We start from the raw sequence: 259,414 nt of genomic DNA, 5'->3' as shown, positions 1-259,414 counted from the left end.
GGCCTGAGACGGGCAGGCAGGAGGCAGCCCGGTCCAGCCCGCCCTCCCCGGGCTGCACCTCGTGTCTCCCACAAGGAGAACCAGCCTGATGGAGGCCAGAGACCGTCCGTCATTTCCAGAAAAGCCGCTGCTCTGTTCAGTAAGGTTCACCCTGAGGGTCATTCACACCAGGCACCGGCGCAGGGCTGAGCGGGGCTGTGATGCACATGGAGGCAGGACTTCAGGACTAGATCCTGGAAGCACTGCAGATCCAGGGAACTTGCCAGGTCCCCACCCCCACCACCCTGGGATTGCCCGGCGCCCCGGGAGGCGCTAAGCCTCTTAGATCCCCCATCGGGGTCAGCCCCCAGCTAGGAGGACAGGCTTCAGCAGAAGAGGTGGACACGGACGGACGGTGTTCTGGGGCCCTAGCTGCCCGGAGCCTGAAATGACACCCCCAAGGGACAGTTCGTGGCTTCCATCCCAAAGCGAACACACTCACCTCAGGGCAAACTCACCAGCACCCTCCTCCCCCCCACATCCCGCCCCCGGAATTCTAGCTGAAGCTCTGAGCAGATGGGGTTTCAGCTTGAAGAGATTTGGCCTGCGGGCCAATGATCTTGTGAAAGTCATCATAGCTCTCCGGGGTGCGGGGGGGGGGGATAAAAGCTTTCCCAGGAAAGGGAGGGTCTGAGAAGGACCCGCGGATGGTTCTGGCTGCTTCTGCGTGGGTTTTCCCCTCGTTCAGGGCTTGTCTCCCGAGGCCAACTCTCCAGGCTTGGCAGTCAGTGTCCTGGCTCCACACCCAGAAAAAGACTTTTAAAATCTTGGAGAGTTAAAGCCATAAGATCATATCTAAGTTTCGCCCTGGTCTCAAAAACAGGAAGCACTGCAATAGAGAGCCTGTGGGCAGCCGTCTGTACTCTGGGTCCCTTGACAGAGCCTCGCCCTCTGCCCCATCAGTCACACTGAGTGCACAACCGCTGCTGTTAAAGTCCCTTAGGAACCTAGGAAGCCATGAAAACACCTTTAACTGGGTAAAAATATCTACCAAAAACTGTAGTAAGTGTTAACAGCAACCTGAATCCCGTCGAGAGACCAAGCAACTCTTGGAGGGCTGGAGAACTCAGGTTTATTACGCCGGTGGGCCCAGAGGAGTTAACACTCCAAGCTCTGGACCCCATCTGTCAGTTTACTCAGGATTTTATAGGGCTTTAGGTTTCGATTAATTTGTGCCACATGCAAATGAGGTATCAGAAATGGGCCAGTCAGGAGTGAGCTTTGGGGAACCAATGGAATTTTAGGGGTAAATGCAAATGAAGTGTTAGAAACAGACCAATCAGGAGTGAGCTTTTGGGAAGCAATGGACTCTCAGGGGGAAGTTTCATTTTCCTACAAGCAAGTCGTTTTACAGAAGCGCAAAACCAGGAAGGCAGTGGCCCTGCCTGGGAGGTCTTGCTGGTCCCTTTGTGGGTTTTGTTCCTTCAGTAAGAAACATAACAGTGAAATACCAGCATCTTAAATAACAACAAAGCAAGAGTGACTTTTATCATTTCAACACTCTTCTGACGTCCACAGTTTTGGAGACAAGGAAAAATTTTTATTACTCACATATGATCTATTTGCATCTTTAGAATATCAGCAAACCTGTCCCATGCCCAAGAGTCAAATCCAGCCAGCAGGCTGTGTTTGTAAATTCAGTTTTATTGGAACAGAGCACATCTATTCTTTCGTTGCCTGTGACGGCTGTCACATCACAGAGGCAGAGGTGAGTAGTGGCAACAGGATCCAATGACCTGCAAAGCTGAAAATATTTCCTACCTGTCCTTTTACAGAAGAAATTTGCTGACTCCAAAGCAAATGGCTGAAAAACAAAATACCTATTAACAAAAATAAGTAGAATAAGGAAATTTACTAGGGTGGCCACACAGAATTGCTATCAATAACTTTCCAAAGTACCGTCAGTCATTAATTACACAATGTAATGGAAAAGAATCCTATTTGAAATAGCAACTAAATTACAAAAGAGCTGAGTATCCACTTAAATGTGCAAGAAAAGTTTGAATTCCAAAACGATACAACTTTGCTGAGGCATAAAAGAAGACTAAAAGATACATTGTATTCATGGATATGAGAAGTCAATCTTGTAAAGATACCAGTTTTCTCCTAATTGTTAAACAAATTCAATGCCATACGACTGAAAATTTCAATCGTTATTTTGGGCAGTAAACATTTTAGAATTTGGACTCTAAAAACAAAAGTGCTCAACAGTAGCCAAGAACATTGGGAAAATAATTGAGCAGGAATGTCAATGATATAAAAATACGCCACATAAGATGAACATCATTAAAACTGCAGAGTACCAATATAGTCACAGGAAGTAATTCATAGAAAGAAATAAGAATTTTGGAAACAGACATATCCATGGAAATGTAGCATATGATGGTGATAACATTCCAGATACTGGAGGAGTAAAAGGCTCTCCACTAAATGATGTTGGAGAAAACATCTATATATTTATTAATTATGGTCTTATTTCCAATTCCAGATGGGCTAACAATCTAAACATTTAAAAAAAAAAAAAAAAGAAAGTTTGGGGTAAAATGTATGTGATTCTTCCTGAAGCTCAAGGAAAGTGATGCTAAGACAATGTAACTCTAAAGCCATCAAGAAAAGACTGGCAACAGGGCCACTAAGTTTTTCTTAAAGCTTTTTAAGAAAAAAAATAACAGACACGGAAACAACCTAAATGTCCATCGACAGATGACTGGATAAAGAAGTTGTGGTGTATTTATACAATGGAATACTACTCAGCCATAAAAAATGACACCATAACGCCATTTGCAGCAACCTGGATGGCCCTGGACATTGTCATCCTAAGTGAAGTAAGTCAGACAGAGAAAAAAAAAATACCTTATTATATCACTTATATGTGGAATCTTAAAAAATAAAACACAAGCAAACTTTTTTACAAAACAGAAACAGACTCCCAGACATAGAAAGCAAATCTGTGGTTACCAGGAGGGAAGAGGGTGCGAAGGGATAAACAAGGACTTCAAGATTTGCAGATACTGACTATTACATATAAAATAAATGACAGGTTTCTACTGTAGAGCATATGAAACTATGTTCAATATTTTATAATAACCTATAATAAAAAAGAATATGAAAAGGAACATATGTATGTATACATATGACCGAAGCATTGTGCTGTGCACCAGAAATTGACACAACATTGTAAACTGACTAGACTTCAATAAAATAAATCAGTAAATAAAATTTGAAAAACACATCAAAAAGTCAAAATTTATATGAGGGAAAAAAATAAACCTTGAGATGCATCAGGGATTAATGTCCTAAAATATGAAGAATTCCAATGGACCCCTAACTAAGTTAAACACCCCACTAAAACTTTGACCATGTCTAAGTGGACAATTCATGGAAAACTTAGAAATGACTGGTAACACTTGTGAAAATATACGTTCAGCTTCACTAACAATCAAGAAGATGCCAATTAAAATGAAATGGTAAGGAAAGAAAGAAAGAAAGAAAGAAAGAAAGAAAGAAAGAAAGAAAGAAAGAAAGAAAGAAAGAAAGAAAGAAAGAAAGAAAGAAAGAAAGAAAGAAAGAAAGAAAGAAAGAAAGAAAGAAAGAAAGAAAGAAAGAAAGAAAGAAAGAGAGAAAGAAAAGAAAAGAAAGAAAGAAAGAAAGAAAGAAAGGAAGAAAGAAAGAAAGAAAGAAAGAAAGAAAGAAAGAAAGAAAGAAAGAAAGAAAGAAAGAAAGAAAGAAAGAAAGAAGAGAAAGAAAAGAAAAGAAAGAAAGAAAGAAAGAAAGAAAGGAAGGAAGGAAGGAAGGAAGGAAGGAAGGAAGGAAGGAAGGAAGGAAGAAAGAAAGGAGGGAAGGGAGGGAGGGAGGGAGAGGGGAAGGGAAGGGAAGGGAAGGGAAGGGAAGGGAAGGGAAGGGAAGGGAAGGGAAGGGAAGGGAAAGGAAGGAAAGGAAAAAATGAAATGATAAATCCATTCCACCACACATTTTGGCAGGAACATAAAGTGTCATCAACTTTTTGGAGGACTATAAATGTTTTAAATGTGTACATCGTTCAATATGACAATTTCACTTGTGGATATCAGCTCTACTAAAACCTTATTATTGACTGAACATGTCTCTCCCCCACCAGATTCCTGTTGAAGCCCCGTGCCGGTATTTGGAGGTGGGGCCCCGGGGAGGCACATAGGGTTAGGTCCCATCAAAAGGCTGAGGCCCCGTAGTGAGATTAATGTCCGTGTAGGAGGAGAAAGAGGCCAGTGGTCGCCTGCCACGCGAGGCCACCATGAGAAGCCAGGAAGACAGCCCCCACCAGGACCTGACCATGCACCCCCGGATCCCATAGTCCCAGCCTCCAGACCTGTGAGAAATCGGTCCCCTCGTCTGGGGTATTTTATTTGCTAAGACAAATACTCAAGCAGCCATACAAACGTACATGAATGAAAATGTTCACTAAAACATTATCTGCAATAGAGAAAAAACTTTTTTAAACTTTAAAATGTCCATCAAAAGAGACATTATTAAATAAATCATGGTGCCTCGTGGTATGGAATTCTGTGCGGTTGTGAGGAAGGCCAGGATAAATCCACAGGCACCACCGCGGAGATTCAGCCTCGTTCTATAAGTGAAATAAAGCAAGAGGCTGAATAATATTTTAAAAAAACACACATTTTGTGTCTACCTCCTTTGGGCGTGCATGTGCACACGATCTGGAAACATCTGGAAATACTCATGTCAGCCCATTAATGGTGGAGACCGGGGCCGAGGTGTGAACGATATGGGGGAAAATTAAGTGGCAGGCAGGGAATTTTGCATTTTATTTCCAATCCATTTACATTGTTTGGGTTTTTTTTTTTTTTTTGGTAATGAATATATATGTGTTGGGACAAATTTAATGGTTTTCAGTTCCCTCCCCTCCACTCACAGCAAAACGTTCGGCCACTTCTTGTTTGGTTTTCGCTCCCTCCTGGTCTCTCTCCCCAGAACAAAATCCTGGGAAAATCTCCTGAGAGAGCGTCAGTGGGGAGAGAGCTGTGCTCTGGGGGGCCCGTGGGTGGCAGGGAGGATGTGGCGTGCGGGGAGCTGGTTCCGGGGGTGACCGAGCCCCTCCACGGTGAAGGTGTCTTTGTCAGCTCACCTGCCATAAAAAAAAAAAAAAAAAAAAAAAAAAAAAAAAAAAAACCTGCAGACAGTAGCTGACACAGCTCTGGGGCCTGAGAAACCCAAGGTCAACGTGAAGGAAGATTTGTGTCCTGGCCTCTTCCCGGCCTCATGTGGCAGAAAGAAGAGGGAGCGAGTCTCTTCTTAGAAAGACACTAATCTCATCGGGAGGGCCCCACCCTCACGGCCTCCCAAAGGCCCCATCTCCAAAAACCACCATCACTGGAGGTTAGGACTTCCACATGTGGATTTGGGGGACGCCAACGTTCAGTCCACAACAGAGAGGCTTCTTTATTTCAGTATGCGAGGGGCGAGGGAAGGAGAGAGGAGCTCAGTGAGAGGACATACACCCCACAGTTCAAACCTGCGGTTTGGGTTTGCATCTTGTTTCTTTAGCTGAGTTGCCGATCCCGGTATCCAAGGCTTGCCCATCCTAGATCAGAGTTTCCATACGTAACATTTTAATGCTTAAGAGACAGAACAATGTTTTTAAGGCTCCTGGCTACAGGAACCAGCAGCAGAAAACATTTGGAATGTGGGAAACGTCAAGTGGTCCTGCTGCTTTTGGCTTCCCGGTCCTGCCTTCAGGGCCCCAGTGAAGGAGCCCCTCCCACACCACCCACGGAGCCTGGAAACCCAGGAGCAGCCCTGGGACTCAGCTGGTAGGAGGCTCATGTGATTCCTGGACTAGCCTTGCAAAAGCTTCTCTGGTTCTCCAGGCAGAGCAATACACCCCCCCCATACGTGAGCAGGAGGGGGTGGCAGCGAGGGGGTCTGGAAAATCCTGGCAGGACAAACTTTCCAAGAAGAACTCGTGGACGCTCTGGGCTGCCAGGGTGGGACGGAGGCACCTCCGGATGAGAGAATCAGCCCACAGACGACCACGTCTCTCTTCATCCCGGAGCCAGAGGAAGGCGCCCCCGCACCCCCAATGCCTGCGAACTCCATCAGGGGCCCCCGTCCCCGGAGCTGGACAGGCTTCAGGCCACCCCACTTTTTCAGCAGGAGACGCCTTCCCCTCTGCCGAAGACCTTCCCCTTTGTCAGAAAACAACCTGAATTCCCAGACTTCCAAGACTTAAGCCAAAAGAAGCACCAGAATCTTCCAACACGGCCATCGTACGGTGTTGGATTCCATTGTCACCCAGGTGGGCAGGATGGCTGCCACGCCTCCAGACAGCGAGTCAGAATTCCAGGCAAGAAGATGGGGAAACGATAAGTAGGTAAAGAGGATAAGCAGGTCTAGCGCCTTGGGACCAGAAAATCCAGGAGTCTGGTTGTGTGTCATCTGTCAGAAGCCCAACCGAGGGCAGCAACACCACCATGACCTTGTAGGGCAGTCAAGCGTCACCCATTTGGGCCAAGTAGTCACTCACCCTCCCAGGATCAAGGATTCTCTGCCAACCACCTGAACCCTGGGCTGTGGTAGCAGATAATCAGAGGGAGGAAATGCTGTCGGGCTGGTACTTGCCAGTGCGCACATCAGGAACTCTGCGGGGACACAGGACTCGGGTAAAGACACAAACTCAACAGGGTGGCGATCAGTGGGCTCATTACAACCCCATCAGACAGGGTGGCAAACTGAGGCTTGTAGGCGTGACAGCAACCTGAGTCCTGTTGAGACACCAAGCAACACTCAGAGGGTTGGAGAACTCGGGTTTATTACACCACCGGGCCCAGAGGAGTTAACACTCCACGCTGACCCTGTCTGTAGATTTACACACTCTTTTATAGGGTTTTAGGTTTCAACTGAGTTCATGCCACATGCAAATGAGGTGTTAGAAACGGACCAGTCAGGAGTGAGCCTTCAGGAACCAATGGAATTTTAGGGGTAAATGCAAATGAGGTGTTAGAAATGGACCAATCAGGAGTGAGCTTTTGGGAACCCGTGGAATCTTAGGGGTAAGTTTCGTTTTCCCAGAAGCAAGCCGTTTTACAGAAGTGCAAAAGCGGGAAGGCAGTGGCCCTGCCTGGGAGGTCCTGCTGGTCCCTTCGTGGGTTTTGCCCCTTCATAGGGAGTGCCCAGGGGGCTGGGATGTATCCCAGAATATGGGGGTGCCCGGGAGCGAGGAGTCCCCCAGTTGTAAACCGTGTTAGACTCAGTGTGGAGCAGAACCCCGAAAGCCAGTGGGAAGAAGGGCAGCGTCCAAACCATAAAGAGGGGCTGGAAAACTGGACCAGGACCTCTGGGCCCAGCTAAGCGGGTCCAAGTTCAGGGAGGGGACGCAGCCTCCGGAGGAGACCAGAAGGCAGCTGAGAGACCGCGGCGGAGCGGACGGCACGGCCCAGGCAGAGGCAGCCGCGTTAGAGAGGACAGTGGGGGTGTAGCAGGCTTGCCGGGACCCAGAGCTGCCCCCGGCTGCACCCCAGGAATTCTGAGGACAAGATTCAGAGCAAGAAGACTGAGCCGAACTCACCCACTGGTAGAGGTGAGGCTCTCAGAGGCCGCCTGCGCCCTCCTTGCTGGACGCGACCACGTCCTGTTAAGCCGACCCTAACTGAGGCCACCCGGCTAAAGGGGAGCCCTGGGGAAGAGGGCCTGGCAGTCCTCAGGGCTCCTGGTCACCTCGGCTTTGCTTCCCAGGCTCCTGCACATCCTTCCCTGAGACGGGACCCACGGCACACGCCCTCCGCCTCTCTGCCCGGGCGCTTGTCCGCCCTCGCGCTTCTAGAGGAAACGTGGGCAGAAAACAAGGACCCTCCCATCTTTTTCTCCCCATAACGCCTTTCCCAGTGTCTTGACTTGGGTCTTAATTCCACTCAGTTGTGCCTCCCTCTGGTTCATTTCTGCCCTGTTCCGTGTGGGAGCCCCATCCACTGGGCTGTGGAAAGACATCGGAGCCCCACAAACCATCTCTGCTTCGGGCCCCACACAGTAGCCCACCTTCCCACCTCGATTAGCGCTTGATGCACGGAACACAGCAGCCATCCTGCGACCAGCCACCCGTTCAAGCACCGTCACGCATTTACTTACTAAAAACGAACTTAAAAGCCAGCTTTCTTTTATGATGCTGTCATCCCTTGCACACTGCAGCTCGGTCTACCTCCTGGTCTCCCCAACGTCCTCTGTCTAATAGAATAGGACGTGAATAGTTAAGATCATTTGCTACAGAACGAGTGAACGGTGAGGCACTGTGGCCGTGGCCTCATTTAGTTCGGTGTTTTCATTCCTAATCAACGTAGATTATAAAGAATCTTCTTGCTGGTAGATGGTCTGAAACTGTCAGAATAAGACATCTTGCTTAATAGACACGAGTCCGAAGTTCTGTCCAGAAGTTGGCCTAACATCTCTGCCCCTCCCCTGCTTTTCTGACCCATCGCCCCATTTACAAATGAGAAAGCCACCCATTTCTCGCATCCGCGCTGCAGCCGGCTCAGACATAACCACCACCCTGAACTGCGCGTTGAATCACCCTCCTGCTTTTTCGAAAAGCTGTTTTATCAGAAAGGTGATGAATTTCTAAACAGTATATGCTTTCCTGTGGCTTGATTTTTATGCCTCTTAAAATGAATCCCTGGTCTGGGTGATCTCTTGGGACTGTTTTTCGCTTCTGCGTGATGTTGGTAAGATCCCTCGTGTTCTGTCCAGCTGCCACTAATTCATTTCCAGTGCGGCAGCTTCTTCTACACTCAGGCAGAAGTTGAGGACAATGCCAGGCGCTGTCCTGCCTGCATGTAGCCCGGGTGACTTTCTGTCCTGCACGGTGGACCCCGGTGACGGTTCCCCTCGTCCAGGTGCACAGCGTCAGGGGACTCCCCGGCTGGGTCATTGAGGGCTGCTCCGTGTGCAAAGGCAATTTTTGTTAAGTCATAAATGATGTCATTGCGCCTCTAGTTTTGAACAGCTCTGCAGAAAACAGAAACGGTCCTGTTATTTCTCAAGAGTGCCTTTAGTGGGTTCTAAGATGACCTGATCAAAACCTACCCCATTAAGAGCGAGGGTGACCCCGGAACAGACAGGTCTCCTGAAAAGCCACATTCCTCTTGGCCTTCGGTGCATGCAACTTGAGCCTCAAATCACCTTCCCTGTGGTCTTCATAATCAAACTTCAGCAAGAAATGGGGGTGCCCGCGGCCCTACAGATGTGCACCGGCATCTGGGGCAGAAGCCCCAGGATCCCGTCTGGTCCGAGTCTGCGAGCCACTCGCTGTGTGCCTTCGAGCGGGCTTTCCTGTCCGAGCTCAGGCAGCTGGACCGTCCGGTGCCTTCTCACTCCAGAACTCTAGCATCCTTTAACTTAGAACAGAACTGAAAAAGCAGGAGCATTACTGGCAAACTCCAGGGTGAGAGAGGGATTGACACGGCATGGCCTGTCCCACGTGGATGTTCACCACGTGTTCTTGGCAGCCAGACACCGCATCCTTTTGTGGACCTCTTCACCAAACCCAGGTCTGGGTTGGAGGGAGACTGAGACCAGTTGGCATGTGTGAGGGGCTTCTGAGAGCCTTCCTTCCCAACATAAAAACAAAGTCCACTGTCTGAGCCCAGCCCAGGCACGTGCGTTTTCCAGAAACCGAGGAGTTTGAAGGCAGCTTCAAAAGCATGAGCTGATGGCGACTGTACAGATGCCGAAGCCAGAGTTAAAAGAAACACACAGACGCAGTGCGTGAGTGAGTGTGGTTTCATCTCTCGGATGCACAGGAGCACACCTTCCCGTCCTCACCCGAGAGGCCCCCCCGGGCTCTGCCACTCACTGCTGGGGTGACCTCGGGTCCCCCCCCCCCGACGCTTACAGTGAGGGGGCAGGGTCCTTAAGGTCTAGTACCTCCGAAGTCCCAAGATCAGACGATCTGCCTAAAATAAAAGAAACACGTGCCCATGTATGCAGAGAGGGTTCAAAGTTCAGAAAAAGGAGTCTGGACCCAGACATTACCTCCTGCACAGCTTGGGTCTTCACGGGGCGTCTGTCCTGTGCGGGACGCTGGCCTCGTGTCTCATACATGTTTCCATTTCACAGCTGAGCCAACTGCATCTCAAACACAGCGGGTCACTCTCTTCATGAGTCCCGTACTGGCCGCACTGACACTGAATGTCCGCACTGCGGTCCGGGCTGAGGCCTGTTGCCCAGTGCGTGCTGTGCAGACAGTGGATCCTGGAGGTGTGTGGCCCGTGGGAGACAATGAACAGAAACCACTCGGAGGCTGAAGGTCTAGCTCAAGTGGCAGAGCGCGTGCTTAGCCTGCACCAGGTCCCGGGTTCGATCCCCAGTCCCTCCTCCAAAAATAAATCAATAAATAAGCCTAATTGCCTCCTCCCCCTCCCCCAAAAATAAATAAAATTTTAAAATAAAATTTAAAAAAATAAACTGCTCTGCTTTTCACGGGGGATCTGCCTCCCCGTTGGACGCCAGCATGGCCCCCCATCTCCTGCCCTAAACAGAATGATGGGGAAATTAGCTGAGGCATGAGGGCCCCGCCACAGCGCTGCAGCGGGCTTCACCCAGAGGGTGGGAAAAGGCTGTTTTGCGTACCTTGTTTTATGTTCCCTGAAAAACAGCAGGATGCCTGCTTGGGCTGGTTAACCAGAGGAGCCACTTCCTGGGCAGCGAGAGTCTCAAATGAGCCACTGATGTGACTTACAAGCTGGTATGAAACAGATGCCAGGCGGCCTGGGGGGTCCCCAGCCCCATCCTACATCCGGCAGGGGGTCCAGGGACGTGCGCGTCATCATTTCCAAAGGACTCACCTCGAAGGAAGTCAGGATTCTTACAAAATAGACCAGCACGGTAATTTTCTCATCAATTCAAAGTAAACTTTTTATAGAATGCCTCCATGCCCCAGCCTGTTCCCAACATTAGGAAGCCATAAACCACAAGGGGACAGGATTTTGTCACATGAGGCTGTCTTCCTACAAGCGGGGAAGAATGCACGTTGAAAGAACACATGGTTCTTTGAATTTCGGGTTTGGGAAGCAGGTGTCTCCTAGGGCAACGCAAATTCTGGTGAGAAGAGATAACCGAGTTATGACAGCAGAGCAGTGAGCCAGATTTGAGAGGCTGTCTCCTCCTGGTCCCCCCGGCCTGGTCCACTCTTGTGCGGTGCATCTCACACACACACACACACACACACACACACACACACACACACACACACAGGAGCAGGCAGGGAGGCAGAGGCAGGGCTCCCAGGGCAGCGCCAGACCAAAACCCCAGGGTTCCAGCTGGCATTCCGGAACAAGGCTGAATGTCATCAGCTGATTATCTGAAGCCAAAGTGTCTGGACAGGGTGACAGGAGAGCCAGGTGGCTCTGTCCGCGGAGGAGCGGGGGCGCCGGAGAGGCCCGCTGGCAGCCGCCCGTGTCCCCCCTGGCCCCGGGCCGAGGCCCCCAGCCGCGACCCACAGCCTGGTGGGCCGTGCGATGCGCGCAGGGGGCTGGGGAAGGATGCTGGAGGGTCTGCCGCAGTCCACCTGGGTTTGTGAGCAGCTTTTTCACTCAAAGGACAGGATTTGGTGCAATTCCACCCCCGCCCTGGCCAACCTGGGTCCCCTAATTTCATCCGTTCCCCGCTTCCCACTTAGTCCTTGCTGCCACCTGCACACCGTGGTCCCGCCTCCCCCCTCCTCATCCTTGTCGCCCTTGAGAAGCAGCGGACCCTGACCTCCACGGTGGTCTCACGACCACGGACAGGTCATTAAACCCTCCTGGCCTCGCTTTGCCCCCCTTTATAAGATGCATGACAAACTGTGGGCTGTTCTGTGAGGACGCTGCTGGCCCCCTGGTGGCCGCTGTGCTGGCGGCCAGGTCTGCCTCTTTCCAAAGCAAATGCACCAGTCTTTCCTCTCGGGTGTCCACACACTTGTCCTTGAGCACAAAGGAGAGACAGGGCCCCACCATGTGCTGCCGCCTTCAGGGATGCTCGGAGATGCCACCTCTGCCCGAGCCCTGCTCCTGCCCCCGGGAAAGCAGAGGTCCCACCTCGTGACCCTGCCAGCCGGGTCTCCTGTCGCTGTGGACGGGGTGGGCCTGGTGCCACCCAACTCCACGGGCATGGCACCCAGTCCAGCGCTAGCTTTATCAGAGCTGTGGGGGCTTCCCTTGGTGAGAGGAAACCCCATTAAAATAGGGGGTGAGACTCCCAGCGGCTGTTAAGTGAGGAGCCGCCGGTCCACACCTGGCAGGCCCGCCAAGAACATCCCGTGAACTCGGCTGTCCTGGTAAGTGCCAGGAAGTGTTACTTTCCTTGTCCGATTTTGGCCATTACTGCTTCATCCTGGTCCATGCACGAATGTCAGTAACCATAAATAATAAAAACAAACAGAACAAAATGCAGGAACCAGCCACTCTCCTCTTTGTGTGTGTCTGCCTTGCCTCTTGCACAACTTACACTCCATGAAGACAGCGACTGGTCCGTTTGCTTTGGCAAATATAGCCGTTAATAAATTATAAATGATATTATATATAATATCAGTATCAAAGGAGAATTTAGAAGTGTCACCTCTGCAAAGGAAGCTCTTCCAGGCATGCATCCAGATCTTTCATTAAACCAACCTTAGAAACAAAAGTTTTAGTAGCACCTGGGCTGAAATTCTAAAGTAATATAAATTTTGAGGCATCTCCTGAAATTAAAAGACCACATTATAAAGGCTACACAAAACTGAAGGCTGAAGAAAGGCTGGAAGTGAGAGAGAAAAAGGTATCACCGTATTACAGCATCTTTCAAGGCTGAAATGCAGGGAGCGTTGTTGATCACAGGCCCGGAGTCCACATGGCCGTGCAGTTCCGGGGCCAGTTGGTGGCAGGGACAGGACACCGAGACCATCCTCGTGGGGCGGAAAGAAGCAGATGAGAGCCAGTTCTGTTACCAAGTCCAAACTCGTTCTGCTCGCCACACGACAGGCCAATAAATCGGGAGGCAAGGTGTTGGGGCAAGGAATGATGACTTTATTGGGAAAGCCGGCAGATCGAGAGGATGGCAGACTGATGTCCTCGAGAACCATCTTCCCCAAGTCAGAATTCAGGCTCCTTTTATATTAAAAAGGGGAGTGGGTGCGGTTGGTTGTTGCAAACTTCTCGGTGCAGGAATCCTTTGTTCTTGCAGCTGTGCACATGGGTCAGGTCATGGTGCTCCTGCAAAACCTGTAACAAAACAAATGTTACTCTTTATTCTACAGCTTGTTATCTTTTACCTGAGCACAGAGCTAGCAAGGCTAAGCCTAGAAAACAGGGCACAGGGTTAAAGCCAAAGGAACAGATCTCACACGGAGTCAGATTTGTTCTTTTCCGTCACAGTTCCAAGAGATCTCCAGATCTGCAACAATCTGAACAACAAAATAAGGGATGATAGTAACAGATTATAACTCATCGCACCAAACAGGAGCACATGACTCCATGCCAATCATAAGGCAAATAAATAAAGGAGAAATAAAAGCTCTTTTCTTTAAAATAAAACGCCAACTAGTAAATGGAGACTAAAGATGGAAGCCTCACTGGCGGGAGCGCGAAGGCAAGCCTCGCCTAGGACTGCCGGCGCCTTCACGGGCACAAACGCAGACTGCCCGCCACCGCCCTGCACTCTTCCCCGCCAGGCACGCAGGCACGAGCAAAGTGATGGAGATGTTAGCTGTCTTGATTGTGGTGGTGGTTTCATGGGTGTATATACATCAATCAAAACTCATCAAACTGTACCTCGGAAATATGTGTCGTTTTCTGTACAGGAACCATAGCACAATAAAGATGTTTTTTAAAAAGTAATCAAAAAAAAAAAGTAACACTCTGTGCTATACAGAAACTTGTTTATCGATTTTATATATAGTAAATATTTGCAAATCTCGGACTCCCAGTTTACCCCTTCCACATGAAAATGGACGTACATGCATGTATATGTGTGACTGAAATATGCTGAACACCGGACATTGACACATTGTAACTGACTAGACTTAAAAAAGAAAGAAATGTGACACCAACAGTAAGTGAGGTCAGTTTCTCTTAAGAAGCTTCTTGATAAATTGGTAAAAGCGATTAAGTCATTAACTCTTGGCCCATTGACGTATGTCCTTTGATCCCCTGTGAGATGAAGTCAGAAGGGTAGGTAAAGCGTGCTGGCTGGGTGACTGGGTCCTGAAGGGCGCCGGTCCCCGGTGCCGAAGGTGGCTTGCAGCCGGAGCCAGCCAGCTTTCTCGTGGACACCAACTTTACTCTTGAAAGAAAGCTGATGGACAAATACGGTATTCAAACGTGGGCAGTAGGCAGACTTTTTCTCAAAGATGGACGAACCAATGATGCTTCAAAGAAGTAACTGAGAGCAAATACCGCAGATGAGAGAATTCAAGTTTTTTAACAAAAACTAGAATTTTGGAAAACCTGAATCTGCCACCATGACCTTCACACTTCCCTCTGGTATTGATCTAATAACCTCTCTAATGAGGTCAGTGGTGATAGTAAGAGATGTACTTTTTTGGGTATTATATAATGAAACGTGTCAACACTTGAAAACCTTCAAAACTCAAGGATCCAATATTTTCCAAATGACTAATGTCACAAAATGTGACAAATTCACAATTGGTTAAAACATCTACTCAAACTGCAAAAAGACAGAACAGCGGATTTTAACGTAACAGAGTATGAAACTTTAATTGATATGTTTCAAATTCCACAGCACAACTAACCTTTCAAGAAACTATTGTTGTTATGGGGAGGGTGTAGGTCAGTGGCAGAGTGCATGACTCGCATGCATGAAGTTTGGGGTTCAATCCCCTAGTATCTCCATCAAAAAATAATAGTGGGTAAACTTAATTACCTCTCCCTGCAAAAATTATAATGATAATAAATAGGATGATTCAGAAAAGCAAAAAAGAAAAATTAAAAAAAAATAAACTACCACTGTTGAGTTTCAGTGCAATATTAAAAAAGATCAATTATCAAAAGGCTACAAAGGCAATTATCCTAAATGAATATTTAAATATTCCTCCCCTTTGTGGATTCTCTGCAAAACTTTCAGCCATAACAGCTTACTGCAACAGATCCAAGAGGTGTGGGAAAATACATAACAGAGCACTCTTTGCACTACACTTTCTGTTGACAATATAATTATTCTCCATAAAATTGTTCATGTATGTTGACATGTAATTGGTTTATTGCCCTTGCCTTGAAATGAATTAGTAAATACTGTTAAAGTTCCTCACCTTTTAAGTTCCACTTTGGTAGATATTGATAAATCATATTCACAGAAGCTCTTTGGGCAGAAAGAAAAATACCGTATGCGATCACTCCTATGTGGAATCTAAAAAAAAGGAAAGAAAGAAAAGAAAAAGACAAATGAACATAAATACAAAACAGAAACAGACTTATAGACATAGAATTCAGACTGTGGTTGCCAAGGGGGAAGGGGGTGGGCAGGGACAGACGGGGAGTTTGAAATTTGCAGACACTGACAGGTGTATATAAAATAGATAAACAAGATTATCCTGTACAGCACAGGGAAGTATATACAAGATCTTGTGGTAGCTCACGGTGAAAAAGAATATGAAAATGAATACATGTATGTTCATGTATGACTGAAGCATGTGCTGTGCACCAGAAATTGACACGATCTTGTAAACTGTAAGTCAATAAAATAAATTTTTTTAAAAAAACTCTTTGGAGACCATTTTTAGTACTTAAAATTTTATTTTTACTTATTTTTTAAGCACATTTAAGCCTTCTATTTCCTTTACTGAAAACAATAAACACGAGGAACCCGGGGACCGCAGGAGCAGCTACCACGAACCTAGCTCGCCTCTCCAGCAACAGTGTCTGCAAAGATGTCCTCGGTCCTGCACGTCTATGTCCGTCCCTCTGGCCATGAGGGAGCAGCCTGCGGGGACCCTCAAAGGAAGCTGCAAGAGAAACTGCCAGAGCTGCAGGGCACCAAGACCGAACTGTGCTGCAGCGTGAACTGGACAGCTGACGCTTCCCCAAGTGCCGAGGACCTGGCTGCCCCTGGTTACTCGACACTGTCCCCCAGGAGTCCTGGCTCCTTCCTGGCCCCAGTGACCTGTGGCTGGAGGTCGGGCCCAGGCTGATCTTCTCCACCCCGACCTCCACCAGCATCGTGTCAGTGTGCCAGGCCGCGGGGCTGGGGGCTGGGGGCTGTGGACCGTGTGGAGAGGACCCGGCGCTGCCCGCCCCCTTCAGCTGAGATGGATGCCATCGCTCTGGCCACCCTGCATGACCGGATGACGGAGCAGCAATTCCCCGACCCATCCAGGGCTTCTCCCCTGACTGCATCCCATACTGGCCGAGGCCCGGTCTGCCCTGGAGAAAGCCAACCAGGAGCCAGGTCTGGCCCCGGACTCTTGGGACCCGGATTTCTACACCAAGCGCCTCCAGGAGCTGCAGCGGAACCCCAGCACCATGGAGGCCTTCGACTTGGCTCAGTCCAGCAGTGACACAGCCGACACTGGGTCTTCAAGGGCCGACTCCACGTGGATGGGCAGGAGCTGGCACACTCCCTGTTTGAGTTCGTCATGAGCACCCAGGCAGCGTCCAGCCCCAGCAACGTCCTCAAGTTCTGTGACAACAGCAGATGGGCTGTGCCCTAGGCTGGGGTGACCTCAGACCCGGGGGACGGGAGGCTCCAGGCTCCGGTGGGGCGAGCGCAGACCCCAGAAGGAAGCAAGGTCCGGAACGGACGTGTCCACAGTGCATTCCATGGGAAGGGAGTCCAATTCCTACTGCCCAAGGACCCCACGTGGCCAAGCTGCTTTCGGCAACATCAGGGGCCGAGACATGCTGTCTTCACAGCAGAGACCCACAACGTGCCCACAGGAGTAGCCGCCCTTCAGCAGTGCAGCCACTGGCACAGGGGGCCGGATCCGAGATGTGCAGCGCACAGCTTGCTTCTAGGAAAACGAAATTTACCCCTAAAATTCTACTGGTTCCCAAAAGCTCACTCCTGATTGGTCCATTTCTAACACCTCATTTGCATTTACCCCTAAAATTCCATTGGTTCCTGAAAGGTCACTCCATTGGTCCATTACTAACACCTCATCTGCATATGGCATGAACTTAATCGAAACCTAAAACCCTATAAAAGCCTGTGTAAACCTGCAGACGGGGTCCGGAGCTTGGAGTGTTAACTCCTCTGGGCCCGCCGGCATGATAAACCCCCGTTCTCCAACCCTCCGAGTGTCGCTTGGTCTCTGCACGGGATTCAGGTTGCTGTCACGGTGTGAGTTCTGAAATGTCACCCTCGGGGGCCTGGCTGAGCCTCTGTCCTCCCATTGTGCCGGGACTGCCCCCTGGAGACCGTCTCCCGGCGTCACCCCGACCCCGCTCTTCTGCAGGACGGCGCGTTCTGATTTCCACGCACGTGCAGCCGTGATGGAATTTTAAATTCTTCCCTTAGGGAGCTGCCCTGAGACTGCCAAGTCAACCGACTCTCCGGGTCACTTCCAGAAACCCCTGCGCACAGTTAGGCCGGAAGCTGGGTCCCCGCTCGGGGCCACGTGGCCCCCTCCCCGCACAGGCCGGCTCGCTGCCCGGCTCAGCCCCCGCCTCCCTCCTGCGGCTCAAGCCCTGGCAGCTCCTTCTCACGTCCCTGATGGGATGCGGGTCCCTCACTCCCAAAGGATCTCCCGTCTTGCGTTCCCATCCCTCCGGGAGCCGAGCTCCCGCTGGGCTGACCTTTACCCCGCCCGTCCTGGAGGGCTGAGCTCACACCCCACCTTCCCTGTGAAGTTTTCACAGATGCACGCAGGCCCTCCTTGGCAAGCAAGCCTCTCACTCAGCCAGACCCACGAGTCTGCGCGGGTAGCTCTTACCTCCCCGCGGCCGGCTCTCCGGGGTCCCCAGCCTCTGCCTCCGGCCGCCGGCGCGGCGGGTCGTACATCACAGAGTATCATCTCTCAGTCTGAAAGGCTGGGAAGAGGGGGGTTCTGTGAATGGGACGGGACCTCATTGGCTTAAAAAGATCAAGAAGCCAGAGAACCAGGACCTCGTACAGCTTCCCAACAGACGTTTAATCCTATTTGGGGTTTGCTGAGATTTTGCACCCCTGAGTTTCAGGTCTGCAGGAGCCTCCCTACTCTGGTTTCACCATCAAGCTAATCGCAGAGTGGCCTCCTTGCAGTCCGTGACCCGAGTTTAAGGTTAAAGGAAGTGGATCAGGAAAACAGATCACTCCACATCTCACCAGGGAAAAAGAAGCTTGCAGATCGTAAAAACCGGGGTCTGGCCGGCACCATCGAGGACCGTGGTCATCGTCCCTGCAAATGATCCCAGCCGGTTTAGGCCTCAGAACTTGGAGACCAGCAAGGGACAGCCTCTGTCCCCAGCCCCACTCCCACCCACCCAGGCGAGGAGCCCTGGGCCTGGGCTCTGAACCACGTCCAAGGGGCTGGGCCCAGGCATGTCTCGTTTTGTCTGTGTTTTGTCAGGAATGAGAAGAAGGCCCAGGCTTCTCCGCTCGCCCTAGACGAAAACACGTTATCAGCTTTCCGAGAAGCAGGAACACGGAAAAGAACTGACTATTTCTTCTTGCTCTAGGAACGCCGCCTTCTGCACTGCACCCTCCCCTCCATCCCTGTCTCCTTTGCTTCTCCTGTGTTACAGTCGAGGGAGTTCAGATAATTTACAGGAGAGCAGGGCCAGTTAAATGCAAGGCTAATTAAAGGCTTGTATATCTGTGGTACAAATGAATTGATTTACAAAAGAGACACAGACTCACAGATAATAAACAAGCTTATGGTTACCCAGCAGGGAAGGGGGTGGAAAGGGATAAATTAGGAGTTTGGAATTAGCAGATACAAACCACTATATAAAACAGATAAACTACAAGGTCCTACTGTGGAGCACTGGGAAGTACATTCAGTATCTTGTAATAAACCATAATGGAAAAGAATAAGAAAAAGCAAAATTTTTTTTAAAAGAGTTGAATGTTTAGAGACAACTCAGGGGTCCAAATCTGACCTCTGCAGCCAGTACTTCAATATCCTTTTTTTTTAAATCAAAACAGTGGAATATTTGGAGTCAAATGATCAACTAGCTTATTTATTTTCTTTGATATGAGAAAATGGAAGTCTTTATTAAGAAAGTAAAAATTTTAAATAAGCCTCAAATGATGGGAATTTAAGGGGTTTTTTTTTCCCCCAGTTATACACATAATACATGTAGAAAAAAAGCAATTAGGAAAACTTTAAAAGTTACTCAGTTTTTCTGGGTTTCTCTCCCATGTATATCAGTTATTAACTTTTTTTTTAAAGACAACTTTGAAATTTTTAAAATTTAAATACAGCTTTGAACCATCCCTCAGGGACCCGTGTTTTTCCTCTCTGGCTTCACCTGCTGTCCTCAGCACACAGCCTTTAACTCCCCGTCCAAGATCGCTGCTCTACGTCCAGCCACAACATCCACACTCCAGGCAAAAAGCAGACAAAGGCAGGAAAGGGTGGGCCTCCTGTTCTTGAGGACGCGTCTCAGGGGCTGAGTCCACGCTCGCTGGCCTCCCAGGCTGCCGGGTCCTCACACAGCCACCCTCATGGGGAAAAGCAGTCTGTGCTGGTGGCCACGTGCCCACCCACACACGTCGCAGAAAAATAGGAGGACAGACACTGGCTGTCACCAGCAGCCCCCGGGACCAGGAGCAGGTTCCAAGGAGAAGCCTTGTTAGATCAGCAAAGGGATGACTGTGAAGATAAAAATTACTTGAAAAAGATGTGTGAGGTGGGGACAGTCTGGGAAGACAGGGCTGAGGCCGGCTAGCCAGGGAGGCCCAGACGCCCCCCACGTCCAGGTGGAAGGAGGAGGCAGCAGGCTCCAGGAAAGGAAACATTGCATGTTCAGAAGAGCTGGCGGGGAGCCGGACCTGCCTGGGGAAGAAGCATGTCTTGCTTTTTGCGGGGCAGGCAGTCAGGCGGCTTCAAACCCCGGAGTCCGTAGGTTTCCTGCGGCGGGTCATTGACAGGGGCAGGGGAAGAGCCTTGAATGGACAGATCTCTCCAGGCCTGGCCCCAGGATGTGAAAACAGGGCACGGAGAAGGCCTGCCGCCCACAGTGCCCACGGGTGCAATGGGGGCGTCCCCCTGGTCAGGCGTGGCGTTCCCATGCCTCCGAGGGGGGCCGCTGCCTGGCATCCTGGTGAGGGCGTCCGGCCTCCCGGGAGCTACAGGGAGCGGGCAGTGCGAGTCCCAAGTTCCCCTCTGTCCTCCGTCCTGTACTGATGCCCAGGGCACAAATGTGTAGCAGAGAATAACCTTTGTTTTGTTGGAGGTTTGCAGGGACACCATGACCTGACCCACCTGCGCAGCTGCAAGAACACAGGATTCCTGCACCAAGGAGTTTGCAACAACCAACCACACCCCCTCCCCTTTTTAGCATAAAAGGAGCCTGAATTCTGACTGGAGGAGGATGGTTCTCCAGGACGTCAGTCTGCCATCCTCTCGGTCTGCCGGCTTTCCGAACAAAGTCGCTGTTCCTTGCCCCAACACCTCGTCTCCCAATTTATTGGCCTGTCGTGCAATGAGCAGAACAAGTTTGGACTCTGGAACTTGAGGAGGCTCCTGGAATTAGAAACCTTGGCTTGACCGACAGCACCACCTGCAGGCCAGCCCCACGCCCCGAGGCCCAGTGTGAACAGAAAGCACTCAGCAGCCTCGGTGCCGTCACCCCGCACGGACCTGGGCTGGGGGCGGCTGGTGCAGCGCCTGGAGCCGGGTCTCTGACCACCGCACTGCCCTGCGGTCAGTGTCGCAGGCCCCCTTGTGTGATCAGGGCCCTCCTGAGTCGAGGCCAAGACGCCGGGCCTCTGCTCTCATCCTGACTCCAAGCCCCTGGTCCAGTGACCGGTCAAACACCCCAGGGGACTGGCCACCTCCAACACACGCCATTGGCCAGAGGCCGTCCCCTGTGAACAGGTCCTCGCCCCTCCGTCCTCCCTTCCCCCGGCACCCAGCAGGCTCCCGTCAGTCCCACAGCAGCACTGCAAGGCAGTCCCACCGTCACCCAGCCAAGTGACAAGATGGCACAGGACAGAGTCCCACCCCCTCTGTCTGCTGCCCTGCCCTGGGCGTGTGGCGACGCGGAAGCAGGGCCGCGTTTGCACGTGAGGACAGCGGAGTGATGCATGGCTCCAGAGGGGGTGAGTCCAGCATGTCCCACCCGTGTCATCTCAGCCCACGTGGCCGTGCATCTTTGTGCCTGGAGGAGAGGGACAGAACTTTCAGGGATCCCCCGAGGGGCCCAGCCAACACTTAAGCTTCTCTAAATCTGGTTTCAAAAGCATTTCCTGGCTTCTCAGGACAGACACACCAAAACCAAAACCACGACTCCGGGCAGGACACCTGAGAATAAAGACGAAGCTACCAGACAGGATCTTCTGTAGCTAAAAACCTAAGGAAGAAGCCCCGACAAGGCCAGTGGGATGGGCGGACTCGCGATGCACTCAGGTCCCATCCGCCCGGGGAGGGCGGCCCACAAACCGGAGAATAATTATAACGCAGGGGTCCTCCCACAGGGGTCGGGGTGCCGAGTCCAGTCTCCCCAGCCCGGGGATCTGGCCCCGGGACGAGGAGCCCCCAGAGGGCTGGGCCTTGAAGGCCAGCAGGGCCTGATTACAGGAGCTTCGCAGGACTGGGGGAAAACTCTCCTGGCCTCCGGAAACCAGAAAAGGTGAGGAAACAGGCTGTCCCCGAGGGCCATCGGAACAAGCAAGCTCTGCCTGGCGCTCGATGCTGGCTCAGCGAGGCCCCTGACCGCCGGAGCTGTGGGATGATAACTGTGTGGGGTTTGGTGGGTTTTTTGGTTTGTTTTTTTTTTTTTGCGCCGCTAAATTTATAGGAATTTGTTGTGGCAGCTTGAGGAAAACCAATACACCTGCCCAGTCTGGGAATATTTTGGAAGCTGTGAAAATGGGGAGCAACCAGGATAAACAGAAAGTCATGGAAAGCTGGAGATCCAAGGAAAGGAGAGAGGGAGGGAGAAAGGAAAGGATGCATCAAAGGATGTGATGGGGGAGACGGATCAGGGTGCAGACCGGCTGCCAGCAGAGGGCACGCGCTGGCCCGGAGAAGGTGATGGGTAAAGAACTGAAAACACAAAGAGCATGGCATGAGGTGTGGAACCCCGATATTCAGCACCTGTCCGTACCCAGAGCCCTGGCCACACGGCCAACGCCTGGGCTGAGTTTGCTCAGAAAGGCCAGGCCAGGAAGCCAGCTCCGGACGCGGCCCAGGGCACGCACGCTGCAGAGAAGCCACGCACCTGCACAGGACTCTCCAGGTGAGCCGTCTGGGCTCCCTCGGTGGAGGTGACAATGATCAAAAAGCCCCCTTTTAGAAGCTCATTACTGTGTCCAAGCACTTGAGGGACTGGATATACGAACAGAGAAGGACCAGACTATACACAAGAGCGGAGCCCTGCCCGCCACCTGCAGCAGCCTGTCCGGGGAAGCTCCCTCTGACCCACAGCCCTGCAGGAAGGCAGGCTGCTGTCTCTGGAAACAACCCAGAACGCCAGTCAAGAACCCCTGGAGCAATCAGCCCTGAATGCCCAGGACTCGATGAGTGGCTGGCATTTCCCTTTTGTCCCTCCTTCCAACTCGGGACCCACCAGAGGAAGCCAAGCACGTACCTCTAACATATCCCACAGGACGCCCCCAGGAGCCGCCTCCAGCCCCCCGACTCGCACAGCTTCCAGGCAAGGCGCTCCTGCAGCCTCCTCTTCCTTCCGCTGTAGAGCCTCCCACGGCTCTGCCTGCCTGTGAGTCTCTGATGGAACGTAGGTGGCGACGGGGGACTCCGGGCTCCGGCCAGCTCTGAAGAAATGGCCTTTGCCTGTTCTCACTGGGGGGGGTCTTCACGTGAACACTTCGGAAGCTCTCGCTCACGGCCGCCCTGGGCAGCGATGACCCCCGTAGCCGAAGCTGGGACATCCCGCCCCGATGGGCACCTGAGTGAGACTCCGTGTTCATCATGTGACACTTGGAGCCCAGAGAAGTTTGGCTAAATACGCGGCCCCAAACCCACCACGAGGCACGCTTGGGAAAGACTGAGCTAGTGCTTCAGAAGCAGAGCCGTAATTTGGAAGCCAGAAACATCAAAAGTTGGCTGCCAGAGCAGAAGGACGAGGCAGGGAAACCAGAGGAGGACCAGCGGGATGGTCAGACGCGTCTGGCCCACGTCGCAGGGGCATTTCTTTTTGGAAATCAGCACGCTCCAAAATGTGCCCACGTGCCCCTGAAGGTGCCTCCAGGGTGGCTCTCGTGCTGTCAAACACCGTCCAGGCCTCCAGCCACCCTGCGCCTGCCCAGACCCTCTTAGGACCCCCGCGCTGCTGGGGCCAGCAGACGGCCCCTGGCTGTCCCGGGTCCCCGGGCACTAACTTGGGGGGGGGGGGTGCTGCCTTCAGAATCCTGTACTGCCGAGCCCACCCCCCCACCACGGGCCCAGCCTGCCTCCCAGAGGGCACAGCCTGGACCACATGACCCCCCTCCCTGGGGAGACACCACCACCCTCATTCCTGTCCCGCTGCCCCTCCTCGATCCCTGTGTCTGGTCCCAGCATCACTCTCCCTCCACGTGATTGACAGGCTCACGTCGACTCTCCCCCATCCCGGAATCGATGCTGAAAGACGACCACTCAGTCATCCGACGTCGCCACATTCCCGTGATCGCCGTGTTGAACTTGGAACAAGCAGTCTTACAATTACGTCCACAAATACCATTCATGCATCACGCCAGCCCTCTTTTGGAGGGTTACGAACACCGGGGTGGGGGTGGGGGGCTTGAGTTTCCATCCAAAGAGCAAAAATATATTTAAAAGCCAAAAACCTCTCCTCAACTTCCATGAAGTCAGGGACACGATTTCAAAGCAATCAAGCCACGCCAGCTGCCCTCCACGTCCCCGCCGCCTCCCCTCACCCGGGGGCTCACGTGGCTGGGTGGGCCAGCATCTGAGGTGGGGAGGACATGCTGGGGAACAGGCCACAGCGAAAAGAAGACGGTACATCCAGGTAGACCTGCCAGAAAATCAAAACTGCATCGGCAGAAGGCCAGCTCGTGGGGAGGGAAAGCCTCTGAGGTCACGGCCACAAGTCCAGCGTGCTGCACATGGGTCCCCGAGCCTCCCATGTGGCCACGGTTGGTGACGGTGCTGGTCAAAACCCAAAGGCAGCACGGATACCAGAAGTGGGGTGCACGGGGGATGAACCCCAGAGCTGAGCTGTGCTCTGAGCGGAGGCATCGGGGACTCTCTGTGTGTGAACCCGGCGGCGGGGAGCAGAGAGGTCCCATCGTCCTGAGAGCAGGGGCTGTGATCCTGGGGCTCTGCTGTGTGTGTGTGTGTGTGTGTGTGTGTGTGTGCGCGCACGCGCGCACACCCCAGCCAAGCCTCCTCCTTCTTATGGAGACGTCTGCACTCGATGTAAGGCTGTCAGAGCCAAGAACGGAAGGCCGTGGCCTCGTCTGGGACAAGGCTGACCCGCCAGCGCCCCATCCCTCCAGACGCTGTGGTTGGTTAAGGCTGAGATACGACCCAATCGGAATATTCAGGGAGATGGATGAGGACCTCTCTCCTGACCGACTTCTAAGCGGCAGGAATCGTCTGAACCCAGGGCACCTGGATGTCACTGTCCTCACCATCTTACAGTGCAGGGCCGAGGGCCTTCCAGTCCCGAGGGCTCGCATCAGAGGCCGGCTGGGAGGGCCTTCTTCAGAGGGTCCGTCAGCAGAGCAGCCGCCCAGGACGAGCGCTGGAACGGGGCCTCCCTGGACCCCAGGAGTGGGGGCCAGGCCAGCTGGTCCCCAGCAGCGTGTGTTTATGCCCCCGGGGCTCATGTGCCCCGTGTTCCCGGCATGGTTCCCCCATCCTGGGGCTCCCCTCTGAGGGTCCTGGAGCAGAGGAGGTCCCCTGCCTCAGCTGACTCCTGCTTCACAGCGCAGCCACCCCGCCAGGAGTGGGGGGCCTGGCAGCGCTGGAGCCCCGTTGTCCTGCCAGGTGTGTGACCTCGGCCCCTGTCACTGCTGCTGACCCCTCCCTTCATAGCCATCCATGCCGGGGGCGGCCCTGCTCGGGGATCCCGCCACGCTTCCAGAGCCCCTTTGCTCTCTCTCGCCGCTCCCGGCCAGAACGCCCCACGACCCCCTCACTCTCCATCCAGGCCACCCCTCCCACCTCCCTGAGTCCACAGAGGCTGCGATCTCCCCCCGCCACGTCTGCTCAGCTCCCTGCGCCCGGGGCCACCGGCCCCCTGTCCTCCCGGGGCAGCTGGTGAACCGAACTTGCTCCTTCCTGAGGCAGCCCCTCCCTGTGCGCTCGGGACCCCTTCCTCTCGTGTCAGCGCCAGACTTTTCTCCTGCAAGTGTCTCCTCTCCCTCTGGCTTCGCTGGTTTACCCCGGCTCCTTGCCCTCGATGCTGAGTTTTCCCTTCCCTCTGTAGTTGCCCCCAGGTCATCTCACCAGTCCCAGGGCCTTACTCACGATTATTAAACACCTATTTCCAGCCCCAGCGTGCTCCCCTGAGTTCCAAATTCAAATATTCGATGCTTCTTCAGATGTCTGATAGGATCTCCAGGTTGGTTAAATCAAAGCAAATCTCTTGCCTGTGACAGCAACCTGAATCCTGTCCAGAGACCCAGCGATGCTCGGAGCGTTGGAGAAGCCAGGCTCATGACGCCGGCGGGCCCAGGGGAGTTACCACTCCAAGCTCTGGGCCCCGTCTGTGTCGGTTAAGTTTGCCCTGTATGCAAATGAGGTGTTAGAAATGGACCAATCAGGAGTGAGCTTTGGGGAACCAATGGAATCTTAGGGGTAAGTTTCGTTTTCCTAGAAGCAAGCCGTTTCACAGACGTGCAAAAGCGGGAAGGCAGTGGCCCTGCCTGGGAGGTCCTGCTGGCCCCTTTGTGGGTTCTGCCCCTTCAGCCAACTCCCCTCCTCTCCCTTTGCAGGTTCCATCTCAGCAAATGGCACCGACTTTCCCCGTTGTCAGGTCAGAACCCCAGGAACCCTCATTCACTCCTCTTCCCCACACAGCCTGGAGTTCCTGCTGGAGCTCTTCCTTCGTGAATCCCAAATCCAGCGCCCCCTTCTCAGGGCCGGCCAGCCCCACAGGCTCGGCTCGGGGCCCCTCCCTGAGCTCCTGCACCGACAGCTGCCTGGGCCGCGGTCCCCGCAGTGCCCCGGGGCAGCACAGTAAAAGACGAGCAGGGACCAGAGACACTCCCGCCAGCTGCCACACGCAGGGCCAGGGCCACGGAAACGGTCATTATTTGCCCTAAATCGCAAGACAGTAAGTAGAAGAGGTGGGATTTGAACCTGGGGAATCTGGCTGCAGAGCGTGTGCTGTGAAATACAGACAGGACCTGGGCGGGCCTGGAGCGTGTCCAGCACAGCTAACGACCTGCCTGGCTGACCTGCAGACCTTGCGTCCTCGAGATGGACAGAGTTAGACGTGTTCAAAGGCCCCCTCTGCCCCCACCCACACGTTCCTGTGGTCACGGGCCATGCACGGTTGCGTGAAGTCACAAGGCCACTTGTCCCGTCTTCAGAACCACTCTCCTCCAGGGACCAGGGGCCAAGGTCTGTGTCCATGAATGTGGTCAGTTGAGTGACTGGTGCAACTGGGGTGGGAGTGACAGGAGCCTGGGAGTAGGGGGCGTCCAGAGAAGCGGCGAGGTGCAGACGGGCAGCTCCTGAACCAACACAGGGCTCCCGTCCTGGACCACAGGGTCCTCCTCATGTGGCCTGGCCCGTGGGAACAAAATCTAAAAGACACCCACCCGGACAGGCAAACAAGAGCCCAAATCCCACAGACCGTGTGTTCCCACTGTGATCACGGGGGGTGCTTTGGAAGCCTGAAAAACACAGATTTTTGAAGTCTGATTGGATCAAAACCTCTCAGGTGGCATCTGAGAGTCATTCCTTTTAGAAGCTTCTCAGATGCTTCTGTAGACCCTCCAGGACTGGGGACTGTGGGTGCAGAGTGGGAGGAGGAAGGGCTTGGGGCAAGGGGTGATACCCTGCCTCCAGGCTGGCCCCCAGTGCGTCCTCCCACCATCTCATGTCCCTGCCCCAGGGCGCCTCTTGCCATGAGGAACCCTGACCTGGAAATCCAACAGGACAGTGCAAACCGGTGGTGTGCGGCTTGAGGCCACGTCATAAAAGCCGACACACCATGACATAGTGACGGTCAAGCACCCCGCAGGGAAGCCCCCATTGAAGGGGCCCCAGGCCTCCTGCCGACAGCCAGCAGTGATGTGGCAGCCCCCTGCGTGCACCATCTTGCATGTGGGTCCCAGCGCCAGTCAAGCCTTCGGATGAGACCTCCCTGATCCTTCATCGGAGGCTCCAAGTCAGACCCATCCAGCTAAGCCACCCCTGAGCTCCCCACCCACACATTGGTATGAAATAATAAATGTCTATTGTTTTAACCTGCTGGGTTTTCAAGTGTTTTGGGTTTTTTTGTTTTTTTGTTTTTTTTTTTTTTTGAGCAGAAAGGGAACATTCATATGCCTGCAATGATCGGGGCATTCCATGAGGGAGATTCGACTCTGGGCCCTGATAAAAAGAGAGGGGAGGGCATTCGGGTAACGGATAAGCTAGGTGAGGAGTGGAGAGCTGACGTACCCCCATGTCCGCAGGGCCCTGCGTCCCCAGGGACAGGAGCCGTGCCCTCCTGGGTGTGGCCGGGGCGGCTGGCGTCACGATGCTGTGTGCTGAGCTGGGCTGGATCCTCACTGGCTGTGTCCATGGATCTGAAGCTGGGTTGCACGTTGACATCACCTGAGGGGCTTTAAAAAGTCTTAATTCTTGGGCCACATTCCCAAAGCTTCTGATTGAACCGGTCTGGGCTGTTTGCTGGGGCATGGGACGTGTTAAAATCTTCCCAGGTGATTCCAATATGCAGGTCTGGCTGAGGACCACTTCTGCAGACAAAGAGCTTCAGGACCTTGCTACCACAAGGCTCAATGCATGTGTGGCGATGGCGGCCAGGACGCTGTGGCCCTTCGTTCTAATGCAGCCCAGAGGCGATGAGACTTTGTGCACTCAAGTCAGGTGCCTAATGCAGCAGTAACTGAACAAGCAGCCGGTGAGGACTGCTGTCCTGGTCACCTGCAGCTGTGTGACATAAACCACAATGAACATTTATTATAACCAGCCCTCCGGGTTCCCGGGGTTGACAGGACTCAGCCAGGCGGTGCTCCCTGGGACTCTGTCACGTGGTCACAGTCAGACGGGGGCTGGGGCTGGAGTCCCCTCTAAACTGCCCCTCACACGGCCCACGAGCTGGACCTCGTGTGGGGCGGCAGCTGGAGCGTCTCCGTGCGGACGTCCCACGTGGCCTGGGCGTCCTCAGAGCACGGTGGCTGTGTGCCAGAAGTGAGCGTGGCAAGAGGAACCATCAGAAGCCGTGGCTCCTTTTCTGAGCCAGCTGTGGAGGTCACGCACCCCCACATTTTATCAGCAAGGCAGCCCCACAGGCCTAAGACAAAGGTGCCGGGGGCTGAGTTGGGTCCCCCCCAAAACCCATATGTTGACACCCTGATTCCCAACGTGAGGATGTTAGGAGATGAGGCCTTTGGGGGATAATTACGTTTAAACGAGGTCACGAGGGTGGGGCCCTCATGGTGGGATTAGGGCCCTTATGAGATGCCAGACAGCTGGTCCCCCCTCTCTCTGGCTCTGTCATGTGAACACACAGCAAGGCGGTGGCACCCGCAAGCCAAGGAAGAGGACGCTCAGCAGGACCCGAGCACACGGGCACCTCGATCGCAGACTTCCAGCCTCCAGAGCTGCGACCGTGAGCGCTGCTGAGCCCCCGGTCTGTGTTGTGTAGTTACAGCCGTCTGACCTGCGACGGAAACCCCAGCCCTGGATGGGAGGCGCGTGTGAGACCGTGCAGGCGTGTTTGAAAACCGTCTGGAACAGAATGGACACAGACAGCGGCTCTGGGACACAGCAGGGCTCACGCTGGGGAGCCGGGGGCTGAGCCGCCTCTCAGGGTTCATGGATGATCAGCAGTGGAGCTACGCTGTGATCCACGCACCTCCCGTGACCGCAGCCCCCAGACCTTCCCCAGCATAGACGGAGGCGGGGGAGGCACTTGGTGGCCTCACCAGGGCGGCAGCACAGGACACCCTCACTCACCTTAAATCCCCAGCGCAGAGCGCCTGCCCAGCTGAACGGACGGCCTCGGGCCTCAGCACCAGCAGGTGCGGCCTGGGAGCCCCGCTGGCAGGCGGGGCCGCGCCGTCCCTCCCCCGCGTCTGGCTTTGCGCCGCCTGTTGGGGCACAGAAGCCACTAAGGGGACACGGTGCCCCCGCTGCCCGGGGGCGGAGACGGCGCTGGCCGCAGAGGCTGGCCCTGGTGTGAGCAGCTGGGGGAAGAGATTTCTGCTCTGAGGGGCAGCGAGGGACGTGGGAAGGGGGACGGGCTGGGGCAGAGACACGGGGATGCGGCTCAGATGTGGGTGACAAGACACAGTGGGGCTGGGACGCAGCCAGATGTCCCCAGGCGGCTCCAGGCTCCCACTGCTGCCGCGGGCTGGCGCTGTGACAGGACGTCGCCCACTGGCGACAGGTGGCCGGCCCGGGGCCCGGCTCCCAGGGCCCCTCCTGCCCTCAGAACAAGAGTGTGATGTCCATGGGCTTCCATCGGCCGTGCTGTACTGGGGTCCAGTAAACTGGCATCGCTTGGGAGGGCAGATGGGTGGACGTGCCCAGGGGTGGAGCTGCGGCTGACACGCTGGGGCTCCCTGTCCCCGGGCAGCAGGACCCTGAGGAATGGACACAAAGGCCCACAGAGCCCCAGTGCCCCCACCGAGGGGGTGGGCCTGGGGGGTTTGCTAACTGGGGGAAACATGAAAAGGACACGGGGAAGGGGACCTGAGATGAAGCGGGAAGGGATTCCCATAAGCAGGGGGCGGTCACCAGGAGGTCCCTCAAGAGCAAAGAATCAGCCCGAGTGATGACTGTTTAAGGGGTTACTGTATGCCTGGCAAGAAGCAAAGCCCTTGGCCGTCCAGGGCTGCGGCTGGGCCGACAGACGTGCCCGCACAGCCATTCACAACTCCTCGCATCAGCCGACCTCCCGGCAGCCACTGAGGAGATGTCATCTCTTCTGTGCAGGAGGGGCCGGGGGATGGGAGAGACCCCAGAAGCCCAGGCTGGGGGCATGAGTGTGGGTGCAGGGGAGGGCCTTGGCCATCTCGAGCTGGGACAGGGGCTCCTGGCTGATGGGCAGACAGGCCCTGGACAACACCCAGTCCTTCCTTGGTCCAAAGAGTCCGCAGGGCGCTGCCGCACATTATTAAGAAACAGGAACTCAAAACAGCTCGGGACTGGAGAGGACCCGCCTGGTGCATGGATGCTGTGACCCCCCCCCCCCGTGAGGGCGGGGCTGAGGACAGACAGCAGGACAGGCCCTCTTGCTGACCCACGCCTCCCCCTGTCTGGGCCTCAGGCCAGGCCCCGGCTGGAGGCAGGTGGTGGACGGCGGGGCCACCGTTCAGGGGTCACCTCCGCCAAGTCGCCAGCCTGCTCTGGGCTTCAGTCCCTCCAGTTACACAAGGGAGCCAGGACACCCTGACAGTCGTGGCCAGGAACAAGCGGGGCAGTAACTGCAGGTGTCCCCTGCAGGTCCCTTTCCGAGGAGAAGGCAGCATGAATGATGTGTTTCACAGTCTGGATGGCTCCCCGGCGGGCAGACGGGCCACAGCCCAGAACTATTTCCACGTGGCGGGATCCAGGGCCTGGGCTTGGCTGAGCCCAGAGCAGGTGTCAGGACAGGACCTGGGGCCTCAGAGGCCTGTTCCCAGAGCTTCCACGGCTTCGCCAGCTACCTGTCTCCCCTGAACCCAGATCCTGCGGCCACTTCCTATTGAATAGGAGCTTCTCCTCTCCAGCTGTCATCTTTCTGTTCAGCCCACATCCTCGCTGGCTTCCCTCCTTGTTCTCAATGGGACCTCCTTCTCTTTCCCAAAGGCCTGATCCTCCGAATTAGATGGTGAACACAGTGTAGCTCAGCCCTGCACCGCTGGGCCTGCGGCCCCCGCCCCGGGGAAGCGCGGGGTCAGGCACTGGGACAGGCTGGGGTTTGGCGAGCATGTCAACCTTCACAGCCCTGCAGACGGCAGGTGGCAGTGGTTCCCCGCAATGCGGGATTTGGAAAAAGATCTCTTAGTTTGCCAGCCAAGGAAGTCAGACAGGGTGGGGAGTGGGGAGGGAATCTGAGACCCCACTCTTACCCCTTTGCCAAGACCCAGGCTGTGGAGGGGAAGGAAGGGGTTAAGGGAAGTTGAGGGAGGAAACGGGATGGAGCCAGTGTGGGCTTCTCTGTCCCAGATCCAGCTCTGAGGCGCCCTCACCGGCAGCGCCACCCTGGGAGCAAGCTCAGACCCCTGTCCCGTCACCCTGCAAGTCTCAGGAGCCCGCCCCTCCCTTCCCCATCCCACCCCGCACCCACTGTCCGGTAAGGCAGTCATTGGGGAAGGTACCTTGGCAGTGTTAACCAAAATTATATACCTTAAATATATATACCTTTTTGTATATCATTTACACCTCAATAAAGTGGGATTTTTTTTAAATGTCAAAATGTACATATTGTCAATTTCACTTGCAGGAAAACATTCCAAGAAAAGAAGTGAACATGTCAACAGAGATACATGTTTAAAGATATTCATCTAGGAGTTATTTACGACAGTGAAAATTTGGTAATAAATGGTGTAAATGACACAGTGAAATACTATGCAGTCATTAAAATTTTTCTTGGCAGAGAATTGGCGTCCAGACGGTAAGATGCCGAACACATACTGGTAAACTGAAGAGATCAAAAACGTCTGGGCACTGAAACCAAATTTTGCATTATTTAAATGAGAGGGAGCCAGAAAAGGAAGGAAAGAATCAAGGAAACAAAAGCTCTTAAGCAAAATCTCGATATTGATTAGTTGTGGGATTATGAGTAATTCCTTTTTATAATTCACATACATCATCAGGTTTAAAAGTCTGTACTCACAAACATGAACGAGAAAATTATCTAAACACACTTACCAGCCTCATTATTTGCCATCCTCACACCTTAGATATGTTTTAAAGGAAACAAGCTCCAAAAATTTCAATTCAAAACTTGAGATTTCAGACATACTCCTATAAAAAGAGAGGTGTTTAGGGGAAGTGGGTTTCCCTCCTGGACCCCACAAATCTCTGCTTTTATTAGTTTGAAAATGTTTAGTTATCAGGAATAAACAAGGAAGGGTCAGGAGGGGACGTCTGGGCCTGGGGAGAGTGAGCGGGTGACACGGACCATCTGCTGACACGGGATTCAGAGGGAGGTGGGGCGGCAGGGCTGGCTTCCCCAAGGATGGCCACCAGTCCCTGGCCCATCCTGCTCCTCGGAAATGGGCCGTGTCCTCAGGGCGAGATTGGTCCTGGAAGGGGGAGCTTGTGGGAGGGGACCTGGCACCGTGGGCCTCACAAGTCCTCCATCTGCCCCGCCAGGCCCTTCACGTGTCCAGGCTGTGCCCGGGCTGAGCCCCAGACAGCCCGTCCCTGCCCCTTTGACCTCCCCCCGTGATCATCTAAGAACCCTGGTGAATCCGCTTGTTCCCGGCTTGGGCATCGCCCCCTGGACCAGTGAGAGTCAGACCAGCCGAGAACCTGGGCGTCAGGATCTGCTCTGTAGCAAGTTCTCCAGGGGCCTCCCGGGCCCCTTAGCGGGTGAAGAGCGCTGGTGGGAACTCCTACCCCTCCGCAGGGCCACCTCCTCCAGGGAGCCCTCCCTGACCTCCCGCCCACCAAGTCTGCTGCAGACACAGACGGAGAGCCGCGCAGGGCCCGGCAGGGAGTGTCCAGACCACACTCGTGGGCACCAGCGTCCCCGAGTCTGCTCCTCCCACGGATGTGCACTCGCTGGAGGAAACCTAGTTCACCTGGCGTCCCCACAGGGAACGTCTGAGTGGCTGCGCTCAGGGGGCAACTGCGTCACACTCGGGGATCCTCCCCCTGCACCCCAGCCCCTCCCCCTGCCCAGGGGGTCCCTGCTGGGGGAGCAGCTGGGAGGTGGGACCCCAGGATTCGGGGGGAGGAACCACGTGGAGTCCAGATACACGTCTCTGACTCCACGCTCGGCTCCTCAGGGAAGCGGCTTTCCCAGAGGTCACCCTCTTATTCCCAAAGATTCTGCAGGGCTCTCCTGCAGAGCTGTCACCAGGGTTTACTTGGTGCCTGAGGGCAGCAGGGTCACCAGAATGTTCTGCGTCTTCTCAGTCCTCTTCCCGACCCCGCAGCCGCCCAGCACAGCCCCTCAGTTCTCCTCCTCCATCTCTGTGATGACCCCCCTGGGCCAGCACCCAGGGCTCCACGCAGACCCCTGAGAGGCCCCTCCCCGGCTCAGAGGACCCCACTCCCCTCCTCCCGCCAGGCCCCGGGTGGGGGTGGGGACAGCGGCCCTGTTGCAGCCCCTGGACCCCCAGCCTCGGCCCCCCCGTCCCTCCTGCCCCCGCGCAGGACACAGCCTTCATCCCGGGGTCTCCACCTGCACCGCCTGCAGGAGGGGGTCTAGCTGGAATCCGGGCTGAGCCTCGGGGCCTCTCCCTTCCTGTGTGTGGGATTCAGGACGCGTGTATCTCTATAAAGTCATGTGCACACGATTGCTTCTCTTCAACCACCTTTATTGTAAAACAGTTCCAGAAATTGGCAACCCTCTCACACTTTCAGGGTGTGTGGAACAGCTGACATTGTCCAGCATCTGCCTTGTGGGTGGGTGTGTTTCGCATCAAAAGAAAGCGTGTTAATTGTCACTGCACACACTTAGAAATGCTAAATGACAAACACCATCTGAAACAAGACAAGGGAGGTGAACAAGAAATGACAACACAGGAAACAGTGGTTGCAAACTCTCAAGCTTTTCTAATCTATGACTTTAGCACAGAATTGTTATGAACTTGGGACAAACTAGAAATTAACTAATAGAAATAATATGTAGTTAGAATGAGGTCGTCTTGCTTAAGTTTTTCTTTTAGTTCAGTTTCTTTTTTCCCCTTTTTAATGGTGTTTTTTGTTTTGGGGTTTTCTTGGTTTAGGTTTTCAAACAAACCAAAATTTGCTCAGGTCAATACCCAGCAGTTACTTCCACGTTGTCAACAGCGGCCTGATGTGCAGAGAATTCCCATCGTCTCACACATCTCTAGCAGGACACACTGAGAGGATGCTTCAGGTCACAGGGAGCATTTAATTTCCACCCAAATACAACACTATACGCTACATTCCTAAGGGTTTCAATGGGGACAGTGGGTACTTAAGAGAAAACATGAACGTTTAAACACTGCTCCCGGCGAGGGACAACGCTCCACTCCCAGGAGACACTGTGGCCTCGAGGTGCCACCAGGACGAACGAGGGAGCGCTGGATGGACGCGACCCCCCCCCCCCCCGGACACCCGCGCAGACGGGGTGAGGTGGTTGCTGGGCTCAGACCTGGGTCAGAGCAGGGGGGACGGCGGGGGGCGCTCAGCAGGTGCGCAGCCAGGGCCTCCAGGTGGGTGACTTCGTCCTGCAGGGCCCGCTCCCTCCTGGCGATCGCCTCCAGCAGCCTTGCTTTCTCCTCCTCCTTCTCTGTGACTCTCTGCCTCCATGTGGCGATGTCCTGGGCCAGCAGCTCTTCGGACACACAGGCTGCTCCCTGGGGCGCGCTGGTGCTCGGGGGCCGGGGGCTCCCGGCTCCCCTGGGGGGGTGGGGGCGCTGGGCTCCCGCCAGCCTTTCCTGCCGGGTCTCCGGGGCCCTCAGTGCATCACCTGCTCCCGCCCGCGTCGAGGGAAGCCACACGCAGGGTGTGCGGGAGGGGAGGGCGGGCCGCCCCGCCGGGCGGGCTGCCTGCCCCGCGGGCCTGGGCCTGGGGTCCCGCGCGCTCAGCTCCTGGTGCGGCGTCCCCGTCGTGGGGAGAGCGCTGCCCGCCTGGGGTCTCCCTGCTGTGGGAGGAAGACCATCTGTGTATTAGGAACAGCAGCCCTGCCGCGCACACCAGGGCTCCCCAGGGAAGCACCAGGGTCAGGCTCTCCCGGAGCAGCAGCAGGGCGCCCCCCAGGCGCTCCAGCATCAGGGGGGACAGGGCCCAGGGGGCAGGGAGCAGGCCCCCCATGGCTGCCAGGGCCCCACAGCTCTCTGCCTCTGAGGCCAGGGTCCTTTGTGTCACCACTGGCCGCTCGGAACCCTGCGGGGCGTTCCGTCTCCAGGTAAACAGGTCCCTGACGACCTGGGGGACCATCTGTTTGGCCGGGGGAGGGGAGGCCAGCCGGGTTCTAGGAAATGGTTCCCTCAGCTCGGATCTGGAGTTCGTGATATCACTTGTCCAGGCACCGGGGGAGGGGCCAGGGCCGATCCCAGCCTGGAGCTGGGCCACTCAGCCCCCGCCCGGCCCCACAGGACACCCAGGGGGTCGGCGCAGGGCCAGGCCAGGACCCCTTCTGTGCACAAGGGCAGGTCTGGGCCGAGTGAGGGGGACCCTGTTCCTGGGGGAGGCCCGATCTCCTGAGTGAAGGTCCCCAGCAGCGGGGAGGGCTGTGCCCCCACCCAGGGCCAGGGATCCGCGTCCCCTGAGGCTCCAACTGTGCTGTGAAGGGGGAGGTGTGAGACGGCCGTGGGGAAGGCCCTAAGTGTTCAGTAAGAGAGCTGGAGTCCAGGCCCCGAAACTCGGGGAAATGAGTGGAACGGGCAGGGCCGAGAGCTTCCTGGCCTCAGTGCAGCCAGCAGGTCCCTTGATCAGCTGGGGGCAGAGCTGGGACCCAGTCCTGAGCGGGGCACACCTGGACAGCCGGCCGGCACTCACCTGGGTCCGGGCCATGGCCGCCAGCCCCACGGCAGCCACGTAGGACCTCCGAAAGGTCTTCAGCTTCTCCAGGTCTTGTAAAAGTCTGCATCCATGAGCTTTGTTTGAAACACAAGTGTTAAACGTTATATAACATTTTACACAAGTCACTGCCGTGTACAGCCACCAGGAGCCACTGCGGAGTGGATGGGCACGTGCTGGAAAGCAATGTGTCATCTTCATGTGGCTACGAGACAAGTTCTGGGGCTGAACTGAGGAACCCAGCCTCAGGGGCCCCTGCAAAGGCATTTAAAAGAGGAGCTGGGAGGGGAGCCATGCATAACACACCGTCTCTCACACCTGAGCCCACAACCACCCATCGAGGGAAGGAGACCCGCACAGACACAGGACTCGGGGTGGAGGGTACAGAGGGGCCCGCCCTCCATCCTGTAGTTGAGGCCACCCACCTGAGCCCAGCATTTCCTAGGTAGGCCACGGGCACCAGCATCCTTCCTCCCAGCCCAGCGCCCATCCTCCCCAACCCCAGGCAAAGCCCCTTCCTCAAAGGCCAAGGTCGGCTGGGACTCCCAAGGAGACACAGTGCATGTGCCCCACCCCTGCCATCCGCAGAGAGCAGGCCACAGCGGCGGGCACAATCTCAGCCGCTGGGGGCTGGACTGCCGGGCGCCCTCAGGCCCCAGGGAGTCAGGGCAGTGGGGCGGCCCTACCCCATCCAAGTCGGCGATGATCTCGTTCCGGGGGCGCAGACACTCCACCCCCATGTCGCTGTCATCAGCTCAAGCTGGGGCTGGAGGCCAGCATGACCCCCACCTGCAAGCAGGACTAGCAGTCGAGGTCCTGGGGGTCAGAGGTCAGGTCAGCCACCAGCGCCGAAGCGGAGACCAGAGCAGCATTCAGGGCTGGTGCTGGGGACAGGCCCCCCGGGAACCCTTGCCAGGGCTGCCAGGATGTGCTGGGACCCCGCGCCACACCGAGAGGGGGCTCGAAGCACCCAGGACGCTGCGAGGTCGTCCAGCTCACGGGTGAGAGCAGAGCCCCCTGTGAGGGGGGAGGCACCAGGGAGGGACGCACTGTTGTGGGAAGGCAAACCGCTCTGGACACCCCCAGGCCCAGCAGGATGAGAGATGAGCCCGGGAGCTACGTCAGGCCAGAGCTGGTCAAGCGGAGTCTTGGGGTTTGTGCCTTTGCGACCTAAAAACCCAACCTGAGCCCCTTCATTTTTGAGTCGGCTTTTCCAAGCCCTGCGCTGGGCGGCTGGGCTGGTTTTAGAGCTTCCCCTCCAGGCCATGGCCCCGGTCGATCGCACTGAGCAGGGAGGAGGGAATGAACCACCAGCTTTGCAGCTGGGCGGGCAGGGCCGGGCTGTCCACACAAACTCAGCCAGCGGGGGGCGCCACCCAGAACATGCGGGCTGTGAATCCGCGCTTTCCCCTTGGAGTGTGGGTTCCTGAAGCCCCACCTCCCGCCTGGTGGGGACGGTGAATGCTACACTCTGTGCCAGCATCAAAGGGGAGGACACAGCAGTTCTGGGCACCTGTCCATCCCGCATCCCAGGGGCCTCCTGATGGCCCAGCCTCTGCCCTGCCCTTGGGGGTGGGCAGGGGGGCCTCCCATCCTTGGTGCAGCTGAGGGCTTGGAAATGGCCACTCTTTGTGATTTTAAGTGGGCGGTGGGGGTGGGGGTCCCTGTTGGCCAGACCTCCAGCTGCCGCCCTGCAGCCCCCAGCAGGCCAGCTCGGCTTGGGGGAGCACCCGCTGGGTCTCGGTGCCCGGGGAGCCGCTGCCACGCAGGCCGCACGCTCACCGCGTTCCGGGGGCTGGATGCAAGGAGGTGCTGGGCGCCGGGCGCCGGCAGGAGGTTGCAGACGGCCCTCTTACTGTCCAGCTTCACCCTCTCCATGTCGTCCTGCTCCTCCTCCGCCGCCCGGGGAGGGCGGGATCCCCCAGTAGCCACGCGCCCGCCCACCCAGCTGCCTTCACTCACTCGACAGCCCGCCACCGGGCAAGATTCTCCCCTGGTCCGAAGCCTGGACCCTCTTCCCAGCTGGGCCCTGACTTTGGGGCATCCCTGTTCATTTCCATGTTGTCCAGTTTTAGCAAGAAGCCTGCTGAGCCAGTTCGCCCGGACACCCCCTCCCTGACACCCATCACCCCAGACATCTGATCGGGTCCCTCAGCTCCCACCCAGGTGACGTCCAGTCACCCCGGCCTGTCCTCAGCGTGAGTCCTGTTCCGTCAGCTCATAAACCCCTCACCCCTGGCGCCTCCTCTTAGTAACTCTGCATCCACCGTTCCCCCTCTGCCCTTGGCCGTGAACGCCCACTTGCCCTTGCTTTTCTGGGGTCGAGCCTCGTCACTCTCTCCGACCGCGAGACCCCACCGCAGGGGTCCCTGCACCTACACGACGGTCCTGAAGAATGTCTGAGTCACCGTCTTTAACACGGGTTCTGGGTCATTAAGCCTTTAACACGTCTTTCCAATTATCCAAACTCACCGCCAAGCGTGCCCATCTCCGTGCTCCCACCAGGCAGAGTGACCAGATCAACGTCAGGGGCCCAGAGAACCCACCAAGTTCTGGATGAATCACCACCCCGATCAGCTGGAACTTTCCAAAGACAGCGAGGGGCCAGCCCCCATTTCCGGGGTCTACCCCAGCCACGTTCTGGGGACCCGATGCCCGAAGCAGCCCTTCTTGGGGCGCGGGCCCACTCTCAGGGCACACGGGGCCCCCAGCACCTCTGACGTGCCTCCAGGGCGCACCCAGGCCCACCGGCAATGCCAGGAGCCACGCGGTGGCCCCTCTGTGAGCTCCGACGTCCTCTGCACTCTCCTTGTCTCTCGGGGCACAGAGACACGCAGAAAACTGCAGGGGACTTGGTGGGGGGAGGCCCAGCCCCAGAGTCGCTCAGCTGGGCACCGACTCCCTGGGGCAGAGGATGGAGGCCGGCAGGTCTGACCAGGGGGACGAGGCAGAGCAGAGGCAGGTGCGGCCTGGGTCCCGCCTGGCTGGCCTCCCCGCTCAGGGCCTGGCCTAGACTAAGGAAACCAGCGGTGACAGCCCCACCCAGTGGCCGCGGTGACAGCCGCAGGGGAGCTGCTGAGGAGCCGCTGAGGGCAGCCCGGGGTCGCACGCCGGCCCTCAGGGCTGATGGCCGCCCATGGCCCTTGCTGGCTTCCGCACCCAGCGCCCGGCTGGGGCCGGGGACCGAGCTCCGTTTGGGGGGCATCCCTAAGCGTGCGCCAGCCTTACGGGGCCAGCACGCTCCTGAGTGCGGTGACAGTGTCACCATGATGCCATGTTGCTGGCCCGCGGCCCGGGTACCCACCCCCACCCCCACGTGGAGGCCGGCACAGCTGGTTTGGGTCCCACCTCGTGGCCGTGAACCCGCGCGCGTCCCCTCCGTGAATCGGTGTCACACGCCCGTTCACAGAGGCGCCGTCCCTACGTGTCACGGGGCGAGGAGGGGGCACGACACCTTGTGACACGTGAGGGGTGTCGCCGATTGCTGTCGTAAGAGCGGTCCAGCTGGTCGGGGTCCTGCTGCCGGAGCCCCTGTCCTGATTCTGCGAGTGAAGAGCGAGCAGCTGAGGGTCCCCAAAGGAGGACGTGAGGGGCCCCAGGCCGCAGCCCCGGGGTGCGGGGGCCTGAGCGGGGCCCCAGGCCGCCCCCAGCGCGTTCTCGGGGAGACCGACGCGGGCGGCCACGGGGGGCGTCCGTCACCACGGAGGGCGTCCGTCACCACGGAGACCGACGCAGGATGGGCTGCTCCTCACAGCGGGCGGGCCGGCGGCGGCTGAGGGCCGAGGAGGGAGCCAGCAGCCACGGGGCCCGGCGCCGGTGACCGTGGGCCCTGCAGACAGGAAGGGACGCGCCGGGGACGGGGCTGAGGTCGCATCCGGGGACACAGCCGTGGGGGAAGCCAGGCCTCGGGAGGGGCCCGGGCGGCTCCTAAGCCACGTGCCATTGTCCTCCTGTGACACGTGTGCCCTGACAGACACACAAGGTGGTTTTATCGAAGGATGAGAGAAAGAGAAAGGAAAGAACGGTTTTAAAATAGCAGGTTTTGTTTTATTTGTTAGTGGCGCAAATATTGTTTTCCTCGAAAATGATTAACGGTCATGATATTTTAATGCATTCGGTGTAATTGGATATGAGTCAACTTAAAAAAATCTTGGTGGATCACTTTGTGATAAAAAGCATTGGTTCTTGGTTTATTTCTTTCAATTTTCTTTTTACATTTGTTTCAGTTTATTTCAATTTATTTACAATTGTAACAGATTTACGGCCGTCAGAGTAGCTCTCTTCCTGCATAATCACGTGTGGTTTCCCTCGAGTGGGGGACGTTCGCCGACGTTTCGGTCTGTGGGCCTTCCCCCGGCCCTGCGCTGCGGAACCGCTGTGACTCAGCCCGAAGCACCGTCCCCGGGGGGTGGGGGGTGTCTGCGGAGACGCACTCGCCCCAACGGCCCAGAGGAGACGCCAGGGCCGGGAACAGACAACAGCATGAACTCCACACACGGCCCTTCGGACGTGAAGTCAGGGTCACGGGCAGGGTGGCGCGCACGTCCCACGGCCCTGAGGATGACTTTACCGGCACGCGTGTGGGCAAAGGAAGCTCGCAAAGGGAAGTGGCTGGAGAAGGAGACGCAGCAGCCTCGGCTTGGCCCAACCACAGGGAATGCCCCGTCCGTGCCGGCCCTCCCTCCCAGCGCCCGGAATGGCAGCTGCACAGAAGGGAATTACCCTGAGAACAAGCATCACCTGGAGAGAAAGGACCTGTCCTGCTACAATCAAAAGCGTCACAGCCCTCAAGATTATGCACTGAATTCAGAGGAAAATCACTGCAGCGAAAAGCATTCCGATAGTTACAGATGAAGAGGCCGAAGGCGCCATCGGGAGGGAAGCGCCCGTGTTCACGCAGGGCCGCAGGACCAGCCAGGTCTCAGTAAATAATTAACCCACCGAGGCTCTGGTCTGGCAACTCTGTGGCTGCCAGAGGCACTCGGATGCCTGCCTGATGGGCTTAAGCATCCGGGGAGGCGAACGGGCCAAGTCTAGAAATGTTCTTGTCTTGCCGTGTTTACAGGGAAGACATGTGTTTGCTGTCGCACATCCTTGGAAAACTAGGTCAGTGTGTGCAGCGTCAGCAGCCCTTCCCCTGCGACCCAGCGGGTCCCTCTGGCCCTGAACTCCCCGGAAAGCTCACCTCACGGTGGGGCCGGCCAGAGCCGGGCAAGACCAAGTGCAGAGGCACAGCTCACCACAGACAGGCTGTCCCTGTCACCTGGCGTGGCTCTGGCCAACTGCAGTGGCCAAAGTCCCCTTCCAGGACCCGGCCAGCGTGTGCTGGTGTCTCCCACTGGGGTCTGCTCTGACCGCGGGACCACCCAGGGGACTCTCCCTGCAGGTCCCCCTGCCGCCTGCTTCTGGTTGGGCTCAGCCAGGCAGCAGCACCAGCGCAGCAGCAGGAGCTGGGAGGGAGGGGAAGAGCGGCCGGGTCCCTCGCAGCCTGGGCACTGCAGGCTGGCCGAGTCCCTCGGCCGACGGTCACGAATCCTGCCTGGTGGCCCGCCTTGTCCCGAGTTGTGCAGACTGCCCCCCTGCCCCCGAGGTCTGGGATGAGGACCCTCCACGTGGTGCCCCGAGTAACACACAGCCTGAGGCGGTCCTACACCCGCCCGCCGCTTTCAGATGCTCATCCGCTCCCTTGACCTCACCGGTCTGGAGTGTGCCCTCTGCCCTCTGCCCAGCCCAGTGATCTGTGCCTAAGACCACTCCCACCTCCACCCGCCCCCCCTCCCCCGCCCAGAGGCCAAGCACGCCCAAGGCGCCCTCCTGGTGGCTCCCGTCACTGTGGGAGCCCTGCCCCCTGCCCTATCACACTCCACTGCCAGGCCGCCTCCCAGACAGGGATGGGATCCTGCCCTCCTGGCCCCGGGGCTGGCGGTCAGCCCTGCCCAGAGAGAAGGGAGGCCCTGACTCCTCAGCGGTCTCCCTGCCACCCTTCCCGCCTGGGGGTCTCTGCAAAGCTCCCCCTCTGCCATACGCCAAGTCCCCTTTCCCCAGCAGCAGCCCCTCACCCTCCCTCGGTCACGTCTCAGCCTCCAGGAGGCCCGGGGAGGCCCAGGCTCCCCCAGCAGCCTGGCCGGGCATCGTGTGGACACGCTCACGGGGCTGCGGTCTGGCCCTGGCACTGATGAGGGCAGCAGCCAGGGCGCCCCGAGCAGGGGCTGGGTCAGGACCAGGTGCTCTCACCCGTGCGCCCTCCCCAGAGGCCCCGCCTGCGCCCCACACGGCACAGACACCCCCTGGGCGCCCCCGCCCATGGAGAGCAAGCAAGGTGCTCAGATCTCAGCAGCCCCCTGCTCTCCAGGAATCCAGAATCCACGTATGAAGCGAGGACAGCACCGGGCCCGGGCCCCTAAGGATCGAGGTCTCTCCCACCAAGGCCTGGCTCGGGGCTCCCACTGGCCACACACAGGGGGCCAGTCTGTGCAGAACGGGCACTAGCTGAAGACGACAGGCTGAAGAATGAAAGAAACAGGCAAGTCATCAGGGACGGAAGGCAGATTAGAGGTGGCTCAGGGCTGGGGGGTGCGGCTAGAAACGGGGACTGACTACAAATGGACATGAGGTCTTGGGGGGGGCAGGAAAAATACACTAAAACTGACTGGGGATGGCTGCACAACTCCGAGAACTGCCTGGGGTTCTGGGTGAGTCACATCTCAGTGAAGCTGTTGCACAGAAAGGGGCAAGTGGGCTGTGCTTCCCACCTCGCGCACCTGCAGATGCAGAGACGGGTGCACACACACGCACACACAGGACACACGCACGCACAGGACACACGCACGCGCACACACACACACGCACGTTCCTTCTTCTGTTTACCCAGGGGAAGGCAGTAATTCCTCGTGAACCTCCACAGGAAACCTGCCCTGATGTGCAGACAGAAACCCACTCAGCACAGGGAGCTGGGTTCAGTGACCCTGTAATAACCTTTGATGGAAAAGAATATGAAAACGAATACGTGTACGTGTGTGCACGACCGGGACGTGACGGCGCAGGTCAGAAGTTAACACACTGGAACTGACTTACATACTTCAATTTTTTAAAAAATTAAAAAAAAAAAAAAAGCTGTTTAACCAGCGTCTGTCTTTTACAGGCTTCCTGAACTAGAGGGGGAGCAGTCGTGTTCATCGGTGCGGCCACTGCCCCCCTGTCCCCACCGCAGGTGGCACATGCCCCTGCCCCTCCCAGGCTCTCTCCCACGGAGAGGACAGCCCAGCAGCGGCTGTCCTGAGGCCCCAGAGGGACCAGGGGCTGCCGGACGTCGGTAACGCAGCGTCTGCAGGGGGTCCAGCTGTGCGGAGGACCTACGGGGCGCCAGGCCCGGGCCGAGCACACGGGGAGGGGCTGCTGGTAGGCGTCAGCTCCCCGGGCCACGGGGCGCCCAGAGGGCTGGTGAGCGTCACCGCGGCTGCGTCCCAGCAGGTGCGTAAGGAGAGTCAGTCTCCGCGCCGCTGGGCGGAGGGAAGAGGCCGCCCTCCACAACGTGGGCGGGCGTCCCCCAGTCCCCAGGGGCCTGAACAGAAGGAGAAGGCAGAGGAGGGTGAATTCGCACTCTGCCTGAGCTGGGTGTCCAGCTTCCCCCGCCCCCGGACAGCGGGGCTCGAAGTGGAACACGTACACCCTGGCATCCCTGTCCTCTCACTGCGGACAGCAGGCCGCGGGACCGCCCTGCCTCCGCGACCTCACGGGCCCATCCCTGTGATAAACTCTCCTCCTCTCTCTCTGCATCCGAGTGGCTGGGGAGACCTGCTGTCACGTCCAGCCCCCCTGCACCGTCACCCCCCTGCCAGAACGCCTCTGGGGACAGGGCGCTCACTGCTGGCCAGACAGCTGAACTCCGACTGCCAGACACGGTTCACAGCTGCCCCCCCCTTCCTGCCGCCCTGCGGTCCTGCTCCTTGTCCCCGGCACCTCCTGCCCGACGGTGCCGCCCACAAGGCCGCCGGCGTCTAACCGGGAGCCCCCACCTGCACCCCCCCCAAGAGACTCCCTTGCCAGCTGCCGGCCCCCAAGGAAGCAGAGGGCTCCTCCTGCCCGTGTGGCCCAGACATACTCTGGCCGCAGCTTGACGTCCACCTGCCGGGCGTGCGGGGACAGCGCACGTGAGAACAGCAGGACAGCCACGATCGGCTGGAGGCTGCGCCTGGAGACGCTGCCGCCCGCTGGGGAGGAGGAGGAGGAGGAAAACCCACGTCAGTGCCCAGAACACAGGGCCCGTGCACGGAGGGCCCCTCAGACGCGACTCCCCCGGAGGCGCCTGGGACCGACCCGGGCTGAGCGCCACCCCTCACGGGGAAGCCCAAGGACCTGCTGGAACTGGCGCCCAAGTGAAGAAGGGGTGACGCCTGGCACTAACGAGCTTCTAGCCAGCAAACCGGAACACAGGGCATCACAGGCGGGGATTCGCCACACCCGCCCACGGGCTCCGGCGGGAGCAGCGGACCTGCCCCACGGTCTTCGTGTACCAGCTGGGCTCCAGGACCAGGAGTAGGATGCGGTGAGCACGTGAGCAGGATCACTCCGGACAAGGAGGAGACCCGCAGGAGTATGCCCAGCGGGAGGGTGCCCGCGAGGCCCCAAAGCAGGGCGTCGGGTGCAGACTCGCAGGGCGGGGCGGGCAGCACTGGGGCGCGGCCCCCAGATGGCAGGACCACCAGGGACCCGTTGGGGCTGGAGCCCCAGGCCCAGGGCAGGCGGCCCGCCTGGAGGGGACGGAGGGGCCCCACCCAGCACCCCCTGCTCCCCCGCCCTCCCAGCTTCCCGCTGCAGCCACTCCACCAGTGCCACCAGCCGGGCCTCGGACACTCCCGCCTGCTCGTGGCCCTTCAAGGCTCCTCACTACCAGAAGCGGAGCCCCAGGGCCTGGGCTGGGGGGCACGAGGCCCCCTGCCATCCTCCTAAACCCCTCAGCTCCATCCTCTTCCTGCCCACCACCTCTCCGTCCTACCTCTCTGCCCGGCTCCTGTCCCCGGCACACCACGAAGGGCCGATCACATCGCCTCCCCTGGGTGACGTCCCCCTGGCCCTGGCTTCCTGGGGCACCCCAGGCCCACCTCTGACCCCTCCCCACCCTAGGGTCGGACCTCCAGTGCGGCTCCTGCAGGTGCCCCTCATCCCTGCACCTCACGGCTCCCGCCACGCCCCGCCCCCGCAGACATGCTCACCACTCATCCTGGGGCCACGGAGCAGACTCAGACCACCATGAAGGTGCACAGGCCGGTGCGGGTCTGGATCGCCAGGCATCCTGCAAAACACTGAACCATAAAACGCTACTGAAAACAGCCTCTTTTACAAAGTCGCTGGTGGCCACAGTACACCATTCCACAGCACAGAACGGCGAGAAGCATCTGACCGCGGCCAGACTCTCACCCGCTCTCATCTGCCACACACGTTTCCTGGCTGTTTTCATATAATTAACCTCCCAGGTGAAAACGCTGCCAAAATCTGAAACCTGAACAGTGACACCTTTAAATTGAAAAGAGCAGCGCCTCCCACGTCCGCTCCGCCCCGTGGCACTGACTGGCGCCGAAATTCCCTGAGCAGATTAACTTGACACTTCCATTCTATTGCGCCCTTCTGTCTCAGAAATGGTAAAATTCCCCTTTGTTTGTTTCTTCTTGTATATGCGTTAAGTTTTATCACTTTCTTCACACAGGCTTTATACAACTTTCGTTAAGTTACTAGAAATTTTACTTGAAGCCTATTTAAATACATTTTTGCAACACTCAATAGATGATTTCATGGATGAAGTTGGAAAGTCTTAGAATCACACTTCTGACATTGGAAGTGGAAAGAAAAAGAGAGACCGCGGGACCTCACAGAAAGCACCCCCGAGCAAGGGTGCCCTGGGCCACGTACTCGGTTATCCGTGAAGTCGGGGTCATTACGCTCCCTGCTCTGCAGGTCAGGAACCGGGGCCCAGACACCACCAGCCAGCCTCACTCCCTCCGCAGACGGGGACACAGGCCGGGTTGCTCAGCTCACACAGGGAGCCGAGACGGGTGCACACTCAGACCAAATGACGGCTCAAGGACTAATTTGTCACAACACCAAAAAAAAGGCAGCTGGTCGGACATGAACAATGGAAAACGCCCCTAAAATGGGGCCCACAGTTAGTTAAAGGCAGCCCAGTGGGGTGTGAGATGTTGGAACGTCCTCAAGGCTCGCTGTCACTGTCTCAAGGCGACTCTGCAGCCATGGCCAGGCTGGGCGTCCCGGACCCCATGGCCAAAGGGCAGTTCACAGCCGGTGCTGAATTTCACGAAGGACCCCAACAGAGGGACGAGGGCACAAGGCAGGGGGACGCAGGGCAAATCGGGAGCGAGAGCCTGAGCCCTGCAGGGAGAGAAGCCGTGGAGTGTGCCGTGACCCGGACACGACACGAGGAAACCGCAGCTGCGCCAAATGGTCGGGGGAGGCAGGTGGCCGCTGAGTGACGGCCCCGCTGTGCCCGAGGCCTGTGGCCGTGGACTCTGAACAGCGTAGGCAAATGGGACCACTGCACAAGCACGTTCGTCTCCACTCGGCAGGCCGGGCTCCTGCCCTGGGTGTGTCAGGGGCCGGGAGAAGGGAGGCCCGGCTCCCTGGACCACCTGCTCCCATTGGGGGCGGGGGGAGGGCATTCAGAGGCTTCCAGCCAGGAGACAAGCCAAGAACCATGCTGTAGATCACAGTCACACAGACACACACAGCTGGAACAGACTTCCAGGACACCCTGTGGGTGACTGACACTGAGTCACATTTTCATTCATTCCTATTCCATTGCTTTTGTTCACAACTCACCAAAATAAAAAAAAATGTACAGCCCTAGTGAGTTGCAATTTGAAATTTAAAAAATACTGACTTAATCTATGCTACATAAATGAACTCAGTCCCACACATATACACTGCGGGAGCCACTGAGGCCGAGGTAGGACACGATGTAACACGGGGACCAGGAGCTGCTGGGTTTGTCTCCAAGGTCATCGCCCTCTGCTGAGGCTCCGTCTCCCGCCCCAAAGAGGGAAAACCCAGAGGTTTTCTGACTTTCCAGTCACCGTCCATCCATCAGCCACGTCTAGTTTATCTCACCAGCGCTGCACACCCCCTCCCTGCCTCCCCACCCCCTGCAGGCGGCACTCGGGGTCCAGGGTGGGCGGGGCTGGGGGGGCCAGCCCTGCCAGGGCAGCAGGTGTAACAGAAAAGGACAAATCTGACTCCACGTGAGACCTGTTCCTTTGGCTTTAACCCTGTGCCCTGTTTTCTGGGCTCAGTCTTGCCGGCTCTGCACCTTTTATAAAACAGCGTTGCCTTTAGCCTGAAATGCACAGGAGAGCCTGTTCTCGGGGCTCTGCCCTTGAAGGATGTTGACACCTTCGCACTCCTGTAAAGGTAACAAGTTGCAGAACAGAAAACATTTGTCTTGTGGGAGGTTTGCAGGGGCACCATGACCTGACCCCCGGGGAAGGCTGCAAGAACAGAGGATTCCTGCAGCAGGGAGTTTGCAACAGCCAACCACACCCTCCCCTTTTTAGTATAAAAGCAGCCTGAATTCTAACTTGGGGAGGGTGGTTCTCTAAGACGTTAGTCTGGCATCCTCTTGGTCTGCTGGCTTCCCAAATAAAGTCGGTATTCCCTGCCCTAACACCTCGTCTCCCGATTTACTGGCCTGTCGTGCGGCGAGCAGAACAAGTCTGGACTTGGTAACACAGGGAGGGGAGGAAGCCCGAGTTAGGACTCACCGGCCTGAAGGATCTCCTCTGCCTTTGCTCAGAAAACCACAAAGGGGTGACTGGGACAGGGAATGGGAAAATGAGGCTGAAATATGACCATGAGCACCGGCCTTGGGGGGAGGCTGTGGGGGCTGCCGTCCCAGTCACACCACACTCGTGTCCCCGGGAACCAGGGAGGCCTGGCGCCCCCGAGAACGACACGCACCTGCACCTGCAGGTGCCCAGGGGCCGGTCCAGCGGGCGCCCCTCTGGCGCCCTCCTCACCACTCCTCCCCACCCCGCCCCACCCGCTCAGCCCTGGTCCCCCCACGTGCCCACCCAGGGCCAGCACCGCCGCAGGCGCACCCTCGGCAGGCCACCCAAACTCAGCTGGGCCCGCGCGTCCGCTCGGGGCTGCCCTGCCCCGTTCCAGCCCTCACCGCGGACCCTCCAGCCGCCTGCCCCCGCGCCCTCCGCCCCCAGCCCCGCAGAGCGCCCCCTCTGGTCACAGCGACCTGGCCTGTGGGACCCACACGGACCCCGCCCCTCTGCTGCACCAGTCGCTTCTCTTGTTCTAAGAATGTTCAGTGGAGCCGGTGGTGTCCCAGGCCCTGCTCCCAGGCCTTCATGAACATCAGCTCCAGTTCCCGTCCCTTTCACAAAGGCCCCGGAGCTGGCAGCCCCTGGTGATGAGGGAGCCACTGGGGTGGGCGAAGGGCCCAGGTGGTCCTGGAGCTGCCACGCCGGCCCTGACGCCCTGGCTGTGGCCACTCCTGTGGCACAGAGGAAGGCCCTCTGTGACTCCCAGGCCTTCTCAGGACGCGCGGCGGCAATGGACCTAACCCAGCCGCGGGCACAGCCGTGCCCCTGGCACCCCCCTCCCTCCGTACGCGCCGGGCCCTGCTGGACAGCTCTGCCCACCCGCCGGCCCCCATCCTCCCCAGCCGGGTCCCGCCGACCACGCGCCTCCCGTCGCCTGGCCCCACAGCCTTCCGCACAAGCCCTGTGGTGAGCTCAGAGCCCTGCTGTCCCGTCCAGGGCCCGGGGAGGGCAGTGTCTGAGCACGTGGGTCGCCCCTGAACAGGCACGCGCCGGCCGGGTGGACTGAAGCCGCCTGCCGTCAGGACCGTGCGCTCCGCCCGGGCGGCCTCCTGCCCCGCAGCCGGGAGGGGGAGCCGCCGCGGCGCCGGGTCACAACCCCACACGGAGGACAACGCGCAGGCCGACGAGGGAGGGCGAGGAGGGACAGCGGACGTTCAGAAAGAACGGGGCTGGCGGAGCCCGGGCCCCCCCCCCCCGACCAGGAGAACCGTTCGTCCGCCGGGCACACGGGTCCCCAGCACTGGGGACGAGGGTGACAGGCCTTAAAAGCCAGCATCTACTTGCTGCGCTTTCGACTGAAATCGGGTGAATAAAGCCGCCTCACCTGCAGCGGGAAATCTCAGCTGACTGAACCCGAGGCCGCTCCACCTATGAGATCAAGGAGCTGCACTGTGGCCGTTTACTCAAATGGCGTTTTTCTCTCAACTTCAATCAAGAGGGTGCCTATGAATAAGAAAGAATTGAAGTAGTTAAACTAGACTCAGCCTTCCCAAGTAGCTCTTTCCAACAACTGTACAAAGATAACCCTGGGTCTGTCAGACGTGCCAACTGGGGCGGGGAAACGGGACGTTTGGAAAAGGAGGTTCAGGAGGCGTGGAAGGTGTGCAGGACAAGGACAGAGCCCCCTCCCGGGAGCCTCGGGCAGCACCGGGCCACGGGCTCAACCCTGGCTCCAGAGCCAACGAGGACTCCTCGAGAGTGTGGAGGCCCCCGTCTGCGACACGGTCACCCGACAGGGCACAGGGCCCTCCTTTTGGAAAGAACAGCGTCACTCCTTGTGTTCATTCACTCAGTCACCATCCACACCCACCCCCGTGTCTATACGGCACGGCCCAGAACTCCACACGGCACCACACAGGATGGGGCTAGTGAGCTTCTCCTCCATGGACGGCTCTTCACCTGCCAGGAGGGCGAGGGACAAACTGCCTCCCCCTGTCCTGCCAAGAGGGCAGGCAGAGGCCACGCACCTGCGTGCTCAGGTGATCGGCAGGTACAGGACACACACACGTGCCTGGAGCAGGTGATGAGCAGGTCCAGGACACAGGACACCAGGAAGCAGACGCAGAACACCAGCGGGAGCAGGCAGCCACACCCCTAGGACAGACGACACACAGTCCCTGCGGGCTGGGCCAGGTGAGCTGTGCCCAGAGGATGCCCGGGGCCCCGCCCTCCCTCCCCTGCCCCACCCGGGTCCCAGCCCCCTAGAAGCAGCAGTGGCCTCTGGGGGGCTGCCCGTGCTGGTCCTCTTCTCGCAGAGGAGCCCCTCCTGTGCCTGCCCTCACTTCACCACCACCCCAGGGTCTCTCCAGCCCTGGGAGCACCTGGGAGGCACTCTCCTCATGCAGGAAGGCCGAGGGCTGCACAGACCTGGCTGCCGGGCACTGCCCTCTGCCTGGGCCTCATCTGGAAAGGGCTTTTCTAGGAAAACTTGGGTCCCCAGGTAGGGCCGTGCAGACGGCCTCTATGTGCCCGGTGTTTGGGGCTGGGGGTGGCTTCCACGCGTTTCCTGCAAACTCGCAGGAGGATCACTCCACTCGGGAGGTTTATTAAGAAAGTGGTATGTCTGGGAAAAAAGTGGAGATTTTCTGGGGTCTTTCTTACTAAAACACAAACACTGCCAAACTCACTAGGACTCGTAATGATTAAACGTTGTTTAAACTATTATATCTGCGTTCCTTTCCAGAGCCTGCTTTTTCTGGAAAATTGGGCCACAAGCACCTGGAAACCAGGGTGCCTGTTTGGTCTGTTTCCTCTCGCGGAAGCCGTCATGAAGCCAATGGTGCGTGTGCTGTGGACGGAGAGGTCTTAGAATTGAGGGCACTTAAAATTAAGAGCAGCCCCACACAGCGGCCAGCAGGCTCGCACAGCCAGTCCCTCCGGGAAGTGGAGAGCTGGCGTGTGGCTCAGGCTGTCCCCAGAGGCGGGGCACCGTGGGAGTGTGACTGCGGGAGTGAAACCTGAACTTGACAGGCAAGGGACTCGCGGTGCCCTCTGACCGACGGACCCAGAACAGCACTTACTGCGGGGTTATCAGCAGGTAGACAAGGCCGAGGGAGGTGGCCAGACTCAGGCCCAGGGCGACGGCGCTGGTGGAACACTCGCCCTGAAGCTGGTGGTACCGCAAGACAGGAATCCCCCGTCAGTGGCCCTGGCTTCCCGGAGACACCAGGCTCTTCCCGACGGCGCGGGGTTGCCCAGAACCACTGCAGCCTTGAGAAGGGCCGCACCCACGTTCTCAGACGTCCCAGGGCCCCAGCCTCCCACCGGTACCCCACCCCGGCACCTACCTTCCCCTCGCCCAGCCTGCCTGTACTTCAGGGTGAAGCCGCTCAGGTCCTCCATCCCCAGCTCCACCTGGCTTCCAGGAGGCGGCCGATGTACCTGCTGACGCGTGTCCTGGGGGTGGTGCAGACCACGTCTGCAGAAAAAGATGAGCGGTGTCTTGAGTTTTTCCGAGGCTTTCTCAAGCCCCTCTGCTGCCCATCACGGGAAGGAAGGAAGGAATGTTGTCACACACTCCACTTACCAAAGAAAAGAACTCTATGGTCCCTCCTTCTGGATCCTCGCCCACTGCGGAGTCTGGGGGCCTGGAGTGGGGATCTGAGATGCAGCTGCGGCTCCAACACCTGCTGGCGGTGAGACCCCAGGTGAGTCATCTCGTCATCATCCCGCGTCTGTAAGTGGGGTTACACGGCACACGAGTGGTGGCGCCGTGCGGAGGGTTTCCGGGCCGCACACACAAGCAGTGGACAGTGTCCGGCACACAGCGATGAACCTGGTTCTTTGAAAATACTGATGAAATCAATAGATCTCTAGCAAGCGTGACAAAACAAAAAAGAGAGAAAGACACTAACAAGTTCAGGAAAGAAATGTCACTTTACTACCGACCCTGCAGACACGAAGAGGATGGTAAACACCACGACAGCAGCGCGGTGTGAATCTGACAGCTGAGATCAGTGACCTGCTCCCTGAAACACGCAAACTACTGCAGCTCACCCAGCAGGGAAGGTAATCAGAACAGCCCTGTGATTGCTAAAGAAATCGAACTCATGATTTTAACATTCGTGGAAAAGTAATCTCCAGGCTGAGACGATTTTACCAGAGGATTCTACCAAACACTGAAATAAAAGTTAACAAAAATTCTGTACAATAGCTTCTAGAAAATAGACGAGGAGGCAACACTTCCCAACTCACTTTATAAAGTCAGCATTAAACTGATCCCCAAACCAGGCTGAGACAGTAAGAAAAAAAAAAAAAAAGAGAGAAAACAATCTTTGAGGCAATACCTGTTACGAATATTGATGAAAAAATCCTAAGAACTTTTTATCCAGCAGAAAGAGTTTAGCAATATATACATAAAGGTTTGCAACATGACTGTTCCAAGACACGCAAGGCTGCTGAGGTATTTGAACATCAATGCAACACTTCATTATATTACAACCGTATTCACCATCACGTGGAATCCCCCATGGTCATATCAACTGATACAGAAGAAGCACTGCACAGAGTTCAACATCCATTCCTGATACACATGATCGGACAACCAGGACTGGAGGGGAGCCTCCCCAGCTTGGTGAGGAGCGTCTACTGAGCACCGACAGCTGACAGCGTGCTCGGCGGTGACAGACTGAATGCGGACCCTCTGCAACTGCACAGTCAGCGGTGTCCGTCTCACCCTCCCGTTCAACACAGAGCTAGAGCCCTCCAACCAGGGCGAGAAGGAAGGGAAAAGAAAGAAAAAACAGATCAGCACGACAGAAACGAAACTGCCCGTATCTGCAGAAGGTATGACAGTCAGCACAGAGAATCCTGACGGGAGAAGAAAACCCTAGGACGGATGGATGAGCTCCAAAAGGTCACAGGGTACGAGGCACACAGTAAAAACCAACCGTATTTCTTCAGACTAAACTATGAGCACGTGAAGACCAGAATGAAGACAGAGCACCATTTACAGTCACTGAGACAGAGAAACACTAGTCAGTCTAACAAAGCATGCACAAGGACGCGTAGGCTGAAAACCATAAAACGCCAGAGAGAGACATCAACGGACAGGAGAGCCACCGGGGATCAGAAGACTCAGCACAGTGAGGACGTCAGTTCCCCCCACCCTGATGGACACAGGCTTAACGTCCTTCCCCTCAAACCCTAGCAGGGGTTTTTTTTTCTGTAGAAAGACAAGCTTATTCTAAACATTAAATGGACTGGCAAAGGGATCAGAATAGCTTCTTTGTCTTAAAAAGAAACCAAGTGAGAGGAATCACGCTGCCAGTGACTTACTATCTAATTACACCCCAGACAGTGTGGTCTTGGCACAGGGACAGATACACAGATCAAGGGAACAGGACACAGAGCCCAGAGACAGCCTCACGCAAGTACGGGCAACTGAGTTTTTGGTTGTTGGCGGCGGTAGGTTTTTGTTTTTTGTATTTTTGAGGGGAAGTGTTAAGCTTTATTTGTATTTATTTTTAGAGGAGGGACTGGGGATTGAACCCAGGACCTCATGCGTGCTAAGCACGTGCTCTGCCACTTGAGCTGTACGCTCCCCTCCACGGACAAGTGATTTCTGACAAAGTGCCAAAGCAAGTCAGTGGAAGAAGCATAGCCTTTCAACAAACGGTGCTGGAGCCACAGGAGAGCCGCCAGCAAAAGTAAATACATAAACCTTGACCCAAACCGCACACTTTACTTTAAAAAACTAACTCAGAATGGATCATAGGCTTAACTATCAAACAGAAAAATATGAAATTCAATCAGAAAGCAGACAAAAGACACAAGAGGCATTTCACCAAAGAAGGAAACATACGGACAGAAAATGAGGGCTTGAAAAGACATTTGACATCATTAGCCAACAGGGAAACACAAAATAAAACCACAACCAGATGTCCCCACACGTTTATTACAACAGTAACGGTTAAAAAAAAAAGGTAGTGACCTTTTTTACAGGACCAAGTGCTGGTGAGGAAGCAGAGAAAACTGGGTCACGCATGCACTGCTGATGGGAACGTGAGCTGAGACGGTCACTCTGGAAAACAGTCTGGATGTTTCTTAAAAAAAAAAAAGTGGGGGAGGGCGTAGCCCAGTGGTGGAGCACGTGCTTAGCATGCACGAGGTCCTGGGTTCAATCCCCAGTCCTTCCATTAAGTAAGTAAGTGAATCAATCCATCAATCAATCAACCTCCCTAGTTAAAACCCATGACCCATCAGGGCACACATGAGCATCAGTCCAAGAAAATGAGAATTAATTAACGTCTACATAGAAACCCGCACCTGCAGGTTTAGCGCAGTTGTTTATGTAACAGTCCAAACTGGAAACACCTAAATGTCCTTTGGCAGCTGAGGGGTCAAATAAAAGCGCACCACCCGACCCGTGCCGGGCCGGCCAGCCACGCCTGCGGGGGTCAGCAGCCTGAAGGGCCCAGGGGCACCGAGCTGGGCGACGAACGGGCCGAGTTCCAAAGGTCACACACCGTGCGGTTCCATCTGTACAACATCCTCGGGTGACCAAGTCACAGGCAGGGAGAGCAGACCAGCGGCAGCCAGGCTCAAGGGTGGCCGTGGGGAGGGAGGCGGCGTGACCCTGCGCGGGGAGAGACCTCGGCGGTGACGGCGATGTCTGTATGCAGTGGCACGTGCGGATGGTTACACGGACCCACCATGTGATGAGCTGGCAGAGCACCCCCACACACACGGCGCTCCAGGGTCCGCCGCCTAGCGTGGGTGTCACACCGTAGCTCTGAGATGCCCCCGCAGCCCCATGGGGAACGTCCCTGCGCAGGTGCTCGATGCCACGGCTCACATGCCTGCCATCGGCAGTCTGTCAACTCCACCTCCAAAAGCTGGAAACATGCTAAATACGTGAAAAGACAAAACCTAAGGCACTCCCCGTCTCCGCCTGGAAATCAATGATCAGTCTTCTGCAGCACGTCCCTCCAAACTTCTCCCTCAGCAGACACCAGCCAGCCAGATGGGGGCTTGGCCCTGGACCCTGGAGGGAGGGCTCAAGGTGACAGAAGCGATGACTGGGGGTGCAGACCCTGAGGCACACACGCACCCACCGCCCCAGAGCTCACTGCATGGCTTCTTCCAAGGCGGGAAGCGGCCAGCCAGCCAGAGCTGGGGTCTGGGGGCCCTGAGCCCACAGGGCGCCTGTGGGAGACTGTGGGGACACAGGGGCTGAGGACGAAACCCGGGACACTGCCCCTCATGCTCCCGGGGACGGTGGGAAGGCCACAAAGCCAGGCAGATGAAGGGCACGCAGCATGCGGGACTCCAGGAATCCAAACGGGACTCCCGACACTGGTATGAGAGCAGGGAGGGAAGGGCCCTGCATGCAGCCAGGCCTGCCCTCCCGGGAGGGTCCTGGGCCACAGGGTCAGGGCAGGGGGCTGTAGACCCCGGCCAGAGAAGGTGGGCCAGTGAGCTGAGGTGTGCATCCTCCCGGACCTCTGGAGCCCTGGGAGGAGCTGGGGCGGGTGCTGCTGACGCTGAGGTCCAAGTGGGTCACCGAGGAGGCTGCTCAGCCCCAGAGACGGAGAGACAGACCGTAACTGTGCAGGTTAATCAAACACAGTCTGAATCCTGGGGTCACAGGTCCTTTCGCCAGTCAGCATGCTCTGCCCAAGAGAAGCCTGGACCCCTAGGTCTTCTCAGCCCTTCTCTCAGAGGAGTCCTGGGGGCGCTCAGCCCTTGCCTCCGCTCCAGGATGGCTCTGGACTGCCCTGGCTTCACCTAAAATTTGATTTTTTGTTCCTTGTGGATTCTTTTGGATTACATTTGATTAAAAAAAAAAAACTTCTTTGGTTTAACACAACATTGTAAAATGACTAACTCAATAAATAAATGTTTAAAAAAACAAACTTCTTTGGGGGGAGGTGATTAGATTTATTTATTTACTATTATTTGAGTTTTTAATGGCAGTACCAGGGGTTGAACCCAGGACATTATGTGTGTTAAGCACACACTGTTACCACTGAGCTACACCCTCGCCCACATTTGACTTTTTTAAAACATTGCATTAACTATTATTTATCCTGATTCTGAACGTTGGACGTGTGTTTCAATGGTGCGCCCCACCCCCCTCCCCCAGTTCCATCCCCACGGGCCCAAGTTCAGCCAAGAGGGCTGGGGGTGGGGGCGCTGTGGGAGGAAGACAGCGTTTAAACCCCTGTTTCTACTCTGACCATGTTGCGAACAAGAGCGTCTGAAAGTTCTCCTCTTACAACTTCTGGGTACACGTATTAACTCGCACATACGCTGAAACGCGTAACTCGGCAGTCAGGAAGGTGAAAGAAAATGACCAGGGCCGGAGACATCAGGACGCAGGGATGCGGGCCAGGGGAGGGCCCGCCATGGGGGAGACCAGCTTCCCGAGCCCCGTATGTGTCCTGGGCTCCCACAGAAAACCCGGGGCCTGAGCAAGGCGGGCAGGGAGGTCGAGGCCCTCCAGCTGAGCCCCAGGCTCCGAGGCTCCATCAGCAAAGAGCAATCAGGGGAGACTGTGCAGTGGGGACGCGCCACTGCTGGCCTGCCTCAGACCCGGCTCTGCACCGGGGGCACCTCAGGCGTGTGTCTGCCCCTGTCGGCCGCCTGGGGCCAGCGTCTCTACCTGAGACTTCAGGAAACGGAGACCGGAGGGAAGGGGGCAGGGCACAACCATTAAAAGAAAGACACAGCCATCAGCACCAAGGAGATGGAAGATTCAGCTCCCAGCAGACCTCCAGCTTCAATACACGCTCATCAAACTACAATCTCATGGTAAATGGCCCTCCCACGGGGGCCAGGACAGTTCCCAGGCTGCCCATCAAAGGTCAGAGGGCGCGCGGTGGCCGATTCCGGGGAATCCAGCCCCTTCCCCAAAGTAGTTGGAGCAACCCCCCACTTGTCAGCATATGAAGCTACCAAGCCCATAAAACTAACCGCCCCGCACCTCATGGCCACGCTCCCTTCTGAGACGGCCGCACGCCGTCTGTGGAGTGTGCGTCTCTCTGAACAAACCTCCCTTCACGCAGCTGTGGCCACAGATGCAGCCATGGACACACACCTGGTGGGGCGCGTTCTGGGGACTCGACCGAGACCTGGGACACGGCCCTCCTCTCGCCCCACATTTTTCCTGTTTCAAAACCGCAAGCCAAGCATTTAGTTTACAGCCGCCCTCGCGGCTGGCAGGGGAAAGGCCAATCTTGATGAAGCTCACCGTCATGAGAGCGCTTAAGGAATTTCCAAATAAAATCGTCCCAAATACGAGCTCAGAAGCAAAATCACAAAAACTCCAGCTAGGATAAGGCGCTGCACCTGAGCCAGCAGGAGTTTGTGGCTTCCTGAAAAGCTGCTAAAACTGCGGTGATGAAGCTCCTTTTCAAAGCAGTAAAACCCACACAGCAGAGCGCGCGAGGCGGCCATCTCGGGACACAGGCAGCTGGTCACTGCAGACCCAAGGACGCAAACGACGGGGACAGCGAGAATGTCCAGGAGGCACAGGTGTCAGGGGAAGGGAGGGGCTGGAGCGCCAAGGACAGGAGGACGTGGGGAAAATGCAGTGCCCACTGGTGCCCACTGCAGTCCCCACTGCTGGGATCCCCCACGTCCGCCTGCAACCCCTCAACAAAGCACACCCTTTGCTGACGAGTGTCCGCCTTTGTAGAGCTGACAGCCCTGGGAGAGGGTCGCCTCCCCGCAGCTCAGGCCGGCCTGTCTCAGCCCATCTCCATCTTACTGGAGCCGTAAATCCACGCTCCTCCATGTACCAAGGCCCCTACCTCATTTACAGCCAATCAAACATCTGTTCTCCACCCCTTTGTGTTCACAGCCTGTGTCCCCCAACGGAAGACACTCCAGGCCCTTACAGAGTGGGGGAGCACAGGCTTCACCCCAACCCTGGGGACAAGGCTGTCCTGCCCCGAAGGACTGGGGTCTCCCCTGGAGGGGATCAGCTCAGGGTTGCTGGCCCGGGTTACAGACACCAGGACTGTGTGGTGGAAGCGGACACTGAGGGCCACCTCCCCCCACAACATTGCTTCCCACACTTGGCTCCAGAATTTCACCCCAGACCCCCCCCCCCCAGCAGAAGACTAAAAAAGATCAGAGGTGACTGTGACCAGCACAAGAAGGAAGATGAACGATGCTGCACCCAGGTCTCCCTGCAGAGACGCCCACAAAAGGAACCTTGGTCAAGGGCGGGAGGCCGTGCCCCATCAACTAGCAGGACTGAACCAAGGAAGGGGACCCGGCGACAGGAGAGCCAGGGGGCCCGCAGCGCGCAGGGGGCCCGGCTGCAGCAGGACGGCGCCGAGAGGACAGACGGGTGGGGACCTGGAGTGGGCCGGGCCCGCGAGCACTGGGCCGACCTACCTTGTCGCTGTCCCCGCAGGTCAGGACGCTGGAGAAGGGGATCTCCGCCTGAACACCTTCCGGCAGCGGCAGGGAGCCCACGGCCTTAAACTTCATCCTCTGGGCCGGTTTCCTGTCCGAGGAGCCAGCCCTGGAAGTATCGGTGCAGACGTGGGGCAAAGAGAGACGCCGTGATGGACACACACGTCCTGCCTGGCGGGAGGGGGCACAAGTGCGACGAGCAGGGAGCTCCCGGTCGGCTGCCCAAGGCCTGCTGCTCGCCAGACACAGCGGGCAGCGGAGCCGGCACCCTGGTTCCAAGCACGCAGCTCTCTAACACCCCAGCGCCTCTGAAAGCCAGCCTGACGCCCCGAGTCCTGGGGCGGATCCGTGGGCCGCGCCCGGCTGGGTCAGCGCGAGGCTGCTGAGCATCACCCACGGGCCCGGGGCCTTCCCGCAGGCTCCCCTCCTGCCTTTTGCCTTTTTCTCTCTCCTCCTCACCCCAAGCTTCTCCAAAGGGGCAGCTCCTTGAACAGACCTCGTCACCCCGCTCACCCCCAAACCACAGCCGACCTGGGGTTTGATTCTGCAGGACACGCGGGGCAGCATCCTTGCAGGGCACCAGGCCCCCTCCCCGGCTTAGAGCCCCCTGCATCCCTGCAGTGGCCCACAGGCCTCCGCCCTCAGCCTCTGCCCTCCGCTCCCTTGTGCCCAGGTTGACCCCGGCGGGTCACCCAGACCTCTCCCCCCGCCCTCCTGCCGGCCATGCTCACACGTGCAGGTCCCCCAGACACTCACCCCTTCCTCAGGACTCAGCTTACTATCTGCCTGTCCCCCTCTGAGCCCCATCTCTCTCCCCTGGCCAGTGCCACTCCCGTCCACGGTCCCCAAGTCACACGAGCACCAGCGCATCCCAGGGCCCGGGGGAGCACCCAGGCCGCAAAACTCAAAGTTCTCCCTCATATCTGACCTACTTGTGTCCCTGGAAGTGGCTCAGTCACTCTCGATCATGTCCAGGTAACTTTTCTTGGGCAGAGTGACCTCCAGCGCCCTACACAGGATGGTCACAAGCCTTCTGTGTGCACAGACCCCTCAGTCCACAGGGCACCCCGCCCTTGACCTCCTGAAAGGGGTCCTCAAACCTGACTGCAGGAGAGGCAGTGGGAGGTGCGGGAGGGCGCAGGATGGCCCAGCCCTTGAGGACCCAGGGCCCTGGCCCCAAGTTCCGTCCCACTGCCCTCCCCACACACGCAAAGCCCAGGCCCAGGACACAAGGTTCGTGGGGATACCCCCCAGTGTGCATTGAGCTCAAGGCCTGAGCAGCAGTGATCTGAGGAGGAAGGAGGAGCCGTCTGTCTCTGAGAAGGCGCAGCACGGGAGGGGTTCTGGAACCTACCTTTCGGCGATGCGAGGGCACAATAAAAGGTCTTGATGTTGTGAGTTTTCAGAACACTGTTCCTCTGGTGCCCATGGCCGGGCTCCACCTCAGTCACCGCTCAGGCACGCCAGGGTGGTCTGTGTGATGTGAACCTCCCTATGGAAAAGGAGGCAGAGATGTGGAAGGAGCATTCAGGCCGAGGGCAGCAGGGGCCGCAGGGAGACAAGAAGCAAGTGTCAGGATGTGGCAGAAACGATGGGGAAGGAGAGGGCGGCCAGGTGAGGGGGGAAGCCAGGCCCCTCCCCAGTCAGCAGTCCGTCCCCAAAACCCGCAGGGTGGGAGGACCCGGCCCAATCCCAGGCCCACGCTGCCCCCACACAACGGGGGCAGGCGGGAACAGGCCCCTGCTCCCAAGTGACCTTTCTGGTGACAAAAGGGGAAATCCGTAGTTGGCATAACCTGAGCAGAAACGGGCCCCACGTAACCTAGACACGCGGCCTGAGCTTCCGCCCCTCAGCACTGCCTGAGCGCCAAGTCCTCGCATCACTGCACAATCTCCTCAATTCCTTGCGGGCCTGGGGGGGGGGGGACACACAGGGCACTGAGGCAGAAGTGAGTGTCCCCCTGCGGCTGGCCCTGAGAGCACCTGGGACACGGTCACCCCATTGGCCTGGCCCTGAACTGCAAAGGGGCGCCAGCCACCAACGGTCTCTAGAAACGCATACGTGTCTGCTCATGTGTTCACTGGTCCTCCCTCCCTCCCTCCTTCCCTCCCGTCTTTGCTTCCACAACAGAGATGGACGCATTCCTGTCACTGAGCTGAAGGGCCCACAGGGAGACAGAAACGTCACCCAGGGCGCTCAGCACAGAGCCTTCCAGGCCTGGAAAAGAGGAGAGGTCTTCGGCGCAGGAAGCCCTAAACGCACGCGGTGGGAACGGACGGCACCCAGCGTCCCTGTCTGCACCCGCAGAGAAATGAGGCCTGGCTGGTCCTGAGCAGCAAGGCCACTAGGCGGCCAGAGCTCCATCACCAGTGAGCGCTGCCCACACTCAGCCGGGGCGATCGCTCCCCAGCACGTGCGGTGGGAGGGGAGACAGCCAGCCACGCGAGCTCTCCTTCCCCGGGGACAGAGCGAGGGGGTGCCCCGTGTCTGCCACCTCTCACAAGGCCACGGCACCAGCGGCCCCGTTACTTGCGAGACCGTCCTGTCCACGACGGCGGGGGCGGGGAGACATGAGGCCTGGGACCAGGAGGGCCCCCACACCCCACCCTGGAGCTGGGTGGAGGGCGCGGGGGACTCCCACCATGGCTCCTGCCTGAGGGCCCCTGGGAGCAGGGGGAGGCCACCTGCTCAGGGTCCAGTTCCACCTGCTTCAAGGCAGCCTGTGGAACGAGCACCCAGCACACCAGTGCGGGGCAGACCAGGAGCCGCGCGCGCCTGGGGCAGCAGAGCGGGCTGTGCGGTCTCCTGCTGCCGAGGAGCCGGAAGCTGTCACCACGCAAGGAGCAGGCAGGTGCTCCACCCTCCCTGGCCTTGGCCTCTCCAAGGCCACCACCCAGGGCGTCCGGCCTTGGGAACGAGCCCGTGAACCAAGTCTCAGGCGTCCTGCCTGGCATGAGAGGCTGGGGTAAACACACAGCAGGGACTCATCCCCCCAGTCTGTCCACCCGTCCATCTGTCTGTCTGATCAGCCACGCTCCCCGAATACCCAATGAGTAGGAGGTGAATGTTCGCTGAATGGATGGATGGCAGGAAGTGTGGAGGATGGATGGGTGGGTGGATGGGTTGGTGGGTGAAGAAAGCAAGAGAAAAATCACACTGGGAACAAAGCAAGACCAAGCAAACCTAAAGGGAGGCAGAGTGAGGAAACGGGGAGAAGCCTGGGGGTGGACGTCAGTCCAGGGGCCTGGCAATCTCTGAAGGTTAATAAACAGCCCCATGACCGTCCCGACCCAAGGGCAGGGCAGGACCCCGAGGGATGCGCCCGCCAGGTGTGCCAGGGCCCTAGAGGCACCGGGGAGGGCGGGCTGGGTAGCCCCTGGTCCCCACTCGTCAGGCAGCTCCCCTCCGCACCCCCCCCGCTCCCCTGCCGGGGAGACCTGCAGCGCTGCCTCCCCGAAAGCCATCCCTGTGCCCTGAACCCCCTGCTGAGGCCACCGCTGGCCCCCTGCACCTGACCCGGCGTCCAGCCCTCACTCTGCAGACAGGAGCAGCGCTGAGCACTCCCTCTCCCGGGACACACCCTCCAGCTGCCGGCACTCCCTCTAACCGACGCCCCCCCCCCCCCCGCGCCCTTCCTCTGCCTCCCCACTCCCCCTCCCTCAGCGACCCGGAGCCCAGGCTTGGCCCTTCATCACCTTCTCTCCTTCTTGTAATCAGCATGGAGTTTCCAGGGTTTCAGTGCCCCCTTAGTATCTGTGACCCCCCAGATTCAACCCCTCCATCCCAAATCCCTGCCCAGCCCCTAACTGACCTCGCACCTCAGCACCTTGGGGACCCAGCCTGACAGGTGACAAAGGACCCCCAGGCTCAGGACCCCGAGCCCAGCCCCGTGTTGATTAACATTCCCTGCCGTGTCGTGCCCCCCCCCAAGACCGTGAGCCCCACAGGGCCGGGGGCTGTCTCCACTGCCAGCACCCACCTCCGAACAGCAGCCGCGCACAACACGCACGCGGAACCACTGTGCTCCCGGCAGGCGGCATTCCTTGGTGGAGGGGGGATCATGTTTTAGAAATGGGGGTGGAGGAGAGGAGAGCAGCAGCAAAGGAGAGAGCAGGGCAGGGAGGACGCAGCCCCTCCAGCGGGCTGGCGGGTGGAGAGAGGGAAGGGCAGCTGCGGGTCGGCCCGAACCTGGTACCTGAAAAGCGGCCCCGGCCGGGTGAAGGGCCCAGAGAGGGGCTGCCTTGCGGCGGGAACCCTGCGCCGGCCCTAAAATGCGGGGCTGCAGGGCAGACAGGACGCGCAGCACCTCAGCTCCTGTCACCTCCTGGCCTGCGAAGGGTCTGCACTTTGTGGGGGACGGTGGGGAAGCACAGTGATGCCATCCAGGGTCACCCTGGCTGCCGGAGGGCGAGGGGAGGAGACAGTGAGGGGGTGTTGACAGCAGCCCCGAGACCCTGTGCAGAAGGGTGGAGGCTGGCAGGAAGGGCTGTGGCAGGGAGGGGTCAGTGGCTGCAAGTGTCCCCTCAGGGGGATGCTCAGAGGCAGCCAGGTTCGTTTCTGAGCTCACTCAGAAGTGCCATGGCCTCCTGGGGCTGCTTCAGCTGTGGCTTTAAGTAAGAATTTGAGCCCCCACCTCCCCTTGTCTCTTGCTGGATTCTAACTTCCATGCTGGCTGCGGCCGTGACCCCACTGGGCCTTCCTTCCATGTGACGGGCAGCCTTGGATGCCTCTGTCCCCAGCCAGCTCGGGGCCTAGGCAGCCGGGAAGGTGCTGCCTGTTTCAACCGCCACCCCCGAGGCCAGGCCAGGGAGGGGAAGGATGCGCCCAGGGCACACCAGGCCTGCAGGGCGGGAACGGGCCGCCTGGCGGCAGGGAGAGGCAGGCGGTGAAGGGCAGAAGGGCCCGGGCAGAGGGCACGGGGCTTTGTCCTGACGTCCATAGGACGTGTGCAGAAGCAGACGGGGGCGTGTGGGCGTCTTAACGCTCAACTCCTGCCCCTGGGAGCCACCGCTGGTCCCCGCAGCAGTGATGTGGCGTCCTGTGAACTGTAAGGGAGGAAATCAGGGCGGCGGGACCTCGCGCGGGAGCCTCAGGGCCCTCTCTCCTGCGGCCACATCAGTGTCCTGCCGCCCACTCCTTAGTGGAGGAAGGGGAGCTTCTGTAGTTCGGGTTTTCTTTACAGTGAACTACGCCTCGGCTTTGAGAAGTGGTTTGAAGAAAATGAGCCCAAGGGAAGCAGATGTAACGACAAAGCGTCAGAAGCGCACGGACCGCTGAGCAGCGCATCTTCGGTCTAAGGGAAGGTGTGACCCCCCCTAGTGCGGATCTGAAGCCAAGCACCTTCCCCTTGAGTCTGAGACGGAAGGCAAAGTGCGGCGTGGCTGTCAGCTCTCCGGACGGCCCCGGGCCAGGCCGGCGTCCCTGCGCTGTCCCCTCCTCCAGGGCCCACTGGCCCTCTTTCTGTGGGGTTCATGGGGTCAGGCGCCCGAGCCAGCCCAGCACAAGCCTCTCCCATGTCGGTGGGGGGCCGAGACGGCCAGGATCCCCCGGGTCCCCACACAGAAGGTCGGATTAGAATCCCTCACAGCTGCCCTGAGGGTCCCAGGCTCACCCAGGAAGGCCGGCGGCTTCCATGACGTTGGCCAGGGCCACATCGTTGGACCATACGTCGTACTGCCCCATGTGCAGGCCCAGGACCCCGCAGAGGTCCCTGCCGGTGTGCAGCCCACACGCGTGCTCAGGTCCACCTCAGTGGCCTCGGCCACGGACCCGCAGCAAACAGACATAGGGTGTGGGGCTAGGTCCCTGCTGTCTGCTCCCGGGAGGCCACGAGGACAGGAAAGCCAGGCCTTGTGCTGCCCCTGCTGTGAGGCCGGGCATGATGCCCAGAGGAGGAGCATGGGGGTCTCCTGGCCTCGTCAGCCCAACCCTGAACTGTGAACTGCTCCGGGCTGGCTCCCCACAGCTCCCTGGCCACGGGCCAGCTCACAAAGCATCACACCCCCCTCCCCCTCCCCACCCAGGGCCCCCTGAAGGGAAATGAGCCCAGGATTCCAATCCCAGGACCCCGAGCAGTCTCTGTGCACCGCTCCCCTGGGCGGGGCGCTCACACCTGCTTGCTGGCTGGAGGCCCACATGAGAGCCACGGGGAGCATCTAACGGTCCCAGGAACCCTGGAACAGGCAGGGTTTGACCCTGGGTCCCCTGACTGAGAGGTGGGCTGCAGACTGCGCCTCAGTCACTTGGGGGAGGAACACGACAGAACGTGCAGACGCCGAAGTCAAGACTGCAGGGCCTGGCGTGCCACTCGCGACCCTGGGACCCAGCCCGGCTGGGGACACGACAGCTCCAAGTCCTGAGGCCAGGCCCCGGGCGTGACCACCCTCAGAGGCGGGGACAGCATCCCAGGAAGCAGCCATGCAAGGTGACAGGAGGCGGCTTTAAGGGCTCCCTGTAAAAGGAGACTCACCGCAGTGGTGCAGGAGGGACGCGCTCAGAAGTCCTCCCAGGGGCCCCTGAGGCGCCCCGCACGGCTCCCCCAGCCCCATGACGCCCACCGTGCAGTGAGACGCAGGGGGCGCATGACGTGCCTTGGGCGGCACAGTCGGAGCCCAGGGCGCGCTCCACGGCCACCGGGACGCCCTCGCATGCTGTTTCCTGCATTTTCCACTTTTCCCCAAAAGGCAGAATTTACTTTTGAAAAGTCTGAAACAGGAAGCCGTATCGGGCCTGGATGGTGTGCGCCAAGGGACAGACGGGCGAGGAGGCCACAAGGGAGGGGCGGGGGTCGGCCTCGGCGCGTTTGCCCCTCCCCAGCCTGGGGGGTCTGAGGGCAGCCCTGGACGGCAGGTGTGTCAGTGGGACTCTCAGACAGCGATGAGGTGCTGCGGCAAGAAGGGCAAGGAGGCTGAGCTGAGGCTAGGGGACACTGAAGTCCCGATGAGGACGCTGGCCGTGAGAAGGAAGACCAGGAGATCGGGGCGCGCACAGGGCCGCACTGCCACCACCCTCCAGCAGCCCGACAGAACACGCACCCTCGGGTCCCTCCCAGCAGCAGGTGCTCGTAGTCCAACCAGATCTAAGCCCACAGCACACCAGGTGCCCGAGCCTGTGAGCTCACGGCAGAATAACACTCCTGCTCCAAGACTCAGGGCTGATTCACATGCGTCCCACCTTGTTCCAACATGACGCAGGCCCAGCCGGGACACTGCCACCCAGAAGCCTCCCAGGTCCCTCACCACCGCAAACCCACCCCGCCCCTGCCCAGACCCGTCAGTCCGCTTCTGCTATGACGGCTGCATCAGGCTCCACCAGAGGAGACAGCTGTATCCACACGGCCAGGCTCACACCACTGACCAGAGGCCTGGTAGACGTCCTAGGACCCTCCTGGAGTGTGGGATGCAGACACCCCGGGAGGTGCTGCCCCCAGCTGTTCCTCACCTGTGCCTTGTCCCAGGAGGCGGGGACTTCGCATGCGGCCCCCTGCACTGCTGCAAACTGTAACGGGGCTTAGCCACTAGATGGAATGCGTTCCAGCCATGGCACCCACCAACGGATCCTTAGGTTTGGTGTCTTCTCAAGGGACAAGGCAGGTGGTAGCTGACACCTCCCGCCCTGGCTGGTGCTGCCCCACTTCACCTGCATCCGCCGTGCCATGACCACCCCCACCCCACCTGGTGGTTACTACATAAGGGCCAGCCTCCACGCTGGGCGCCCGGAGGTGGCTGTGCCCAGACAGGTCTGCCTCCCGCTAACCCAAGGCCCGTTCACGAGGCGTCCCGGCCACCTGCTTCCCAAGGCCTGGGGTATCACTCAGTCCTAGAGCCCCATGAGTGACTGGCGTGCAATGAGATCCCAGTTCCCCTGGCCTGCCCCTAGCCCTGCGAGCTGCCAGCTCGCTGACCTCCACGCAGCAGTGGGCGGGCTCGGTCCTGGGCTGGGGGAGGCCGGACACGAGTAGTAGCAAACTCCCAGGATCCTGATGTGCTGGCGGGGGCTTTCCTTTGGGAAACAGGACAAACAGCCTGTTAGTGACATGCCTGGGGACACCCGAGCACCTGCACCTTTGCCACCTCTAATGTGCTGACCATCAAGGTCGAGGCACAACTCACACCAGGGCCCGGGCCACTCTCCTGCTGTCAGGGCAGCCTCGGGAGGGTGGGTGGCCCCTGTGGCTGTGAGCAGGGTTGCCTTGGGGCACCCCAGTCAGCCCGACACCTGCACTCAGCCTCTTCCCACGCGGGGGTCCACCCCTCCGGCCCTTCAGTTCACCAGGCCAACCTCACATACTCTTCAAGGTCAAGAAGCCAGCTCCTGTCCCCAGGAGGAGTCGCACAGCACCCTTCCTGCTGACCAACGAGGCTCACCACCTGATAGACTGTCTGGGACATGCCGGACTGCTCCCCACCCCACGAAGGGCACGCCACATCTGAGTGACCCTGTGGCTTTGAACCGTAGGCGGGGCCACACCTCCCCTACACTCTCCCCATCTTCACACTCAGGCTGCCTTCACTGGACCGAGAGCCCAAGGGTAAGATGAGGGTCCACAGCCGGGGGCTGACCCCTCCCCTGGCACAGAGGCCGTCGGCAGAGGGCTCACCCCCCGAAACTCATCAGGCTCCCCTCTGCGCACCCCCAGCTCGGCTCTGCAGTGTTCTCAGCCGTCTCCAGGCGCCAGGCCCCTGAGGCCTGCTGTTCATCTCTGTGTGTCCCCAACAAGCCCGTGCCTGGGGCTGGAAGGTGCTCAGTATGAGGCCACTGAGCGGGCAGGGGGCGTGAGCGAGTGAACGGACCATACACCCAACAGGCAGGTGCGGAGTGGCAGCACTGCCATCAGATTCGAAGGCAAGTAAGAGGCCGTGGGTGGAGCTGCCCCAAACAGCCTCAGCCCGGAAGCCCGGCTACTGCATCTGACACAGACTTGGGGCAGCTGCCACAGGAAAGGGAAGTCACCGCGGGGCGGGGCGCAATCCCCAGTGATGGGCTCAGGGCAGGAGGCCTCAGAAGAACAAGCTGTGAACTGTGAGGAAGGCGGGGGGCGCTCTTGGTGAGCCTCAAGAGTGACCCCGACTACCCAGGGTGGCCGCTTTCCAAGGCAGGACCAGGGCAGCCAGCTGGTGACGTCCAGGCTGCGAGGTCCACTGCGTTCTGGGGAGGGCTTCCCAAAGAACAGCCGCCCTCAGCTGCCCCCTCCACACACGCAGGACTGGGCACAAAATCACAGCCCGTCAGTGACAGATGAGTCCTCGGTGACCATCCTGAGACGCGGTCCCTCCCGAGCCTGGCTCCTCCTCGGGGCGGCTGACACAGCCCAGGACAGACTGGGGAAGTCAAATCCTAATTTTTGTCTTATTTTAATCTCAACTCTCCTGGCTTTTGTTAACAAGATGGAGAGACCAAAAAAGGTGTTTCCCGTTGCTTTTACTGTTCCAGGTTATAAAACCTTCCCTGTAAACACTGAAACCCAGCGCCTGGAGGTCCCCATCAGGGAGCACCTGTGTCGCCTGAATAGCACTCCCAGCCAAAGCGAGGAAAGAAAACGGAGGAGGAAGGCTGGCGGAGCTCGCGCGGAAGGACAGGAGTGACCAGATAGGACGACAGAGCCCCCGCAGGGCACCGGAGCGGCTGTGGGAGGGCCCAGGTAGGAGGGGCTCGTGCTTGCGTCCCAGGTGCGGTCTGCAGCTCACAGGTGAACTCTGGACCCACCTGGCCCTGCCCGAGAGGACCTGAGACCCTCACGCTCAAGGGCTCTGTGACCCTGCTCCCCTGGCCCCAGGCCCGGGGAGAGGCAGAGGACGCAGTGGGATCAGAAGGCCCACTGCGATTCCAGAGCCCAGAGGTGCCCCAAGCCCTGTGAGGCCAGCCCCGGAACAGCGGGGCCATTACTTCCCAAACAGAAAGACTGCTATTTATACACGACGTGTCTACACCCACAAGCCCCAGGCCTCCCCCGTCAGAAACCTGAACACGTGCGCGGGCAGGCGCCCTGAAGGAACGCGAGCCTGCGGCGAGTCACAGCTGACCCGAGGGCACCCGGCAGGCCTGACCGCGGCCAGCCCTGCGCGGCTCGCGGGGCTGGGGTGTCAGGGCGGCGAGGCACGGCCCTCTGCAACCAGCCCCGGGCACGTCTCCTGAGGAGGGGGAAGGACTGGGGAGCAGGGAGGACGGGCGTGAACACACAGCGTGTAACAGAAAAGAACCAATCTGACTCCACATCAGATCTGTTCCTTTGGCTTTAACACTGTGCCCTGTTTTCTAGGCTCAGTCTTGCTGGCTCTGCGCCTTCTGCGAAACAGCGTTGCCTTTAGCCTGAAATGCACAGGAGAGCCTGTTCTCCAGGCTCAGACCTTTGAGGATGTTAGCACTTTTCCATTCACATGAAGATAACAAGTTGCAGAACAGAGGACATCTGTCTTGCTGGGGGTTTACAGGGACACCAGGACCTGACCCACGTGGACAGCCGCAAGGACAAAGGACTCTGACACCAAGAAGCTTGCAACGACCAACCACACCGCCCCCCTTTCTCAGTGTAAAAGGAGCCTGGATTCTGACGTGGAGAAGGTGGTTCTCCAGGACACTAGTCCCCCATCTTCTCCGCCTGCCGGCTTTCTGAATCAAGTTTCTGTTCCTTGCCCCAGCACCTCATCTCCCAGTCTGAGTGGCCTGTCGTGCAGCGAGCAGGACGAGGCTGGACTCAGTAACCAACCAAGGTTAGGCGACTGTTGCAATGGAGATGCGTGATGGGGACACTGAGCAGCCCCGAAGGGCGCTGTTGGTAAAGGGGGAGCGGCTTCCACTAAAAACCAAGGAAGTGCATTCACCTTCCCATCTGAACAGACTTCTCAGTTGTAGGGAGTCTTCAGTGTCTTTTCTAGGTACTCGGCCAGGATCAGGTTGTTGGACTGAAGGCTGATGACAGCCAGCCAGACTTTAAAGCCGTCATGAACCTTTAAAACAGATTTTGGATGGACAAGGGAACTGTTACATGAAAGCTGCGAATCGCTGCCCTTCTAAGGTCGCACTCCTAGGCGGGGGGTCTCTTCTGCACACGCACTTCAGGAAGCCCGAGCTGGCAGGGCAGCCACCAGGAGGCTTTCTGTGACACTTCCTGAGGTCATGGGGAAACGGCCCGGGGGGCTGAGGGCCCGCAGTCGGGGTCACAGGCCTGAGGTCTAAGATTCCCGACCAAAGGGGGGCAATTAATGCTGCTTTACGCCCGGGCGTGGGGACACTCTCCAGGAATACATGGTATCTCATGGGTCCCGTCCAGGAATACCAGCTTTGGAAAAGAACACTTAGGGAACACGCTGGTGACACTTAGATGCCCTCAGCCCAAACCCAGGGGCCTGAAATTCTTTCACAGAAAGCACAGCAAACCAGAAGAGCAAAGCCACCTCTCAAATGCCTGGGGGAACTTGAAGGGGTGACGCGTGGCTTGGAAAGCTCCCCTGGGGAGCACGGAAGGGAAAGGGAGGAGGGAGCCCGGAGACGAAGCTCCGCACCCGGGTGCGTCTCCGGTGGCTCGGTCCTGCCGGGGCCTCGGAGCAGCCTTGGCTCTGCGTTACCATCCCCGTCAGCCAGGTGAGCTGAGGGGCCGCTCCACACACCTCACGCGCTCTCTCCGGAACACCTGCCCCCGTCTGCACTGCTCTGAGGCAGAGGCAGTCCCGGGGCCCCACCTCCTCCGGCGGACTCTCAACAGACGGACGTTTCCACTTAATCTTCAGGCAAGAACGGCCCCAGGACCTGAAATCATTAGAGGTATTAGCTGCATGCTACAAAGCGCGTCCCTGACTCCCTCCCATAGCTCCAAGGCCCTGGACAGGCCGGTCTCACCCGGGAGCAGCCCGAGGAGCTGCAGACACGCCGGGACAGCGAGCCGGGGCCCGGGCACGCCGCCGCACGTCTACGGAGGGGGAGAAGTGTCACAGGGAGCGTGACCACACTGGGTCCACACGGCACCGCCGACCCTCCCCTCCCGAGAGTCCCCTGGGCCCGAGGGGCCGGGTGCTGGCTAAGAGAAGGTGGCAGCAGGTGGGGGGTGCTGGGGGGGTCAGCAGGAAGGGCTGGACGGGGACCACAGAGCTGACAGAGACACAGAGCGGCTGTGTCCGCGGTGAGGACAACCGCACCTCTAGGCTTCTGAAACCACCCTCCCAGGAGGCTCCCAGGGAGCAGGGGTCTCAGACGGGGTGCCCTGCACACACCGGGCCTCTCCACGCCCCCCAGGCCGGGAGACGCCGGGAGACCCCGCGAGCTGGGAGGGGACATGAGATCCATTCCCTAGGGCTCCTGCCTGACCCGGGGGGACAGACAAGCCAGTTAAACTGCTGCTTCACGTGGGGCAACGCCCTTCATGGTGACGCCTTTCCAAATAGATGCCTGACAAGTAAGGCGTCCCCGACGCCAAGGACGACAGGGCCTGTCTCCCGCCACCATCACCGCCACTCACTGGCCCAGAGCCAGCGCCTCCCTCGGCGCGGGTCTCAGTCCAACACCGAGGACCCGAGGCGGAGAGGCCCCACCACTCACAGCTGGAGGACCAGCCAGGGGAGGCCAGCTCCAGCCGCTGACCGTCCACGGGGAAGGACGCCCGAGCAGACGCGGCCGCCCCGTCCAGCCCTCACCCTGGAAAACTTTGTGTGCAAGCTGGGTTACCCCCCACCACGGCTGCTAAAACCTTTGAACTTCAGGCCGCGAGGCTGAAAACAAGAGGGGCCGAGTGTCTCGGGTTTTCCAGAACTACAGGAGGGTGCGGGCGCTCGCCAGGCAGCACTCACGTCCCAGCGCTCCGTCCCGCAGGAGTGGTCATGCAGGAGGGTCTCCGCTGGGTCCAGCATCACACATCTGTTTATAAACGACAGGAAGAGAGACAGTTTAACTTTCAAAACGATTCTGCTCATGAGTTCAGATGCTGTCAACATGGGAGGGCCCTGAGCCTGGGAACACTCAGGGCTGAATTCCGAGATCGTGCAAACCTTGTCGGGTCACCTGGGGGCATTTGGGCAAATCAATGCTGGCTCTCTAAAAGGCAGCTGTATGAGGCGCCACACGACTCTGAGGGCTTTTAATTCCTAACTGATTCTAAGCATTCACAGGGTCTCTTCTGACCCAGCCACTGACCTGGGCGAGCTCATAGGCTCCCTGTGCCCATTAGTGCAAACTAATGCAAACCTACAAACAAACAAACAAACAAAAGGAGCGAACAGAACCCAGCAGGGTATTGAGAGAGTCACAGACGTGACAAAGGGAGTTCATACCAGGAAGGCAGGGGTGGTTCGGTGTTCCAACATCTGTGACTTAGCTCCCCACGGTACTGGGTAAAGGGCAAACCTGTAAGACCGCGGATACCACAGAGAAGGAAAGGTCAGCATTTACTCCTATTTGTAAAAATCGCCTGAATGAAACAGAGCCTAGGTTCTCCTTATCGTGTTGCTTCTCCAGCCAGAAGCCGGCCCCTTCCTCAACGAAGGCTCAGTCCCCTCCTCGCACAGCGAGGCTGCCCGCTACGGAATAATCAGCACCCTGAGAAATCGGGACCTGCAGGAGGGGCGCTCCAGAGCCAGCCATGGCCCCGCAGGCCTGGGCGACCCAGGGGGCTCAACGCATCCGGAGAAAGGCCGGCTCCCAGAGTGCTGACGGGGAAGTGGGCGGGGTGCCCAGGGCCCCCACACTTCACCCCAAACAAACCCTCAGGGGCTCGGAGATAAACATGAAAACTGAAACTGTAAAAGCAGAATGAGCAGTGGTATGAGAGAATTTTTAAGAATACTGGGGTGGTAAAGATTAGACGGAAAAATAAACCTAGAAACCTTTAAAGAACACACAGGTTAATAAACTTAAATACATAAAAACTTAAAACTCCTGCAAAGAAAGAAATTGGCAAAAGGTTTAAAAAGATGCATCACAGAAAATCATTTCAAGAGAGACTTTAAAGCTGATTTTACTCCGACATCAAGAAACGTACATTCACAGACCAGAGAGCCACTTGTCCCTCATCACAGCTCTAGGGCCTGCTGGCTGCCCGGGGACGGTGGCTCGACGGTCATCAGGCAAAGCACACCTCACCCCCACGCACCCAGCCTCAGTCCTGGGTGAGCCTCCATTTTACTTCCAAAACTGTGCAAAAATGGTTCCTGTCTGTAAAATCCTAGGGCCGGTCAAAGGCCACCCCAGCGGGCGGGCTCAATGAGTGCTCTGACAGGGGGCAGAGACAACTGCAAAAGGACATGGTGACCTTGGCGGTGACCTCCAGGGGCTTCAACCCCCGAGGGCATCACGCAGTGGGAAAGGGGCAAACAGCGGGAAGGCCACGCAGAGAACCCTAAGTGGGCAACTCCACTGGTGTGTTAAAGAGGGAGATGAACACCGGCGTTGGCTGGGAGCAGGAAAGTTCTAGAAAGCAGCGGGGTGGCCAAAAGAGCAGTGGCCGCGGGGGCCGCGGTGGGAGCAGGGGCTGCTCCTCAGAGGCGGGTTCACCACGAGACGCAGTGTCACCTGCAGGGATGCGCCTTCCACCCCGCGTCCGGCTGAGCGGCTGTCCTAGGACAGAGCCGGCCGCCCCCGGCCCAGCCCGGGTGCCCCCCGTGTGGCTCTAGCTCTCAGAGACACATGCTCCCCAGTGCTCACGGCTGCACCGTTTACAACGGCCAAGACACGGAAGCAACCTACATGGCCATCGACAGACAACCGGATAAAGAAGACGTGGTATTTTCATATAACGGAGTATTACTCAGTCATAAAAAGGAATGAATTCATGCCATTTACAGCGACACGGATGGACCTAGAGATTATCATACTAAGTGAAGTAAGTCAGAGAAAAACAAACATCATATGATACCACTTACATGCGGAATTCTTTTAAAATGATACAAATGAACTTATTTACAAAACAAAAACAGAGTCATAGACTTAGAAAACAAACTTAATGGCTACCGAAGGGGTAAGAAGGGGGGATAAATAAAGAGTTTCAGATTAACAGATACAAACTACCAAATGCAAGATAAATAAATGACACTGTATAACACAGGGAACAATATCCAATATCTTGCAACCAATAATGGAAAAGAATCTGAAAAACAATAGACTATTTACATGCACAACAATCACTACGCCCTACACCTGAAACTAACACAACATTGTAAATCAACCAGACTTCAATTAAAAAAAAATGATAAGCTCTAAATACCTTTATTCAAAGAAACTCTTCAACACTTTCCTCTTTAAAAAGTTAAAATGGGAAGCTTAAGCAGGGCCAAGTTAAACTGGACGCGCGGTTACACGTCTCGGCCAGCACGTGGTCCTTGCCACACACGCGCTGTGCTTTCCCTCAGGTGGGCGCGGCGCTGGCTGCACAGGGAGCGAGTCCTGCTGGGACAAGGCCAGCCTCTGCAGCAGCGGCCTCCTCATCACCGCTCCATCTCACCAGGAGGCCAGGGTTTTCAGAGGGGAGGGGACACAGAGCTCAGACACTTCAGATCTATTTCCCGAGAAAAACTACGCAAAGACCAAGATCACCGGACGTGCGGGGAACACAAGCAGGGCCCTTGCGCAGAGCAAAGGCTAAGACAACAGGCCCGAAGCAAGACGGCCCAACGTTCACACCAGAACCAGAACAACGGTCATCTGGCCCCAGTCAGACGACCACCACCTCACCTGCAGTGAACTGCCTGTACTCAGTGACAGGGATGTTTCTGTTCAGACTTGGAAGATCAAAAAAGTCAGACCAGGGAATTCGGACCTGGTGGATGTCGGGCCTCTGGGGCAGCACCAGCGCCCACTCCTCCACCTTCAGCAGGGTATTCAGGAGGGAGGGGATGTCGGTGTAGACGTCCCTGCGGAGGCTGAAGCCCTGGGTGGGAGGGGTTGACATCGCACAGAAGGTACCTGGAAGGGAGCACAGGGGAGCAGTCCTTCAGGGCCAGGCCTCTGCACAAGAAACCTGGCTCCCTTCCCCACAGCCCATGGCCCAGACTCCAAGCAAGTTCAGCAGCTTCTGGTTTGTAAAGTGGAGGCACTGCCCACCCATCTCCAGGTGGCCCATTACTTAAAGAGCCCGAGAGCAGACGCAGAAAATATCTTGGCATCTGTTTAACACCAGCTAAGCACCTGACTAGCACTTGAGCACCTGTTCTCCAGGGGCTCTCAAACTTCTTGGTCTACAGACCCCTGTGCATTCTGCACAATTAGTGAGGAATGGAAAAGGCTGCTGTTTACATCGGTTAAATCTATGAACAGTTTCTGTGTTAGAAGTTCAATTTAAAGTACGTTAAAAAATATTTATGAATTCACTTAACAATAATAACCAATTATGTTATTAATACTCTTAAAAAATTAAGTATATTTTTCAAAACAAAAATCACTAGCGACAAGAGTAGCAGTGATTGTCATTTTTGCAAATCGCTTTTTGACTGGTGAGAGCTGGATTCTCCTATCTGCCTTTGCATTCCCTGTTTTGTGGTTATCACAGGCCAGGTGGTCTCTGGAAAATCCCACAGGAAAACTCGGGACAGCGGGAGACTGCATAAGGCAGGTGACATCCCGGCGTTTCTATGAAAACGGTCTGGCACCTCAGGGGCCCTGGGACACACTTTAAGAGCAGCTGCCCTATCCCAGGCATGACCCCCCTACGCAAGAGCCAGGCAAGGGTCCCAGCTTCTGTCATGAGTTACCGCCGTCACTTCCCTCCCTTCTCTGCTAAGTTTTCCCACCACCTCCCTGACTGCAGGTGAGAAGGAAATCCTCCGCTGGGGCCTCTAATCCCTGAAGACTGCAGCCCCGAGAGGAAGGGGCCCATGTACCATCCCCACAGCTCGCACACCCTGTTTTGGGTCAAGCCCTGAGTAACCGCTGAACTGCACTGACTCTTGCTTATTCCTGAGGTTTCCCGACGGAACCAACATCTGGATGGAACTGAAATTTCCCTGCAGACACACAAGGCTGATAAACCACCCCATTCCAACATCTGATTCTGGGGCTCTTCCAGCCCCGGGCAAGCCCCGCTTCATCTAAGAGGGCCTGCCCTTCCCGGGGGCTGCGGGAGGCCGCGACAGCCTAGGGCGACCCCGACTCGCCCCTCCACCCAGCCCCGGCGCCCGAGGGCGAGGGGAGCCCGAGGCTCTGCCCCGGCGCCGGCCCCAGCCCTCCGCCCCCCCGTCCCCCGACCCGCCCCCCTGCTCCACAGCCCCGCCCCGGCCGCCGCCCCCTCCCCGGTCCCTGTCCGCCAGCCCCGCCGATGCCGCCGACGCGCCTTTATCGTCTGCGGGACGCCGCCCCCGACAGGATGCCGGCCGACGGCTGGCCGGGCGAGAACTCCACGCGCGAGGCCCAGGCTGGCGGCCAGGTCGCCGCGCCGAGCAGCAGTGAAAACGCGGCGAGCGCCGCCATGGCCCCAGGCTGCTACGCACTTCCGGAGACGGCGCCCCGCCCCGGAAGTGTAGGACAGCCCCAGCGGAGCGTGCAACCTGTAGCCACGGCAACGCCGCGGGGCCCTCGCCCAGCGCTTGCGCCGTGCGCCCTCTCAAGGCAGAGCGTCCCGGGGGCAGAACGTGGGGAGGGGCCAGGACGAAGGCGGGGCCAGGACGGGGGCGGGGCCGATGGGGACAGCTGGGCGGGGGCCGGGGCTGTGGGCGTGACCGCGTGTGCGTCCTCAGCCGCAGGTTGCGCCCACTGGAGGCGGGGGCGGGGCTGCCGCCGGTGGGCGGGGCGGCGCTGCTAGGGGCGGGGCCACGCGTCCAGGGGCTCGTCACTCTCACCTGCCCGCCGCGCGGGGCTCGGCCTGGGCTCCGCGGACTCCGCTTGCACCGGACGTGGGCCGGGGCTGCGGGTGGGCACGCTAGAGGACTGAGCCCAGGCCCGCACGGCTGGCCGGGTGGGCACCTGAACTGCAGCTCCGCCAGGCTGCCTGCGGGACTTGAATTCGCGCTGCTGGGCAGTTTCCGAGAAGACAGAGTCTTTCCCAGGAGGGGAGGTAGGGCTGGGGTGCCAGATGCGGGCTGGGTGCGTTCTCACTGCAGAACCGCCGTGAGAGGGCGCAGAGCAGCCTCTGTGCTGGCGGGCCTAGGAATCTGGGGTATGGGGCGGGGATGGTGTGTGCCGTGCTCTGTGGTCTCCTCAAGAACCCTCACCCCAGAGCGAAGGGCCCTGCTCCCCGCCCTTCACTGCACCCCCTTCCTCCCCCAGCACCACCGCCCCTGCCCCTGGAGTGCCCTATGACCTCTCCCCACATGGGGCACTGTCTGTTAGAGGTACTGAGCTCCTGGTGGCTCCAGCCCGAGGGTGGGGGGCTGTATCTGACCACTAAGGACGCCTAGAGCCTTTGTGGTTCCTGGTATGAAGCCCCAGGCCATAATGCAGGGGTGCACAGAAACCCTTCAAAGAGGATTCCCTGCACGGCCCTCCCCGCCCGCACCTACAGGGCCGCTGCCACACCGGGCCACGCCTGGCTGAGGACCTGCTGGTCCCTCTCCTCCTGTATCTGCAAGAGTGCACCTCCCACACTGCTGGGCATTTAGGGGGCCTTAGAAGAGCAGCTGGTGTTTTCCTGGGCAAATATTTGCTCTTTTGGGAAGATTTGAGTGCAAAGGCACATAGGGTATGTTTTTTCTCTTGCCCTGGAGCTGGTGACTTGGATGCAAACTGAAGCCAAAGCAGTTTTTATAGAGAGCCGCAAAACGTCCCACAACCAAACATCACTGTTCCGCAAGCAAGGCAACACCACGGCCGGGACGGGGTGGAGGGGATCGCCCCTCCTGCTGGAGGTGGGGGGGTTCCCATTTGCAGCCACATGGATGGACCTAGAGATTATCATACTGAGTGAAGTAAATCACAGAAAGACAAGTATCATATGATACCATTTATATGTGGAATCTGAAAAATAACACAAAGGAACTTATTTACAAAACAAGCAGACTCAGACATAGAAAACAAACCTAACGATTCCCAAAGGGGAGAGTGAGTCCGGGGAGAGATAAGTTAGGACTTTGGGATTAACAGATACACACCACTGTATATAAAATAGATAAGCAACAAGGAATCACTGTGTAACACAGGGAACAATCTTCAATATCTTGTAATAACCTATAATGGGAAATAATCTGAAAAAAATACATGTAACTGAATTACTTTGCTGCACACCTGAAACTAACACAATATTGTAAATTGACTATAGTTCAATTTAAAAAGAGGGGCTGGGTTCTAGAGCAACAGCCAGAGTGGGACAGAAGAATGAGATCTGGGGTCCCTCTGATGCTCCCGAGTCCTCAATATCTCTAATCCCATCTCGCTCCCCTCCCCCCACCTTCTTTCCTCTCCTTCCCCTGTATCCTCCCCTCACCCCCCTCTCTCTCCCTCTCTGTCTCCTCCCTGTCCCCACACTGTCTCCAGAAAATGCTGATTCTCTAGTCCCCTCCTTGTCAGCTGAGATTCCGTGGGAGGAAGAACTTTCTCTTTCCCCTTTTATTAATTGAATGTGTTTATGTCACTAGAGACAAGCAGAGCCTCATTTGTGCGCTGGGCAACCACCTGTCAGTGTCTCTATTACACTTTATGGCTGAAATTTTTCCCAGCAGGACTCCCTTTAAGCCCGTTTCTGACTTTCCGCTGTGCACCCGCGTTTGGGTGTCCTTACTGGGGTTCAGGTCTCTCCACCCAGCCCCCCATCCTCCCCTCGGGCTCCCTCCTCTGCACTGTACGTCTCACCTCCACCAGCAACAGAGAGACTCCCAGTGGCCTCCAGATGTTTGCTGTTTGCTCAGCATCCCCCTCGCCCTGCGCCTGGTGGCCTAACTCCCTCCCTGCCTGCTTCTATGACCGCAGGGAGGTGCCTGGGGCCCTGGGGACAGAGGTCCCTGTGGGGAAGACAGACACCTGCTCCGCACCACTCCTGGTGGGGAGGGCTCTGCCAGCCCTAGAGTAGCCTCTGCTCAGGCCAGCAAGAGAAGAGGGGTCTCTGGGGGATGCGGGATCCACCGCACCTTGGGGGTCACCAGGCAATGACGGGGCCCTGTCGTCACTGCTCCCAGCCCTCTGTGAGGCCACGGGGGACAAACAGATCCAGGCTGGTCCGGAGACCCTGGGACCTGGCCTCAGCCAATGCTAATTTAAATCATCCTCTGCTAACTGTTCCTGCAGCTCTGGCAGCTCTGAGTGAACATGATGAATTACCATATTTACGACTCTTGGTTGAAATATTTCCCCGAGGAGAAAGTGGCCCTTGCCTGTAGCCAGCATCACAGGCTCCCTCCCAGTAGTCCTGGGATGAACAGGGGCCTGCTGGCTGCACTGAGGCCAGGAAGCTCTCGGCCCTGCCCGTTCCACTCATTTCCCCGAGTTTCGGGGCCTGGACTCCAGCTCTCTTACTGAACACTTAGGGCCTTCCCCACGGTCGTCTCACACCTCCCCCTTCACAGCACAGTTGGAGCCTCAGGGGACGCGGATCCCTGGCCCTGGGTGGGGGCACAGCCCTCCCCGCTGCTGGGGACCTTCACTCAGGAGATCGGGCCTCCCCCAGGAACAGGGTCCCCCTCACTCGGCCCAGACCTGCCCTTGTGCACAGAAGGGGTCCTGGCCTGGCCCTGCGCCGACCCCTGGGTGTCCTGTGGGGCCGGGCGGGGGCTGAGTGGCCCAGCTCCAGGCTGGGATCGGCCCTGGCCCCTCCCCCGGTGCCTGGATAAGTGACATCACTAACTCCAGAGCCGAGCTGAGGGAACCATTTCCTAGAACCCAGCTGGCCTCCCCTCCCCCGGCCAAACAGATGGTCCCCCAGGTCGTCAGGGACCTGTTTACCTGGAGACGGAACGCCCCGCAGGGTTCCGAGCGGCCAGTGGTGACACAAAGGACCCTGGCCTCAGAGGCAGAGAGCTGTGGGGCCCTGGCAGCCATGGGGGGGCCTGCTCCCTGCCCCCTGGGCCCCGTCCCCCCTGATGCTGGAGCGCCTGGGGGGCGCCCTGCTGCTGCTCCGGGAGAGCCTGACCCTGGTGCTTCCCTGGGGGGCCCTGGTGTGCGCGGCAGGGCTGCTGTTCCTAATACACAGATGGTCTTCCTCCCACAGCGGGGAGACCCCAGGCGGGCAGCGCTCTCCCCACGACGGGGACGCCGCACCAGGAGCTGAGCGCGCGGGACCCCAGGCCCAGGCCCGCGGGGCAGGCAGCCCGCCCGGCGGGGCGGCCCGCCCTCCCCTCCTGCACACCCTGCGTGTGGCTTCCCTCGACGCGGGGCGGGAGCAGGTGATGCACTGAGGGCCCCGGAGACCCGGCAGGAAAGGCTGGCGGGAGCCCAGCGCCCCCACCCCCCCAGGGGAGCCGGAAGCCCCCAGCCCCCGAGCACCAGCGCGCCCCAGGGAGCAGCCTGTGTGTCCGAAGAGCTGCTGGCCCAGGACATCGCCACATGGAGGCAGAGAGTCACAGAGAAGGAGGAGGAGAAAGCAAGGCTGCTGGAGGCGATCGCCAGGAGGGAGCGGGCCCTGCAGGACGAAGTCACCCACCTGGAGGCCCTGGCTGCGCACCTGCTGAGCGCCCCCCGCCGTCCCCCCTGCTCTGACCCAGGTCTGAGCCCAGCAACCACCTCACCCCGTCTGCGCGGGTGTCGGGGGAGGGGGGGTCGCGTCCATCCAGCGCTCCCTCGTTCGTCCTGGTGGCGCCTCGAGGCCACAGTGTCTCCTGGGAGTGGAGCGTTGTCCCTCGCCGGGAGCAGTGTTTAAACGTTCATGTTTTCTCTTAAGTACCCACTGTCCCCATTGAAACCCTTAGGAATGTAGCGTATAGTGTTGTATTTGGGTGGAAATTAAATGCTCCCTGTGACCTGAAGCATCCTCTCAGTGTGTCCTGCTAGAGATGTGTGAGACGATGGGAATTCTCTGCACATCAGGCCGCTGTTGACAACGTGGAAGTAACTGCTGGGTATTGACCTGAGCAAATTTTGGTTTGTTTGAAAACCTAAACCAAGAAAACCCCAAAACAAAAAACACCATTAAAAAGGGGAAAAAAAGAAACTGAACTAAAAGAAAAACTTAAGCAAGACGACCTCATTCTAACTACATATTATTTCTATTAGCTTAGTTAATTTCTAGTTTGTCCCAAGTTCATAACAGTTCTGTGCTAAAGTCATAGATTAGAAAAGTTTGAGAGTTTGCAACCACTGTTTCCTGTGTTGTCATTTCTTGTTCACCTCCCTTGTCTTGTTTCAGATGGTGTTTGTCATTTAGCATTTCTAAGTGTGTGCAGTGACAATTAACACGCTTTCTTTTGATGCGAAACACACCCACCCACAAGGCAGATGCTGGACAATGTCAGCTGTTCCACACACCCTGAAAGTGTGAGAGGGTTGCCAATTTCTGGAACTGTTTTACAATAAAGGTGGTTGAAGAGAAGCAATCGTGTGCACATGACTTTATAGAGATACACGCGTCCTGAATCCCACACACAGGAAGGGAGAGGCCCCGAGGCTCAGCCCGGATTCCAGCTAGACCCCCTCCTGCAGGCGGTGCAGGTGGAGACCCCGGGATGAAGGCTGTGTCCTGCGCGGGGGCAGGAGGGACGGGGGGGCCGAGGCTGGGGGTCCAGGGGCTGCAACAGGGCCGCTGTCCCCACCCCCACCCGGGGCCTGGCGGGAGGAGGGGAGTGGGGTCCTCTGAGCCGGGGAGGGGCCTCTCAGGGGTCTGCGTGGAGCCCTGGGTGCTGGCCCAGGGGGGTCATCACAGAGATGGAGGAGGAGAACGGAGGGGCTGTGCTGGGCGGCTGCGGGGTCGGGAAGAGGACTGAGAAGACGCAGAACATTCTGGTGACCCTGCTGCCCTCAGGCACCAAGTAAACCCTGGTGACAGCTCTGCAGGAGAGCCCTGCAGAATCTTTGGGAATAAGAGGGTGACCTCTGGGAAAGCCGCTTCCCTGAGGAGCCGAGCGTGGAGTCAGAGACGTGTATCTGGACTCCACGTGGTTCCTCCCCCCGAATCCTGGGGTCCCACCTCCCAGCTGCTCCCCCAGCAGGGACCCCCTGGGCAGGGGGAGGGGCTGGGGTGCAGGGGGAGGATCCCCGAGTGTGACGCAGTTGCCCCCTGAGCGCAGCCACTCAGACGTTCCCTGTGGGGACGCCAGGTGAACTAGGTTTCCTCCAGCGAGTGCACATCCGTGGGAGGAGCAGACTCGGGGACGCTGGTGCCCACGAGTGTGGTCTGGACACTCCCTGCCGGGCCCTGCGCGGCTCTCCGTCTGTGTCTGCAGCAGACTTGGTGGGCGGGAGGTCAGGGAGGGCTCCCTGGAGGAGGTGGCCCTGCGGAGGGGTAGGAGTTCCCACCAGCGCTCTTCACCCGCTAAGGGGCCCGGGAGGCCCCTGGAGAACTTGCTACAGAGCAGATCCTGACGCCCAGGTTCTCGGCTGGTCTGACTCTCACTGGTCCAGGGGGCGATGCCCAAGCCGGGAACAAGCGGATTCACCAGGGTTCTTAGATGATCACGGGGGGAGGTCAAAGGGGCAGGGACGGGCTGTCTGGGGCTCAGCCCGGGCACAGCCTGGACACGTGAAGGGCCTGGCGGGGCAGATGGAGGACTTGTGAGGCCCACGGTGCCAGGTCTCCTCCCACAAGCTCCCCCTTCCCGGACCAATCTCGCCCTGAGGACACGGCCCATTTCCGAGGAGCAGGATGGGCCAGGGACTGGTGGCCATCCTTGGGGAAGCCAGCCCTGCCGCCCCACCTCCCTCTGAATCCCGTGTCAGCAGATGGTCCGTGTCACCCGCTCACTCTCCCCAGGCCCAGACGTCCCCTCCTGACCCTTCCTTGTTTATTCCTGATAACTAAACATTTTCAAACTAATAAAAGCAGAGATTTGTGGGGTCCAGGAGGGAAACCCACTTCCCCTAAACACCTCTCTTTTTATAGGAGTATGTCTGAAATCTCAAGTTTTGAATTGAAATTTTTGGAGCTTGTTTCCTTTAAAACATATCTAAGGTGTGAGGATGGCAAATAATGAGGCTGGTAAGTGTGTTTAGATAATTTTCTCGTTCATGTTTGTGAGTACAGACTTTTAAACCTGATGATGTATGTGAATTATAAAAAGGAATTACTCATAATCCCACAACTAATCAATATCGAGATTTTGCTTAAGAGCTTTTGTTTCCTTGATTCTTTCCTTCCTTTTCTCGCTCCCTCTCATTTAAATAATGCAAAATTTGGTTTCAGTGCCCAGACGTTTTTGATCTCTTCAATTTACCAGTATGTGTTCGGCATCTTACCGTCTGGACGCCAATTCTCTGCCAAGAAAAATTTTAATGACTGCATAGTATTTCACTGTGTCATTTACACCATTTATTACCAAATTTTCACTGTCGTAAATAACTCCTAGATGAATATCTTTAAACATGTATCTCTGTTGACATGTTCACTTCTTTTCTTGGAATGTTTTCCTGCAAGTGAAATTGACAATATGTACATTTTGACATTTAAAAAAAATCCCACTTTATTGAGGTGTAAATGATATACAAAAAGGTATATATATTTAAGGTATATAATTTTGGTTAACACTGCCAAGGTACCTTCCCCAATGACTGCCTTACCGGACAGTGGGTGCGGGGTGGGATGAGGAAGGGAGGGGCGGGCTCCTGAGACTTGCAGGGTGACGGGACAGGGGTCTGAGCTTGCTCCCAGGGTGGCACTGCCGGTGAGGGCGCCTCAGAGCTGGATCTGGGACAGAGAAGCCCACACTGGCTCCATCCCGTTTCCTCCCTCAACTTCCCTTAACCCCTTCCTTCCCCTCCACAGCCTGGGTCTTGGCAAAGGGGTAAGAGTGGGGTCTCAGATTCCCTCCCCACTCCCCACCCTGTCTGACTTCCTTGGCTGGCAAACTAAGAGATCTTTTTCCAAATCCCGCATTGCGGGGAACCACTGCCACCTGCCGTCTGCAGGGCTGTGAAGGTTGACATGCTCGCCAAACCCCAGCCTGTCCCAGTGCCTGACCCCGCGCTTCCCCGGGGCGGGGGCCGCAGGCCCAGCGGTGCAGGGCTGAGCTACACTGTGTTCACCATCTAATTCGGAGGATCAGGCCTTTGGGAAAGAGAAGGAGGTCCCATTGAGAACAAGGAGGGAAGCCAGCGAGGATGTGGGCTGAACAGAAAGATGACAGCTGGAGAGGAGAAGCTCCTATTCAATAGGAAGTGGCCGCAGGATCTGGGTTCAGGGGAGACAGGTAGCTGGCGAAGCCGTGGAAGCTCTGGGAACAGGCCTCTGAGGCCCCAGGTCCTGTCCTGACACCTGCTCTGGGCTCAGCCAAGCCCAGGCCCTGGATCCCGCCACGTGGAAATAGTTCTGGGCTGTGGCCCGTCTGCCCGCCGGGGAGCCATCCAGACTGTGAAACACATCATTCATGCTGCCTTCTCCTCGGAAAGGGACCTGCAGGGGACACCTGCAGTTACTGCCCCGCTTGTTCCTGGCCACGACTGTCAGGGTGTCCTGGCTCCCTTGTGTAACTGGAGGGACTGAAGCCCAGAGCAGGCTGGCGACTTGGCGGAGGTGACCCCTGAACGGTGGCCCCGCCGTCCACCACCTGCCTCCAGCCGGGGCCTGGCCTGAGGCCCAGACAGGGGGAGGCGTGGGTCAGCAAGAGGGCCTGTCCTGCTGTCTGTCCTCAGCCCCGCCCTCACGGGGGGGGGGGGTCACAGCATCCATGCACCAGGCGGGTCCTCTCCGGTCCCGAGCTGTTTTGAGTTCCTGTTTCTTAATAATGTGCGGCAGCGCCCTGCGGACTCTTTGGACCAAGGAAGGACTGGGTGTTGTCCAGGGCCTGTCTGCCCATCAGCCAGGAGCCCCTGTCCCAGCTCGAGATGGCCAAGGCCCTCCCCTGCACCCACACTCATGCCCCCAGCCTGGGCTTCTGGGGTCTCTCCCGTCCCCCGGCCCCTCCTGCACAGAAGAGATGACATCTCCTCAGTGGCTGCCGGGAGGTCGGCTGATGCGAGGAGTTGTGAATGGCTGTGCGGGCACGTCTGTCGGCCCAGCCGCAGCCCTGGACGGCCAAGGGCTTTGCTTCTTGCCAGGCATACAGTAACCCCTTAAACAGTCATCACTCGGGCTGATTCTTTGCTCTTGAGGGACCTCCTGGTGACCGCCCCCTGCTTATGGGAATCCCTTCCCGCTTCATCTCAGGTCCCCTTCCCCGTGTCCTTTTCATGTTTCCCCCAGTTAGCAAACCCCCCAGGCCCACCCCCTCGGTGGGGGCACTGGGGCTCTGTGGGCCTTTGTGTCCATTCCTCAGGGTCCTGCTGCCCAGGGACAGGGAGCCCCAGCGTGTCAGCCGCAGCTCCACCCCTGGGCACGTCCACCCATCTGCCCTCCCAAGCGATGCCAGTTTACTGGACCCCAGTACAGCACGGCCGATGGAAGCCCATGGACATCACACTCTTGTTCTGAGGGCAGGAGGGGCCCTGGGAGCCGGGCCCCGGGCCGGCCACCTGTCGCCAGTGGGCGACGTCCTGTCACAGCGCCAGCCCGCGGCAGCAGTGGGAGCCTGGAGCCGCCTGGGGACATCTGGCTGCGTCCCAGCCCCACTGTGTCTTGTCACCCACATCTGAGCCGCATCCCCGTGTCTCTGCCCCAGCCCGTCCCCCTTCCCACGTCCCTCGCTGCCCCTCAGAGCAGAAATCTCTTCCCCCAGCTGCTTACACCAGGGCCGGCCTCTGCGGCCAGCGCCGTCTCCGCCCCCGGGCAGCGGGGGCACCGTGTCCCCTTAGTGGCTTCTGTGCCCCAACAGGCGGCGCAAAGCCAGACGCGGGGGAGGGACGGCGCGGCCCCGCCTGCCAGCGGGGCTCCCAGGCCGCACCTGCTGGTGCTGAGGCCCGAGGCCGTCCGTTCAGCTGGGCAGGCGCTCTGCGCTGGGGATTTAAGGTGAGTGAGGGTGTCCTGTGCTGCCGCCCTGGTGAGGCCACCAAGTGCCTCCCCCGCCTCCGTCTATGCTGGGGAAGGTCTGGGGGCTGCGGTCACGGGAGGTGCGTGGATCACAGCGTAGCTCCACTGCTGATCATCCATGAACCCTGAGAGGCGGCTCAGCCCCCGGCTCCCCAGCGTGAGCCCTGCTGTGTCCCAGAGCCGCTGTCTGTGTCCATTCTGTTCCAGACGGTTTTCAAACACGCCTGCACGGTCTCACACGCGCCTCCCATCCAGGGCTGGGGTTTCCGTCGCAGGTCAGACGGCTGTAACTACACAACACAGACCGGGGGCTCAGCAGCGCTCACGGTCGCAGCTCTGGAGGCTGGAAGTCTGCGATCGAGGTGCCCGTGTGCTCGGGTCCTGCTGAGCGTCCTCTTCCTTGGCTTGCGGGTGCCACCGCCTTGCTGTGTGTTCACATGACAGAGCCAGAGAGAGGGGGGACCAGCTGTCTGGCATCTCATAAGGGCCCTAATCCCACCATGAGGGCCCCACCCTCGTGACCTCGTTTAAACGTAATTATCCCCCAAAGGCCTCATCTCCTAACATCCTCACGTTGGGAATCAGGGTGTCAACATATGGGTTTTGGGGGGGACCCAACTCAGCCCCCGGCACCTTTGTCTTAGGCCTGTGGGGCTGCCTTGCTGATAAAATGTGGGGGTGCATGACCTCCACAGCTGGCTCAGAAAAGGAGCCACGGCTTCTGATGGTTCCTCTTGCCACGCTCACTTCTGGCACACAGCCACCGTGCTCTGAGGACGCCCAGGCCACGTGGGACGTCCGCACGGAGACGCTCCAGCTGCCGCCCCACACGAGGTCCAGCTCGTGGCCCGTGTGAGGGGCAGTTTAGAGGGGTCTCCAGCCCCAGCCCCCGTCTGACTGTGACCACGTGACAGAGTCCCAGGGAGCACCGCCTGGCGGAGTCCTGTCAACCCCGGGAACCCGGAGGGCTGGTTCCTGTGACAGTCTTTTCGTGGTAGTTCCCTGCCCTCTTCTCTCCTGTCTCAAAATCACTCGTCTAGTTCCTGTCTTCATAGACTTGACAATTCTGGGCAGTTCGTACATCACATGATGCAGAGGAGGAGGGGGAACTTCCCATGCCATTGTCTGCTAAGGAGGTCAGCTAGTTAACCGGCAAGCCAGCTCTTTCTGCATGAACAGGAAGGCTGTCCTGGCGAAGTCCTGCTTGCATTAAGAAAGGCCTGTTTCTTTGCATGGAGAAGAGATAAAGAAAAATTATCAAGGTGGAGGCATAGCATCCAAGGAGAAGAGGTATCATGTAATACTTGTTAGTGAAAAACAGTGTATTTTTTCCTGGGAAGAGCGCATCTCTGCCCCTGCTCTGTGTACCAGGTAGACCAGACACCCAGTAGTAAGTCCCATTTCACTGTCATTACCTGCAACCCACTCCCCTTGCCCGGCGGAAGATTTATGGAAATTTCAGAGGGTGTCTCCTGTGTTCATGGAGCAGTCTGCTCCTCCAGGGCCGTGTCCGCTTCTCAGGGCCCCGGGCCGCCTCTGCCGCCCCACAGGCTGTGCCTGGCCTGCGGTGAGGGCGGGGAGGTGCACGGTTCTCCGTGAAGCCCCTTCTTCCTTCAGCATGACCGCATTCTCTTTAAGGGTGCCCGTCAGGGTTGAGCCGGGGATGAGCCCCCTCCCTGCATTGTTTTTGGAATTCCACCAAGTCTGCAGACAGCTGAGGTTTTGTTCCTGGGCAGGTGTTTGCGCCTTGCCCTCAAAAGGTAATGGAAGACAAATTCCTTACAAACTGACTGCCTGAGTGACCCCAGACCTTGGAGACGGCTGAGCCCCAGCAGGGATCTCCTGTCCGAGTCACCCTTTCTGTCCCTTACGTTTGGGGGCACTCCAGATGAGCTGGTGCTGGGAGCCTTCTGCTGGTGGTGTGGCCTTTGTTCAGAGGTGGTTCGGGAAGGACAGTAGAGGCGGGCCGCCCCACAGACACACACTCAGGCAGGACACATCGGAGATGGTGACTGCACCACGGCCACTGCCGTCGGACTCCCAGGAGACGGCCAGTTACCATGGATTCATAGTGCCATGCTGCAGGTTTGGGTCCTCATTCCTCCTTAGGGCCTGGACTCGTGTTCCTCGGGGGGCTGGGAGTTTGGGGGGTGGCCTGCCTGAGAGGTGGGGAGCCCTGGGGAGCCCTGCAGAGCTGTGACTTCACTGATGTCTCCTGCTCCTTTTAAAAAATTTTGTATTTATTTAAAACCTTTAATAATTATTGTATTATTTAATTCTTTTATTTTGTCTGTGGGAGGGAGTAATTAGGTTTACTTATTTTTAGGGGCGGTACTGGGGATTGAACTCAGGGCCTTGTGCCTGCTAAGCACATGCTCTGACACTGAGCTACACCCTTGCCCCTCTCTTGCTCCTTGTCAGTCTTTCCTGTGATCTAACCAACTTCTGGGATTGTTTTTGCCATCTCACCTATGTGTTAGCCTAGCACAACTTAAATCCTCTCACTGATTCCCCTAGAGATCTAGAAATCAAATGAGACCTCATGATGGATTTTGATCCCGTGTTGAAAGTGAGTACGGAATGGTATGAAGTTACACATTTTGACTCAAAGACTTTCAAAGAACATGGCCGATGGAACAGCTTGCTGAAGGCAGTAGTTCTCAAATTTGGGGTCTCAGAACCACATTACATTCTTAATAATTACTGAGGACCCAAGAGAAATTTTGTCTGGGCCATATCTATCAATATGTACCAAATTAGAAATTAAAATGAAAAAATTTGAAATACTTACTATCAACATATTAACATAAATTATATGTTCTAGATAAACATACTTTTATGAAGAATGACTATTTTCAAAACCAAAATAATCTGCATAAGGAAGGGCCATTTGAAAATATGGGTTGTCTTTCAAGCACGTTTCACGGCTATCCGCCAGATTTAAAAAAAAAATGAGAAAACCTGTCTTAACCTCGCACCAGCTGTGGACATAACGCTGCCTGCCATTCAGTAACCAGCCGTTCGTGCCCACCACCAAGCCCTCAGCCACTGCACTGCAGCCGCCCCCAGCCGTGCGCCCTGAGGGGGATTCATGCAGAAATACCGGACACTGGCCTTGGGTAGCGAAGATGCAGATCAAAGGATAATGTGGAGGGGCATCTTCACTACACAGAAAGGCCACAAAAATGATCAACTTGCACGTCTCGGGGCTCTGTATGTGTGATTAGCATAATGTTTTGATATTCAACTACACTTTTTTGTTTTTGTTTTTTTCCAGCAAAAGCACCTGATTATCCTGACTCCTCCCTTACCTCTTTGAAACAGTTTCTCAGAGCAATCTGAGAGGCTGCCATCCCAGGCTGTAGTCCTCAGGAAGGCCGTCAATAAAACATAATTCTCCTTTCAGGTCGTGCATTTTTTTTTTTCAGTCAACAAGGGGTAGAGAGAGATCAAAGGTCACCAGGCTGAACGTAGCAAAGCCTGCAGTGGGGGTTTCTGCCACACCTCCATGTGTGTAACGATCTAAATAACAGGCTTTGGGGAAAATGTGCTGTGTGTTATTTCGTCTGGTAAAGTCCCTGAGATGGGAGTGGGATGGCTCCTAAGTGCAATAGGAAAGAACAGTTCTGACTCGTGTTGGATCTATGTTTTTTTTCAACTTTAACCTTTGTATTCCATTGCTTTTGCTGCAAGTTAACAATGCTGCTTGCAGCCTGAAATGTACAGTGCAGCCCATTCTCAAGGCTCCTACCATTAAAGGTATAATGCTTTTCCATTCACAGAGATACAAAGTTGCAGAACAGACAATAACATTTGTCCTGTTGGAGGTCTACAGGAACATCATGACCTGAGCGAGGTGGACAGCTTCAAGAACAAAGGATTCCAACCCCAAGAAGTTTGCAACAAACACCTCCCCTATCCCTCTTTTGATGTAAAAGAAGCCTGAATTCTAACTCTGGTACAATGGTTCTTTTGGCCACTAGTCCACCGTCTTCTCAAGTGAGCTGGCTTTCTGAACAAAGGCATGAGTCGTTGCCCCAGCAACTTGACCCTGGATTTACTGGGGTGTCACGCAGCCAGGAGTACAAGCCTGGGCTCAGTAACATAAGACAGGTGAGGATCGGTGTTTAGGGGGCTGAATTTCTCACATGGTAAAGGCATCGGAATTCAGGAGCAGTTAGGAAATGTCCTTCACTAAGGGTGGCAGAGAGATGGACCCGAGGACAAAGGACTGAGGCAGGAAAGTGGAGCGGGCCCTCAGCACATCGTGTGGTATCAGTTCTGTTTCCTTGAGCGCTGAGGATACTTACGCTGAGTCACCCCTTCGCAACGATTTTCTCCTGCAGTGGAGTTTCCCATGGTCCTCCTGCAGGTAGGGGTTCACACGCGCATCCTTGCACGGCTGGGGGCGACAACAGGACAGGAGGAGGGAGCCTTTCCCGTGCTCGGTGCTGTGCCCCATCAGGCCACTTCTGTCACATTCACGGACACCTTGCTGGATTCCAGGGAAGTGTCCGAATCACGCTATACTCTGCATACCTTGCATACCTTCCTCACCCACGTACTTGGAATCCCTGGGACAGAAACTATCATTTGTCACCACTTCATACCATATGGCATTCGGCATTTAAATGGAATCAATGTTTAAATGGGAGGGAAAAAACCCTGGAATAAGGTATTTCCCTTGAGGAGGAAAAATCATGAGCTATTTGGTTCCAAGTGACTTAAAAATGACAGGAACAGAAAGAACCAATAAAGGCTGCTAACCATGTTGTGATTATATAAACACAGACTCAGTGGCTTATGTCCTTTTATTACACACGTTATGCTCCTGCGCAATTAATGTTGGCGGAACTTCGGGGTCAATGAAATATGTAGGTGATTCAGTCTGTTTTCATATTCTCCGCTGTTACCAAAAACACCCATTTAATGAAAATGAAGGGACTGAGAAGAAACACTGCAAAAGGGAGAACGCGGCGGTGGCTCCTCCCCCGCCCCCTCCCCCGGCGGAGGCCTGGGACCCGCCCTCCCCGGAGACGCCGTCCTCGCGGCGCCGCCGGCGGCCGGAGCAGCGTCCGCGGAGGGGACCCGCCAGCGCGGCGCGCCGGGGCGCCGAGCCCGCCGCAGCCGCCCTCCCCGGGGGCCGGGCCCGCCGAGCCCGCCGAGCCGGGCCGGGGCGGGGCGCCCGCCGCAGCCACGCGTGCCCGCCCCCGGCGCCGCCCGCCCGGGGCTCACCCGCCGCCCGCCCGCGCGCGCGCCCCCCGGGGGAAGCTGGTCCCCGCTCGCTCGCCGTAGCGCGCGGCCCCGCGGAGGGCAGGGCGCGCGGCCGCCATGGGCGAAACCATGTCCCGGAGGCTCAAGCTGCCGCTGGGCGGGGACGCGGACATGGAGGAGCGGGCGTTCCCCAACCCCTTCCCGGACTACGAGGCCGCCGCCGGGCCGGCCGAGGAGCCGCCGTGCGCTCGCCCCGCGCTGCCCCCCGACGAGCTGGGCCTCCCTTTCCACAGCGACGGGAAGGTGAGTCGGCGGGCGGCGGGCGGCGGGCGGCGGGCGGCGGGCGGCCGGGCGGCGGCGGGGGCGGGGGGCGCCGGCGGTGGTAGCGTCCACCCGCCGCCCCCCTCTCCGCGCTGACGTCACCGCTCGCGCTCACGTCACCCACGCGCGCCGCTCACGTCACCCGTCCGCGCCGCGCTGCGCCCGGGGTGCGGCCTGGGCCCCCCGGCGGGGGCTCCGGGGACCGGGCGCCTCTGCGCGCCTTTCGCCGCCGCGGAGCTGCGGTCCTTCCCAGGCGACGGGGCCCTGGGAGGCTGTGGCCGTGTGTCTTGTCGCCGCTTTCCTCCCGGTGGGCGCGTCCTGGCGCCTCGGGCCTGGGCGCTCGGGAGTGCGGGCCGGGCGCCGGGGTCGCTGACGCGCGGCTGCTTTACCGCCGCCGGCCGCCGTCCTGCCGCCTGGCCCCGGGCCCCCGGGCTGGGAATCCGCGGCACGGGAACAGCGCACGGGACGCATTGTTCCTGCGCAGTCGGGTCGCCCTGACGGCTCCGATCCCTGCGCCCCGGGGTCGGACGCGGGGCGTCGGAATGAACGTTCCCGTGGCGGGGGGAAAGCGGGCGGGAGGGAACCCGTGGGTGTGCTGGTGCACAGCTGCCTTCGTGCTGGGTGGAAACGTTTCCTGGCGAGGTTTCCGTCTTCCCACTGCTCTCCGTTCCCACTCTCCCTTTACCTCCCCGGCTCCCCCACGTACTTTGTCCTTGGAAACGTGTAAGTTCGCCCGAATTTAGAAGGAAATTTTGGAAGAGCTGTTGTTCCGAATATGGAATCTTATAGGCAAGTGACTTCTTGGAACATCTCTTTTCTTGTATGTGATTAATAAGTGGAGAACAGTCCCCAGCTCACAGGGATGTCGGTAACTGAATTAGGTAAAGTCTGTAAATGGCTCGACAAACTGCATTATGTAGTATCTAGTAGGCCCCCAATAAATGCATCTTTTCTTTCCCCTTGGAAAGTCAGTGCTTACGGTTTAGAATTCAACATTGTCAATATTGGTTTTCCCGATTTTCTTCTGTTTTCACGTACCTTTCGGTTACGTTTGTGTCTTTGTTCAAATTCTTTACAGTCAGTATTTTTAAACCCGTCATTCATACTGTCAGTCACTGTCCCAATACTATCCTGAGAGTAAGGAGGTTACTGCAGTGTTCAGTTAAAAATGAGTGAGAGGAACTCCTGACCACTATTTCAGTCTCCCCGAGAACAGTAAAGAGGTGGGAACAGTTGAGTTTCATTTTCTGCCTCACGGAAGATAAACACTTGTTCTGAATTTACATATTTTTCTTTTTACCCTTTATATCTGGTAAATGTGGCTTTGATCTCAACCATATACCAAAGTGGCTTAGGTAAAAGAAAATTGAACCACAAGTGAGTAATGGGGTTGTGATGGCTCCATGCAGTTAAACAATTAAAATGAGTCAGGTGGGGACCCTTGCCAGTGGTTGTGATTATGTGCTAAAGGAAATGTTCTTTTGTTTTTTACTTTTCTTCCATATTCTTGAACTTGAAAATGAGAGCCCATTAAAGGGAGAGAGGGACTTCTGATTTTAAAAGATGGCAAGAATACTTTTTAGGTTTCGGAAAATTGTAAGATAAAATGAATATGAATTAAGTTCCACTGTCTTCTGTATAGATGATGATTGGCAGAGTATTACATTTTTAATTCTTAAAATAGTAAGAACGTCATAAAGATAGTTGTTACCAAGTATGCATTTGTTTTGATAAACATGAAGTTTCATGAAAATGAGGGTGTTAATAGGCTGAATTGTGTCTCCCAAAAGGATGACGTTCTAACCACCTGAACTTCAGAATGTGACCTTATTTTGGAATAAAGTTATGTTAAGTGTAGTTAGTTAATTTCATACTGGCGTAGGGTGGGCTGTTAATCCGATACGGCACAGGAAGAAGGGAGAAGGCTATGAAATGATGGAGGCAGAGGTTGGAGCGGTGCATCTGCAAGCCAGGGAACACCGGAAGCTAGAACAGGGAGGAATTCTAGCCAGAGTCTCAGGGAGCATAGCATGGCCCTGCCAGCGCCTTGATTTTGGGCTTACAGGATCCAGAACTGAGAGACTATATTTGTGTTATTTTTAAGCCACCCAGTTTGTTTCAGCACCCCTAGGAAACCAATTCAGAGGGTAATTTGTAAAGTAGGCATTGAATAATTTTACCAATGATGATGTGAGAAAAGGCTACGTAAACTCCCAACCTGATAACTTTATTACTCAGTATTGAAGTCATTTATTGGTTTCATTTAGGTTTTGGTGAGTATGTGTGGTGTAAACAATGAATGCAATTCACCTCCAATTCTAAAACCAGCTCAAGTCTACTTCACTGAGTTAAGTTTCCATAAGTAAGCTTCCGTAACATTTTGACAACATTGGTCCAAGTATTATGAAAAGCAATGAACCAGTGAAACAGGGCTTTTTTTTTTTTTTAATTATGAAAGGTATCTAAAGTTGGCACTGTTGGCCATTTCTTCCCTTCTTTTTACTTGTTTCTGTCGTGGCCGTGGACTTCAGGATCTGAATCCTGGTTAGTCTACACCAGCGTTTCTCAGAGTGTGCTTCTCTGATCAGCAGCATCAGCTCCCTTTGCTTTATCATCAGGAGATAGGAAACCACACAGGGATTTGACAGGGAAGGTTTAATATAAAGAATTACTCTAGCCATAGTGATTGGATGAATGAGCGATTGCCTGTAAGAAGTAAGGAGAACTCTGGAGACCACAGGAGTGGCCGACGTGAGGAGCAGCCCCACTCCTGGGGCTAAGAGGGCACTTGGGGAGAAGCCCCTGTTACTAGCCGTGTATTGCTGTGTAGTAAATGGTTCCCCAGCTTAGTGATTTAATAAACACTTACAATCTCACATAGTTTCTCAGGATCAGGAATCCAGCTGCTGTAGCTCGAGGCCCAGTTGGCTGTGACTGGTTGTCCTCAGGTTTTGATTTTGTAACCTTGGGGAATTTACAGGTTTGGGTTTAGGTGTGCGTGGGTAGGTTGGAAAGGCCTTAGAGCCACCTTAGCTAAGTGGCCTCCTTGTTTTGATTAACTTCACAGTATTCATGAATGAGAGGGTGCCCTCAAATTGGGTGTAAGTGCCACCTTCAGTCCCCACCGGAGTTCAGTTGCCCTTGTCTCCTTGTGAAACTCAGGCTGTGTTGTCAGGTCCGTGGGAGAGCTGCTTTTGCCGTTGATCTCGTTCGCTTGGTTCTGTTTCTCCAAGAGCAGTGAGACCCCTTGCTGTGCTGTTGGTGGCCGTGAATATGCCTTTAAGACCCTTGAGAGGACACGGACCACCAGGGAGACCATGATGACGACAGTTAGGAAGAAAATTACCAAGAGGTGAGGAACAGTCCTTAGCCAGGGCCCCACCCTCGTGAACCAGACCGGCTGGTGTCAAATAAATCGAAGAATGTGCCTGCAGGCTCATCGCCCTGAGTGGCTTGCTTGCTGGTTTCCTGTATTTGCTAATGTGGCAGAGGTGTAGATCCGGGTGTAGCCCGAGGCATTGCTGGGGCGCACGCGCCTTGTTCAGCCAGCCCGAGATCCGATGCAGGTCTGTTACCCAGAACCACCTTAGCAAGAAAGCCCGGGGACTGTTGTGCTGCTGTGGCCTTAGCAGTAGATTTAGTGACGGTTCCCAGAGCTGGGGAGCAGCGTCTCCTGGTGCGTTCACGGAAAAGGCAGGCAGCGAAAAGGCAAAAGGGGTAACGGTTTCTGTATCGGAGATGAAGTCCTTGTTCTGGGATCTGGCGAGACGTCGTCTGCTTCCGGGAGGAGCCTCCCGGCTCAGGTTTCATTTGAGATCTCCAGCTGGTGTGCAGTTCCGAGAGTCTGGAGGACCCTCTTTAACTGAGGGATGTGGACCCAAGGGTCAAGGCCCTGGAGTTTGGCTGCCATCTGGGTTGTGACAAGGACTTGATACGGTCCCTTCAGGGAGGTTCAAGGGCAGCTTTGTTCTTACGATTTCAAATCAGAAAGTAGGAGAAAATTCAGAATGTTAGTTTGGCGAAACATAGCCAGGTGTTTGAAGAAGTGAGAATTCAGGCTCCAGTCCAGTTTACAGGTGGAGAACAATCCTGAAAGACGGTGAACAGGACTAGAATCTGATATGCACAAGGCTCTGCTGTAATTTTCTACTGAAACACAGTTTTTTTTCCCTCTACAGTCCTCATTTCTACTGCAGATAATCGAAGTAAGGCTAATTTGTTTGCAAATTAGTTAATTAGAGTTAAGTGGAAAACTTAACTCTAACTGAACTCTGCATGGGTGGGTCTTCTATTCTGAGATTCTTTTTATCTGGGGAGTCAGCCAACCAGGGATTGTGTATTACTGTAGTATTTACTACTGAAAAAGGTCCACGTACAAATGGACCCTCACAATTCATACCCGTGTTATTCAAGGATCATCTGTATGGAAAAAGTGTGGAAGCGCAGTAAGGGTGTGATTGATTGCCCGTAGCTTAAAGCTGAGCTGTCGGTCTGTGATCGGTTGTCCTTAGTGTTTCAATTTCCTAACCCTGAGGCTTCCACAGGCCTAGATTTTGGTTTGCTTACGTGGGCTGCCAGGACGTGAGAGCCACCTCCGTCCAGTGGCCTCTGTGAATGAATCTGACGGTGGTGGTGGGGGCTTTGCCAGAGCAGAGACAGGGTGCAGCTTGAAGGGGATGGCAAGGAGTGAGATATGCCGGGGCGAGGGGGGTGCGTGAATGACACTGGGCGGGCATGAGGCAGGAAAAGTGGACTGGAGCCAATTCTGAAGGACTTGATGGGACCTAAGGATTGTAAACCTTTTCCACACAAAAGTGAAGATTAAGAAAATTTCCGCTTGGGATCTGTAATTTGGCATAATCTCGGCTGTTGGAAATGCTCCATTTTATCATTCTTCACCTGATTTTCTGTATTTCTGTTTCAAAGTTTTTGCACTTCAGAATTTATTTAATGTCATAATACGTCATGGAAACATAAGGAAATATTGCACTTTTCAATAGCCCAGAGAAATACAATTTTTCCTGCATTCAAAATGAGCTAAAGTGGGGCTGAGGGAGGGACTACAGTGCAGCCTTCGTCCTCAGAGTGAGATTTGGGGACCGAACACTTCAGCCTTCCCTGAAAGCTTGTTGGAAGATGCAGGCAGCTTCCACCCTGCACCCAGTGAACCAGAACCTGCATTTGGGTCTGAAAGGGTCCCCAGGCCCGCGGACGGTCCATGTGCACGTTATGTGGGTGAGCACCGCCGACAGCTTGTTGGATTTCTCTGTTAATGTGAACTTCAGCTCCAGCCAGTTTTCAGCTCCCGGTGTGGAAAATACTGACATGGGAGGATGATGGAGGGGAGACCACAGAACGCTGTAAATCAGCATGTCCCTTCGCTCGGCAGTAAGTGTGGCGCAGAGCCGCAGAGAACTTGGCCAGGCCTGGGTTCGATGTCTGCTTTTCTGCCACTTGTTTGCTGTAGACTTTAGGCAATGACGGTACCTTCCCGATAGGTTATGGCAGTTACGTTAGTTAATACACGCAAACTCTTAGAACAATACCCATTAACATAGGATAATAGCATTTATGTCATCAGCTCATAGCAAAGGGTTAAGTTGGAAAGGTAATTGAAGTTCTTAATATAATATTGGTGTAAGATATTGATTGAAAGCGTATGGTAATAACGTTGTAACACAACCCCTTCCTCATTAGGGTGTTTGAGTTAAGTCCACTTGCAGCACACAAAACAGTGCCTGATACAATTAGCACCTTGTTCCGCAGTTACTGACACATGGTGAGCAGGTGAAGAGGTCAGTCAGTGGTAGCTGTTAGCATTATTATATATCTGTCAGCATTATTATCTGTCTTGTTTTTTATTATTAGAGTATAAAGTGTGATAATGAAAAATTTCATGGAGGTTTATTTCTTTCGTGGAATATAAAAAAAAATTACACATCCTGTCTCCTTAGAGACGGCTTATTCTTGCGCCTTTGCCATCTGAGGAGAATGCAGTCCGACGGGCAGCGTTTGCATGCGCGTGTTCACAGGTTGTCAGCAGATTTCTAAGTCCCACCCCGCGTACGTTCCTCGCTGTCATCATCTCTGCAGTGGGGGCACTGACACGCCTGGCGGTGAGGGTGCAGAAGGGTTATTGGATGGTGGCAAGCCAGCCCAACTGTCTGCCCACAGCTCTGTCAGCTCACCTTCTGTTTCCATTTGGTCCTCGGCGTCACTGAGAATTGTATATCGTGACGTGGGTCTTCAGAATCACATGCTTATGCTTGAAACCTCAAACAGGAGCTCTGAAGGTTTAATCTGTGATTAGTGAGTGCCTACTGTAATTCTTTTTTGTTTCTGTTACCCACTTAACTTTACTCTTTGAGACAGGATTTTTTTTTCTTACTTATGCTTGAATTATTATTATTAAAAAAAAAAGTCTTCACACCTGATACCAAGCCAGGACACAGTAGATACTGAGTAAGTGTTTGTTGAATGAAGAATAAATGTACTGAAGTAGAAAACTCCTATTGTTTTATTGGAATTGTTTTTATATATTATTTAACAGCATCATTTTATTTTTAAAATCCCTAGTGTGTCTAGAATGTTATGTAGGGTCATGATGTAGGTCCTCTGGACAATATTCTAAACTAAAGTAAGACTGTGTGGTATTCCTTATGGGTGTCGCAGGTGAGGCCTGTACTCTCAGGGCCACCTGGCACGCTGCTTGGGCCAAAGCAGCTTTTGAGCAAATTTTGCTTGAATAGAATTGAATACAGCAAACTGAGTTGCCTTCTCAGAAAGTGCTTCTCTTCTGTAGATTTTAGCTAATACCATGCAGCAATCGTGTAATCAGAATAAAGCCTAACTTTTCACTGGCAGCTTTCCAAAAAATCAGCATAGCTTGACCACAAAGTGCCACTGTCCCTGTGTTAACAAGAAGCGTGTGTGCTCTGAGCCCTGGGGATCAGCTTACTAACGCACCGTCACTTAGCGGTTGTCCTTGGTTCTTTACTGCGATTGTAAACTTTCTTGTGGTTACCATATATATCCGCTAGAGAGTGTACACAGCAGGTTATCAGCTAATTTTTGAGATACAAAATACACACATCAAAATTGGACAGTCGCGTGTGTTTCGAATACGTAATCTAGAGCATTTTCTGTTAATAGTGTTACTGCGCTTGAAATAAGGAAAAGAGGACAGACCCAGTTATGAAATATTTGCTTATTTTTACAAGAATGAACAATTTTCAAACGTCGAAGCCGACAAACGGCATTTCCTCGGCGCCCACCTGGTCTGGGTGAGCGTCCTGCTGCTGCTGCTTGAAAGCACTAGTAGCCAAGGGAGGAGTCGCGCCACCGTCTGGTCCTTCACCGTCGGCGCGCACAGCGCTCCCCCTTTTCCCCCTCAGTGGTCAGGGTACTTACTCATGTTTGTTTGCAGACAGAGTCTTAGAAAACCAAGCGCGCCTTCCTCGTATGTGTGAACCCTTCCAAAGCGGCTTGCCCTGGGAGAGCCGAGGTTACGGAGCGCCCCAGGGGGAGAGGTTTGCGAACGCTTCCCTGTGAAGGAGGTCCTGGCCGGCGTCGGTACAGGCGCACGAGTCCCGGTGTGCGCGCCCTGTATCGCCACATACGCAAAAGTTGGGTCAGTTTTTGAATTATCTTTAAAAATGTCGGCAAGTTATGGTTAACTTGAGGTTCTTTGTCTGTAACACGGGGATGACAGTGTTACAAGTTATCAGAATTGCATTAGGTGAACTGTCCCCCAAGTGCCGACATTCACGAGGAGTGTAGTGAATGACTGCATTCACAAGCTCTCCTGGTCCATTGAAAATATTATTCATACTCGGAAGTTTGACTCCGGAATACTTGTTCAAAACGGTACCTTTTGCCTTAGGAGTTATTTAAATGTGCATGTTAAACCCCTATTTTGAGAGTTTCCGCTCTTCTCTTTTCAAGGTTAAGATCATGATTTTTTTAAAGTTACTTGTTAATCTTTTTAAAGATGTCTGTATGTTTGTATTTGGCAGTTGTATTTCCTCAAACAGAACTTTCATGGAAAAAATACATTAAAACTTCAGTATTTGAGAAGGAATCATTGCATATTCCTTACTTTATCTTCTCAGGAAGGACTGCTCGCTCTCCGTGCCTCAGCACAGAGTGGGGCACCTGCCACCTGCAGACCCCTGGCCCCCCCTGGAAGCCGCGTGTCCGACGCAGGTTTCTCAGGTTCTCAGACTTGTCCAGGGAGATGACCTTGCTCAGCCACACAGAAGCCATTCGAAGGGTTAAATAAGCAAGTTGTGTTATTTTCCCGTTCCTCCCATAAGAAATTGCTATAAATTTATCGGCTTCAAACAGCCCCCGTGTATGTGCTCACAGTTATATGAGTCAGGGGCCTGGGGGCCGTGTGGCTGGTCCGTCTGCCCAGAGGCTCACAGGCCACAGTCAAGGTGCCGGCAGGGCGGGGCTCCCTTCTGGAGGCGCTGGGATGAGCCGCTCCCGTCTCAGGTGGGCGGGGAACTCAGGGCCTGGGGTGTAGCAGGTGGCTCCTGTCCCCTTGCTGCTCAGGGCTGGGGCTTCTCTTTGCTCCCAGGGGCTGTGGGAGTCCTTGTCAGGCTTCCATGTGGCCCTGCAGCCACACGAGAGCCGGCCTTCCACTGCAGAGCTCTCTGCCAGCACCTGCAGAGCTCTCTGCCAGCACCTGCGGCCACATCCTTTGACTCCGGGCAGAGGAAGGACTCATGTGGTTAGATTGGCCCCGCTTGGATGCCCCAGGACACGCCCCCTACTTAAAGTCTGTGACGCGTTTCAGATTCCAGGCATTAGGGCGCGGACATCTCTCGAGGCTCACCTGCCCCTCCCCCCCCGAAGTCCTCAGCATGGTGGTCCTCAGCTCGGAGTCTGGGGCCGGCTGCCTGGGTACCACTCGTGGTTTGTATCGTTTTGGGCAAGTCTGTGCCTCATGTTTGTCACCTGTGAGATGAGGATAATACTTGTACCTCGGCCGTGGGGTTTGATGACAGTGACAGTGCCTGGTGGGAGGACACCCGCAGACCTGGACAGGGGATGTGTGTCCCTGTCAAGGAGCTCAGGGGACAGCTGTCCACACACAGACAGCTGTGCCGAGCAGACTGCAGCGTTTTCCAGCTTGAGGAGCCAAGGTTCCTGGCCTTTTACCCCACAAAGTGCCCCACTGAGGTTCTCCTAGTCACGGAGAGGTCTCTTGGGTCCTGCGGAAGCCCCTTTCCAGGCTCCCAGTGGTGGTTAATGCCCTTCCGTCTCCTCTTCAGCCTTCTGAGCGCCCTGCCTACACCCTTGCCTGCCTCCAGGAGCAGGAGTTGAGAACAAACCCAGAAAATTCCCTGAATTCCTTCTGCAGGGGTGAATCGAAGCCCATGTTCCAAGACACACCACATTCCCAGCAGCTCCAGGCTGTAGACGTGACTGAAGTCTGGATGTACAGACGCCTTTCCCAGCATGTTCCAGGTTACACGTGGCCCTTCAGGCATTTACGGTGTGACATCGTAATTACATTTATGTTTGTCCCATTAGACCAGGAAATGTCGAGGGTGGGGACCCAATCTTAATTAAGCTTTTGTCCCAATAACAGTATCTGGCATGTGGAGGGAAAGAATTATTTATTTTTCAGAAGAATAACTGAATAAAATAATGTAATAGGCTAAAAATTTGATAATGATCCACATTCTTTCCCCTCAGGTGTTTCTGTATTGTATTCAGACCGTGTGATTGACTGAACGCTATAAACCTTTCCAAAATCTAAAGGTAAACTGTAAATAGACAATCGAGCCAAGATTTTCACAGTCAGTGCTCAGCATGGGGGGCCTTTGGGATTCCAAGACTCCGAGAGTTGTCTCTGTTGTCATGTGACCTTGGGCTAGCCTCAGGTGTCCCACCTAAACATCAGAGCATCCTTCCGCGATGTGAATGTTAATTGAGATACTGTGTAGAGCACGTGGTGCCAGGCGTATAAATGCCCAGTAATTATTCTCTTTATAATAATACCATCATTAAGTAAGATGAACCCGTTAAAATTTCTCCAAAAACAATGACAGCATAATAAATTTTCTTACTTTGTTTCATGAGACTTCGGTTCCAATATAAACAAATTAGAAGTCTCTCTTATGAGCGAGGGTTAGAAAATTAGGAACTGGAAGAGATGCTGGAAAGCAAAGGTAGACAAGTTATTTTTACGGTGCAATTTTGGCGAGTGTTAAAAGGAATTAGAGCAAGTAACCATAAGCCTTAGAACTCTGCTCCAGGAACATTTATGAGGAATACAGTATATGCTTTGCAATAAAGTCATCACCTCAGAGCTGAATCTGTACATAAATGTGCGTTAGGCCTGCATTCAGCTACAGTAAACAAGACTCAAGTTGAGAGTATCTTGGATGGTTTTTCCTGTATAACAGGAAGTCTGGAAGTAGGCAGCTGTTGGCGTTGATTGCTTTCAACCAAATCAGGGTTGAAATAATTGCAATTTGTGCAGTTATGTTGGTTTTTCTCGTATTCCTTGTGTTACAAGAGGGCTGCTGCAGTTCCGGATTTCTAGTCCAATTTACACCAGGATGAAGGGAGGAAAAAGAAGGGAGCGCCAGCTGCGTCTTTCTTTTTTATCAGGAAATACGGGAACCTTCCAAGAGCCCGCAGAGGACTTGCACTTGTGTGTGGTTGGTCACAACCGTGTGGTGGCTGCTGCTGGGGAAAGCAAGGCGGTGTCCTGGGGCTGGATGCGTTGCTGCTGTGAACACAGCCCGGATTCTGGTCCCACGGAAGCGGGGTGCGGGGAGTGGACGTGAGCTGGGTTCTACCTTACGGTTTCCACCACGTCAGGTTATAAAGAGGTCGTTGTCCACTGTTTCTTCCTCCCATGAAAATCATTGTGCATCTGATTAACGGGAGAATCCAAAGAGCGAGAAATCGGAGGGTTACTTTTTTTTCCCCCAGAGGTTTAAGTTGCTAACTTGGAGGCAAAAAGTTAGGAAACAGCTGGAAGGGGAATCAGACAACTGTGCACGTTTATTGACAGCAGTGCGCGTTAATTCTTCTGATCCCGGCACGCAGGGTAGCTTTGCATTTGTTTGTGTCCTCGGTTTCTTTCATCTGAGCCTTACAGTTTGCAGCATTCACCTCCCTGGTAAAATGTCTTCCTGAGTGTTTTGTTGTTTTTGATGCTATTGTCATGGGATCGTTTTCTTTCTTTTTCCAGACAGTTTGCTGTTCGTCTGTAGAAACACACCTGATTTCTGTGTGTTGGCTTGACGTCCTGAATGTGTTGGGTAGCGGTGTCGGTTTCGTGTCTGAGTCCTCGGGGTCTTCTGTGTGGAAGCCCGTGCCTGGGCGCGGCGCGCTGACCTGGGGCGCGTGTCCCGGGCGGTGACGCCGGCGGGGGCTCCACGTGTGCGGCCGAGGGCCGCGTGATCTGGCCGGTGGCGCGGGCGGCGGGAGGAGGGCCCCACAGGGGAGCGAGGACCCCCGGCCCCCCGGCCCCTGACCCCGCGCGCGTGCTGCTCCAGGGCCCGGCCGGCCCGCGCGCCCCGGTGCGTTCCGGACCAGACTTGGCGGGGGGCGCGCGGGGTCGGGGATCGGGGGTGGGGGGTGGGGGGAGCTGTGAGAGACCCCCGCGTGGACATGGAAACGTGAGAGCGGGCGAGCCCCCCTCCTCGTCCTCAGGGGGCGCCTTCCTCGCGCTCCCGCGGGGAGTCCGGCGCTCCGAGGCCGCCCGGGCAGGTGGGGGCTGCGCGGGGCGGGGGTCCCGGAAAGCTGCGGCGTCGCCCCTCTTTCTCCTGCGCGTCCTTCGGGGCCCGGGGGCGGGGCCAGGACGGGCTGGGGGGGCGCGGCACGTGGGCACGCGGGCGGGGCGTCCTGGGGGCAGGGTGGGGGTCGCGCGGCGACGGTGGCTGCGGACGCCGTGTGGGAGTGAGTGTCCCCGTGCGCCCGCGGGGCCTGCCAGGCCCCCGGGAGCCCGGGGACCCTTCCCCCTGTGTGGGTCCCAGCCTCTCACGGGGCCGCGCACTTGGCATCCGCCTCCCCATCCAGGCGGTGGCCGGATGGGTTTCCTTTGTCCCGCCTGGAAGGGGCGGCATCCGTGACCAGACGGCAGCAGCCGACCCTTGAAGGGGATGACAGCCGAGAACCAGCATGGATCACCTCGACAAGGAAAGGCTTAGGGGCAGGGCCCGTGCGTGCTCAGGGCGGGACTGCCACGTGGTGTTTGCGCAGACGCTGGGACCCAGAAGTGATGGGGACCCTCCTTCAGGAAGTGGGTGACACTGGGGTGCGCGTTTCTGCCCTGCCCTGGGGGTTTAGCAAGGACCGCTCAGTTTTGTGTTTCTGACCGTCCTCCTTTAGGTGTGTGGCTCATCCTTGTCGTGAGAGCTCTGGAGTCTTTGGATCAAAGTCCCAGTGAGTCACCGGAGCCTTTAAATTTCTCTCTTCCTCACCCTTTTACTCCTCTCCGTTTTCTTGGAAACAGTACTGGTTAAGTCTCTGGTTCTGCGTGTCCACTTCACACAGTGACACCTTCTTGGCGGTGGCAGCGCAGAGACACGGAGGGGCAGCCAGCCTTGCACGCAGTCGCTTCAGGCTTGGACCTGTCGTCCTGTAGACGTTCTCTTTCTTCTGGTAGTGGTCGCAAGTCTTCTTTTCAGTTAGATTATGTGAAATAATGTTCACTGACACCAGATCAGTCCATCAAGACCAGTGGCTCGTTAGATCTGACAGCAAGCAGTGGAGAGCTAGATCATGCTGGCCTGGATTCGAGTGCCTCCTGTGTGTCAGGCTCAGTGCATAGACATATTCCAGTGCCCCTAGCAATCCAGCGCCTGGGGGCGGGGGTGGGGGGCGAGCATAGTCCCACTTCATAGACGAGGAAACTGAGGCTTCTGGAGGCCAGGCTGCTTGCCCCAGACTGCGGAGTGGTGGAGAGGCAGAGCTGGGCTTCCCTGCGGGGCAGCAGAGCCCAGGGATGCTCCTGTTTGCAAGCCCAGTGTGTGAGTATTTCCCGAGGGCTCCTGAAACGCAGGGACATTTACTTGCCCAGGCTCCACTGCATCTCTTCTTGGAGTTGGGAGGGTGACCTGGTGACACCATTTCACCCTGCTGTGTCCTCAGAGAGCAGAGTTGTAACAGCTGGGTTTTAAGAACCAAGCCACGAAGTCACTCCTTTGCTTTGCTTCCATAGCCTACAACTCAAAAAATTGGCCCTTTGCTAGGAAGCAGTTTAGATTGGGGTTTTGACAGTGATTTGCTCAACCCTCTTCTTACATACTCCCTCCACCCTTCACCTTTCATCCTCTGTTTCTCCCCTGAAATTCTGAAGCCGGTTTTTACGGAGGATTGCCTCTCATCTGGGATGTGGTGTAGAGAATGGGATGGCTCCTGTACCAATGATTTGGGTGCATTGTTACTTCCATTCAGATAACATCGTTTTTTAAAATGTCAACCCATCTCTATTAATGCAGCATCACTTGGCAGACCCTGCAATCTTGCATTTTGATAGCAAGGAAAGAAGTAATGCTGCTCTTGGTAGAAAAAAATCTTGGAAGGATTTGCAGCAGCATGTCAACAGCAAAATCTTTGGATTAGGGTCAGCAGTAGGGTTTTTGTTTGTTTGTTTATTTGTTTTTGTGTTTTGGTTAAACTTTCTGGTATCTCTGTTTTCTGATTTTTTTTAAGCTGATGACCATTGTTTATTTCAGTAATAAAACACATTTTAAAGACTCCAATTCTCAACTCTCCAGTAATTCTCACTTGCTTTGCATCATTTATTTTGTGACTTCTGGACTGATTTATTCAACAAACAGCGTGCGGACTGTGCCCCCGGTGCTCAGCAGAGTTTGCGGTGAGGTTAGTGGGAGAGAGGTCATAACCAATGTCATAAGCTTGGGGAAACTTACAAGGGCCGAGGACAGAGGGACACTGTGACCTGGCGAGCGAGACTTGGGGGCCTTCAGCTGGGATCAGAGAGCATGTAGGGGCTAGATAGGTAAAAGAGAAAAGGGAGAGCTTTTCCGGCAGAGAGAGTGCTTGGGACTGAAGGAAGATCGGTGTGTCTGAAGCAGAGAGGCAAACAGGTGGTTAGTCCCCAGGGCTGAGGGGGTCTGGAATTTACCTTGAGAGCAGTGGGACCCCACTGAGGAGGATAAAGCAGGGGCTGGTGCTGTGAGGGTGTGCTGGGGCTCCTAGCTAGGACCCTGGATAGCAGAGGACCGAAATATGCACCTAGATGTGAGTGGGGAGGGAGCGAAGCCATTCTGACATGTGGGCTTTTTTTTTCTGGTGTTTTGTTCTCTTGGGAGAAGAATCAAGAATGACCCGCAAGGTCTTGAATATGTCAGTTTCCACGAGACAAAAATGTCACAGCCTTAGCGCTGAATCCATCTAAGGACTGTTGGTGCGCTGATCTCTGAGAGTGTGGACGATTGACTGGAGAGCTACTGTTTGCACTTGGGCTGTTTCTGTGCCGTCAAATGGAATGGACAAGGCTATTTTCCTTAGCTTTATTTTCCCCCTGATCATTGAGTTAATTTCTGCTCGTTGTAGAAAAACCAGGAAGATGATGAAATACGTAAGTAGGTGAGGGCTTCATGAGCAGTTGTCCTGGGGTAATAGAGCATCGCTGGGACCCGCTTGTAACACGGCAGGCTGGCGAGTGTGGCCGAACCAGCAGGACGCGTCGCAGTGCCACAGTTCGCGGCTTACAGAACCGTGCTGCCTGCTGAGTGTGGTGGTCTGTGAGAATGGATGCTCCTGAGTTACCTGAACTGTTTTAGGAAGTGAGTTAGACAGTCTGGCCTCAGATTGCTGTTCTTTCAAGTACTGAGACATGTTTCCTGTGCTAAATGTGCAAAGCTGTGTCATTGCCTTGAATTAGGAAGGTAACGTGTTAAGATCGTTGAGGTAAAAAAAAAAAGACAGGGCACCTGAAGTGGTGGTGGCAGCGAGGTGGAAATAGTGAGGTGGTGTTACTAGAAACAAAAGTACCCGCCGTGGACAGATCTTGCGTACTTGTGGGTTGCAGCAAACACGATCCGGGCCATTTTAGTCAAGAGGAATGTCAGCGCGCGGGTTTCTTGCCCCTCGCCTCGCTTCTGAGGCTGTATTTGTCTGATGAAAATGTAGGTTAGTGTTTTAGAAGATGAAGGAACTTACTGTAATGAAGTACGTGCAGGTGGCCTTAGGAGGTGACTGGGAGTCCTCTGGGAGCCATCCAGGGCATGTGGGAAGGCATCCTTGCATCAGTGTGCTGCACCCTCTTTCTCTCTGTGTTCACAGAGGTGCCTGTTTCACAGGTGAGTGTGTCAGAGGCCTTGCTTTCCTGTTCTGATTGCCAGTCGTGGATTCCTTACACAAAAGGACGGAAGACTTGCTACCTGCCCAGGGAACAGAGGCCAGCGTCCAAGGTGGAATGTGCTGGCAGGGGCTGGGCTGCACCCGAAGGGGGGCCCCCAGCAAGCTGAGGCAGGAGTTGGGGGGAAGGTCAGATGCCTTGGGGCTTGGAGGCTGCTTGGCCTCAAAGATGGACGGGTGCAGTGCAGCCGAGGGCAGGGAGGGTGGAGGCGGAGGCGGCACGGGGGACTGGGGGGAAGGTCTTCACTTGTTTGAGGCTGGAGACTCTGCCGTTCCTCCTGCAATGCCGTCTCTAGACCTGGCACCACCCGACCCGCCTTGTTGGCCAGGTCTTTTGGTTTGAACCTTTCAAACAGAATTCATCCTAAATGAGGTCATGCCTTTGAGCGCACTTAGAACACCCCTGCTGCCCTGTGGTGGCGGCCAGCTCCTCCTGGGGCCGGGGAGGGGGCCCACAGCCCGTGCCTCCTGCTGTGTGCCGGGCGGGGCCGCGGGCCTGCTCCCAGGCAGCCGGTCCCGAGAGTCGTGCTGTGGGCCAGCTCTGGCTTTGCCTCAGGCAGGTTCCCAATGACGGCCACTTCCTAATGACGTGACCTTAGTGAGCCTTGCCCTCTGTGTCCTGTTTCTAGAAAGGGGATGGTGACGTCTACGCTGAATGTCTGGGCAGCGCAGCACCTGTTGTGCGCACCTGCTCAGTAAGCTGGAGTCCGGGGGTGCACCGTCGGGGCTGGCGCGGAGGAGGCAGGGCCCAGAAGAACAGGTGACCGCTCTGCTTCTCTCGTGTGGAGCGCCTCCGTGCTTGGGGGAGGAACTGTCACTGTCTGCGTGGTGTCCCTTGGAGCCACACCTGTCCCCACGTTGCAGGTGGGAGAAGGTGAGGTCCTTGTAGAGGGTGATACTTGCCAGGGTCACTTTGCTGATTTTTCTGCAGCTGGGATGAGGCCCTCGCCTTTCTGCTGTCAGACTGCATGCTTTTGCCACCAGCCTCGGCACCTGCCTAGAGAAACAGGATGGCTGGGTCGGTGGCCTCACCAGGGCAGAGGAGCTGCTGCCCTCCTTCCTGACCCGGGGCTTGCTGAGCCCCACGTTCTGACTTCCAGGGAGAGCCCAGCCCTCCATCTGTAAGGTGGGAAGATGTTTGCCAGGCAGCTCTCTCACGGGGTCCTGCCTTTGAGCACCAAGAGGGTCCCCTGTTCCTCTGGTTTTGTCCCTGAGTAACTCCGGCCAGGGATGGGAAGTGGATTGCTGGATGGTGCTTGCGGTGGCAGATGAGAAGGCCTGGGCCCGAGTCCCGTCCGTCTTCCGCACCTGCACTTGGGACTTGGACAGGCCTGGCTTTGTCACCGACCGCAGTTTCCAGCTCTTCAGCTTTGGGTGGGTTGCCTGGCCACCTGGCTTCAGCTGCCCCATCCACGGATGGGGACTGGGCCTTTAACGTCATGGGGTGGCCACGAGGACAAGTGGGAAATGTTTGAAAGTGATCTGGGGTGCCCTAGCTCTTGCCCCCCTCCATTCGCCTCTGAGACAAAACCCTTGGCAACTATGTGATGACCCCCCTGGGGTCTTACGTCTCAGTTACCACGCACAGTGAGCCACTCAGATCGAGGAACGAGACTGCAGCCTAACAATCCGGAGGTCTTCAGGGCTCGTTGTAAGGAGATCTCACCTGCAAAGGGCAGTCAGGTCATCCCAGGAGGGACGTGGAAAAGCCCTGTGGCCTTGAGTCTGCGTAGAATCCCAGTGTAACTTGCCTCCCATCCCGGTTGCTCAGTGCGGGTTACCTTGAGCCGGTGGCCGTTAAACTTTGGCACAGCACATTCTCACCTAAGAGGCAACTGCTCGCCGTAACCTTGCAGGTGAGCAGGCTTCAGGCCAGTGTGTTCACTTGAGTTTCCATATGGTGGCATTTTGTAGTAGTGGCAACAGATTTTTAGTTTTCTTGTGTATTTTGGGCAAGCTCAGTCTGCCAGCCAGTTCTTTTGTTTTGTTTGGAGGGGAAGGTATATAGGTTTATTTATTCATTTGTTATTATTATTGTTATTGTTGTTGTTGTTATTATTATTATTATTATTATTAATTATTTACACCTTTTAGAGGAATCAAGCGTGTGTTTGGAAGAGACCGTCCTGGGGCTTGGGCGTGGGGACGGGGGTCTGGGAGGCCCACTGGTGAGCTGGGATCTGGGCTCAGGAGTGGACGGCAGGCCTTTCCTCCGGCTGGTGCCACTAGGCCCCCACTCACCCTCTCAGGGAGGTCCCAGGGCTTCCTCCTGCTTTGCAGAGGTAAGGTCAGGGGACCATGCCACAAAAGGCAGCCGAAGCGGACAGGCCACCACCTGGGGAAGGCGCTCTGCTTTGGGGGAGCAGAGAAGAGGCAGGCCCTGGCCTGTAGGTGACGTTGAAGGTGGTGGGAGTGCGTCCACTTTGTTGCCTTGGTTTACTGCAGAAGGGACAAGGAGACTTAAATTGCTCAGAAAAATTAGGTCCACCTTGATCAGTTTAACCAGTCTTCTGAGTCTGTTGGACCAGTGTTGGCTTTTTTTTAAACAAGCTATTTTAAAAAGTTAACCCATTAACATTAAAAGAAAAATCTGAGCACATGCTTTTAAAAAAATACATATTTTTTATTGAAGTCCAGGCAGTTTGCAATGTCGTGTCAATCTCTGGCGCACAGCGCGATACTTCAGGCATCCATGCACGTACATGCGATTCGTTTTCCCCGTACGTTACTATAAAATCTTGAACGTAGCTCCTTGCGCTCTACAGTATGCGCCTGTTGGTTACCTCCCGTTGACGTTTCGGAGCTTAAACTACTCAGTAGGTGCCACGTGGCGTGAAATGCGGCCCAGGCTTCTCGCCACCACACAGTGGAGTGCCCAGAGCCGGAGATGCTGGCTGTGTGCTGTGGTTCTCCCGGCAGAGCTTCTGAGCCGGCTGGCCGAGATGGGTGGATGGCAGGGACGGAGAGAGCTCCTTGTGACCAGGTGGCCCCAGCCCCAGGCCAGCGCCCCGGGCTCTGAGGAGCCCTCATTTTAACTGCAGTGCGTTGTGCAAATACAATTTTTGTTACATGCCGTGATGGGAGAAAGGTGGGGCATCTGATCTATGCCCTCCGTGCACCCTGTTGTGAGAAGAGATGGTTCTCTTGGGCTTGGGTTCACAGATACTGTGAAGAAGGTCTGTCGTGCTGGGCTGAGCCGCTCACAAGGAGTGCTCCCTGCACTGGAGTGTCAGGAATGGGTGGAGCTGGCAGATCCACCTCCTGGACCTCAGGGTTGATGGGAAGCCTTAGTGGAACATAAGGTTGAAAAATGATTATTGTTGGTGACCTTAAATGGAAGTCTCTTTACCCCGCATCCTAAAAGCATGGAGAAGTCTCACATGAGAATGTTGATTTGAATCGGGCAGGGAAGCCAGTGAGGTAAAAGCCATTGATAAGAGGCCGGCAGGAACTAATATGGCCTTGAATTTGCCTGATAGGGAATAAAAGGCAGGGACAGGTGGCAGAGACACTGCGTGGAGACTGGGTGGGGATTCACTGGATGCCGAGGGCCAAGGACAGGACTTCTGTCCATCTAGCACCTGGGGTCCTTTCCCTGCTGGGCCTGTGCTGTGCCCCTGGCTTCTGGTGATGGCTGAGATGGCCTGTTCCCATACTCGGGGGTCTTACCACGAGACAGGGCAGGATGCCCTGGGCAAGGGGAAGGGTGGGCAGGATATGTCTGAGAGGTGGCAGCTGAGTGAGGGCTGGAAGGTGACACAGGCCCCGAGATAGTGGGTCTTCAGTTTTAGGGGCGCTGAGTTTGAGCAAAGGTGCGGTGGGCTGGGTGGTGGAGAGGGTGGTCTGAGATGTGTCTGCTGCCTGGGAGGGTGGCAGTGCGGATGGCCACTCACTCCCCATTTCCCTGGGCTGGGAGAACACAGTGGGCTGAGGACCCTCGTGAGCTCGAGGGGCATGCCTTTGACCCCGGCAGATCTCAGCTGGCTCTGGGGACTGGGTGCAGAAATTGATAAAAGAAGAAAAAAAACATATCTGTAGGTCTAGAGAGTTTCACTGCTTCCTTTCTGAGTCAAATACCTTGAATTTCTTTATTTTGCCTGATTGTATTCTAGCCAGGACTTCTAGCACCATGTTGGACAAGAGTGGTCAGAGCGGGCATCCTTGTCTTGGTTCTGATCTTAGGGGAAAAGCATTCAGAAACCCATTTTGTCGGATTTTCTTTTTCGGGAGGTTTTGGATTACTGATTCAATCTCCTCCACTACTGGCCTGCTCATATTTCCTGTTTCTTCTTAATTTGGCCTTGGTTAGTTGTATGTTTCTAGGAATTTATTTTTTCTAGGTTATCCATCTTGTATATAATTGTTCGTAGTGGTCTCATACTACCTTGCACAGTTGACTCTTAAAACAACTCAGGGGTTAATCTACATATAATGTGTAGTTGGTCCTCTGTATTCTTGGTTCCTCCACATCCCTGAATTCAACCAACCATGGACCATGCAGCACTGTAGTATGTATTACTGAAAAATGTTTGCATATGAGTGGACCCATGCGTTTCACATCTGTGCTGTTCAAGGGTCAGCTGTGTTTCTGTGGGATCACTGTCATGTCTCTTTTTTCACTTCTGTTTTTATTTATTGAGTTTCCTCTTTTTCTTAATCTACATAAAGGTTTGTCAGGTGTTTTTAATTGTTTTGAAAAACAGCTCTTAAGTTTGATCTTTTCTATTATATCTCTGGTTTCTGTTTCATGTACTTCTGTGGTCTTTGTTATTTCCTTTCTTCTGCTAACTTTGGGGTTGGTTTATTCTTTTTCTAGTCCTTTGACATGTAAAGCTAGGTTATTTAGTGAAGATCTTTCTTTTTTCCTTTCCTTAGGCGTTGATCACTATAAACTTCCCTCTTGGAACTGCTTTTGCAGCACCCTGTAATTTTGGTATGTGTTCCGTTTTCATCTGATTCAATGTGTTGTTTGCTTTCCCTTGTGACTTCTTTGCCTCGGTGGTGGTTCAGGAGTGTGTTATTTAAATTCCTCGTATATGTGTGTTTTCCACGTTCCTCTTGTTGATTTTCCACTTTCAAACCAGTATCAGGAAAGATAAGTGGTATGATTTCAGCCTTTTAAATTTGCTGAGACGTGTTCTGTGCCCTGCCATGTGATCCATCCTTCAGAGCGCTCTGTGTGTACAGAATTCTGTTGTATATTCTGTTGTTGGATGGAACGGCTTATGCATGTCTCTTGGGACCACTTGGTCTAACGGATGATTCCAGTCCAGTGTTTCCTTGCTGATTTTCTGTCTGGATGACCTGTCCATTGCGGACAGAATAGTACTGAAGTCCCGTATTAATTGTGTATTGTCTGTTTCCCCCTTTAGCTCTGTTACTATTTGCTTAATATGTTTGGCTGCTCTGCTGTTGAGTGCATGTGTCTATTTCCAATTGTTAATTCCTTTCCTTTTTGACTCTTTCTGCATTCCTTTATGAATTTGTGATTTCCCACCTTCGTGCACTTCTGATTTCCTTGTCTTTATCTTCTGTGAGTCCACTCAGGTTTTTTTTGCTTTGTGGTCATCACGAGACTTAACAGAAAACATCTTAAAGATGCAGCAGTCCATTTTACCCTGATAACAGCTTAGCTTCAATCTCCTGCAAAACGTATAGTCTTTCACTCTTTCCTCTTTTATGTTTTTTTGTGTCACAGTTTGCCTCTTTGTGTTGTGTATTCATTAGCAAATTACAGTAGCCAGTTATTCTTCGTTCTTTTGTCCCAACCTTTGTACTAGAGTTGTGTTAACACACCTCATATTGCAGAGTTTTCTGACTTCATCTTCATCAGTGTGTATGTTTCATGTTACTAGTTAGCCTCCTTCATTTCAGCTTTAAGAACTTTCAGCATTTCTTGTTAGGCAGTTCTGTTGGTGATGAATTACATCAGCATTTTTTTTTTTTTTTAGATTTGGGAAAGTCTTTATTTCTCCTTCTTTGCTGAAGGATAACGTTGCCAGATGGAGTATTTTTGGTTGGCTTTTTTTTTTTGGTCTTTCATCGTTTTGAATATATCATCCCACTCTCTTCCGAGCTGTAAGATTTCTGCTGAGAAACTCACTGACACCCCATTTTGGGTTTTTTGTAGGTTACAGTCCTCTTTTCTCTTGGTGCCTGTAGGTTTCTCTTTTTGTGTTTGATTTCTGACAGTTTTATTATAATGTGTCTTAGAGAGGACATTTGGGATTGAGATAATGGGATAATCTGTTTATTAGCTTCATGAAATCTATGTCCAAATCTCTTCCCAGGTTTGCAAAGTTCTCAACTGTTATTTCTTTAAATAAGTGTTCCATCCTCTTTCCTCCTTACTTTTCCTTCTGGAACTCTTAATGATTTGGATTTTGCTCTTTTTTTTTTTTACATTTTTTATTGATTTGTAATCATTTTACAATGTTGTGTCAAATTCCAGTGTAGAGCACAATTTTTCAGTTATACACGAACATACATATATTCATTGTCACATTTTTTTCTCTGTGAGCTACCACAAGATCTTGTATATATTTCCCTGTGCTACACAGTATAATTTTGTAGAATAGATAAACAAGAGTATATTGGATTTTGCTCTTTTGAAGACGTCTCGTAGATCAGGTACGCGTCTTCACTCTTTTTCCTTCTTTTTCCTTTTTTTCTCTAGAGACTGGATTATTTCAAAGTCCCCGTCTTACTGATTCTGTCTTCTATTTGATCTGCTCTGCTTTTGATGCTCTCTGTTGCATTTTCCACTTCATTAAATTCTTAAGCTCCAGGATTTTTGTTTTTTTCTCAATGATTTTATATTTCTTTGTTATATTTTTCATTTTGATTGTGTACTGTTTTTTTAATTTCATTGAATCATCATTTTGTGTTTTGTTGTGTTTTTTTTTTTTTGTAGATCATTCAGTTTCCTTAAAACAGCTATTTTGAATTCTTTATTGTGTAAATATTAGATTTTCGTGTTCGGGTTTGGTTATTGGGGGGTTATTGTGATCCTGGGGTGATGTCATGTCTCCTGGAGTTTTCACATACCTGGTGGAGCCCAGAACACACCAGCAGGAGCTGCGTTCCTTTGATGCCCTCGGGGCGTCTCATGTGCTCTTCCGATTTGCTCCCCCTTCCCGGCCGTGGACTCCCTCTGCAGTGCTCTGGATGCACGGTGAGAAGTGAGAGGAAGGATTCTCTTCAGCAGAGTCCTGCGCAGATTTAGAAACCGGACCTTCCCTGTGCCCTGCAGGACAAACCCTGGGCCATCTGTTTAGCTGGGCGCCCTACCTGTAACCCCAGGTGCTGCTGGTGGAGACAAGCTGTTCCACCAACGCACTCCATCCGAACTCCGTTTCCTTCCCTCCAGCGGAGTGCTGGTCCTTCTCCTCTGGAAATCTGGGCTCCCACACAGGCTCTGTCATCTGACAGTGACTGCCTGGGTCATTGTGCTGCCTGCACCCCGAGACTGTAGCTGAGAGGGGCTGGCACCGGTTCAGCGTCCTGGAGGTTTCACAGCTGGTGCTGAAGTCTGTCTGCTCATCACCCGGCACTAGACTTGCCGTGGGTCCCGTGGGGTGAGGTGCTGGGCTCCGGGGCTCACACGGAGGCGGGCACCTGTGTCCATGGTAATGCCTGCTTTCTGTTATAAACGGGAGGACGAAGCAGGGGATGTGGTGCACCGCCTTGATGCTGACGTCGCCCCAGTGGAGGCCTTTAATCTTTGCACTTGTTAATTTTTTCTTGAATGTACACCGGAGGTTTCTGCATCAGAGATGTCTTGTTACTTACCAGACGGAAAATAACCAGTGAGTGGTTCCCTGGGTCCCAGGTCCCACCTGTGGGGCCATGGAAGTCAGGTCAAATATTCTGCATGCACAAACCCTGTATTGTAGTTAAGGGATGAAGAAAAATACGTTTTCTGTGCTTTTAATAAAGGGGAAAGGGGCAACTCTCTCTCTCTCCCTTTTTGAGAGTTTCACTGGAAATATCTGTCTTCGGAATAAATAAATCTCTCGGAAAAAGACAGGCCCATTTGGTTTCAATTCTCAGAAATACATCCCTGGTCCAGGCTCTCATCCCCCTTTGCAGTGTAGACACATCCGTCCAGGGTTAAATAAACCTCTCTGGAGCTTTCACTGTGTATACAATTGTAACCTAATTCTTTCGGTTGCTTTTAGTTCAGAATCCCACATTTTCAATAAAATCTGCCTCAAAAGCCTGAATTATGCAGTACTGAGAACATTTCCCCTGTAGTCCCACAGAGGGGACATTTCTTTACGATAAAATCTGTCAGGAAAATGTTAACAGTCCTGAATTTGCCTATGCCAAATAACAGGAATGCAAACGCAAAGGGAAAAAAAGGCAGAATTAAAGGGAGAGACAACATCACAGTCACAGCTGGAGCTCTGACTACACGGCAGGTACCCACGTAGCAGGTGGAATTTTCAGAAGTCATAAGAGGCAGAGATCTGGACCCACCGTCAGCTACGTGGTTAAGAATGTTGCCAAATTTCCCTGGAGAAACATCCCTGGCAGTGAACAGAAATGCCTGTTTCCTTGCCTCCTAGCTGCCTTGGGACTTCACATTTTTTAATTTTTAATTTGTTTCTCTGATAGGCAGGCCATGGTACTTGTGGTTTTTTGCATTTCATTAATTGCTAAGTGATTGGACATTTTTGCATGTTTGTCCTTTGATTTTTTTGAATGGGATACTTGATAGTTTTAGATGGATTGATAGGTTTCTTTTATTTATAATATTTTATATTTGCAAATATTTCCCCCTTGTCATTACCTTTTAAACCATCCTCCTTATGTTCTGTAACTTAAAGAAGTTACACTGTCTGTGTGCTCAAATCCACTTCTTTCTTTTTTTTTCCCATTATTTTTTTTTTAATTTGGTTTCTGCAACTTATTTTCCGTCATTCTACTGATGAATAACGGTTCATTCAGGGTGTTAATCTCATTTTAAGACTTACCCTGTAAAACCAAGGTCGCCTCCCTCCAATCAATGAAACATTGAAACGGGCCAGGTAACATAATTTCTGTCTGTTTGTTACAACTTAGACTGTTGGTCGAAGTATTTACTACAGCATTCTCCTGCTCCGGTGCGATTGAAATGTCTGTCTGCTTTCGGTTCTCAGATCGTTCATCATTTCACAAAGCGGATCCAGACCAAAATCAAAGATCTTCTGCAGCAGATGGAAGAAGGACTGAAGACGGCTGATCCCCACGACTGCTCTGCTTACACCGGCTGGACGGGTAAGGCCCTGGGCTGTCACTGACCGGCAGGTCTGCTTTTCGGATTATGCTGTGTGAGACGTGGATCGGAAATGCTCTCCTTTTAAGATGACCGTGTTTTATACATTTTATTTTATTTTATTTTATTTTATTTTATTTTATTTTTAAACATTTTTTATTGATTTATAATCATTTTACAATGTGTCAAATCCCAGTGTAGAGCACAATTTTTCAGTTATATATGAACATGTATATATTCATTGTCACATTCCTTTCTCTGTGAGCTACCACAAGATCTTGTATGTATTTCCCTGTGCTCTACAGGATAATCTTGTTTATCTATTTTACATTTTGAAATCCCAGTCTATCCCTTCTCACCCCCTATACCTTTTAAAAGAGGTTTTAAACTGTCTTCATTGATGAGATGCTTTGTAATCTTATTTACAAAGAATTTTTTTTCTGTCTGAAGCTTGAATGTCATATGAAGTTAGTATGTCATATTTTTGTAACCTTAATTATTTGACCTAATATGTGGCTGTTTTTGAAAATGTATAATAAGAGCAAACTTGCTCTAAGTGTGGCCAGTGACTAGGTTCTTGCCCTGTCAGAGAAAGAATCCAGAGACGGGATGCAGATGTTAAGAAAGTCAAGTGGGGGTTTATTAAGGGATGGATGGCACACTCGCAAGGGGGGAGCGGGCAGACTCAGGTGAGCAGCTGCCCCGAGTTTCTTTGGCAAGTTGCTTACATAGGATGTAAAAATGAATGAGCAGAATATTCATTGGGGAGGGAAGGGTTTCGGGTCATATTTCCTGATTATCACCCCAGCTCCACCTTCCCAAGGGGAAGAGGGATTTTTGTCCTTATTTCTTCTGAATCGCAAGTGTCATGGCATCAGTGCATGATGGATACTTCTGATCTGCAAGGCTAATTTTATTGAAATGAGGGCATAATGAGTGAAAGGTTACATCGGGACACTGGAAAGTCCTGCCTTTTCCCACCTTTCTTTGTCGGCCTCCAGGCCACTTGTCACCCCAAAATGTGTGACCACTTATCAGCCCAGAGGTTCTTGCTTTTCTCTGCCCAGGGACCCCTGGTGCTCACATGATGTACGGTTTCCTGTATTCGCCCCTCCTTTCAGCCTAAGTCCTGCCATTTGTTCTGTGTCCTCCTTTCTCTGCTCATGTCTAGCCATCTGCCAGCTCACACATAAGGTCAGTTTTTTTGTTTGCTTTTGTGTCTTTGAGCTTTGTGACAAGCTGTGTTTGTGTGATTTCTCTGGTCCTGTATATATATGAGCGGTTTAACCTACTGCTTGTACTCATTTGGATACAGAACGATTTTTATCTTTATATTTATATCTATATATTTATCTATATATTTAATTATTTGTTAATAATTCAACAAGCAGCCAGTAACGCACTTCACATCGAAAAATTTAATTTCAGAATTAGCTTGCGTTAGCTAATCTCTACATTCTTCTGACTTTTTTTTACCACGTAGCTAGAACGTTGTAATAGGTGTTCAAGGAACATAAAAGAAATGAGGCCGACCTTGTTCTGAGGGGTTAGACTGCAGTGAGATTATTGCTAATGACAGCTCACATGTAAATTCAGAGGCTTCTCTTGCTAAACGTTTGTAGTTTAATCAGTGAGCGGCGTGGACACAAGGTGCGTGTCAGTCGCTGTGAGCTGGCCCCTGGCTTTGCGGTGCCCGCCCACACGTGAGGGCCCTGACCTCTCCTATTATTCGTGTTTGCATTTATCCTCATTTCTGTGATGCGTTATTATTTGCCTGTTACGGATACAGTATTACGTAGTGACATTCGAATGAAACTTTTCAAACTCTTATACCCAGGCCTTCACGGAACCAGTTCACTTACAGGTCAAAGAAATTTATCCTAAATGTAAAATTAGATAATTCTGGCTAACTTGAAGTAAAGTACAAAGGATAAGGGTATTTGGAAAGAAAAAAAGGCAGTTATTTATAGCACAGGTTTCCCCTAGAAAGTCTTTTATTTGAAACATTTTTTAGGAATGTTTATCTTATGGTGGAAAAGAATCTGAAAACGAATGTATGTGTGTGTGTGTACATATGTGTGTGTATATATGTGTGTGTGTGTATTCATGTGTGACTGAAGCACTGTGCTGCACACCAGAAATTGACACAACATTGTAAGCTGACTATACTTCAATTAAAGAAAAAATTTCTTGTTGAAAAAGGGGTTTTAACCCCATGATTGTTAGGTCCCAAATTGGCTGTGCTTCAGAATTATCCAGAGAGCTTTATAATAAAAAGACTGTGTATCAGCCGCCACCCCAGGACGGTTACATCAGGAACTCTGTGGGGGTGGATTCCAAAAATCTTAAAAATCCCCGTGTGTTGGCATCGTTTGGAGTCACTGATCGAGCCATGATGGAGGTATTCGGTGTGAATGATTTCAAATGACATTTAGGGCCTTGGGTTTCGTGTAGCAGTATGGGATCTGCCTAGACTCCTCCCTCCCTATTTTTTTCTCCTAAAACTGTGCAATAGAAGAATACATGAAGCACTGCAAGCGTGTCCCTTTAGCAAAATTGTGAGATAGAGAACATACACAAGTAATGGGACAAACAGGTTCCTCCAGAGTGATTGTGGAAAGCCGCCACGCTGGAGCAGGGGAGGGGGACCAACGACCCAGGGTGCAGAATCTGTCCTCTCCTGTCTGTGTATCTACTGCCTGTCCCCACTTTACAAATCAGCGAGCAGTTATCCCCAGAAGCAGTGAGACACACCCTGCCGGGGAGCTTCTGAGGGCGTATCTGAGTGTGTGGTGGGCAAGAACTGCTGGGAGAAGCAGAGATAAAAGGAATGGGGGGGCACACGAGGGACAGAGGTTTTATTTTAGACTTTCTAGAAAAGCGCAGTTCTGAGAAAGAGGGGATTAATGTACAGAGCAGAAGCTGCACCCCTGGTGGCACTGGCTGAAGGTGCAGGCTGGGAGGGGACGGCAGTGATGGGAGCCCTGCTGAAACAGGAGGGGACCTGAGAGTCAGAGGACCTCTGGCCGCCAAGTCACCGTTTATTCACTGTTCGTCACTTAGAAGAGGATGCCTTTGAGATGAAAGCTTTCCTAACCACTTTCCTCTTCTAGAGAATTTTCTTAATAGTTTGATCCAGAAAAATCCACCTATTCCAAATTAAAGGGAAAAAATCAACAATTATTTACATAGTATTAGGAAAAAGAGAAAAGAAAATCAACGTTGTCAGTAGGAGAAAACACACCACTACAAGGTGGAGAAAAGTTGCAGCACCTTGAACATTGATTTTATAATTTAATTACGTTGTATGTTCACAACACAGAAGTAAACGAACTCGAAGAGAAGACAGGACGGTAAGATGGTGTGAAATAAGGACTGACAGAACTAAGACGTTCGAGGAAAAGACAACGTCACTTTAGAAATGAGGACCAAATTGCAAGGAGATGAAGAAAGGTGACACCTCCGAAAACACAGCAATGCCATAAGAAGGGGAAAAAACAGAAGAACGAAAGCAAATAGATTGTAGAAAGACTTCCACTTCTGGTCTGACTTGTAAGGAGTTTAGGACTGTGATCCAAAAAGTAAAAAGCTGACCAGACTGGAAAGCCAGCCGCTCTTCCAAGATCCGTCAGAGAAGTGGGGTCACAGGGCAGACAGGGCGATTCAGAAAGTCAGTTTAGTGGAGCAGAGACCTGGAAGGAGAAACCTTCACGGAACTTCAGCTGTCAGTGGTTAGTTCCTGGAGGCTCAGTGTGGGCAAACACGAGAGTGAAAAAAAAAAACTCCAGGAGGACCGGTCACAGGGAGCCTTCCACGCTGCTGCGGGGTTGACTTCAGGAGCTCTCCCACATCCTCACCGTGGCTTCTGGAAAAAAACCCCCTCGTGCTTCTGGTGGCAGGAGGGGAACAGGGACCATTTTGAAATACGCCAGAGCATCCTGTTCTTAACAAGGCCAGCCTTCAGGAGAAGCTTTTACCAGATCCCGACCTACTGGAGATTTATAACCTACCTGGGGGAACGGGCATAGCCCCCTCCAGCCCCCTCTGGCCACCCTGTCCGGCCTGAGGGGAGGAGGACCCTGAGAGGCACTGGTGGGGTTCGTGGTGCAGGGACAGAGGCCCGGCAGGACACAGATCCAGTCACAGAGCTGTGGAACGCTGCCACTCCCCCCTCCCCTTTACCACTCCGCTGCTGAGGGACTGTTGGCTGCAGTTTCTTTTACCCAGTACATTGTGCCCACCTTTCCATGAAAAGTTACAAGACACACTGAAAGGCAAAATCAGACCAGTCTGAAGAGACTAAACGAACATCAGAACCAGACTGAGATATGCCAGCAATGTTGGAATTATCAAACCAAGAATTTTTAAACACTGTGATTAATATACTAAGGATTTTAATGAAAAAAGTAGACAACATGCAAGAACTCATGGACAATGTAACCAGATCGATGGAAATTCTAAGAAAGAATTGAACATTAATACTAAATATCAAATATACTGTAACAGATGAAGAATTTCTCTGACAGGCTCATCAGCAGACTAGACCCAGCTAAGGAAAGAACTGAAAAAAAAAAAAAGAAAAGAAAAAAGCAACAGAGTATCCAGAACTGTGGGACAGTGACAGAAGGCTTAACACGCGTGAGATGGGAATACCAGAAGGAGAAGGGACGGAAGCCATGAGGACTGAGAATGTTTCCAAGTTAATATACACCAAACCGCAGGTCCAGGAAGCTCAGAGAATTCCGAAGAGGATAAAAGCCAAAAGCGAAAAAGGGAAAAAACAAAACCGCACCAAGGCATATAATACGTAAACATGATAAGAGGGAGAGCAAAGATGAAAAATCTTGGAAGAACACAAAGGAAAAAACTTCAGTTACAGAGGAGCAAGGATCAGAATTACAGCAGACTTCTTCAGCCACCGTGCACGCAAGACGAGAGTGGAGACAAATACTTAAAATATGGAGAGTTAAAAAAACAAACCCAACAGCCTAAGACTTCGTACCCTGTGAAATTATCCTTCAAGGTGAAGGAGAAAGAAAAACTTCCTCAAGCAAAAATCAGTGGAATTTGTTCCCATTATACCCGGACTTGCAAGAAATGGTAAAACAAGTTCTTCTGAGAAGGAAAATGATGTAGGTTAAAACCTTGGATCTGTGTTGAAAAAAAAAGGGGGAACCTCAGAAAATGAGTAAGTGAAGGTGAAATACGAACTTTTATTTTTTATTTTAAAATGATCTAATAGATCAAAACTTCAAAATAATAGCAGCAGTGTGTTCAGCTCTGTGTGCTTCTGTGTTTGTTTATGTGTGTGCATATATACATGCTTATATGCATATGTTATGTGTGAGAAAAGTGACAGCAAGTGACAAGAGATTGGAGGGAGGAACTGGGAATATTTTGTTATTATAAGGTGCTCGTTCTGCCCTTGAAGTGGTAAAGTGATGTTTGAAAGTGGAGTGGGATTAAATAAGAAAAAAAAACATCATATAAATAGATGCAGAAAAAGCTTTGACAAAATTCAACACGTGTGCACGATTAAAAAAAAAAAACTCAGCAAACTAGGAAGAGAGGGGCGCGTCCTCAGCTTGGTAAAGAATGTCCACGAAAAACCTGCGTCACATTTGATGGTAAGACACTCAAAGCTTTCCTGCTAGGATCAACAAGACAAGAATGTTCAGTCTCTGATGAGCTTGGATACAGAAATCCTCAGCAAAATACCAGCCAACACAGTCCAAGAGCTTTTTTAAAAAAATTATTTTCTATCTTTTTTTTTTCCTTTTTGGTGGGAAGATGTAATTAGGTTTATTTGTTTATTCTGAGAGGAAGTACCGGGGATTGAACCCAGGACCTCATGCGTGCTAAACATGCACTCTGCCACTTGAACTATGCCCTCCCCCATCAAGAGCTCTCTAAAAGGATATGCCTGAGCGGTGGGATTTGCCCCAGGGGTGCCAGGATGTTGCGTTTCAGCAAACGCAAGCCAATAAATATGATACACGACATTAACAGAATGCAGGCTAAAAATCATACGGTCGTCTGAATAGATGCCGAAAAGGCATTTGATAAAATTCAGCATACTTTCATAATAAAAGCTCTCAACAAGTTTGATATAGAAGGAATATACCTCGACGTAATAAAAGCCTACAGCTGTCCTCATACTCAGTGACACTGATGTGTAGCTAACAATGCTCAGCCTTTCCTCTTACGGCAGGAACAAAAGATAAGGATGCCCAGTCTTGCCACTTCTGTTTAACACAGTGCTCAAAGTTCTAGCTGGAGAAGTTATGCCCCATGAAAGAATGAATGAATGAACGAACGAACGAACTAACAAACAAAATCAGAAAGAAATAAAATTGTTTCTGTTTGCAGGTGACATGATCTTATATATAAAAAAATCCCTGAAGACTCCACCAAAAAAATTAACCGATTGAAAAAAGCCGATAAATTCAGTAGAGCTGCAGGATACAACCACCAGTTGTGCTTTTATACACTAACAACAAAGTACCGGAGAAGGAGTTTAACAGAACAATTCCATTTACAACAGAATCAAAGAAAAATCCTTAGAGGGAGAAGACCTATATACTGAAAATCGTGACACCGATGAAAGTTGAAGAAGCTGCAAGTAAATGGAGCGATATTCCCTGTTTATGGATTGGAAGCATAGCGTGGCTAAAATGTCCATACTACCCAAAGTGATCTATAGATTTAGTGCAATCTTTATCAAAATTCTAATGATGTTTTCCAGAGAAATTGAAAATCCTAAAATTTCTGTGGAACTACCGAAGACCCAGAATAGCCAAAGCAATCTTGAGAAAGCTGGGGGCATCACACGTCCTAATTACAAAGGGCTGGTGATCAAAGCAATATATTAGTGGCATCAAAACAGGCATGGAGAGGAGGGGAGGGTGTAGCTCAAGTGGTAGAGCACATGCTTAGCATACATGAGGTCCTGGGTTCAATCCCCGGTACCTCCTCCAAGAATAAACAGATAAACCTAATTACCTCCCAACAACCAAATAAAATAAAATAAAGTAAAATAAAATAAAACAGGCATGGAGACCAGTGGAACAGAATAGAGCGCCCAGAAGTAAACCCATGTATGAATGCGGTTAATTAATCCTTGACAAGGCAGCAGGAACACACAGTGGGGAAACTGTCTCTTCAAGTAAGTGTGTTGGGAAAACTGGACCCCTGTCTTACACCGCTCTCAAAAAGTGGACTCAAAATGGATTAAAGACTTAAAGATGTAAGGCCCGAAAGTGTAAAACTCCTAGAAGAATCTGGCAGTAATTCTTTTGGATATCGTGCCAACAGCACAACCAACAAAACCAAACAGGTGGGGGCACATCAAACTGAACAGCTTCTGCAATGCAAGGGAGACAATCAAAACGAGATGGCAACTTACTGAACAGGAGAAGATATTTGTAGACCATGCATCTTCTAAGGGGTTAGTATTCAAAGCATATTAGGAACGTGTATGACTCAACAGTGAAAAACAAATGACCAATTAAAACATGGACCCAGGGACCTGAGTGGACATTTTTCCAAAGAAGACATCCATCTGGCCGGCATCTATATGAAAAAGTGTTCAACGTCACTCATCATTGGAGAAATGCAAATCAGAACCACAATGAGATACCATCTCACACCTGTTAGGAAGGCTTTTTACTTAAAAAATGTAAAAAAACAAGAGACAAGTGTTGGTGACGATGTGGAGAAAAGGGTAACCTAGTACATGGGGAGAATATAAATCGGTGCAGCCACTATGGAAAACAGTATGGAGGTTCCCCCGAAAATTAGAAATAAAACTGCTAATAGGTCAGCAGTCTCGCTTCTGGGGAAGTCGGTGTCTCAAAGAGCTGTCCGCACCCCCATGTTCATAGCAGCGTCGTTTACAGCAGCCAAGACACGGAAGCCACCTGAGTACCCATCGATCCTTGAACGGATGAAGAGGTTGTGATCTAAAAAACGTACCTACTGACTCTTCAATAAAACTATAAATCCAAAAGGGAAGAAAAAAAAGAGAGGTTTTGATCTACCTATGTATGTATGTATCTGTCTGTCTGTCTATCCATCCATTCATATATCTGTCCATCCAACCATCCATCCAGCCATCCATGTATCTATCCATCCATCAGTCTATCTGTCTGTCCATCCATCCATCCACCTGTGTATCCATCCATCCACCCGTCCATCCATCCATCCACCTATGTATACATCCATCCATCTGTCCATCCATCCATCCATCCATCCGTCTATCCATCCATACATCTATCCATTGATCCATCTGTCTATCTTATCCATCCATCCATCCATCCATGTATCTATCCATCCATCCGTGTATCTGTGTATCTATATATCCATCCATCCATCCGTCTGTCCGTCTGTCCATCCATCCATCCATCTATCCATCTGTCCACCCATCTATCCATTGATCCATCCATGTATCTATCCATCCGTCTGTCCGTTCATCTGTCCATCCATCCATCCATCCGTCTGTCCGTCTGTCCATCCATCCATCCATCCATACATCTATCCATCCATCCATCTAGATGTCTTATCTATCTAGCTGTCTGTCTAATGGAGTGTTACGCTGTTTATGCATGGAATGTTCAGCCACAAGAAAGAAATCTTGTCATTTGTGACAAAGTGGACGGTCCTAGAGGACATTATGCTAAGTGAAAAAAGCCTGACAGAGAAAAGACACAAACTGTGTGATCTCATATATATACCAATTCTTCAAAAAGACAAACCAAAAATCGAACTCATGGAAACAGAGTAGAAGGGGGATCACCAGGGGTTGGGTGGTGGGGGAAATGCAGAAGTGGCAGTCCCAGGGCACAAGCCTTCAGCTACAGTGTCTACATTTGTACAGGTCTCGTGCCTCAGGGGAGTTCACAGTGCTTCCTTGTCTACGTGTAACTCGCTGAGAGAGCAGGTCTGAGGCGTTCTCATTAATACATGCACAGACCTCAGGTGATAACTGTGTGGGGTGATGGACGTGCCAGTCTGACTGTGGTGTATTTCCCAGTTGTGCATACATCGTCCTAAATGTGTACTTCACTGTATATACAGTTGTATTTGTCAGTTGTACCTCAATAAAACTGTGGGGATAAACAGCAAGGCCCCACTGTATATAGCACAGTAAACTATATTCAAGATAACACCTTTAAACTTGCTTTAAATTTTTTCTACCCTGTTTTTTTTTTTTTTTTCATTTTTAAGAAACGTATGTAATTTGGCGTTGCCCCTTCCGAAACACAGGCTTTCTGTAGGCTTTTCCTGGAAGCATAAAATAATGTCCTGAAGGTGCAAAGGCAAGGAAGTAACGCTTTTTTGGGGGGCGGGGGCTCCTTGCAGGCATAGCCCTCCTGTACCTGCAGCTGTACCGGGTCACGTGTGACCAGACCTACCTGCTCCGGTCGCTGGACTACGTGAAGCGAACGCTTCGGAACCTGAACGGCCGGAGGGTGACTTTCCTCTGCGGAGATGCCGGGCCCCTTGCCGTCGGGGCTGTGGTTTACCATAAACTCAAAAGCGACTGCGAGTCCCAGGAGTGCATCACAAAGTGAGTTTTCAGAGCTGCAGGTACTTTCTCCAAATTCTCAGTCTGGCTGCAGAAAGAGGTTCAAAAGCAGAATTCGACTTTAATTCATCTACTCCTGCAAACAGGGCTCCGCTAGAAGCGAGGAGTTTGTGTAGCAGGCCTGATCACATGCTCCCTTGCTGTCCAAGCATGTGTTTGCCTTAATTTCCCCTCAGATTGAGGGGGGACCAAACATGGTTTCTCCTAAGTGGGTTTTGGCTGCCTTCAGTGCATGAAAATCAGCTTGTACACCTTAGGTGCACTTTAATTGTCTATGAAACAATTAGAGATTGTGAACTTTTACTACACCTGTTGGCTCATCTTCTCCTGAAGCGGCAGAAATCGGGGCTCACCGCCGTGGTCTGGAAGCATGTCTGGCAGGTGCCCGTTGGTTAATGTTTGTTAAAGATGGGACGGCTCAAGCTGTACATTTTGGTAACATTGTCATTAAGGTTTTAAATCACTTCCTTGTAATTCTGGATTTCAGAACTGAGCGTCTTGCGTGATTCAGAGCACTGTACGTGGTTCATATGTATGTATCTTACATGTTTTAGATGTAAATATAGAACTTTTGAACAGGAAGCTGTTCTGTTATTAGTTTTGAGATCTGAGAGAGAAATTTGGTTTTGTAGTGGGGAAGTTTTTGTTTTCCATTTTTTTTTTTAAATCCGTTTAAAGGGAAATAGATGATCTCTAAGGTGAGAGGGCTACTTGCGGTTTCAGGGGGAGGCACTGCAGACGTTCGCGGGTAATTTTTCTTGTCGCGCAGACTCTTACAGCTCCAGAGGAGCATCGTCTGCCGGGAATCGGACCTTCCCGACGAGCTGCTGTATGGCCGGGCCGGTTATCTGTACGCCTTGCTCTATGTGAACTCGGAGGTGGGCCCCGGCGCCGTGTGCGAGTCGGCTATCAAAGAGGTACTGCGGGATGCCCCCGACTGCGGCGTCCTGTCCCCGCCGCGGCTGCTTGTACAGACTTAGAGGGGTGGCTGGACTCTGCCTCTGGTGGGGGGGGGGGGGTAATTTCCTGAGGCATCTCATAAGATTAATAAACAGCCCCCTTTTCTTTTCTCCTATCAGGGATTTTTTTTTAAAAAAATTGGATCTGTATTAATTAAGCTGTTTTCACTAGAACCAAACAGCATCTTCAGAAAGACAGAATGTTTATTTCTCCTTCGCGAGGTCTCTGAACAGCTGGGGAGTCCAGGCGAATATGGTTCTTCTGTCTCGCTCCGCCTTATCTTAGGGCCGGGCCCTTCTCTGCAGGACCAGAGCCAGCTGAGCACCAGCAGCCCCCGGGGTGGTGAGGAGGTGGAGGCTGAGCACCTTCCTTAAGGCCGACTAGAAGTTGCCCGCCTCCCTTCTGCTCACATCCCACTTGAAGACTTCAGTCAGGTGACTGTGTGCAGCTGTCTGCATCTCGGAGGCCAGATGCTCAGCTAAAACTTGGAGCATTGTTACCAAAAGTATACAGGGGAGACGATATGAGGAAACGAGTGTCCTTGCCCCGTAATCACGACAGTTTTGATCTAACTAGGATCCTGCAATACACCTCCTTTCCTTAGCCTTTCATGAATAAAGCCAGTTCCTCCAGCCTTGGACGGTGTGCAGTCAGCCCGCAGCACCTGCTGGGGATTGGTGCCAGGAATCCTGTCAGACACCCGAATCCTGGGATGTTGGAAGTCCCTTGCGTCAAGTGTTTTATTTGCGCGTAACCTGCACACGCCCTCCCCTGTGCTTTAAATCATCTCTAGCTTACTTGTCACACCCAGTGTAAATGCTAGGGAAATAGTGGCACATATGCAGCCAATTCAAATTTTCCTTTTTGGGAACTTCCTGAATTCCCACCCCCCCTGATATTTTTGACCTGAGGTTGGTTGAATCTGTGGGTGTGGAACCTGCAGTGGATACGGAGAGGGGACCATACTTGCCAGTCTTTTGGGGAAAACATTGAAGCTACAAAGCAAGTAAAAAGTCTAGAAGAGTTTTAGAAGTTTTTCTAGATACTGGTAAACTGTTCATACAAAGACCCTTTGAATTCTTGGTTTCTACTTCTTAATATCTTTTTCTGTTCTGAGATTGTCTTCTGATTTCTCTCTGCCTGTATTTATTAATTAATAAAATAAAGGTAACAATGTTGGCTACTAACTAAAGATTTTTAGGTTGTCACCTGTCTATGTAAAGACGTGTCGTTGCTGTTAATTAGGCTAAAACAGATTTCAGTTGTTAAACTTGTGCTGTCTCGTTGTCTCTGCAGGTGGTCGATGCTATAATCGAGTCGGGCAAGTCCTTGTCGCGGGAGGAGAAGAAGGCTGAGCGCTGCCCGCTGCTGTATCAGTGGCACAGGAAACAGTACGTGGGCGCGGCCCACGGCATGGCCGGCATCTACTACATGTTAATGCAGGTGCGTGGCTGGCGCGGGGACCACATTCGGACAGATCTCCGCTGGGACAGCAGACGGGGGCTGAAGTCTTACTACAAACCAAGCAGGTCGAAATGAAATGAGGATCCTACCTGGAGTCCTGGCTCCCTAGGCCCTGCTGCATCCCCAGGCAGGGACCTCCTGAGAGCACATCCCGCGTGCAGTTTCGCGCTGGATTAGATGTCTGCTGCCCAGCTGTATTTCTGTCCAGGTCCTCCTGCTCTTGTAATAGAAAACCTTCCGGGGGCTGGAAGGGCTTCCAGAATCCAGACTGGGGCAGAGGCCTTTACATACTCAGACACCCCCAACTTGCGATCAGTTGCGTTCAGAATTTTTAACTATTTTACTGTTGTGGTTAGGACCTCGTCTCTGAGTCATCCCTGACATCTGGTGGGTTAAGTACTGACTCTTCCATCACACAAAGACCACACCCTGAGTACTGCTGCGGCCTGCTTCCAGCCTTATGGGCTGTGGGTCCCGTGGGTCCCCTCTCTGCTCTGCGCACAGCCTTCAGGCAGACCTTGGAGACATCGCGGGTTCGGTTCCAGACCGCTACGGTAAAGCAAATACCGCAGCGAAGCTAGTCATGGGAGCTTTTGGTCGCACAGTGCATATGATAAAAACTCTTACCATAGTGGATATAGAGGGAGTATATTTCAATGTAATAAAAGAACGAAGCTGGAGGAATAACCCTCCCAGACTTCAGACAATACTACAGAGCTATAGGAATCAAGACAGCATGGTATTGGCACAAAACCAGACACATGGACCAATGGAGCAGAATGGAGCGCCCAGAGATAAACCCACAGACTTGTGATCAGTTAATCTTTGACAAAGGAGGCAAGAATATGCAGTGTAGAAAAGACAGTCTCTTAGGCAAGTGGTGTTGGGAAAGCTGGACAGGTGCATGTAAATCAGTGATATTAGAACCCTCCGTCACACCACACACCAAGGACTTAAACATAAGACCAGACACCATAAACTGAGAAGAAAACATAGGTGAGATGTTCTGTGATATAAATCATAGCAGTGTTCTCCCAGGTCAGTGTATCAAGGCAATAGGAATAAAAACAAAAATAAACAAACCTGATTAAACGTAAGCTTTTGTACAGCCAAGGAGACTATCAACAGAGCAAAAAGACAGCCTACAGAATGGGAGAAAATATTTGCGTATAATGCGACTGACGAGGGCTTAATTTGCAGAATATACAGACAGCTCAGTAACAAGAAACATACAACCCAATCCAAAAATGGACATAAGACCTAAACAAGCAATTCTCCAGTGAAGACATGCAACTGGCGAAGAGGCCTTTGAAAAAATGCTCAATATCACTAATAATCACAGAAATGCAAATCAAAACTGCAATGAGGTATCACCTCACACCAGTCAGAATGGCCATCATTCAAAAGTCCACAAATGACAAATGCTGGAGGGGCTGTGGAGAAAAGGGAACCCTCCCACACTGCTGGTGGGAGTGCAGTTTGGTGCAGCCACTGTGGAAAACAGTATGGAGGTTCCTCAAAAGACTAGGAATAGACTTACCATATGACCCAGGAATCCTGCTCCTGGGCATATATCCAGAAGGAACTCTACTTCAAAATGACACCTGCACCCCAATGTTCATAGCAGCACTATTTACAATAGCCAAGACATGTAGACAGCCTAAATGTCCATCAACAGATGACTGGATAAAGGAGAAGTGGTATATTTATACAATGGAATACTACTCAGCCATAAAAAATAGCAAGGCCATTTGCAGCAACATAGATGGACCTGGAGATCATCATTCTAAGTGAAGTCAATCAGAAAGAAAGAAAAATACCATATGAGATCACTCATATGTGGAATCTCAAAAAAAAGTGACCCAAATGAACTTATATGTAAAACAGAAACAGACTCACAGACATAGAAAACAAACTTACGGTTACCAGAGGGGAAAGGGGGTCGGGGGTAAGTTGGGAGTTCACGATACACAGATACTAACTAATATATATATATATATATGAAAGATAAATAGTAAGGTCCTACTGTGTAGCATAAGGAACTATACCTTGTAATAGCTTATAATGAAAAAGATGAAAAGAAATACATTTATAATTTATATGTGTATATGTATGTATATAAATTATATATATATGTTATAACTGAATCACTGTGCTGTACACCAGAAATTAATACCACATTGTAAATCAACTGTATATCAATTAAAAAAAAAAAAGGAATTGCCATCAGCTTCCTTTGGCAGTCGCTAAGCAGCGGTGTGCCAGGACCCGGTCTCACAAGGGCTCACCACGCATGTGTCTCCCAGCCCTGCTCTTGGTGGCTGCCGAGCACCGAGGTGGCTCTGTGTGCGGTTTCATTTGGAAGGCCGTCAGAACGGCATACACAAAACGTTTCAAAATAATCACTTCAACAGAACTCCACTTTCACGGTGGCAGGAAAATCATTCAAAACCCCAGGGAAATGAGAAAACAGACACCCAACTTGTTTGTTGATACTTGAAGTCCTCTTGGAGCCCCACACAGCAAATATGTAGACAGAGTGGATGAAGGAACATCAGGTGGCCTCAGAGGACAGAGGACCATCGCACAGAATGCCTGAGGGGGAGGATGCCAGCAAAAAGGAAGCCAGTTTGTCCCGGAGCACCCTAGCCCTCAGGAACTCTAAGTGCCACGTGCCGTCGAAGGCAGTGGCGGACGGGTGTCCACGGGAGGGGTGAGGTCAGGGCAGCAGAGGGCTGCTGTGAAGATCTGGATGCAGAACAGTTTGAACTCTGCAGTGAGGTCATCCTACTGGGAGGTGACCGTTCCTCCCCTGACCCTTGCTGGAGAGGACAGTGAATGGTCCGGAGGAAGTGAACCAGTTCTTTCTAACTTAAGAAAGCCAGGTGGGAAGGAGAGTTGAAGGGATGCAGAACTGAAACGGGAGCTTCATGAGTGTCCACACAGCCAGCCTCACACACCACCGGCTCTCCCTCCCTGGCTGGCAGCACCGCCGCCATCTCCCACAGGAGACTGAAGTTTCTTTTTCTGGAGAAACAGTTTCGATAAAAGATTTATAGATAAAGGTGTGTGAACGTCTTCATTTAAAAAGTTAGGTAGGATCCTGTGGTGGTTAATTTTGTGTTAATGTGGCTGGGCTACCATGCCCAGGTATTGGGTCACACATTATTCTGGGTGTTTCTGAGGGTGTAGTGGGTGAGATTGACGTTTCAACGGGTGGACTTTGAATGAAGATGTTTGCGCTCCATGAGGTGGGTGGGCCTCTTCTAATCAGTCGAAGGCATCCCTGAGCAAGAAGGAATTCTCCAGCAGACGGCCTTCAGCTTCGTGTGCAGCGTCAACAGGGATCGATGCCCAAGTCTTAAGTAGCTGGAGAATTGAATTAATTCTAATCTTAGATGCTCCTCGGTATTTCTAGGTAATTGCTGCTTAAATACATGTAGAGGTTAAAAAAAAAAAAAAAACACGGAAAAACAAATGTTTTGGTTTTGTTTGTTTAAAGCCAGCAGCAAAAGTGGACCAAGAAATCTTGACCGAGATGGTGAAACCCAGCATTGATTACATGCGCCACAAGAGATTTCGATCTGGGAATTACCCGTCATCGCTGAGCAATGAGACAGACCGGCTGGTGCACTGGTGCCACGGGGCGCCGGGTGTCATCCACATGCTCATGCAGGCGTACAAGGTCAGTGCAGCCTCCGTCCTGAGCACCCACGTGTGCAGAGACAGTCAGCACCTCCAAGCTTCCCGTTTGGTTTTGATAAGCGCATTTGCTTGCAAACGTAAAACCTTTTGAATTCACGTTGTTACAGAAAGTCTTTTTATTTTGCTGCTTACCACTGGGGTTAGAGCTGTCAGTGTACGTGTGTGTGTTTTAACAGGAATCGTATTCATGTGTTAAAAAAAAAAACTAAATGACAGCATACTAATGATTTTTATTCTAATAAGTACAAATAACCAGTAAGGCAGTGGACAGTATTATAACCAAAATGCCTCTTTGTTTGACGTCACATCATTTGATTTCCTTGTTTGCATAAGCTTTTATTGCTTGACGTGATGGTGAAGATTCAGGAGCTTTTAAATTTGAGTTTAAAACTACTATAAAATTATTTACAAGAGAAAATGTGGCATTCAAATTTTTACACAGAGTGGGTAATTACAAGAAAACAGGCAGTAATTTTATTAATTAATTGCAGTAGGGTCTAGATCTGGGCACAGTATTAAGAATACTGTTGATTCCTCTCCTGGACTTTGAATTGTCATGCCAGTTGAAAGCGAACAACGCTTCTTCTGCAATTTTATTTCTGTTTTAATGCATCATTATTTGTAATAATTAATGTCAGAGATTGTTGCTTATAGACCCAAGTATGTAACTGTCAGCACAATGATCGATAAGTGTCTGGCAGGGTCTCTCAGTTCTGCAGAAACAGATGGAGTCACGGGAGCAGAATTCACTTGTCTACATGACAGTTACAGGAGAACTGGCCCCTGATTGAATTTTATTTTCCTTTTATGAGTAACTATAGTAAGTTAGTTAGAAAAACTGAGGAATTCTCTCAGGTTTTTGGCTAATTTCTCAGAATTTTTTTAGTCCTACAAAACACGAAAAATAATTCACATAATGTAAAAGTCAAGTGTAAGCATTCAAGAAGGTAACTCAAAGTTACGGTTTTTGGTGAGAGGGAAGCCTGGTAAGTATACTTTTTGGAAATAGGAAGAACTTAGTGATTCGTGTTCCTAACACTATTTCAGCTTTTGAATTAAAACTCGATTCTGTTCGCATCGCTGCCTCCCGTTTTCTAGACTTTAGAACAGTTGTATCTTCAGGGACATAGAGATAAGTCTAATATAATAAATATCCAACCAGAGTATCTGAGCACAGTATTGACAGCGCAAACAGGAACCCTCTGATACTCAGAACAGACACATGACTTCATTGAAAGTGGAAGTTTCTGCTTGTCTGACCCCTTTTGTCTTTCGCATTAAAGACGATCAGCTGTCGAGGGAGGCACTCCTGGCAGCCGATGGCCTTGGCTCCTGGGGGTCTCCCCACGCATTTCAGCGCCTGAGCTGTGGGTGGGGAGCACTAAGACCCCACGCTTAGTCACTGAAACTTCATTTTGTCCATTTACGTCAAGATTCTCAAACATGAGGAAGGAGGAGGTACAGCAGGATTTTCTAGGGCAGAGGCACCAGTGGGAATTTGGAGACACGTTTATAACACGGTTTTACAGTTGGGGGTGAAGGGAGGGAGGGTGTAGCTCAAGCGGTAGAGCGCGTGCTTAGCGCGCAGGAGGTCCTGGGTTCGATCCCCAGTCCCTCCTCTAAAAATAAACTGAATTACCCCCCCCGCCAAAATAAAGTAATTAAATACTATAATAATAAATAAACATATTTAAAAAAACAAAACAAAACAATTGGGGGTAAAAATACATCTTCCTAGTGTAAGTGAGTGGAGTGAAATTTGTGTTTGGCCGGGGCAGGGGGTGGTGCACAGCTGGGGAAACAGCTCTTAGACTGTTTTCTCTCAAGTTATTGTTAACTGAGAGTAAGAGGGTCCGCGTCCATTGAGACCATCTCTTAAAATCAGGAAGTGTTTAACTTTTGTTTAGTAACAGGCGTTCAACAGTGTCTTATGCTGGCACGTAAAGATGTTAAGTGCTTCAGGAACACTCATGAAGGCGTAAGGTGTTCAAGCATTTGAAAACCTTATTAATGTCTTTCACAAATAAAACTGTAAGTTGAGTCCAGCTTCACTCACTTTCTTTTCCCTTCCTGTAGGTGCTAGTCACCTTTCAGCTAGGGTTTGCTCTTCTTTGTATGAACATGTTATTGTATTGTATTGTATTGTATTGTATTTTGTTTTGTTTTAACTTTTTTTACTGAGTTATAGTCATTTTACAATGTTCTGTCAAATTCCAGTGTAGAGCACAATTTTTCAGTTATACATGAACATACATATATTCATTGTCACATTTTCTTTGCTGTGAGCCACCACAAGATCTTGTATACATTTCCCTGTGCTGTACAGTATAATCTTGTTTATCTATTCTACATTTTGAATTCCCAGTCTGTCCCTTCCCACCCCCCGCCCCCTTGGCAACCACAAGTTTATATTCTATGTCTGTGAGTCTGTTTCTGTTTTGTGTTTATGTTTTGTTTTTTTGTTTTATTTTTAGATTCCATATATGAGCAATCTCATATGGTATTTTTCTTTCTCTTTCTGATTGACTTCACTTAGAATGACATTCTCCAGGGACATCCATGTTGCTGCAAATGGTGTTATGTTGTCATTTTTATGGCTGAGTAGTATTCCATTGTATAAATACCACGTCTTCTTTATCCAGTCATCTGTTGATGGACATTTAGGCTGTTTCCATGTCTTGGCTGTTGTAAATGGTGCTGCTGTGAACATTGGGGTGCAGGTGTCATTTTGAAGTAGGGTTCCTTCTGGATATATGCCCAGGAGCAGGATTCCTGGGTCATATGGGAAGTCTATCCTAGGCTTTTGAGGAATCTCCACACTGTTTCCCACAGTGGCTGCACCAAACTTCATTCCCACCAGCAGTGCAGGAGGGTTCCCTTTTGTATGAACATGTATTACTTAAAATTATTTAGTATTTTAGATGGCCTTGGGAAAAAAAGTCAAGATTTTAACAATATTTCCATGCTGTAGTAGGAACTTTATTAACTGTAAATGGTTTCCCAACAAATTACATTTGGGGACCTCATAGCTGGAAGCTACTTTGATGAAGAGCTAACAGTCAGTTCTTGATTATCTGACGGTAAATCACAGGTAACGGCAACAAATTCTGCCTTCCTCTGACCGCACATTTAAGCCCTAGGACACTAGCAGTTTGTATGGACTTGGCGGGGTAAACAAATGCTCACGTCGGTCAAATGAAATTGCATTTGGAAAGGTAAACACGTTGCCCAAGAAAACCGCGTGAGTCACCCCGAAGTGGTATCAGTGGAATCCTTTGATTCTGCGCTAAATGAATGAGACAGCCGTGCCCCCCTCCCTAAACCCGCAAGCCTGCTCTGACATTCCCAGAGCAGAGCTGTGTTAGGAATGTGTCCTGATGGGCACCTGCTGACTGTACATCAGGAAATATTTTCATAGAAATTATGTTCCAAAAGCTCATTTGTAAGTTGGTTTTTTCCCAACATGGAATGTCTGTCTAGGTGGTGTATATCAGAGTCACCTGGAGAGATTTTTTTCCAACTGTGCGTCCTCCTTCCTCAAGATTCTGATACCTTCCTAATGTTAAGCATTATTTATAAAAATACTATGATTTATCCCTTTGTTTTTCAACTGTGTCTGCTTTTTTTTTTTTTTTTTACACTATTTTGAATAAGCTGCAGTGAACATTCTTGCTACATACAGGTCTTTCTGTGGACGTGTGTTTTCATTTCTTTGCCGCTGATGCCTGGGAGTGGAATTGCTAAATCAGAAGGTAGCCTGTTGGGTTTGCTAAGACCCTGCCAGACCTCTTCTCCAAGGGCTGAGCCGTTTTGCATCCCGTCAGCGGCTCAGGGGGGTTCGGGTTGTTCTACGTCTCTGTCGGCACTTGGCGTTGGAAGCCGCCTCGGTTTTACTCTGGTGGGTGGTTCATCGTGGTTTTAGTTTGCGTCTTCCTGATGATTAAGGATGTTGAGCAGTTTTGCTTGTGCTCATGGGTCGTGTGTACAGTTGACCCTTGAACAACACGGATTTGAACCGTGTGGGGCCACTTTTATGAGGATTTTTTTCAACAAATAGTTACAGTACCGCACAGTCCAGGGTGGGTTGAATCTGAGGATACAGAAGGGCACACAGAGGGGGCCGACGGTAACGTTATGTAAGTGTTTCCAACCCCCACGTTGCTCGTGGGTCAGCTGTGTATCTTTGTTGAGTGTCTGTTCATATCTTTTACCCACACTGTTTTATGTATTTTATTTTTTATCCCTTCGTTACTGAGTTGTAAAAGTTCTTCATATGTTTCGGTTACAAGTCCCTTTGTTAGATACATGTTTTGGAAATAATTTCTCCCAGTCTGTAGTTGGCCTAATCATATTTTCTTTTTTTTTTTTTTTAGTTTTTTTTTTATTATTTTTTATTGATTTACAATCATTTTACAATGTTGTGTCAAATTCCAGTGTAGAGCACAATTTTTCAGTCATACATGAACATACATATATTCATTGTCACATTTTTAAATCATATTCTTTATGAATATGAATACAGTTTTTAATTCTGATAAAGTCTATCTTATCCTTTTTTTTTTTTTTTTTAATGGCAGTCACTTTCTGTATCTTGTCTAAGAAATGTTACTTACCCCCAGGTTACACCGATAATGTTCTCCAGCATGCTTCATAGATTTAGATTTTACATTTAGAACTGTGATCTGTCTCAAATTAAGTTTTGTATGTTATAGGAGGAGGTAATTAGGTTTATTTATTTACTGGTTTATTTTAACAGAGGGACTGGGGATTGAACCCGGGACCTCGTGCATGCTAAGCACGTGCTCTACCCCTGAGCTCTACCCTCTCTCCCAAGTTTTGTATGTTACATGAAGCAAGGAGTGAGGTTTTTCTTTTAACCATAGGGGTATCTGATTGTTCCCACATCACTTGTTGAAAAGATGCTTATCCCCCCCCCCCCCATTTGATTGATTCAGTGCGTATAAAGGCACTTGCTTGGTCAAGACCAAGAGACCTGCTAAGTGTGGGTTTATTTCTAGGCTCTGTTCTGTTACTCTGGCCTGTTTACCTGTCACTATGGTACCATGTGGATTGAATTAGTCTAGCTTTATTGTAAGTTTCAAAGTCAGGTAATTTAAGGCTGCAACTTTGTTGCTCCTTTTCAGAATTGCTTTAAATATTCCACATTGGAATCCTTTGCATCCTATATAAGTTTTAGAAATTAGTCAGTGTCTGCAAAAGAGGTCTGTTGGGATTAAGACTGAAACTGCATTCCATCTGTAGATCAATTTTGGTAGAAATGATGTCAATATTGACTGTTCTTACCCACAGATACGGTATGTCTCTCCGTTTATTTACATTTTCTTTCACATATGTCAGTAACATTTTATACTTTTTGATGTCTTTATATTTAATGTGTGTCTCTTCAGAATTGGGACTTGCCTAGCAAGGCAGCCTCACAATCTCGGCCTTTAATTTGAAATGTTCAGTTCATGTATAGTTAATGTCATTATTTATATTGGGTTGGATTTGGCTCAGCCTCTTTTCCACGTGGTTTCTGTTGGCTGCATCTTAGAACTTTTTTTTTTTGATCTTTGGTTTTTTTCCTTCTTGCCTTTTTTAGGGAGGTAGGAGAGATTAATTGGATATTTCCTAGAATTCCATTGTAATTTCTCTGTTGGCTCTTCAACTGTCTGTTTGCACATATTTTTAGTGGTCGCTCAATACGCGTCTTTAACATTGCAACATACAGATTGCAATACACGTTAACTTTTCACAGTCCGCTCAGCGTTAACACTGTAACTTCACAGAAACTGTAGGAAAGGACCGGGTGCGCGTTGTCTGACTGCAGCCCTGTACGTCTTCACTGTCAGACGTGTCAGCAAACGCTGCAAACCCCCAATACCGTTTTATAATTTTTGCTTTTTAAATGGTCCTATGTATTTTAAGGAAATTAAGACAAAAGAACGTGGGCTTTGATATGTTTGCGTATTTCCCCTTTTCGGTGCTCTTTGCTCCTCCCGGACGTTCCAGCCCCTCACCTGGCACCGTCTCCTTCAGCCCAAAGAACCTCCATTAGCATTTCTTGTAGTCTAGGTTTGCTGGCCATACATTGATTTTCACGCATCTTACGTCTGTCTTTATTCCCCCTTCATTCTTTAAAGATATTTTTGCCGAGAGTAGAATTCTACGCTGACAGTTTAATTTTTCCCTTTCAGAACTTCAAAAGATTCAGCTCCACTGTCTTGTGGCCTCCACGGTTCTGAGAAATCCGTCATCCATTACGCGCAGTGTGTGTCTTCTCCGGAAGCTTTCAGAATTTCCTCTTTTTTTGGTTTTCAGTTTTATCATGCATGCACCTCTGTGTCTGTCTCTATTTGTCCTGCTTTGACATTCCTTAAGCTCCTTAAACTTGTAATTGCATGTCTGTCAGTGCATTTGCTAAACGTTAAGCCATTACTTTCCAACAGGTCTCTGAGGCTTTTATTTTTAGGGTTTTTTTCCTTTTCTGTAATTCAGATTGTGTAATTTCTGTGTAACTCCCATTTATCCAGCTTCGTCTTCACTAATGGTTTCCTTTTCTACATCCAGTCTGCTATTCAGCCTACTCAGTGAGTTTACTTATCTCACCTGTTGGCACTTTTTCAGTTCCCGGGTTTCTGTTTCTTTTTATAGTGACATTTTCTCTCAGATTTCCAGACCATTCATTGACAATGAGTGTAGTTTCCTTTTCACCCTGAAAGATTTTAAATAACTGCCTCAGATCCTCATTTCTGTTTTCAACACTTGGTCGTCTCAGCGTCTGTCGGAGAAGTCACAACGGCCACCCAGAGTTACACAGTTAGTGTTTGTGGAAGAGGGAATCCAGCCAGTGTCTTCCTACTCCAGGTCCCTTGCGTCCAGAGACAGTGCATGCCTCTTCCGGCTTTTAGTCCTGACGTTGCCCAGGGAAATTCACCATTCGAGAAAAGTAAGGTGGATAAGTAAACAGATTTTCTGGCCAAGTTTTAATGGCTATGATGTAGAGGTGATGGGGCAAGGAATAGCGACTTTATTTGGAAAGCTGGCAGACCGAGAAGATGGGGGTAATGTCCTGGAGAACCATCTTCCCCACGTCAGAATTCAGGCTCCTTTTATACTAAAAAGGGGGAGGGGGTGTGGTTGGTTGGTGTAAACTTCTCGGTGCAGGAATCCTTTGTTCTTGCAGCCGTCCCCGGGGGTCAGGTCATGGCGCCCCTGCAGACCTCCAGCAAAACAAATGTCATTTTCTATTCTGCAACTTGTTGTCTTTAAGTACAAAAGTGTTAACATCCTTAAAGGTCAGAGCCTTGAGAATGGGCTCTCCTGTCTATTTCAGGCTAAAGGCAACACTGTTTTATAAAAGGTGCAGAGCCGGCAAGACTGAGCCCAGAAAGCAGGGCACAGGGTTAAAGCCAAAGGAACAGATCTCATATGGAGTCAGATCTGTTCTTTTCTGCTACACTATTAGCTTTGATCAAATGTTTGTGTAGGATGGGCAAGTTTCTCTTTATAGTTCATCTGAAGAGGCTTCAGACACAAGCGACAGGATGGAGCGTGTGTGCTGGCAGGGCAACGTGAAGGAATGGTAGCTGATGGCAGCTCAGAAGTCGTTAGCTCTGTCTGGGTGCCAGGCACTGTTCAAAGAGCTGCTTGTACGTGACTTCATCTTAACCCAACAAGCCGCTGAAATAAAGAAATGGTGAAGAAGACAAAGACGTAAGAGGTGAAGTGACTTGTCCAGGGCCCCCGTTAACGGTGACAGAGCTGAGATTCAGACGCCGGCAGTCTGACCCCAGAGCCCGAGTCTCAGTGCTTTCATGACTGCAAGTTGCTTCTGACCCCGCGAGACTCTGCCCTGGGAGCGGTGACTGACGTGGGAGTGTGGCCCTGCCCCGGGGCGGACCCTGGGTGCGGTTCAGGCCCTTTGCTTTCCCTGCAGCCTCCGACCTTCTCAGCCACGTGCCCAGGAGGAGGTCACTGCTCGGCAGTCATAAGGAGGGTCCTGTTTTCCACCCCAGGAATGTGTCCCCAGTGACCTTTTTGCCACTGATCTGTGGTCCAAAACTCGTTTGCCCTAGAATGCAGTGAGTTAGGCAGGTGGAGAGTGCTCATGAGAGATTCGGAGGAGAGGACGAGGGAGAGGCCAAAAGTGATGTGTGAAGGGAATCTGGGGAGGTGAGAATGGCGCTTTGTCTCGCCGGGCGTGCTTTGTCTGTCCACTTAAGCCCCTCCCCGGAGCTGGAAGCACTGTGCGAGTTTACGTCCTCTCATGGGGCACTTTTCGTGCGTGGCTGACCTGGGATATAGAATGTTCCAGACGTAGCCGCCAGGATGCTGTGAAACCGTCGACCACCCGCTACACGAGCAGGAATTTCAGGGCCGCAGCCTGGGTCTGTTGGTGACAAAAACATCTTCACAAAAGAGATCTGCTAGTTTCCCCTTTGCTTTTTGAACTCCGTCTTAGAACTGCTTTTGAAAAACCAGGCACGGACGGAGGACGAGGAGGAGGAGGAGCGGACGGGGCCGCGGGGCTGCTGGTGTGATGCTCCGGCGGGGGTTGGTCCTACCCCCCCCCCCACTCCCCCGCTGCCTGAACAGGAAGGGAAGCGTTTTGCTGCCTCTTATGGAAGCCGTCTCTTTAACGCTGACCTGCTCTCCCCGGCCCAGGTGTTCAAGGAAGAGAAGTACCTGAAGGACGCCATGGAGTGCAGCGACGTGATCTGGCAGCGGGGCTTGCTGCGGAAGGGCTACGGGATCTGCCACGGGGCCGCCGGCAACGGCTACTCCTTCCTGTCCCTGTACCACCTCACGCAGGACAAGAAGTACCTCTACCGCGCCTGCAAGGTACGGGCCTCCGGCCAGGCGGCCCCGGGCCCCCCGGAGCGTGCACAGCGCCCCGCACGCTCCCTCCTCCTCCGGGCGTGCTCTCCCGGCTCTGGGGCTCCTCCCGGCCCAGCCTTGCCCCTGGCCGCTCTGTGTCAGGGGCCCCTCCTGTGAGGTGGGTCCAGGGAGCGACCTGCTCGGGTGCCCTCCTGCGCAGTTAACTAGCTTTATGACTTGGGGCGCTCCTTCAAGCTTCAGTGTCCCCATCTGTAAAAATGCTACCCTCCTCGGTTTGTTTCAGGAGGAATTAATTGAGATAACGGGCAGGTCGCCTTTAGCGGCCCCTGCTTACCAGCCTCCAGTGTTTCCCACGGCCGCTTGTCCAGGTCACGGCCCTCAGTGGTGCCTGGAGTGGAGCCCGGCGCCACGTAGAGGCGAATTAAGTATGCATCCGAGGTGTGAAAACGAATGCGCAGAGCAGCACCCGGAGAATGTTGGCAGGTGTTTTTATTATTATACACACTTCACAGAATAGAGTTACAGAGACGCAGAAAAACAGAATACACCAGAGTGTTGACCATGACGCTTGGTAGACGGAGGCGTTCCGGGCGGCTTATTCTGTAAATTTCTTACTGTCATGAGACCTTTTCTCCAACCAGGTGGACTAGAGCCCCCCGCCCCGGTGCCCGGGACACGTGTGCTGCTCAGTGTCCGCACGCGCAGAGGGGCGCAGGGGGGGCAGGCGCTGAGCGCGGGCGTCGGGAGGTGACCTAGGGCACAGCTGGAGGGGTGGGAGCCTTGCCACCAGCGGAGGGGGCTGGAGGGTGCGTCCTCCGTCCCTGTGGCCGGAGCAGGCGACGGGGCAGGACAGGTGAGGGCGGCGATCATAGCAGCAGGTGGTGAAGGAAACGTGGAGACTGGCAGAGACCGCACGCCGGGCGAGGCACGGCTAGTTTTCTGAAGGTGACGAGCTTGGCAGGTGGCCGGGCAGGTGTGGCGAGGCGAGGTGGAGCCCGCCGGGTACGGGGGATGCTGTGCACAGGCCGGGAGCGCTGGGGGCTGCGGGGGGCTGAGCGGTGGAGTCGGGGGGACGGAGGCCAGGGGAAGCGCGTCCTCGCCTGTAGTCAGCCCACCTCAGCCTTGGGCACACCTGAGCCTCAGTGGGGAGCTCTGAGAGAATGCCGGGAGCCCCCCCTAGATCAGGCGGGAGGGGGCCCAGCCCCCAGGGGGTGCTCGTGGCCAGCCTTGCGGGTCCTTCTCCGGAAGGGGGGCCTCCCAAGGGTGTGGAATTTGTGTTCAGACTCCTCTCTTGAAGGGCTCGCCATGGTCGCAGTGGAATGAACGGGGTAGAGGTCGGGTTTCTCCAAACTGTTGCTTAATGATTAATGCAAGAAATGTTGAGTTATAAACCGAGGCGTGGGCTGCCATACGGAAGGGGAGAGATTCAGAAGCACTTCGGATGTTGGGACCACGGAATTTAGTGGCTTTTTTTTAATGTGGAGAAGAGGGAGATGGACGAATGTCGCCCTGATGTCTGACTGGGGCCACCAGATGGCTGGGGCGTCACACGAGCTGGAAGAGGGAGCGGGTTCGGAGGCAGGAGGCAGGGGAGGTCTTATTTTATACGCACTGAGTTTGATGCTCCTTGTGATTCTCTGTATACATGTGACCAAAAAAATAAGTTCCCTTAAGCAGAAACAGGGAAACGCATTATAATGTAAAAACCCGTTGGAGAGGTTTAAGAGGGAAGGACCGGGAGCGCAAGGGAAGTGGCTGAGAAAGCAGAGGGCTGACTTCTCAAGATGAGCCCGCGGCCGATCACAGCGGGCGGCCCCCTTTGGAGGGGAGTGCCACCCGACAGGCGAGGGGACGGGCCCAGGCAGGTGTCCCCCGCTCAGAAGACGGGGTGCTGCGTCCCCACCGAGCCCGCACTCCTGACCGCTCGCCCCCCCCGGGACTCTGGTGTCTTTGATTCTCGGTGGACTCCCCGTGGTGTCTCATCTGTCACGCTTGCCCGAGTGCGGTCTCCGCTCTTACAGACACATCTGTTCCCTCCTAGTTCGCAGAGTGGTGTCTCGAGTACGGAGCACACGGGTGCCGCATTCCCGACAGGCCCTACTCTCTCTTTGAAGGTAAGCGCCGGGAGCAGCTCCAGGCCTCCGTGTCTGGGGGCGGGAGTCTGTCCCTCTGTCCGTCTGCACCGGCCCTGTCACGGCTGGTCATCCTGACCCCGCAGCTGTTAGATGGCTGTGAGCAGAACCGTTCACTGCTGAAAGTCACCCGAGTCTCTTTCCTGGCCCATTTTGGGCTCCTGTGAAAGTCTTCCGGGTATTTTGGGATCTTTTGTGAAATTTGTAGGGATGCACAACGCAGGCTGCGTGCTGCTCAGTAATGGAGGAAACAGTAAGTTCCCTCCCCTGCATTTCATCTGCGACATTGTGTGTGTGGCATTGACCTGTTCACAGCCGACTTGGTCGGTTATTTAAAATAATGTAATTGTTCAAGTCTTAGAAAGAATAACCAACATTAGTAATTTAAAAGTGTTAAAAAGTAAAAATAGTCACTGGAAAAAATACTGAGAGAAAATTGAAGACAGTTCTGGAAAACAGGAAACCAGCAAAGAACATTGAGTCTTCTGCAGGCACAGAGCATACAGAATGCAATTCAGGAAGGCGGAACAGAAGTCCCACAGAGACGTCAGATAGTCTTCGCTTAGTGTATATGTGTGTGTGTGTGTGAGTGAGAACTGGGTACTTTGCAACACAAGCCGCGGGAACCAAAGGGCAAAGCTTAAATGTGTTAGGGTGAATCGATGCTGACTTTTTAAGGAACTTGAGAGCTGCATTTCATTCTAATTCCAAAATACATTTCAGAAGGAATAAATGATTGGATACTTTTTTTAAAAAAAATCAAAGAGGGTTGAGCTTGGTCGGGTGCTTTTCCTGCATCAGGTGATAAGATCACGGTTCTTCTTTGACTTCCTAGTGTTCTGGGTCACGCTGGTCGATTTTCGAATATTAAGCCAGTCTTGCGTCTCTGGGATAAACCCCACTTGGCCCTGGTGTACAGTTCTGACCCTGCGGAACTGTATTTGCTAATATTTTGTTGAGGGTTTTTGCATCTATCTGCGTGAGGAATATAGTTTTCCGTTTTTACACCGTCTTTGGTTTTGCTGTCAGGGCAATACTGGCTGATACTGAATTGAGAAGTACCTGCTCCTCTCTTTTCTGAAACAGATTGTGTATTAATTGGTGGAAAAAATTGGTGTTAATTCTAATTCCAATTTAAAAGTTAGGATGGAGTTCTTCAGTGAAAATCTTCCTGGCTTCGAGTTTTCTTTTTTGGGAGTTTTGAATTTATAAATTGAATTTGTTTAATAGTTTATAAGGCTGTTCAAGTTATCTATTTCATATTCAGTGAGTTTTAGTACTTTGTATTTTTGAGATATTGCTGCATTTCTTGTATGGGGTCAAATTTATGTGCATAAAGCTTCGGTACTATTCCTTTATTATTATTATTATTATTATTATTATTAATGTTTTTGGTGTCTAAATTGTAGTGATAATGCAGTTTTATTTTTGCTATTGATAAATATTTTAATCATATAATAGAAAAACGAGCAGAAAATGGAGCATTTGTTACTCTCTTTTGCAGAATAAGATCCTTTTGACACCTAAGAAATTATAATGAAAAAGTATTTCTCGGAATAAACATTTTTAGTCTTTTGTAGCATAAAAATGCAGTGTATTTGAGTCAGATATAACGGTTAAAACGTGAACTCTGAATGGAGTTCATTCAGGTTTATAACTTCAGGTTTGTGGTGGCCACGTTAGAGCCGCAGTGGGTGACAGTCTTTGAGGGTCTGCTCCCTAAAGGCTGGGGAGTTACCACATCACCTGTTCGGCTGTGCCTCCCAAGAGCCTGGCAGTAGACAGTGACCAGGTTCTTGTCGGATGGGTGAGCGCGTGTCAAGGCCGCCGGGCTGGCAGGGTCGCAGCACCTGTGTCCCTCTCTGGAGGAGTCCCTCTTGCCCACGTGTTCTTCGGGGAGGCCTGCTGCCCCGCCCCCAAAACAAGAACACGGGGTCCTTTCAGCGTGGCCAGCTCTGCGACCCCTCCTGATGGTGTTGGGGTCGCTGTCCACTTCCAGCCACTTCTGATAGATCAGTGGTTTTCAGGTATCTTATGCTGATGGAACCCTTTTCCAAACAAAAACTTCAGGGACGGCTGGGAACAGCCCAAAGGTGGGAGAACAGCTGCGCCTGTAACCGAGTCCAAACTCGTGCTCGCCGCACGACAGGCCAGTAAATCGGGAGATGAGGTGCTGGGGCGGGGAAGAGTGACTTTTTTGGGAAAGCTGGCGGACCGAGAGGATGGGAGACTCATGTCTTGGAGACCCATCCTGCTCCAGTCAGAACACAGGCTCCTTTTATACAAAAAAAAAAGGGGGGGGAGGGGCGTGGTTGGCTGTTGCAGACTTCTCGGTGCAGGAATCCTGTGTTCTTGCAGCGGTGCGCATGGGCTAGGTCATGGTGCCCCTGCAAACCTCCCACAAGACAAAGGTTACTCTCTATTCTGCAACTTTGTTATCTTTACATGAGTGCAAACGTGTTAACATCCTTAAAGGTCTGAGCCTTGAGAACCAGCTCTTCTGTCTATTTCAGGCTAAAGGCAACGTTGTTTTACAAAAGGTGCAGAGCCAGCAGGACTGAGCCTAGAAGACAGGGCCCGGGGTCAAAGCCAAAGGAACAGATTAGTTGCAGTCAGATTTGTTCTTTTCTGTTAGACACACACGAAACATGAGTGATTCGCAGAAACATCCGAGGGAAGCAGCCAGGCTTGTCGAGCTGTTGGTTCCACTCATGCGATGCCCAAAACAGTCGACGCTAACCGCAGGGTCAGGCTGGAGAGGAGCTTCCCAGGGGGAGGTGATGGCAGTCTTCCATGTCTTGATTGGGGTTCGGTTTACACAGGGGTGTGCACTTGTCAAAGCTCACGGAAGTACACTGAAGACTTGTGAGTTTTGCTCTGTGTAGATGCCACATTACAAGGCAAATGTCAAGCCCACAGCAGGGGATGGGGTCTTCCGACTTAAAGCAGAGGCTGGGCCCCCGCAGCCGCTGGGCCTGCCCTGTGCGAGCTCCACGAGGCAGCTGGAGCCAGTGTTCAGTTACTGCCGAGTTTTGCTGCGGGCATTTTGAAGAGATCGTTTTAAAATAACATCTTAAAAACCTCCTTAAGTACAAAATGCAACTTTCTTGTTTGGAACAAAAACATCAAGGCTCTGAGAGGAGGTTTGTATGTTGAAATATCACAGATGCCTTAAGGTTTTTGTTAGCAATTCTGTGAAACCATCTTAGTCAAGATGCAAGATTAAAGCTTAGAAACCAATTTTTAAAAATAAGTGGTGAAGAAAACTGGTGTCATTATCTGCTAATACAAGGATTTCCTTTTTATGTTTGTGAACTTATTTTTAAAGTCCTCATCGCTTTCCCCCGCACCCTTACAGCTCTGGTAAAGGCAGCGATTAAAGGTCACTTGGTTTTTGTGGGGGGAGAGGGTACAGCTCAGTGGTAGAGCACATGCTTTGCATGCACAAGGTCCTGGGTTCAATCCCCAGTACCTCGTTTAAAAATAAATAAAATAAAATCCAACCAAAATTAAAATTAAAAAAAAAAAGTCACTTGGTTTTGGACACCAGCCTCACACCCTTTTCCATAAGGGACTGCGTTTTACGTTGCAGGCATGGCCGGCGCCATTCACTTTCTGTCCGACATCCTGGTCCCCGAGACGTCATGGTTCCCGGCGTTTGAACTCGGCTCTTCACAGGGGGATGCAAAGATGCAGAAAGACTACTGAGAGAGCCAGCTGGCCCAGGAGCCGCCGGGTTGCTCGGTGCCTGACACAGAACCGACTGTGAATCCTGCAAGAGGGAGGAGCGGGGGAGGCAGACTCCTTCACGGCCCCCTGTGTCAGCGTGAGTGGCAGGGCCGCCCCGTCGGCGTCCCGTCCCCGTGCCCCCCCTCACCGGTGTCGAACACGACCTCTCCGTGCCCGGCCCTCCGTAGCGTTTGCATGTCTCGATGTTCGCTGTCTGTAGGCGTAGGTTGTTCTTGGCGGAAGCCCTTCCCGTCCCTGCGCCCGAGCTGGCTGTGCATGAGGGCACGCGGCAGCCGCTTCTCTGTATATAACACTTACAGCGGGGTGTTTTCTGTGTTGGCAAACCAGGGACTTGGCGGGTGGTGTCTCTTTAAGTATCAGAAAGATTCCCTAAGGTGATGGCCCAGGGGTAAGACTTTCCGGCATTTCCTGTGGGTACCTTGCAGATGAGCAGGAGAGAAAGGCCACTCCAGAAATGAACAGAAACAGAACAGGTGGGGAAGTTTTGCTGGCGTGGAGGGTGGGGAGCCACCAGGCAGGGCTTCTGTGCTCGTCTTGGTGTGAAATTCCAGACTCTCCTGGTGGTCAGTCCAAGGCAGCTTGTGCCCTGGGGAGTGGATTCGTGACACCAGGGACATTCAAGGGAAGCCTTTCCACGGCCACGTTGCAAACCAAGCAGCAGTGACTGAAGCTTGGCCAGTCTAGATTCAGTGTGTATTATTCAAACAGGCTGCACCTCACTTTTCTCAACATTGTAACTCAGCGTTCAGTTCAGTGGACACAATTCTAGGTGGGTAATAAACAGAAACACTCAGCTCTTCCTGTGTCCCTCCAGTTAAACTGATTTCAAAGTTCAGTGAGCTAGCAAAGTGTACATTTGGGATGAAGATAGTCCTCATTTTTTGTCTACTATTTGGGTGATGAAAAAAAAAATCGCACGTTGATGAAATATATTACGTACACAGTGCTGGTCTGCATTTACACACGTGGGCAACGAGGTTCCAGCCAGGAACATTGGGATCCTGTCTGACTTTTTTTATTTTAAAAATGGGCATTAGTTTGCATTTTACCCTATAGATCTCAGTTTTTAGAAGAGCTTTGTTGTCAAGATACAGGATGGTCTAGGGTTTCTCCAGACTTCGCATCTTACAAGCTGAGGCCCAATGCTGAAGCACGAGGTGGGTCTCTGAGGGCCGGAAGGCAGGTCTCTGGTGGGTCCTTATCTATAAGGGGGTCTCAGTGTTTGTCAGGCCTAGTGTCCCCCCTTCACAAAGGAGAAAGAAGGATGTGGATGTAGGAGACAGACTCCTTCACACATGTGCCGTTCTCAGGGCGCTGGTGACCACTGCTTGTGGGGCGACACCTCCCGTGTGACCCCCAGCTTCTGAATGCTGCCCTGTGGGTCTCTTCATGCAGTCCGGTTTCTGAGACACAATCGTTCAAGTGAGGTTGGTGGTGACTTCGGTGGGTGTAAATCCTCCTGGTGGGTCAGGACCCGAGCGAGCCGAGGGGGCTTCCGGCAGAGGAGCCCTGCTGATGCCACACCCCGCATGGCCGCCCTCAGGGCCTCGACGACAGGTTTTGCAGCTTTGCCGTTTCTCAGGGGAGGCCGGTGGGGCTGCCTGGGGGCCACCCCAGCTCGGCAAGAGGGCGGCGGATCGTGGACGCCTTGCATCTGATGTGTCTCCTGACCAGGAGCAGCGAGAGTGACCCCCAGTCATCTGAGCATCTCACTGTGTATGAAAAATGTTCAGTTTCTGATTGACACACTGAGGGAAGGATAGCACACTTGTGGGGTACATGGAGGAGATTGTATTTACAAGGTTTTATTTACAGCCTACTTACGCACTCGCTGTTAACAGAGGTGCAGCCTGTGACTCCCCAGTGACCCACTTCCTAGCCCCTGACGCCGGCTCCGGCTCTTGGGCCCTGAAGGCAGCCGGACAGGATGTGCAGAAGCCGCTCGCACAGTTCCAACAGGTGTTTGAATTCGGATCTCCGATCATCTCACAGCGATTTGTTAAGATTTGGTTGTGTCCTCGAAAACGTGTCCTGAGTTTTTTAAATAATGCGTGTGTGCACTGTTCCATTTTAAGAAGGAAAGTCGATGTTTACAAGAAGTGCGCGGGGTTCTCTGGTTTGGTGCTCAGTAAAGTTTCGGTTTCGTGGTGACACTTGTGGGGTCTCTGTTTGTTCTCGCCTGCGCCTGACTCTGCGAGCGACAATCAGGACGGTGGTCACCGTTCTGAAGATTAAAAACATGGCCATTGCTCAGGTCTGATGTACCGGGTAATTCATTAGAACGACAACTTTCCTGTTTTGTTCCAAGGCCCTCCAACACCTGGGTGGTCTGAGAAGAGAAGCCTATCTTGAGCTTGCCTGTATGACAGACTTTCTGCTCCCCGCCGCCCTGCGCGGTCACAGCGCTGCCCGGGCTGGGCACTGTCTGACACGTGAGAAGGCCGGTGGCCTTGCCCAGGGTCTCGGCTGGAATGAGGGACAGGCGGTGTTCAGACCCGGACGGTTCTTGCCACTGGCCGCGCTTCTGCCTTGTCCTCAGTACCTCTTCCCCTGTGTGCCCAGCACAGAAGGGAGGAAACAAACCTGGGGGATGCCCTGTCCTCTGTCCCCCCGCCTTCCTGGCTGGGGAGGGACCCTCGAACCACCCGGTGCAATTCCATACATACCACTTAAAACTCCGTAAGGGGGTTTCACAGCTCTTGCTTCATTGGCTAAATTCACGAGAGCAGGACCCAGGGGTGCCGTGCAGCTCCCCTGAGCAGCTCCCTCCTTGGTTCCTGTATTCAGCAGGCGTCCATTGCATGCCTTCAGCATGCCAGCCTCGTGCTGGGTGCTGAGAGGCAAGTGCTAACAGTGCTTGTGCACAGTCCAGCCTGGGGGACGTGAGCGGCCTCAACGCTCAGGCTCCGGGGAGCCCGCCCTGGGCAGGACCTGGGACAGCTCCTCTGCGTGTTCGGGGCCGGGCGTGGTGTGCGGGGCGGCAGGCCTCCCAGCGAGCGCCGGCCGGTCCCGGCAGGAGGGGACCGCAGGTGAGTGTGGCCAGCCCAGCCTTGCAGCGTCATGCCCTTAGGCTGTCCCTGTCATCAAGGAGCCTGTGGAGTGGAGGTCGTGAGCGGAGACTCAAACCTGGATGTGTGTGGTCACCCCAGAGCTCAACCACTGGTGTGAACTTGGGCACGCGGTTTCCTAGAAAGGTTTTCTGTGTACTCGGGGCAACCGGATGTGGTTGGGGGAGGATTAAAGGGAACTGTCCTCCGTGGTGAGCTGAAAATCCAGACCTGTCCAGCTCCAAGATCCCAAGCATCACCACATCTGGAACCACTGCTCGGCCTGGCAGCTCCGAGCCTTCAGCCAGCCGTGTGTGCGTCGTGTGTGTGCGTGCGCCTAGCTGCCCCAAGGTTCTTCAAGGGGAAGGGAGGAACCAAGCCACGATTTTCAGGCTCACGCAAAATCTAAAAAGTTCAGAGAGGCTGGGTTCTCCGTTCCTCTGGCCTGTTCTTTGCTCAGTGCCCCCCAGAGACCGTCCCGGTTCTGCACCAGCTGGACTTGTGGCTTTCGTAGGATCGCCCATCAGATGCAGCGCTGGTCGTGTGTTAACAGGGACCTTGCCCCACTCTTGAAAGTGTTGTGCATGAGAGAACAAAACGGGTACCCAGCAGCGCCCACTGTCATCCTACAGACAGCCCCCAAAACTGGTGTGGCCAGCTTTTCACACCAGTTCCTGGCGGAGGCCACGGGAAAGCCATCGAAGGCTTAATGCTCGGCTGCTGGAGCTGCAAGGAAGGTGACAGAGAGACGAGCGGTCCCCTCCCAGGAGGCTCTCCAGGAGCAGGAGGGAGGCCCGTCTCCCTGCAGCCGAGCTGGAGGTCCTGAGACCTTGCGTGTCTGAAGGACGTCTCTGACACTGAGATCACAGGTTGTTCGGAGAATTCTGCACTGGGAGTCACCTCCCTAGTGAGGTTTCAAGGCATCATATGTCTCCTAGCTTCCAGGAGCGTCGCCTCTGAGAACCTCACGGCCACGGTGACCCTGGTTTCTTTGCGTGCGATCTTGCGTTCTGGTGTGATCGCTTTGCAAGCTGTAGAATTTCTCTGTCACTTTGTCACGATAACGAGCCTGGCCCTGAGTTCTTGGCAGGCCCTTCCGATCTAGAACTTCATGTGTTTCAACTCTTGGAATTTTCTTTTGAATTATTCTCTTAGTGTTTTTTTTTCCCCTGTCTCTGCCTTTTTTGCTTCCCTTTCCAAGAGATTTCAACTTTATTTTCCAATCCTCTTGTGTGTTCCCTTCTTTCTGGGAATTTTTCTTGTTCTTGGGGTATCTTTTGGGTACATTCTCTTCTTGTTTCTTGTTGCACTGTCTTACCTCTTTGAGGATGTTAGTTTAGCCTGTCCTGTTCGGGAGCGGAGTGAGGGTGTGTGTGTAGGGGCAGGAGCTGGGGGAGAGGAGATGGAGGAAGGCAAGGCCATTCCGAGGAGTCTGGCTTTTCCTCTAGGTGGAGTAGAGAGCCTCCCAGACTTTCTGCGCCAAAGCAGGACGTTACCTGATTAATGCAGACAGGGGCCACCCTGCAAGAATGCCGGGCAGGGGGAGGGAGGCTGGAGGGCTGGTCCAGGAAGGTGGCTGGTGGGCTTGGTGGGGACGGTTAGAGTCGGGATGTGTCCTGAAGCCGGAGGCAGTAAGGCTTCCTGGCCGTCGGGTGCGGAGCGGAAAGGGCAGGCGGACTTGGCTCCGGGGTGCTCAGCCCGAGCCGCGGATGGGGCGCTGCCCGCCGCTGAGGTGGGGGGGCCAGCCAGGCGGATCGGGGTCCGCTTAGGCACGTGGGGTCTGCTGACCGGGGAGTTCGGAGGGAGCCTGGGAGAAAAACTCCCTCTGGAGTCATTTGCGGTGGGGAAGGGAGCCGGCAGCTGTTACAGGCGATCCTGCTACGGAAGAGAAGGGTGGAGACGTGGCCACTGGGCTCAGCGGCCGGATTCTGTGAGCAGCCCGGGGGGCAGATGGCGCGGGGCGGGCCGGTGGCGGGGTGCAGGCGTCCCCCGTGAAGTTGGGAGCCAGGCAGCAAATGCTGGGGAGGGGGAGGAGGGGGAGGGAGGGTGGAGGAGAGGAGAAGATGTGGGGGTGCCGTCCTGGGGGGAGTGGGGGAGGGCACGAGCAACTCAGAGGCCGGGGGTCACGCGGAGGGTTTGTTGAGATGGGCGAGTGTCTGATTCCCTTGGTCTGGGGCGGGGCCCGGGGGTTTGTCCCCTGGCCGGTGCCAGGCTGGCCCTGACGCTGCCCCGGGCACCCCTGCGTGAGGACAGCATCCTGTGGCTCCCTTCCTGGTTCCTCCGGGCACTCAGAAGGGCTGGTCTGCCATGCCGGCCACGTCCAGCGTGCTTTTTAGTTGATCTGAATTGCTTTTCCTGCCTGCGAGCTGCAGTTTTTATCTTTCACATCAGAGGGCCCGCTGGTTCCGTGCTGCGGACGCCGGCTGGGGATGCCGGTCCGCGTGTGGGAGCTGGCGGGGCCTTCGGTCCGTGAAGCGCTGGCATCAGTCCCTGCTGAGACCCCCCCCACCACGGTCCCCGCCTGCAGGTGGCAGGAGGGACCCCGTGAGGAAGAAAGCTGGACAGCCACCCTCACGGATGGCACTGCCACCTTCACCTAGATCCAGTGTCCTCCGGGCCAGAGACCAGAACGCTTTCCAGAAAAGAAGGCCCCGGTTTGGCAGAGGAGGGGAGGAGGCCGTGACGCTGCTGGGCGGGTGGAGAGGCATCTGGTGTCTGAGGGGACATGGGCCTGGCCGCCCTGCCCCCAGAGGCCTGGCCACTGCCCCACGGGTGGAGTCGGGGGGGCTCCTGCCCTTCTTGCTGTGGGCTCAGGGCCCCCCTCTGCTCAGTCACTGGCCCCCCTCTCATCTGCTTTGGGGCCTCCTCACCGTGTGGCTGTTTCCTCCCCGCTGACTTCATGCTCTCTGGGCATCCCCTGGGGGGCAGGCCGCTCACCGGCCTCGGGGGGGCCCTGGTGCTCAGCCCCCAGCTTCTGGCTGGGTTCGAAGGGCCGGGTGTGGCCCGAGGGCCTTCGTCTCCCTCATCTTCCTGGGGCTTCTCCCGAGCTGGTCTGAGCGCCGCGGGGCACCCCAGCCATCGCGTCCCCAGCCTCCCCGACACCGCTGATCCACGGCCCTGCCATGTGCTGAAACAGGGTCTAGGGAGGGCTGTGTGTGTGGTGCTTTTCTGAACTGTTCTCACCTTGAATTCTCTTACTACCACCTTATTTTTGACCTGGTCCCACATAGGAAGCCTGCCTATTTTTGTCAGGTAGGAAATTCACAAATGACAAATGTGAAGTGTCTGCAAAACAGCCTCGTTTCTCAGTTGTTTGGCCATCGCAGGTACATGCCGTGTCTGGAGGAGCAGTGCTTGAAGGCCACGGAGAACAGAAGCGAGGCAGCCGGGCAGGCGGGCACAGAGAGGAGGGGGCCCTGCAGCGGCCAAACCCCAACCACCCGCCTGCTGCCCCTCCAGCCGGAGGGCTGTCAGCCCGCAGGCGCGGGCCTGCCTCCCACGCCGGGCAGAAGCCGGGAGTTAAGTGCCCTGGGGGGACGAAGGGACAAGAACAGTCCCAGACACCAGGCCCTCCGGGTTCCAGTCTGGACCCTCTGCCTCTGTCCCTGCCGCCCCACAGGGTTGATGGGGGGGACGTCAGACAGCCCAGGAAAGCGCCCAGCACAGTGCAGGTGCCCAGTGCCACATTCACTGTCCAATTAGGGAAGAAGTAACTGACATCAAGTCATTTTTTAGGGAAGAAAGTCTGTGATAGTGAAACAGGTGTGCGGGCGTCACCGCGGGCCGTGGTGGGACAGCCTCCTCGGTGCTTCCTGCCTCTCCTGCAGCCTCCCCGATCCTTCCAGGGCCCTGAGGCCGGCTTCTGGGGGGCGCTGGCCTCCCCACGTCAGCACGGACACCCCCAGCATCTTCTATTAATATTTTTATTACTAACTCTACGTGAAGTGCGATCTATTAAAATACGGAGTCACTGTGTTGTACCCCTGAAACTAATAGATTGTTATGAGTCAACTATACTTCAACAAAAAAATGAATAGAAGTAAAACCAGCGCATTTTGGAGTTCCCGGTAATGTTCCCAGTAACCACGCGAGGGACAGAGCGACAGGGAGTCTCCGCAGGTTTATTCTAGGCCCGCATATACGTTTAATGGCTTGAGTACGCCTCCTTCCTCACATGCAATGACCCTTAGGGAAGCCTGTGTGCAGCCACGTCTTACAGGAGGCGACTCGGGGTTGGGAAGGGCTGCCCAAGGGGACAGGACTCCCGAGTGTGGGGCAGAGATTGAGCCAGACCCAGATCTCCGGGACATTTCAAGGTCACGGATAAAAAACGGAGCTAATTTCCATTCTCACTGAGAGGGGAGGGGAGGGAGATACACCTTTAAAATGTGCAGGAGAGTAATGTCACGGTCAGCGCCGTGGACAGGATGCTCAGAGCAGCCGCCCAAAGATGTGCTCAGGACCTAAGCATTAAGTCGTGCACGGGAGCTTAAGGATGCTTGTTGCATACTCAGTTCGAACAGGCATGACTGTCTGTTTCAGCCTAGGATACACTTGAAGGAATAAAGGAATGTAAATGGTACAGCGTTGCCCCTAATTAATTAGTCTAGGCAGGGACAATCGAGACATGCAGACGTGTCCCTCCTGATGGAAATACACACTGCCACCTCCGCGGTCGCCCTTCCAAATAAAACTCAAAACAAAACGAAGCCTGAATCTGATCGAACTTCTCTACGTACCAGTTTGCAAGAAACCCAAATATCGTGGAGATACTTGAGTCGCTGTGACGGTGGAGATGCGATCAGCAAGTCCCAGATGGTGGCTAAACCTGCAAGGAAAGCCACCTGGCTTCTTTTACAGGGAAACAACAAAAGGATAAAAAGAAATGGAGAGGAAACTAAGTGATCCAAAGAGATACAAAAATCAGTATCGTGATGTCACTGTAGATGATTTTTTTTTAAAAAAAACTGCAAGACAAGAGAAATGGAAACACTGATTCGATTTTTAAAGATACTGGAGAATCACTGTTGGTTTTAACTCCGTGCTGCAATATTTGGGGATGAAATCAATGTCTGGGATTTGCTTCAGAGTAATTCAGGGAAGGGCCAGAAGGAAGAGAGATTGAGCAATTAAAACTGGCCGTGAGCTCAAAATTGTCAGAATTGTTGACACTTGGTGATGGGTGCCTAGAAGTTCATTATCCTAGTCTCTGTTCTTCGGTGTTTTTTGCAATTTCCTCTCATTGAGGCTGGAACCATGGGTCTCCGGTGGTCTGGGAAGAACGCTGGAAAAGCAGGGCTCTGACCTGCAGTCGTGTTGGGCAGGACGGGCTGAAAGGAGAGCCCTGAGCTGCGGGAGGGACGGGGGACGAGGAGGGTGCTCTGGGGAAGGCGGGCTGTGAGGTGCTCGGGGCTCACTGAAGGCCACGCCGGTCCCCGCACCACCTTTTCAGTCTGATCATCTTTAAACTGATGGCTCAGGACAAGCCTCCAAACCATCACACCACAGCTCTCGACCGGAGTCAATAAATTATAAGATAAAGAAGTAAATGTATTCATTCATTCAAGGCTACGCATGGCCTTCCCCCAAGATCCTTGCCGTGTTAGTCTTAGCTGTTAAAATTCAGTTAAAATCCTGTTTCTGTGGGACAGAAATTGAAGAGCCCCATGGCTGGCATTTGGGGCTTGGGGGCTGTCGTGACGTTGCAGAGAAGGTGTCACGTGCAGCTGGAGGAAGGTGTCCCAGACGGGCACCCTCCCTGGCTGGCGAGCCGGTGTTCCGGGCAGGAGGGCTCAGCGCATCTCTCGGTTCATTTCCGGGGGCCACCATACAAAGTCTCACCTTCTGGGTGGCTTGAAACAAGATTTATTCTCTCAGTTCTCACGGCTGGAGATCTGGGAGGAAGGTGTCAGCGGGGCCGTGCTGTCTGAGGGCCCGGGGAGGATGCGGTCCATGCCTCTCTCGTAGCTCCGGGGGCTGCCACCGTACTGAGCACCCTGCCGTGCGGACACGTCGCCCCAGGCTCTGCCTCCGTCTTCACACGTGTGCGTTTCTGTGCCCCTTCTCCTAGTCTCCCTGAGGACACCTCGCTACGCAGGATGGCCACATTTTAACTAATGTCGTCTGCAAAGACCTTTTTTTCAATTAAGGTCACATCCTGAGGGTCTGGGAAGGACAGGAATGTGGGGCTGGGAGGGGGGCTGTGTGCTCACACTGACCACACTCTCCACGTGGGCCTGAGAGGCCAGATGCCAGGGCCGCTGGATCCCCCCGAGCAAGGAGAGCCCAGGGTCATCGTGCTCCGGCCAGACACCGTTTCTGCGACACTGTGTTCAGAGGGGAAGGTCTGCACGAGGCACAGATGGCAGGAGGCGGGGACCTCGAAGGCCACCTTGGAGGCTGGCTGCATGAGTCACACCCCTGCACCCGAGGAGACACACTCAGCCCCTCCCCGGGCCCCCCAGACGCTCACCCCGCGGCGGCTGCAGCTCCGGGCTGCAGAGCAGCAAAGCTCTTTTGAAATCCGGACGGTTGTCTAAGGCACGACCCTGGAGTTTTCTCTTAACAAAACTGAATCGCCTTTGTACCATATTCCCCCGACAGCCCCTGGGTTCTGCCTTTGCCCGGAAGCCACGGCTTCATTTTAGCATCATACGCGTCTGGGGGTCCGCGAATTTTCAGAACCAGCAAGTCCTGGCTCCTCTGTGTGTAGCGGCCTCTCTGAGCTGCTCTGTCCCGTCTCACGGTGAAGAGCGGGCAGCCGGCAGAGAGCATCCCGGACGCTCTTCCCGGAAGCCTCTCCTAAAAGGCTTTCTGCTTTCTTGGAAGAAGTGTTATGCATGACAGGACTATTCTAAAACCATTTCCCCGATCGCTTCTACCTTCCCTCTCTCTCCCCACCTCTCTGCACATGCACACCCACACACCTGCTGCATCATTTACAAAGTTGCAGGCATAGTCACTCAGACCTCACTGTGCATCTTCTAGAAGTAATAACATGCCACTGTCATCACAAGCGCGGTGTCACCCCTGAGGAAACGAACAAGAATTCTGCAACACGACGGGGCCCCCAGCGCATGCCCGGTGCCCCCCCGCGGACCCAGGGACGCTTTAAAGTCTGTGCTGTTGTTTCCAACTGGGGTCCAGTCCAGTTTCCTGATCTGTGCTTTTGTTAATCTCTTCTAACCTGGGACAGTCCCCGCCTCACCTGCTTTTTGGTTTTGTTTTTAATGACACTGACTTTCTGGGGACTCTAGGACTGTCATGTTATAAAACCACCCCATGGGTTTGTTGATTCTTTCCCCACTGGGGACGTGTTCTGCCGTCTCCCCCTTCCTGTAACTTGGAGGTGAGGTTTGAACTCTGACCACGAGCCACAGATGAGTATCTGAATTTAAGTTAGTTTAATGGAGATTAACTTTAAAAAAATTTTATTTATTATTATTTTTAAATTCTTTTTTGTTTGGGGGGGTAGGATGTAATTAGGTTTATTAACTTTTTTTTTTTTTTTTAGAGGAGGCACTGGGGATTGAACCCATGACCGTGTGCATGCTAAGCATGCCCTCTACCACTTGACCTCTGGCCTCCACCCCGAGATTGACTTAAATTTTTAAACGCAGTTCCTAATCTTCCCAGCTTCATTTCAAGTGCCCAATATCCACCTGTAGCCAGGGGCTGCCATACTGGGCAGTGCAGACGTTCCCTTCATCATAAAAATTGGCTGGATAACACTGCTCACAATGCCGTGACACTCACGTTGGACATTTTTGGCATGACTGCTTCGGTGACGTTTGTGGCTCCACACTGCATGACACACGCTCCGGGAAGAGCGTCCAGGATGCTGGGAGTCCCGGGGGCCCTGAGGGACTTGTAAACTGCACGCGTAACTGGCAATGTCACACGCCACCCCCCCCCCCCCCCACACACACACATCCTTCTCTGGTACTGTCGCCAGGATCCCACATCCTGTGATGGAAAATATTTCTAGGGAAAATAAAAATAAAAGAATTTTAGAGCTGAGAGGGAACTTTGATGTTATTTTATAAACAGCTGAGGGAACTGAGGCCCACAGAGGTTCAAGACTTGCCCAAGGTCACTGATGCTAGTTGGAAGTAGACAATGACCTTCAACAAGCATCTTCTTACTCCCAGACACTCATGTATCAGAGTTAAAATACCCTGTGGCAACTGAGGTTGGTTGGTACCAACACTGCTACTAATAACCACACAATTCTTTCTATTGAGTAGTTGTCAGTGTTAAGCACTGTATTTCGTTCTTAAAAAAATGGCTTCACGTAATTTTCGCAACCACACAATGAGGAAGCTTACTTACAGAAAATCTCTACTTAACAGGAATGAATTTTTTTCAGGTAATAAGAAACCTAGAATTGGTTCACCAGTTAAGCAGCTCAACCCTGTGAAAGCTGGTATCTATCTGCGATCACCTTGGCTTTTCCATCATGCTCACAGGGTAGCTGCTGCAGCGCCAGACATCACATCAATGATCCAAACTGGGTGAACCCGAACGTGGCAGTGCCAGCAACTCAGGTTTATGACAAAAGTCTTTCCCAGAGGCCCGAGTAACTTCTGTAGTATCTGTCATTGGCCAAGCCTGGACCCCTATCACAGCGAGACCGGGGAAATGGACATGCGGTGTAGCACTCCTGGCTTCTGGAGAAGAGATAGGGAAGGGATGAGGGTTGGATAAACCAAGCAACAGTGGAGGTGTTCCTGTCCTCATGGGTCAGATGAGGAAGCTGATGCTCAGAGTGTGAAATACCCCACCCAGGGTCACCCAGGGAGTAAGTAAGTGGCCGAGATGCCTTGTGCTCCAGTGCACGTGACTAGCGAGGCGTGCTCACTGAGGAAAGCGAAGGGGACTCGGATGCTGCCTGGGTCTGGGCGGGTTCAAACACTGCAAGAGTAGGATGTGCGTGTCCTCAGCGAGCAGGGGAGGGGTGGCCCAGACAGTGACGCTGCCACCTGAATAATGAACTGAAGGACGTTCAGGAGAAGAGCAGCCTGCTGGTGCCCACAGCTCTCCGGGGAGGGGACCGCTTACAGAACGTTTATTATAATACATTTTTTAAATTGAGTTATGGTCAGTTTACAATGTTGTGTCAATGCTTTGGTCCTACATGAACATACATATATTCATTTTCATATTCTTTTTCACCGTGAGCTACTACAAGATATTGAATATAGTTCCCTGTGCTCTACAGTATGAACTTGTTTATCTATTTTATATATATCAGTCAGTATCTGCAAATTTCGAACTCCCAGTTTATCCCTTCCCACCTCCCTCCCCCCGGCAACCACAAGTCTGTATTCTATGTCTGTGAGTCTGTTTCTGTTTTATATTTACATTCATTTATCTTCTCCTTTTATTTTGAGATTCCATATATGAGCGATCTCATATGGTACTTTTCTTTTTCTTTCTGGATTACTTCACTTAGAATGACATTCTCCAGGGATATCCATGTTTCTGCAAATGGCATTGTTTTATCATTTTTCATGGCTGAGTAGTATTCCATTGTATACATATACCACATCTTCTTTATCCAGTCACCTGTCGGTGGACATTTAGGCTGTTTCCATGTCTTGACTATTGTAAATACAAAATAGGTGATGGTGGGAGGTGCCACGAGGCAGAGATTCACAGGGGCCCCAGTTCGGTGTCCTAAGTGTAGATGTGTGTCCATCTTACTATTGTATTTGGTCTGCATCACCCACAGGGATGCCAACACACTGTGAGACACCACAGTAAAGGTTGATTTTTTTACTGGAGCCACCATCCTGCGGTTTGCAGGCGCTCTGAGCCCCGGGCAGTCGTCCAGAGCTCGTCTCCATCTTCCACAGCCCGGGGGGTCCTCCACTGGCCTCCAGGTGCCAGGGAGGGAGCGCATTAAGGGCTTTGCAGGAGTTGCAGGGCGACACCGGTCCCCTGCGGTGCCCCCTCCACTGCCCGCCCCCGGCCCCACCCCGCCCACCCACCTTATGCAAAAGTTACACTCGTTATGCTGTGTGTGGACTGCTTTGTTGTTTCAAACTGAAAAAATGGAATGATCCCCACATTCGATCAGAGTGGGTGGAATAAATCAACTGCAGAGCAGCCTTATGCCGAGATGCTGTTTAACCGTTGCAGGGAAGGGGCCGGAGAATATTTAAATGCCAGGAGAAATGCTAGAGAAAAACGGGGCTACGAAAGATCCCGCGGTGGGTGGCGTCAGAGCAAGGGACCGAGGAAGCGACAGAAACACGTCCACCTGCACTCCTGGGGCACTGGGGTCGCGGGCGATTTTTTTTTGCCTTTTGCTTTGTGCTTTCCATCCTGTACACTGTGCATGTTCTGCAATGAGAGTATTACTTTCGCAGTCACATTAAAAATAAAGGCATGGGTTTGATTCTGAGTTGAGAACACCTGCAGGGACTTTGCCGAGAAGGGGGACGCAGGGTCCCCCCTGGAAGTTGCCCTCGGGCCGCCCCACCCTCTTTGCAAAGGTAGCGGGGCCTGGTAAGTCGGGGCCGGCGTTGGGGCCAGGGCTCCGGCCCCCATCTCGGGTCCTGGGGTCCTGGCCCCCACATCTAGCCGGTGATCTGGGACCAGAAGCCGCGTCCCGGGTGCCAGGTCTCAGCGTGGGGCTGGCCTGTGCATCATTGTCCAGCCCGCATCACACCCCTGGGCACCTCTGTGGCCCCACTTTCTCGATGGGGAAATAGGAGCTTTGTGACCCCAGTCGTGGAAGCAACTCGGGGGTCGCGTCTCTCCAGGACCCGGCGTGCGCCACCGAGGCGGGGCGTCCGGCACGGCCACCGATGTGCGCGCGCGGTCCCCTCCGTGCCCATCCGGCCCCCGCGCGAGCGCGCAGCCGGGCCTTCACCTCAACCCAGGGTGGCGGGGAGCGGAGGACAGCGAGAGCGGGAGCAGAAGGTGGGAAGAGGGAGCTGGCGTCCAAGGTCAACGCGCGCAGAGCGCCATCCCGGCGCTGCGGGACCCCCGTGGACCCGAGTAAGGCACGCACCTACCTCCCCAGGGCTCCCCAGAACTGACCCACACTTTCCCGGCACCGGGGCCTTTTGGTGCTTGAGGACCAGACGCACAGACCCTCCCGGCTCCTCCTCATCTCTGTGAGAGGCCGGGACATCTGGAAGGAGGGTCCCGGGCTTGGCATCTCCCCAGGGGAGCGCAGAGAAGAGGGGAGGAGAGCAGAGGGCCCTCCCACCCGCCCGACTCTGCCCTCAGAGGATGCTGTCACCCTCCCACTGTCCCCTGTGCCGCCTCCCCAGACGTGGCTTGTCACCTTAAGACGAGTTTTGTTAGAATCTGCGGTACCAGATGTTTGATGTAGAGAATTTGCTGGTTCCCTAAAAGTTGCAGACTGTGTCACAGGTGAGGTTGAACTTGACCTTCAACCTTTTTATAGTTAACTTCCTTCTAACCTCGCTGGGTCTTGTGAGCAACCAGCCAGAACGTAAGGGCCGAGGATTTTCTCAGGCTCTCGTCCCACCCCGTCCAGTGAAGTGGCCGCTGGCCGTGGACTGACCGCGCCCTTGAGATGCAGCAGCTCCAGGTGGCGCCCCTGCCCGTGAATGTGAAACCCATGCTGGATTTGGAAGACTGTGGAAAAAAGGACGTAACATCTCTTGATACACTGTATATTGCTACAAGTTGAAATAACATTTTGATAGATTGGGTTAAATATTACTAAAATAAATTTCACCGTTTCAAAAACGTAACTAATTTTCATTTAATATACTTCGTTCACATTATGTTTTTAATGGATAGTCTTGGTCTAGAAGGTACACCTAAAAGCATTTCTCCTTGTAAACTGCAAAGCAAGATGAAAAATTCCTTTCTTCCTCAAAAACACAAGGGATTGTGATGGTAAGGGCTGAGCCAGGCACCTGTCGGAGGTGCGCGCTGGGTGCCAAGTCTCCTGTTCCATCTGTGCAATGATTAATGGACTGGGTCTGCTGCAGGCATGACCCCGGGGCTTCAGGACCTCAGGACTGCCAAGCAGCGCTCCCACATTCCTGCTTTTGCTGCAAGGAAGCCGCGGGACCCTCCTCGTCCTCCCATCATCGCAGGAACAGGAGTCCTGCCTCCCAGAAGCAGAGCCGGACCTTCGTGGCTGGAGTCCCAGTGCTCATCTCGTAGTGGGGCGATGTGCCAGGACCCAGCTGGAACCCTCCAGCTTCTTCTTGGGTGTTGCGGGGAGGGGGGCTGTGTCGAAAATCACCCCTGCGCCCACCACGCCGTTTTTAGGAAGGCTTCAGGCACAGCCCCTCTGAAGCAGAAGCATCTCAAGACACAGCTGTGGCCAGGGGGACAGACAAGTGATATGATGAGACAAAAAAAAAAAAAATACTGCTTGTCATTCGTGGCTGGTTCTGGGGCACTCAGATCTCGTCCTTCATAAATAAATGGTGGGGAGACAGATGGTGGTGAGGGTCCTCCATCCGAGCTCTGATTGGCTCAGCGCCCTCTGCTGAGCAGCACCCGCCAACATTTCAAGCCAGTATGGTGACGTTGGGGTGCACGGGACCCCCTTGGCTTCCGTCTTCACACGCTCATGGCCTGAGATGGTGAACGCACGGAAGATGCATCTCCTGATGGACAAAGCATCGGGCGGGAGTCTGTCTCCCACTTGGCTTCAATCTCTCTTGCTCCGGGGAACGTGGGATGAGGGAGAACAGGGTTTCCAACGCTTGTTGAGTGTCCATAACATGCCTGATGACGCAGAGCCAGCGAACAGCAGACCCAGAGCCCAGGGCTCACCCTGGTGTCACAAGGGACAGCGACATTTGCAGGGGCTGCCCTCACACCTGCTTTGTGCTCTCCTCCTCGGCACTCAAAGAACATTACAAGCTGGGAGCTCAGACTATTAAGGATTATTTTAGCTGGGAGAATCTGGGGCGATGGGGGCGAAAGGCTGGTCGGAAGGAAGCTGGGCTGAGCCTCCTTCCTTTGGTGTCGGAGAAAGCTTGGGAGGGAGGGACGGCTGGTGCTGGTGGCTGGGTCGTGGTGTCGCCCAGACTCTGAGTTTCTGGAAACTCCCTGCAATCTTGGCCCAGCTCCGGGGGCTGTGGCAGCTCAGACTATGCAGGCCTTAGCTGGCTGATACACTAAAAAACGCCTGGCCCGGCCAACAGCCCACCTCCCAGCACCTCACCACGCAGAGCACCCACTTTGTGAAAATGTGGGCTCGGGGGCACGGACTCCCACCGCCCACCGCCCCGCTGACATGCGAGCAGGATGGAGCCCGCCCTCCCTCCCCACCGTCCAGAACAGCCACCAGCCGGCCACGCTGCCACCCAGCCACCTGCCCACGGCCACTGCTGCTCGCTCACCTGCTGGGGCCTGGGGTCTCCCCACCGCCTCCCCCACACATTTCCAGCTCCATCAGTCAGCGCCACCTGCCGTGTTCTAGTTCGGGAATCACTCACACTTCCTCTTCTTGCACTTTTTTCTTTTTGCCTTGAGAGCTATTACGGACTTTTTGGAGTTCAGTGAAACTCGGGAGGGACAGATGAAGTGAGCACCGCCTTTGCCATCTCAAGTCTTGAGCTCTGATTTGGAAACGACCTGCCCCGTTTCACCGGGGGAGGCCGAGGACCGGGAGCCGCGTCCAGGGCAGGCGTGCGAACTGGCACCAGGGGCCGCCTGGCCTCCTCTGGCTGTATTTCCCGTCCCGTTTTAAGACAGCAAATTATAAAACGCTTCTTTATAAACATCTCAATTAGTGGTTCATCTAAAACAGCCCAACTGTAGCAGCAAAGGATCCATGAGAGAGATCGTTTCTGACCAGAGCTGGATTTTAAATCACCTCCCTGTGGAAGGCACATCCGGACAAACAATGTCAGTCTTCGCTGTGAGTTTGTGTAATTCATGCCTGTGTCTTCCTTCTGACCCTGGATAATTTTTCCCCTAGCCAGATTTAAAGAAATGTGTTGGTGAACCAAAAGTTCCCTATATTCTTTGAAAGCATGTAATTTCCAGTTCTCCTGAGATTGGGTGCATCACCCACCCCACATCCTTATCTGAAACTTCCTCCCTCCCCTCCCCCCCCAGCAAAACAGTCAGAGCACGTGGCCAAATTTATTTTTATTCTGCATACATAGGAAACAGGACCCTATCAAAAGAACAGAAAAGAGAAATGAGCCAAGTTGCAGAGGAGAAACATGCACAGATCTGCTCCCAGCCGTGGGCACAGTCCCCCCACAGCGCGGAGGGACCCGTGGGCAGGCGATGTTGCCGCGAGTGGACTCTCCACACACAGGTGCCCACCGTTCTCAGCCAGGGTCAAGGGGACACAGAACTTCTCTCACACAAACATGAATATAAAAGTGGTGAGTGCCACCGGCACCACCCAGTCCCTTAAAATCATGTGCTATCAAAAAGATCAACAGAATTTAGTCCCGGGCATGTGGGCGTCTGTCCAGCAGCAAAGATCCAATCCAGGGGGCAGCTCTGCGTGTGCTTCGTTATCAAGACAGTAAAAGGGAGAAAGTGATGTTGAAAATGCAAAACGGACGCCCTGCAGGAGGAGGAACTCAGGGAGCCACGGGGCCGCCCTTGGCTGTAAACAGCGAGTGTTGTGCTTTGTGGCCTCGTCCCATCAAGGACTGGAGTGTGGGGGCAGGGGCTCAGAGGTCACGTGCGGGTGGTCGGAGACACCGGCGGCAGCGTCCGTGTCCAGGCTCTCCGGGGCCCCTGGGAGGCTCCCGGATTCTCCATCCTCAGGAAAGGGAAGTCTCGGTGGCCCCATCCTGACTCCTCACTCGTCCCCCATAGACCAGGGACACCAAGCCGGGGGCCGTGGGAACGAAGGCAGCGCCCACTCCAGCTCAAGTTCAGTGACTGACAACTTCTCAACAGGCTCTGGTTAGTTCATTTCAAAAAGCACCCCCCCCACCCCCCCACCCCCCACACAGGGACCTTCCTGTCTTGGCTGTGCCCTCTGATCCTCTATACCTGACCGGGCAGGTCTCAATCTGGGTTTAGATCCACGGCCACGGGCGTTACTACCTACACAGGGGGGCAGGACCCCGGCCCAGTGATGGCCCCCGGCAACCTGTGATCCCAGGGTGAGGGGGCTCCCGGGTCGGGGCTGGCGGCTCCAACCACATCTTGGTTCTCATTTTGACCAGCCCACCAGTGAGATCTATTCCGTTCTTTTTGAAGAGATCCCTCTCCGCAGCCCTGGGGTTTCGCTTTCTTTTTCTTAGCAAACTTCTCCTGTTCAGAGCCCAGCGCACACCTGCTGAGGTCAGACACCCAGGCTCCTACGCCGCCTCTGTCCAAGGGCCAGTGTGGCTCCCAGCCGGATGTGCCTGCTTGGAAAGTGTCCAGCAAGACCCACCATCAGAGCTGCCTGACGTCAGGGCACAGACATCTGGTCACCATCACAGACCGGAGAGCTGCAGGCTGGCACCCAGGGAAGACTCGGAGCCTGACCTCAAAGGACCCACTAACAATGGGGCGGGGGGGGCACAATTTTTTCCTCCCCAGGTCAGACCAAAAACTCATAAAATGCAACGACCCGGTATGAGGCCGGGGGCAATTTCCCATGAATTTAAATAACTTTCCTTAGTGATTTTCAGGTTAACTACAGACATCCCGCTGGGCCTGATTCCGCTGGCTCAGCTCCCTGCGGGGACAGCCAGACGCGATGCTCCCCGGGGCTGGGTGTGCACAGGGCGGCCTCCCTCGGCTTTAGCAAGTGAGAGGGGATGGAAAGGTGCTGAGAGGCCGCTTCTCCACCCACTGCATCTCTAACAGCTTTTTGAAGAGGAAGGCTGACGGGACAAGGGGCTGGGACGGTGACTCGGGGTTGGGGGCTGACTTCAGCGAGCAGCCTGCCGGGCGCAGGGCCTCCCAGGGTGGGAGGAAGCCCCGAGCTGGGCGCCCTGCCCCCGCCCCCGGCATCACTCAGCCGCACGTGTCCCGCCGGGCCTCCGGCCTGGTCTCTCTCCTGAGGATCTGGGCAGGCGACCCCAGGGTGTCACCCCTCGGGACCGTCCACGCAGCCGGAGCACAGATCACATCGGGAACAGGAGCAACAGAGGAGACGGGGGGTGAATTCGGATGCTGGTCCTCCGAGGAAAACTTGAGGGGAGGCTGGGCGTGCTTTGAAGATAGCAGAGGAGTTCGCCCTTAGTGGCTCACAAGGCCGTTCCTGGGAGTGAGCGCGGATGGGGACCGGGGGGCTGACAGCCCTCCCTGCCTCCCGGGCCCAGCGCACAGGCAGGCGCCAGGAGGCCCCCCTACTTGTCCTTCACCACCTGCTCATACGGGGGCGGGGGCGTGTTGCAGTAGGAGGGGGGCGGTGGGTAGGCAGAGCTTCCCTGGGGCGAGCTGGGCTGGACCTGGAACGCCATCGCCACGGGGTTCCCCGCAGGAGTCACGCCTGGTCCTCCCGGGTCGGTGTAATAGGGCAGCCCCAGCTGCTGGGCCCCTGAAAGACAGGCAAGCAGACAGACGTGAGTGCAGCGGCAAAGTCCCACCGCCCGTCACCGCCAGCGGGCGGCCGAGGGGACCACCGCCCCGGGCGCGCCCTCGGCTGACGCGTGTCAGGGGCCGAGGCACCGAGCCGCGGCGGGCACTGGGCTCAGGCAAAGGCGACCCGGGGCCCCCATGGCGGTGCCTGGTGACAGGACTTCACCGGGATCAGGGGTGGCGGGGGCCAGCCCGCAGCCGAGGGACACACCAGGGCATCTTGGCCGAGACCTGGGGAGGTGCACCAGCAGAGAGGGCTGCGCAGAACTTGCAGCCAAGAAACCCGGGGCACAGGAAGGTCAGTCAGTTAAGACGACCCTGGGTTCCTGACTCTCAGCCGCAATCATCCCCGGAACCTCCACGAGCCTTCTGAGAACAGTCTGCTGAGGCAGGATCTCCATCCCCACCTGCTGGGGTAGCAGGTGCTCAGGGCGGATTACCTGTCCTCCAGGCGAGCCCAGTTCCCAGGCAGGGAGACAGCCTATGGGGCCCGATGCCAGCGGGGCGGGCGGGTTGACGCTCCCGTGGACTGTCTGCCTGCCCTGGACGCTGCAGAAGGAAGATGCTCTTGTCCCGGGGAGAGGCTGCAGGATGCGGACCGACCCCTGCCGCAGGCCAGGGTGCAGGCACCGGGGTCCACAGAGCCCAGCCGGTGACGAGAGGAAACAGTCTGGTCACCCTGCCCCAAATCTAGCCCCAACTCTCATTTTAACGGCAGAAGTATGTCAGGGGCTGTTCTGCAGCCTGCTTCTTATATCTGCTTACTCTGATCATGCTCGCAACACCACAGAATACCGGCCAATACAGAAAGAATCAAGGAAAGAAACTGGGGGCTCTGGGCTTAGGTGGGCTGGGCCGAGTTCATGCGTGAGATCGATGTACCTGAATTAGGTCTCATTTATTCCCGGGGGCACTCGCGCACCAGAGAAGTTTCTGCATGTCTGTTGCTTAGGGCCTCTGGGGGTGTGTGTGTGTGTGTGTGTGTGTAAGTCTCCCTCTGCCACAGTTTAACTGAATAAAGGTCAGATTCCTGGAAGGACGCCTGCCAAGGTGTGCAAGGCGTCTCAGACCTGACACAAGTCACATCTCGGAAATCCATGAACGTGCTGAGGGAGAGAGAGGGTGGAAGGGAAACCTCAGGCCAGAAAAGCACCCAGGGTGCCGGGAGGGGAGCGGGCAGCCCCCGCCTCACCCCACGCCCGTGTGGCCAGCAGACGGCATCTGCTCCCACCGGGGCCTCGGGCCGGCTGCCGGGGACGTGTGTGTCTGCGGGCCTGTGGCCGCCACGGCCAGGAGCTTCTCAAGGGCGGAGGTGACACTTTATGTATCTCTGGTTCCTGTTCTATTTTATATAAATTATAAGTTCAAGATTAACACAAGAGGCTACTGGAAGGGTCCAGGGGAGACACAATGGAAGCCTTGGAATATGAGAGAGGAAATGGGGGGGATGGGGAAGGGATCCTGGAGGTGTCACCGAAGGACAGGGGACCAGTGAGAAGAGGCGCACAGAGCGAAGAGCCGGCTTCTGGTCTTACTAAGGGGGCCCAGCAAGCACGAGAGGGGACGGGCGGCAGCCCGGCCCTGGAAGGGCGTGTGGGGACGGGGGGTGGTCGGGGGGGGTGCAGCCGAGACCACACTCAGGGCAGGAGAAACGCAAAGCACGGAGGGGGAGGAGAAGGAAAGGAGGCTGGGGGGAAGCGGGGACCACTGAGGCAGGAGCCGCGGCACATCCCAGAGGGAGCGGGCCAGTTCAGGGAGGGGGAGGGGCTGGCAGCCCGCGAGGCCGAGGAGTGGTCAGGACAAGAGCCACGCCGGATACGACGTGGGGCCTCGGTGGCTTGAGGACATCAGGGCTGTGCCCGCCAAGCCCGCACAGACACCCAGCTGCCGGGACAGCAGCCACTCGGGGGGAAGGGCTGACAACCAGAGAGGCGACAGGTGGTGGCTCTAAAGGGCGCAGGTTGGGGGCATATGTATTTTTTAAATCTAATTTAATTTAGAAATTTTAAAATGGAAGTATAGTTGATTTATGATGTTAGTTTCAGGTGTACAATGCTGATTCAAAATTTCTATAGGTTATAGTCCATTTAAAGTTATTACAGAATAATGGCTATGTTTCCTCCTGGTGGCACATTTATTTTACACATAGTGGTTGTGTCTCTTAATTCCCAACCACTGTCTTAACCCTCCCTCCTCCCTCTCCCCACCAACTAACCATTAGTTTGTTCTCTATCTGTGAGTCTATTTCTGCTTTGTTATATTCATTCATTTTATTTTTCAGATTCCCCACACAAGTGATGACAGACAGCATTTGTCTTTCTCTGTCTGGCTTAGTTCGCTTAGCATAATACCCTCTGAGTCCAACCATGTTGTTACAAATAGAAAATTTTTCATTCTTTTTCATGGCTGCGTAGTATTCCATCATATAAATATACCACAGCTTCTTTATCCAGTTATCTGTTGATGGACATTTAGGCTGTTTCCATGTCTTGGCTGTTGTAAATAGTGCTGCTGTGAACATTTTGATTACTATAGATATGCAGTATGGTTTGAAATCAGGGACCACATTAACTCCAGCTTGGTTCCTTTTTCTGAAGATTGTTTTGGCAATTTGGAATCTTTTAGAATTACTGGTTCCAGTTCTGTGAAAACGGCCACTGGAATTTTGACAGGAGTTGCACTGAATCTGTAGACTGCTTTGGGCAGTGCAGACGGTTTAACAACATTAATTCTCCCAAAACATTAACATGGAATACCTTTCCCCTTATTTGTGTCTTCTTCGATTTCTTTCATCAGTGTCTTACAGTTTGTCGTATATGTCTTCCACTTCCTTGGTTAAATTTATTCCTAGGCATTTTATTCTTTTTGAGACAATCGGAAATGAGGTTTTTTTTTTAACTTCTCTTTCTCATAGTTCATTATTGATTTATCATTGAGGTATCACTAAGGTATATCACTGAGGACTTGGTCCTTGCCTTCAAAGACGTTCAAGGAACATACACTGTAAGCCTTATTATATCAAGAAAAAGACCTACATTGCTAGTTACATTACTAGTTCATAGCACCTTCCTTACTGTTTTTTTTTTTTGTTTGTTTTTAAAATTTTTTTCTACTATTTTTAAATATTTTATTTTATTTATTTTTTGGCAGGGGGAGGTAATTAGGTTTATTTAATTTTGGAGGAGGCACTGGGGATTGAACCCAGGACTTTGTGCATGCTAAGCGTGCGCTCTGCCACTTGACCTATACCCTCCCCCCTACCTTACTAGTTTTGAAAGAGTTGTGGTAAGGAACGTTATATATAAAATTTCATCAACAGCTTCTTCAGCATTTACTGAGATATTTGTTGCCTTTTTTTTTTACATTTTTGTTACTGCAAAATACATATAACATAAAATTAAAAAATAAACACCCTAACCATTTTTAAGTATGCAATTTAGTGGAATTAAATGCATTTACCTCCCTGTGCAACCCATCACTGTGATGCATCCCCATAACTTCCTTCACCTCGTAAAACTGAAAAACCTTTGTGGCCTGGGGTGAGGGAGGGGTGTTACTGTGCCACGAGCTGACTCTGACCAAAGTTAAGTGCAGTCTGCCCTCCAGACCTTACCCTGGAAGTTGCAAGTCTTGAACAGCCTCCAAGTTCCAGAACAGTTACATCAGACAGATTCTGCCGGTGCCATTTTTGTCGAGGTGAGGGGGGAGAAGCCTTGAACTTCCCACGCCACCGTCTTCCCAGATTCCTCTGCCAATAATTGCTTTCTGACATAATGTACAATGTTAACAGCTCCTCTCGTGGTAGGAAGACCAATGCTTGGTCATGGCAGTTTCTTTGACATATGATTCAATTCAGTTTCCCAGGATTTTTGCATTCATGCTCATTAAACATGATTCAATATGATTTTAGTTTAGTGTTTGTTTCCAAGTTGCAGTAGCTTTACAAAAAATGAGGTAGATTTCCATAACTTTCTATACTTTGTACTAATTTATGCTGCATTGAAATGAACTGTTTCTTAAAAGTCTCAGTGATACCATATGAATTTGGAGCCATTCTGAAAGCTAATTCCTTGAAAATGTCCTCAAACTCATTTGCTTTTGGGACCACTGAAATGTTCAATGTTCTAATGCATCTTTGATAATGTAGACTTTCCCGTCTGACCAAGATTGTCCATTTCAGGAATACTTCGTGTAATTTTAAATCTCTAATGGATATGTCATGTTTTGATTTATGATTTTATCTTTACCCTGCTTTATTGATTAGATTTATCAGGGGGTGGAAGTGGCAATATTATTTACTTTTATTGCTTTTTACCAGGCACTAATTTTAGCCTTGAAAACCAGTTTTTCCGTTTTATGTAATTAATTTATATTTTTATTTACTACGTATTTCTCACTGCTTTCAGTGAATTTATTTTATTTATTTCTTAACCTCTTTTAAGGAGAGGTCAGTTCATTTTCTCTCTTATTTTAAATTTTTAACAAAGAAGGCGGCTATGAATTTACCTAAATATCAGCTCATGTGCATTGCATATGGTTTTGTATTAATTTTTCACAGATACTTCATTCACTTGTATATTAAACAAACATTGAATTCTGACAATCATCCAGCGCTGTTATGGGCACTCAGGATACAGCAGTAGCAAAAACAGAAAATCTCAAGTCCTTAAGTTACTTCCAGCTAAGAGAGACAACAAGCAAGGTGAAACAAGAATATATCGTATATTATTGATGCTAATGATGGAGGAGCAGCACGTGTACACGGGGGAGGCCGTGTGTACACGGGCAGCAGGTGATGGGGGAGCAGCCATGGGTACACGAGGACGTGGGTACAGACGGAGAACGGGCCTTTCAGGTGGAAGAAACCACAGTGCTGAAGCCACCAACGTGGCAGCCTGGAGGTTTTCAGAAAATCAGAAGGGCAGAGTGCAGCAGGCGTGGGACGAGGGGGACCAGGACAGCGGGGGCAGCGGGTGGGAACAGCAGAGATGGGCGAGCAGGTCTGGAGTGAGGGCGGGGAGCCCGGTCCTCCCTCACTCCTAGCCTTCATTCGCTCAATGACTAATGCAGGGGGGAGTCCTTCACTTCCAAGTGCGTGCAGATGACTCATTTGCTCCTTTACAGATTTCTTAAAATGACACATTTCAGGAATATTGGCAGCAGCCTTTACCACCAAGAAAGTGTGTCATGGGTCAGGTGCTTCAGGCTTAGAGAAATGGAGTCACTTCCCCAAGATGTGCTAGAGGGACGTGAGGTTAGGAGTGGGGCCCAGAGCATCCTGGTCTGGACCCCACAGCGTAGGATTTCTGCTTTTGCAGACTGATTCAACTTTTCTTCGTAGTGTAAAATTTGATAAATTCGTCTAAATACGCCACGTTATATTTTGATCAGATTAATAATGATGCACTGACATGTCTACAGTTTCCATGTATTTTCCTCTCCTGAGTTCCCGTTCTGTATACTTTGACGTTATTCAACACAGGACTAGAGTTGTAGCTCACTGTGCAAAGTTATTTTTATCAGTATCAAAACGACTTCCTTTCTTATATACATGTCAGAAAAGTCATGGATCATTTCTTGAAAGATACGAAAGACTGGTCACACGGGTCGGCCCCAGGAAGGGAGCCAGCAGTCCCAACCCCGCGTGTCTGCTCTGGCAAGGCTTACCCACAACACAGAAGGCCCTTCTTTTACTGTTTCTTTGGGAGGAGGGGGAGGATGGAAGCGAAAGCCATATCTGTATCAGGTACCTGGCCTTTCAGGCTGAGCTGTCACAGCTTGTAGAGATTATCCAGCTGAAATTCTGCCAAGACACATGTGAGCACTGGGGCCCTCGCCTCCCACGGGAACAGGCAGACAGAAGCTTGTCCTCACGGCTGAAGCAGCCCCGTTTGTGTTTCAGCTCTGATTTGGAGGGTAATTAAACTGTCAAAACACACTCCCTACCATTTCCGTTTTCCTGCACTTGGCATCATTTATCCAGGCCACTACTGTTACTGCAGATTGACAGGGTTAGTATAGGATCCGTCAGAAAGTCAGTCAACAAACTCCCTGGAAATGCACTGGTGGAAAGGAATTACAGTGTATCTCCCAATGGGAACAATCCTACTTTCGTTTCACTTATTTTTTTTTTTTAATGAGGATTAGCCACATTACAGTTAGCCAATTTCAAAGACAATTTAAAGTCACATTAACAGCACAGCTGTCACTCCTCCTGTCCTCTCGCACTTCCGTGCACCTGTGCGAGCACACAGCACACGCCGCTTCCCTAAATAACAGCTTCACATTTATCCTGCCACAGTTACAGGGCCTTGATCTAGACTGTCAGCTGGAGAGCCACACGCTATCCCACAAAGAGAGACCGTAACATTATTATCTTTTCCTTTGTGTCCCGGGAACCGTCCCCAACACCAGCGTCCAGGGCACAAGGTCGGCGAGGCCCTGCTCAGATCTCCCTGAAGCCCAGCCCCACGCTCCTCCAGCCCCGCAGCCGTGCTGTAAACGAGGTTTTACATTCTTCCCACTCTTCTAAGAGTTCTTTTTTATTTCCACTTTTATTGAGCTATAACTGACACAGAACACTGGACAAATAGAAGATGTAGATGGCACAATGATTGAATATACAACCATATTGCGAAATAATCACCCCAGTGAGTTATCGTCCATCACCTCGCAGTTCTGCATTCTTTCCTCGTGATGAGAACTTTTAAGATCTACTCTCTTGGCAGCTTTCAAATACAGTTACCGACAGTCACCAAGCTCACATGACAGCCCCAGGACCTTACGCATCTTCTAAGTGGAAGTCTGATCCCTCAGGACCCCTTCCCCTTCACTCACCACCCGCTTCTGCAAGTTCTTAAAGGGCACTCAGCACTGTTCCTCTGACCCTCCTCCTGCGTGGACGCAGTGCGGCTGCCCGGGGGGCCAGAAGGGACAGGGTAGGTCATTCCTCTTTCCCCAGGGGGCCGTGTCCATGGGCCTCCAGCTCACGGCAGGGAGGACTGGGGGTCTGCGTCACTCGGGGACCTCGGACCTTCTCCAGTTACGTGGTGGCCACCTCTGTATAGACTCGCTATACCGAGAACCGCTCTTCTTCATACAATTTCATTTTGCAGATAAGGTGCAGAGGCTCAGGAGAGACAGGGCCCGCCCCAGCCCACGGACCTCAGGCCTCCTACTGCCCGGTCCAGGCGCCTCTTCTTGGTCCCCAGGCCACGCTTCTCCCCACTCCTCCCACTCGGCCTTCCCTGCAGAGGCCCAGCTGAGCTGGATCTCGGCCCCGACCTCCGACCAGCAGCTTTGTACTAGAAAAGGACAAATCTGACTCCATGAGATCTGTTCCTTTGGCTTTAACCCTGTGCCCTGTTTTCTGGGCTCAGTCTTGCTGGCTCTGCTCCTTTTGTGAAACAGCGTTGCCTTTAGCCTGAAACAGACAGGAGAGCCCATTCTCAAGGCTCTGCCCTTTAAGGGTATTAACACCTTCGCACTCATATAAAGATAACAAGTTGCAGAATAGAAAATAACATTTGTTTTGTTGGAGGTTTGCAGGGGAACCATGGCCTGACGCACGTGCACAACTACAAGAACAAAGGATTCCTGCATCCAGAAGTTTGCAACAGCCAACCACGCCCCCTCCCCTTTTTAGTATAAAAGGAGCCTGAATTCTGACTTGGGGAAGATGGTTCTCTAAGACATCAGTCCGCCATCCTGTCGGTCTGCTGGCTTTCCAAATAAAGTCACAATTCCTTGCCCCAACACCTTGCCTCCCGATTTATTGGCCTGTCGTGCGGCGAGCAGAACAGGTTTGGACTCGGTAACACCTCCCGTCTCCACTGTTTCCAGAGACTCAGTATAGTCCCTACATTTCTCCACCCTTCACGAGCATCCTGCAGTTTTACGCTGTGGCTGCGGGCACCAGAGCAGCGGTTCGGACCCCGCAGCTCAGGAGTCTCGGGGGGCAGGTGTGCGAAAGGCTGGTGGCAAAGGACGACCACCGGAGCCGCGCTGGCGGCTTCTCCATCTCACGCTCCGCCCGCCCTCACTCCCACTTAACCATTCTTACGTATTCTTCAGTCCCTTCCATCCGTTCTCATCACAGTTGGTGACTAAAGAGTTACTGTGCAACTACACAGCGCTCCCACATCTGGTTGTGTAAACCACGCAGCGCACAAGGGGGTGAGTGAGGGCTGGGACCCAGGCTGCACGCCACACACCTGCAGCATCTTAGCAGGTGTGCAGTCAGTATGCATCCAATGAGGCCCCCAGTGTGGCCACGGCAAATCCCCACCCTAAGCAGACAGTCCTGCCGATGCACTTGGCCCGAAGTATACATAAGGGGTTAAAACTCACCACGATACAGAGAAAACCTTAAAGATACCAGCAGAAAAAAAACAAAACAAACAAACAAACAAAAAAACCTATTAGAAATAATAAGCACAGTAAACTGGCAGGGTGCAAAAATCAATATAGGAAAATCTGTTTTTTCTATACACAAACAATGAGCTAGCAAAAAGAAACCAAGAGAACAACCCCATTTATACACGCAACAAAAAAAATACTTAGGAATACATTTAACCAAGGAGGTGAAGGCCTGCACACGGAAAAACTGTAAGACATTGAGAAAGAAATTAAGGATGATGCAAAGAAATTGCAAGGTATTGCACACTCATGGATTATAGAAGGATTAACGTTGTTAAAATGTCCATATTACCTAAAGCAATCTACAGATTCAATGCAATCACGATCAGAATTCCAATGACACTTTTCGCAGAAATACAACAGAGTATTCTAAAATTTACATGGAACCACAAATAGCCAAAGCATCCGCGAGAAAAACGAACTAAGCTGGAGGGAACACACCCTGATTTCAAACGATACTACAAAGCTATTGTAATACAAACAGCATGGTCTTGGCATAAAAACAGACACACATATCAATGGAACAGAACTGAGAGTCCAGAAGTAACCTCACACATATATGAATGCCTCATTTACAAGAAAGAAGCAAAAAAACATACCATGAAGAAAGCGTAGTCTCTTCAACAAATGGAGTTGGGAAAAACTGAAAAGCCACATGCAGAAGGGTCAGACCAGACACTACCATATACCACGCACACAAATTAACATGGATTAAAGGCTTGGATGTAAGACCTGGAAACATAAAAATTCTAGAAGAGAACACAGCATTATCTTTTTCAGACATGTGTCCTCAGGCAAAGGAAACAGAAGCAAAGATAAACAAATGGGACAAGATCGCACCAAAAAGCTTTTCACAGTGAAGGAAACCATCATCAAAACAATAAAGCAAGGTTTCTGGTCAAGATGGCGGAGTGGCAGGACCACAAGCTCATCTCTCCTCACGACTACAGCAACACCACAACTGAAAGCTAAACCACCATGGAAGATAAAAAAGACTGGAACCTAGCCAAAAAGATCTTCTCCAGCTGGAAACACAAAGGGGGAGCCACAGCAGGGCGGGAGGAGGGGCGTGATCACGCTGTGGTTGGGGTTGGGTCCCCTGCCCCACCGGGTGGGTGGCCCACAAGCTGAAGAACAATGAAGTCGCAGAGGCCCTCCCGCAAGTGAGAGCTCTGAGCCCCAGGTCAGGCTCCCCAGCCCGGGGTTCCAGCACTGGGAGGAGGAGACCCCCCGGACATCTGGTTTTGAAGGCCAGTGGGGCTTAACTCCAGGAGCCCCACAAGACTGGGCGAAACAGGGACTTCGCTGTCTTGGGAAGCGTACACCGAATCTCACGTGTGCCAGGTCCAAGGGCAGAAGCAGTGATTTTCTAGGAACCTGGGCCAGGCCTGCCGGCTGGTTTTGGAGAATCTCTGGGGAGGCAGGGGAGGGCTGCGGCTCACCCAGGGGACATAAAAGCCGGGGGTGGACATTCTGGGAGTGTTCAGCTACCCGAGCTTTCCCGGAGGCTGATACCTCGATTGGCTCATTAGCACCAAGACACAGCCCCACCCAACAGCCTGTAGGCTTAAATGCCGGGAATCCTCAAGACACGGCCGTACCCACCATAGTTCCAGGAACAAGCCTCTCCCAGCAGTGGGCAGGCTCCTCCTGCCAGGAACCCTGCATAAGCCTCTAGTCCAGCCTCACCCACCAGGTGGCAGAAACTAGAAATAAGAAAACAACGACCCCAAAGCCTGTGGAAGGAGTCCACAAACACAAGCCAGACTCTACACTGGGACCTGGCTCTTGGGGGACAAGAGAAGAGTGCACTGCTGGGACACACAGGACGTCTCCCACAGAGGGCCACCTCTCCAAGGTCGAGAAATGTAATTAACCTACCTAAAAATACAAATAGAAAGACAGACGATATGAGGTGGCAAAGGACTATCTCCCAGGTCAAGGCACAAGATAAAACCCCAGAAGGAAAAATGAGTGATGAGGAGAGAGGCAACTTATCTGAGAAAGAGTTTAAGGTAATGATGGCCAAGATGTTCAGAGAACTCAGGAGAAGTATAGATGCACAGAGTGAAGTTTTTAGCAAAGAGTTGGAAAATACAAGAGTTGAATAAAATCACTGAAATGAATAACACACTAGAAGGAACCAAGAATAGACTAACGAGGCAGAAGAATGGATCAGTGAGCTAGAAGACAGATTCGTGGAAATCACTACTGCGGACCAGAAAAAAATAAGAAAGAATGAAAAGGAATGAGGATAGTTTAAGAGAGCTCTGGGACAACATGAAGGACACTCATATTCACATTATAGGGGTCCCAGAGAGAAGCGAGAGAGAGAGAGGACCTGAGAAAATTTTTGGAGGTAGTAACTGAAAACTTCCCCATCGTGGGAAAGGAAACAGTCACCCAAGTCCTGGAAGTGCAGACAGCAGCACACAGAATCAACCCAAAGAGGAACCCGCCAAGGCACGTGGTCATCAAATCGACAAAAATGAAAGGTAAGGAGAAAATATTAAAATCAGCAAGAGAAAAGCAACAGATAACATCCAAGGGAATTTCCACAAGGTTATCAGCGGATTTTTCAGCAGAAACTCTATAGACCAGAAGGGAGTGGCATGATATATTTAAAGCGATGAAAGGGAAAAACTTACAACCAAGAACACTCTATCTAACAAGGCTGTCGCTCAGATTTGATGGAGAAATCAAAAGCTTCACAGATAAACAAGAGTTAAAAGGTTTCAGCGCCGCCAAACCAGCTTTACAGCAAATATTAAAGGAACTTCTCTAGTCATCACACCATAAGAGAACAAAAAGAAGAAAAGACCTACAAAAGATTGCTTTGGCAATTTGCAATGTTTTATGGTTCCATATAAAATCTGGAATTGTTTGTTCTAGTTCTGTGAAAAATGTCGTGGGTGTTTCGACGGGGGTTGCACTGGATCTGTGTATCGCTTTGGGTACTGTGGTCATTTTGATAATGTTGATTCTTCCAATCCAAAAGCACAAGATATCTTTCCATTTCTTTGTATCATGTTCAATTTCCTTCATCAACGTTTTACAGCTTTCAGAGTATAGGGAACCTCCTTGGTTAAGTTTATTTCTAGGTATTTTGTTGTTTTTGATGCAATGGAAATGTTTATGCCAGTTAAAAAATTCTGGTTTTTGAAGTGAAAAAAAAAAAGTGAATGAAGGGCTGCGAATGGCAAAATATCCTTCTTTTTTGTGGGTGAGTTACGCTCTATTACGTATGCATGCTACATATTCTTTGTCCCTGCATCTGTTGGTGTGTGCACTGAGGTTGCTTCCATGTCTTGGCAACTGTAAATAGTGCTGCTGTTAATAGTGGGGTGTATGTATCTTTTTGAATTAATGTTTTAGTTTTTTCTTGCATAGATTCCCAGGAGTGGGATTGCTGGGCCATGCGGTGGTTCTATTTTGGGGTTTTTGAGAACCCTCCGGGTTGTTTCCCACAGTGGCTGCACCAATTTACATTCCCACCATCAGTGTACAGGGGTTCCCTTTTCTCCACATCCTTGCCAACATCTATTTGTGTTCTTTTTGGTGATGGCCATTCTGACAGGTGAGAGGTGTCCTGTGGGCCATCTGCCTTTCCTCTTTTGGAAAAATGTCTGTTCAGTTCTTCTGCTCATATTTTAAATGCGTTGTTGTTTGTTTGTTTTTTAATTGAAATATAGCTGATTTAAAATGTATTAGTTTCTGGGGCACAGCATGGATGGATTTAGCATTTATGCTAAGTGAAGTAAGTCAGACAGAGAAAGACAAATACTGTAAGATATTGCTTACATGCGGAATCTAAAAATATACAACAAACCAGTGAATGTAACAGAAAAGAAACAGACTCACAGATGCAGAGAAGGAACTAGTGGTGACCAGTGGGGAGAGGGACGAGGGAGGGGCCAGATGAGGGTGGGGGATTAAGAGGTGCCAACTCTCAGGTATAAAATAAGCAAAAAGGATGTATTGTGCAACATGAGGAATATAGGCAATATTTTGTAATAACTATAAATGGAGTATAACCTTAAAAAATTTGTGAATCATTATACTGTGTACCTGCAACATATAATATTGTACGTCAGCTATACTTCAATTTAAAAAATACAATATTGTAAAATAAATACATAAATGAATTTTAAAAATGGTTAAAGTAAAAAGAATAAGGAAACCTTCTGAATTGGAGAAATATTTGCAAACCATAAATTTGATAAGAGGTTAGTAGCCAAAATATATAAAGAATTCATACAACTCAACAACAACAAAAAACAAGCAACCTTACTGAATAGTGGGCAGAAGATCTGAAAAGACATTTTTCCAAAGAGGATATACAGATGGCCAACAGGCACATGAAAAGATGCTCAACATCACATAATCATGAGGGAAATGCAAATCAGAGCCACAATGAGATGTCACCTCATACCTATGAGAGTGGTTATCATGAAAAAGGTAAGAGATAACAAGGGTTGGTGAGGACATGGAGAAAAACAGAACCCTTGTCCACTAACAGTAGGAACGTAAGCTGGTGCAGCCACTGTGGAAACCAGTATGGAAGCTCCTCAAACAATTAAGACAGAACTACCATACGACCCAGTAATCCCACTTCTGGGTATTTTTCCAGAGAATATGAAAACACAAATTCAAAAAGATACATGCACCCCAATGTTCACAGCAGCATTATTCTCAACAACCAAGATATGGAAGCAACCTAAGTGTCCATCAATGGAAGAATGGATAAAGAAGGTGTGTGTGTGTGTGTGTGTGTGTGTGTGTGTGTGTGTGTGTGTGAGAGAGAGAGAGAGAGAGAGAGAGAGAGAGAGAGAGAGATGGAATATTACTCAGCCATTAAAAAGAACGAAATCTTGGCATTTGTGACAACACAGATGGGATTTAGCGGGTATTATGCTAAGAGAAGTTAAGTGAGAGAGACAAATACAAATATGGTTACATGATTTCACTCTTCTTTAGAATATAAAACCAAACACACGGATACAGAGAACAGAGTAGTGGTTAAGGGGGTGGGGGGGTTTGGTGAAGGGGGGACAGACAAAATGTGTAAAGGCGATCAACCGTATGGTGATGGATGCAAAGTAAACTTTTGGTGGTAAGGACACTCTAGGGTGCACAGTAGCAGAAATACAAAGTTGTACACGTGAAACTGATATGTTGTAAACCAATGTTAATGTCAATAAAAAAAAAAATCACCACAATAAGTGCGGTTAAATCACCTGAGCACCCAGGAGAGAAAGAGGAGGAAGGGAAGTAACCTGGGACAAAGGGAGGGTGGGGGCTGGGGCCCCAGCGAGGTGGGGGACTTGGGGGCAGGCTGCCCCCCCGGGGCACTGGGAGGGTGAGGATGGGGGATGAGGTGGCGGGGGCCTGGGTCCTTGGCCGAGGAGTCTAGACTTGCTGGGAGCAAAGTGAGCTGGTGGAGACCCTTAAGCAGGGGAACATGACCTATGTGCTCTTTTTTCCCCACCAAGAACTTTCTGGTGGCAACATGCGAGACAGAGAAGGGCTGGCAGAGGCCAGTGGCTGGGAAAGCTTTCAGCAGGCATTGATCAGGGGTGAGGTGAGTCTGAAATAAGATTAGGTAGGATCGGATGACCTATTTATTATAAGGGGGGCTGAGGATTCCAGTTAGGCGTGGTGCACTGTGATGCAGAAAGGAGACGACGGGGACAGGGAGAGGGGGTGACGGGGGTGCGTGGCATCCTTGTCCAGAAACACTGAGACGCTGAGGACATTCAACCAGAATGGTGCGGCCCAGGAAAGGAACCACAGACCTGACACTGTGGGCCAGGGACACATGGCATCTTGCATCTGTGACCACATGGGACACTAGAAATCCATGTAATGAAGGCGGAAAGGAAGAGGAAATTCATTAGTCTTTTACCCATTTCTCCGATTTGCTGCCTGCTTCTTGGAAAAACAGTCGAAGAGGACTGAAAACTCAGATTAACCCAGATAAAATCTAGCTTTCACCTCCCATTTTAACCGAAAATTTTCACATTACCCTACGCTGGGGCACAATTCAGATACTTCCAAATATGAAAGAATAAAAACCTACTTATGTGTGAAACGTGGTTCTAACCTTGAGTCAAAGCTTAAGGTACAGCAATCTCTGTAACTGTTGTGCAAAATACACATTCAGATTTTTGAGCAACGTTTTAAAAAATAATAAAGATGCATCTTTAAAAAAAAAAAAAAAACCCGGGGAGAATTTGGTGGAAGAAAGCTGTTAAGACACAGGTCAGCAAAGGCGCATCTCCGCACCTCTGTGTCTAAACAGCAGGAGAGAGCTCTTCCCGCCCTCAGCCGCTTGCTTTTCTTTTTCCTTTGAAAATGCCTTTTCTGAGGTGTGACGGACATACAAAAAGGTGAAGAAATTTAATGTCTGAAAGTTAATGAGTTTAGAGACTAAATATACGCCACGAAGCCATCATCACATAGATGCCATGAAGTTATCCATCTCCAAACATTTCCTCCCACCTTCTGAAATGATGGTAACAACTCTGAACATCGGAGGGGGCTCCCCCGGGGGCTCCCCCCCAGCCCCCCAGAGCCCCTGGCACCTCTCAGTCCCCAAAGGGAAAACGGTTAAGCTAGGGAACTGGGCTGCGTCCCGAGGGAGACTCGAATTTACCCACCACAGTACCTTTGAGTTTTAGGTAGTTAAAGCAGTGTTTTATACGAATTAAGAAACCACAAATTCTTTCTGACCCTGGGACACCACTTTAGGTAATGTTCCCCGAACAGACCAAATGTAACTTGTACAGAAATGTCTGTAGCAGCGCTATTTGTAAGTACTCAGGATACCAGTCAAAGCACAATAAACACTGAATGAATGAATGAATAAAAAGCAGAACAAAAGAAGGTGAATGATCAGCCAGGACAGAATATCTAAGCGTAATTTCACCATTTAGAAACGTAATTAATATTTAGTCCAGAAGCATTAAGAAAGGCAAGCACATTACTGTTTCTACATAATAATATATACATGAAATAATCTTAAAGGAAAATGCAAATAATGTGCACCTATGAACTGCATAAAGACGCACCACTAATCAGGTGACTACATGAGGTGACAGACACACAAAACAACAGACGGTGCATTTTTTATCGGCACAAACGCACAGGAGGGCTGACCACCAGCACTTAAGTGAACACATGCGGCCTGATTTTTCTTCCCTCTGAGCATGTTCGGTGGCAGTGCCCTTTCCAAAGGCTTGCAGAAGGACACGGAAAGCGCAGGGAGGAGAGACAAGGACGGCGGCGTGGCTGACCTGGAGTGGAGCTCGCGGGCTGCCTGGTGTAGGACACGTTGAAGGCGGGCTCCTCGATCAGCGGCGGGGGGTACATGCGTCTCCGGATGAAGAAGCCGGCTCCGCAGCAGAAGAGCACGCCCATCATGAGGAGGAACCTGGGACGAAATGACACAGCAAAGCGCGTTACAGCTCAGAGTGACAGCTCAGTGGTGACAGCAGCCTGGGTCCGGGCGAGAGACCAAGCAGCCCTCGGGGGTTGGAGAACTCAGGTTTATCACACCGGCGGGCCCAGAGGAGTTAACACTCCAAGCTCTGGACCCTGTCTGTAGGTTTACACAGGCCTTTATAGGCTGCCAGTCAAGACTTTGCAACATTTGGCAACATCACATGCAAATAAGGTGTTACAAATGGACCAATCAGGAGTGAGCTTTATGCAAATAAGGTGTTAGAAGTGGACCAATCAGGAGTGAGCTCTGGGAACCAATAGGATCTTAGAGGTGAGTTCTGCTTTCCTAGAAACAAGCTGTTTTACAGAAGCACAAAAGCGAGATAATGCCCCCGGGCCAGGGAACCGGATGGCGCTGGCAGGAAAGTAGTGGCCCTGCCTGGGGGTCCTGCCAGTCTTTTCCTGGGGCTTCCCACCTCAAGAGCACATGCCGAGCTCAGGCTGAGGCTAGAGATGCAGGTCCCAAACCCCTGTCCTGGCCCCTCTCCCCGCGGACATTTCCCGGTGGAGGTGTCACGTGGCCTGCCCAGCTCTGGGTGCCCCTGGACCACGGCCACCCCCACCGAGCTCTCTAAAGTGCGCTCTCTGTCTCAAGCACATCCCAATGGCTCCTGGCTTCAAAGGCTTGGGGCAATGACTTTCCTGTCCGTGGCTCTGACCTCACCTCCACCTTAGTCAAAGCAGGAGGTCCCTTCTCAGTCCTGTTTGGACACTGCTGCTGGTCCTCGCTGTCTGCTTCCCCCAGTTTTCTGCACCGCAAGAAGAGTAAGCAGGCGCTCCGTCCCAGCAGTCGTGTCCCCACTGTCATACGGCCACCCACAAAGAACACGTAAGAGGTGTCCTTTCTAGGGCACGTCTTAATTACAGAGGAACTACAGGAGAAAACACTCACGATCAATAAAAAAGCTGATTTAATAGATAAACAGGATTATACTGCACAGCACAGGAAACTATATTCAATACCTTGTAGTAATTTGTGGTGAAAAAGAATCTGAAAATGAATGTATGTATGTTCATGTCTGCCTGAAGCACTGAGCTGTGCTCCAGAATTGACACAACATTGTAAACTGACTAAATCTCAATTACAAAAAAAAGGATTTAAAATTCTTAAGTTCTACGTAAGGGGGCACCTTCTCCTACTGTGACCCTAAGGTCTAACAATGCAGACCTGACTGCCTTAAGGACCGGACCTTTGTCCAACTCATCTAAGGATTCTCGGTGACTGTCACATCACTGGCTTTCAATGAAGAATGAATGAATGAATGAATCACTTCTTCCCAGCTCACATTTGCCTATACTTGCTTTTCTAGAAACAGGGGGAGTCATTCATCCAGAGAAGGGCCAAGCTGTCTGTCCCACACAAACTTCACTAAGAAACTTGTCCATCTTGAAACTGACATGATGACGAGGCTCTTGGAACCTTCCAGAACGTCACACACATGCACACGCACGCATGCACTTTTGTGGAGGATGAGCACACAGCAGACCCAGCCACGTGATGGTCAAAGGCACCTGTCCACGCACAAATGAAATTTAAGAAAAGAGCAGAGAGTGAAGCCCTTGGGAGCATTCACACGACGTTAAGTATTAAGTCCCATAGTCAGTCAGTCGGCATTTACCAGACAACCTTGGAACGGTGAGCGGGAGCCAAGATCAGAGACACCAGACAGGAAATGATTCAAGAAAGGGCTGAAACTGGCTTTCTGATCTTTTCATTCACATTCATTCAACAAGTGACTTTATGCACCTGCCATGCTCCCAGCACCAATGCGCGCATTACAGGGGGTAAGACAGGGAGGTCCTGTCACTGAACTTGCGTTCTGTTAGGGGAGGGGGGCCGGAGACAACAAACTAACAAAAGTATTTATTTACAACTTGGGTAGTTCTAAGAAAATCAAGAGTGCAACACAGGTGTGTGTGTGTGTGTGTGTGTGTGTGTGTGTGTGTGCGCGCGCAGTAAAACACACATAACACACAAGTGACAATTTTCATCATGCCAAGGTACCGTTCAGGGCAACAAGAGGTTTAAACAAGGGTACGTGTCAGAATGAGGAAGATCAGAAAAGCTTCCTTTCCTTCAAAGCAACAGCTGAGCTTTGGAAACAGCTGAGGATGGGAAAAAAAAAAAAAAAAGAGACACGTTGGAGGGCAGGGAAGGGGAGCTTTCTGGGTGGAAAGACATGCGCGGGTGCTCCCGCAGGAAGAGCTGGGTGGGCGAGGGACCCAGAGGGGACCACTGTGGGCTGCAGATGGGGAGGGGGCCAGGCGTGCAGTCCTGGGGAGCTGGAGGAATCCAGGCCGTGCGGGGGGCTGGCAAAGCAGGGCAGACGCTGGAATCACAAAGGGAACAGCTTCATTTGGACTCCCTGAAAATCTCACATCCAACCCTGGTCCAAGGCCACGCATCCATCCGAGCAGGAGCGCAAAGCACAGGGAGGCGAATGACATAAAGGTCTACTTTGTCAGCAACACAAGACCAGGCTTCCTGGGTTGGACATGCAGGAGCCGGATGAGGTCTCGGTCTTTGCTGTGCGATAAGCCAAAATGTTGGTCACACTATCAAATCAAGTATACATTTTTCCCCAGGAAAATTAAAGCCGTGTGCACCTCCCGCCTTGGACGGCCCGAGAGCAAGTCGGTGCAAGCAGACGAGACGACGCCACGCGCAGGAGGCCAGCTCCTGGCGCGGGAGGTGGTCATCGCCAGAGTCACCCCTGACTGAAACAGTAGTTGGAGGCCAACTTTATTTTAAGAGACAAACTGAGAGGCGACAAGGGAACGAGCTTCTGGTGACAAGGAAAGCGAGGACGCAGGGCGTCAGGGAGGGAGGGAGGGAGGGAGGGAAGGGGGGCGAAAGCATCTCTTGGAAGTGACAGGTTTTTTTTCCATTTTTAGGAGCATTTCCACAACTTTATCATCATTCAGCTGGTGCTTCGGACCAACCCGGCTGAACCCTTCCGGGACTCATGCCCCGTCCTGCCTGCTTCAACCCAAGGCCCAAGGGGAAGCGTGTGTGAAGCCAGGCAAAGCTCTGAAATGCCACCTCTCCCCTGCTTTGGTACCAGTCATCTCCACCTCGACATGTACACAGAGATCTTGGGCTAAAAAACCCTCCTGTCACAGAGCTTGATGCCCTGAGCACCGGGAGATGGGAAGAGGCGGCGCCAGCCTGCCACCGCTCAGGGCCCCCCGTGACCCATGTCCCATCAGGGAGGTGGTGACGGTGAGCACCAACGGAGGCTCTCCTGGGGAGGACAACGTGGCACGTGGAGCCCCCACCTCCTGCCGGCTCCCCTAGTCAAACACCAGAACAGCTGTCAGAGGGGAAAGGCCTGGGGGTCGTGAGAGGTCAGCAGCGGCTGAATCTGAAAGTCACGAAGCGGGGTCCTACCCCTGCGTGGGGTCTGCCTGGATGACCGGGCCCCTGCGGTGGCGCAGAGGAGAGGCTGGAGGGCACGGGAAAGGCTCTTTTCGGCTTTAGGCAAACCCCTTCCCCCTTCCTGCCATCTCTACCATCTGAAGCCTCTCTCTTATCTGCAGAGTCAGAAATCCTCAGACAAACCTCCAAACGGGCATCCTTTGAGGATGGCAAGCCCCGGGGGGGGTCCCTCTTGTTAACAGAAGCCCTGCGCCCATCCTTCTGGGACACTGTCAGGTTGGCTCACTCGTTCCCTCCCAAGGTACAATCTTATAGACTCCAGACAGCTCTCCCAGCCTCCCTCAGCAGAGCCGGAGGATGGACAGGGAGGCAGGCTGCCAGTCTTGGAAGCCGGGACTTAGCCGACACAACGTGCATAAGGAAGATTTCCAGGCGGCAGAAACCTCAAGCAACATTCGCTGATTCTCTGATTCTCTAAGACAGTTGGGGTCAGAGCCACTGAAGGACCAGGCTGTTGTCCAGTCCAGTTTCCAAAAGAAGAACTTTTCTCCCCAAGCACAGGCACACTCTGTGAAGCCAGCCCAGACGTCCCTGCGTCCTTGACCGCGCCCTTGGTGGGGGTGATGTCACTGCGGCCGCGACAAGCTGCCCGGGCAGGGCCCCTGGGGTGGGGGGCACCCGGGAGCAGGGAGAGCTGCCACCTACCAGAAGTACCAGAGCCTCTGGATGGAGAGCGCCCGCACGCAGCACCGGGAGCCACAGCAGTCCTCGAAGGGGCGACATCTGTGGGAGAGAGGGCACAGGCTGGTCAGTGTCCCGCAGAGGCAAGGGCCAGGCCGGCCAGCAGGCCCCGGCGGACTTCAGCGCGAAGGACAGAGCTGCCACCGCTGCGTCTGGTGGCACCAGCAGAGCTGTGGTGGCCCAAAGGGAAGGCGCTGAGAGGGCCAGGGCTGGTGTCCTTCAAAGCACTGTGATCGCTGCACATCCCCTGGGCCGATCACAGCGGTTTCCCTCTGCGGACGCACCGTGGCCGGAGGCCCGAGGACCGGCGTGGAACCTGCCCGCCCGCACCCAGAGGGGCTGAGCCCGGTCTCACCACTTACCAGCCGCGGGACTTCTGGCAAGCGAACCGCCCTCTGGGAGCCTCAGTTTCCCCATCAGCAGAAGGGGTGGGCGGGCAGGATCCCCTCAGGGCCTGCTTGAAGTCTGACAGGGAGTGCCGATGGGGACGGCTGCCACGCCTCCCAGCCCCGCGATGCTGGCGCTTGTGGTGTCCAGCGTCCGTCTCCCCCAGAGGAGCCCCGAGAAGGGCCCTCGAACGCACCCCCTGCTCAACCCAAGGACAGGCCTCTGCTCGGTCCCTGGGAAAGGCCCTGCGCTTCGGTTTCTACAGACATACTGCCACTAAACGAATTTCAGTCCAGGTAGCAGTGGACTGGGCTGCGGGCAGGGGGAGGCTGTTTTTCAATAATATTATATGATCATGGAATTGGGGTCTAGGTCCCTGCTAGCTTTCCAGCTGCTTAAACCCCCAGCACCCAGTCGCTGCTAAGTCCTCTGTCATTTCAAGGACAAACTGAGCTGAGAGGGTCCCCCCACCAGTGAACCACCACCATCACATACACACAACACACACCCCGTTCTCCACATAATGGGACATTTCAGCCCACTCTCCCCAGAGTCCACGAACTAGTTAGAAACTGCCGATTCTAATGAGATGCTCCTATGAGCTGTGACATAAGCTAACCTGGTTAACTTGCTTTAACCAACCAGCAACTGGCAGAGCGCCGAAATGTGTGCTTAAAATGCTATGGAGACGGGGCAGGGTGTAGCTCAGTGGTAGATCATGTGCTTAACATGCATAAGGTCCTGGGTTCAATCCCCAGCAGCTGCTCTAAACATAAGTAAATAAATAAACCTAATTGCCTCCCCTCCCCCCAAAAAAATTTTTTTTAAGAAAATGCTATGGGTTCTCATAACCTATGCATCCAACAAAAAGCCACCAAGGCTACTAGGGACTTGGCCTGTGGTGGGTCCCAGGGGTGGAGCAAAGAACATCCAGACAGACGTCCCTGCCACAGAGGAGCCTTCTTTCTAGAAGAGGGGTATAAACAATAAGCAAGAAAAACAGGAACTGGGTCGGGGGCCCAGGGTACCACCTGCCAGCACCGCGCACACAGCATCACCCACAGCGAACCCTTGGTGTGTGCGTGGACGGAGCGGGGGCCGCATTCGAGGGAGACCAAGGACTTCTCAGTTTTAGCCAACGTGGAGTTCAATTAATTGTACACAAAAAAGAGATGGGACTGTTTCCGATCATGAATTTGCAAAAAGTCCTTAGCAATCACGCTAGACTCATGATAAATGTGACCTTATGGAAGGCAGAATTCAAAGAGGGCCTCAAGACCCTTGCCCCCCTAGTGGAGATGGCCTGCGTGACCTCCTCCCCTGGAGTGTGGAGGGTCCTGCGAACAGGGTGAGACGGCCACCCCCATGGACCCAAGGTGAACCATTGTGCAAGACTGCTGGCTCTGAGGAAGCAGCTGCAGGGAGCCGTGTGGCGGGGGCTCAGGGTGGTCTCCGAGAGTGGGTGCAAACCGCAGCCTGCCAGCAAGGAGACTGGGGCGTCAGTCCTACAACCGCGAGGCAGTGAATCCTGCCAGCAACCTGGATGAGTGTCCAAGAGGACCCTGAGCCCCAGAAGAGGGCACACCCCCGCCAGCCTCTTGGTTTCAGCTTTGTGACCCCAGGAGCAAAGGGACCCATCAATGCTCTGCCCGGTTTGTGACCCACAGGATTCCTAAGATAATAAATATGTGAGACTTCAATCTGGTAAGTCTGTATGGTTCATCACTCAGCAATAGGATTTTAATACAAATAAGAACACAGCTTACAGGCTTTGGGCACAGCTTAACAACCTGGATGCCAGGTCACACGACGTAAATACTGTCACTCCCATGTCTGAAAGCAGCTCAGGAACCAGGGCACGAGGGATGTCACACCTCCACCCAGCCCAGGTCACCGTCTGCTGAAGCCAAGGGTGGAGCTGGCCAACATCTCAGGGAGGCACTTGGCGGAGATCCTGCGCCTTCGGCAACACTGCGTTTTTCATCACCAAAGGGCCGCCTTCTCCGATCTCACTTAACTCTCCTAGTCCTCCTCGTCCCCGCTTCTTACAAAAGCCATCACGGCGATGGTGCGCTGTGACTGTGTTCGTGAACGGTGACGGTGTAAGATTCCACAACCATTTCGTTCATGCGAATGCACCAACCAGGAAGGACCAGGAGAAGCAGGGATGTGGAGGGATGTGTAAGAGACTGAAAGAAGTAGGGAGGTGTAGAAGGGAAGGTGACGTTCACAGTTTCCCAGAGGGCAGACCACGCCCAGAGGAAGCAGGAGGAAAGACGGAGGTTCGGCAGCACTGTGGGAACAGGCGACGTGAAGGAACCAGACGACCCTTGGGCAAACGATACAGCCACAGAGAGAAGTTCGGCAACCGCTCTAACAACGCCCGAAGGGGTCCTTGGTTTAACCTGGAACTGCAAATCGCCCCAGCCACCTGCTACACTGCATGTCAAGAACTCGCTACAAATCAGTAGAAAATATCATAAAGACAGAAAGACATTAAGATGCGACACTGGCTAAAAGCATGGTGTTGATTTGGAAAGAAAGATCAAATTTCCCACAAAATCATACGACAGAACAGAGTTTTCAACCACTGTGACCCACTACTGGGTTGTGACATCATGTTATTGGGGTGTGACAAGCGTTTTACGAAGGTAAAGACCACTTTTTTTCATACTTTTTTTTTTTTTTACAAATTAGCTTTATTTTTTATTCTATTTAATTATTTTATTTTGGTGGGGGGAGGCACATAGGTAATTTATTTATTTTTTAGAGGAGGCACTGGGGATCGAACCCAGGACCTCATGCATGCTAAGCATGCACTCTAACACTTGAGCTGTACCCTCCCCGCTTAAAGATCACTTTTAACAAATCAGAGGGCACCAAACGTAACTCGTGTTTTGTGGAACTTAGGTTTGGGTCACACATGCAGCCACACAGATAAACACATTCCTCCAAAGCTAGCGCTGTGGAAGCCCTGGGTCAGACGCGGACAGGCTCAAGTTTCTGTTGTGTCTGCGTGGGCTTCGTCCTCCTGGTGGGTTCCGGGCAGCTGCAGGTCCCCGTCCCCTGACTAGCTAGCAGGGCACTTCTTGCTGTCAACAGTGCTGAGCTAAGGGTTCTTTCTGGCCCCCTGTGATTTCTGTCTGGGTGACACTGGGTCCGATGACCTACTGCATCTTTGCTCCTAATTCTGCTAAATGTCCTTCAACGATCAAATTCTAGAAGGTGTAACCCTCCCTGAAGGGGCAAAACCCACAAAGGGACCAGCAAGACCTCGCAGGCAGGGCCACTGCCTTCCTGCTTTTGCGCTTCTGTAAAACAGCTTGCTTCTAGGAAAACGAAACTTACCCCTAAGATTCCACGGGTTCCCAAAAGCTCACTCCTGATTGGTCCATTTCTAACACCTCATTTGCATTTACCCCTAAAATTCCATTGGGTCCCAAAAGCTCGCTCCTGATTGCTCCGTTTCTCACCCCTCATTTGCACATGGTGCAAACTGAATCAAAACCTAAAACCCTATAAAAGCTTGTGTAAACCTACAGACGGGGTCCAGAGCTTGGAGTGTTAACTCCTCTGGGCCTGCTGGTGTAATAAACCTGAGTTCTCCAACCCCTGAGTGTTGCTTGGTCTCTGCACGGGATTCACGTTGCTGTCACATCTCGAAGACCCTCTCCGGTGGGAGTGCCCCTGCTCATATGCCTCCTATGAACAGCCTGTGAATGAGGGCAGGAGGCGGCTGCAGAGGACGGAGAACACAGATGGCAGACACCTGCAGCTTTGGAGAAACGGGACTGCGATCCTCCCAGTCAGCTCAGCTTCTCTCCCATTGTCCTACGCCTTTTGTCACTGCGATGTTTCCTGGAGGGTCAGCCCCGACCCCGACTATACCCAGAGCTTCCTGGCTCGGGCACAGCAGGGCTGAAGGGTTCCTGGAGCCCATCCCAGTCCGGCAACTGGGATCTTAGTACAGAAGAGGAAAGCAGGTGGGGATAACATTTAGTGAGTGGGTCGTCTTTCAAGAGCTCAATGTGCTTAAATTTAAATGCCTCCCTTTCAGTGTCGCATTTACAAGGAAGCCCCTCAGCATCCTATTCTCATGATAGAGGAAGCACACGAGACCAGAACTGCTACGAGCTTTTAAACATCCTTAGCGCCTCCTGTCTCAAATTACACACACACCTCAGCCTGAGAGCAAACACTAGAAGTGTACTGACTGTGAGTTCCTCATTCAAATGCCTCTGTTGACAAGATTCAACATCGAAGCACTCCACCTCAGTCTCACCTTTTGGGATCGAAATTTGTAAGGCCAGCAGAAATACGCATTGTCAACAGATTACGTCCTTTTCTTCCCCTCAAAATAGACTGCCTTTTACGCTCTTTTGTTTAGCTGCAGACGCGTTCGCTCCCAGCACTGTGGTCATCTGCGTCATCTGTGGTCCTGGCCCGGCTCCCGGCGCGGATGCTGGGGAGAGCGAGCCACTTGAAGGAGCCCGGCTCCGACCCGTGGGGTGTCACCGTCACCCGCTTTCTCTCTGCTGCCTTCTCCCCATGAACCTGCTGGCAAACTGGGGCCCTAAGAGCACCGCCTGCTGACATTCCTAACAGCTGCAACTATAAAAAGAGAGTTAAGTGTGAACACCGAGCTTAAGCAAAAGCAGCCAATGTGAGTGGGCAGTCCAGCGAATAAATAACTCATCATGGGACACACCAGGTCCCCGGCCCCAGTGCTCAAGCCCTGAAGTGGCTCTGATGTCCCAAAGGACAGTGGAAGCCTGACTAAGCCCACGACCCTCGCTGTGCTGCGGGCTGGACGAGTCCGGGTGGAGACAGCAGGAAGCAATCTTCCTCTTCGCGCTGCTCTGTGCGCCAGATGTCAGGCTGCAACTGACATTGATTTTAACTAAACCAACTCCCAACACATCCAACTAGAGGTCTAGGGCTCTGAAACACACACAGCGGCTTCGGAAGGGTGAACAGAGCACGTGCATTAGCAGAACGGGGCCCCTGGAACTGCTCCCTGTTAACCAGGTATTTGCCACTGTATTCCGGGATCCAAACATAAATTTCTGGTAAGATCAGAGGATGGGATGGTCTGAGCAGGTGTGAATTTATAAGGAAGAACATCACAGAGATAAAGTCAGGGTGTGCGGGTTCTCCCCCGAGGAAACAACAGGTGATGTGGTTCTGGGGACGGCCATGTCTGGAAGTGTATCTGTCAGGAGTTAGAAATTCATCGTAGCAGGGATTAAAGGCACAGATGACAAGAGGTCCCTTAGGGAGTTTCAGGAGCCTAAGGAGTGAGCACATGACATGCTTAGCACTGTCCAGGAGGGGAGGTGTGGTCTGACCACCAGATACATTTATTCTTAGCCTCTGAGTCGCATAAATCTCAAGCACAGAGAAAGACAGCGTATCAGGTCAGGGAGGGTCCAACATTAATAAACGGACAAAGTCTTTCTGTTAAAGAAAAGTGGCCTTTTGCACAGCAAAGGAAAACAAAAAGACAACCTACGGAATGGGAGAAAATGTTTGCAAAAGCTGAGACTGACAAGGGCTTACTTTCCAGAATATGTAAACAGCTCATACAGCTTAACAGTGACAGAACAAACAACCCAATCAAAAATGGGCAGAAGACCTAAACAAGCATTTCTCCAATGAAGACACATGAATGGTCAACAGACACATGAAGAAATGCTTAATATCACTGATTATCAGAGAAACGCAAATCAAAACTACAATGAGGTGTCACCTCACACCAGTCAGAATGGCCATCATTCAACAGTTCATGAGTGACAAATGCTGGAGAGGCTGTGGAGAAAAGGGAACCCTCCTACACTGCTGGTGGGAATGCAGTTTGGTGCAGCCATTATGGAAAATAGTCTGAAGCGCCTCAAAAAACTAAAAATAGACTCACCCTATGATCCAGCAATCCCACTCCTAGGCATATACCTGGAGGGAACCTTAATTCAAAAAGACATCTGCACCCCAATGTTCACAGCAGCACTATTTACAATAGCCAAGACATGGAAACAACCTAAATGTCCATCAACAGATGACCGGATAAAGAAGCTGTGGTATATTTATACAATGGAATACTACTCAACCATAAAAAAGAATAAAACAACGCCATTTGCAGCAACATGGATGTCCCTGGAGATTGTCATTCTAAGTGAAATAAGCCAGAAAGAGAAAGAAGAATACCAAATGATATCACTCCTATGTGGAATCTAAAAAAAAAAGACAAATGAACTTATTTACAAAACAGGAACAGACTCACAGGCATAGAAAGCAAACTTATGGTTACCAAGGGTGAAGGGGGTGGGAAGGGATAAATTGGGAGTTTGAGATTTGCAGATAATGACTGATACATACAAAATAAACAACAAGTTCATACTGTGGAGCACAGGGAACTATAGTCAATCTTGTAGTAACTTATGGTGAAAAAGAATATGAAAATGAACGTATGTGTATTCATGTATGACTGAGGCACTGTGCTGTGCACCAGAAATTGACACAACATTGTAAACTGCCTATACCTCAATAAATACATATATATACCAAAAAAAAAAAAAAAGAAAAATGGCGAAATGTTGGTAAGTAGATTTTTTTTCATGTGGTGTAAAGTGGTAATTTATATTTAAACTGATTTCATGAAAAATTATCTCGGCATCTAGCAAAGCACCTAAAATATGAGTCAGGTCTTCAGGGTGGAGGATGGAGTTCGTGGCGGATGAAACATTTTTGGTGGTAAAGAACAGAGCATGGCTGAAACAGGAAAGCTTGAGGGTTTTAAGGAAATTCCATCAACCCCACTTCACGCACGGGCCAATCCTCCCCCGACCTGCTGGGCTAGCTCTCAGCAGAGCATTCTCTCTTCTAAGTAGCTGCTGGGACATTTTTCCCCCTGTGTAGTCCAAAGTTTCTTAGTTTGACAGCTGGTCTGGTCTTCTCAATTATATACTGTATGGATTTTTTAAGTTTTATTTTGGGGGGGGGCGTAGTTTGATTTATTTATTTTTTTAGTGGAGGTACCGGGGATTGAACCCAGGACCTCGTGCCTGCTAAGCACACGCTCTACCCCTGAGCTACACCCTCCTCCCCGACCATGTGGGTCCTGACACCCGGACCTGCTTCTTACAGAGCTTTCATTGTCACATGCATTTTCCCGCAGGGCGAAGCACACGGCAGATGCTTGAAGAAGGCTTCCTGAGTTAGCATCAGGAAGCACGTGCACCGTTATCTGAGACCTGCCATTAACCTGTGAGAAACTGGGCTCCTAAACTAAACACAGCCCCGCAAGATGAGAGAAAACCCCAAAGGGGAGGTGAAAACTCCGAAGGGTGGAACAGAGGTCGCCTGGACCCCGGGCCCACACAGCGCCCTTGGCAGGTCTCCCCGTAAGGGCCTGACGGGTTCCGCCCCTCCTCACCCGTACGGAGGAAGCCACCCCGGCCACGTCCCTCCCCGCCTGGGGCCGCCCACACCTTCCACGGCCACGGGCATCCTTCCTCGCGCACAGTCCACGTCTGCTCCCCCCGCCCCACGCCATTCCCGCCTCACGGGGCCGTTACAGCACGAGCCAGCCCTTCAACTCCTGGAGGGGGTGGTTCTCATGGTTTCCCGGTCTCTCTTCTCCAGGAAAAGCACGCCCCATTTGGGTACCACCCTGGCTCCCCAACATCAGGAAGGATGCCTCCGCTCTCTGCCTGCAGCCTCACACGGTGCTAACATCCTCAGCAACCACAGACAGCTGAGTCATAGCGAACTCTCTGTCAACGGCAACTTGCCAGGCTCTCGCAGTAAATTCTGTCTTCCCATCCTGCGCCGGTACAGCAGGGCTTCGGGACCTAAATATAGCATCCTACAGTTATCCACAGTAAAAATTAAATGCATGAAATCTGGCCCATTACGCCAGCCAGTCAGGAGCTTCTGAAGCCTCACGGTGCCACTCCAGGCGTTCACTACTCCTTGTCATTTTCTGCCGCTTAAAATGAAGGATGTGAGTCAAGCTTTGTTGGGATCCAGCAGTGCCGAGCACACCCGTCTGCAGTGACCCCACGGCAGGTGGCAGCGTGGCAGTGTCCAGCCACCCCACGGCAAGGAGGAGAATGGGGCTTGGGTCGGGACACAAAGTGGACTCCTTCACACCCTGAAGCCGTAAGCCAGACTCCGAGGTCGCCCCAAATTCCCACAGGCAGTCTGGAGGAAGATCAATGGAAGAGAGAGAGGAGGCTACCCCACGAATGGAGTCCTGGCCGAGCTGCATGGACTGTCAGAGGGGACGCAGCCAGCGGTGCAGACTGGGAGGGAGGACTCTGCAAGCGGGGAGGGAGGAGGGGCTGGGTGCATTGGGCATTTCCTGGATCCCAACCCGGGCATGTGGCCCAGGCCCCCACGAGGTGTCTTCTGCTTAGCTGTCCTACGTGTCAGCCAACCACATCAGCTCACGGCCTGGACACAAAGACAGCAGGAGTGAATGTTCCGGTATGTGGCTTGCGTGTTCATTTTTAAAAGACGGAGGATGAAAGGAAGAGAGGGAGGGAGGGAAAGAAGGAAAGAAAACGGAAAAGGAAAAAAGAGATTAGATGTAAGACATTTTCTCCGTACAACCTGAAAACATACTGACAACGGAGCCGACGGCGAATCCCATTCAAGACCTTCCTGCCGTGCTGGTTTCTCATTAATCCTACTTGCGCGGGTCCAGCTGTTGGCCAGTCACGAAGCGGCCTAGCCGGCCTGTTTGTTTAGCCCGGAATTCCCTATCTTACCAGACATGGACTGAGATGCTGTTAAAGGTCCTCCACGCAACTCAGGCACGAGCCAGGTCGCAGATCTCCCAGCCTTGTGGTCCCACTGGGAAAATGCGCCCAACCTCATAGGACGTTAGCAGGCAAACCCGAATGGCAAGAACCCGTTTAACAATTCCTTCTGGGTGATTCTCGGGAAGCCTTCGTGGAGGTGCCTGCTCCGCTGCCCCGGGGGACCACTCACTTCTCATCTTTCGCACAAGCCCTGTTGAAAGCTCGGCCTGGGAGGCCGCTTGCTTCCTTAGCACATGACGGCCTGGGCGTTCCAGCCTTGGTTCCCTCCTAAACCAGGCTGTCTGCGGTCCCCGTGACGCTTCAGGGTTCCCGTTAATTCCCCGAAAGATATCAATGAGTCAGAGCCATCTCTTTCCCACACTATCTATTACTCACCACCAATTCCACTTTCCTGTTAACAAGCTTCTCGATACTATTTAAAGTATCTGTTTATTTTTAGCCTTATCACGGCAGAACACGGCAACCGGAGCTCCAGCCCTGCCATGGGAAAGATGGGGAAGTCCTCCATTTGAATGAAGCAGCCGTAAGCCCTCCCCTGCAGGACCCTTTCCATCAACAGGAAAGGAGGTGGCCCAGGAGGAGCCCCGCAGCTTCAGATGGTCACTGAGAAAGCAGTGGCTGCTCAACACCGCCTCCCATCCCAGTTACTGGCATGGGAGTTAAGGTCCGCCCATGCCTGCTGGTTGGGAATCACTCTTCAGGCGAGTCTAGGACACAGCCAGGCTGAGAGCCAGCGCCCTGCGGGTGGCACGCTCTAGACTGTCACTCCTCTCCTGGGACCCAGCACGAACATCGCAGGGGAAGGGACGGGGTTCTGGGGTTTCTGATCAGTTTAAAAAAAAAACAGCTGTACTGAAGTAAAACGGATACACAAAGAACTGCACATAGTCCAGACGTACAAAGTCGTTGAGTTTGGACACATACAAACACATGGTGCCGTCATCACAAATGAGGTGACGGACATATTCTGGTAAGTTTCCTCACTTCTGTCAAAAGAACTTTCACCTCTCCAGTCACAGGCTTCAGACCTCATGCGTGCCTGGCCGTCGAGTCAAGAACTTCACAGACCTGAGGGTGAACTGGTGGTTCGTTCTTTCTGCCCCTTTAGCTGACGATTCTCCTGTCAGAATCTTTCCCTTCCTGGTCTGATCTGACTTCCCTGACAGGCGGGGATGTGCCCTGAGTCTGGGAAGACAGATGCTTATATTCTGACGACCTTTTATCGTCTCGTGGCAAAGTCACACATCTCTGGGCTCTGAAGAGGGGACCGCAGTGGCTCTGACGAGACCGGACCTCAAGACTTGGAGGGTGGCGGGGACAGACCCCCTGCGAGGCATTCCTCCAGAGACACGCCTTTTACCAGAAAGCATCTCAAACTTGATCAAATCAAAACTGGTTGTCCGTATGGGTGGCACGTGGGAGAATTTTACCTCCAGTCTTCCAGGGAGAAGGCATTACAAATGCTTATTAGAAGCCTTAAAATTAAAAGACCACATAGGTTAGAAAGGGCTCATTTCCTTGCCGTTTGAACTGCTGATCAGCTGCTGCCTCCAAGCCAGCTGCACCCAGAGCGGACGTGGGGGGACGAGGTAAGACGGACTTTCGCACGATTGCTGACCTCTGCTGGCTTCAGAGCCTGAAGCTCCACCCTCGTGATTCTAAGGGTTTCTCCACTCTTCTCCTTTGGGTAAATTGCTGATCACCGAATATCAGTTCTATTCAACTCTATTCTGGAAAACAAGGATCTTTTCCTTCTAGACTTTGGGGCTGACCAAGTCTCCGATTAAAAAATAAATTCTGGCCAGGGAGGTCATACGGGAAATGGTAAAACAGAAGTCCTCCTATGACCCTGTAGAACTGAAATCTGATAATAAATTTCATTTCATTGAAATAACACAAGTGTGGCAAGTACACATGGAACCATGAACTTGGCCATGAGCCCTGGGAAGCAGACATTGAAGTGCCCATTAGCTCAAAAGTCTAGAAAGCTGGATTCGGGTTGACACGTGGCTGACTTTCTCAGCTCGACTTTCAGTTGACTTGGTAACTATCACGTGCATGCTTAGACCTCGTCGACCTGCATCCTGTCTGTGGACTCCCTCCTGAGCTCCAAAAGCAAAGCTCTCACTGCCTGGATGTTCCGGGATGTTCTTGGAATGTCAGACTCAATGTCCTGCACTCCCTCTTCTGCTAAAACCCTCCCTGAACCCGCCCTCTTCGTGGGTTCTCTCATGGTCTGTCCAACCAGAGACCTCTGCTTTAACGGCTCCCTCCACCCTGCGTCCACTCTTCTGGGAGATGCGCCTGAGTCCAGAACCTCGCTTCTTGGCCCCATCGGCACTGAAAGAGGCAGACCCTCCACGCTGCGCCCCCTGCAAAGCAACCTCCTCAGCTCCAGGCTCGACCCCCCAGCCCGTCACTGTCCAGGCAGCCTTCTGAGAGGCCAGGCTGCTCCCCTGCCTTGTGCAGCAGAAGGAAGCCCAGCTCCTCAGAGGGCCGTTCAAGACCCTTCTCAATGAGCCTCAGCCTCCCCCCACCTCATCCCCTGCCACCTCCAAGGCAGCCCCAACTGCAGCCTTGTGCTTCCCCAAATGTGCGCGCACCTGCGTACCTCACTGGTGCCTCTGAGCCTGCTCCTCGCCCTTCAGAGGTCAGCTCTGTGGGGTCTTTCCCAACACCACCCACTCGCCCTCCCCCGGGACACGATCCTCCCCTGGCTGGGTCCCCATTTCTGCAGCCCTGACCATGCACAATATTTTCGTTCATTGTTAAAGGCATCTGTCCTCCGCCGGACCGTGAGGTTAAGACCAATGCTCGCCCATCCCTTCATGCACAGCCCGGGTGCTTACCATGGCTCCCGGCACACCGTCAAGTGTTTCGCCTTCAGCAGGAGTGATTTGCTGCAGACGCTCCCTACAGTGACCGCGCACATGACCTAGAACTCAGGGTGCAAACTGTCCCCTGATGACAGCATGACACCCAGCGCTGGTGAGGGTGGTCGGAAGCAGCTGCTCTGACGCCCCGATGGCTGATTGTATCCTGACAACCTTTGGGGGACCAACAGCATTTGTTCGAATATAAAATAAGCATGACCTTTGCGTCGGCAATTCTGTTTCTGCAAATTCATCTCGTGACAAAGTAAGTTCTTAGGACATGTTTAGTTCAGTCCTGGGGCACACTGGGATCCTTTCCCCAAACTCCTGGGATCAGATTTGTAGAGACCCAGAACGGTTTGGGTTCATGAATTATGAGATACGTAACACCACGTGGGATACATCGCTGCCAGCCGAACCTGCCCTGAAATGCACAAACCAGGAGGCTGCGTTAGCCTGATGTGGCCCCAAGGGGTTCGATGCCTCGTAAGGGAACTGAAACCCAGCCCAGAGTGGATTCCTGTAAATGCCTCGAGGTGAGGAAGGAAACCCATGACCTGCAGCCAATTCTGTTTTCCAAATCAGGCAGCCGCTTAAGCCAGTCAGATCGCTTCCTTGTCTGCATCGCTGTAAACACCCCGCCCCCAGCTCCGGTCGGTCGGCAGAAGGGTCCTCGTCACCCCCTCCCACCCCCACCCCAGCCACCGGATGGTGCTGTCCATCTTGAATGGATGCTTTTTGCTCACATGAACTCTTAAAAAATTGAACATGCCTCCGTTCATCTTTTAACACATCATACTAAGTGGAATTTTAAAGAGAATAAAAATAGCCCCGTGGTGTTCAAGTCCAATCTCTCTACCAAGGGAATTATTTAAAAAAAAACTTGTTGATGAGCACTGCTTGACATTTTAGAACAACAGATTAGGGTGTGCAGACCTTCAACAGTAGACACAAGAGGTGGCGCTACCTGAATGCACGATGATTGTAAGGAAACATGTAAATAAATCGCGGTACCTCCCCGGCGACTGCTGGGTCACTGGGAGTTACAATGGGGTTGCTGTGTATGCTGATTTAGAAGAATATTTATAATACGCACTTGATGGGAAAAAAAAAAACCCAAGTTACAGAGTATATATAGAAACATGACATTTCAGAGGTTGTCTCAGTCTGTTCAGGCTGCTGTAACAGAACTCCTCTGACTGGGTGGCTTGCAAACAACACACATTTATTTCTCACAGTTTGGGGGCTGGGGAGTCCAAGATCAAGCTCACGGTCATGTTTCAGCGAGGCCGCTTCTGGGCCACAGCCTCCTCGTGGGCCCTCCCGTGGCGGAGGGGCAAGGGAGCTCTCTGGAGGAGCTTTCCCAAGAGCATTAATCCCGTGCAAGAAGGCTCCACCCGCATGACTTAAGCAATTTCGAATACCATCACCTTCGGGGTAGGAGTCAGCATGTGAATTTGGGGGCACCCAAATATTCAGACCACAGCGGGGTCTCGACATCTGAAAGGAAGAATTACTGTGAAATCTTCCTCCTTGTTCTAAGGACATAAAAATGCCCCCAGCTTGTATCAGGAGTCTTCACTGAGAAGCACAGCAAGAATAAAAGACCGGAATCCTGCTCCTGGGCATACATCCAGAAGGAACTCTACTTCAAAAAGGCACCTGCACCCCAATGTTCATAGCAGCACTATTTACAACAGCCAAGACATGGAAACAGCCTAAATGTCTATCAACAGATGACTGGTTAAAGAAGATGTGGTATATTTATACAATGGAATACTACTCAGGCATAAAAACTGACAACATAACGCCATTTGCAGCAACATGGATGCTCCTGGAGAATGTCATTCTAAGTGAAGTAAGCCAGAAAGAGAAGGAAAAATACCGTATGAGATCACTCATATGTGGAATCTAAAACAAAAAACAAAAAAATGAACATAAATACAAAACAGAAACAGACTCATAGACACAGAATACAAACTTGCGGTTGCCGGGGGGGAAGGGGGTGGTAAGGGACAGACTGGGAGTTTGAAATTTGTAGATACTGACAGGTGTGTATAGAATAGATAAACAAGATTATACCGTATAGCACAGGGAAATATATACAAGATCTTGTGGTGGCTCACGGTGAAAAAGAATGTGACAATGAATATATGTATGTTCGTGTATAACTGAAAAATTGTGCTCTGCACTGGAAATTGACACAACATTGTAAACTGACTATAACTCAATAAAAAAAATGTAAAAAAAAAAGGAATGAGGGAGAAGAAAAGTTCTTTAGACCATCTGTCCCCAGACCAGACACCTCCCCTCCTCGGCCTGCCATCAAAGGTTGTGCTCAGCTTCGCCACCACCAACCGTGGAGGACGCCCCCCCGCCCTGCCCCACTGCCCCCCACCTTGTCCACCCTGCTTACACCTCAGGCTTCCCAAGCTGCCGGGGGGAGCTGGGCGCATGGGGTCTGCTGGCGGGCATGGAGGGCGCTCTCCATCCGGCCCCGGGTCACAACAGAGCCTCCTGCCGGTCGCAGGCCCCCTGGACCAACCTTGGCCCCTCTTGGGGGCCCGTGTCTGGGATCTTGACCTGACCCCTGCGAACACTGCGCCTGCTCACAGCATTAATGATCCACAGCAGAGACACACACCTGTTGAGACACAACACCCGGGGGGATGGGAGTACCCCTGTTCCTTCTGCCCTCTGAGCCGGGCAGTTGTGGAGTGAGTCCAAGTCTGAGCTGCACTGATTCGGAGAGGTTCCCCACATTCTTTCCTTCAGGGGTACTTAGATCTAAAGGAAAAGCTAACAGGAGCAAGCAAGTGCGCTGCCCAGAACCCAAATGCCCTGTTCCATCTGGGTCCTTTCGCACCTGCCAGCTCTACTGAGGGCCCCTGGGTCCTGTTTTTAAATCACTGGTGTCTAGCTAAGCAGACCGAATCAATTTCTAACATACTCTGAATTTTCTGGAAGGAATTACCAGATCCATCTCTGTTCATACAAAACAGGAAACACGCACATTTACATCACCGGCTTTCTCTGGCTTGTTTAAAATCAAATGCAAAAAGTCACTGTCGGAATAAACCTCCATGCACCCGACTGTCACAGAGCTCTATGAGACATCTTAGGAACCTCCAAATCCGGAAGAGCGAGTGGTCCCAGGCTCCTAGACCCAGTCCACCACCCGACTGTGTGGCTAGCATCCTCTCCTCACTGTTGTGTCTGTACCAAGAACCCGCAGAAGGTGACTCACTGCTTAGACAGGAAATATTAGGGGCTTACTCTGTACTTGGCAAGCAGGTTGGACCCTTAACACGCGAAAATCCATCGCACATCTGTACCCTCGCCTCTGGTTCAACACACAAGCCTGCTTTGGTTTTTCACCTTTTTGTTCTCCAGGCTCTAAATGACGCGGCGCAGCCAGCCAGCGGGTGTCATAGAATGAGCAGGGTGAGACCTTGGAGATGATCGAGCCCAAGACACTGGGGCCCAGGGAGGTTAGGAGATCTACCCGAGGTCACACAGCAATCTGACGGCAGAGCAGGACTCGAAAAGGTTCTCTCGACATCAGGTCCCTGAAACAAGCCCCATCATCAAACGACGGCAGCAAGTCACTCTCTCTCTCCAAGCCTGCAGAGCACAGAGCCCCTCCCGTGTGCCGGGCAGCGTGTCAGCACGCAAGACAGGACCCCCGACTGGGGAGGGGACAGAAGATGGTCTATTTTGGTAACAGTAAGTCCTGTGATGGAGCAGGGAGGGACACACGGCCCTCAGCTGGAAGGGAGGGGAAGGAAGGGAAAGGGAGGCGGGCCACCACAAAGAGCCTCCTGGGGCCGCCACGGGCGGCGAGCTCAGGGAAGCCCACTGCACACAGTCAGCGCTCAAGAATGCCAGCGATTCTCAGCCTTTGTACTGATTAATCCCCTCGCCACTTGCTTGACCCAGTGGGCGGCCCCGCCTCAGCTAGCCTGGGAAAGCTCAGGGACGTTCTCTGCTCTGAGGGAGACCTGGAAACATGGGTGGGTCTCGGGGACGGCTGGAGGGAGAGCCCGGGCGTGAGGGCCTCCCACCGCCGTCAGCTCCCCAGAAGGCCCTGAGGCCCCGGGTCCCCCACACTTGGAGACTCACGCAAGTCCACGTGCCCGACACAGACTCGACACCCATCACCTTCATCCGATTCTGCCTCCCAGGCGGTCTCCCACCTCTGCTCTTGTGGACACGTGTGGACAGCAGCTGTGGGTGGGTGACCTTGGGCTGTAAATCTCAGCAGACAGGGTGGCATCTCTCGCAGACAGGAGGAACAGTGCCCCTGATCTGAGAGGCCCCCACTGCCCACACAGGGTCGATTCTGGCCGTGGTGGTGCCCGCCCAGGCACCTCTGGATACTGGATACAAGCTGCGAAGGGCCCCCCAGAATCATCCAGAGCTCACGCCACAGCGAGACCAGCTCAGCCAGCGCCCCGACCTCTGTGGGGCAGCATCCCCACCCCTAAAGGCAGAGGTCCCACCTGGTCCTTGCTGCACACAGAGCCACGGACCCTCTCCCAGCCACAAGGAAATGGCAAACATTATTGATGACACAGACGTTACAATCATACAAGGCAGCATCTACCCTCGTGGGAGTTGCCGCTCCCATGGCTCCTTTGTACCAAGAGAGCCAAGAGGCCAAGGGATCTGCTGGTGAGCGCAGGTGAGCCAGAAACACCCAGGTGCTGCACGGAGCACGGGGCGCATCAGCGCTCCAGCCACCGGACGAGGGCTTCCGGCAGCTACAGGACATCCAAGTGCCCCCGGATGTGACGCTGCATCGAGACCCTTCTCTGACAGCCCCCCACGGTGTGCAGTGCTCCCTGGAGTCTGAACAAACAGGGGGGAAGACATCCCCCTCCCCTGATCCGTGCAGCCCTGCGAGGCTGGCGGGCACCCGCTCCCCCGCAGACCACCCCCATCTCTCACCTCGCCTGCCCACCGCAGGCAGGGGCTGAATGGGCAAGCCCTCTCAGAACTCAAGACAGGAACGAAGGAAAGCGCAGGAAGGGGCCTGGCGAGGCCACGTGGCCACTGCGATTTTCAAACCACACTGTTGCTACAAGGAGACGTCTCATGAGCCCAGAACCGAAGTACAAGGAAGGCACATTTTAATTAAAAGATTTTGAAGGGACAGCCCGCAGACAGGAAAGAAAGGTGGTCAAGCGCAGGGTAGGTGGAAAGAATAAATAACAGGGGAGAGGTTTGAAAAACGTGTTGCTTCTCCACTCAGGTTCCCAAGGGACTTTTCATTAAAAAATGAGAATACATTTTGTTTGTACACATATACACATGCAGTCTTCTAGCTCAGCACTGGTAAAATGACAAATTAAAGGAATCAAAAACCTCGACAAAGGGAGAGAGAGGGAGAGAGAGAGAGAGAGAGAGAGAGAGAGAATTTGGATAAATAACTCAATCAGGCCAGAGTCAAAATGTCCACAGAGCTACAGCAGAAACCTAATTATCTTTTTAAAAAAATTAGTCTCATCAGCTTGATAACTGCAACGCTAGAATGAAATTCAGGAACATGCAGAGATAAGAGAAGCAGAAGCGCAGGGGGGATTTCTGGTGGTGCTGTTACAGCAAAGGGTGACAGCTCAGGGTGACAGCAACCTGGATCCGGGCAAGAGACCAAAGGACACTGGGGGGTTGGAGAACTCGGGTTTATTGAGCCAGCGGGCCCAGAGGAGTTAACCCTCCAAGCTCTGGACCCCGTCTGTAGGTTTACACAGGCTTTTAGAGGGTACTAGTCAAGATTCTGCAACATCATATGCAGAGCAGGTGTAACAAACAAACCAATCAGGAATGAGCTTTATGCAAATGAGGTGTTAGAAATGGACCAATCAGGAGTGAGCTTTGGGAACCAATAGAATCTTAGGGGTAAGTTTCGCTTTCCTAGAAGCCAGCCCTTTTACAGAAGCACAAAAACAAGATAATACCGCAGGGCTAGGGAACCCGATGGCGTGGGTGGCAAAGCAGTGGCCCTGCCTGGGGGCCTGCCGGTCTCTTCATGGGGCTTCCCACCTCAAGACAAATGAAATTAGATTTCAAACGTAAGAGTAAAATCTCTAATACAAGTGCGTAACCTAGACGTCCCCTCCCCAGTGTGCTCCAGGGCAAATGATCAGCATAAAACAGAGGCGCCATTTGTAACGTATTTTCTGCAGAGGGAAAAACCCTATAATAGGATAAAAATACCATCTTGAGTCATCAATGTCCTGAAGAACTATGTATTTAAGAGAATAAAGCATAAAGCACTTAACCCAGAAGAAATGAAAGGTGGAATACAGTTTTTAAATGAGATCTGTTATAACTCATGATTTCTGAATTTAATGTTAAAAGGTGCTTCAAAAAATGAACTGCTCAGTCACACACTATTATGCCACAGCCCCCGCGGCACAGGCGCCACTGAATCCCCACAATCAGCACGTGCCAGACGCTAGACATGCAAACGTGGATTGAACGGAGGAGGGGCAGTGTCTCTATGCCAGAGCAGCAAGCATCCCGCATCCGAACATGTGTCTGACACACCGTGTGGGCCACGTGGCACCAGCCCTGGTGGGGCCCTGGATGCCCAGGCCCCCAGCAAGCAAGCTTGGACCAGGTGAGAGTCTCCCTTGTCCACACCACATCGGTGCCACGCCCACAGAAACCACGATGGGGTTGGATTCAGGGACCAACACACAGGCTCAAGGTTGTGATCGTCCAAAAGCCGTCCAACCTGCGGCAAATCAATCCTTGAGCAACGTAAGCTTGGACAGAGTAGAATGTACCTAAGTCACCTCTCCTCCCTCCCCTTGGATAACAGGGGTGGACGCCCAAAAGCGGCTCCTCTCCGTGGCACCACACTGAGCCCCGGGGGGTGTGTCAGGGCACCGATGTCCCTCAAGCCTGCAGGGAAGTGGCAGGGCCAGTCTGTGTGGGAACCAGTCTTGTGCGCACGCACCACAGAGATGCCAGCTGGCCTTGGGTGGGCACATATTTGCATACAATTTCCACGCTGACCACGCACAGGCCCTGTGCTACAAGCCAGAAGGTCAACACTTGTGTTCACATCTCATGCAGAAGCTAGCTGAGAAGGTCACAGGGCTAGGAAATGACAAAGCAGCGATGGAACTGCCTGGAACTGGACAAGGGCAGTGACTTCACAACATGATGACTATACTATGGGGCACTGCACTGTTCACTTTATTTACTCACTGATTCATTATTTTTGTGTTCTAAGAATTCCAATATAATTTATTATTTTTTTAAATTGTGGTTCAGTTTACCATGTTGTGTCAATTTCTGGTGCACAGCACAATGCTTCAGTCATACCTGAACATATGTATGTTCATTTTCATATACTTTTTCACCGTGAGTTACTACAAGATCTTGAATATATTTCCCTGTGCTCTACAGTATAAACTTGCTTATCTAGTCTATATACATTGGTCAGTATCCACAAATCTCGAACTCCCAGTCCATCCCTTCCCACCGCCTCCTCCCCTCTGGCAACCACAAGCCTGTATTCTACGTCTGTGAGTCTGTTTCTGTTTTATATATAAGTTCATTTGGTTTTTTTCTTTTTTCTTTTTTTTTAGATTCCACATATGAGTGACCTCATACGGTATTTTTCTTTCTCTTTCTGGCTTACTTCACTTAGAATGACATTCTCCAGGGCCATCCATGTTGCTGCAAATGGCGTTATTTTACCATTTTTCATGGCTGAGTAGTATTCCACTGTAAAAATACACCACAGCTTCTTTACCCTGCACTGTTCACTTTAGAATGGTTAATTTTGTTATGAGAATTTCACCTCAGTTTTACACAAAAGTATCAGAGCAAAAATTTAGACCTTAATCCTCTGGACTCTGAAACACTTGAAAATCTATGATTAAGGGCAAGAGGCCAGAATCCAGGAAATGGAAACAGGGAGAAAGAAGCTTGTAGGACAGCAGCTGTGCAGACATGAAGACAAGCATCGAGGGTCAAGCTACATGCTGTGCTGTGTACGGTGCTACACACTGGAGCCAAATAAATGCACACATTATGGGCCCCACACCAGAAGCACTCAACAGACACGCCGTACTGTGTGGAGACTTTCCAGGATGCTGCATCAGAGCCAATAGGGAAGGAGGAACTGATTCCGAAGGAAGGTTTCTCTGTCACCAAGGAGCCTGCCAGGCAGAGAACCAGGAAATGCCGGAGACGAACAGCAGAGCCAAAGGCGGGGAATGGACGAGCAGCCACGCAAATCCACCCAACATTCAGGGATGCCCCCCGTGTGCCCGACGTGATAAAGCCAGACAAGTATCATGGGAACCTATTGTTTCTAAAGGTGACTAAGAATTTGAACTTTGTTCCTGATATTTTTAAGTAGGGAAGCGACACAGAATTTTCAGTAATTTATTGAGAAGTGACAATTTAATGAGAGAAGAGAAAGAAAGGAGGGCCACCAGAAAGTCATGTCCAGACTCCATGGAAATCCTACCAAAATTCCAATGGCATTTTTCAGAGACAGAAAAAAAAAAATCCTAAAATTTGTATGGAATCACAAAAGACCCCAAATAGCCAAACGATCATGAGAAGGAAGAACTAGGAATCAAGCTCACTGACATCAGACGATACGACCAAGTTACAGTAATACAAACAGTTCGGTACTGGCACACATATACACACGCTGACCAATGGAACAGAATAAAAAGGCCAGAAATAAACCCTCGCATAAACGGTCAACTAACAGTTCACGAGGGAGCCGAAAGCATCCGATGGGGAAAGAATAGTCTCTTTAACAAACGGTGCTGGGAAAACTGGAGAAACACACGCAGAAAAATGAAACGGAAACCCTACCTCACAGCACTCACAAAGATTAGCCTGAAACGGATCGAAGACTTAAACATAAGACCTAACACCACAAAACCAGAAGAACATGCAGGGAGAAGCGCCTCAACACCGGCCTTGGCAATGACTTTTTGGACACGACACCAAAAGCACAAACAACAAAAACACAAAAAGCAAAAAAGGACTAAAAAGCTTCAAACTAAAAAGCTTCTGTTCAGCAAAAGAAACACTCAGCAAAATGAACTACTGGAAGAAAATACTTGCAAACCACGTAACAGATAAGGGGTTAGAAGGAACTCATATAGAAAATATAGAAGGAATTCATATAGAAAAAAACCAAATAATCCAGTTTTTTAAATGGCAGAGGAGCTGAACAGTTCATTTTCCAAAGAAGACATACAGATGGCGAACAGGTGTATGAAAATGTGCTTAACATTGCAAATCATTAGGAAAATGCAAACCAAAATCACACAGAGGTATCACCCCACATCGGTCTGATGGCTATCGTGAAAAAGACAAGGTAACACAGACATAGAATAGACTTGTGGCTCCCAGCGGGGAGCGGGATGGGAAGGGACAGACTGGGAGTTCGAGATTTGCAGATACTGACTGGTGCATATAAAACAGACAAACAAGTTTATACTGTACAGCACAGGGAAATATATTCAATATCTTATGGTAGCTCAGGTGAAAAATATGAAAATGAATATGTGAATATTCATGTATGGCTGAAGCACTGTGCTGTGCACCAGAAATTGACATAACATTGTAAACTCACTATAACTCAATAAAAAAGAAGACAAGGTAAGTGTTGGTGTGGGAGAAGTGTGAAGTCAGTGCACTGCTGGTGGGAATGCCACTTCTGGGCACACATGCAAAGGAAATGGGAAAAAGATCTTGAAGAGACAGCTGCAATCCTGGGCTCACTGCAGCAACTATCCACAGCAGCCAAGGCAGCCTGCATCAGTGGGCGAATGGGTCAAGAACACGTGGCACCTGTACACACAATGGAATACGATTCAGTGCTGAGAAAGCGGGAAACCCCGCCATTTGCAACAACATGGACGGACCTCGAGGCGATCATGCTAAGGCATACAGAAAAAGGTAAATACTGCACGATCTCACTTACATGTGGAATCTAAAAAAAAGCAGAACTCACAGAAAAAAGAGAGTAGAAGGGTGGTTACCAGGGGGCTGGGGGGGAAGCGGGGGAATGAGGAGATATGTGTCAAAGGGTACAAACTTCCAGTTACAAGTAAGTTCCGGGCATCTAACGCACAGCATGGTGGTTGTAGTTAACAATACTTTATCATATACTTGAAAGTTACTAAACGAGTAGATCTTAATGCCCTCATCACAGAAAAAGAGACGGTAATTATGGGACGTGATGCAGGTGTTAGCTAAGGCTACGGCGGTGATCGCTTTGCAGCAGGTAAGCGCATCCCATCACTGCGCTGCGCACTTTTAAACTTAGACAATGTTGCAGGCCGGTTATATCTCAGTAAACCCAGGCTGGGGGAAAGAACGTTTATGCAGTGCTTCAGGTGAGTGTTAACAGAGGTGTGGATACAGGTGAAGGCTGTGGGGACAGACAGCAGAGGAACAGACAGACCAGAGATGGATTCAAGAAGACTGGTGTGTAGGGCTGGGGTTTGCAAGTGGCTGCGGGATTAAATGACACGAATTCATGAAAGGGGCGAAAAACAATGCCCAGCCTACATTAAGGGCCCAATAAATGCTCCCTGCTATCGTTTTTACACTTCAGTACTCTAAAAACGGGTCGAGTGGCTTTATTTTTTAAGTTTTAGGACGCTTCCCCTCACTATCAGCAGAGAGGTGACAGGAACCCAAAGCAGCAGGTCCGAGTGACAAGAACGGGGCCTGGCTTGGTACTTTTCTGTCAAAGCAAAAACACTTTCAAAACATGTAGTGAAGAAAGAAACGGACAAAGGAACAAACGAGCAATGACCTCTGACAAACCAGGAAATGGCTTATCAGCTGATCTACCAAACCGTCCAAGAAAGGTGCATTTTCGAGGCAGAACACACAGGAAGGCGTGGTTGACCCGCCCAGGAACCAAATGTTTCACGTCCAAAGCCCTTATGCGTCTGCTTTGCTGTCCAAGTGGACTTCTGTCTTTTTGCAGCTGCAGAGGACTTCTGCCAGGACCCCCATCACGTGGGGCATGAAGGACCCCTGCTTGTCGGCATGAAACCAAGGCGGGAAAGCTGCCCATCTCCGTGCACGCCATCCCCCTGCACAGCCAGGCCACCGTCCCACCTACTCTGGTCTCTTCGAGGTGAGAAACTCCCTAAGAACGACAGAGACGGAAAATGCACATCTTGGCCAATTGAAAAATAACCCTCTTTGCGATCATCATGTATAGTGTTTCCCAGGGGAGGGTACAGCTCAAGCGGCAGAGGGCGTGCTTAGCAGGCACGAGGTCCTGGGTCCCATCCCCAGCACCTCCTCTAAAACTAAATAATAAAACCTAATTACCTCCCGCCCGCCAAAAAAAAAAAAACAGTAAATGTACAGTATTTCCTGTCCAATCTCCCTTTATACCAGGAAATAGAATGTTTCTGCTCTAGGACGCATTCGGTATACGCATTACTGAAATTTCTCATGTTTCGCAACATTCAATACAGTGTTTTTGGGAAAAGCTGGTTTGGTGCGTTCCACTCAAAACTTAGGGACCTTCAAAACACAGTCAAAAATAATAACTGATAATCTAGAAAGGTAATCTGGCCACCCAGGCAGGTGGGTCAGCAGAGAGAGTGGCCAACAGAGCAGGTGTGCACCTGTCTGGGGAGGGGCCGGGGGGCCCAGCGGTCACCGTCATCTCTCTCTCTCACACGCACACCGTCACAGCAGCTGAGCCAAGTACGTTTTCCTGTCCCGTGCAAGAAATTCAAAATTCTACTTCTGCTACGGTGCTCCGTCTGCCTGGGAAGATTTGCATAAACCAGCATAACCCTGGCCTGGCTCAGGCGTCTTGCCCTTTGTGAATATCCCGGGCGAGTTAACACGAACCAGAGAACAGAGCGCCCAGCATTTAACGCTGTCCCCACAGCGGCTGGTCTGAGCAGGCGGGGCGTCCTCAGGGAGGTGGCCTGCTCACTGGAGGGCAGGGGCCGGTGAGAGCAGGGGCGGGGGGCTCCCAAGGCTGGGCTGTGACCTACAGAATCGGGCCCACAGACAAGCGCAAATACTTACATATAATATGTCGGATAAAGTCCTTCGAAGTACCAGCAGTGCTTTCTGGCCTCTGTACACTGGAAATAAAAGGAAGAAAAGGTTTGTCAGTGGAAAGCTGCTTGCATATTGTGGAAAAGATCTCACGGAAAGAAACAAGGAAGCTTAAAGTGTGAGAAGCAAGGGCTGGGGGGACGACAAGGAACTAGAGAGACCCACCCCCAACATGACTTTTCATTCCTGCAGATGTTTTAAAAGGGAAGAGACCATCTATTTCCCTAAAATTTTTCTAGCCTTCCACGCCTCTGAATTCAAGGGCGTGAACAACTCATTACAAATGAAAATTAAAGATGATTCTTTCTTAAAATTCACATGGCGTGTTACTCCAAGTACCTGAAGGACGTTAGAAATGCAGAATTACAAAGGTTTCCCCAGCTTTTGTTTTTGAAAGACATTGGAAACAGTCTGAACGATTCTACATCTTTGTATTTCAGGGTACAGCTGAGCCCTGAACGACGCAGGGGGCTCCCGGGCGCCCGCCCTCTGCAGAGCTGACAGTTCACGCAGAACTTAGCCCCCCACCCCCTTCCCGGTTCCACAGATCGGTTCCTCAGCGCTATCGTGTTTACTGTTTTTAAAAATTCACGTGAAGGGGACCCACGCAGTTCAAACCCATGATGTTCGGAGGGCGCACTGTGTTCCAAAAGCCATCGACCCCTCAGTGGGCATCTGTGTCTGCCGGACTCTGGAAGTCGGCATCAGTCATCACTCACTCCCAGGGACGAGGAAGACGGAAGTGGGGGACAAGGAGGGACCACAGGAGCCTCCCCTGTGCTTCCGAGGAAATTGATGTGGAAATTCCCGGAGGGCGGGGCAGAGCGGGGGCCGCCGCACCTCCCACCCCCAGCAGGTGTGTCCGTGCACCAAGAGCTCCCAGCGGAAGTGCCCTGACTTGGCCCAGCAAGGCTCTTCTAAAATCACTCCACTCATGCCATCATTTTAAAAATAAAATACACACCCTCCTACCTCCACGATCCAGCTCACTGGCCCCAAGCGTAAATCCCACCTTCAAATACGACAGCGCAAAGCTGCCGGCAGGCAAAGGAGCAGTGAAAACAACGCTTTCTTTGGGCGAGGCGGGGACGAACTGTCCTGCTGGATCCGACCCCCGCGGGGTGTGGGATGGCTCCTGCCTCGGCCTGCCCGACAGGTGCGTAAGGAAGTTCAGAAACAGACCCCGAATCTAAGAGAGAGGTGGGTTCGAACGTTACATGTTCTGCCGGCTAAATCAGCTGGGTTATGAAAAGAGCATGAAGTACTGCATTTTTTTTAAAAAAATATGCTTTACGACACTCAGCAGCACATTTAGGCAGCCTGAAGTGACCCAGCTTTATTCATGGAAAGTGAGTTTAACTTAGACTAGGTTAGCTGTTGTCCAGTTCAAGAAATGAAGTTCAGACGGCTGAAGAAGTCAATTTAGTTGGGAAGGAAGAATAATTTCAGGTCTCTGCCCGAAATGGCAATTCATTTCACTGGAGTCTTTGATGACACAACTGAGAAACCAGGGGGAGCAGCATTTCAAATGTCTCCTCTTTATATTCTCCATCACCGCTGGGGACAGACACACCGTCTCGGAATCTGACACTCAAGTTCCAGACACAGTGAAGAAAGAGTGCCAGCCCGAAGCTGGGGACACCAGGGCCAGACGCTGAAGCCGTCCCTTCCCACCGCCCCGGCCCCTCCCAGGGCAGCTCAGTGCAGGGGTGGGGGGTCAGGACACAGGCCCTGCTGTGGGAAAGCCCTCTGCAGGCTCCGTCTTCGGAACCACCACGTTCCTGGCCCCCAGCACCTCATCTCCTAACTCTTAAGGAAACAACAGAAATAGAACCATTAAACCTTTTAGGATTTTTTTTCTTGGTATGCGAATATGAGGAAGGCCAATTTATAGATTAAAAACTGGGGCCCGCAAGGGTGTCTTACTCAGAATCACAATGTTTCTTTATGGTGTTGCTGCCCAGAGTTACCCGAGGGACCTCCTTTGCCCCCCGCCCACTGCCCCATGCTGTCCGATGACTGCAGGACGGCAGAAGCGAACCGGACCGAGGAGTGGCACCTGCTCCCAGCTCCCCCGTCAGCAGGTGAGAGGCCGGGGGCGGGCGGCAGGCAGCATCCATCCCCAGCCCGCGCATCTTCCGCACTCAGCTGCCGGCGGGCGGGGGCGTGGGGACGTACACACGCGTGTGTCACAGGGCCGAGCGGAGCACAGAGCTACAGCAGCTTGTGTGAAAACCTGAGTGGTGAGACGGCATGGCTCCCAGACACTCCCGTTCATGTCGTGGCTGCTGGGAAGGACACTTAGCAACGCCTGCCAAGCGAGTGTTGCGTTTCTCCTCCATCTCTGGTGATCTCTCCATAATCATGGGACGCCCCACGCACAAGGTTATTTATCGTGGCATTATTTCTAACAGCCAAATCCTGGGAAGGACGTTGAATGCCCGCTCACAGCAGGCTGGCTAGGCGGGGGACGGTGAGTCCATACAGTGGAGGACCAGGCCACCGAGAGGATTGAGGTTTCTCAGAACCAGGATGAAGTGACTTCCAAGAGGCAGCGCTAAGTGAGGAAGTAGCATGCCGAGAGATGCACGTAGCATGTTATTTTTTACGGAAAAGGGAAATTGTACATTTGATTAATTCTTTGCAAAAAAAAAATTACAGGAAGGGTTGTGCAAAAAGTAATGAACTGCTTTAAAAAAAAGGATTAAAAAAAAAAAAAGGATTTTTTTTTTTTTAAATCCACTCTTCCCAGCCTGAACACGTTTCCTAAGGACCAGCAGGGAGCTTCTACACAGGCCACCACTTTGCCAGGAGCAACCACATGAGGGAACTGGGGTTAATGCTCGCACGAGATCGGTACGGGGGACACCCTCTCCCCTCGGTGCCCCGCCTGGCGCAGACGTCCAGCACCCTATTTCCACCCACTCTTGCCCAGACCCCCCCAGATCTCTTCCCGGCAACTCCACTGGGCCTTGCTGGTTATTCTTGCCCACAGTTACTGGCCAATAACCTTTCGCCATTTTTCACTGATCCACTCAAATAAGACCTATTTTTAAAACATTAACCCAGTTTGCTCCTTTATAAAAAAAAAAATTCTCTTAAGAGAAAAAAAAAATACGGCTATGAATATTTCCTGAAACAGAAGAGAAAAATCCCTTTTAAACTGAGCTACCTAGGGCTAAAATATAGTTTCCTTTTATTTTCCTGAAATTGGGTTAAGTTCTTTGAAATTTGCTAATATCCAGGCAACTCCTTCAATTTTTTTTTTTTTTTTGGTCGCTGGACTTTTACAACAGCTTCCTTGTGAGGAATGTCAACGCTGTAACGACACATCTATTCCACGTTACAGCTGGATAACGTAAAGAACACAAGTCGTGTCTCATTCACCAGCTGGAAAACACTGGATAAGGACCGAGAGGTCCTGACGCTTCTCGCTGTTGAGGCTCTCCTTCAACAGACGCACGACACTGGGCACCAGGTGTCACGGAGAGCTTGCACAGCATCCCAGACGCCTTGTGGGATAAACGGAGATTAGGTTCCACGGGGCGGGAAGTGCTGGGGGAGATTCTTGCGGGAAACCAGCCAGGATGGAGAGCCAGGCTGTACCAGGGGAAAAAGTCCACCAGCAGAGCCACCATCCGCCCACCCACGCCCATTTCCAAACCCGGCATAAACACCAGGATTCGGGGCGGAGGCAGGCAGCTGGGGCTCTGCAGAGGTGGTCAAAATGGGAGTTTGCAAGGGATGAGTGAGGGGGGCTTTCCAGAGTAGCCCCCAACACTGGTGGGCTGTCGGAGGTGACGCCGTGAGTGGGCAGACGGCAGCACGGGGAACAGCAGAAAGAAGGCCTCAGCCAGGCTGCAGTGCATCGAGGGGCCGGATGGCTTCTCCGCATCGAGGAGGAATGAATGGAAGCCGAGAGGACCACGTTCCCACCCTGACTGCCACTACCGGCCACGTGGCCAGTTAGTTCGGATCTCAGCTTCCTTATCTCTAAAAAACAGAATTTAGAAGACAGCTTTATGAAGTGACTGAGATTGAATATATCAAAATACCTGGCCAGACTGGGGTATAGCTCACTGAATCCCACAGCCATTTACCAGCTCCACCCGGAACTGTGTGTCCTGAAGCAACTTTTCTTAATTCTCTGGGACAAGGGACTTCCAAGGCTCGTTTTACTGTGACGGAGCAAAGCTTCCAAACCTCGAGAACAAAGGTTCTAAATAAGTAATACCTTACATTTGTGTGCTTTCCCGTTTTCCAAAATCTCCCTAGAAAGAATAAGGCCTTCTCCAAAAAGAATTTGACCCACTCCTGGGCATATACCCAGAAGGAACCCTACTTCAAAAAGACACGTGCACCCCAGTGTTCATAGCAGCACTATTTACAGTAGCCAAGACATGGGACCAACCTAAATGTCCACTGACAGATGACTGGATGAAGAAGTTGTGGTCCATTTATACACTGGAATACTAGGCAGCCATAAAAAATAATAAAATAATGCCATTGGCAGCAACATGGATGTCCCTAGAGAATGGCATTCTAAGTGAAGTAAGCCAGAAAGAGAAAGAAAAATACCACATGAGATCGCTCATATATGGAATTAGAAAAAAAAAAACTCTAACAACAACAAAAAACAAAACAGAAGACAAATGAACTTAAATATAAAACAGAAACAGACTCACATACACAGAATACAAACTTGTGGCTGCCAGGGGGGAGGGGGGTGGGAAGGGACAGACTGGGAGTTCGAGATTTGTAGATACTGACAGGTGTATATAGAATAGATAAACAAGTTTATACTGTACAGCGCAGGGAAAAATATACAAGATGTTGTGGTAGCTCACGGTGAAAAAGAATATGCAAATGAATATATGTATGTTCATGTGTGACTGAAGCATGTGCTGTGCACCAGAAATGGACACAACATTGTAAACTGACTATAACTCAATAAAAAAGAAGATAATTAGGAAATATTATGAACAATTGTCAATAAACTTGATAATTAAGACAAAATTGATGTAAATAAACAGCCTTAAAATGTGGGAGGAGAAAAAGAATTTGAGGAGTAAATAAGCTAAGAAAAAAATCAGTTTCAGGGTTTTATGGCAACCCCTAAAAGCAGCTCCACCCACTCTGCCAAGAGCCTGGCAAGGCTTTGCGAGAACTGCCCATCCACTGAAGCAGAAAGCACTTTTGCTGGGAGAGGTCAGGGCAGCTGCCTTCTGTTACTGTCCGGGCATCCTTACCGGGCAGCGTGCTCTACCACGTTCCGGGCAAACGGCAGGCCTTCAACGAGCTCATGATGCAATGCTCCCCCCAACCCCGGGTCTAATGGAAGTAATAATGACACAGCCGTCTAGTTCCTGAAGGGATCGTAAAGAGTAGCGACATATAATTTATAAACGATCTGCAGAGCAGAACACGTGCGATTGTGAAAAACCGTCGGAGCAATCCGAGTGAGGGAATCTCAGATTTAAACTGGGAAAGGCTTACAAGACGTCTGCACTCAGCGAAGAATCCTGGCCACCGGTTACTCGAGGACTAGGATATTTATAAACGCAGTTCAGCCCTTCCTAAATATAGTTATCCGTACTTAGCCAAGATCTAAATAAGGCCCCAAAGAACACATCCCTGCTAATCCCAAATGGTAATCCTCATACTGACATAAATGATTCTGCATTTATCTCTCCTGAATATAGGAAGAACCAGAGCCACTGTTCGATAAAATAATGTATCCTTTTTCTATTCCAAGTTCAAAGACACGCTGTCCCACAACACTGGTCAGCTTGGAACTGAAGCCGTCTGTGGCTCTGGGCACATGGAAGTTAGCAGGAAGGTCTAAAAGACTCAAAACTCTGAGGATTTGACCTAAATTCCATCCTTTCTCCTCCTGCTCAGTAGGGGGTTGAGGCGGGATCTTTAAGTAAATAACAAACTGGCAAACAAGGGCTTCACCAACAGAATGAATCCCCCAGGCACTTGGAAAGCAAGGATCCTTGTTTTCGTGGTAACAGCTTTAGCCAGTCTGTCCTGGGCCAGTAAGCCCACAATGTGCTGCAAAATGGGGGGGTGTCCCCAAAAGGAAGAACCTGGCGATGCTCTCTGTCCTGTGCTGGGACGTGGTGCTGCTGGCACACTGACAGAAGCTGAACTCAACACCGGCGCCGTTCAGCCCGGCCCAGTTAGAGCGGGCGTTCACGCTCCCAAAGTCTGAACAAAAGGAGCCTGGGGGATGCGGGCAGGCCTGGTGCTCAGGACCAGGGACAGAGGCAGAAGGCAGGGAGAGGCCTTGCTGGTGTGTGATCAAGAATTGGTTTTCGCAGCAACATGGATGGACCTGGAGATCGTCATTCTAGGTGAAGGAAGCCAGAAAGAGAAAGGAAAATATCGTATCACTTATACGTGGAATCTAAATAAAAGACACAAATGAACTTATTTACGAAACAGAAACAGACTCACAGACGTAGGAAACAAACTTATGGTTACCAGCGGGGGGAAGGGGGTGGGAAGGGGTAAACTGGGAGTTCGAGATCTGCAGACACTAACTACTATGTATAAAGTAGATAAACAGAAAGATCCTATTGGATAGCGCAGGGAACTATATTCAATACCTTGTAGTGACCTAAAATGAAAAGGAATATGAAAAGGAATATCTGTGCACACATGTGTGACTGAAACAATACGCTGTGCACCAGAAACTCACACAACGTTGTAAACTGACTATATACTTCAGTAAAAGAAAAGAATCTATGGACGGAATGGCAGTTAATTATCTCAAGGTCTCTGAATTTCAAATAATAAAAGGAACGATAATGCTTCCTGTATCAGAATTTAAATCAATTCCCTAAGTGCTCATTACTTAATCTTTTGGCTTATGGACATTCTTTTTTTTTTCAGGAGCCTTGATTCTTTTTTTTCTTAAAGAAATAAGAGTATGAGGTTTCTCACAAGCATCATTTCCTAAAGGAAAAAAAGGAGAGGAACTCACAGGAACAAAAATAAAAGCGACTCCCGTGCCTTATAGAAGGAATCACACCAGGAATTCATGTACTGCCAGCAAACAGCCAACAGAGATGGTGCACCATCTACGAATATCTTGAAGACGCTAGGGACATGCAGACTGTAAGACATAATTAGTTCCACCTGCATATCCTTGGAAAAATTCTGTGAACTCTTATAAATTACTCTAAAAAAAGTCTCTCTGCTTTATCCGCTTTAGTTTTCAACAAAAGAATGGTAGGAGGGCAGATCTCCTCAAATTCCATCATTTAAGGAGGTCACCGAAATTAAAACAACAGAGCAAAGTATTCAAGTAGAATAAGATTCATACCCTTAAACAATAAAGAGCTTATATAATTCAATAAGAAAAAGATAAAAATCCCAAAAGGAGAAGAATAAAAGTCACAGAAATGAGCATTTTTCAAAGAAAAAACAGAGATGGTCAATAAACCTATTTGAAAAGATGTAGTTCATTAGTAATCAAGTCAATATAAATTACAATGGTATGGATTTATCCACCAAAAAATTTTTTTAAAAGAAAAAATTAGTATCTACGGCTGATGAGGCCATGAAGAAAAAGACATATCACATAACACTGATGGGAATATAAATGGAATGTCTCAGGGGGACAATTTTTCAACATATGTAAAAAAAAAAAACCTTTTAAAATGTACGTAACTTAAACACGGTTATTAACATTGGTCCCGAGGAAATAATGTTAACGATTGTGAAAAAGAGTATTAATAAAAATTGGCAATAACCATAATTTTCAGAATACGGGTTTGGCTACCAAAATTATAATACATCCAAAAGACATGCTGGTAGGCATATGCTGTCAGATTGTAGAGAAACATACAATTACGGGAATATTTTGCAAAGAAAAATAAAGCCCATAAAATAGTGTACCTGGCGTAGTATATTTCTGTTATAAATCACAGGAGAGAGAAAATACTGTGGAAAAATAAATATCAAAATATTGACAATAAATTATCTTTCTGGTGGTACTGGAGGTGACATTTTCCCACTGTCCATTTTGGCAATCAGTCTTCACATTTTCTGTATGGAACTCATAACATTTTGTTCCAAAATTTCTATTCAATTTTGCTTTAAAAAGCACATGATTTATATAGTCCAATAAAGAATAGAGAGTGGGTGTAAAGAGATATTTAAATGAAGGCAATATAAATGGTTAGCAAAAGCGAACATTATTCAACTTAGGAGGTAAATAAAAAGTAACCGATGAGCAAAGCCAGTGAAAAGGTTAGAAAGGATTAATGAAACAAACACTCATACAGTCAGCAGTTAAAACCATATTTATAAAAAGTTTAACATCATGGAAAACATCCATTTAATGCACTCACTTTAAAACACCTTACACACATTTCATTTTAACAATGGAAAAATAAAGACATATTCATAGGAAAAAGAATGGGACCACATAAGCCTAAACTTATAACGTTATTTTTGGACAGCGTGGCTTCTTCGGGGTTACTTTACAAATATTTCTCTCTTGAGTCTTAAATTCCTTTGACAATAATCAGAAGCTGTTGTGGCGACAAGGCACCGAATGCGAAGCTGGTACAAAAGACAGGAGCCCCTGAAACGTTCAGAACTCTCAGTTCATGCTCAGTTGAACACAAGCACTTTGAAAACCATGCTATTTGTGAAACATAATTATCAATGTGAAACGTTCTTTACGAGGCCGTCGTGTCATCCAAGTTCTAGCTCAGCGTGGAGTTTAATTTGGACGCCGCCGTGCTGGACAACTGCTTCTCCGTCACTCTCACACGTTACCACACCCACAACGCGTCTGACACTTGATGTGTGTGTTTTCCCCGCCGCCAGGCAACTCTCCAGCACCAACTGGGTGTCCCTACCGTTCAGCTCAATCTGACACTGTCTACATGGAGACGGCACCGGATCCCACAGGGCGGGGGCTCAGGCCCACAAGACTGCCCCAGTCCCCACTCAGATGCCAGGCACACGTCCGGGTTGTCGCCGGTGCTTCTGAGCGACCAGCTACACACTGGAGGTTCCCACAAGCCCCTCCCTGGATTCCATTAACTTGTAAGAGTGGCTCACAGAACGCTCGGGAACATTTCACTCACTAGATCACTGACTTATTATAAAAGGATGTAACTCAGGAATAGCCAGGTGGAAGGTGCCCAGGGCACGGCGTGGGGAGCATGGAGCTGCCGCGCTGTCCGGGCGCACCACTCTCCCCGAATCTCCACGGGCTCAGCACCCCAGGAGCTCTCTGCACCCTGTCCTTTTTGGTTTACGGTGGCTTCGCTACACCGGCATGATTAAATCATCGCCCCTTGGGTTGTGGGGTGGGTGGGATAGCTCACTCCACTTATGGAGTGTGGAGAGGTGACTTAACTTGGCCAAGTGAACACAAGAAGCAGGCAGAAAGCTGGGCTCGAATGAGGTCCGCCAGCTTCTGCCTGTGTGTTTTCTCTGCCAGTGCCCGGACGCTGCAGCTTCCTGTGTGACAATAATTCACAGTCTCGTTCTCTGGAATGTCTGCCACACCTCTCACAGGGAGCCAGAATGAGATTTATTTTAGGCATCACTTTACTGCTAGAAGAAACCAAAAATGCCAACTGAAACTGCTGCCGGGGGATGTACCCGGTGTTCCAGGTTCTTGCCCCGTCCCCAAAAGAATTTAGAGGTAAGACATAGTGGTTAAAAAAAGTAAGGTGAAAATTTATCAAAGGATGGACGGCACACTCTCACGGGGGGAGCAGGCAGACTCAGGTGAGCAGCTGCCCTGAGTTTCTTTGGCAAGTTAGCTACATAGGGTGTAAAAATGAACGGGCGGAATATTCACCGGGGAGGGAAGGGTTTGGGGTCCCATTCCTTGATTATCACCCCAGCTCCACCTTCCCAAAGGGAGGAGGGATTTTTGTCCTTATTTAGTCTGGATCAGAAGTGTCCCAGCGTCGGTGCATGATGGGGACTTCTGATCTGCAAGGCTAATGTTATTGAAATGAGGGCAGAATGAGCAAAAGGTTACATTCAGACACTCACTGGAGATTCCTGCCTTTTTCCATCTTTCTTTGTTGGTTTCCAGGCCACTCCTCACCCCAAAATGTGTGACCCCTTATCAGCCCAGAGGTTCCTGCCCTTCTTTCTCTGCCCAGGGACCCCTGGTGCTCACATGATGTGTGGTTCCCTGCGTTTGGCCCGTGCCCCTCCTTTCTGCTCAGTTCCTGCCATGTGGCCTGCGTCCCCCTTTCTCTGCTCATGTCTAGCTGTCTGCTGCTCTACCAAAACCACACAGACTAGCGCACCTCTATCCCGTGAACAACATTTTATGGGTTGTTCGGCCATCTGAACTATCACTTCCTACCTCTCTAAGAGCAAAACAAAAACAAAGGCGCTCAGAATGTCTGACTTGATGTGAACAATCCCAAACCAAAGGGCACAAAGCCCACCTGGGGCGGCAAACCACAGGACAGTCCCTCTGGCTCTCAGAATAAAGTTCTTCGATGCAAAAAATACTCAGAGGTGGAAATTTGGGGCACAGAACAACACGAAATGAACGCATGCATGGGCCGCAGCCAAGAGGGGTTCCATGACAAATTTTCTAAATGCCACAAAACGTCACTCATTCAGAAGCACACAGCGCAGGAGTTCCGACGTGCAAAGGCCCTCAGGTGAGCCCAGCAACCTGGTGGGGGGCAAGAAGGAGGGAGATGCTGCTTTCATGACCTCAAAGGGAGTGAGTGAGAATGTGACGAAAAAAAATCTGTTGTTTCCAACCACAGCACACAGAGCCCCGAGATGGGATTAACAGACACACACTGGCCTAAATCTTTACCAGCAAATCCAAAACTTAACCACCAGGCTAGGGAGAAATTAGTCACTTCTCAACTTTTGTGGACAGAAACGCCTACAAAGGTTAGCAGAGACAGCGGCTTGGGTAGCAAAACGCCAAAAAGGGCAGAGGAGGGTCCCCTAACCTGGGCTGTGCACCAGCCTCCCCTCTTTGACTTGCATTTTGGAGGGAAAGTGCGCTGGACTGAGTGAGGACACGCAGTGACGAAGCGTCTGGACTTTAACCGTCGGGAGCACGGGGGACGGAGAAGAGCTGAGATCTGACGAAGCACGACCAAAGGCTGAACAAGTGGTGGCCCCCCGAGTTCGAGGCGACGTGGCCCCTGCTGGGTCCCCCAAACCCCATGAGGCCGTCCCACTCACCGGGGCACCGCCACATGCACCCCCGGCACCTGCCGCCCCTCCTGCAGGTCCCAGCTGAAACTCGGGGTTCCTCCTCAATCTGATCTGCCAGGGAGGACTCCGCTGACCTGACCCCCCCCCCCAGCGCCGTCCCCCACCTTGCGCTTCCAGGGAGCACAGTGCTTGGCGCTGACCCCTGCTCGCCGCCCTCGCTCTCCTAAGCAGGACGCCAGGGACACATGAGCGGGACGCACTCTTGGCCCTTGCATGCACAGGGTGCATAATGCGTGAGTTTAAAGACTGAAAGGAACTGTGCCCCCACACAGCTGGGGGCACGTGGTCTGAAGGACCCGCCTGCCCACCCCTGGCAGCAGCTACACTCCGCTGCTCTCCTGGGCACATCACCCTCTCGATGCTCTGTCTCAGGTGCCCCTGACCCTCCTAAGCTTTTCCTCCTTCCCTTTTCTCCTGCTGAGGATGCGGGCCGGGGTGGCGTGGCGGGTACACGGAGACACCCAACGGAGGAGGGCGGCCGAACTTTCCGGGCAATGCTCCCTGTTTCTGGGTGAGTCTCAGCAAAGTGCGTACAGCTCTGTCTCCCGGCTCTGTCAGCTAGCGTTTCCGATGGCTGTTGCCGTGTCCTGCGTCCCCCACTCCACCCTCCTGGGCATCAAGCCTTGTCTGGGGCGGGAGGTGAATGGTGGGCGTGCGAAGGCTTGCTGGTGGCAAAGGAGGGGGCTGAGGAAGACAAGGAAGAGGAGGCAGGTGGAGACCCGTGGAGGCAGGAGAGCAGAGCAGAGCCCCAGCGCGGCTGTGCCCCCCAGCCCAGCAGACGTCCCGCCCTGGCCCCCCCACGGCCACCTGACCCCACCTGCCTCTAGACAGCACGTCCCTGAAGACCCATCTAGATATCTCCTCCGGGAATGCCCTTCCCTGGAGCTAACACTGTGTGGGGCCAGGCTCGGTGTCGCCAGATGAAAACTTCCTGAATTTTCCTAAAAATGAGATGTCAGTTTTCCCCTTGGGGCTCTGATTAAATTTTTACTAAAATCTTCAGCACTCCGGCATTTTCATACAGCACAAGGGTTTTCATTTGTGTGATCTTCTTATTTGCTCCTAAAAATATAGCGTGAAGGGGCAGGTTGCTGAGCCCAGGGGCACGCTGAGCGCGGGGCGGGCGGTCCCACGGTGTCATCAGGGAGGGACTGTCCCGTGTCAGGAGGACAGCGTGTGGCCCCCACTCTGCAGCTGGTGGGAGGGGGTCTCAAATGCCCACTCTTTCCCACCCTGCCCACCCACTCGTGCTGTCTGGCTTCCTCCCGCAGACCGGGAGCCTCTGAAGTTTAGGGTCCTGCCTCGTCTGCCCTCTTACCTCCGGGGTCCAGCCCCGGGCAGGGGCTCAGGAAACGCTCTTGTGGAAATGCTCACGTATCCCCTTCCTCCTCTGCCTGCTCAAACGTTTTAATTTGACTCGGCTAAACACACTGCAGTTTGGACACTCGCCCCGCTCACGTTCCAATTAAGACAGAGGCAAGGCTCAGCACAGCGAGGATGGAGAGCTCGGCTGCTGCGGGAAGCAAAGATGGACGGGACCCCACCGCATCACCAGAAGTTCTCACAGTGGGCGGAAAGGAGAGAGTGGTGGAGAAGCATCCGACGCGAGCAGGATTGCAGAGGAAGACTGACAGGAAAACAGAACGCTGTTGGTGGCGGGACACGGGCCGGGGCACCGGGGCGTGATGACAGGGTCCACATGGGCACGCAGCCTCACTCCCGGCACTGTCACCACCCGGGAGCCTCACAGAAGGTGGACAGAGCAGAATCCCTGCCGTGTCAAACCCTCAGCTCCTGAGGGGAAGGAGGCAGGAGAATGGCACACGACTGGATTAAAGTCATGTCTGAGGAGTTTGGAGGGTTTACTAGACACTCTAAGCATGGAGGCGGAAGGGACTGGCCATCTTCTGACAGCAGGCTGAATGCTTGCGGTAAATCAAAGAACTTTCAACCTGACAGCCCGTCCCCTGAACTGGGACGGGCTGTCAGCACTCCCTAGGGGAGCGAGCAGGACCGTGTGGACAGAGGCTGCTCCCTCACAGCCAGGCTGGTTTCCCCACGTGTGTCCCGAGCCCCCAGCGGGCTCAGTAAAGCCACCAAAGGCCGATGGGAAAAGAGAACACGCTTAGCACCGTGCACCGCCCTCCAGCCTCTGCCAGGTGAGGCACTGGCCCTCTGGCTCACACGGCGTTCCCGGGGATGCTGACACTGCGGGAACGCCAGCGCGCACCCCTAGCCCGGCAGGTAACAGTGATCCGGCCACCCTGCACATAAGCGGAGGCGTATGAGTCATTCACGTCGGAGTTTTCGGGGAGGTCGCGTCCAACGCCTCTTCTTTCGGAGAAAAGACGCCCAAACTTTGGGTCAGGTTTCAGCAAACCCAGCCATCGGTCACCCAACCACCTGAGTGAGTGAGAATGCCCCGCGTCCAGCTCCGCACCGTCCTGGGTGCCAGGAAGGACACAGAGCAAAGGAGTGTAGTCAGAGGTCGGCCCGCAGTCACCTGCCGTCGAATGAAACCCGTTCCGGATGGACCGCTAAGATCCTCAGTGACACCGCCACTGCGTGCAGGTGATAAAGTCCACCTCCCCGAGGGTATCATGAAGATTCTGTGAGCTAGTGTGTGTAAAAGCGTGAAGCTGAGACTGTCCTCTTTCCCGGCCATCAAGAAACAATCACCTTCCTCTGCCCCCTAGGTCTTCCCACTTCAATGTCTCCAAAGTGTTTAATGAAATCTCACCCCCAGGCTACCCACATAGAGTTCATCCCCCCCAAATGCACTCAGTAAGTGCCAGCAAGTGCTGACCGCTATGCTGGGGGCTGGGGGGGCCTCGCTGGACCAGGCCATCCGCGGCCCATGCCCTTCGTCTCCCTGGCCAGCTCTCCCCCACAAGCCAACGAGGAGCTCGCAGGCCCCGCGTGGGAAGCTGCAGGTCGGAGCAGGGACGCTCGCACGGCCAGGGCCACATGTCCCACTGCAGCCTGGCTCGGCCACACAAGCCCCAACCCCGCACCCCGCGCTGCAGGACACCTCTCTTCACCAGCTGGCGACGTGGCAGAGAACTTGACTGCTGATCCGCTCTGCAGATCGCGTGTTCATCTCGCTGGGGAAGTGCTTCTTCATCAGGAAACGCTGCAAAGTCTACTCCTGTAGACTTTCCCAGAAAGGGCAGGTGTCCCTCGCCCATTCTGCCCCGGGGCTCTCTGCACCGTGCCCTGCCTGGGGCTGTGTTCTCTCCCCAAGCTGCTCCCCGCAGTCCGTCTCCCAATCCAGGCAAGGATTTGGCTAAAGTCCTTCCAGCCTCCAAAGCATTACAAAGACGCCAAGTGTAAGTTCAGCACCCCGACACAGACCTTTTATTTGGGACCTTTTCTAACTTAATCGCTCAAGCATCTTCTCAAAAACAAAAGTCCGAATACGGGCTGCACCCAAACCTTCCACAGCAAATCCGCCTACAACCCAAAGCCTCGTGAGTCCACAGAGAGAACCACTATAAACCACGACGGCCTCCGACGGTTTAAAGACAAGCAGAATAACCCCTCAATGCAAACGTACAAAAGACCGTAAGACAGACATCTGCCCAAGGGTTTCATGGGGCGCTGCTAACAGCCAGACGCCAGAAAGCACCTAAATGCCCATCAGAAGCGATTTAAGAGAGCTGCACTCTCAGGGAACACGTCAGGGAACACCCTGCAGTTCCAAGGAGGATGCACTCAGTTTGTTGCATGCCAACATGCAAATAGCTCCAAGAAATATCTCTTACCAAAAAAAAGAAGACAAGAGATGCAGAACGCTGTGTAACATACGACCCCATCTGCGTACTTTTAACAAAGTATCTGGCACATAATTAAAAAAAAAAATTCAGAGGGCTGCAAAAGAAATTTAACAGAGAAATTTAACTCTCTCCCCCTGCAGAGAGTCTAGACTTGGGGAGATGGGAGGGGAGGGTGAGACTCTTTTGTTCTGTTTCATACCCTTTTTTGTTTACACCATATACGTGCATTTAAAAAAAAATCAAATCAATTCCCTATGAAGATAGGGGACAAGGGCAACATAGATGAAATCCCCAGGTAATTTAAGAATGCAATGTCTGTTGGTATCCATCCCTTTTTATAAAAAGCTCCAGGCTGAGTTCAGTTTCCTCCAATTCATCTCTCTCTGCCCGTCCTTAAAATAAAACTAATGAGCCATGAAGCGGCCAAATGGGAGTCTGAAAGGAAGAGGGGAAAAGGCTGACTCATTCACGTGGATAACAGCTCTTCACGAGCAAGGGCCACAGCCTGCGGAGACCAGCCTTGGGCAGAGCCCGTGTCCCTCCCACCCCCGATACACTGGGGGGGTCTGCGGGGCACGCCGCCTTCCAGCCGGTCCCGGCGCAGCGATGCCCGTGGGCAGGCTCAGGAGCTGGGCAGCAGCGGGACACACGGATGAGCGTCTTTCTGGGACATAAAACACACACAGCACATTAAAACTGCACGTACGCACAGCCCTCCCTGTGGTGGAACAGCTGTGGAAAAGAGCAGCTATGAATGAGCAGGTACAGCCCCACTTGGACCGCATTTCAAACGTCTATTTCTAAACTGATGATTTTTGAATTTAGGACCCCTTTTATTTTTGCACAGAAGCAATGGTATGCACATTGGCTACATTCCCTGGCTGGCCACCCGGTTTCTTTTTAGCTCCTAAATCAATGAATTGCCCCCCATCTTTGCGACTGGCCCGAGCTGTCCACCTGCCAGCAGCAGTGACATGCGGGTGAGCTCTGGACCATGCTGGGCGGTCAGCAGCCACCCGGCCCAACTCCACCTGAAGCAGAGGTTGAAAGGAAAGGACTCAGAGAAGCCTGGCTGAAGACAAGTGCTCCCTCTGGACACTGGAAAGAAAGGTCTTTGCTGCCACTGAGGCTTCAACAGTGAAAACTCACGACCGATGTCCCTGCTGGGATGCGCCTGGATGGGGTCAGTGCCATCATCCCATCACACAGCTTTGTCTTGTTTATTTTTATGTCTGACTTAGATCTCAGAAAGGGCCTGAGGACGCTACAGAAATAAATGTCAATTAAACACACAAGGAAAAAAAAATGCCCGAAGCGGATGCACCGAAAGAGAAAAACATAACTCAACTGGACCACGTGAACATTTGAAACTGTTACGCTGCAAATAATACCATGAAGAAAGTGAAAAGGCAAACCCACAGAATGGGGCAAAGATGTGCCAAGTCCTACAGCTGACGAGGGACCTGTACACAGACGTCTTCAAACTGAGCAATAAAAGGACAAGCCGTTAAAAACGGCCACAGGGTTCCTTTTTGGGGTCACGGCAAGGATCTAAAACTGACTGGCACAACCATGTGAATGTTAAAAACCGCTGAATTCTACACTTGAAATGGGTGAGCTGCATGCATGTGGGTTATATCTCGGTAAAACCCTTCTTTTTAAAATGGGCAATCATTTAAATAGACATTTCTCCAAGGATGGCCACTAAGCACAGAATCAGATGCTCCGTTTCACTGATCATTAAGGAGACGCAAGTCAAAACCATAGCGAGACACCACGTGACATTCCCTCAGTTGACCACAGTCTAAAAGACAGACAATTACAAGTGTCGACAGGGATGTGGCAACACTGGACGTGACTATGACATAAAAGGATATAAAGGAGGCGGCCCCCACTCTGTCTATGGAGTGTGCGCCTGCTTTGGCTCCAACCTGAGCCCCCAACCCGCACACCTCGTGGCCTTTCTCTCGCCTTCTGAGACAGCCTACGCTCTATGCAGCGTGTCTCTCTCTAAATAAATCTACCTTTACTCAACTGTGGCTCACACGTGAATTCTTTCCTGCACGAAGCCAAGGACCCACACTTGGCAGGGTGTGTTCTGGGGACTCAACAGAGACCTGGAATACGGCCCTCCTCTCGCCTCACATCTGTTTTTCCTGCATCATTTTTAGTTTGAAGCTCTGGCACTATTAAACTTCTCAACTGATAGGCATATGTTCCTTTTTTAAAAATAAAACACAGTAAAAAAACCTCACCAGCAACATACGACAAACGTCATTTATAGTCAAAAATAAGCTGAAATGAACACCGTTTCTATCCAAGAAGGTCCCTGGGGAGATGAGGTGAGGACCCCAGTGCTGCGAGGTGAAGGCGCTCCCCTCCTGTCCCGGGGCCTCCCCCAGGTGTGCCACCAGCCCCGGCACGGCCCGGGCACAGTCGAAGCTGTCTCCTCTCCTGCTCCCCCTTTCTGGCCTGGCCTGCGTAACTGAATTCACATGTATGCTTACACCCTGGTGTGACTGGAAAAATAAAACAGACAGGACTGCCGCTGGAGTCCCAGCTTGCGGGCCACACTAGTTATGCATCCGACGGAGCTCGGGGTGGCACCCTGGTTCCTAGTCAGCCTCGAAGCTCCCTGAGATGCTCCCAGCCACATCAGTGCAAGTTGTACACCTTCTATTGTTTGTTTGTTTTTTGGGGGGGAGGTAAGTAGGTTTATTTATTTTTTATTTTGATGGAGGGACTGGGGGTGGAACCCAGGACCTTGTACGTGCTAAGCACGCGCTCTGCCACTGAGCCTTCCCCTCCCCCGAGGTGTACACCTTCTAAACGGACAGATCCGTCACCGGGCAGGGCTGACGGCTCTTGTGTTTAAAAATTAGCCCACAAATGAACACGTAATTACTGCCAGGGAGTCCACCAAGTTGAGAATGGTTACACAAAGGGGACACACAAAGAAAAGGGGAAGGCGGGAAGTCTGGGCAAAGCTGGACTTGGCCTCACTTCAGCATGGGACAGAGAGAGACCCAAGTAGGAAAGCCGGGGAACAGAAATAAAAGCCAGAAGTTTCAGTAATGGTAACATTACCAATGTAGGTTGTGTTAGTTTTGGGTTTTTTTTTTTTTTTAGCAAATACAGTGTGGTGAAGTCAGACGTGAGATCAGTGGAAAATGGCTGAGAGGTATGCAGGAAGTCTGTATTAGCTTTGACACTTTCCTATAAATCGAAAATTCTTCCAAAGTTAAAAAGCTGATTAAAAAATATACAGATATATCGTGCCCAAAACAAAGAAACAAGAGTAACGCCTGAATGAAGGCTCCCGGCTGTGAAACACCCTGACCAGAGGCGGGGGTGCGGGGCGGGCATCTGGAGGGTGAGCGGAAGCCTCGGTCTGCAGATGACTGAGCCAGCAGCACCGGAGCCCAGAAGTGAGGGGACAGTCAGCCCTCCTGGCCCACGCTGTGTGCCGGGAGCCCAGCGTGGCAGCAGCCGAGGCCATTCGTCACCCCTCCGCCCTGGATCTGAGCAGCCCCCGGACAGCTCCAGGCAGCAGTGGTGGGTTGGATATCGTGACACCCAGGTCACGCCCTGTCCCAACTCTGGGGCTGGGGAGAAAGTCAAAAAAGACTCCAGGTTTTTCAGATAAATTCCCCCCAGCAGGACACCCCCCACCCCCACGAGGCGGGAAGAGGAGGAGGGGCAGCCAGGCGACCTCGGAGGCTCTTTTCTGTGCTGCCACTTGGAAGACGACGGCAGGACATTTTGGCTAATTTTACAGTGAAGTCCTGTTCTCCAACATGTAAGTATAGGGGTCAATAATTTAAACTTGAGTCTCTGTACACTGATAGCCAGCTTCTTGGGAGTTACAGAATCACGTAAACTCGAAAAAAAAGTAAATAAATAAAAGCAAGAAAATACCTTTTACAGAGACCTCTGAACACACAGAACCACGTGTAGCAATCACTCAAACCTTGCTGGCAGGTGACTTAAGAACGGTCAGCTTCAACGGCCGCCGGTGGACGTGTTTGTTCTGCTTGGCCCACAGCACTGTTAAGATAAGGAAACTCTCCAGAAAAACCTAGATTTCCAACTTTTCTGAAGAGCCCAAAGGCCTGTCCACAATCGCCCAGACCACGAGTGGTACCTACCCTGTCCCTCCCACCCGGGTCCCAACATGCCCTTCACACGATGAGGCAAGGTCATGCCACTTCTTTCCCATCACTCAGGATGCGACGAAGCCGGGGGTCCATGAAACATGAGGCAAATATCATGGGACCTGCAACAGGCACTTCAGGATAATGAAAAACCAGCATCTCCCAATGACCAGCAAAACCCACACCCCTAAGGGGGAAGCAGGAGGCCTTATTTCATCACCATTCACGTCTATGACCAGCCTAGCGCAGCCACAGTGGGGGCCGGCGACCTGGAGACACCGGGCCTGGGGGGGGCGGCCACCTGGAGACACAGGGCCGGGGGGACCAGCCACCTGGAGGCGCAGGGCCTGGGGGGGCAGCCACCTGGAGATGCAGGGCCCGGAGGGCACCAGCCACCTGAAGACAGGGATGTTGGGGGGTGTAGGCACTGGGCAAGATCACGTGGGGGTCCAGCCTAGCAAAGAACACAAGTCTGAGAGGTTTGCTAGCGGATAATGGATAGTCCAGGCAGCTGGGGACCAGGTGCTCCAAATGGACCCCAAATTACCTAAAGGTTTCATGAGGGACCCAGGACGAGATCATCACAAACTATTACCAAGCACTGAACACACTCCGGCTCTTAGAGCAAAGGCCCGCTCAGATAGACAGGCACGGGGCAGGAGGGCCCCGGGCCCTTCACCATTCGCCCCTCCCTTAGGGCAAGTGACCCCAGGTCAGACATCACACCCCGTGGGACAGGAGACTTGGTGACGGATGCACGTGGCCCATGGCTCGGTTTCAGCCCAAACCCCCAAGTCTGTGACTTGTCTGGACAAAGGCTGAGGAAGGAAGGGACCCTTAGGTATCATTTTTGCAACTGGGGCTGAACCAGGCTCTGGGTTCTCAGAGCTCTCCCCTCCTTTCCCACCCTTGGAAACAGCCTGCCCATCTCCACCACCTTCCCCAGGGTGACCCGGAGGGGCAGGGCTACCGTGGCTGACACTCCGAGCACTGGACACTTACCCTGAGCACCGAACAAAAGGAGGTACTTCCTTGCCCCCAAAACTACATTCTAAACAGACACCCAACTCTACGGAGAATACTTTGCCTTCTTCCCAGACGAGAGAGCATGGAAATATTCTAAAATAAACCCCCCTTATATATATATATAAAAAAAATCTGTGTATTTAAAAGCCTGCACTCTCATCCTTTCTAAAGAAAAAAAAGGGACTCCCAAATCAGGAAATGGCTCATTTCCACCCATTCCCATCAGGCTCACTGCAGGGACTGAGAGCCTTGTCCAGGAAAGCAGCCCCTGGGTCGCCCACATCAAGACCGGGCTGCTCCCCAGGGTGCCCCCGGAGCCCAGGTGCCGGGGGTCCGGGGGCCAGAACAGTTGGGCACAGCGAGGGGGGCTGCCAGACAACACCCGTGCTGGGGAGAGGGCACAGCATTGGTCCAAGGACTCTGGGCGGAATCCGGCTTCCTCACATTGCATAACTCGGCCATCAGAACCAAAGGGGTAACAACATCAGCCAACAGGCCAGTCTACCTGCCATGAGAGCCTGGGCACAGGGCGGATGGTCAGCCCGCCTCTGAAAGACACCTTCAGTGTCCGCACGCACGTGCTGGTGTTTTAAACCTCTGTGTCTCGTAACGTGGGGAAAACTTACTTCTGTCCAAATGAGCAAACATACAGCATTTGACCTGGCAATCATACATGCTGCCGGAGGGAGAATAAACTTGATTAAAAAAAAAATTAACTTTCTGAAAGTCAAGCTGGTAACACATAGCAGATGCCCTTAAATCTGTCAATCAGCTCTGGCCTGTCTGGTTATTCCATTTTTAGAAATCTACCTTAAAAAAAAAATCCAAAACAAATAAAATACAATAAAATAAAAATCCCAAATGCACAAAGAGGCTGATCTTAGGATCCTGAAAACCTAGGAAAATGGGGAACAAGCTGAATGTTCAGCATCTGGAGAATGGATGACTTCATCAAAAACCACCTCGAAATACTACAGAGCCACTGACATGTTTATGGGGTAATTTTTAATGGAATGCAAGTGCTCATGACAGAAGAATGCGAAACTTTACGCATGCTGTGACCACTGTATGAATAATGCAGAAAACAAACGCTGCAAGGAGACGTCATTCGAGGTTAATGGCTCCTGTCTTGGTGAATTAGGAGGGGCTCGGTTTTGTTCCTCTGCATATTTCTCTGCTTTAAAATTACTCTATGATTAGAATGCATTCGTTTTATTTTCATAATAAATATCGCAATGGTTTAACTATGAAGTTTGGAAGTTGGAGATTCCTTTTGGCTTGAGAGATCAGGGCAGGCTTCCTGGAGGGGGACGTGTTCGAAATGAGAACAGAAAGCCAGGGAGAGAGGGCGTTCCCAGAGGAGGCAACAGCCCCACCAGAAGCAACGGGGTTGGGTTCTTCCGTGAAAACACGGAATATTCCTGTTTGGTTGGCAAATTCCCCACAGATTTCCTCGTGGGCTGAAACAGCACACAGTGTGCTCAGTGCCAAATCGCATTCTGAGCACTTCCGGGAGCGTATCTCAAAGGTCAATCTTCCCATCCAAGGAGAAGTCTAAGTGCAGAAAATCAGAGAAGGGACATCTTTTTCCTTCTTCCTACAAGCAACCCTGAGTGGGGAGGGGGCAAGCCTGCTTTCCTCTCTGGTGCAGCAGGGGGCAAACAGAAACGCATCGAATTGGGGTTGGGGGTACTGGAAGCTGAAGCAGGAATACAAGGCAAAGTGGGTGTTTGCTTTTTTAAAAAATTAGGTATATTTATTTTTAACAGCAGGACCGGGGATTGAACCCAGGACCTCACGCATGCTGAGCATGCGCTCTGCCACTGAGCTGTACCCTCCCCATTAAACTGGTAACAAACGATGGAGAGGTGGAGGCCCAGCGCTGGGGGCCAGGCTGGGGACCCCGGTGTCACAAATGAGGTCCAGGAAAGCTAAGTGACATGACCCCCAAAATGAAAGGCTGGAACCGGTTTAAAACTCAGGTCTGCCTGGCTCCAAAGCTGCCCTTTTTCCTACCACATTTACATCACCTCCAAAAACTGGGCATTAGACCTCAGGTCGTGCAGCCCGACCTCGCTCCTAAGGCAGGAGTCTGATCTCCCAGGTTGCTGATGGGGAACTCACTCACGGAAGAAAGTGACAAGGTGGCCGGGGGAGCCCTGCTCCCCGCAGGGGACCTCCAAGAGCCACCTGTGCTGAAGTCAGGAAGGTGACAGTACACTGGGGGGACAAGACACAGGATCGCCTAGACTGGACCCTTGAACCCAAAGGAAAAAGTCTACACAGGGCTGTCTACACACTGCTGATAAACATTTACACACTTTGGGGAAGACGTACAACCAACACTCGTGCCTTGCACCCTTCAGAGTCCGGGTGGAGCTCTCCATCTGGGTTTCAGCGGTGTTGCTACAGCAGAAAACGACAAACGCTTGACAACATAATTACAACTGTCACTCTTTCTAAAATGTATTAAGCTTGGAAACATTCAGGGAGTGACTGTGTAGGCCCAGGAGTTAATTATATCTCATAACCTCGTTGCCAGTGCACGTGACACTGCCAGGAGGCATTGCTAGAAAGGAACCATAATTCATCTATTGTGTCGGCTATTTTTAAATTTTGGATTCAAGAATTTTTTTTTTTTTTTTTGACTAGGAATAGACTTACCATGTGACCCAGGAATCCCGCTCCTGGGCATATATCCAGAAGGAACCCTACTTCAGAAAGACACCTGCACCCCAATGTTCACAGCAGCACTATTTACAATGGCCAAGACATGGAAACAGCCTAAATGTCCATCCACAGATGACTGGATAAAGAAGATGCGGTATATTTATACAATGGAATACTACTCAGTCATAAAAAATGACAACATAATGCCATTTGCAGCAACATGGATGTTCCTGGAGAATGTCATTCTAAGTGAAGTAAGCCAGAAAGAGAAAGAAAAATACCATATGAGGTCGCTCATACGCAGAATCTAAAAAAAAAAAAAAACAAAAACATAAATATAGGACAGAAACAGACTCATAGACATAGAATACAAACTTGTGGTTGCCAAGGGGGTGGAGGGTGGGAAGGGACAGACTGGGATTTCAAAATGTAGAATAGATAAACAAGATTATCCTGTAGAGCACAGGGAAATATATACAAGATCTTGTGGTAGCTCACAGAGAAAAAAATGTGACAATGAATATATATATGTTCATACGACTGAAAAATTGTGCTCCACACTGGAATTTGACACAACATTGTAAAATGAGTATAACTCAATAAAAAAATGTTGAAAAGAAAAACAATTTTTTTTTTTTTGCAAAAAGGAGAGGTTTGGGGGAAAGCTTTTTTTTTTAATTTTATTTTTTGGGGGGGAAAGTTTTTAATGCCCCTACTTACTTCCACCACCTCACAGAATTTAATGGGGATATGTTCTCTGTGTGTGTGTGTGTAAAACACATACTTTATTTTTTTATTGAAGTACAGTCAGTTTACAATGCTGTGTCCATTTCTGGTGCGCAGCACATGCTTCAGTCATACATGAACATACACATATTCCTTTTCATATTTTTTCATTGAATATAGTTCCCCGTGCTGTACAGTAGAAACCTGTTGATCTATTTTATATACAGTAGTTAGTATCTGCAAACCTCAGATTCCCAAGTTATTCTGTTATTTCTCCTGCACCGCGTATGACGAGGAGTCAGGGCAGGCTGATGGAATCCGCACCAGTGAACAATCTTTGTTAAGAGGCCTGCTTTCAAAGGGAGGGAAAGACGAGCCTGGGGAAACGGGCTGTTTACCTACAACACAGCCCCTGAGACAAAGTTACTAGGTTTGGCTGCATGTGCCAATTCATTTGCTGCAAGACGAATAAAATTTTGATTACACACCTAGGCCTAAATATTTTGGTTTTACTTTAAATATTTCCTTTACCAAAACCAATAAGACAAACTGGGGGTCAGAAGTAAATACGGCCCGCAAGCCTGCCGGGTGCCCCCATTCCGTGTCTTCAACCCCAGCAGCCCCACCCCCCACGGCTACTTGTCACGCATCACCATATAAGAAGGCCCCCCACTTTTGATTCCACTGTGTTCCCTCTCCTCCACCCTCAACGCACACCCCGTATACACATGTATGCGTGCACACACACGTTCACTCACTCTCCTCCTGGGGCCTCACAGTCAGCCATCATTTCCTTCCAGCAGACCCTGGAGCCTCACAGCAGGACGGCCCCCAGGTCTGCCCTGTTCAGTATGACGGGTGGCATACTGCACAAATCAGTGGGTGCCCCTGAGAAAGACTGCACGTCCTAGTTGCAGCTTAGCAACGTACCCTGTTCAAACTTTGCAGTCTTGGATCTCTTTCCCTCTCACCCTTTGTGATTTCCAAATTGTGAAAGCTTATCCGGGGCTGTGATCCCCGACAAAGAGGAGAGGCAGAGAGAACTTGCTACTCACAGGCCCTCCCTTCCTCACCTGCTTACTGCTGACAAGACAGGCTCTGAAACTTGTACAATGATCAGTTAATTCTCCTACGATAAAACACACTTAAAAATGTGTGATATCTGCTCCCTCACTCCTGGACGGAGCAGCTGGTTCAGGCAAGGGCGTGGAGCCAGACAGCCGAGGGTCAGCACGGTCACACCACCACGCAGTCCCTAAGGAATGGACAGGTGCCGATGGGCACCGTCAACTAAGGTGGGGCGGAATTTCAGGGCCACTTGTGGATTGCCAGTAAGGAAGTGACAGGCTGGATTAGGGTTTCAAACGATCATACAGGCAGAAGAAGGAGGGTCCCCCACAGGGAGAAGGGCCTGGACTGAGGCAGGCAAGCCAGATGGAGGCCTAAGAGAGGTGAGTTCTGGGACCCGGGAGGAGGGCGAGTCGCAGGACTGGGGACGGCAGAGACCACACAGAGGGTGGGGCTGGAACGGTCCAGGTCTCTGGGGCAGCATGCCGGGTGCGTGGCAGGGCCCGCCGACAGATAAAAATCCACGGATGGGCTCTCTTTCGGATACAGGATCTGAGAGATTCCTATTACACCACTGGATCCCCAGGGGCCGGCACTCAGCAGGGAACTCAGGCTAGAAGCACAGATTTGGGAGACAGCATAAATAACTTGATGGAAGATTTAGAGGAGGCTGAGATCCCTCAGGATCGTTCAGAGAATGAGAAGAGGAAGAGGTCCTCAACCAAGCCTGGAGGACGTCAGCAGCCAAGGTGCACGTGAGAGGTGCGGGAAGGGGGTGCAGGAGGAAGAACCACGGGGGCAGGGAACTCTGCTGTGCGCCGGGAAGGGAAGGAGCAGGCAATGTCACCTTCACCAAGACGTGCTGTTTCCACGTTAAACCACTACAGTAAAACATGCTTGGAAGCCAAAAGACAAACCCATCGGGAACAAGTTTCACAGAGAAATATATATACATGTATTTTAAGCTGAAGTATAGTCAGTTACAATGTGTCAATTTCTAGTGCGCAGCGTCATGTTTCAGTCATACACATACATACATATGTTTTTATATTCTTTTTCGTTAAAGGTTACTGCAAGATACTGAATACAGTTCCCCATGCTGAAGAAACTTGTTGTTTACCTATTTTTATGTATAACAGTTAATATTTGCAAATCTTGAACTCCCAATTTATCCCTTCCCACCCCCTTTCCCCTGGGGTAACCATAAGATTGTTTACTATGTCTGTGAGTCTGTTTCTGTTTCGTAGATGAGTTCATTAGTGTCTTCTTTTTTTCTTTCTTTAGATTCCACATATAGGCAATCTCATATGGTATTTTTCTTTCTCTTTCTGGCTTACTTCACTTAGAGTGACATTCTCCAGGTCCATCCATGTTGCTGCAAATGTTGTGATTGTATTCTTTTTTATGGCTGAATAATATTCCATTGTATAAATACACCACAGCTTCTTTATCCAGTCCTCTGTTGATGGACACTTAGGTTGCTTCCAAGTCTTGGCTATTGGAGAAATACACTTTTTAAAAGTCTCTAAAAAAATTTTTTTTTTAAATTATCAGCCTGTCTGCAGACTTCAGAGAAGTAGTTGAAAGAAAGCGGCAAACCATGGGCCGGAACGGAAGGCGGGGACCCGTGTCGGCACACACCCCACCGGGCAGCACGGCTGCTCCCTCCCCCTCCCCCATCAGACACCAGCCCACGAAGCATAACAGGGCTTTGCGGATGCCTACTTGCAACAGTCTTTAAGCTTCAGTGCCTCAGTTTCCGCACATGTCGAAACTAAACAGAAAACCCCCATCTCCTTTTACTGCACGTGTGACCTTTAACAAATCACCTAACTTCTCAGCCGCAGCGGAGTGACCGTGTGACAGGGTTACCGTGGGGAACACAGGTAAGGCATGCGGCACACCGTGGGCACGGATCAGACCCAGCTCTTATGGGCGCAAGTGCCATCCTGGTTTGGTGCGTTGTCCTGGGTGGCCTTGTCCCGAAGTGTCCCCCTGTCAAAGCCTCTTCAGCCCCGGGACCCCCCCAACTCCCCGGCCCCCGGCCCCCTCATTAAGCACAGCGGCGGCCAGTTTCTTTCACAGGAGCAGTATGCCTTTGGCTGCGAGCATAATGCTTTACGATGAATTTTAAAAAGAGACCAAATTTCACTCACATAATTTCTACTTACAGAGGCCTTTCAAGGACTATAATCCTACTGATTTAAAGACGGCTTGCACTAGAATTCCTTCAGTGAGTGAAAGTAAAACAAAGCACACAAATACAAATTAACAAATAAGGCCAAACTGTCTATAAACCAACACCCACTTGTTTTCTTTTACACATATTATAAGATGTTTGCCAACAGATTCTCCTAATAGCTCGTGCTTGGCGACGGCCCAGTGGGGACGTGTGCCCAGGGCCTCCCACCTCGCCTGTGCAGGGACCACGCGCTCACAGTTACGAGGCAGAAGGCCACCGCCTTGCCTGCCACCTGCGCAGCCGAGCTGGTGACGTGGGGGTCTGGGGGAGGGGGAGGCTGGCAGGGCTGCCGCGCAGAAGATGTGACACAGAGGCCACAGAGACAACCCAGTGGGGCACACTAGTTCCTGAGCTGCCTTCCTGATCTTAAGCTGGTTTATCCGTTTCTGGATTCCATGAGCCAGACTCCCCATCTTCCTCGTTTCCACATCCTATTCACAATAAAGACGCACCACTTAGGGTAACATGGCTGAGTTTCTCAGACTCTTAAGAACCAGAAAGCCCTAAATGTGAACCATCCAGCAGGACCTCCTTCCAGGCCAGGCCAGGCCAGGCCAGGCAAGACCCCCAGAGAAGAAATTATTATTATTATTATTATTATTATTATTATTATTATTATTATTATATAAATATATACATTTGGGGCAGGGGGACCACAATATTTAAGGACACAGACTCTGAAATCAGTCTGATGAGGTTAGCATCCTGGCTCTAGCTGGAAAGTCTTGGGAAAGCTTCTTCATCTCCTGTGCCTCAGTTGGTTCATCTGCAAAATGGACACAACGCAGCACTACGCTCAGAGAAGGGCGGTAGAGATGAAACGCCAAGTGTCTAAAGCAGTGTTTGGCAGGATATCCGCGTGACGTAGAGTAAAAGGTCCCCAGCTCACGCCCCGGCCCCCCCCCCATTAAAGAACAAGCTGGCATCCATCCACAGGCAACAGTGTCTTCGTGGGAGCTTTTCGATTCAGGCAGGAAGCTTCAAAACCCTAATGAAGCCCGAGACCAAGACCTGGAGAAGGCAGGCTGGCCGACGGCAGCCCTGGCTACAGGCCCAACGCAGCTCTGTCCCCCGTGGACTTGGCTCTGGCCCAGCCTGGCCGTGGTCCTGCACAGAGCCAAGCTGCCAAGGGGCCAGGAGGGGCCCCACGCGCCCACGTCCCTGGTAACAGGACCTCCAACACAGACCCTGAAGTGGCACTGTGACCAGGCTGCAGCCCTGCCCAACCACAGGCTTGGAGGCAGTCCCGTCGCCCAGGGGACAGAGAGTAACGGGCTTGCCCATGGTGGACACAACCATAGATCTGACAGCAGCCGCGTGACCAGGCTCCAGCCCGGCTCAAATTCAGGTGCAAAGGCAACCCCACCAGTCTTGGGTCTCCCTAAAATCAGCCTGTTAAGACAGGAGGACGGGTTTGCTCCTTCAAATGCACAGACAGCAATGCCAGGCTTCGTGGACCACAATGAGTCAGGCAACCATGAGCCACCACAGAAACCAACCACAAAGAACTGGGAATCAATGACTCTGCCCTACAACGAACTCAAAATAATTGCCTTAAGGGAGCTCTGCAAACTACAAGAGAACACAGGCACATAATCCAACAAAATCAGGATAATGCTACACGAATGAGATGAGAATTCCAACCAAAAGATAGAAATCATAAAAAAAAAAAAAGACCCAAACCAATTCTGGAGCTGAGGAACACAACGAACAAAATGAAAAATCCAGTAGATTCCTTCAACACTCTGCGATCAAGCAGAAGGAAGAATCTGTGAACTCAAAGACGGGTCATCTGAAATTATCCGGGGAGAGTGAAAAGGCGAAAATGAGAAAAAGTGAAAAAAAGCCTATGGGACGTACGAGACGCCAATAAGCAAATCAAAAGATGTACCACGGGGCTCTGAGAAGGAGGGAAGAGAGAAAAGGGCAGGGAGTTCACTAATTAAATTATCAACAGTCAAATGCAAGGCGGAAGTTTTAAAAGCAGCGAGAGAAAAAAGATTTATAATTAGAGGAACCCCTATAAGGCTGTAAGTGGATTTCTATGAGTGTATAAAACTTACAAGCCAGGAGATACTGGGATAATTCAAAGATATATTCAAAGTGATGAGAGAAAAAGATGACCAATGAAGAATTCTACACGCAGCAAAGCTGCTCTTGCCGAAATGATGACAAGATAAAGACTTTCTCAGATAAACAAAACCTGAGGGACTGACTCATCACGCTAGACCTGTCTTCCAAGACACGCGAAAGGTAATTCTTTCAGTTGAAATGAAAGGAGGCTATTGATTGAGGAACACGAAAACGTAACGGAAGCATCAAACTCACTGGTAGACACATAATCAAATTCAAAACACTCTAATACAGCAGTGCTGGTGGGAAAATTACTTTCACCTCGAGTATGCAAGTTAGACACAAAAATATTACAAACAGCTACGGCTGCGATGATTTGTTAGTGGACAGACAAATACAAAAAGAAGTTTGACATCCGTAGCATACAATGTGCTGTGGGGACTTCTTGTGTGCAGCTGAAGGTAAGTGACTGGCTTAAATTAGACTGTCAGCACTGTAAGCTGTTTTATATAAACCTCATGGTAACCACCAAGCGAAAGCCTACAGCATAGGAACGAAAGCTTAAGAGAAATGACGCAAAGGAAATACTGCAAAAAATGATCGAATCCCAAAGGAAGAAAGCAAGCAGGCAGGAAAGAAGCAAAGAAACTATAAAAAAAAAAAGTCAGAAAATAATAAACAAAATTGCAAGAGTAAGTTCTTACCTGTTAATAATTAATAATTTAAATTTAGATTAAATTCTTCAATCAAAAAAAAAACAGAGTGGCTGAATGAATGGAAAAACAATACCCAGCTGTATGCTGCACACGAGAGACTCGAGCTTTAAAAGCACACAGAGGCTCAAAGGGACGGAAAGACATTCCATGCAAATGGTAACCAAGAGAGAACGCGGTGTCTATAAGCTGACCCTCTTAACAACACCAGTTTGAACTTCACGAGTCCTCTTACATAATACACTGGTGTTGCTTTCATTTCTTTCTTTTTTTAAATTTTATTTTATTGAGTTATAGTCAGTTTACAATGTTGTGTCAAATTCCAGTGTAGAGCACAATTTTTCAGTTATACGTGAACGTACATATATTCATTGTCACATTCTTTTTTGCTGTGAGCTAACACAAGATCTTGTATATATTTCCCTGTGTTCTACAGGATAATCTTGTTCATCTATTCTGCATATGCCTGTCAGTATCTACAAATTTCGAAATCCCAGTCTGTCCCTTCCCACCCCTTCCCCCCTGGCAACCACAAGTTTGTGTTCTATGTCTATGAGTCTGTTTCTGTTTTGTATTTATGTTCATTTGTCTTTTTCTTTTTTCTTTCTTCCTTTTTTTTTTTTTTACTGGTATTGTTTTCAATACATACATACTAAATAAGGACTACACGAGCCACGGTTGAATTCATGGATGTGGAATTGCAAATACAGAGAGCTCACTGTAAAGTTACATGTGGATTTTCAAATGCGTGGGCAGTTGGCACCCTATCCGCCAAAATGTTCAAGGCTCCGTTGTTCTTATATCAGACAAAAATGACCTTAAGTCAAAACTGTCAAAAGAGACTAAAAAGGTCATTATATAATGATAAAAGGTCAATTCAACAGGAAGCTATGACAGTTATAAATATTCACCCAACATCAAAGTATCTAAATATATAAAGCAAATATTGACAGACCTGAAAGGAATTATAGACAGCAGTACAGTAATACTAGGAGAGTTCAAGATCCCACTTTCAAATGGATCAGTCACCCAGGGAGAATGTCAGGAAGGAAGCAGCCTAAGTACACTGCACAACAAATGGACCTAAAGGACATATCCAGAACTTTCCACCAACAGTAGAAGAACATACATACTTCTCAAGTGCATACAGAACATCCTGCAAGATAGAGCACGTGTTAGTTCACAAAAAAAATTCCAAACAGATCGAAGCATTCCAAGCTTAAAGCCTTAAATTTTAAGAGCTAAAACTATAAAACTCCTAAAGAAAACATAGGGGGAAAGCTCCTTAACATAGGTCTTACCCATATTGTTATTTTTTTTAATATGACACCAAACACACAGGCAACAAAAGCAAAAATTAACAGGCATGACCACATCTAACTAAACGACATCTGCACAGCAAAGGAAACAGTCAACAAGGTGAAAAGGCAGCCTAGAAAGTGGTAGGAAATATTTGTAAACCGTACATCTGGCAAGGGGTTCACATGTAAAATAGACAAGGAACTTAAACCATTCAACAACAAAAACAACAATAAAAATTTGGCTAAGTACCTGAATACACATTTTCCCGAAGAATACATACAGTGGCCAACAGGCACAGGGAAAGGTACCCAGCATCACGAATTATCAGGGAAATGTAAATCGAAATCACAATGAGGTTATCACCTCATGGATGGAGCAAAGGAAACCATCAGTGGGAAATGTAAATTGGTGCAGCCACTATGGAAAACAGTGTGGAGATTCCTCAGCAAATGAAGAACAGAGGGAACACAAGATTCAACGGTCCCATTTCGGGGTACAAATCCAGAGGAAATGAAATCACTATCTTGAAGAGATATCTGAACCCTCATGTTCACTGTAGCATTTTCCACAATAGCTAAGATCACAAAACAAAGTAAGCCCAGTGGATGAATGGATAAAGAAAACGTGATGTAGTGGGGGGGCGGTACACCTCAAGTGGGAGAGCACCTGCCTAGCAGGCGTGAGGTCCTGGGTTCAATCCCCGGTACCTCCTCTGAAAATAAATGAACCTAATTACCTCCCCCCAATGCAAAAAAAATTATAAAAAAAAGAAAATATGATATATATACACACACACACAATATTTACTTATTTAAATAACAGTTACATAAGTAACGTGTTTAAGTAAAAGTAATTTATTTATATATAAACATATTTATTTAAAATATATACTAATATATTTATAATGGAATATTATTCGGCCATAAAAAAGCATATTCTGCCATGGACAACACAAATGAACCTGGAGGACATTAGGTTCAATGAAATAAGGAGATTCACAGAGACAAAAACCACACGATCTTACGTACACGTGGAATCTAAAAAAGTCAAACTCGCAAAGAGGGCAGAATGATGTCTGCCAAAGAGTTGAGTGGATGGGGAAATGGGGAGGTGTTGGTTAAAGGGTACAAGAGTTCAGTTATATAAATCAATAAAAAATGGTAAAAAAAAAAAAAAAAAGAGTTTAGTTACGTAGGGGGAGTAAGTTCCGGAGATCTAAAGCACAGCATGGTGACTGCACTTAATAAAACCATTAATTTGCCAAGAGCCTTGTTCTCAGTACACATGTACAAAAGGTAACCGTATGCGGCGATGTTAATTAGCTTGGTTGTGTCAATCACTTCACAATGTATACATATATCAGACCATCACATTATACCCCTTAAATGTACGTAAAATTTTAACTTGTCAACTAGATCTCAGTAAACTTGGAAAAAAGAAAAGAAGAAAATTCGAAAGACCCAAATTTTTTTATTTGAATAGTGTTTGGCACAGAATAAACACGCAGGAAGTGCTAGTTACCGCATCACCACCATCATCTTTTAAGTCAGAAAAAGTAAAGAATGTTGGAGAGTCTGAAAAATACTCCAGTGTAAGATGTTTCAAAAAAAAGCAGTTAAAAAACCCCACATCCTAGCAAGAAGGTTTCTGCACGTGTTTACATCTGAATCACTGGGCTGATTTTTGATTCCACAATGCTGATCCCTAAGGACCCATCTAACACCGTCCTCGTCCAAAACGCGTTTCTCACCGGGAAAACCTGGGGCTGGGGGAGCCAAGTAGCACCGCTCGGCCGGAACAGAACAAACACATCGATGTCTTAACAGACGCTGGAGAAGCTGGCTTATCTGCATCTTGTGCAGAACCAACTACCCCCACCCACGATGCGACCACAAGGACAGAACCAGCCCCAAGTCACGGCCGAATGACAAAGTGGAAAGACCCCGAGGACAGCACAGAGCCACAGCGTGAACTGACCCTGAGGGGACCCCAACCACGCAGGACTTGTTACCAGAGGAAAGAAGACACGTCCTCAAAGTTTACATCAGTTGAATGGGTTTCCACCTGGTAACCCAACTGGTAACACAGTCTAACACACACAGGGAAATCCTTCTGCGTTTTTTTCATATGCTCACTTTAAACCTTCCCCCAGAGAAATAAACGCAAACTCACACAAATGACGTGAATGTTTCACACCCACTGACTTGTGTACATGCTCACAACCGCACGGAAGATCGACACGGGGTTCAACAGCAGGTGGACCCTGCCACCCTGGATGCTCTGACGCCAACCCCAGCCATCTGTGCTCAGGCTCCCGAGAGCCACGATCAGAGCCTGGGACACAGGCAGCGTGACCGCGCCGTGGGCTGTGCCATCCCCACCGCCCACGCTCACCCATCGATCCCCCCGCGCGCTGCCCCCAGCCTCCCTGTGGACACAGACCCCGCAGGGCAAGGACTTCAGACCGCGGCCTGAAACACGGGATGCTGAAGGGGTGCCACCAGAGCCCGCATCACTGATGGCACTGGGTGTCAAAGAGCGAGCCATGGTAGTGTCCTGAGACCTTTTCAGCAATAATGTGGACTTGCTAAACAACAAGAGAATGCCAAGGGGAGGTCGGGGTTCAAGGTCAGCGAGGAGCAGCTTCACTGGAAAGCTGTCTAATACTTCAGGCTTCCTTCCAAAGGCTTAACTGCATCAATCATATGTGTGCTCCAAGCACACAGACACCTTAGGTCAGCAGGACGGTAGGTGTAAGGTGGACAGTCAAGGCGGTGCTTCATCCGGGGACCCTCACCTCCCTGCGATGATGGCTTCAGTGAGCTCCTGAGCCATCTACCGAAAGCACTAGCCCCGTGACACTCACCCCTGTGAACTTCCCTCCACCCCCGGCAGCTGCGCAAAATGCACCACAGGGTTACGCTGACAGCCGGGGCCGCGGCCCAGGAGGAGGCCCCCAGGAACAGTCCCTGGCCGGCTGTCCCGGTGACCGCACCTCACACCCGGCGCAGCTGACCGAAGCCCGGGGGTCATGAGCTCACACGGCAGCTCCTTGCCTGCGAGGGAGTGGTCGAAACACCAATGGCATCAAATAACCCAGAGCCAGCTCCGTTGTGCCAGAAACCTCTTCCTTATCCGCGATACTGAAGGAACTAAGAAAAGTTAGAAGGTAACCCTCACCTTCCACTGAGGTGACCAACACCAAGAACTCAGAGCACGAAACAGACCTAAACTTAACTCAACGAATCCTTAACGAGGCTTTGAACTGCTCAGGTCAGTGACCCAAAGAACCGCCTCATTATTTGCCAATAAACTGCAGAAATATGCCACTAACAGTGGCTCAGGTACAGTATATATTTTAAGAAATAATTTTTTTTTCAACCCTGTGGTAAGCAGAATAATCTCTTCTGCCCATCAGAGATGTCCCCGGTCCATCCTCGGAAGCTTCCACGGCAGAAGGGCTTTGCAGGTGGGATCAGCCAAGGATCCTGAGCTGGGAAGATGCCCCAGCTAACGCAGGTGGGCCCAGTGTCATCCCGAGAACCGTTGTACTTGACAGAAGGAGGCAGAAGGGTGAGGGAGATTGGAAGACACCACACTGCCGGCTTTGAAGATGGAAGAAGGGGGCACCAGCCAAGGACTGGGGACAAGTCTCTAGAAGCTTGAAAGATGAGGAAACAGATTCTCCACTAGAAAGAATGCAGCCTTGCAGCCCTGCTGACACCCTGATTTTAGCAAGACTCATATAAGACTTCTGACCTGTAGAACTGTAAGACAAAAATCTGCGTTGTTTCAGGCCAGCGGTGTACGGTAATTTGTCATGGCAGCCATGGGAAACTAACACAGAGCTCACAGCACAGCATCTCCACCCTCCCCCTCTCCTGAAGGCTCCCGTCTGATGGATTTGCCACACAGACTCACCTGGCTCCCAAGGGACCTCCATTTTTTTTTTTAACCATCATGCAGTCTTCATTTCCCAAGCCATCAACCCCCTTCTAGCCTCACATGCTCCAGCAGTGACCCTCAGTGACCCTGAGGTGGTCGTCAGCCACCTGAACACTAACCCCCTAGAACTCTTACTCCAGACACGCCACCAGGCCCGCAGCACTAAGCCCAACTCTGGTGCCACCTTCCCATTCGTCTGTCCCCATGCCACTTGGGGGGCAAGCCAGGACTCCCGGCTGTATCCACAGGACTATCAAAAACGCTCAACCCCGGGGCAGCCAGTGTGGAAAACAGGGTGCAGATTCCTCAAAAGACTGAAAACAGACTTACTGTATGACCCAGTAATCCCACTCCTGGGCATATATTCAGAAGGAACCCTAATTCTAAAAGACACCTGCACCCCAATGCTCACAGCAGCACTATTTACAATAGCCAAGACGTGGAAACAGCCTAAATGTCCATCCAAGGATGACTGGATAAAGAAGAGGTGGTATATTTATACAACGGAATACTACTCAGCCATGAAAAGGGATAAAATAATGCCATTTGCAGCAACATGAATGGCCCTGGAGATTGTCATTGTAAGTGAAGTAAGCCAGAAAGAGAAAGAAAAATACCATATGAGATCACTCATATGTGGAATCTTAAAAAAAAAAAAAGACAAATGAACTTATATATAAAACAGAAACGGACTCACAGACATAGGATACAGACTTGCGGTTGCCAGGGGTGGGGGCGGGGTGGGAAGGGGTAAACTGGGAGTTTGAGATTTGCAGATACTGACTGGTAAATATAAAATAGATAAACAAGATTATACTGTGAGCACAGGGAAATATATTCAGTATCTTGTAGTAGCTCATGGTAAAAAAGAATATGAAAATGAATATATGTATATTCCCGTATGACTGAAGCATTGCGTTGTGCACCACAAATGGACACAACATTGTAAACTGACTATAACTCAATTAAAAAAAAAAAAAAGAAAAAAAAAGGCTCACCTTCAACTCCACCACGGATGCTCTGAGATGCTAGGATGCAGCTCCCTGGGGACCGTTCCCCCAGCTGCTCTCTCAGGCATTCCCCACTGCTTGAAGTGCAGACCCTTCTCAGCTCATCTTCATGGTTAACTTTTACATCCAGGACATCCCACCAGCGTTGCCTCAACCTCTTTCCACTAAACCTCAAATATACGTGCACGTTCCCTCCAGCTCATCCCCCTCCTCATTCCACTCCTCAGACCCCCACCCTCTTTCCTGGCGCTAACCTCTACATCCAAGCTCTGATCTTACCTCCTGTCTCTGCTCAAGAAGACCTAACAGGCAGGCAAGGAAGATCCCTGAGCTAGGAGCTTCTGGGAGTAGATTGGCCAGGTCCTGCAACTCTTACCTGTGTCTTCCCAGACATCACCTGAGGGTCTTTAACCACAGTGGGAGCTGAAATGCCAAAGTCAGGGGGAAGGGGAAACGCGCAGAGGAAGTGTGGTGCCTTCAGGGACCCGGAGCAAGTCTTGTCTGGCTGGAAGGACCGAAGGCTCCCATCTCACCATCTCATCAGAAGCACCTCTCAGAAAGCAGAGCTGCCTGGGGCCCACACCCAGGGACACATGCTGTCGCTCTGGGCTGCAGCCCAAGGCGCAGGTAATGGCTCAAAGCTCCCCAGGATCAGACAGGCAGGGAGGTCCTCAAAGGATCAGAGACTTAACTAACGAACACTCCTCCATACTGTTAAAAACCTAATTTCTAGACCGTAACTCCCATAGCCCTCTTTTCCTAAAAGTGACCTGCCAGGGAACTCAGGTTCTGGTGAAGATGCTGGTCAAGTGACCAAGCTGGTCCCCCTTTCCCCGTCACCCTTCTCCTCTTTACAAAGCAAGGCACACCTCGCCCCAACTCCTGCTCTTACTGGGATGCGCTGCCCTCGAACTGCAAACTGTCCCGGGCATCAGATACCAACCCTGCCCTCGGGGACTGACTCTGCTGCTTGCTGAGACGGTAGGGAAGGGTTCGCTCAAGACTCTGCACTAGCAGACAGGGTGACGGAGCTCAACTCCAAACCCAACAGGGACCAACGGGGGTTTACAGCCACGGAGCAGAGCGACGGGGTCAGGGGGTGGAAAATCACTGAGAGGACACACTGAGGGCGGGGACATTTTTGCGAAACTGATTGAACAGAATTCTTGCTGAAGGCAGGTCAAAGCATTTGGATACCAAGGGCAGGGGTGTTACTTGGCAAGATTCTTGCTGAACTTGGCTCTGTGCAGACGGACCCAGAAGGGCAACCCAGGGGCCTGGTCAAGAAGACCCTCAGAGAAAGCTCACTGAGGTTCTGTCAAGGAGGCGGTCTCCGTCAGAACACACTTTACCGCTGCTCTTAAACTCTTTGCTTCCAACTAAACTGAAAAATGACCTGATCATAGCTGACTATGAGGTTTGGGCCCATGAGCCAAAAGAAGTTCAATACAAAACTTCTTCCATTTCTACCAGTGATACATGATCTAACTGGAAAAAAAATCCTCACCCAGCTCACGCAGAAATTCCCTTCCAGTAAACTTGTCTGTTGAAGACTATTCAGTTTGAAATATATTTACATTGTTTCAATCAAATGTGTAATGATAACTCCATTAGCCAATTTTTTTTATTGAGTTATAGTCAGGTTCCAATTTTTAATCTTTGAATGGCTTATCTGAGGAAATGCTTTTAAAATTAACTCAAGATATGTATTTCTGTTACAAAAAAAGATAGATATTAAAAAACAAACTTAAGCATGGATTTCATTAAAATTCTGCAGGGTAGAAAGAATGGAAGCAGAAGGTCAGAGAAAAGGAAATGATACAAAATTTCCAACTGTTAGAGATGAGCTTGTTTGTCTATTTTTAAAGGAATGATAATGTTAACTGAAGAAAAATGCACAACCTGAAAGTTGAGAATTATGGGGGTTTTTTCCTTCTATTTTTGATTTGGTCTCATATTTCTTTTTTTTTTAATTTTTAATTTTTAATTTTTTTTTTTTTTTTTTTGAGAATCATGTTTTATTCGGCAGACATACTGAGGACTTAAACCCTGGAGACAGCCTCTCAGACAGCTCGGAGGGACTGCTCCAAAGAGGTAAGGGAGGAGCCAGGATGTATCGGAGTTTCTGCAACAAAGACCAGGTAGTCTGAACTTCAAAACATTGCTGTTAATTAAAGAAAACCAGACCATCTCGAGTTAACGAATTTTGCACTTTGCTCTGTATGGAAAGATGCAAAAGTGTGGGCTCTCTGAAATCATTTCTTTGACATGCACCTTAGCTACTAAGGCCAGTATGCTGTTTTTCTGCATCCTGAATCCCCTCAGGGTGCCCAGTCGTGGCAGCTGCAGTGGCTGATGGCCTGCCGGCCGCAGCATCCTTTGTTTACTGATACGGCAGGCGACACTCTCCATCCACAAGAATCAGTATCAAATTGCAGCTGATATTTTGATTCCACTGGATGCATTAAAAGAATGATGTTCTAGTTTAATTTCAAGTAGTTTTCAGAATACCTGAGCGATTAATATCCATTGATCTCACTGGAATAAATTCATCGATCATTTAAAATCTGTAATGCAAAGGATTCCATAAAATGTGTGACGGGGTATACGGGTTTTGAAAATGCCTCCAGAGAGCATACAAACCCAATTTTTGACAATCTTTGAGCTAGAGAAAAGTGGTCAGGAGGAAAGCGACATGAAATAAATTAAAAAAAAAAAAAAAAAACAAAACAGAAAGAAGCCAGGGTTCCTGAAAAGAGAGCGTAAGGCTGAACTTCTTGGATGGTACCTTGAGGTCAGCAGACAGCAGACTGAGGTTCTGGAGGCTTCATCGAAGACAGGGATGCCCTGAGGCTGGGGGACCTGCCTCATACACGCCACACCCTGCCAGCCCTGCTTCTTTTCCATCCGACTGAGGAACGAGGTACCGCAACTAGAGCTTCACAAACACACTCCCCACCCTCCTTAAGAATCTGAGATCTGTCCCCACCCTCCGAGAAGCCATGGTTGGTTTGATTCTTGGGACAACACTGGTCACAAATCACCAAACGCCATTAGACTGAGATGAGCTAAAAGGGTGTCACTCATCGTCACTTGGTTAAAAAGTCAAGATGTGACCTGCGCGGCTGCTGCCTTCCGGCCCACCACCCAAAAAAGCATAGACACGGGGAGAGAATGCCCGTTGGGACCCTTTGATGACCTTACCCAGGGCAAAAATTAAGAGCCAAGGGTGACAGTAATCGCAATCTTCCTTTCCTTTGTTTCGGCCACTAATGACCGAGCCTAGTCACAGATACACTAAAAAGGCCAAAAAAGCATCATTTTTAAACAAAAAGGTATTTGGGGCCCTCCCTCTCTGCAGACGTGCAGCCTCCATTTCTGGCAGGAAACCCGGGCGAAAAACCTTGCTTAAAAACAGCTGACCGTGTTCACAATCTGTTGGCGCAACCTGTGCGGAGCTAAATTCCAACCGGTGGCCCTTCCCAGAGCTTCCCTCAACACCGAGGGCCTTCTCTTCCTATAAGGGACTCAGCTAAACCAAGGACAGCCTGAGGAATTTACCCCAAAGGCTCCCAGCCGATCCACAAAGCACCGAGATCCCACAACATGGGGCTATGGCGCCACCTGCTCTGGCCTGAATGTTCATGTCCCCCCCTCTCAAAATTCACGTTGAAATCCTAACGCCGATGTGGTGACTTAGGAGGTGGGGGGCTTAAGGGTGTGATTAGATCACTAGGGTTGATGGGATTAATGTTTTTATCAAAGAGACCACGCAGAGATTGTGCGTCCCTCCCACCACGTGAGGAGGTGCCAGGTACGAACCAGGTATGAACCAGGAAGAGGTCCCTCACCAGAACTGGACCAGGCTGCAGTCTTCCCAGCCTCCAGAGCTTCTGCTCTTTGCAAACCACCCAGTGTTCTGAAGTTTGTTACGGCGGCTCAGATGGACTGACACCATCTAAACAAAACATCACTGGCAGGAGTCTTCTGTGCTTCAAGTTCAAAATCAATCATCAATCAACGTCCAACCTCATTTCTAAGATACTACCTCAGTTCTGTGCCCTTGTCAAAAGCTCTGAAGTCCACAGCTGCATTTCCTGAAAGTGTATATACTTATACTCACTGCCTCCCTGTATTCATCCACCACCTGACTCCTTAAATAGCAAAAGGTCACTGTTTCCTGATCACCAAACAATGGTGTCGCAAAAGGCTTCTTGACTGCTCGGCAGCATGAGTGCAAAGAAGCCCCACATTTAGATACTTTGCCAGAGTTCCAGGCCCTCATTTGTTGGGTCTTTCTTCACCAAGAGCAAGTGGTCAAGCACTTAAAAACACTGCATATTTACAGCTAAATTCTGACTTTTAAAAATTAAGGATATCGGTGTCAAAAATCTTAACCATATACTTCACCCTCGATGTAGCAAAACCATAAAGGATACTGGATTTTTTAAAAAATAGTATTCAGACAGGTGTTGACAGGCTTAAGAAGTTGAGGTGAAGGAAGTAATGTAAAATATAATTAGAATCAATATATCGTCCTCAATTTGGGTTTTAAATATGATGCTAAACCGCTCTGCAACTGCAAACTCAATGTGAATCTCTTGGCTTATCTTCTCTTCGCGATGAAAAGGTCCAAACAGGGGCGGTGACAGTGCCAGAGAGACCGCACCTGCAGGGCGGAGTGTGTCTACCGCTCAGACAAGGCCCAGCGGGGAAGAGATGGGAGGCACGCCGGCTGACAGAATGCACTCAGCACCAAAGTCACCCCTTCTCAGACAGTGCCATGTCGCACGAGCTGCTCCGGGTCAACCTCAGAGGGCAGGATCCCAGGACAGTCCAACACAAATACCACGCAAGCGGACAGCAACGTGACCGTGACCGTGCAGATCTCCCAAAGACGCAGTGGCTCACGAAGCCTATGAAACAGACAAACGGACGTGGCAGGTACCCGTTGGTAACAACCCAACAGGTGGCTTCATTCCTTTGATAACTATGTAAGTTCAAAAAGCTAAAGCTCTGAACATTCTTAGAAACAATAAACAGTACATATATGTAAATTAGAACTAAAAAATATATGTGCAGTTAAAAAAAAAAAGGCTTATCAAGCCATGAAAGACACAGAAGAAACTTAAGAGATATGTTACTAAATGAAAGAAGCCAGTCTGGAAATGCTACAAACCGTACGATTCCAACCAAATGACATTCTGGAAGAGGCACAGCTACAGAGACAATAAAAAGATCGTGGTTTCCACGGGGTTTGGGGGGAGGGAGGGAGGGAGGGAGGAAGGAACAGACGGAGCACACGGGATTTTTAGGGCGATGAAATTAGTCTGTGTGACACCGTAGTGGTGGCCACATGTCATCATGCACCTGGCAAAGCCCACAGAATGTCCAACACCAAGAGTGAGCCCTCATGTAAACTGTGGACGTTGGTTGATAATAACGTGTCCATGTTGGTTCACCGATGGCACCAAAGATGCCACACTGACGAGGGATGCTAAGGGTCAGGAGGACGTATGTGTGGGTGGGGAGGGCTCTGTGCGAACTCTGTGTTTTCTGCTCAATTCTGTTGTGAACCTGAAACTCCTCTAAAAAAACAAAGCCTATTAAAAAAAAATAACCCAACAGATGCCCAAAGGAAAAATGATATGAATTAAAAAGACCAAGAGAAGCTGGAGGTGGATGTAAGGTGGGGTTTGATTAATAGACTAAATAATTCTGGGGGGGAAAAAAAAAGAAATAAAACCCTTACTATGATCACGCCCTTAACTTGCAATGTCCAGTGAAGGCTGTGCTGTTACACATCACAGGGTTTTAGCAGAAAAGTGAATCTCCCTTCCTCGCCCCCAAATTGACTCAATTCTAAAAATGGGTTCTTAGGATAAAATTCATTCATCTTTGGGGGAGGGTGCAGCTCAGGGGTAGAGCGCGTGCTTAGCCTGCATGAGGTCCTGGGTTCCATCCCCAGCACCGCCATTAAAAAAAAATAAAGAAAAATGAAGAAACCGAATTGCATCTCCTCTCAAAGGAAAAAAAGAAAAGAAATGAGAAATGATAAGACAAACAACAAATTAATTCATCTTTCTCATCTGGGCTTTGTTTTCTCAAAACAACACTCCATCAAGCTTTCTCCCCCCACTATCATCTATGAAATTTTGATCCCTCTTTTAAAATGGATTCACTCTGAGCGGCCGTTTTCTAGGAGCCACTTTTTTCAGACAGTGATGGTTTCCTGAGCGCTGCCCATGCAGCTTGGCAGTTTTCAAATTCGAAACCACATCTTGTGAGAAACGACAGACGGAGATGAAGCCTGGAGGGGAACACAGTGGGGACCAGCACAGCTGTGTTCAGACGCCGAGGGGCGGTCATCGTGATGGCACTTCCTCTGAAAAAGCCCAAGGAACAGACCTAGAGCCAGGCGCAACGGCGCAGACATTTCTGCTCAACGTAACAGAAAACTTTAACCGCGGAAATGGGCCGCAGAGTTGATGCTTTGTTTTGAGACAGTGAGTTTCCAGCCCTAGAAATATTCAAATAAAAGTCAGCTCCAAGTCGAAGCACACGTGGCCCCCTTCAGAGCCCACAGCTTATCGATCGCCTTCCCCTCTCTTTCTAGAGACCTATTCAGACTCTTCTCCATGGTCATCACCCCCCTGATCTACTTATTCACTCAAATACGCACGGAGTCCCTGCTCTGTGCCAGATACGGTTCCAGGAGCTGGAGCGGTTTCAGCTAACACAATGGATCACTAGATTATGGAAAGTAAATTCCATGTTTTGAAGACACAGAAAAAGGAGGGGCTTGGTCAGAGCAAGATCTTGGTAGGCCTCACTGAGAGGACACACATGGGTTCTAAAAAAATGACGTGCCACCCCATGGTGAGATATCCAGTGGCCACCAGCCTAATCTATGGACTTCTGGAGTCACTGACCAACCCCCCCCCCAGCTGCGTACAAACCAAAGGACAGCAAGGGCTCATGAGGCTCCCAGGTCTGGGCCCAGAGCTCTGAGACCTCCTCACTCACCGGGAGCCAGTTCGCCCCACTTCGGAGTGGCGTCCTTGCCACCAGGTTCACTGATCACTGCCACCTCGCATCCTTTCGCCCCTGGCCTCCGGTGGAGCTTCCAGCCCTAACAGACTCCCTACAGGCTCCTTTCTCATTCAAATCGCATGTTGCTCAGAAATCTAAAAACTCTTAAAGAGTGGGAGGCTTGAAACGATGGATTTCAGAAAATTGGCACCCAGAGGCTGCCGCATTCGTGGCAATCCCAGGGCACAAACAAGCATTTGGCACGAGACAGGAAACACTCTTAAAACATGACTTGGGTCTCATTTCAAGACTCCTGGGCCTCAAAATACAAAGGACTTGAGAAAAATACTCAATAACCCTCTTATTTTTCCCTAATTGCAAAAGACAATGCTCCCTTCCCGATCCTCTCTCTCTAAGACAAGACCACTGCTTTCTTTCTAGCCCAAGAAGAGCTGTTCATTGGCCAGAATAATTATGAAACACACGGTGGCCTTGCTTAAAGTTTTCCAGCTTTTGGCTCCAGGAGAGGGTCAGAAAGCTACTGATGCCAGTCTCTTAAAAAGATCACCTGGCACAGAGTTCTTTCCCCCGTGAATGGGCACAGTGGGACCCCCGACACTGGCACGCGAGGGTGTTACACTGAACGGGGCGCTGCGCAGTTCTGGGCTCATTTCCGGAAGGACAGAAGCCAGAACAAACACCACTCAGTCTATTACAAAAGTGTCAACAACCCGGCCCCCGGGAAGAAACTGCAGTGACATAGCTAGAAAGCCACGCCCTCTGATGAAGGCCCACAGGAGCGCGTCTGATCCAGGCCTAATGGCTCCCCAGGGTCAAAGGCACCAACAGCTTTCAAACGTCTTTTCTTTTCCAGTTTCTAAGGTGCTCTGCAGCCCAGGGACGGCCACTGGGAGCTGCTTCACCAGGGGTTCTGGGAGGCAGCTCTCAGCATTGTCACTCTTCCTAAAGGCACTGTTCTCAGGGCCTCACATGAACCAGGGGACAGAAGACAATCACAGAATTTTATGACCCCAAAAGACCCCCTACTCTGTGGCCACGCTCGTGGCCCGGGGGCCTGGGATGTACGCAGAGTGACCGGGGAAGGGGGAAGATGAAACAAGGGTCCTCGCAGGCTCCCCATGCAACTCACAGGCAACTCTGAGTTAACAGGAAGGAAAGGCCACTGCGGGAATCAACTCCCCAGGAGCCTCCCCGGGGAAGGGACACTGAGATCAGCGGCCTGTTTCCACTTTGTTAAAGCCCTGCCTGGGCTTCGGGCGAGGGGTGCACACCAGGGCTTCCAGGACGGTCCCGCTGCCTGGGGTACAGCCCCCGATTTCAGTGTGGATGCTAAATTCTGTGGTCCCCTAAGGAGATGTGGCTGAGTTCCTAGAGGGCACTTTCTGGTTTATCTCCTGCGTGGACCGAATACCTCTCTAAGTCGACCACCGGCCTCGGGAGCACCCGTGTGCACACCCTCTCCATGTCTGTCTGTCCAGGAGCACAGCACAGGGAGCGGGGGCCACCGCCTGAGCTGACATCTCAAGCCCTCCCACCTCACAGCAGAGGGACGAGCTCTTTTAACACCTCCCATTTGAAACAAAAACGGGAACACAAGCAATTGATAAGATGAAGGAGTTGATGTTTGTCAAGTGCTCAGAACAATGCGTGCCTCAGGGTACACACTCTGGAAGTGTTTGCTAAGTAACAAACACACAGTCTTTACGTGTAGCAGCTAAGTGAATTTTTATAAGAGGATGTGAGGCAGGGGAGGAAGGCTCTTCTGAGACAGCTTTCAGACACATCTCCCTGCTCAAGGACCCCTTGCTAGCTTAACCCCCGCGTGCAATCTTCCTGCGTGGTGCTGGCTAGGAACAGGGTGCCAGAGGAGGGGCCAGGACGGCTTAAAGGCTGCCAGGTGGCTTCTGATCAACCACACCAGGACTGCGATGAAACCAGCTCAAGCAGAACAAAGAAACAAAGACAAGAATCCCAGGTTGCAGCTGGCTGTCAGAAGCCTTCAAACATCTCTCTCGATCGTCTTATGCCCTCATCTGGAAGATAGCCCTCGGCCTCTCCACATCATCGGCAACTGAAATCGCACATTTATGCATGTGATTCAGGGCTTCAAAAGCACACGAGGTATGCTGGTAACACCCAATTTTAGGCAAAATTCAGAGCAACCCGCTTCAGATGACAACATCTCAGATGTATACCCCATGTATAAAATTCCACACGATAGATTAGAAAGAAATCTCCTTAATTCCTTGGAGTAATTCCTTGGAGAGATACCTCTCTGCCACAGACAAAACAGGTGCTTGGAATAATCATCCCATGAAAACAAAAATCACCAGTCATCTAAATATTTGACTTTGTGCCAGCATCCATTTCGTCACTTAAATTTTAGTGTTGTCACAGTTCCGCCTAAGATTGTTTGAAGTTTTCAGGCATGACTTGAATTCTCTGTTAAGACCATAAATTCCTGTGGACGAAGAATGTCACCTGCCATATTCACTGAACAAAGGATGTGGCATCCATCTAGCCACCAGCCACTGCAGCTGCCCCAGACAGCACCCTGTGGGGATTCAGGACGGAGAAAAACAGAATTCTGGCCCCAAGACAGTTAAGTTGCAGATCAAAGGAATGAATTCAACGAGCCCTGACTCTTCCAGCATCTTCCCATACAGAGAAAGGCGCTAAATTTAACCTGAGATGTCTGGTTTTCCTTAATTAACAGAAATTAATTATTCCTATAATTTATTTTATTTTATTTTTGCAAAAATATATATCCTGGCTCCTCCCTTACCTCTTCCCAACAGTCCCTCAGAGCTGAAAGACTGTGTCCAGGGCTTAAGTCCTCAGTAAGTCTGCTGAATAAAACTTAATTCTCAACTTTGCAGTTGTATGTTTTTGTTTTTGTTTTTTTTCCCCACAGCGGCACTCCTGTGCAACTGAACATCTATTTTGGGAAGAGGCAGTCTATGCTACATTCAGGGGACAGCACCACACTGAAGACCTGGGGAAGACAGAAGAAACAAATGCCAGATAATTTCATCAAGTGCTGATTAAAAAGTGCGGGGACTGCACGTGTAGGTACAGATACATTTGTTTTTTTATGCGAATAGTGGCCTCAGACTCATTTCCCCATTATCCTGTCTCGTAATCACCAAGGCGATGTGATTCGTAAGGTCATAGAATTCTGAATGAATGAAAAGAATGCAAGTGGAGGGAAACCACAAAAACAGAAACCACTCTGCCAGGGAGATATAAGAACAAAACAGGAAGCCTTTGTTATGGCGGATTCTGGGGCCAGAAACTTGGCCATCAACCTACCTTTTAGGAGAGCATTTGTAACATATCTTTCTTTATAAATGGAGAAAACCAAGGGGTGATTTCCAACACGAACACCCCACTATTAAAGAAAAGAGTTTAAGACCACAAATATTAAAGACAGAAACGGAACACAGTCTCATCACTTACTCTGACTTCATTAATTTAATACACATTCACTTCAAAATAATGGAGCTGAGCAGGGAACGGAACAAACCCTAATGCAAACGACACCCCAGAATCCCACGAGCTCACATGTTAAGAAAGCCGCTCTGGCAAGAAGGAGGTGGCCCGCGTCCGAGGGCGCGACTTCCCAGCCGGGGACAGCCGAGGTCCCCACGGCGGCTGCGGTCACCAGCGCCTCCGCCGCGACCGCTCCAACAAGTCCAGTCCCCGGTCCAGGCTCCGAAGGCCACACCCACCCTGCCAGCTCTCCAGGGCTTTCCTCTCGTATCTGAAGCTTTGGCGCTGTGTTTTCACAAGGGCGACGTTCCCTCTCACTCAGCCCTGCCGTCCGCCTCGCGCTCCCGTGACATGGCCCACATCCGCGTCCCCGCGCGCTTGCACCGTGACCCGGCGGCGCCCCCGCCCCGCCCCGAACCGCTGGGCCGCTCCCTGGACCCTCACCGCCCACCCCACCCTGAGCCGGGCCCCTCGGGGAAGATGCTCCGGGGTCCTCCCCACACGCGTGGAGGGCGTCAGAGGAGCGGGGGGGCACTGGGGCGACTCCCCGACACAGAGGAACCCGCGGCTCTCGGCCCTCGGCCTTCAGGGCGCCCCGAAGACGGGTTCGCGTGCGCCTCGGGGTGGCCCCCGCCCAGCCCGGCCCGGCGGGGCCCTACCTCCGCGAGCAGCCCGAGCAGCAGCGCCGCCACCCTCCTGGCCAGGCGGCCCATGGCTGCGCGTCCTCCTCGCCGCAGACGCGGGGTAGCGGCACGTCCCCTGCGCGGCGGGCGGGATCCGGCCCCGGGGGCGCACGAGCCGGGGGCGCGCGAGCGGGCGAGGAGCGGGGATGCGCCGCGCAGCCTTCGCCGCGCCCCGCCCACCCCGCCCCCGGCTCGCGCGCAAACCCCGCCCACCCCACCCCGGACTCGCGCGCAAACCCCGCCCCCCGGCTCGCGCGCCCCACCCCGGCTCGCAACCCCCTGGGCACACTCCTGGGTACCAAGGTCCGCCCCGCCTGAGTGCGCGCGCCAGGGGCCCCGAGGGCAGTAGCTGGGCAGGCGAGGTGCAGGGTTGCTGCCAGGGGTCTCCTCCCTCTAGGACACCGTCCTGTCACCCTTGAATAGGCCTGGCAAGGTTTTTGAAAGAAGCAAAGTCCCTGCGGGCTGAGGCTTGTTCCAGAGGGCGGTGACTGGCCGTGAACCCATTGCTCTGTCTCGCGGCGTCTTGTGCGTCTAGGTTCTTCAAGGTCCCTCCGATCTCTGCGCCCGGTGGGGCCATGCACTCTCCCCACGTGTGACAGCAAGGACAGCCAAAGGATGAGGAGGCAGACCGCGGACGGAAGGCTCCCTGAGCCTCACCTTTCATGCCTGGATCTTCCTGTTCTGCCCCTGCCCTGCGCTCCCCTGGCCCTGCCCCGCGCTCCCCTACAATTGGCCCACACTGAAGCCCACCCTCCAGCTGGTGACTTTGAGATGTCCTTCACCTCTGCTGAATTCCCCTTCCACCCCCCACTACCTCTTACCCACCATATATATTCTTTTCACAACACGGCTCAGATCCCATCTCATTCGTGCAGTTATTCAAAAACCATTTATTGAACTTGTAAGTTGTACCAGACCCCGAGCAGGAGAGCCAGTACACAGAGGGTTGCAAGAAAACTCTGCCTGGTGTCTAGAGGGAGAGATAAGCAATTACACCAGCAGGATGCAAAGTGCTGAGTGCAGACAGTGAGGCTAGAAGTTAGTTAAGGAGGTAAAGGAAATGAACTTACCCATGACCGGAGGTGAAGGGAGGGGTTCAGGGAAATAGACAGCACCTAAGGCGAGTCCCAGACACTTTTCCAGATCTCAGCAAATGTGCACATCTGATTGACTGAATCATGCAACGCCAGACCACACCTGTTGGAACCAGAACTTGCCAGGAAAGCAGAAAAGTCATCTTTGGTCTTCATTGCAATGGTAACACACCATCTGACAGGACCGCCAAGGGTCTTTGGACTCCAGTAGCTTAGACTTACTATTTAAAATGAGAGCATTTTATTACTCTTAAAGGGCAGAATTTAACTTGCAGAAAGCGAAGCTCAAGCTGTGTTGTGTAACAGAGATGCAAAGTTTTTTTTCTCCAATGATGGTGTAAACGATCTTCTCCTGTAAAAATGCAAGTGACCTCTGCCACACTCAGAGCCTTAACCAGTTTTCTGTCTGATTCATCAATTTCATCCCAAGAGTTTCTGTTTCTCCTCTTTGTCACTTGCTCTGTATACACACTTGCTTGCATTCTCCCTTGAAGTAGCTTTGCTGGTTCCTCATTAATGCGTTGTTGCCCTGAAACAAATAAGTTATTTCTCCAGCAAAGATGGGTTTATTCGGACACAGCAGAGAATTGCAATTTGAGGTGTGTGGCCATGGCATGCCACACGCATGCCCCACAGGGGAAAGAGGGAGTACCCTTTCATAGAGGAGGATGTTGGGGTGGCTAAAGTAAACAAAGAGTCCATGGCTTTCCTTTGCCTGGGTCCTCCCTGAGGAAGAAGAGAAATCTTGCTTCTTTCCTGTTGGGCTCTGCTATCATCATAGGTTATGAGAGCTCCCCCTTCTGGTCTCTCAACTATTTAACTGAGATTTCTTTTTACTAATTTTTTGCATTTACCCCTTTTGATCAAGATCTTCCTGTGAAAGCGTCACTGATGGCTTTTCTAGTGTCAACAGCTTTTTATCCCTTAATGTTGGGAAGAACCTTTCCTGGGTGCAGTGTCTCATGTCAGAGGAAAAGTGCACAGGTTGGAAAACTATTAAAGCCACAGCTGAGTAACAAGGAAGGGGTAGGAAGGAGAACTCTCAGGCATTTTTTTTATCTGAAGTTCATGTGTTATCAAGAACACAGACTTTGGAGATCATCTGAAGTGTTATGTCATTGTCAAAGGTTTGGGGACAGACTTCCAGCAAGCCTGGTCTGGATATCCTGGGAAAGCTGTTTCATCACATGTCATCGGCTTCAGTTCTGGTAAGTCTTTTCTTTCAGGTCACCAGATGGTGTGAAGACCTAGTCAGGGTTTGGTGCTTTTTAAAGATGTGCCATGCAAATCACGAGTCTTTTCCTTGGAGTTTGGCAGCCCCAGACTTGGTTTTCAGTACCTGATGGGGGGGCCGCTCCAGTGAGGCTGAAGAGAGTTCTGGAGGAATCACTTCCAATGGACAAAAACTCCACGTTGAAAAGTGTGATACTTCAGGTCTTTGAATCCCACATTGTGGGAGCATGCTGTGAAAAGATTGCTCTGCCAAAAGATGGTTATTTTTTGACAAATGCTGGAGAGGCTGTGGAGAAAGGGGAACCCTCCTACACTGCTGGTGGGAATTCAGTTTGGTGAAGCCACTGTGGAAAACAGCGTGGAGATTCCTCAAAAGACTAGGAATAGACTTACCGTATGACCCAGGAATCCCACTCCTGGGCTTGTATCCAGAAGGAACCCTACTTCAGGATGACACCTGCACCCCAATGTTCATAACGGCACTATTTACAATAGCCAAGACATGGAGACAGCCTAAATGTCCATCAACAGGTG

The 259,414-nt window shown here is 52.2% G+C and overlaps 3 protein-coding genes and 1 non-coding gene across 28 annotated transcripts; 2 read left to right on the top strand and 2 right to left on the bottom strand.

Moving 5' to 3' along the window:
* Positions 1–33,742: 33,742 nt before the first annotated feature.
* LOC116147085 (adenylate cyclase type 1) lies at positions 33,743–75,533 on the bottom strand. Of its 21 annotated transcripts, XM_064482324.1 has the most exons (15): positions 75,389–75,533; positions 73,795–74,025; positions 71,400–71,472; positions 70,920–70,986; positions 68,961–69,885; positions 59,495–59,632; positions 59,073–59,149; positions 58,120–58,249; positions 51,299–51,446; positions 51,060–51,190; positions 50,793–50,881; positions 49,740–49,866; positions 49,097–49,215; positions 44,034–45,234; positions 39,643–43,493 (listed from the first exon to the last, which is right to left on the bottom strand). In XM_064482324.1, exons 8-10 carry the CDS (start codon positions 58,213–58,215, stop codon positions 51,102–51,104), a joined length of 333 nt encoding a protein of 110 aa, XP_064338394.1. In that variant the 5' UTR covers positions 58,216–58,249; positions 59,073–59,149; positions 59,495–59,632; positions 68,961–69,885; positions 70,920–70,986; positions 71,400–71,472; positions 73,795–74,025; positions 75,389–75,533; the 3' UTR covers positions 39,643–43,493; positions 44,034–45,234; positions 49,097–49,215; positions 49,740–49,866; positions 50,793–50,881; positions 51,060–51,101. The 21 variants fall into 21 exon arrangements, 10 of the variants coding, with proteins under 10 accessions (XP_064338400.1, XP_064338397.1, XP_064338398.1 ...); XM_064482323.1 differs by having other exon boundaries at positions 59,073–59,632; XM_064482322.1 differs by lacking the exon at positions 59,073–59,149.
* Positions 75,534–75,862: 329 nt separating this feature from the next.
* Positions 75,863–80,506, top strand: LOC105106710 (uncharacterized). Its single transcript, XR_010379107.1, has 2 exons — positions 75,863–76,108; positions 79,190–80,506. It is a non-coding gene; the product is annotated as an uncharacterized LOC105106710 (transcript).
* A 9,832-nt stretch (positions 80,507–90,338) lies between these two features.
* LANCL2 (LanC like glutathione S-transferase 2) lies at positions 90,339–147,770 on the top strand. Of its 5 annotated transcripts, XM_064482320.1 has the most exons (10): positions 91,125–91,354; positions 114,875–114,954; positions 115,066–115,183; positions 124,542–124,749; positions 125,537–125,684; positions 127,024–127,170; positions 130,694–130,876; positions 139,564–139,740; positions 141,779–141,851; positions 145,462–147,770. In XM_064482320.1, exons 3-10 carry the CDS (start codon positions 115,123–115,125, stop codon positions 145,575–145,577), a joined length of 1,113 nt encoding a protein of 370 aa, XP_064338390.1. In that variant the 5' UTR covers positions 91,125–91,354; positions 114,875–114,954; positions 115,066–115,122; the 3' UTR covers positions 145,578–147,770. The 5 variants fall into 5 exon arrangements, with proteins under 5 accessions (XP_031300874.2, XP_064338390.1, XP_064338391.1 ...); XM_031445014.2 differs by lacking the exons at positions 91,125–91,354; positions 114,875–114,954 and adding an exon at positions 90,339–90,547; XM_064482321.1 differs by lacking the exon at positions 114,875–114,954.
* Positions 147,771–162,751: 14,981 nt separating this feature from the next.
* On the bottom strand, positions 162,752–256,702 carry VOPP1 (VOPP1 WW domain binding protein). The gene is made up of 5 exons (XM_031445015.2): positions 256,530–256,702; positions 209,347–209,405; positions 185,169–185,246; positions 180,877–181,013; positions 162,752–165,122 (listed from the first exon to the last, which is right to left on the bottom strand). Exons 1-5 carry the CDS (start codon positions 256,581–256,583, stop codon positions 164,932–164,934), a joined length of 519 nt encoding a protein of 172 aa, XP_031300875.1. The 5' UTR covers positions 256,584–256,702; the 3' UTR covers positions 162,752–164,931.
* Positions 256,703–259,414: the final 2,712 nt, after the last annotated feature.

This window comes from Camelus dromedarius, chromosome 35 (genome assembly GCF_036321535.1).
Source record: "Camelus dromedarius isolate mCamDro1 chromosome 35, mCamDro1.pat, whole genome shotgun sequence".
NCBI classification, from domain to species: Eukaryota; Metazoa; Chordata; class Mammalia; order Artiodactyla; family Camelidae; genus Camelus; species Camelus dromedarius.
This window is presented reverse-complemented; position numbering and strand designations above follow the sequence as displayed.

Excerpts from the sequence above, each read along its gene's own strand:
- VOPP1 (XM_031445015.2), bottom strand. The coding sequence starts at position 256,583 with ATGGGCCGCCTGGCCAGGAGGGTGGCGGCGCTGCTGCTCGGGCTGCTC. Across the intron at positions 185,247-209,346 it reads CTTTATCCGACATATTATAT|ATGTCGCCCCTTCGAGGACT; the intron begins GTAAGTATTTGC and ends TCTCTCCCACAG. Across the intron at positions 181,014-185,168 it reads CAGAGGCTCTGGTACTTCTG|GTTCCTCCTCATGATGGGCG; the intron begins GTAGGTGGCAGC and ends ATTTCGTCCCAG.
- LANCL2 (XM_031445014.2), top strand. The coding sequence starts at position 90,362 with ATGGGCGAAACCATGTCCCGGAGGCTCAAGCTGCCGCTGGGCGGGGAC. Across the intron at positions 115,184-124,541 it reads TGCTTACACCGGCTGGACGG|GCATAGCCCTCCTGTACCTG; the intron begins GTAAGGCCCTGG and ends GGCTCCTTGCAG. Across the intron at positions 127,171-130,693 it reads TCTACTACATGTTAATGCAG|CCAGCAGCAAAAGTGGACCA; the intron begins GTGCGTGGCTGG and ends GTTTGTTTAAAG.
- LOC116147085 (XM_064482325.1), bottom strand. The coding sequence starts at position 58,215 with ATGAAGTTTAAGGCCGTGGGCTCCCTGCCGCTGCCGGAAGGTGTTCAG. Across the intron at positions 51,447-58,119 it reads CCTGCGGGGACAGCGACAAG|ACGCGGGATGATGACGAGAT; the intron begins GTAGGTCGGCCC and ends CCCCACTTACAG. Across the intron at positions 51,191-51,298 it reads CCATAGAGTTCTTTTCTTTG|ACGTGGTCTGCACCACCCCC; the intron begins GTAAGTGGAGTG and ends CTTTTTCTGCAG.